Source organism: Aethalodelphis obliquidens, unplaced genomic scaffold, assembly GCF_003676395.1.
Source record: "Aethalodelphis obliquidens isolate GAN/ISIS:26980383/991018 unplaced genomic scaffold, ASM367639v1 scaffold142, whole genome shotgun sequence".
NCBI classification, from domain to species: domain Eukaryota; kingdom Metazoa; phylum Chordata; class Mammalia; order Artiodactyla; family Delphinidae; genus Aethalodelphis; species Aethalodelphis obliquidens.
Genome location: NW_020838086.1, coordinates 70056 through 321905, shown reverse-complemented (window position 1 = coordinate 321905; position 251850 = coordinate 70056). Strand labels below are relative to the sequence as shown.

Here is a 251850-nt window from a genome sequence, read left to right as displayed (position 1 = left end):
CAAAAAAAAAAAAAAAAAAAAAAAAAAAAATGTGAAAGATAAAACTTTTAGAAGAATATAGAGAAAAATATCTTTATGATCTCAGGACAAGAAAAGATTTCTTTAGTAGGATGAAAAAAAGCTCTATTCATAAAAGATTGATAAGAATGACAACGTTAAAATTAAGAACTTCTAACAAAAAAAGATATCTTAAAGAAAATAAAAAGACAAATTAGAAACTAAGAGAAGAAACAGGTGTCCTAGGAACCAAAAATATTTGAATAAAATGTTGAATTATCTCATTATCCAAATTCTAGCTAACTTTTATATGAAAATAAAGAATGAAATAGATTCTGAAAACTAGGTATTCTTCATTATTTGAACTCTGGTTATCTGAATTCAGAAACTTCATAAATTCTGGTAGCAAGGAATGTCTATTTGTAACATATGCAATCAACCAAAGATTAATATCTAGAATATTTAAAGAGCTAATTCCTACATAACAATAAAAGACATAATCCAATGGGATAACTAGAATTTTATAGAAGAAAATATCGTAACTGTGAATAAACATATGAAAAAATACTCAATCTCATTAAAATCAGAAAAATTCACATTAAGACCACAAAGAGTAACCCTTTTACACTCACCAGATGGGCAAAATCTAAGTTTGGTAAGACCAGTTACCACTGAAGATAAGAATTCTATGCAATGCTGGGAGGAGTACAATTGGGTACAGCCACTTTGAAAAACACTCTGCCACTATCTTGCAAAACTGTACATGCACATTCCCTACAAACCAGAAATTCCAATACTAGACACTGTATATCCCCTGTTGAAAATCTCGTACCTATACACCAGGAGACATGTTGTGAAAACGTCCATAGCAGCATCATTCAGAACAACAAAAACTGGAAATGATCAATTATTCAGCAGCAGAACAGATAAGTAAATTGTGCTATAATTATATAATTGCATATTTTAACAGGCTTATTGAGAAATAGTTCACATACCATACAATTAACCCATATAAAATGTTTCCGGCTTCCCTCGTGGCGCAGTGGTTGAGAGTCCGCCTACCAATGCAGGGGACACGGGTTTGTGCCCCGGTCCGGGAAGATCCCACATGCCGCGGAGCGGCTGGGCCCGTGAGCCACGGCTGCTGAGCCTGCGCGTCCGGAGCCTGTACTCCGCAACGGGAGAGGCCACAGCAGTAAGAGGCCCACGTACCGCATAAAAAAAAAAGTTTCACATTACATTATTAGTTTTTTAATTTGTGGTAAAATATATATGTATAATACAATATAAAATTAACCACTTGAACCATTTTTAAGTATACAACTTAGTGGCACAAAATACAATTCACAATGTGGTACCACCATCACAACACTATCTCCAAAACGTTTTCATCACTCCAAACAGAAACTATAAACACTAAGCAGTGACTTCCGATTTCTACTTCCCACAGCCCCTGGTAACCTCTAATCTACTTTCTATCTCTATGAATTTGCCTATTATAGACATTTCTTACAAATAGAAACTTAGAATATTTGTCCTTTGTGTATGGTTTGTTTCACTTAACATAATGTCCTCAAGGTTCATCCATGTTGTAGCACGTGTCAGAACTTCATTCCTTTTTATGGTTGAATAATACTTCATTGTGTGGATATATCACATTTTGTTTGTCCATTCATCGGCTGATGGATACTTGTTGGGTTGTTTCCACATTTTGGCAATTGTAAATAATACTGCAGTAAACACTGGCATATAAGTATCTGTTCAAGTCCTTACTTTAGATTTCTTTAGAAAGATACCTAGGACTGAAATTGCTGGGTCACACATGTTTAGCTTTTTGAGGAACCACCAAACTGTTTTCCACAGCAGCTGCACCGTTTCACATTCCCACTTGCAGCAATGTATGCAGGTTCCAATTTCTCCACATCTTTGCCAACAAATATTTTCCCCAGTCTGTGGCTTGCCTTTTCATTCTTTTAACAGTGTCTTTCTCAGAGCCGAAGTTTTCAACTTTCATAAAGCCCAACTTATCAATTTTTTCTTTCCCGAATCTGCTTCTGGTGTTGCATCTAAAAAGTCATCATCAAATCCAAAGTCACCTGGATTTTGTCCTATGTTATTTCCTGTAAGTCTTATAGTTTTGTGATTTGAATTTAGGTCTATGATCCATCTTCAGTTAATATTTATAAATGGTGAGAATTCTGTGTTTAGATTTATTCTTTTGCGTGTGGATGTCCAGTTGCTAAGCACCACTGGTTGAAAAGACTATCCTTTCTCTATTAAATTGTCTTTGCTTCTCTGTCAAAGATAAGTTAACTGTATTTGTGTGAGTCTATTTCTGGGCTCTCTATTCTGTTTCATTGATCTATTTGTCTATTTTTTCACTAATACCACACTGTTATGATTACTGTAGCTTTATAGTAAGTCTTGAAATTTGGTAGCGTAAGTCCTTTGACTTTGTTCTTCCTCTTCAGTATTGTATGACTAGTCTGGGTCTTTTACCTTTCCATATAAACTTTGGAATTAGTTGGTTGATAACCTACAAAATAACTTGTTCAGATTTTGATTGGGATTGCCCTGAATCTATAAGTCAAGTTGGGAAGAAATGGCATCCTAACAACACTGAGTTTTTCTCTCTATAAATATGAAATATCTCACCATTTAAATTTTCTTTAACTCCTTTCATCAGAGCTTGTCGTTTCCCTCATATACCTAAGTATTTCTTTCTTTCTTTCTTTCTTTTTGGTACTAAAATAAATGATGTTGTGTTTTTAATTTACAATTACAGGAAAGCAATTGCCTTTGTCTATTGACCTTGTAACTTAACAACCTTGCTATAATCACTTATTAGTTCCGAAAGGTTTTTAAAATAATTCTTTGGGATTTTCTACATAGACAATCATGTCATCTATGAACAAAGACTTTCATTTCTTCCTTCCTAATCTGTATATACCTTCCCTCCCCTTCTAGTCACCCTGCACTAACTAGGATTTTCAGTATGATGTTGAATAGGAATAATGAGAGGAGATATCCTTGCCTCGTTTCTGATCTTCGGGGGAAAGCATCTAGTTTCTCACCATTAAGTATGTCAGCTGTAGTTTTTATATATCTTCTTTATCATATCGAGGACGATCCCCTCTATTCCTAGTTTTCTGCGTGCTTTCTATCATGAATGAATGTTGGATTTTGTCAAATGCCTTTTCTATATCCATTGATATGATCATATAAGTTTTTTCTTCTTTAGTCTGCTGATGTGATGGATTAATTGATTCTTTAAATGGTGAACCAGCCTTGCATACCTGGAATAAACTCCACTTGCTAGTAAGATTCTTTTTATGCATTCCTGAACTCAATTTATTAATATTTTGTTGAAGACTTTTGCATCTATTTTCATGAGCGATACTGACCTGTAATTTTTCTTCCTTGTAATATCTTTGTCTGGTATTGGTATTAGGGTAATACTGGCCTCATAGAATGAGTTAGGAAGTGTTCCTCTGCTTCTATTTTCTGAAAGAGATTATAGAGAATTGGTATCATTTCTTCCTTAAATTCTTGGTAGAATTCACGAGTGAAACCATCTCAGCCATAGTAAAGTTAATAAGGATTATAGCAAAAATAAATGAAATGGAGACTAGAAAAACAATAGAGAAAATCAACGAAACCAAAAGTTGGTTCTTCGAAAAGATCAACAAAATTGACAAACCTTTAGCTAGACTGACCAAGAAAAAAAGAAAGAGATGCATATACTAAAATTAGGAATGAAGGAGGGAACATCTCCTAGATCTACATATCACTACTGATATTACAGAAAGAAAAAGGATAATAAAGAAATATTATGAACAACTGTTTGCCAACAAACAAGGTAACTTAGATGAAATGGATAAATTCCTAGAAAGACACAAACTAACAAAACTGACTCAAGAAGAAATACGTAATCTGAATTCAACCACAAAGACTGAATTAGTAATTTTTAAATTTCCAACAAAAAAAGCCAAGGCCCAGATGGTTTCATTGGTAAATTCTACCAAACATTTAAAGAATTAAAAAAATTAATACCAGTCCTTCATAAATGCTTCCCAAAATTAGAAGAGGAAGCAACACTTCCTAACTCATTCTATAAGGCTAGTATTACTCTGATACCAAAACTAGTCAAAGCATCAAAAGATAAGAAAACTACTGACCAATATTCCTATGAATATGGACACAAAAGGTTTTCAACAAAATACTAGCAAACCAATTCCAACAATACATAAAGAGGATTATACACCATGACCAAGTAGGATTTATCTCAGGAATGAATAGTTAATTTAAGATCTGAAAATAAACGTAATACACCATATTAATAGAATAAATGAAAAAACCCACATGATCATCTTAACAGACACGGAAAAAGTCTTTGGAGCAATCTAACACCCTTTCATGATAAAATCATTGAACAAAGCAGGAATAGACAGGAACCTCTTCAAACTGATAAAGGGTGTTTACCAAAGGATACCATCAAGAAATTAGAAAAAAGAACAACCCACAGAATGGGAGAAAATATGTGCAAATAATATGTCTGATAAGGAATTTATAATCAGAACACATAAAAAACATTTATAGATCAATAATAAAAAGGCAAATAGCCCAGTTTAAAAAGCAGGCAAAAGATTTTTTTAAATTAATTTATTTATGTATTTATTTTCGGCCGCATTGGATCTTTGTTGCTGTGCGCGGGCTTCTCTTTGCGGTGACTTCTCTTGTTGCGGAGCACGGGCTCTAGGTGCACGGGCTTCAGTAGTTGTGGCACACGGACTTAGTTGCTCTGTGGCATGTGGGATCTTCCCGGACCAGGGCTTGAACCCGTGTCCCCTGCCTTGGCAGGCGGATTCTCAACCACTGCGCTACCAGGGAAGCCCAAAATTGTACACTTTAAGAGGGTAAATTTATGGTATTTGGAATATATCTCAGGGAAGCTGTATTTTAAAAATACAGAGATTAAAAAAATAATAATAAATTAAAAAATAAAAATACAGAGATTATTCAGCCGCCAAAAAGAATGAAATCTTGCCATTTGCGACAACATGGATGGACCTTGAGAGCATTATCCTTAGTGAAATAAGTCAGATGAGAAAGACAAATACTGTGTGATCTCACTTACATGTGGAATCGAAAACGAAAACAAAAACAAAAACCAAGTTTGTAGATACAGAGAACAGACCAGTGGTTGCCAGAGGCAAGGAGCGGGGAGTGGGTGAAATGGGTGTAGAGGGTCAAAAGATACAAACGTACGGTTATAAAATAAATCAGTCATGGGGATGTAATGTACAGCATGTGACTATAGTTAATAATACTGTATTGCATATTTGCAAGTTGTTAAGAGAATAGATATTAAAAAGTTCTCTTCACATGGAAGGGGGTCAAAAGCTACCAAAAAAAAAAAAATGCAGAGAGAATGGTTTAATAAAGCTCCATTACTCAGCTTCCACCATTATCAACTCATGGCCTATCTTGTTTCATTGATACCTCCACCCTGCCACCCTACCACTACTCTCATGCTGGATTATTTGAAAAGCAAATCCCAGATATTATTTCTTCTGCAAATATTCAGTATTTTTTCAGTAATATTCAGTAGTATCTTTCCAAAAGATGACTCTTTTTTAAAAAAATAACATGATACCATTATCACATCCAAACAATTTTAAAATAATACCCTAAGATAATCAAATATTCTGTGTTCACATTCCCGCCAGTTGTCTCATAGATGTGATTTTTTTTTAACGGCTGCTTTGTTCAAATCAAGATAACACACTACATATGGTTATTTGCCTCTTCTATTTCTGTGTATCTATGAACTCTCCTTCCCTTATTTTTCTTGCAATTTATTGAAGAACTGGGTTGTCATGTAGAGTTTCCCACATTCTGGACTTTGTTGCTTACATCATTGTGGTGTCATTTAATATGATCACTATTATATAGTGATTCACTTTTAGATGCAGCACCAGGGCTGTTATAATGTTATTTATTATACTATAAATAAGATAATTCATAGTTCATCAAGATAGTCACCACTCCTTTAGTGCTTACTAGACACCATATCCTTTGTAGCATACTTGACACAAATTATCTCATTTCATCTTCATAACAACCCCATGTGGTAAGTATTATTATCCCCAGCCTAGAGATGAAGAAAATGAGGCTTAGAAAGGTTAAAGAAACTTGGCCACAGTCAAGCAAGCAGTAAATATATGGGTTCGACCCAGGTCTGTCTGGATTGGAAACCACAATTTAACCATAGTTTAAATGCATACTTCTATCCATTTATAATGGATAATATCCCTATCCTTTGCCTGGGTTGTGGTTGTTGTTTGTTTTTATTAACTCTGGGAAGTAGTCCTTCAGTCCATCCAAAGAACTTACTTTCACATTTCATCTGCAACACTTAGGATTCTTTCAGTTTCAAGTAACAGAAAACTCCATCTCAAATGGGCTCAACAATAAGGATATTTATTATCTCCTATAATAATAAATCCAGAAGTAGGGCAGCACCAGGGCTGATTGGTTTACTGTCTAAAAAACAACATCACAGACCCAAGTTCATTCTGTCTCTTTACTCTGCCATCATCAGTGTGTTGGCTTTATTTTAAGGCTGGATTCCCTAAGATGGCTATTCCAGTTTGAGGTAACACGGCCAGATGCAACAACATCCCATGGAGATGGTGGCATGTTTCCCTGTATGCCTCTATTTAAGAGCAAGAAAACCTTTCCTAGAAGGACTTCAGCTGACCCCTCCTCAGGCCTCACTTGCCAGAACTGTGTCACATGCCCACCCCTAATCTCTCAGTGGCCAGTCAAGAGGATTGTATTCCCCTTGCCCATGATAGGTTGGTATGGGATGGTAATAGGGTCAGGTTCCCTAATGGGTGAACACCTTTACAGGCTTCTGCAAAGAAGAAGGAAAAGGCGGGAATGGATGTTGAGTAGGCAAGCAACAGTATCTACTACGTGTTCCAAATGATGTATGCTACATATTCCATTGCGAATTTACTGTCGATGTGTCAGCCTCCTCCCTGCATGAAGAGGCAAGACAAGATGATCTGTAAGGTCCCTTCCAGCTCTAGGAGTTGTGTTTCAATTTTACATTTTCATATAAATGGGACTGGGACCGTTGCATAGCTCTTGTAACTCTGCTTTGGCTGCCACCTATGACTTTAACCTAAGAAATCATTTCTACACCTGCTTCATTTCACAATCTTCATCTGAAGCAGTGCTCCATTCATTTCATCACATGCAGAACTTTTCCTTTCAGGGAATCACAAGGAAGCCAATGAGAAAGATAGTACACCACTAAGTATCTTTGCTATATCAAACCTTTGCTACACTTTCTTCAAATCTGAATAAAATTGCTTTATTATTTTCAGCTATGCCTACCATCAGCTTTCTCTGAGGAAGCTACTAGCTTGACCTGTAAGCAGTCCTATTCTTATTTAACAGAAAGCTATAATTTGTGACAAACAACATAAAAAAGTCAAAGACATCTGGTCTGTTACATAGGGTATTTGGAATAACAAACATATAGGAAAACTTGGGAATGTGATTTAAATTGATTTGGTCACACCTCCATTTAAGTTCACTCCTTCCCGCTCAGATTAGTCATTCTGGTGAGGAGGCCAAAACTATAGTCCATTACTATAGTGTTGATAGTGGAAACAACACTGGTATCTCAATCAGCAGCTACTGTATGCCACTGTTCATTTTTATAGTTCCAAGAGCCTTTGAGAATTAACTTTATTTTCTGATTCAGCCCTCTTGCTGGGGAAGGTATGGCCCTATTTTGAAATGTACAAAGGAAAACGAGTGCTGTGAGTGCCTCTTTGGGGAAGGTCAGGGCTGAAGGAGAGAAGATAGGCTTAATGACCAGCTGGATGTCCGAATAACTCATATCACCTGTGTCTCTTAGAACTCTTAACTGAAGGAAAAAATCCTCACTCTGCCTCTTACAGGGTTGTTGCAAAAATCAAGCTAGAACATGGATAGGAAAGTACTTCCACAAATGCAAAGTGATGCTACTATTTTCAAACATGGAATTCTCTGCGGCACTTTTTCTTTTTGGTCACATGATTACTGCACAGGTCATGCCAGTTTATGATACTGTTTCACCTCCATTCACCCTTTGCCTATTTCAGAGATTATGCCAGCAATGGTGCATCCATCTCTTTGGTTCATTTTCCTTCCACCACATCTGGAAGATGCAAATCCCACCATAATGTGAAATATTGCACTGAAAATATGCAGCAAGGGTTCAAAAAGAGAGATCACATCTGATTAGAAAACGTTTCTGGAAGGTAATCCTATTATGCCATATATTTTCATAATTTCAATCTTTGTCCAATGTTACCCCACCCCACTTCATGCTTCAGAGACCAGACAGTATTTTCTCTATCTTTGTAGTTCCCAAGAACCTGGCATAGAGGACACATCACAGTTTACATTCCGGATGAAGTGAGCCTGCTAAACGTGTGACAATAGCAAACCCGGCGGGTTGTAACATTTATTTATCTAGACCAACGAGGCCGACTATCTTTAGCTTAGCATTATACGTAGGGCTTTCGAGGCCGGGAGTGTGCCCGGGTCTCCCCTGCAACTCCCGAGGAAGGAACATTTATTGAGTATGTGCTAAGTGCCAGACACAGGTGCTTTCACATATGCACCCGCGCGTTTGTTGTACTAAAATGCGTTTAGTCCTCACAACATGTCTTCAAGTTTTAAGCCTACCTCACAGATAAGGATGCTAAGGCACAGAGAGGCTAAATTAGCCAGCCTCTCCTCTAGTGACGCCACTGCGTGTGCGTGGGCTCTCGAACATTCTCACCCACACCCTTAGATCGGCCTCGCTACACCCCACCTCCCTACCCCCAGGCATGTACCCCAGGTACTCCTCCCCACGCCCCGCCCTAGGCCGGCGTAAAGCCAATAAAACCTAGGGCAGGCCTGCTCTATCTCCGAGCCGGTGTTAACAAGGCTTCCACTTAAAGATGCTCACTCACCCAACAGCTCCTCACGAGCTTGGAGAGCCTTTGCCACCCACCCTATCCGTAGCCCCGAGCTTCTCCAAAGAGCCCGCACAGCTTGGTCCCAAGGCTGAGGTCCTCCTCGCCTGCACAGCGGTTACGGGGTCGGGACGCAGATTCTGGGCGAGGACACCTTCAGGGGAGGGGTGAGGAGGCCCGGGGTGACAGCCAGTGGGCACGGGGTCCCGCCTCCGCGCGGCCGCCGCACGCCGCCTCGAACTACGCTTCCCAGCCTGCTCCGCAGCAGCCGCGCGCCCCGGCGCCGCGCCCGGCCGGGAGCCGCCTGTTGATTGCCTCGCTCGCCCGGGCCACGGCGCCGCCCTGCTCGCCGGCCCCTCTACCTCGGGGCAGACGGACTGACTGCCAGCACCGCCGGCTCCGGGATGGGCGCACTGACTGGTGAGCGCGCCGAGGGGTGGGTGGGAGCCCGCCCGGGCGAAGCGCCGTCCGCAGCCCCCGGCCCGCAGCGTGGGGCGGCCGCGCCTTCCCTGCCCTCGGGAGGATGCTCCGCGGCGTCGGCGCTCGGCCGGGCGGGCGCTCGAGGCCGGGGCCGCCTCTGGCCTCCTCGGCTCGACGGGCGGCTCAGGGCGGCGCGGAGGAGAGGGCGGCGCGGGCCGGAGGCGCCCGGCGGGTGTGGGTCCCACGCCCCGCACTGCGGCTCCGCAGTCTCTGCAGCCCCCGGGCCGCCGCAGTGAGGGCGCGGTCTCTGTCCTGCCTGAGCTGCGGGGCCGGGTTTTTCTACGCTGGGCTTTGTTCCCCATTTTATCCTCTCTTGTTAACGTTTGACAAGGTCCTGGAGCTTAATGCCTGTCACTGCAGCGTTAGAGCAGGCGACGGGGAAAGGTAGACTCCGGCTGGAGCTGTCACCCGCAGGGCGTTTCAGCCTCCGAGAAAGCAGCGTTCCGAGAGCGGCCTGATGCAGGTTCTCAGGACTCATTTTTTTTCTGGTTAAAGTAATGGTAGCATGTGCTCCCTTGAGTCTTCCAAAATTTTCCCTGTTGACCTGCAGAAATGAAAATTGCTTTTTAATAATAATAATAATAATGGCTCCTAAAGGGAGTTTTTACTTAACGTTTTCAAAGGTGGGAAGGTGATGCGGGCAAAATGCAAATTAGCAATGAAGGAGGCTGTGAATGCTACGGGCTTCCTCTTGCCTACTAAACATCTGAATCACCAGGTCCTTGGGAAGGGAATGAAAAGAACATCGGAGAAGGTATTTATAAAACCCATTTCCAGCTCTACCATTAAGGAGCTGAGGGACCCTGGACAAGTCCCTTCATCTCTCTTATCTTCTTTCTCCATGGTAAAACGGGGCATTCGGGTCACATGATTTCTAAACGTCTGTTCTTCCAAGACTCTCATTATCGGGGAACTGAGGAGATGAGGGTGCTGGTGTTCAACACCATTACAAAAACCTGATTGTGAGAGCAAGCGGCTTTACCTAGTGAGGAGGAAAGATTTTTCAGGGTTTAGGCAACCTGATTTTTAAAAAAATAAAACCAATTTCCTCTATCTACTCTCTGCAGTCTAACCCAATAAATATGCATTACAACTTTTATTTTTTGTAAATTACTATAAATTGGTAGACAACAACAGGCTGTGGATGTTCCGTGTTTGTTTTTAATTTGCTGAAGGTGAAGCAGGTAAAGGGAGAAGCAAATGGCTCCCCCGTGCTGGGCAGAGTGGTCAGATGTGGTCAGCAAGGAGGAGGGGAGGAAACCGCAGCAAAAAGTAAGCAGAGAGTACAGGCACTGAGGATAGAGAGGATGGGTATTGATGGGTCATTGTTTGAATAATAAATACACAATAGAAGGAATGAGAGAACCAGAAAACCAGTGCTATGCAACCCTAATGTAACTGATTCAGGCAAGGATTCATCCAGGGGTACAAAACCTTTGAGCAAAAGGTTGTTGGGGAATAGGATTTTCACATTTTTTCAAAGTATCTCGGCATTTTTTCAAAGTATCTCGGCACAGATTACCTAGGGAAAATGTGTCCTTACAATGGAGAGATGAGGAAGTCATCACCTTAGCTGAATGATCAAGCTTCCCAACACCTATCATGCATCTCTTGTTGGGATGCAATAAGAAGGTCATAACTTGACGTGTGTGGTGTTCCTGCCAAAAAGACGGTGGGAATGGGATACTGTAGATTAAAATATTCAAGTAATAACCAATCAGGATGTATGAACTTTGGATCCTAGATCAGAAAAGATAAATAAAAAATAGCTATAAACGATGAGTTGGGGACAACTGGAGAGATTTGAATACGGACTGCATATTAGGTAATATTATGGGATTACTTTTCATTTTCTTAGGTGCAGTGGTGGTACTGTGATCATGTAGGACACTGTCTTTCTCTTTTGAGATGTGGGTATTTGAGGCACAGTGTCATGACGTCTGCAACTTTCAGTGGGTTCAGGGTGGAGGGGGATTTGAAGAGTTGGGGAGGACGCTCCAGAATGCAGCTAAGTGGTGACAGCTGGTGAATTAAAGAACGTGGTGTACAGGTGTTTATTGTACTATTTTACGTTTTCTGTAGATTTGAACTTTTTAAATAAAGATTGAGGTGATCAATAAAATAGATAAGTAAACAAAGGAAAGGATTGTAGAGGACAGCGTGGTTAGTGACAGAAAAAAGCAGTGGATCCGCGGGGGACTCACAGTGAGTCTGTGGCTTCAGGTTCCCAAGATTTAAATCCTATTGGAGGTGTGAGCTGGGTCAGGGGAAGTTCTGTTTTTTGGTTTGTCTTGACTACTATGAATCATTTATTCTTAAGACATCTCATCCCCTAACTCCAACCTTAAAGTATTAATAATTCCCAAACCTTAGAAATTCTAGCCTTACCCAAGAACCATTCTGAAAGTGCTATCCCTTTCCTCTCTCCGTTCAAGATCTGCACCCATGTGGCTCAAAGAGGCTCATAGAAGGCAGATGGAGAAGAGAATTGTTACCTATTACCAGACCAAGAAAACAGAACCAATTCTTAAGATACAGCACTTAATTTTATACAGAACCTTTTGCTGCAAGGATGTTTTTCCTATACCTGAGATTTATATATATATATATATGCTTTTATGTTTTGCTCCCCTGTTTTGGCATCAAGGCTACCCCATTTCTTTCCTGTGTGTCGCCAGTATTCCTGGGTTTCCCTGGTGACGGCTGAGTAGAGTAGGAATGAGAAGGTCAGCTCTAGGACTGTGGGTAATAGGAGCTCATGAAACAAGGTGCAAGGCCAGCCATGCCGAGCCAGGACATGAGGAGTAAGGAGCCAATCTGAGGCACCAGCCCAGTGAAAGAACCAGGAGGCCTCTTTGTCAGAGCAGTGGGAGGGGTCTTGAGGCTAGGGAGCTGGGCTACTGTTCAGCCAGTATATACAGGGTCAGCCATCCCTGTCGTTTATAGCTGACAACCATTCTGATAGGACAGTGCCCATTTCATACCAGTTAAATATTTTGCATATCATCTTGATAAGCAGTCATGAGTCAAGGTGCACATAGCACCTGTAAGTCATAACAAAGCTTTGATCAAAACCTAGCTGGGATACAGATGCCAGAGAAGGAGAGAAGGTAGGTGGGTCAAAGATGCATAAGCAGGCAGAAAAGACAAAAAGTAGAGAACCCATAGTGCCAGTCAGGAAGTGAGAAGCCCATAACTTCCTGAAGCCAAGATGAGGGGACATGGCTAGAACCAATATGCAGTTGAAAACCAAAAAGACCCAGACACCCATGTGGAAGGCAAGGAGTTAGAAGTCAAGAAACAAGAACTCCTCAGAAAACAGAGAATAGGGCCTGACAAAGGGGTAGGGCAGCAGCAGGGAATAGGACCTGCCAAGATAATTAGAAACCAGGTGGCAGTCTGGGCAGACAGTGAGACTTCCATGCTAGAGCCCTTCTGCCCCCGCCAGGAAGCTTCTTGGCAACTTCCTGCTCAGGTGGAAACCTATCTCATACTTTGGCCAGCCTACCCATGGCGGCTTGCTACACCTGGCAGTGCTGACCCAGGGCTCCTATAGGGTGCTGCCTCTCCACGTTCAACAGATCCTGACAAGGTTAACAGAGGGAACCACCCTCTGAAATAAGTACTGCTCTTTGCCTGTTTTACGGAGGAAGGGACAGAGACTTGGAGAGGTTGTCACTCACACGTGGATCTGTAACCATCAGTTCAAGGGCTGGCTGACTCCAAGGCCCATGCTTTTTGTCTTCTGTGCTCTCTGAACCTGGAGGGGGTGGTTACTGGTGGGCACATTGTTTTAAAAGGAGACAGTTTTCAAGCACAGTTGGAGCTATGGCAACTTCTGCGTTGTAAGATTGGGAAGTTAAGAACAAATGATCTCAGAGACAAACTCTTCATTCTGCTAAGATGTGTTCCTCATTCCCCATTCAGCTTGCCCCTTCCAATTGCCTTCTCATAGTTTTTGCCTGAAATTCCTCCTCATCACACCCCAGTCTCTGTCCTGCATCGCCTGCAGGTATTTCCCAGGATATGGCAGGAGCCATTTGGTTATTTAAAAAAAAAACAAACAGACTTGAATGGGCCATCTTCAAATAGCTAGATTCCAAAACACAGGCTATGTGTTTTGTACACATCTTTGTATTTCCCTGCAGCTAGAAAGGAATTAAATATATAGGATGAATTCCTGTTTTGTTGGAGGATATATTGATAAGCTGATATTTTTTCTAATTTACTAGTTTTAGAAAATGTAAATTTGGCTCTTGTGCAAACTGGTTCACTGATTGTTTAGAGATTACTATAAAATATTGAAGATATATAATACAGAATAAGAACTTCTCACTTACTGACTACCCCTCTTGGGACTAAATCATCATCAGTGCGGTGGAAGCCCAAGTCCTCCTTCCCCAATTAACTCCCCCTCCCCTTGCTACGTGGTGTCTGTCTTTTCCATGTGCAGTCCTTTGTAGCTTTCCCAGATATATATGTACTCCAGAACAATTTATGGCACTGTTTTACCCATTTAAAAAACTTTTCACTAGGTTTTACAAGTATTTTTTTCTTACTCTTTTGTAAAAATTGGTCTTTGGTTTGGATCAGATTTAATAAATAAGGCTGCTTGTTTTGGCTTTGGTTCTAATCGTGTGGGGAGGGAGGGCCAAAGGCTGGGCACTTCATGCTATATCTGATTTTCCTCTTTCATACCACAGTTATACAAATAAGGTAGCGGAAAGAGAAGCGAAGGAAGCCACACTGCTTGTTTTCCTTTTCCGGGCTTGTATCTTTGGTAACAGGAAGAGTTATCAGAGGGCCCAAATCATCCTCCCTTCAGCTCAAGTCCTTGCTCCTCTTGTCCATTTTCTAACCAGTTGGTGTCTGTACATGCCTACCTGGACTCCTGGAAGCTCTGTTTGGCGCTTGCTTCACTGCAGTGTGCATATTAGTTTCTCGTTGCATGTTGAGAGCTTGCCATGGGACACAGTCTGCCGGAGGTGAGGCTGCGGCAACTCTTTGGAAACTTTCCGAAGAGGACAAATACGAACTCTGGGAGGCCTGGGTAGGGGCTAAAGCAGACTAGCCATGAGCTAGAAATCTGTGATTTGACTTTAAAAGCTATGTGAATAATGTTTTCACATATATCTTATTTGTTATTAAAAATAAAACCAGCTTTCCCCCAAATCTTTAAATCAGAGTTGTGCTCCCGGAGGATACACTTTTTTTTCTCCTCTGGCTTTAAGACCGCCCCCACCCCCACCCCCGATGCACTGGCACAACATATGCAATTTGTTTTAACAGGTACTGTTACATAGTATTAACATGTTATTGTAACTACTTAGTTAAAGTCTCTCTCACTGCCAAACTGTAAGCTCAGTTAGGGCACAAGATATCATCTGTTCTGTTCACTGCTTTTGTCCCAGCATTGGAAAAGGTAGACTTTCAGTAGATACTTGTTGACTGTATATACAAGAAGCCCAGGAATATAAAGAATTATGACATCATCCCTGTCCTCTACGAGTTGGTGGTGTAGTTGGAGAGAGAACCATTTATGTAGCATACATAAAAAATAATGAGAGAGGGAAGAACACTCAACTGGTGACATAGGCAACGAGATGTAGGAAACAGAGCAACTTCTGTGCGTTTAGGTGGCCTCAGAATGTTCCGTGACAGAGAGTGCAGGCTGTGGATATGGTGGAATGATCTCTGGACCAACGGGTCACTTCACCTCTCTGAGCTCGTTTCCTTCTTTTGATATTTGTTGCACAATACTTGTTGGATGTCTTCTCTGGGTCAAGACCTGTGCTGGGAGCCAGGATTATAACAATGACTAAAACTGATACAGTCTCTACCCTCACAGAGCTTAGCAAGGACGACAGAGATAAAACAAGCAATTGTAATAAAGTCAAGGAGAGCTCTGAATAAGGGGTGTGCCATGGGGTGGGGAGTGACTCAGACCTACCTGGGGGTCTGAACAAGGCCTCTCTGAGGAACTGAAGCTTACATTGAGACTGGAAGATGAGTTGGCTACCAGTCAGCCAGAGAAAGAGGGGGTAAGAGTGCTCTGAGCAGAGGAAACAACATAAGGCATGATCCAGGAGTTGGAAGTGGTCCAGGGGGCTGAAGCCAGGAGGAGATGGGGAGTGCAGTGCAAGATGAGGCTGATGGGAATGACAGAGGTCAGACTGTGAATTTGAACCTTACCCTCCAAGCAAAGGGAAGCCACTGGAGGATTTTAAGTAACTAGGGCAGAGTTGGTTAAAAAGATCACTTTGGCCATTTGTATGGAGAATGGATGCAGATGGACTAAGGCTGGATGAGGCAGTGCAGGCAAGTGACGTAGGCGGATTCGCAACATGTTTAGGTATGGACCAGATTTGGTTATTGGTGGGCGGGGAGGAGACAAGGAAGAGAAGATGTCAAGGATGGCTCCCTGGTTTCTTGGCCAAATTCCTAAAATTGGAAGTTCCAGAGGAGAAGCTATTTGGAAGGAAAGATGATGTGAATACTTCTGACATTTGAGATGGCTGATTCAGAGAAGTAGAGATGTTGGTTCGGCAGTGGAAATATATGGATGTAACCCTCAAGGAACAAAGTCTAGATCAAAGATATGGATTTGGGGGTCTTCAGGTTATGGATTATAATGAAAACTTTGGAGGGGATGAGTTTCCCCAGGGAAGGTTTACAGTGTAAGAAAAGAAATGCTAAGACAGGATCTTGTAACATGCCAGTATTTAAGGTAGAGGAAGAAGAATTGCCAAAAGAGACCAAGGAGTGATCAGAGAGGCATCAGAAAAACCATCTGTGTTGCTGGACTGGATGATCGTTAAGGCCTCACTCAGCCCTGATGTTCTGTGGTCCTGCAGAGCTGGGATCTGAGCCACGTCTCAAAAGCAGAGCACATGGATTGACCATGAGAATAGAGAAGGGCATTCCAAGTAATATTACCGTATCAGCCAAGGTCCCAACAAGAAATAGAGGACACACTCGAACTGAATAATTTGAGGGAATTTTAATAAAGAGACTATTTACAAAGTTGTAGGGAGGGTTTGAGGAATCCAACAAGGCAGAAATCTGGCACTAGTCACATAGGAACCCTTCACCACCCCCAGGCCTGAAGTCAGCAAGGGCGTAGGGACAGCTGTATAGAGGGGGCTTCCTGGTAGGCAATGTGGCCCTTCTGGACAAACCTCCCTCTCTGCCTGCCCTCTATTTTCCTGCTAGTGCCTCCTGTTGGCCAAACAGAAGCCAGAGAGCAAGGGAGCCTTGATGCCGTGTAAATACAACGTCTTCCTAGGGTACACAGCAGGGTGGGAAGTGAATTGTGAGGGCAAACGAGATATCCAGAACAATTATCTCGGAAAATGGAAGTCTATGAATAAGAGAGTATATTAGTTTCCTGTTGCTGCTGTCACAAATGCAGGGGCCTAAAACAACACAAATTTATTATCGCGCAATTTTGGAGGTTGGAAGTCCAAAGCAGGTTTCTTTGGGCTAAAATGAGGGCATCAGCAGGGCTGCATTCTTTTCTGAAGGCTCTGGGGAGAATTCATTTCCAGGCCTTTTCCAGCTTCTAAAGGATGCACACATTTCTTGGCTCTCGGCCGCTTCCTTCATCTTCAAAGCCAGCAATTGCATCACTCTGTCCCTGTGCTTTGGTCATCCCATCTCATTCTCTGACTCTTCTGCCTTCCTCTTCCATATTTTAAGAGCCCTGTGATTACATTGCACCCACCCAGGTAATCCAGGATAGTCTCCTCGTTTAAGATCCTTGATTTAATCACACGCAGTCCCTTTTGCCACGTAAAGTAACATATTCCCGGGTTCTGGGGATTAGCATATGGACATCTTTAGGGGGCCATTATTCTGCCGACCACAGAGAGCGAATAAACAATTTTGGCTGGGTTGGAGGGCTCCCTAGGAAAGTAATGAAGACAGAAAACAGAAAGTGCAGATCAAAGCCAAATAGTAGGAGTTTGGGATGCTAGACTGTCTGAATTTCATTGTGTAGACAAGAGGGAGCCTTTGTAAGTCCTTAATCAGGGAAGTGGCTTGTTAGCAGTGTGAAGAAAGATGATCTAACCATGGTGCTCTGGGTGGCTTAGAGGGAAGAATAGAATCCTTTCAAGATGCAATGAGAGTACTCCAGGTCTGAAAGAACAAAGATCTAAAGCAAGAGTGACAGGAAGAGATGGTGTGAAAAGTATTGTGCAATAAGAATCCACAGGAGGTGTTAACCAACGACACAGGGAACGAAGGAAAAGAAACTCACGTGGTCTGAGTTTTGGCAGTGACTGACTGGTAGATTAATAGTATGATCCAGAAAACCAGGAGAGCAAGTCTGTTTCAGGGGAAGATAAGAAGTTGGGGTATAGTTGTAGAATCCTGGAATAGAACTGCAAATAGAATCTTGTCAACTCTAAGATACGATCAGTTGTCAAATGCACCAGTATTTTACATACCACCGAGAAGAAAAATGCTGCCAATTAAAATGTGACCCTTCTTGGGAATTCCCTGTCGGTCCAGTGGTTAGGACTTGGTGCTTTCACTGCCAGGGCCCAGGTTCAGTCCCTGGTCAGGGAACTAAGATCCTGCAAGCCACACGATGTGGCCAAAAAGAAAAAAAAAAAAAAAAAGTGACCCTTCTTAAAAATACAATTTTTTTACTTTATTGAAGAGCTGTTTTAGACTTACACATAGATTTTTTGAACTGCCATTCAACAAATTGCACATATTTAAACCGATGCAATTTGATGAATTTTGACATATGCATGCACCTGTGAAGCCATCACAATCAAACGCCCAAAATTTCCTCAGGCCCCTTCGTGAGCCTCTTCCCCTCCCTACCTCTCTCCCATCCCTAAGCAGCAGCTGATTTGCTTGCTGTCATATAGAGCAGGTTACATTTTCTGGAATTTTAGACAAATGGAATCATGCCGTATACATTCTTTTTGATCGGGCTTCTTTCGTTCAGTATAATTGTTTTGAGGCTCATCCATGTTACTGTGTGTATCAATAGTTCATTAGTTTTTATTTCTGAGTAGATTCCATTATGTGGATATACCACAATTTGTTTATCCACTCACCTACTAATGATCATTCAGGTTATTTATGGTTTGGGCTATTACAGATAAAGCTGCTATGAATACACATACCTTAAAAAAAATATATCACCTCTGTGCATACATAAAAAGGGAAAATGGAAATGAATGGGTTAATATTCTTTTTTTAAAAAAACTAATTAATTAATTTTTGGCTACGTTGGGTCTTCGTTGCTGTGCACAGGCTTTCTCTACTTGTGGCCAGAAGGGGCTACTCTTCGTTGCGGTGTGTGGGCTTCTCATTGCGGTGGCTTCTCTTGTTGCGGAGCACGGGCTGTAGGCGCGCGGGCTTCAGTAGTTGTGGCGCACAGGTTTAGTTGCTCTGCAGCATGTGGGATCTTCCCGGACCAGGGCTCGAACCCGTGTTCCCTGCATTGGCAGGCGGATTCTTAACCACTGCACCACCATGGAAGCCCCTGGTTAATATTCTTAAAGCTCCTTCATGTTCAGACTCCAGCTTTTGGAATCACTCATATTCATCAGTGTCTGGTCTTTTCCACACAGTATCTCCTCTGTGCCATCAAGAGTGGTAATTAAAAAAAAAAAATCTGTAAAAGAACTAAAAGCCTTTGATGTTGGCTCTTAAATCTACTCTGTAAATTATGTTAGGTTTTTAAAGAGTATTCCACTATTTTAAAAAGTCCCTGAGATATTTTCCAAACTACTGACACACCTTTTGCTAGCTTTGAAGCTGGTGCTTTTGTTATTTATGCATACACAGGCAATGACAAGTATGACATCTTGACTGCTCCTGGGTCGGCAATAATTGTAGGACCATCAGTTGCAGGACACACAATTTCTGAGTGTTAAGTGTGGGAAACTGTGCATCTTAGAATCTATTGGTTAGGGTAATTCAGTCAGTTCAGGCTAAGAGCCCGGCAGATATACACCTTAACTATCTAGAGCCAGTATCCTGTTCTTTCTCATCCTGAGTCCCCTCAGGGTGCACTGCTGGGGATGGCTGTAAGTGGCTGAGGGCAATCTCTGCTGATATGGCAGGCGACATTCTTAGACTCACACAATAAATTAGTGGTAGTTGGGACCAGAACAAAGTGTATATGACCCAGCTGGTTTCTTTGACTTTAGTGGGAGAGGATTTTTGTTTGTTTGTTTTGGTTTGGCTTTATTTTTTTTTCCTGGAATATTACAATTAAAGCTTAAAAGAAGGTGGGTTGATGGAAGGGAAAGAGAGTTACATTGTATATGGAAAAGACACCAAAATAAAAAATCACAAACTGGAAAATGGTGAGCAGTTGAAGTAAGGACGGAGGAACAACATTCCAATAGCTCTTAAGTGGCCCCACCCACAACCATTCTCTTTCCATGACAACCTGTTTTTCATTCTTACCATTTGAATTACCTTATTGAAAACAGGTCTTCTCAGATCAATTCCTCTACTTTAAGCATTTGTGGTGACTCCCCATCTCCAACAGAATAAAGCCCAGGTTCTTTGGCAAGACGTATAGGAAAGGCCCTTCACAGTTGTCCCTTCTTCATCTTTAGTTGTTTCCTCTCCTCTTCCCCCTGCTCCCCTCTAGCCACACCAGCCATTCACCAAGCATCATGTACTTTCTTATCTTTGTGCCTTTGTTTATGCTGTTCCATTTTCCTGGAAGGAGCCTTCCCTGCCCACATCCACCTTAGGACCTCTTCCTTCAAGGCTCAAACACAACTTCTTTCAGTGTCAACTCAAAACCCCCATCCCCATCCAAGGATTATTTCCTCATGTGTTTTAAACCTACTGTGGACATGACTTCTGTTATAACACTTGTCAACTGAAAAAAAAAAAAGCGCACAACCTAAAAGTTGAGAATTATGTTTTCTTCAGCGGACTTTCTGAGGACTCAAGCCCAGGAGGCAGTTTCTCAGATAGCTGTGTATGACAGGAGCCGGGATGTATAGGGGTTTTTGCTAGAAAACCCAGGGAGTCCGAACATCAAAAGATTACTATTAGTTAAAACCAAACATCTCAAGTTAATGAATTCAGCACTTTTCTGTGTAGGATAATAAATGGAATATTTATAAATGGAATATTTCCTGCCATATCAATAAACAGAGGATGTCACAGTCACCAATGGTTGCAGCCCTCCAACGTGAGCTGGTGAGCCCTGAGGAAACTCAGGGCTGAAAAGAATACCTGCCATCTAGCAGCCAGCAGACTGCAGCCACTCCCTGCGGTGAGCCCTGAGGAAACTCAGGATGCGAAAACACAGGATACAGGCCCCAGATAGCTGAGGTCCATATCAAGGGAATGATTTCAGTGAGCCCAGACTCTTGCATCTTCCCATACATAGAAAAGCACTAAATTCTTTAACTTGAGATGTTTGGTTTTCTTTATTTAACAATAATCTTTTGACGTTCCCAATTACCTGCTCTTTGTTGCAAAACTCCTACATATCCTAGCTCCTCCCCTCTCCTCCTTGGAGCAGTTTCTCAGAGTTATCTGAAACGCTCTCTCCCGGTCTGCAGTCCTCATTTTGCCCCAAATAAAATTTAACTCGCAACTCTCACGTTGTGCATGTATTTTTTTTTTAAGTCAACAAGGGGAAGATGCAAAAGTCTGGGCTCACTGAAGTAATTCCTGTGATATACACCTTAACTGTCTAGGGCCAGTATTCTGTTCTTTCCCATCCTGAGTCCCCTGAGGGTGCACCATTGGGGGTGGCTGTAGTGTTTGAGGGTTGCATCCTTTGCTGATATGGCAGGCGGCATTCTTAGTCCACACACTTATCCAGTGGTATTATCCCTATGTATGTATATCTCACTGAGTTGTGTTCTCCTTGGGGAAAGGGTCATATCTTGTTTTATCTGTGTATTCCTGTTTTTTAGAACCATACCTGGCAAATAGTAGGTTGACAGCAAGTATTCATTGCCTTGAAAGATCTGCTTGATATTAATACGGCCAAAGGAGAAACACAATCAGTTAAGTACATTGCTATTTCCTGAATGCAATATTATCTTTTGAGGGAAGATCTGTAAAATCCTCTGCCAGAAAGAAGGGATTGAGGAAAAATTTTGTTTTGAGTGGAAGTTTAGGAGGCAGATGATATAAAAAGAGGAGGTTGAAAAAAAGGAATGGACTAGGGGTATAAAGAATTAGGGAGGATGGCTTAAGAAACAAAAAGGAAATGGGACTAGAAAGAGAATGGGAGATGAAGAAAAAAGAAAAGAGGGGAGAAAAGTGGAGAGAGTACCAGGATTTTAGACTCTTACTTAGCTTAATTGCCGGGGAGTTTCTGGACGATGCTTTCTCACATGGACGTCCAAACTCTTTCCTGAATGAACCCCATTTTGTATTCTTCACATCACTCTCCCTCTGAAAAGACACAAGTCTGCTCCTTACACTGCCTGACAATTAGTGCATTGTTCTTCATTGTTCTCTGTAGAAAGCAGGAGGCAGAGTCCTCTGGTGGGAAGGCACTCACTACACAGGGACTCAAGGGCCTGGCACATCCCAGCTCCAGCCCCTCCAGCAAGGCGCTCAGCCCCTTCGACCTCAGAATCTTCATATCGATATCTGTCCAGGCTTCCTTTCCAGGTCATTGTAAAGATCTAAATAAGTGAGATAACATATATGAAAATACTTTATAAGCAGTCGGGCTGCTCTGCGAATGAAGGTGATATTACTTACTTTGTTGAGTTATTCGTCAGGGGAGAGACCCCATCGGCACATAGCATAGCCCTGTCTCCTGCTAATAAGTCCTGTTCACCCAAAGGGGATAACAGTGTTTCTTTCTTCTCAGCAGTATTCTGAAGTCTCAGGAAGCTGGTGCGGTTAAATGTTCATGGCCCATGAGAAAGGCGTATAGGAAACCATGGCACTCCCCTTTCAAAAAGACCTGGAGAAATACAAGAACATTGATGAAGATGAGCTCCTTGGCAAACTCTCAGAAGACGAACTGAAACAGTTGGAAAATGTTCTTGATGACCTAGATCCCGAGGTTAGTGACCTGGAACTGAAGCAGGTGATTAGTGATAGGATGGGATGAACGGTGTGGTGTGGTCCTTAAACAATAGTGTAGAAATTCCTGATCTCTAAATGCAAATTATGTGTTCTTCCCTGATTGGCTGTGGGTCATTACTTTTATAAACCCATGGAGAACCTCAGTAGCCACATCTATGATACAGCAATTGTATTTCTCAAAAACCAGTTTAATGTAAATGGGGGAAAATATTTTCCATTGGCTGAAGAAGGACTAGACTGACTTACGGAAAAAGAAAGGAAGAGGGAGAGGAAACAAATATGACTGAGTTTCCTCTACGATTCATATACTCTGCTGGGCCCAGAAGCGCTTAAGATAAATTGTATTATCCCCATTTCATAAATGAGGAGACACACCAGGAGAAGTCATTTACATAAGATCCTACACTGGTAAATGTCAGAGATGGTATTTAAACCAGATCTTTAACCACAAAAGCAGATCTTTTTTATATCTTGTTTCTTTAACATGTATAAACAACTTGAAATCTTTGATGATCCCACAACAGTGGATAGATTAGAGTAAATGTGATGAGAGAGTTCCCTGACGGTCCAGTGGTTAAGACGCCACGCTCCCAGTGCAGGGGGTGCGGGTTCGATCTCTGGTCAGGGAACTAAGATTCCACATACCACATGGTATGGCCAAAACCAAATTTTTTTTAAGTATTAAAAAAATAAAAATAAATAAATAAATAAATGTAACCATAATATCAGGTAAATTTAAATGGAGCTTCTCATATTTTTATGAGCTCTTGAAAAGGTAATTACCTTGTTATAGTGATTGTTTAGCAAGCACTTTCTTCAGCCCTGCTAATATTATCTCAGACATAGAATAGGAGGCATCTAAAATAGTGATTTTACTATAAATAAAAATGTCACTAAAATATTTATATGATATTCCGTTATGCCAGATAATTTGGATATTGTTCTTACTTTAAAAAAATACTAGTATCCTTTTTTTACTTTTTTAAACTTGAGAAGGATACCTCTATATTTAATCAAGGAGGTATCAGCATCTACCATAATACTCACCAGCTTGAATGTTTCCCAGGAGAGGTTAGAAATAACAGAGTGTGGTCGCATTGGCTCATCCACACGCCTGCCTGGGAGCACTTTGGATGCAGACCTGGCCAAACCTAAGAGGGATCTACGAAGAAAAAGGTTGTGAAGGGTGGCTGGCCTTTGCTACCACATTCTAGAAGGCAGCTGCAGGAGACAGGCCGCTCCAGCCATGTGTGTTCTGCCTGAGCTCACCAGGAGCCCCCGTCTTAGCATAGAATGTTAGAGCAGGTGGGTCCTCAAAGATATGCCAGAGCCCTAGCCCTCAGCTCACACCCACATCTCACCATACACAGCAGGGGCAGGGGAGGTAACAGGTGTCAGTCAGGCATACACCCTGCTTCCTGCTCACGCTTCTGTCTTGTCAGAGCGCACTGCTGCCAGCTGGATTTCGACAGAAAGACCAGACACAGAAAGCAGCCACCGGCCCGTTTGACCGCGAGCACCTCCTCATGTACCTGGAGAAGGAGGCTTTAGAACAGAAAGACAGGGAAGACTTTGTGCCCTTCACTGGAGAAAAGAAAGGTAAGACCACAGGCAGCATCTGGGAATGTAGGTACTCCTAAGGTATTGTCATGGAAGGTCCAGTAACAGAACTGGCCTGAAAGGGGGAAATAAGACCACGAATTGGATTCAGTATGAAAAAGAACCGTGGCTGGTGGATACATGTCTGTGTACACTTGTCCAGACCCACAGACTGTATACCACCAAGAGTGAGCCCTAATGTAAACTGTAGATTTGGGGTGATAATGATGTCAGTGTGGGTTTATCAGTTGTAACAAATGTACACTGTGCTGCGGGCTGTCATTAGAGAGGAGGCTGTGAGTGTAGGGAAGGGTGGGGGGACACAGGAACTCTCTGTACTTTCCTCTGCTAACCTAAAGCTGCTCCAAAAAATAAAGTTTATTAATTAAAAAAAAAAAAAAAAGAACTGTGGCAGAATATGAAGGCTGCAGGTATAGAGAACAAACTAGTGGTTACCAGAGGGGAGAGGGAGGAGAGGAAGGGTGAGACAGAGGTACGAGATTAAGAAACACAAACTACTATGTATAAAATAAGTAAGCAACAAGATCTATTTTACAGCACAGGGAAATATAAACATTCTTTTTAATAACTTTAAATGGAATTAATCTATAAAAATATTGAATCACTATGTTGTACACCTGAAACTAATATAATATTGTAAATCAACTATACTTCAATAAAATTTAAAAAAAAACACAGACTGTTGTGCAGAGCAGTTAAAGATCTGAATAGCCAACAACAATAAAAAAGCTACCAGTTCAAAAGGAAGAAAATTGTCCTTAGAAAGGTATGAATCTTGCTTCTGAAACACATGCAGGTAACCATAATTTATAAAAATAATCTGCTTGAGTAAGGGGGAAAGAAAAAGGAATATGTAGGCTAATTAACTGAATACTTAGAGTGTAATGGTACTCACATTAGTTTTGTAAAAAAATCTTAAGCCCCAAGAAGCAGTTTTGGAAGTGTAAAGTAGCGTCGGGCTTAAAAGAGGGTCTCACGGCATTGGCGTGTTCCTCTTAGCCCAGGGCTTTCCTAGCTTCAGGGGTCTACTCCAGGTCGAGGCGCTGCCTCTATTCCAGTTGCTACCATTAGAGGCCATTGCAGTCAATCATCTGTTCATCCAGCATGTACCAACCACCTCCTGGGTGCAGAGCCCTGTGCCGTGTGCTGGGATCACAGGGAATGAGACCCTGCCCTGCCCTCAAGGAGCATGTGGTCCAGCAAGAAACACTGATAGATCTGGAAAGGCCTGAGGAGTAAGGGGATGTTTCTCCACACAGGGGGTGAGCTCTGAACTAAGACAAGGAAAATCCTCCTCCCTACCTCCTGACCCTGAGCTCCTTTTTGGAGGAAAAGTGAATACCAGTCACCTGTCCAGGTTCCTCAGCTATAAGCAGTGACTTGGGCCCAAAGATATGACTGGAATCACTGATAACTTCATAGTAACTACGGTCTTTTTAAAGCACGAATCAGATCATGTCAGTTCCCTGCTTAAAGTCCCAAATCATTGCCATGGTCCTCAGAGTCCTGGCAGAGCTCACCTTGCCCACCTCTCTGACTGCATCTCTCCTGCCCTCACTAAGCCTGGGCCCCACTGTCCTCACTTCGTTTCCCAAAATTGTCAAGTTCTTCTCCCATCTCAGGGTCGTCTTCCCTCTGACCTGCGTCCCCGTTTTTCACCTCCTAAAAGCTCCGGCTTAAATGTCAGGGCCTCTAGCTTACCCTGACCTCTCTGTCTAAAACAGACCCCATTTATCGCTTTCTTAGCACTGTGACAGTGTTCATCCTTTTGTTTACTTACTTTAGGATTTGTGTGTTTTCCATAGGAGATTGAGATTAGCAGTGGGGCTGTGTCTCTCTTGCATCACGGCACAGAAACTGACACAGGGGACACTAGATAAACGTGGATTGGAATAAATGCCATCTCTGAGCTTTTGTGCCGTGGCCACGGGGAGCAGAAGCACGGGCTGCTTGGCTGCTGCCTTCTCTATGCAGCCTCCCAGCCACTCTGAATCATGCACATCCAATGGCTTGTGCACCACTCATAATGTCATTTTATTAAGAAGGTAAAGTTGGGCACTGACACACTGGGCAAATAACCGAGGATTGCTGTAGAAATACGGAGCTGTTTCTGTGGCAGCACGGTTATTGTTAGACTAATTTAATTGTGAAGGAAAAAATAAATTATAATGTCAAATCTTCCATAAAATCCCAGTTAACATCCAGTGTTAGGGTAGTGAAAGAATAATAAGAGGGAAGCTGCTGTCTTCTGTTCTCAGAGCAGTGGTCTGAGGAACAGCTATGGTAAATTACCTCCTGATCCGGGTTAATCTACAGATGGTTCTTAGGGGGTTAGGAGTACAGGAGCAGTCAGAGTAATAAATGGGGGTACAGAAGGGGTGCACAGCTGCACCAGGGAGCTTAGGAGAAGGCTGAGAAGCAGCATGATTGAGCTCAATGAGCAGAGAGCAGGTTTTCCAGAAAGAGCGGAACGATCAGAGTGAGGCATGTGCAGGGCCCCTGGAAGGACAGCGGTGATGCAGGAGCTGTGGTGAGGGCTTTGGGAGAGGGACTGCCCAGCCTCAGTTCTGAATGCCAGGTGCCCTGGGCCTTCAGGTTGCTAGGCTACATTATTCATTTAGAGCTTCTCGTTCGGTGAGACCCCAGGAATGGATATGCAGTAGCAGTTCTCCTGAATACTGGTAGCTGGGCCACCTGCGCACCTAGCGTTCAGAGTAATCCTAAATGGTACCAAGGAGTTAGGAACTCAGAAACCCTGTTTCGACTCTGGATCCAAGATCTTGGCACCAGAGAGAACATACTTCGGGCTGCAGACACTATGCAAAAGTCTGGGAGGAGGCTCGGTGTCTGAGATGTTATTGATTGATTGATTTGATTTTTTTTCCTTTTCTGTTCTCTGGCTGTTTTCCTGTTTTGTTTCCCAGTCTGTTTCCCTTCTTTCTGGGAAATGTGGTAGCTTATGTGATGGTCAGTGATAGAGACCTTGTGGTCAGGATACCCCAGACTGACCACAGCCGTGGTGCCTCTTTGGGGTGCCCAGTTCTGCCTGGCCCCCGTTGATGTATCCAACCATTTGAAGGTCTGGTAAACCAGCAGGAAGTCTGTAGCCCTGTAACCAGGGGAGGCTCCTGGAGAGTTTTCATGAGGGAGTACTTGGCTTGGGTTATGACCCTTTCCTTTCCCATGAGAGTGGGGATGGCCAGGCTAGCCCAGGAGACCTGGCAAGAGCTTGGGTTCTGATTGTCTGAAGCTGGAGCCAGCTGTCTGTTCTAAGGTGACAAAGAGGAAAAGCAATAGAGGGGTGAGTCTTCAGGGACCTCCGGCAATCAAAATGGAAGAGGCCAATTTCAAAGATGATGCCAAGAGGTAAGAGCCGCTCCAACAAAGAGGGAAACCAAGAGTCAAAGCTGGGAGGAATCGGAAAAGAGTGTGAGTAGGTCTGGGGTATCCTGTGGTGGCTCTGTAGTGGCCTGGGTTTACCTCGAGGAGCCACTGCACACGTCGGATGTGGCTGTGTTGCCCTGGCTGGAAGTTAGGAGAAGGTCATGTGCCATCCTCCCAGAACTGCGATCATCAGTCCAGAGGTTTGGGCTGGTGGGGGGCGGGGGGCGGGTGGTGGTGGTGCTATAGATTTCAGCATATTCAGAAGTGAGTAGGGGGCAAAATAAATGGAATCAGACTGACAGGATGAAGTGGGAGGTGGTGGCAGAGAATGCGTATTTGGGTAGCACAGTGTGTTGCTGCTCAGAACTCCACATCTCTAAATATGACAACCCTGATCTTTCCTTGTAAGTCAGGCAGACTTGGATGTGCTCTAGAAAGGCGACTGTGTCTCCAGGTCACAACACTAGTCAGGTACCCTAGATAGAGCATGCTGGTTGCCTACAATCTCAGTTGGTAGGAGGAAAACTCTAGGAGGGGAATCTCAGGAGCCCCTGGGGCTGTTTGGACGCATCTGCCCCCCATATGCAGGATCCAAGGCAAGAATACAAATAGAAGTCCATGTGCCATTTTTATAAATATGTAAAAGCTAATAAGCTGTTAAAATATGTGCTGTCCTCCTACCTAGGCCAATATTCTTGGACTTCCAAGAGTTCCACATAGGGATATGGGTCCACCCTGCACTGCCAAGGCCTCAAGCACCATGGCTGACACCCCAGCCTACATATCCAAGCTTCATCCATACTCACTTACAGACGGCATCCTGTTGGCCCGTGGGTACACGCCCCAGCAGTGTGACCTGCCTTCAGGAGGATGGACATGGGGAAGGGACTCATGCAGGCCCTGGAAGCAGGGAATTGCAGGGCCCCAGGTGCCTGGGGTATAGTCTAGCAGGTGGCCTGTATTCTGGATGGAATGTCCCTTTGTCCCCGTGACTCCTCCCTCAGTGGGATGCAGGCAGTGAGGACGGGTGTACATCCAGAAGAGACCAGAGTTGGGCCCCTCTAGAGCAGAGGGCTCATGGCAGGGCCCCTCTTGCCCAGGTCTAAGGGCAATGCTGCCCATGATAGGGAGGTAGAAGCCCCTGTTTCCCTCTCTGCCGCCTCAGATCTCTGTGTTGCGGAATGCAGGATTCCTCCTCTGACCTTCCTTCCTCTAATAGTGGATTATTGATATTGGCATCATCCCAGAAATTAAGGAGTCCCAGTTAGATGTGCAATGGTCTAATGCTTCAGCTCTTAATGGCCAGAGCTGCACGTTCTCTGGTTAGTTCACTTACCCTACAACAAGGCAGCAGCACACAATGGTTTTTGTTTTTCTTCTGATTTAAAGGGAGAGTCTTTATCCCCAAAGAAAAGCCCATAGAAACTCATAAAGAAGAAAAAGTGACCCTTGACCCAGAACTGGAAGAAGCTTTGGCCAGCGCCTCCGACACTGAACTCTACGATCTTGCAGGTTAGTCCTCAGCTCTGGGAAACTTTCCTGTCTGGCTCTGTGACCTCCAGACGGGCACTGACCCGCCTGGCAGCAGCTTTTGAGCTCCTGTGTAACTATTGATTGTTACTGTGATACCAGGTTGAGTTCAGCCATTAGACAGCTATAAGGCTGGATGCAGGTGACTGAAACCTCTCTGAGCAAACATTTTGCTGTATCTCAGCTATAAAATGTAAAATCATATTTCAGCTGTAAAATACTCCCAATAGTACCGGTCGTACAAAATCCGAGAGTTACTGTGAGAAATCAAAGAGAATAAATATGAAGGAGTATTCAGAACTGAATAAAATTACAGTGCTTATGCTTTCTAAAGAGCTTCACATTAGGCTTTTTTTTTTTTTGCGGTATGCGGGCCTCTCACTGTTGTGGCCTCTTCCGCTGCGGAGCACAGGCTCCGAATGCGCAGGCTCAGCAGCCATGGCTCATGGGCCCAGCCGCTCCGCGGCATGTGGGATCTTCCCGGACCGGGGCACGAACCCGTGTCCCCTGCGTCGGCAGGCGGACTCTCAACCACTGTGCCACCAGGGAAGCTCCCCATTTGGCATTTTATCATCACAGAATTTCCGTTTCCATCACAAAATTTCTTGTTCTTCCCCACAGTCACTGTTCAATTTTGATTCTGTTAGCCTAACCATGGAACAGGACCAATTTATTGTTACATTTCCCCAGTAAAGTAAATCCATATTCAGCCCACTCTGCTGATTTTTTCTAGTTTTCTTAACAATAGCAACAACACAGTAATTATAATAATTATGTGAATTGGTTATACGTACAGATAGGAAAAAAAACCCAAATAGTACAAAAGGATATGTAATGAAAAGTCTCTCTCCCTCGTTCCTAAGTCCCCTCCCGTTTCTTACATTTCCCTTGAAAAAGATTCCATGCATGTACCAGCATAGTTGTGTACTCATTGGGTGGAAATTTGGATTATTAGGGTCATTAGGTCCTCCCAGGATAGAGGTGCTTTGAGAAACAGTCCACAGCTTTGGCAAGAATTCTCACATTGTTATTCCATTGGAATACGTAAGTAATCATAATCTCCTTCCTCCCAGGAGAACCAGTTATGCCTTATTCTAATAGCGTGCCAACCATCTCAGCTACATTTTCATTCCTTCTGTGATGATATCAGTGGTCAGTATTAAGCTCACATATTTGAAACCCTCTCAGAAGTCACTGCAGGAGTTGAGGCACCTGCATCTAACACACAGGAAGTCATTTAACCTTTGTGGTAGGTAAAGTGTAATTATTATCCCTATTTTACAGATGGGGAAACTAAGGCTCAGAGGCATTTAACAACTTCTCAAGTCATACAGATAGTACGTGACAGTGCTTGGATTTAAGCTCTGGCTGACTGCTCCTGACTGTCACTCTCAACCCCTAGACTCGCTGGTTCTGAGCATTTGCCCTTTCTCAGCTGTACGGGCTGCCCCCCTCCTTCTAAGGTATAGATTACAGTGCGTGAGGAGCTCAGGTGCGCCTCTGCCACCTGTTGGCAGACTCTTCTGGGATCCTTCCCCAGGCGGCCACCTGTAATTTCTCACCTGGAATTTCCTTAGCAACGGGAAAGCTGGGCAGTTGGAGTTAGAGCATGCTCAGTGTTGTCACCCTGTGCTGTCCCCTGCATACTGTACTGCCCCCTGGTGTAAGTTCCATGTAGTACAAGAGACTCAAAAATCTCAGCCTGCTTATCTGACTTTTTATTGTTGACATCTCTTATTTCCCACCCTGGGATGTTCTAGATGGGAAAAGAACCACTCTTTTTGGTACTGACAGATGGGAGAGATGGGGAGGCCTACATTGGAAAAGGCCCATGATCTTTCTGCTCTTTGTCTCTGGAAAAACTACATGCCATAGTATGTATTATGTTAGATCTTAAACTATCCTTAGACTCAGTCCTGCGTTCACATTTTACAGATGAGAAAACATAAGGGATGAATCTACTTAACTAGGACATCTATGCAGATTTTCAGTGTGGAGCTATGACGAGACCATTGTCCCTCAGATCCTACATGATTCTACACGTATAGATGTAGAAGGACATGTGAAGATTGCCAGTGGTCTTGGGAGGAGGGTTTCTTTTTTTTTTTAAATAAGCTTATTTCATACTATACACGTGTCATTCACTTTGCAAGGCAAGAGGGTCTGGAGACTTATCTTTATGATATGAAGAATTGTTCTTCGAGGGGCAAATTAACAATGTGGACATCTTAACACGCTTTCTCAAACTTAAGGTTTATTCACTGATTATCTTTGCTTTCAGCTGTTCTTGGAGTACACAGTTTGCTCAACAATCCCAAGTTTGATGAAGAAACGGCCAGCACGAAAGGCGGCAAAGGGCATGTGAGAAGTAAGCTGACGTGAAATCTGTGGTTTTATGAAACTTGGGAGCCTCCGGGTGTTGCTGGTAGGAAAGAGGCCTGTTGACTGGGCCCCCTGGGGAGTCCAGAATTCTTTTAGGCTTTGAAGGTGGTTTTTGCCAGTTCACCAAGGATCACTAGGCTCTGAGCAGTCAAACCAGGATAGACTAGCCAATACTGGGAGCTCTGTCTGGCAGCGTAACTAGTACCAATCAGTGTTTTGCCCAGAACACACTGTCTTGATAGGTCTGTTCAGTCAAAAGAGAAAATTACTGATAAAAAAGGTTGCTTAGGGCTTCCCTGGTGGCGCAGTGGTTGAGAGTCCGCCTGCCGATGCAGGGGAAATGGGTTCATGCCACAGTCCGGGAAGATCCCACATGCCGCGGAGCGGCTGGGCCCGTGAGCCATGGCCACTGAGCCTGCGCGTCCGGAGCCTGTGCTCCGCAACGGGAGAGGCCACGGCAGTGAGAGGCCCTCGTACCGCAAAAAAAACAAAAACAAACAAACAAACAAAAAGGTTGCTTAGCACAGAATGCAGAGTTTTATGTTCTTAACGATGTTTTAATCAACTGTGGTATCAGATAAGTTTCCTACTCTATTCGAGTGCCTTTTTGTCTCAGTAACGGATGTTTGTCATTAGAATTTGAATACCTTCTTCCCCCGGAGAGCATGAAAGACACACTGGCATGGACTTGCTGGCACAGAATGTACCAGACCGCTATCTTCTATGTCACCGTTTTCTGGAGAAACGTACAATTCATTAGACTCTCTCACTCATTCGTCAGTCATTTACTAAATACCTGCTGTTGCAGGAATGTTCTAGGCTTAGGTACAAAGGTAAAAAAGGTGGTCCCTGCCCAAAGGAACTTATCTATCCGTGGGAGGGATGGATCAGTAATGAGGTAATTTCAGTACAGTGTGATCCAGGTACTATGAAAACTCACAGAAGATCACAGCTTTTCTTAGATTAATTATATCTTATTCTCTTTGACGGTGATTTGGGCAGTGCTTTCTAGTCTCAGCAGTCTATTTATCAGTTGCTGTTTATACAGGGTAATTTACCCAGACAATGAGCAATATTCCTTTTATTTACCTTCTGTTTTCTTATGCATACAGATGCAAAGTGTTCATCCTTTTAATTTCAGTATCAAAGGATAACATTCTGACAACATGTTTGTTATTAAAAGTCTGGTGCATAACCTTCTGGGTTTTTATACACACACATATCATTAACTTTTTAAAAGACTTAATTTTTTTAGAGCAGTTTTGTGTTCAAAATTGAGAGAAAGGCACAGAGATTTCCCATATACCCCCTGACCCTCCACATGCACAGCCTCCCCCATTATCAACATGCTGCACAGAGTGGTATGGTTTTTACAGTTGATGAACTTACGTTGACACATCGTTATCACCGAGTCCATAGTTTACATTAGGGCTCACTCTTGGAGTTGTACATTCTCTGGGTTTGGACAAATTAACAATGGCATGTTTCCCATTACAGTATCAGGCAGAGTAGTTTCACTGCCCTAAAATTCCTCTGTGCTCTGCCTATTTACTTCTCCTTCCCTGCTAACCTCTGGCAACCCCTGATCTTTTGTCTCCATCATTTTGCCTTTTCCAGAATGTCATATAGTTGGAATCATACAGTATGTAGCCTATTCAGACTGGCTTCTTTTACTTAGTAATATGCATTTAAGGTTGCTCTATGTCTTTTCATGGCTTCATAGATCATTTATTTTTTTTATTGAGATATAATTGATGTACAATATTACATGTTACAGGTATACAACTTAGTGATTCACAATTTTTAAAGGTTATACTCCATTTATAGTTATTATAAAATATTGGCTATATTCCCTGTGTTGTATAATATATCCCTGTAGTTTATTTATTTGTACTTCTTAATCCCCTCCCCCATCTTGCCCCTCCCCTCTTCCCTCTCCCCACTGGTAACCACTAGTTTGTTCTATGTATCTGTGAGTCTGTCTTTTTGTTATACTCACTAATTTGTTTTATTTTTTAGATTCCACACATAAGTGACATCATACAGGATTTGTCTTTCTCTGTCTGACTTATTTCACTTAACATAATACCCTCCAAGTTCATCCATGTTGTTGTAAATGGTAAAATTTCATTCTTTATTATGACTGAGTAGTATTCCATATATATTATCCATTCATCTGTTGATGTACACTTAGGTTGCTTCCATATCTGGGCAATTGTAAATAATGCTGCTATGAACATTGGGGTGCATGTATCTTTTTAAGTTAGTGTTTTTGTTTTTTTCAGACATATACCGAGTAGTGGAATTGCTGAGTCATATGGTAGAGATAGATCATTTCTTTTTAATGCTGAATAATATTCTGTTATCTGGATATACCACAGTTTATTTATCAGTTCACCTACTGAAGGACATCTTGGTTGCTTCCAAATTTTGGAAATTATGAATAAAGCTGCTATAAATATCTGTGTTCAGGTTTTAGACATAAATTTTCAGCTCCTTTGGGTAAATATCAAGGACCCTGATTGCTGGATCTTACGACAAGGCGTTTGGTTTTGTGAGAAACCACAAAACTGTCTTCCAAAATGGCTGTACCATTTTGGATTCCCACTAGCAAAGAATGAGAGTTCCTGTTGCTCCACACCCTCACCAGCATTTGGTTTTGCCAGGGTTCCAGACTTTGGGCATTCTAATAGATGTGTAGTGGTATCTCGTTACTTTAATTTGCATTTCCCTGACAAATATGATGTGGAACATCTTTTCATATGCATATTTGTCATTTGTATATCTTCTTTGGTAAGATATCTGTTAAGTTCTTTGGCCCATTTTAAAAATCAGGTTGTTTTCTTATTGTTGAGTTTCAAGAGTTCTTTGTATATATTGGATAAGTCCTTTATCAGATGTGTCTTTTTTTCTGATTTTTTTTTAATGAATGAAAGATTTTTAAAAATTCTATAGTGCTTTACAAATTTCAGAAGTTTCGTACACACGATTTCAAATAATCCCATAATAACCCTTTTTTTCCCCTCTACCCCTATATTGCCCCTCCCCTCTTCCCTCTCCCTACTTGTAACCACTAGTCTGTTCGCTAGTCGTTTTGTGAGTCTATCAGATATGTCTTTTTTTTTTTTTTCTTTGCGGTACGCGGGCCTCTCACTGTTGTGGCCTCTCCCGTTGCGGAGCACAGGCTCTGGACGCGCATGCTCAGCGGCCGTGGCTCACGGGCCCATCCGCTCCGCGGCATGTGGGATCTTCCCAGACCGGGGCACGAACCCGTGTCCCCTGCATCGGCAGGTGGACTCTCAACCACTGCGCCACAAGGGAAGCCCTATCAGATATGTCTTTTGCAAACATTTTCTCCCAGTCTGTGGTTCATCTCCTCATTCTCTTGAGAGTATTTTTCGCAGGGCGGAAATTTTTTATTTTAATGCAATCCAGGTTATCAGTTCTTCCTTTCATGGATTATGCCTTTGGGGCTGTGTCTAAAAATTCATCTCCAAACCCAAGGTCATCTAGATTTTATCCTATGTTATCTATCTCATAGTTTTGCATTTTATATTTAGGTCTGTGATCCATTTTGAGTTAATTTTTGTGAAGGGTGTAAGGTCTGTGCCTAGATTCACTTTTTTTTTCATGTGGATGTCCAGTTGTTCCAGCACCATTTGTTGAAAGACTATTCTTTTCTCCACTGTATTACCTTTGCTCATTTGTCAAAGATCAGTTGACTATATTTATGTGGGTCTCTTTATGGATTCTCTATTCTGTTCCATTGATCTATTTGTATGCTTTCACCAATATCACACTGTCTTGCTTTCTGTAGCTTTAAGTCTTGAATTTGGATAGTGTCAGTTCTCTAATTTTGTTCTTCTCTTTCAGTATTGTGTTGGCTATTCTGAGTATTTTGCGTCTCTATGTAAACTTTAGAATCAGTTTTTTGATATCTACAAAATTCTGGAATTTTGATTGGGATTCCATTGAATCTATAGGTCAATTTGGGAAGAACTGACATCTTGACAATATTGAATCTGTCCATGGAATATCTCTCCATTTAGTTCTTCTTTTATTTCTTTCAGTACAGGTTTGTAGTTTTCTTCATGCAGATTTTATATATATATACATATACATACATACACACACATATATATGTATATATATACATATATGTAGTTAGATTTATACCTGAGTATTTCATTTTTCATTAACATTTTTTTCAAGTTGTGATTCTCTTCTCTTATAAATACCTGTAGGTTTACCTCATTGTTCTAATGAATAGATAGCCTTGTATTATGTGATTATGCTATAACTTGTTTACCATTTTTGCATTGATGGGCTTTTTAAAAAATTTATTTTATTTTATTTTTTTATGTATTTTTGGCTGTGTTGGGTCTTCGTTTCTGTGTGAGGGCTTTCTCCACTTGCTGCGAGCGGGGGCCACTCTTCATCGCGGTGCGCGGACCTCTCACTATCGCGGCCTCTCTTGTTGTGGAGCACAGGCTCCAGACGTGCAGGCTCAGTGGTTGTGGCTCACGGGCCTAGTTGCTCCGCGGCATGTGGGATCTTCCCAGACCAGGGCTCGAACCCGTGTCCCCTGCATTGGCAGGCAGATTCTCAACCACTGCGCCACCAGGGAAGCCCTTGATGGACATTTTGTTTATCATGTTTTGCTGTCATGAGTAACGAATCAGTGAACATCCATAAATATACATCTTCACATATTCATGCTACTTTTTCTGTAGATTAGACTTTTAGATATAGAATTGCTGGGTCGTAAAGTATCCACATTTTATATTTTAATAGATAATGCCGGGCTTCCCTGGTGGTGCAGTGGTTAAGAATCCTCCTGCCTATGCAGGGGACACGGGTTTGAGCCCTGGCCCAGGCAGATCCCACATGCCACGGAGCAGCTAAGCCTGTGCGCCACAACTACTGAAGCCCGCGCGCCGTGCTTCTCAATAAGAGAAGCCACTGCAATGAGAAGCCCGCGCACCGCAACAAAGACCCAACGCAACCAAAAATAAAAATAAATTAAATAAATTTAAAAAAAATAGATAATGCCAAATTATTTTTCCAGAAAATTTGTACCAGTTTACATTCCCACCAACAATGTATGAGGATGCTTTTTCCTCCACATTGTTGCCAACTCTGAATATTCCCTTTTTACATTTCTTGGCTAATCAAATGGTATCTCATTTTTAAATTTCAGAGTTTAATTACTTATTATCTTTTTTGGTTGACTGATAGAGATTCCTCTGATCATTAGTTGTTCATTTTCGATTGGGTTGTATTATTGACTTGAAGGAGCTCTATGTATCTTGGGATATGAACCCTTTGTATGTTACACATATTGCAAACATTTTCTGTTAACTGCTTTTGAGAATTCTTCCATTCTTCTTTTTTATTCCTTTCTCTTCCCATACCATCCTCAAAATTAAAGCTCCAAAGTGGAACTCAGAGGACGGTGGGCCAGGGGAGGATTAAGGTTTGGGAAATAAAGAGACTCATTTTTGGGCTTCCCTGGTGGCGCAGTGGTTGAGAGTCCGCCTGCCGATGCAGGGGACACGGGATGGTGCCCCAGTCCGGGAAGATCCCACGTGCCACGGAGCGGCTGGGCCCGTGAGCCATGGCCGCTGAGCCTGCGTGTCCGGAGCCTGTGCTCCACAACGGGAGAGGCCACAGCAGCGAGAGGCCCGCGTACCGCAAAAAAAAAAAAAAGAGACTCATATTTTTGCATCTTAGATTCTTTGGTTTGGTTATTATAGTCTGAAAGAGGTCCATGTGGAGCAGCAGTAACTACCCACGGATATTCTTTTGGGTGTTGGAGTTTGCTGTAGGGCCTCCTGCACTTTTGGCCCCATGGAGCATCAGCTGCTGAGACTTCTCATTGCAGGTGAAAAACACCCACCTTTGAGGCTGTAACTCAGAATCATACCATTCCTGTGCTTGCGTAGTTGAGAGTAAGCTTACTGTCATTGATATCGGAGTATTATTGGAATCAGAGCATATGAAAGGAAGGTCATTTTGGGGGACGTCATCTCTGATTTTTATGGGAGAGCCCTTACGTTTTATTTTTAAAATTGAAACTTGTGTCTTAGATGTGGTCAAAGGTGAAAAGGTCAAGCCAGTATTTGAGGAACCACCCAATCCCACAAATGTGGAAGTAAGTCTGCAGCAGATGAAAGCCAATGACCCCAGCCTGCAAGAGGTCAACCTCAACAACATTAAGGTATTTCATTACAATTGTTATCCGTTGAGGTCAGAAAACTTACTGGAGATGACTGATTGCCTGTTTTACACCTGTTTAAAATCCTTTGTACTCACTGGATTTTGAGGCACAACATCCTATTTGAAAGAAGTGGGTTTTTAAAAAAAAGTGATTCCTAGAATTCTTTGAAAAGAATCACAGTACTTGTGTTATACACAGTGTATTAGCTAGCTATTGCTGAGTAACAAATTACTCCAAAACAACAAACAGTTATTATTTCACATAATTTCTGAGTGTCAGGAATATGGGAGTGACTGGGCGGGGTTGCTGTGGCTCAGGGTCTCAAATGAGGCTATAGTAAAGCTGTCAGCCAGAGCTGTAATTGTGTGAAGGCTTGACGAGGGCACAGAAATCCATTTCCAAGATGGCGCAGTCATGTGTCTGTTGGCAGGAGGCCTCAGATTCTCAGAACGTGGATCTCTCAGTAGGAATGCCTGAGTGTCCTCACATCATGACAACTGGCTTCCCTCAGAGCAAGTGATCCAAGAGAAAAAAAGAGAGACTGAGCTGGAAGCCACAGTGCCTTTTATGACCTATTCTCTGAAGTCACACATTGTCACTTCTGCTTTGACCATAAGTCATGTCACTCTCAAAGGGAGGGTAAGATGTGTGTGTGTGTGTGTGTGTGTGTGTGTGTGTGTGAGAGAGAGAGAGAGAGAGAGAGAGAGAGCACTGCCTGACATCTTTTTTGTTCATTCTTTTTGGGCCAGTTTCTAGCATTTAATAATATTAACTAATTTTTATTAAGTACTCGCTATGTGCCATATCCTTTGCTAAATACTTGAAATTCATTATCTCACTGAATCCTTAGTGGGACTTAAAGAGGTTCAGTTGCCCACAGTCACAGAGCTGGCCTGTAGTACTCTGTAAACTCACATTAGTCTCTAGCTGTGCCCTATATTGTCTGCCTCCCCAGTGCCCAGTACTAGGCTAAGTGCCGTGGAAGAGGAAGTAAGAGTCACGCGGTATTCATTCTGAAGAACTTAAATTACGAGAAAAACACTAAGCGAATAATTACATGATGTGGTCAGCCCCCACATGTGGAATTGTGGGTAAGGAAAATTTTGATCCTGCCTAGGAGAGCCAATAAACCAAGGAGGTGATATTTCTGCTGGGTCTTGAAGGCTGAGTAGGAATTAGAGCAAAGGATAAAGGAATTTCTAGGCAAAGGGAAAAGCATATCTAAAGGTATGGACGAAAGAAAGACCATGGGATAGTAAAAGAATGGCAAGCAGGTCAGTCTGGCTAAAATATAGACAATGAAAGAAAGAAAGAGGAAAGTGTGCTCTATGCATAATTTGGACAGTAGGGTAAACAGAAGTGATACCACAATGTCACATTGTGTTAGATTCCCTTATTGGACACTAAGTGGTGCTATTTGGCTTAGGATAGGTTGGTTGCTAGAGAATGGCTGATGAAAGTCTTTTAGAAAGGGTAACATCTAAACATACAAGGTATTTAAAAGCTGTTGGTCGTTAGCTTGGGGTGAAGGTGCTGCAGAATGATTCATCAAGGATCTGTGTCTTCCTCATCTTAGAACATTCCAATTCCAACCCTAAAGGAATTTGCAAAGGCTCTGGAGACCAATACTCACGTGAAAAAGTTCAGCCTGGCCGCAACCCGCAGCAATGACCCTGTGGCGATTGTGAGTAAAATTCTTACAACTATAACGTGAAAATATTTAATTCATTAGAAGCTATTTTAAATTTGTTTTATCAATTAACAATGTTCAGATCAGGTAAATTTATTTTCTGTATAGTTAATAAACAAAATTAGTTATAATGAGACAGTAAAACAAGAACCCAACTGTCAGGCACTTTGAATTCACTAGAATTTTGTTAGCACTACACTTTTTGGAGAAAGAGACAAGATTAGATTTGGTATTTAGCTAAGTAAATATTTAGATTTTGTTCTGTGCTTAGTACAAATTTTCTGAAATGTTTGTATCTACAGTAACATTCTGTCCCAGTAAATGGATATTATGAGACCCCCCCAGCCAAAGCCTACAGGAACTCGGCCCATATAAAAAATGTTAACATATATTTCATTTTAATCTTTGAAATGGATTACACAAAAACAGAAAGATAGATCAATGGAACAGGATAGAAAGCCCAGAGATAAACCCACGCACATATGGTCACCTTATCTATGATAAAGGAGGCAGGAATGTACAGTGGAGAAAGGACAGCCTCTTCAATAAGTGGTGCTGGCAAAACTGGACGGGTACATGTAAAAGTATGAGATTAGATCACTCCCTAACACCATACACAAAAATAAGCTCAAAATGGATTAAAGACCTAAATGTAAGGCCAGAAACTATCAAACTCTTAGAGGAAAACATAGGCAGAATACTCTATTTATCATAAATCACAGCAAGATCCTTTTTGACCCACCTCCTAGAGAAATGGAAATAAAAACAAAAATAAACAAATGGGACCTAATGAAACTTAAAAGCTTTTGCACAGCAAAGGAAACCATAAACAAGACTAAAAGACAACCCTCAGAATGGGAGAAAATATTTGCAAATGAAGCAACTGACAAAGGATTAATTTCCAAAATTTACAAGCAGCTCATGCAGCTCAATAACAAAAAAACAACCCAATCCAAAAATGGGCAAAGACCTAAATAGACATTTCTCCAAAGAAGATATACAGATTGCCAACAAACACATGAAAGAATGCTCAACATCATTAATCATTAGAGAAATGCAAATCAAAACTACAATGAGATATCATCTCACACCCGTCAGAATGGCCATCATCAAAAAATCTAGAAACAATAAATGCTGGAGAGGGTGTGGAGAAAAGGGAACACTCTTGCACTGCTGGTGGGAATGTGAATTGGTTCAGCCACTATGGAGAACAGTATGGAGATTCCTTAAAAAACTACAAATAGAACTACCATATGACCCAGCAATCCCACTACTGGGCATATACCCTGAGAAAACCAAAATTCAAAAAGAGTCATGTACCAAAATGTTCATTGCAGCTCTATTTACAATAGCCCGGAGATGGAAACAACCTAAGTGTCCACCATCGGATGAATGGATAAAGAAGATGTGGCACATATATACAATGGAATATTACTCAGCCATAAAAAGAAACGAAATTGAGCTATTTGTAATGAGGTGGATAGACCTAGAGTCTGTCATACAGAGTGAAGTAACTCAGAAAGAGAAAGACAAATACCATATGCTAACACATATATATGGAATTTAAGAAAAAAATGTCATGAAGAACCTAGGGGTAAGACAGGAATAAAGACACAGACCTACTAGAGAATGGACTTGAGGATATGGGGAGGGGGAAGGGTAAGCTGTGACAAAGCGAGAGAGAGGCATGGACATATATACACTACCAAACATAAAATAGATAGCTAGTGGGAAGCAGCCACATAGCACAGGGAGATCAGCTCGGTGCTTTGTGACTGCCTGGAGGGGTGGGATAGGGAGGGTGGGAGGGAGGGAGACGCAAGAGGGAAGAGATATGGGAACATATGTATATATATATAACTGATTCATTTTGTTGTAAAGCAGAAACTAACACACCATTGTAAAGCAATTATACTCCAATAAGATGTTAAAAAAATGAAATGGATTAATGTGTCTCAAAAATATTTTAAACAACCGAATCTTGAAACAATTTTTGTTTGATACTGTTAACCAGAATATGAAAAAAATAAAAAACAACCAAAAGCCCTATTCCTTCTATGCACTTCAGTTAATTCAGGTAAATAAGGAAGCCCCTGAACCCAAGGAAATACTACTGCCATTACCATTATCAGCGTTAACCCTCCTATTAATAGCTCACATTTCTTGAAGAATTAGTAAATGCCACTGCTGATCTCTGTGCTTTACTCACGTCATCTCACCTAATCCTCACTATAATACAGTGAGGTGTGTACTATTATTAGTTCCCACTCTAACAGATGAGCAATTTGAGGCTCAGAAAGGTTAAGTAACTTTTCCAAAGTAACACAATCAGCAAGTGGCAGAGCCAGGATTCACCACCAGGTCTTTCTTGTTCCACAACCAGGATGCCTAACCACCAAGCTATGCTATATTTACATACTGTGCCTCACTGTCGTACATTTGCTAAACTATGGCAGTTGTCAGAAGCCTGAGCATCAGGCTACATCAGTGGTTCTACAGCATCTGATTCTCAGCACTTGAATTAAGCCAGAAAAAAGAAAGTTTTCTTGACTTGATGATGCGATTTAAAGTAACATGTCTTTTGGAAGATCTAAAAGAGCATTAGGGACTTCCCTGGTGGCGCAGTGGTTAAGAATCCGCCTGCCAACGCAGGGGACACAGGTTCGATCCCTGGTCCGGGAAGATCCCATATGCTGTGGAGCAACTAACCCTGTGTGCAACAACTACTGAGCCTGTGCTCTAGAGCCCGCGAGCCACAACTACTGAGCCCGCGTGCCACATATACTGAAGGCTGCACGCCTAGAGCCGATGCTTCGCAGCAAGAGAAGCCACCGCAATGAGAAGCCTGCGCACCGCAACAAAGAGTAGACCCTGCTCGCCGCAACTAGAGAAAAGCCCATGTGCTGCAATGAAGACCCAACACAGCCAAAAATAAGTTAAAAAAAAAATAGCATTAAAAACGGACAACATGAAAGTAATGACTACTCATCACAGTGTTGGCACAGAGTAGATATTTGAAAAATACTTGTTAAATGAATGAATGAACCTGCCCTCCAACCTCTCAGCATTAGACAATATTTCCATGATGACTACAGCAAATTTGAATTAAGCACTCATGTAAAAGAGGGGCTAAGCTACAGAACTGATGTTTTCACCAGTAATTCTTACATATCTAAATTTGTAGGTTGAAAGCAGTTTTGAATTTGAAACCTATCATTAAAATAGAAAAAGCAGAGCTAGATTATTGGTAAGGTGAAGTTAGCAATTTAAGGGTTCTTATCTGTGTATGATTTTGTGTATAATCTCTGCCCTTTAGTAGGTTTGTTTTCAATAAAGCAAAAATATTCACAATACATTTTGTAAGTAAGTAACTAAAGGGATAAATAAAGAAATGATTTGTCATTTCTGTTTAATATATTATTTACAGTAAAATGGCAGGGATGCAAATAGTGTATAGTTCATTGTCAGCACTACTAGTAAGCAGTCTAACTTCTACTCTAAGTCAAATAGATAACTTGCTAAATGGACTAAATAAATTTCAAATATAATAATCTCTTTGTTACTGTTTTTAATCCAACCACTATGTATTGTATGTATGTCATGTGACAAGCAAACCATACAACTTCAAGGAAAAACTGTTATCCTTGAGGGTGTGAAAAGAAAAGCCTCCTTCAGCCTTATGCCTGGATGGCTTCACATGGTCCAGCCCTCACCTGGCTGACCCCAGGTGGTTCCCCTTTCAGCTATGCTATAGTCAGGAAAGAACTTTTCTATAGGTTGTAATTTGGTTGATTACCCCACAGGCAACAGAGATATTCAGACTGTTGTTATGGCTGAACAACTTGCTGTTGAGAATTACAAATCAGCATTAAAGCAAGAACTTCAAGACTTTTCTATGTAAGGTTCAGAAACAGATTCAACAAAGTACTTGTGGGATTATTGTGAATGTAGGCCAGCTATGTGTATGTGAGATGACATTATCCCCATTTTACAGATGTGGCAACTAAGGCTCAGAGTTTGAGTAATTTAAGATTACACAGCATGTGGCCAAGCCAGGAAGCAAACTTAAGTGACCTGTAATCAAATTCAGTTTGCCATGCTCCAAGCACTTCCATATAACCACACCTATAGCAGGGAGTATTAATGAAACTTGCCATAGTAATGAATGCCGATGTAGAGAAAAGGCCCAAATATGTAAAAAAAATGCTATTACATATTATTAACAGGTATGCCACATAAAAATCAGAAGTTTCGGACAGCACTGTCCAATAGGAATAAAATGAGAACCACAAATGTAAGCCACATGTGTAACTAAATTTTCCAGTAACCACATTAAAAAAAAATGGTGAAATTAAACTTAATAATGTATTTTATTCAAACCACCATATCCAAAATATCATCATTTCAAAATGTGAAGATGTAATGAGGTCTTTTACAGTATTTTTTCCATACTACATCTTTGAAATCCAATGCATGTTTTACGTTTAAAAACATTTAAAATTCAAGCACATCTTGATTCAGAACAGGTGCTATTTAAGGGCTTCATAGCCACCTGTGTCCTGTGGCTACCACTGGAATAGTACAGGTTTGGACAGTGCATGAAACTGCTTTTCCGGGCAATTCTATAAAGTACTGAAAGCAAAACCTTCTCTTTAAAAATGTATTTCTACTGTAATTATTTATGTAACCTTTAAGAAATCTAGTCTTCGTTTTACTAATGTTATTATCCCCAGCACATGTAGTAGATGCTCAAATATTTGCTGAACTGTGGTGAACCTGGGCGTACAGCCCAGGGTTATGTTTGGCTGGATCTCTCTTCCCTGTTTTGTTCAGTATGTGAAAAGTGTTTTCTCAAGTTTAAAAGAAATTGGCAGGATCGTGGCTACTTGCCAGGAGGTCCTGCAACTTTTTTACAAAGGCCTAATTGCTCTGACATTTTGTTATTCTAGTAATAGAAGTAAATCCCAAAGCTTGCAGCGTCCATAAGGAAAGGCTTGATGCATTCCCTTCTGGGGCTCTAATTAAAATGCATACACTTAATTCTAACTAAAGACCTAGCACTGAATAAATGCACTTTAATTTACATGGTGTACAATAGCATCAGTCCAAATCCTTGAGCTTCCTGGTAGTTCAAGCAGCTGCTTGACTAATACACAGGATTGTTCTTCTAGTCCAGTGATTGTCAACTCAGGGTGATTGTGCCCTCTAGGAACATTTGGCAGTGTCTGGAGATATTTTGGGTTGTCATGACTGGGAGGGGTACTGTTGGCATTTCGTGGGTCTCAGAGACTGCTAAACTTCCTATGATACACGGGACAACCTCCCACAACAAAGGATTATCCAGCTTCATGTCAGTAGCCCGAGGTTGGAAACCCTGTTCTTGTCCCAAGTTGGATTCCTTCTTCTTGTCTTTTCTGCCATAAAAGCAGTTAAAATAGTTCAGAAGTTCCTCGTTCTACTCCCCAGAGCAATCACTGTTAGCAGTTTATTTTTCATTCTTCTCATTGTATGACTTTAATTAAAGTGGTTTTCAATCCTTGCTGAACATTAGTTACCTGGAGAGCTTTTCAAAAATGCAGTTATAAATCAACTACACTTCCATAACAAAAAACAAAGCAAACAAAAAAAGCAACTGTCCAGGCCACAGCCTGAGATTCTGATTTAATTCTTCTGGGGTGGGGCCCAAGCACTGCTATATTTTTTAAAGCTTCCAGGTCATTCTAATATGCAACCAGGGTAGAAAAGCACTAATATACATGCACTTATTTATTTTTTATTTTTTGGTACGCTGGCCTCTCACTGTTGTGGCCTCTCCCATTGCGGAGCACAGGCTCCGGACGCGCAGGCCCAGCGGCCATGGCTCACGGGCCCAGCCGCTCCGCAGCATGTGGGATCTTCCCGGACCGGGGCACGAACTGGTGTCCCCTGCATCGGCCGGCGGACTCTCAACCACTGTGCCACCAGGGAAGCCCTGCACTTATATTTTTGATCAATTATCTTAGACAATTTTTGATTCTCCATTAGAAAAGATGAGGGCAGTTCTGTACCCACTCTACCTTCTATTCCTCCTTCCTTTCTACCTCTGAATTGTAGTTATTCTATCATTTCACGCATTTGAGCTTTATACATTTTATGTCATTATATTCTGTTATGTATATAGATTGACTCCAAAAACATTAAAACATCACCAGCATTTACAATTATCTGGCTGTATAAATATATGAATCTCTGTTCTCATGGGCCTTAAAATCTGGTGACTAATGGCAGCCTGATTCTTGTTCCTTTGTGAGTAAATTCTTCTTGCGAAAAACTTTTAGGACTCTCTTTTCTCCTGGAGTTCTGAAATTTCATCTGTATGTGCCCACATAGTCTTTTATTTAGTCTGCTGAGCATCCAGCAGGTTCTTTCAGATAAAAACTTGAAGCTTTCTTCAACTCTGGGAAATTTTTCCCTATTATTTTATAGTTTCTTCCTTTCTGTTGTCTTTTTTTTTTAATGGTCCTTCTGAAACTCCAATAAGATGAATGTTGAGCTTCTGGATCTTTCCCTCCGCACCTCCTAACATTTCTCTTGTATTTTCTCTTTGTCTTTTACTCTACATTTTTTAAAACATCCTCAGTTCCGTATTCTAGATCACCAACTTGCTCTTCAGCCATGATCATTTTATAATTCTAAATGCCCATTGCTTTTTAACATTTCAATGTAGTACAGATTTTCAAAACTTTTTATTTGTTGTCCTCTTTTTTAAAATATATGTAATAGCCAATATTTATTTATTTTTATTTACTTATTTTGCGGTATGCGGGCCTCTCACTGTTTTGGCCTCTCCTGTTGCGGAGCACAGGCTCTGGACGCGCAGGCTCAGCGGCCATGGCTCACGGGCCTAGTCGCTCTGCGGCATGTGGGATCTTCCCGGACCGGGGCACGAACCCGTGTCCCCTGCATCGGCAGACGGACTCTCAACCACTGCGCTACCAGGGAAGCCCCATTTATTTATTTTATGGCTACAATGTTTTTTCTTTCTCCTTTTTCTTTTCTTTTTTTTTTTTTGAAGTAGGGCAGGGTGGAGAGAGACTATAGCAATTAGAAGTTTTACATATTTATGTTTTCTGAATAATCTCTGTTCCCTGTATGGCATGTTCTCCTTTTTGGTCAACTTGGCTTTTCTCTTTCATGGTGTTGGTTTTCCTAATATGTCTAGTAATCATTGGTTGCCTGGTCATATTTTCAGTTAGAGAACAAAACGGATTTGTGTAAACTAGGACTATTTCCTCTCCTGTTATGTCAATCTGGTTCACCAACAGCTCTCTCCTTTATAAGGGAAGCCCCTTTACGTTTCTCTATTTGTTACCAACTGACAGGCCATATATTTTATTTATTAATTACTGACTCTGCCCCTCCTACTCAGCTATAAGCTCCCTAGAACAGGGATTTTTGTTTTCTCTACTGCTTGCACACAGTAGAAGCCTGATAAATAGTCTTTTCTGGTTGAATGAATGAATGAATGAGTGAGTGCCTTTATAAGCAGGCAGGTGAATTGATAGGTGGACTTCTCTGCAGTGTGTGCATGAGAAGCTGGCAGGCAACCAGGTAGTACTCTGCAAGTGCTCCAGGTTGTAGGGCTTCACTGTGCAAGGGATACATTTCAGTATATTTCCTTCCTGGGCAATGGCCGCCTCTCCTCTCCCTTCTCCGACACAGTATCTGGTGGAAGATCTGGAGGTGCCTCAGTTTCTGCACTGCATCTCTCTTGGGACCTAGCACCTTCACTAGAACCTCTTCCTGGGAGATATCTCACTGATGGTTATGCAGGCAGTTGCTCTTTTTCAGGGAAGCGACAGGGAGGGATGGTGTGCTCGCCACCTGCTCTAGCTGATCCACCTGTTCCTAAGGCAGCTCTTTAATGAGGCGCCCTAATCAGCTCTTACCTCTGGCATCTCAGGCAATTTTATGCTAATTTCTCCACCAATCTTTCTGTTTTCTGTGTTTTAGCAATTCTTCAAGATAATGGCCCTCTTTTTTTGTTTTCTTGCACTGTGAGAGTTCCAGCCACTTAAAAATTATATCTTTTCTTCATGACAGTGGGAAACTTTGGGAATAAAGGGAGCAGACAGGTTCATGTGTGCAGTCTGCTGTCTTGAACTGGGACGAGTCTTCAGCGGTTCTACCACTCTGAGTGTTGATTTTGTTCCAAAAGTTATCTTTGAAAAATCCTGATTTGTGACCACCTGAAGTAGTGCCCAAATGCTAGTCAATGATAAAAATTTTTTATCCATTCATAGTAAAAGGGAAAAAATGAAATAATTCTGAGATGATGTCCTTTCTACACTTTTCCTAATGTTAAAATGCCTTTTCTCAAAAAAAAAATTGACAGTGATAACAGATGGTAGTGAGTTTTTTTTTAATGTCCTTACTTAATAAAACAAAGTTGTTAATTCTATGTCAGTATCCTTTTTTTTTTTAGTATTGCATGTATGTGAAATTCATAAGCCTGGACTGCTGAACTGAACTATCTTTATTGCATTTTTTAATTATTATCTTTGTTACTTGGAGATGAAAGTATGATTTAACTAAGGTTTTCTTTAAGTACTGTAAAAAATATGTATTTAATGTGGGAGTGGGAAGCTTAGTAAATAAATCTTCAGAAACCCTAATGGTTATTTTCTTTTTCACATAATAAGGCTTTTGCAGATATGCTAAAAGTAAATAAGACCTTGAAAAGTCTAAACATAGAATCCAATTTTATCACTGGTACTGGGATCCTGGCCCTTGTAGAGGCACTCAAAGAAAATGACACCTTGACAGAGATCAAGATCGACAACCAGGTGAGTTAATGCACAGGGTACATGTGAAAGGGAGGAATACCACAATGGAGGGAGTTAAAAGACAAAGTTCTGTGACTTAACTTGATGTTCTGGCTTTCTGGTAAATTTTGACAGCTTCCGGCGTGTGGAGGGTGTGTGGGAGAGCATGTTAATAATTAAACGGTGCACAGTGGGGAAGCCTGAGACAGAAAGCTCTCCCCAGCCCTGCGCTAGTCAGGAACCAGAGGAGGAAAAAGAGGAGATGGGGGCAGAGGTGTTGACAGCTGCTTTGTTCAGCCTTCATCATCCTTGCCTCTTAGCAGGAACTTCAGCGCAGTCCTGCCCCAGCCTTGCTCTTGCCTCTCACTGGGACTATGAGAAAAGCAGAACGGCCACACCCAGAAACAGACTCCTTGTCCTTGGTTGGAGGCTGCCAGAGCCAAGCTCCTGCTGTCTGGTGCTGGACACAGAGCCTTGTTTCAGGGACTCGGGGTTCTAGTAGATGGCCTGGCTTAGAGTAGTAGGACACATGCACAGTGTGATCACAATCCCGGCTCTGCTGCAGCATTGCTCCAGGTCCCACCAACAACCAAAGCAAGCCGCTTTTCCCTGGAGCCACCCCCTCCTGTAACCCCGAAGACCTCTTTTTCCCAGCATCAGCCTACAGTGTTGCTGTAGTCGCTCTACTGGTTTCAGCTGGTTGCTGCTCTCAGACAGCAACTCTCAGTTCTCAGCATGATGCTGTGCCCTTCCCCTTTGGCTACAGGGAACGTGTCTGCAGTGGGATTCAGTGAATCTGCGAGGTCTAGACACTGTATAGTTGGAATAAAGGGCCTTGGAATGGACCAGAAAGAGGAGAAAGCAAGGAGACTTGTGCTGTGAGCATTCCCCTGTGGGGTGACGGGACGGGCAGTAGGGGAAGTGAGTGACCCCTGCATGTCTAGGAAAATCCCTGGTCTAGACCCTCCAAGATGTAATGAAGCCCCAGGGTCCCACCCAAGACTATTGCCTAAGCCTGGAGACCCCCAGAAGATCACATGAATAGTTCTACTCTCCTTTTTTTTTTTTTTTTTTTTTTCCTGCAGTACGCGGGCCTCTCACTGTTGTGGCCTCTCCCGTTGCGGAGCACAGGCTCCGGACGCACGGGCTCAGCAGCCATGGCTCACGAGCCCAGCCGCTCTGCGGCATGTGGGATCTTCCCGGACCGGGGCACGAACCCGTGTCCCCTGCATCGGCAGGCGGACTCTCAACCATTGCGCCACCAGGGAAGCCCTCTACTCTCCTTTTTTTTTTCTAACCAGAACAAGTGGGCTGTTTCAGTGCAGGTCCTCTGTCCCTAGACTCCTCCTGAGCCTTGTTGCCGGGGGAGCAGGGGAATCCCACCAGGAGACAGATACTCCCTCACTCTCACCCTCCCTAGAAGGGATGCATTATCAAAACAGCTTTCCCTTGCAGAGATGTGGAGTGAATCCCTGGGAATGTGCACACGTGGCTGTACACACTTAGGAAGCTTGCTCCTGTGTATCCTAATGTGTCCAGCTGCTAGTAAATTAGGGAGTGGGAGAGTAGGAAAACAAGAGAGGGAAATATTAAGTGAGTGAAAAGAAGTGATAGCTCAGGGATATATATCAAATAGGCTAGTGTCAGGAGGAAGTTATGAGGACTCTTCGTAAATATTTCCGGGAGTGCTAAGACAGAATTGGATACCTCATTCCAAAGTATGTTTAACTTTCTGTGTTGGTTCAGGCCATTGTGAAACCCCATATCTGAAATAATGTTCCAGGTAATTTGTTACCAGTTCCTTGTAAGATACTACCTAGTTAGGGTTGCCAGATAAAATACAGTTAAATTTGAATTTCAGATAAACAGTGAATTATTTTTAGTACAAGTATGTCCCATGAAACATTTGTGACATACTTATACTAAAAAATTATTTGTTATTTATTGAAATTCAAATTTAGTTGTGTGTCCTGTATTTTTATTTACTAAATCTAGCAACCTTATACCTATTAAATGAGCTGAAATCCTGAAAATTTAGAATAGAGTAGCTTTTTAGAATGCATGTGAGGAAGACCCTGAAATATAAAATCTGCCCTCTTGAATCCCTCTGAAGGATCAAACCTCATCTCCCGTCCTCAGTCATCTAGGGGTGGATTTGTGTAATTTTTCAACTCGCAATATGCCTCTGAAATGGCTTCTCTTTACTTATGATAAGAAAGAGTGTTAAGTTCTAAAGCAACTGGAAAAATTATTTGCTTTATTCCAATAAAGGAAATTCAGACTCAAAACTTCTCTTCCATCCATATTTTCTTCATTGACTCATAGACTGTTAGAAGTAGACCTCAGTTTCCTTATCTGTACAGTGAAGGGTTTGAAATAAAATAATCTCTAAGACAGTTTCCTCGGGAAGGGCCAGCAGCTGAGACCAATTTAGCATCATTGCAGCAGGCAGCTGCACCAAAATGAAGGCCTGCTGAGAATCCAGCACTGGCGTGAGCTGCCATAACTAAGCTCCAGGTAAACAAGTGATGATTTAATCAGGTGCCCCTGTGAGAAGAGCAATCAGTGATGCATATTAATGAAATGGGTAACTGCTAAATAAATTTGAGTAGAGAAAAAAGGTCACAAAAAAGGTGATCTGAAGGACTATGTGCTTAACTTTTGTTTCTTTTTCTTTGTATTTAGTGACCTAAAATTAAAAAGAGAAACATCCAAATTATAAGAAATTTTGGTGCCCATTTGTTGCCCTGGGTTTATACAACACAAAAGATCTCAAATCAAAAAAAAAAAAAGACTCAGGCTAAGAAAGAAAGATGCTCCATGCTATATTACTTTCTCCCCTTCTTTTATATGCCCTCCTCCCAATATAATTTTCTTTGGCTCTTATATCCTTTTATCACCACAGCATGCTCAAGCTGTATATTACCCAAATCTAAGACTCCAAATGCCTAAGATTTGTGAGGGGAAATAGAGGGGTGTTATGTCATCCCCTTCAGTCAGCTACATCCATCTTGAGCTCCTTCTGCCCTTGGATAGCACCTTTGGCCCACCCCGGGGGCGTAAGCCATAACTATGGCAGCCCCGACCTTAGCTCAAGTCTCAATCTCTAATACAGCCCTGTTATTTGAAAGTGTGTCATGAACTAAAGTTGCTCATGAAACTTTGAGGTCAGTATCACTTACGTTTTTGCTGCCTCTCGCTCCCATGGCCCTACACTGCTGAGAACAGTAACCTCTATACTTTGGATACCCAGAATTGTTATTTTCTGACTTGAAATGTCACATTTTGTTCATTTCTTGGGGAGAGACTCGTTTGACAGGTTGCTGGATGAAAAGAAAGAAGAGGAACAGAGTTAAACCTTAGAACTTGCCTAGAACACAAAAATGCCTCCATTAACTTTTCTTCTTCATCTGCCCAATACTTAAATTTCCCAAATTTAAAATATATGTATTTAAATATATCTTTTAATGTATTACACATTTTAATATATTTAAAAGGTGTGTGTATATATATATATTTAATATATTTAATCAAAATTGCATGATTCAGGCACAGACATAGACTTGGCAAAGCTATAGGGTCCAGAAACACACCCAGGTACACCTGAGAATTTTGCAGCAAGGTAGTATTTCAACTCAGCGGGGAAAGAATGAAGTAAAAGATGGTGGGTCTACTCACTAGCATTTTTTTAAAAATTTCTATTGGCGAATAGTTGATTTACAATGTTGTGACTCACTAGCATTTTGGAACAAAATTAGGTTGGGGCTGTATCTTAATTCTTCTACTAGAATTCATTCCAGGTAAAATGAAGATTTAAATACTAAAATAAAAGAAATCATAAAACAAATGGAAGAAATGAGAAGTAGAGAGGCTTCCTCAACAGGACATAAAATCTAAGAGACTAATAAATTTGACTGTATGAAAATGAAAAAAGGTCTTAATCAGAAAGTCAAAAGACAAACTGAGCAAAGTCTTTTTAGCATGTTTGACAAAGGGCTAATTTCCTAATATATAAATTTTAAAAACAGGGACCACAAGCTGGTAGAAAAATATACAAATGATAGAGGTTGGTAGTTTCCAAACAAAGAAATACAAATGCAAAAGAAAATTAATTGTTCTTAGTCATAATTTGAGAAATGCAAATTAATTAAATAAATACAAGTGAAATAAATTTTTACCCCTTAGATTGAAAAAGGTGAAAAAGATTCATAATATCCCATGTTGGCTAAAGTAGGGAACACTAGATCTCCAACACTATCAGCAGGAGTAAAAATTGTCACAACCTTTGAGGGTAAGTCAGTAATTTATCAAAATTTGAAACATGCTTCCTCTTGGGCCCAGCTGTAATTTGCCCTACAGGCACACTGGCAGAAATGCCCCAGGACATACTTTGTGTGCAAGGGAAGTTCACCATAGCATAGTTTGGAATAAGAATGGAAAGGAATGTAGCAGTCAGTAGAGCAAAGCTAAATAAATTATGATCACTTACTACAAGACAGTGCTGCACAATTGTTTACAAGGATGAGGGAAACATACTTACCTACATGAAAAGATGTTCTTAATGTTAAATGAAGAATAAAAACATGTTTCAGAACAATATGCTAGTGTGACCCATTTATGTGAAAAAAAGCGTAGATGTACATGTGATCATGTAGACGTATGAATGCACAGAAAATGTTTCAAAGACTACATGCCGAACTGGCTTTCTGTATGGGGAGTGGGAATACTGGGGAAAGGGAGCTTTTATATTTTATATACTTTTTCTGTTTGTCTTTTCTTTATACTTTCTAAAAAAATTAATGAATATAGTATGAAACAATATACTATGTTCCTTAAATTTAACTGTAAAATCCTAAATGTACATGCCCCATTTTTTAACTCTACTTTTTAAATTATTATTCTATGTCTCAACTTAAAAAGCAAACAGACAAAAACCTCTTTCCACCAACTCAAAAAACTTAGGGGATTTTCCTGTAGTCCAATAACCCCTTCAGTGTTCGATAATTCAACTAGCTACAGTTCAAACCACTTTAATAAAGCCTCTTGAGGATCTCCTAGTGAGACTGTTGGGAGAGAATGGCCCATCTTCAGTTACTTTTGGATATGGACCCCAGAGTAGAAAATTCTGTAATTGAATTGATTGCTATAAGACAGTGTCACTATTAAAAAATAATACCCTTTGTTCAAACAGCAGATACTGGGGTAATTGGAAACACCAAGTATTAGTTTTGCTTTAATTTTACATCTGGAATTGCCTTTTCCTTCATAAATAATTTGCTTAGTCTTTTCAGTTTAACATGCCAGCAGATTCAGCTGTCTGTTAGATTTTCCTTCTCCACAAGGAACAGGTCTCAAATAACTGTATGAGAGAAAATCAAGTGATTTTGTCCCTTTCAATTTGAGACTTTTGCCTTTTTGTCCAACAAATAGCCATGCATCTTTCCCATGCGAGTAACTGTTTCCTCTTCCTTCTTGGCCATTCTCTGTATGTGTCCACACGTGCAATCAGAGACAGCAGTTGGGAACAGCCGTAGAGATGGAAATTGCCCAGATGCTCGAGGAGAATTCAAGGATCCTCAAGTTTGGATATCAGTTTACCAAGCAAGGACCACGAACAAGAGTGGCAGCTGCCATCACAAAGAATAATGACCTGGGTAATGCAGCCACAATATGTGCTGTTAGCAATTAGAAGAGCAGGATGACCATTCATTTCTCCACTTCAGATATAACATCTCACAGATACCTTTCCACTGGCCTTTGGTGTCAGCCCTTCATCAGAAGCACATTATTACATGGTCATAGGAATCCTCATCATCTTCACAGTGTTTAAGTTTTATTGTAGCATTCTTTCAAGAGGAACTGTTTGTTCTTTTTTTTTCCAGACAGGCTTTGATTTTTGCTTGATTTCCTTTGTGCATTTACTTCTCCTTTACTTACTTCTTACATGTAATCACCCTCTGTTATCTACACCACAAGATGGACACAGTGACATGGAAATTCCTAATTCACTTATGTTTGACTCCTGACTGTGCTTTTGTACTTGGGTTTAAATATGGTTATTGGTGATTTACATGTGAAATGACCTAACAGAGCTATGTTTTTTAAAGGTTAAGCTCAGAAGTAGCTTTTTCAGTTAGCCTCTGTTGAATCTTTCCTGCTACCCACTCTTTGCTGAGGACTTCTGTTAGAATGAGGTGGGGCATGTCCTGGTCGACCACAGCAAAGAAGAATGGGACTGATTGGGAAGGCTTGTTCTGGGGACGTCCCAGCCACCTGAAGCAGTGTGGAGCAAGACCATCCAGGTGCAGATAGTCCAGTTGGCAAGCAGTCTACCAATAACAGAGCTCAGTCCCCAGTTTGAGGTTCAGGGACAGAATGCCAGACCTTGGACAGGGAAACTGGACAAGGTGTCCCACCAAGTATAGTGCTGGCCATGGAGAGGGTTCAGATGGTGGACAAGATGGAAGTTAAGGGTTAGAACCGGAAGGGGGCAGGTACATGTTAGTGTCCAGTTTGCTGCCCAAGACCCTGAGGCCCAGCAAAGGTGCAGTGTATGGCACCCAGAGGCTGGCTAGGCATATGACAATGCTTGCCTCCAAGGTGCAAAGAGTGAGGCTCAGGGGGCAGCCCAGCAAACAGGGCTTTGGGGAATGATTAGAGCAGCAGTTGGAAGATTCCTGGGAAAACACATGGGTCCTCATCTGAACAACACGGAGAGCAAAGAAAAAAGGCAAAACAAGAGGTCTGAAGGAAATGGAGAGGCAGTCCTGAGGCCAGGAGCGGCAGCTGTGGACAACAGCTTTTGTTGAATTTTCTGCAGCCGAGCAGGAGCAGGCTGGGCTATTTAAAGTGGGAAGTTGAGGCACGGCCATAGCCAGGGCACCTTTTTTTTTTTTTTTGCCAAATCCAGGAAGATTGGAGCAGCCCTCTTCCTATCCACCAGAAGAGCCTGCAGGTGGGGAGGTGAAAGGGGGAAGAAGAGGGTTGCAGAAACTGGGAAGGCAGTCAGGGCAGCTTCTTTGATACTAAGTACCAGATTAAAGGACGCTTAATCTCTTGAGTTTGCTAGCCATCTGAATCCTACCTTCCTTGGAGGTTGATACTTCGAAGTTTCCATATAAAACAGATTTAGAAACTTTAAATTTCTGTTTGCAGCTCCTCTTGGTTTTCAATCCAAAATCAGAATTGTGAATGTGTCATCCTGGGGAGTTAGTTATAGCCAGTTGGTGACTGAGTTACACAGAAGCTGAGAAGATGTGTTGTGGATAAGTAAACATGAAAATATTTAGAAGTTCACTGTTTCGTGGGTTTGTTCTGGACCTTCTACTCCATAGAAATGGGAGAGCTCTAACATTCAAGTCCCCAACTATCAGACTTAGCTTTATTTGAAAGTAAATTACAAAAGGCCCTGGACTAGTCTGTCATTTCCATTTATTGCCACGGGTAATTAAATGTTGAAATTTTTGATAACTGTGTTCTCAAATGTGTGAGATTGCTATTCTGTGTGATTATTGTTGTTTGTCTGAAGTTTAAGGAATATGCCTTCATTTTGTCTTTTTAAACCTTTCTTTCTCACCTAGTTCGTAAAAAGCGAGTTGAAGGAGACCGAAGATAAACTTCCACAAGAAGAGGAAGTGGCAATTTCACCATGGTGGCAATTTCAAAACAAAAGCTCTTCTCCTTCTCCATTGGGACCATTTTATCAAAGGTTGTTCATTTCCGTTAACCACACAACTAATAATTTAATTGTTATTCTTTTTTAGCACTACGTATTTGTCTTGGATTTTTAAACATATACGATTGTTTTATTTGCTCATGGGCACCTCTGGCAACTTGCACCAATGGACTTATGCAGATCTTAGTGGGTGACAATTGAAAATGGTTTAGTGACTTTCATATTGGGTGGTCTTGCTTTCTTACATGAACTTTTTTTTTTTAAAGGAAAGGAACTTAGTATATAAATGTGTTTGTAACTGTGATTAAGATAGAGGCCTATCTCTGTTTACATGCATAGCTTTGAGTTAGGCTAAATACATCAGAAGTGTTCTGCTGACCACATACGAAGTTAGTATTGCCAATCTTTCACTGGGTGAAAAAATGTGACCAACTTAACACAAATTCTCCCTTAGTTCCAGAAAAATCACTAAATGCACATGCCCTACTGGTTGAAGATCAGTGGTGTCATCTTCATAAAAAGAAGACAGCATTAAGATACGTAAGCATAGCTTTAGCAAATAGGTATGAAATATTCTTTCACCCACAAAAATAGCTTCAAACCAGACTCACAAGTAGCAAAATGAATTAGCATGCCTACTTTTACTGATTATTCCACGTAATTCGATCTTTAACATCACTCTGTGGATAACTTTTTACAAAGATGTTTTAAAGTTTTCCAGCCATGATGGCAAATTTTTAAATTTTAGCAAGAGGGAAGCTTTTAAAATAGTACATTCCTAAATAAAACGATAATAATCACACCTTAAGGTTGTCTGTTACACATGATTGCATTATTTTGGCAAATTTTAGAAGCATTTATTGCTTTGTCTTTAGGGCAACAAGATCACAGGATGAAATGTAAACATTCAAGTTAATTATACAGATTTTGTCCACATGGCATGATCCATCCAGACATTTTCAAACATCAGGAAAAAATGTGAATTATCATTTATCCAGATGTTTGTCATCCCAAGGACAAAGCCTATGAAAGTACAATTGAGATGACTGCATGGTAGATGCATGAATCTTTTCGTCTAGCAGTGCACCAGTGCGATATTAAGCTAAGGAAACATATGACTGCAGCCTTTGACACCAGTTCACAACTGTCAGTGCCTGAGGCTGGACTTGGTGACCCTCTGACATTGCCTTAGGCACCTCTGCCTCCCTTCCCCACCTCCTTTCCTTCCAACTCTTTCTCTTTTCTTCTTCTTTTCCTTATAATTCTGAGCCTTGTAAAGGTGACATCCTTTGTCCTGGTGACAACTGGATCTAAAGAAGTTGCTGACTCAGGCAGAAGGTGGGCCCAATCCAGAATTTACTAAGTAATTGAGTGTTCCTGAGTTGCTTATAGCAGTAAAACAAATAAATGAAAAAACAATTCATATATTATTCTAGTTAGTTTATAAAGCACGTGGAAACTGTTTAGGATGGAAAGCCCTTATAAAATTGAACATTTACCTGTATTATAAGTGCCCACATCTCTATCTCTAAAATCCTTTGGAAAAGAAAATAGAAGAAAACAAAATAAAATCCTTTGAGACATAAGAATATTTTATACTTTTTGAGGGAATAATGAGCAGAGCATGTTGAATTTTGGAAACCCTAAAAATCCTTTAACTAGCTTTCTACTGCATCTCCCTATCTATCTATCATCTATCTATCTATGTAGCAACTACTACTGGACAGTTTTCAGTCTGATTTTTTCTTTCCCTCTTACTCATTTAGGTGTGGTATGTTAGAGTCAGCTCACAGGCTTACTCATTATTAAATTATCAAGAATTTTGTAAACTGGTTGTGAAACACAACCATTATTAAAAAGTAAATGACATGCACTTACAATTAAATAAATTATGTTAAAAAACAAAAGTAATACTCAAAAATACACTTTACTATTTTTCATACTCCTGAGAGTATTTGCACTTACTGTGTCTGTATGGCAGAAATACTGTATCATGATGTGGTCTTAAACATCTCTGCCCAACTCAGTAGTTCTTCCCAACTCAGAAGTTCAGTACTTCTTGTTGGTGGGAGTATTTATACCATGGAAATTAGCAAAGATTACAAATCAGGGCTTTCACCCCATCTCCCCTACCCCCAGTTTGCTGGTTAATAAACATTCAGCAGCACACCACTGGGTAAAATGTATACAGTTCTTCTCCTCCTTCTTCTTCCTCTTCTTCCTCTCCCTCTCCCTTTCTCTCTCCCCCTCCCTCTCCCTCTCCCTCTTCTTCTTTTTGTATACATGTTTTGGTTACCATGTTGCCAGGGAAGACACATCTCTTAGTTGTCTTTCTCCTATCCCTTTAGATTTGTTGCAAATATGTTTAAGTGCAGAGTCGCTGACATGCCCCTCTAAGTAAGGCTTTTTCCTTTTTTTTCTCATTTACTCTCTTTCTTGCCTTCACCCCTAAGAAATCTTGGATCCTACGGAGTGTTCCCTGCAGCCCCAAGGTGCTGTGGACCGGGGGCTAAAGCAATTCTTGGCAAACCGTGTCAGAAAGCAAGAAAAAAAATCAGGACTTGATAGCGACTGTGCTGCAGTTATCGATAGTATTAAAGCAAGATAATGGGTTATTGTCAAAATTTAACACTGTTTTTAGCTTATAAAATAGTTGGGTCACATGTATATAGAGTGTTAAATCAAATATTTATTATTAATCAGTTTATCTTATCATTACCTGTGTTTTTGTAGTAGGTCGAAAGGTGACATTTCCATGAGTATTCATATAACTATTAGAAGATAAGCTTACATTTCGGGGAGCTTATAAATCATTTAATTAGCCTAGGACTTCATTTCCCTGTCTGCCAAGTGTGTGTAAGGAGAAGCTCTTTCGTGATCCTGGGCATGATTAATCCCTTACCATCCATCATGGTGGGGCATAATGTATATAAAATATTTTTATATGTATGCATTTTGCCAAATATTATATCAAGATATTTGGCAACATCTGGACAGTTGATTGAAAGGAGATCATCTCTCCCCAGACTACCTTCTTTCCCCTTTTAGACTTGTACAGGCCCACCCTAAGTCTAAAATCACTCACCTGGACTCGCAGGCTCCTGTCACCAACACCCATCACAGCCTATGTGGAAGATGACTTTTAGGAGATACATTTTGGAAGTCTAGAGAGATCATATAATTAGTTCAGCACTACATCTCCCCATCTGCCAGAAGTGTATAAGGGAAACTTTTATCCTCATCAGCATGATTAAATCCCTTCCTTTCATCTCGGTAGGGCATGATGTCGGTACGTGCGCGCGCGCGCATGTGGGTGTGTGTACATGTTGCCAAATATCCAGATATCTAACTGGGTATTTGACTGCATCTGGACCACTGGTTGAAGGGAGATACTCTCTCCCCAGACCCACTTCCCTTGTCCTTTTTAGAGTTGCTTCAGGCCCAGGTGCAATGTGAAATCACTCCCTAGAGTTTGTGGCTTATGTCACCAACCACCAAATTTCCCAGCATGTATGGAAGATAACGCTTAGGGAATGAATATCAGAAGCCTGGAAATCATTTCATTGTTCCAGCACCAAATCTCTCCATATGCCTGGAGTGTATGGGTGAAAGCACTTTCATCTTCATCCACGTGATTAAGCCCCTTCCTTCCATCTTTGTAGGATATATTGTATATAAATATTTTGTACATAAATATCGCCAAATACTGTAAGGAGGTGTTTGGCCAAAGCTGGACTCCTGATTGAAGGGAGATGCTGTCTCCCAGTCCCTCTCCCCTTTCCTTCTCAGAGTTGCTGCGGGCCTAGGTTAGGTAGAGAATCACCAACCTGGAGGGGCTCATGCAACTCACCCATCTTAGAGCATGCAGTTCATCTTACAGTAAAAGCCCATCTCCATTTAAAAACTGAGAAAGCATCCCAATGCCTATACTCCTCAAAACAATTTCCCTAAGGGAAGCCTGGCACATCATACCAAAAGAACAGCTGCTTCTCTTCCAGACAGAAAGGTGGCCCCTGGCAGGTCACCAGCATTAGGGAAACCAGTGTGCTCTGAATAACTACCGTGAGAATATTTCAGACAGTCAAACGTGAAACCAGTTTAAGCATCAACATGTTTTAAATGTAAGATAGCCCTTTAAAATTTACAAAAGAGTTTGGGGATATTTTCCTTTTTTTGTGGGCATGATGTACTTAGCCCTCTTCTAGGCCCTGAGAAGGAGACAGGAAGTGAAAGAACTCTGGATTCATATAATTTGATCAGTGTTTCTGGGTTTTGGGGTAGAGTGCCTTATTGAAAAGCGGATACCATCGTTAGCTCAAGTATTGATTGCGTAAGCAAAAACGGGCAGGGGGCAGTAAGCTGTGAATACTTTGTTCTGTGCTATGTTACCTGTACTCGGTGGAACTGTTTCTGGAGTTGGGTTTTAAGTCATGATTCTGAAGCTTCCTTCCTCTGTTCCACTAATGAAGCAATGACGGCTATTTTCATTTTAATGAATAGAGAACTAAGAAGAAATATTTTAGCTCTGCCTTCCAGTAGCAGTTTCCCCTTATTGCTCCTCATGTAAAATATCCCCACCACTCACCATGCCATCGTCAATGCTCAAGGATTGAGACACACGCAAAGGAAAAGTGTGAGAATGCTTGGGAGCCTCAGGTGAGCCCTCTGGATGAAAATCACATGATCAGGCCCCCTGGTAACAAGCTGGAGAGAGAAAAGTACCCAGAACCTTAAGGACGTATTCATTGTCCTTGCTCCCAACTCTAGGTCAGATGGAATTTTGTTTTGTGGTTCAGGAGTTTAGTAGAGTGGAGGGGCTAAGTGCTGTGGGGAAGGAAGATGGAAATTAAAGGTTTTGATTTGCTTAAGGGTAGGAGTAAGCTCTGCTCAGCTTACCTCTTTCCCATCTTCCCCTAACAGCTATAATTAAACATTCATTAGATGGATGGAGGAGTTGCAAGGTTCGAATTTATAACCTGCCTCTGGGCACTATGCTAGGAAGGTTGTACACGTACCAGAGGTTATCCCAGTTTTGTGATGCATCATTGACTTGGGAGAGGGTGAAGGAGACTAGACTTTTCTCTGACATCTTCCATGGTAGTCATTCTGAGCACATTGGCTCTGTAGTTGGTATGGTGGAAGGGCACCATACTAACAGGTTTGGAGGCTGACTCTTAATCCCATCACCAACACTTAGCAGGTATATGATCATGGGCAATTCATTCAATTGCCTGACAATTATAGACTATATAGGGGGAAGAGCACTGGATTTGGAGTCAAGAAACTTGGACACTTGGCTCCATACTTTCTTAGCTGGGAGACTTTGGGGCAAGCCGCTTAGTCTCTCAAGCCTTAGGTTCTTCAGCTATACTATAATGGGAATAAACTTCACTAACTACCTCACAGACTTGTGGTGAGAATATAATTAGATAATGGGATGAAAACACTATACTGGAAAGGGCTATACAAAAGTGGGAGATCATTTTTATTATCTATTCACTAATGTTTTCCACTGCCTCTTGAATCCATTTTATTCTAACCAACAATTACATCTCTCACACCTTTTTGAATATGAGGAATTAAAACATGGGTATGATGTAGGGGACTGGAATTAACTTACTTTCCACATAGAGGTGGGAGAAGTGGTTGATGGGCGCAGTGGGTGTTAGATATACCAGTGAAGTATGTGGGTGGGCATTTTCCTGGGCCACTTTGACAGTACCCTGGGATGTGATCAGGACCCTTGCAGAGACACTAAGGGGAAAGCAAACAGTGATTAGGAGTTGAGAGGAGGGTCTGGCGCACTGCTGCCCTCCTGTCAGCTTTGTCACTACTCAGGGGGTGGGGTAGGCTAAGATTTGAGGTGTGATTGGAGGCCTAGGAAAGAAGACTGTCCTTAGGGCCCCAACAGCTGTGTAAGAGGCTCGAGCCCTGATGGTGAAGGGAAGTGTTACTTGTGAGATCAGCTCTCCTGGGCATCAGCTGCTTTGTTATCACCAGCAACCTTAGTCCTGGTCAGTATTATTTTCTGCTAAGAAAGATATTGAAACATAGCCTCAAGGAACTTTCATAAGCACTGGGAAGCAGGGACTGTCTCATCAATCTTTGCATCTTCAGTAACATCTAGTAAGGTGCCTTGTGTATAATAGGTGCTTAATAAATGTTGCTTGAATTGAATTATCCTCCAACCCCTCAAGAATTATGCTCAATTTTCCACCAAGTGATATTTTTGGAAAATAGTACTGATTTGTATGTCAGCTATGTGTTTCTTTGGGCAGGTCTTTCCATCTATCTTGTCTTCATTTCATTTGTAAAATGAAGTGAGTTAGATGCCCTCTAAGGTCCCTTCCAGCCCCCAGATGTTACAATCCTGTGATTCTAAATGTTTCCATTGCCTCTGAACGTGGGTGCGGGTGCGCAATGCCTCCCTTGTGGCTCCATCTCTCCTCCATAGGCTTTGTTCAGAGGAAGAGGTCTGAACAATCCACAGAGTTATTTGTTCCTCTGCAGCGGTTTTTACTGTTTTCAGAATAGTTCTTGAGGAGCAGCCTTTTTGACATTTTAAAATGTATGATATTTTCTCCTCATATTTTATTTCTCATGGTGGAGAAAGAGAGGAGGAAATGCAAAGAAAGAAACTGAACACAGTAAACATGGCATGTTTTTCATAGGTTTTTATTCAGGGGGAGAGAGAGAGAGAGAGAGAGTGAGAGAGAGAGAGAGAGAGAGAGAGAGAGAGTGTGTGTGTGTGTGTGTGTGTGTGTCTGTCTGTCTGTGTGTGACTGAGCACATATTGTCTGGATAACAGAGAGAAGCCAATCAGAATCAGAAGTACACTGTGTGATTGGGAGAAGCTGGTCCAGGATTAAAACTTTCCCATGGATAATCTAAATGTGGATAGATAAGAATTGGCCATATGGTGAAATGAGATGGGTAGAAAATGTACTTTTTAAGGAAATTTTATTTTAGTACCAAATTTTGCCAGTGACAATCTTTAGTTAAGAAAGAAATTATTCAGAACTAAAATTCTCATCTCTGCCACTTTGGTTTTAAAAAAACCCCACTATATTCATGGAATAATATTTATATTTTAATTAAAACTTTATCTTAATTCTGTTTCATCTATTTAAAGAAAACAAATAAGCAGCATTTTTCACTGCATTTAAAAATGTAAAATACTTGCATGCCACCAATGTGTAATATCTTACCAGTTCAGATGCCTGTAATGTGTGACCTTATGTGTACCTGTATTGTTTTGAAGAGAACAAAGGAAATAATACTTTGTAAGCTATTTAAACTTATATTGGCAACATTTATCTGGCTAAGCAGTTATTGATAAATCCACATAGTTTCATTTTTCATTTTGAAACTTTTCACAGGTAGACATTGATTATATTCATTAGGAAATTAAAGATTAATTTGCCTTTTAAATGTGAAATTGAACATTATGTGGGAAATAAATGTGTAAAAAAGCAAAATGTATGAAACGTGAAATACTTTTACCATGATAATTAATAAGGATCCCAGTCGGCACAGATAGGTGCGGTGTTTGACCTTTTGGAATTTGCCAGCCTGACCTAATGCTAAGGTAAAGGTATACTGTTTTAATTAATCAAGATCTTTCTGCTTTCAAAAATGTAATGTATTCATTTGTGTCTGGAATGAAGTTTCCAAGTGAAAGTGTACAGAACATTAGGAATAATAAACTTTTCTTTTAAAATGAAAGTAAAGACTGATTTAATCTAGATAATTTTAAGACACATTGTCTCTTTAAAATAAATGATTGGCACCATGTTCTCATATTAGAAAAGTACATTTGCTAGAAAGGACCATAGAGTGCCCTTATTATGAGGAAGATAAGAAGTAGACAGACAGCCAGAAGTAGCCAGAGGAGAAACAAGACCTCCTTATTAAAACGAAAATACACACACAGACACACACACACACACACACACACACACACACACACACACACACACACACACATTCAGCTAAACAGTTAACATTTGTTAGAATAAATGAGAGCAAGAATACAGATATACTTAACCCCAAATGGGTTAAGTGTTTTACCTTGAATTTTTTATATTAACTTTGGAATTAAATTTTTTGTAAGCTATGCTGGGATTCAAAACAGGGAACACTAAAAATAAAGTTACATTGTAAAGGCTTGTCCTGGAAAAACAAGAAAACCTACTCTTTCTGCCACCCTGCTGAACTCTGCCCGAACTCCGTCATTTAGACTGATGATGAGGTCCAAGAAGAAGCATAGAAGGCCTGTATCTAATTTCTATATTTGCTGTCTCACACCTTTTCATGGTCAAGGAGGTAAAGTAATTATTTTCTTTGAAGAATTCTCTCAGTCTATGAGGCTGTAATGAATGGGAGTTACAGGTGTGCACTTTGGGGTCAGACTCAGTCTATGAGGCTGTAATGAATGGGAGTTACAGGTGTGCACTTTGGGGTCAGACTTGCCCAGTTCAGATCTCACTTCTGTTAGTTGTGTGAAATTCTGCAAATTACCTAGCTTCAGTCTCTTCACCTCTGAAATAGGAATCACAGTCGTACTTCACAGTAGGACTATTATGAGGATTCATGTGTAAAAATACTTAGAGCAGTGCCTGGCATACAGAAGGCACTTAGGTATTAGTATCCTAAATTCTAACCTAAATTAATATCCATGGATATTAACAGCAACAAAGTTCTCCGTTTAATGCTGACAATGTCAGGAATTTAAGGAGGACTGAATCTTACTCATTTTTGTGTTTCCACTGTCCATTCCCTTCTGGCAGACAGGCCCTCCCCCATCACTCCAAGAATCAAATATAAATTAGATACAGCTGACTCAGAAGTTACTCCTGACCCACCCTCTCATTTAGCTTCTCATGAATTCCCTGATGTTTCAACTTGCTTGTACTTGCCCTGCTTTCTGGGTGCCCTCCTTTGGATTTGGCAATCTGGCTTTGAGCAGTGACTCCTTGACTTTGGGTCTGTTGTCTATTAGACTTGACTCTGTTATGGACCACCCTCTCTCAGTTTGATCATTCAGCCTTTCTCTGGGGCTGTAAGAAGTGGTGCCCCACACCCTCCCTGCCTCAGCTAACAGCTCACTTCCCAGCCCACCAGTCAGGGAACACAATCAGATGCCCACAGCTTCCTGCAAGTATCCCACATATCACAGGGCCTCTGTAGGAACTAGATGTACATGAGCTTGAATGAGGCGGGGCTGTGCTTTGGCCCAACCAACCTAAGAAGGGAGATGATGTAGGAAAATCAATGCATGACTCAAAAGGCGTGGTGGTAGAGGCCAGGTGGAGGTGGGGGAGGTCTCCAAATTGTAGACCACTGAACTTATCAATCCTGAGCAAAATTTTAGAAAAGTATTTCCACTTTAGTGGTTTGTAAGCCCTTAGAAGTGAAGCAGTGATCTCTAACAGGTAGCACAGATTCACTTATATTAAATGATAGGAAATCATGAGAGTACAGTCAAAAGAACGTACTGTGTTTGGATTTCATCAAGACATTTGAGAAAATCTCAACACCCTTGAGAAATGTGGGCTGTATAACAGTTTAACTAAATAGTTAAATGACTGGTTTAAACAGTTTTTTTTTTTTTTTTTTGGACTCATGATCATAAGTAAAGGTTGATGAATGGAAGAATTTCAACCAGGAGGGCTTAGCCACTACACTGGTCTTTCCTTGATGAGTTTTGGTTAGCAGTTCATCAGTAATTTGGATGTGATACCCATAGAATACAGACTGAGTCTTTAACTAATGGGCACTGGGAGAGATAAGGAATACTTCGAGAGGTTCAAAACTATCTGGACAGGCCAAAATCCAAGCCTGTATCTAATCAGATGAAATTGAATAGAAACAATAGTAGTTTTCTACTTTTTTATATATATATATATATACATAAATTTATGTATTTATTTTTGGCTGCGTTGGGTCTTGGCTGCTGCACATGGCAAGCGGGGGCTACTCTTCGTTGCCGTGCACGGGCTTCTCATTGCGGCGGCTTCTCTTGTTGCGGAGCTCGGGCTCTAGGCGCGCGGGCTTCAGTAGTTGTGGCACACGGGCTCAGTAGTTGTGGCTCGCTGGCTCTAGAGCACAGGCTCAGTAGTTGTGGTGTGTGGGCTTAGTTGCTCCGTGGCATGTGGGATCTTCCTGAACCAGGGATCGAACCCATGTCCCCTGCATTGGCAGGCGGATTCTTATTCACAATGCCACCAGGGAAGTCTCTAGTTTTCTGCTTTTAATCCAAAAAGTCAACTACAAAAGATAGAATGGGAAAAATGTGAGTTAATTGCCATCTGTGTGGATAAAGACTTTGGTGTTGACGAAAAGCTTAACTGTAAGAAGTAGAATGTGTCTGCCTAAAAGCCAACTCTAGCTTCCGTGACAGTAGACAAAGAGTCTTGATATTTGTCCAAAAATCTGTTATTTGTCCTGGGCTTTGGGCCTCAGCTTTTGGAATGCCTACTTCAATATTATTCCCATCATCCTTAAACTTTGGCATGGTTGGTGGTAGGTATTTTTAAAGGTAATTCTTATATATAATCAGTCAACAGTGTCACTGATAAGAACAAAGTATGTCATTTAAATTTGCTATAATTTTATGAACATTGATTTTCAGATATAGGCAGGTATTCTAGATTGAGTGAAAAATCTGTTATTTATTTCTTGAAATTCTATCAAATATAAATGTATATTGCTAATTGGATAAGTAAAATGCTGTAATAATTGCTGACTGTGAAAGGTTTCTTTTGTCTTCAACATTGATTAAAAATAAATTAATTCAAAAATTATTAAAAAGTATTAAGGACTTTCAAGTAGATAAGTAGGGAAATAGGTTGACAGTTACTACAATTATAAAGAGGGTGCATTAGTTAGATAACTTAGGAGGAACAACAATATCTTTTTTAGTCAATATATGCTTAAAATTTTAAAATAATAATACAAGGAAAGATAAGTAGAGATTACATCATACTATTATTCTTTTTTTTTTTTTTTTTTTGGTGGTAGCGGGCCTCTCACTGCTGTGGCCTCTCCCGCCGCGGAGCACAGGCCCCGGACGCACAGGCTCAGCGGCCATGGCCCACGGGCCCAGCCGCTCCGCGGCATGTGGGATCCTCCCAGACCGGGGCACGAACCCGCATCCCCTGCATCGGCAGACGGACTCTCAACCACTGTGCCACCAGGGAAGCCCATACTATTATTCTTTATAGAAATCTTTGGTGTACCTAGCATGTATAATTTAAAACCAGAATTTAATTCTTGTTTAGTTCCATTTAGGACATGGCTCTGTTCATCCACTCACCTCTGCTGAAATCTGGCTCTCCAGTGACTGTAGGAGAGTCTAACAGCTCACAGAACTGGGAAATTATTGTTCCTATGTTATACTATGTTAAACTTTACTATTTTAGCACTAACATTTTAAATAATATTAAAACAATAATTTAAATTTTGGCATCAAAATTTAAGTTTATTTGTGTATCCAGAAGTTTATTTTTTTGATAGTGGTATCTGTGAGCAGCCTTGGCTTCAGCTGAAAATTTAAATTCTCAGCCCTTTGGCACTTAGCTGAAATATGCATTTAATGCACCTTCGGCGGAGGCACAGTAGGGTGTGAAAATATGAGGAATGGCAAAATCAATTCCAGCTGATGGCCTTAGGGAAGTTTGAGTCAGAAACAGGCATTTGAGACGGGCAATGAAACATGAGGAAGCTTCTAACAAGCAGAGATGGGGTGCTAGGGCAAGATATTTCAAGCTAAAGGCTTTGCCTGAATCCTTTCTATAAAATTGTGCAACCCAGCTATGGTGTTTGTCTTCTCTGATTCCTCCCTCCCACTGCTTTAACCAACTCCAAGCTCCCAGGAATGAAATCCTTACCTTTTAGTTACAACTTGATGTCTTTAGCTTAAGTTTTCTCAGTTCTCCTATAAAACACATAAAACAAAAAACACTTCAGTATATCAAGGAAACTTTCCTAAAGGAACTTTTGATAACAAGAAAATTGCTGCTGGCATTAATTTGCAAATGATGATTCAGTGTGACACGCTTTATGAGTTACTCTGGCAGGAAGTTTAAATATAACACAACTTAGGGCTTGTAATACATTAAGTAAAGTCACAGTGTCATTTTGTCAATCACTTTCACTCTGACAAAACCCTGAAAACTAACAGGATGTGTACTCTGTTCCTTATTCAAATATTTTACCTAACAGTCTCAGATATGTTCTCTTTACTATGTTGAACTTAAACAAACTGTTTTCCATTACTTGAAGTGGGATTAAATGTGTGGGGGAGGGGTGCCAGACCACTTTTATTTCAGAGGATCGCCTGTCATGGAATAGGCACTGCAGTGGTCAGCTTTGCTAGGTCAGTCTATAGTAACAAACAAACCTAAATCTCTGTTTACTTCTTGCTCGCATTACACATCAGCACCTGTGTTCAGCCGAGGCTCTGATTCCATGTGACTTCTCGTTCTAAAACCCAGGCAGAAGGACGAGACTCTATTTGGCACATGCCATTCTCTTGGTAGAAGGAAAGAGTAAGCACACGAGTAGGAAATGGCACTATTAAAGCCTCCACTCAAAGCTGTCGTATTGTCGCTTCAATTCATTTTATTGGCCAAAGCAAATTCATGTTTGTAAGCTTTGCGATTACAATATGACAGTATTTTTGTGAAGAAAGAAGGAAAAGAAGCCTGAAAATATCTACAGAGAGGCACTGCAAGTCATATAACAGTGGGTAAGGTAGTCTTTTCCTCTACGGGAGAGCAAATAGTTGGGAACAATATCGCAATCCACCACAGGCATTTAGTGGATTAACCTTTTCACTTATTTATGTAAATATAATTTTGAGGTTTTGCCTTTTTTTCCCTCTTCTAGAACTCTGCTTTTTCTAACCGTAAGCTAATAATGGCAACCCATAAAGTGTAGTCCTTTTAAGAGAGCTCTGTCTCCACTTCAGGACGAGTTTCACTGGATCTTGTCCTGTGGAGCCAAACCCTCTCACAGCTGCTGTTTATAGCTGCATCAGGACCTTGGCTGGCATTTACCATGAACCTTGTGGATCTGTATCCCACTCATGCGCAGGAGGGGAGGGAAAGTTATTCATTTATTTACAAATATTTATTGAATACCTATTGTATGTCAAGCATTGCTGCAGATGCTAGGGAGAGAGGGGTAAATGATGCAAACTCCTTAAGCTTACATGAGTAAATAAAGCAAGATGTTAGGGAGTGACAGGTGCTAAGAAGACAAAGCAAGTAAAGAGAAAGGGTAAGAGGATCAGAGAAGACCTTTCAGAGGTGACATTTGAACAGAACCTTCATGAAAATGAGGGCGTGAGCCACGAGTATTTGGGAGGAAAGCATTCTCCTATGTAGTAGAAAGAACTTGAAGTGAGAAAATATTTGGCAGGATTGAGAAACCTCAGGGAGGCCCCTGTGACTGGAGTAGAGCAAAAGAGTGTATGTGTGGTGGGAAATAAAAATTTTCATGTAAGGACTGGTGGGGGTGGATTTAATTGTAAAGGAATTTCCTTTCCTTTCCAAAGGAAATGTGTTGGGAAGCCCTAAGTGGTCTGGAGCAGGAGGGTGACATGATCTGATTTATTTTAAAAAGGTCATTCTGGCACTGGTATACAGAATAGATTGTAGTTAGAGAGAGAAAGCAGTGAGGAAGGTTCTATTTTTTTTTTTTTTTTTTTTTTTGCGCTACGCGGGCCTCTCACTGTTGTGGCCTCTCCCGTTGCGGAGCACAGGCTCCGGACGCGCAGGCTCAGCGGCTGTGGCTCATGGGCCTAGCCGCTCCGCGGTATGTGGGATCTTCCCGGACTGGGGCACGAACCCGTGTCCCCTGCATCGGCAGGCGGACTCTCAACCACTGCGCCACCAGGGAAGCGCCGGTTCTATTTTTTTACAGTTTTATCCAATACTAGGATGTTATTCTTAATACGTCTGCTACCATGTGTGGTATTTAATGTATATGGGTTTAGGCGATTCATATTTGTGAGTCTTGTGATTACAATATGATAACACTTGTCTGAAGAAAAGGAAAGAATCCATCATCACATCACTTTATTTTAGAAAAAAGAATTAGAATAAGATGAAGACATTTGTTAGGAAAAACTTAAAGAGCTAAAAAAGAAAAATTTAATGTATGCCTAATACCCCATATTGGAAGGTCAGGGAGGAAATGTGTCATAGTTTAAATCAGTCAGACATTGAATTAAAAGCCCTCTCTGCTTCTTAAAGAGCAAAGCAGAAGAAGCCATATTGCTGTAAAGGAAAGTCCTTCTTAAAATAAACCATATCTGGATAACCATGGTTCTCTGCTTTGCTTTTTCAGGAACTCTATTTTGTCAGTTTCCCCAGAGGTGTAGGAACTCACAAGAGACTTGCCAGTTAGCATAACACCTATATATTAACTTATAATGAAATACAGAACTACCAAATGAATCCAGATATTCAGCTCATCCAGTCAGAACACCATCTCCCTGGACTGTGTTAGAGAATTTTTTTTTATGTACCTTGGACATGGTCACAGATGATCTTACTTTAAAGAATTTGATGAAATTTAGGAGACAGTCTGATCAACAGTGGAAAGCATGCTAGAATTTAAGTCAGGCTACTTGTACTTCATTTCTAGATCTCCAGTTACTGGCTGTGTGACCTTGCACAGATTACTTAACTTTTCTGGGTCTTAGTTTTCTCATCTGTAGAAATGGAGGATACTAATATATTCTTTGCAGGGTTATTTAGAGGATTGGATGAGATATTATAAAGGGAGTGCTGGCACAGTTCTTGGCGTGGGTTAAATATTCAATAAATATTAGTTGAACCTGAATTCTGAATTCTGTAGGAAATTGCTCTCAGCTATTATCTCCAAGAATATTTGAGACATTGATTCCCACGAAGATGCTATAGAAAATAAGATGCAATGGCACAAAATTTAATGTTAATTGCCTTCTAAGTGTATTTGCATTTTGGAGGGTTTTTTTTTCCTCTTTCTTTCTTTTTCCTGAAGAACTCCAAATCATCAGTGATCTTCATTGCTAGAATTAGTGGATGTTAATTGCATGAAATTCCAGGGTGTTTACCTGGGGTGCTCCCTGCTCTGAGGGGAAGAAGTAAATGCCAGGGGAGGCTTAACAATTAGTCAGCTCCCACACTGGGTGTAGCTGGAATGTGTCTCAAGCAGGCACTTCAATCCTCTATCTGGCTGTATTCTTTGAGAAGGCGTATCAAAGCTGAGCATTACCCCGGGGAATGGTTTATTCCTGAAGAGCAGGCCAGGAAAATTACCAGTGAGTGATTAAAGGAATGAATGCAAGGCCGTGGCTGTCCCCTATCCTCAGAGCCCTGGACAAAAGGCAGCCATTTCATAGGCCACCCTAGAGCTGCCATCTGAAGTATTCCCGCTGTCTTCCTCTTCGCCTTCAGAGTGCCCACCTGCCCCAGTTCCCCCCTTTAAGCAGCGCTTCTACTTTTTTCTCCCACTTACATCAGCCCAGTTCCACTGCCTGTTGTGCAGCTTGAAGCTGGAATGCAAAGATGGGATGGGGTGGAAACTGATCGCGGCGACATCACCCCTGGTTGCAAACCTAAGGAAATCACTAGGGCCACTATGCGCTTGAGGTGACATCCGCCTGATTTACGTCACTCTCGTGGTTGGCCTGTTTCCTTTTCTATCATTTTTTCACGACAAGTTTAAAGGTCTCGATGTTATGTCCTCACATTAGCAACGAAGGGTACAACACAAGTCCTGCCTTGCGTCCCTCTGGACTAAAAGTCAAAGTAAAGAGGAAATCTATACTAAGGAGCCTCTAGCTGCTGTTTATAGCTCCCAAAGGGTGCAAGGTAGATATTTCCACTAGTAAATTACGTTTTCTCAGGCTGGTGTAAGGCTTGGTATCCGCAGCCACTTCCAAAGTCCTGCACGTAGAAAAGACCAGGGTCTGCGCTGAGCCGCGCCCTCCTCGCTCGAACTACAACTCCCAGGATGCCCCGCGACCAGGGAGTGCGCACGCGCATAGGCGGCGGAGTGGAACCAGGGCCGTCGAGTTGGGGGAGCTGCCGGCGGTGTTTCAGACAACTCCTTGGGAGGCGGCAGCAGGCAGACGGGCGGGTACTGGGAACTGAGCGGCAGGCCGTCCCTGTGGGTCTGTGAAGGAGGTCGGTGGCCCTAGTGGGCTCCAGTCAGGTAAGCCAGGCCCGTGCTTTCCAGGAAGTACGTCTGCGGGCGCGGGCAGGGAGTCGCACCGGCCATGGTGGCTGAGGCGGGAGAGGTTGCCTTCCAACTGCCAGGCTGTGAGCTCTTTCCCTACCAGTCCCTCTCGGGGAGCGAGGGGACGCTGGGGTCTGCTTCGGGGCTAACGGGCCGGGGTAGGAGCCGTGGGACGCGCTGGGCGTTGCCCGCGGTGGAGGCGCGCGAATCCCGAGTTGCTGATGAATCACTCGGGGGCCCGGCCTTGCCGGGTTCGGGACCGGACCCTTCCCCTCCCGGCTGGAGCCTGCGCGGGCCGCGACCGTGCGAGCTCGCGGTGCCTACCCTTTCCACCCCACCAAGGTGTAGCTCTGGGGACTAGCGTCTGAAAAGGTTTTTTTCACCAAGACTCCTTAAAAGGTTTCTGCTGGTTGAAAGTTGCAAAGAAGAAAAAGAGAAAAAAAAAAGTGGGGCACACCCTTTTCTTTTTGATTGAAATCTGGCTTGTCTTGCGTTCGCCGTTTTGATCTATCTGCTCTTAGAATAAATTCCTGGCTCCTGCGCAGCACAGCTGGATCCGGCTGTGAAGTTTGTATGTTGGTTTGTTTTGAGGACGTGACTGGGTCGTTACATTTTTGCTTACAGAAATTGGTGTTTCCTCTGCAAGCCCGCATTCTGATTACAAACAAATGAGAAACAGCCGCAGGGGGATTTTTGTTCTGGTTTTTGGTTTTTTTTATGTTTAGTTAAGAATCATATTTCCAACTTGCCCTTGGCTTCTCTTAAAACCAAAAGTCATCTGGTAATGAACACTGCAGTAAAACTTATCCCAGGAGGTCATACTTGAACAGGAAATAAGCCTGTGGAGATTTAAGTTAGTTAGGTGCGGTCTCCCTTGGTTTGTAACATTTTCATGCAGCTCATGTTTCTTTTTCTGAGAATTCCTTCAGATTTATTTTTCAGCAGATTAAATTGATTAATTAATTGGCCTGACCAAAAGTATATTAGGCTTAGAAAAATAGTTGTGTCCAACCTCATTTACCTTTGCCAGTCTCTTCTTCCTAGTCCTAGGCACCTTTTTACCCTATCACTTCTTTAGGAGCCCACAGTCATTTTATTAGAATACTTAGAATCACTTTTCTAACACATTCCTAGGAAAGGAACAAAAAGGGAAACAGTGAGATGCAGCATATTTTGGCTCGTTTAGCTTGCTTGCTTTTGAATCCCTCAGGATTTCTAGTTTGCTCATCTTTAAAATGAGGTTGTTTGGCCAGATGACCCCAAGATTGTCAGCCTTAGGTATCTGATTGTAAAAATTCATTTATTTTATTCAGTCAGGAAACACTGGCCACACCTGTCATTCCAAGCCCAGTGCTAGGCATGAAGGAATAAAACTGAGTTCTTGAGGATGTCGCTGACCTAATGCTCAATTTCTTTTAATCATGTTGTTATGACTAGTTACAAAGTTTTGTGGCATACCTTCCAGGCCAGATTACTCTCTAATTAATAACTTAACCTAAAGTTAAATACATACAGATCAAATCCAATTACAATGATCAGTTTCCTCTAATCAGAGATTTTTCAATTGTTAGCTACTGGTCCATTTAAATAAAACACACGTTCAGTACAACAGAAAGGACTTGAAAGGTGTAGGTGGTGCTTCTCAAACTTTAACAGCCATAAATCACCCAGAAACTTGTAGGTTTGAAGTGGGGGCTTGGAATCTGCTGGTCAGAAAGGGAATACTGTAGTTGCAGTGCGAGGCCACACTTTGAATATCAAGGGTTGGGAGATATTTTAAGGTGTTTATAATGACAGTTTAAAGACCAGTGTTGATAAATGCTGGAGAGGGTGTGGAGAAAAGGGAACACTCTTGCACTGTTGGTGGGAATGTAAACTGATACAGCCACTATGGAGAGCAGTAGGGAGGTTCCTTAAAAAACTAAAAATAGAACTACCATATGGCCCAGCAATCCCACTACTGGGCATATACCCTGAGAAAACCATAATTCAAAAAGCATGTACCACAGTGTTCACTGCAGCTCTATTTACAATAGCCAGGACATGGAAGCAACCTAAGTGTCCATCGACAGATGAATGGATAAAGAAGATGTGGCACATATATACAATGGAATATTACTCAGCCATAAAAAGAAACAAAACTGAGTTATTTGTAGTGAGGTGGATGGACCTAGAGGCTGTCATACAGAGTGAAGTAAGTCAGAAAGAGAAAAACAAATACCATATGGCAACACATATATATGGAATCTAAAAAAAAAAAAAAGGTTCTGAAAAACCTACAGGCAGGACAGGAATAAAGATGCAGACATAGAGAATGGACTTGAGGACATGGAGAGGGGGAAGGGTAAGGTGGGACGAAGTGAGAGAGTGACATGGACATATATACACTACCAAACGTAAAATAGATAGCAAGTGGGAAGAAGCTGCATAGCACAGGGAGATCAGCTCGGTGCTTTGTGACCACCTAGAGGGGTGGGATAGGGAGGGTGGGAGGGAGACGCAAGAGGGAGGAGATATGGGGATATATGTATATGTATAGCTGATTCACTTTGTTATACAGCAGAAACTAACACACCATTGTAAAGCAATTATACCCCAATAAAGATGTTAAAACACACACAAAAAAGACTAGTGTTGATAGCTGTGATATGAGGTGCATAGCAATGGCTTTTTCCAACTCTCAATTTAAAAAAAGTAATCCTACTCTAACAAAAAGAATTTCCTTCACAAGTTTTCTTTTTTCTCTTCTTTTGCTCCTTCCCTTCTCCTTTCTCTTTGATGTATCCTCTCAGCTTTTTTTTTCCCTCTCCTCCTCTTCCACCCTCAACTGTTTTCATTTACGTTAATTCAGTAATTCAACTTGTGTTTTGCCCCATCCTGTTCAAGGTATTGTCTTAGGCTCATGGTGAATACAGACATAGAAGACATGTTTTTTGTCTGGGAGCCTACTACCTCTGAGATTAGGCATGTGTACTTGTTTATAGTTCAGAGCACTGTAAGAGTTGTCTGTAGGGAATAAAGTCTTGCGGTAGGAGTTCAAACGGAGAGATCTTCTGCAGTTTTCGGGGTAGGAAACAAGTGAAGTCATCTTTTTCCCACTCATTGGTCATCTGTTTTCCCCCAGGCTGTACTCTCTGTACTGTTTGAGTGTGTTTATGACATATCTACATAGAATATAGTACAATTTCATAAATTAATTTATTTGGAACTTTGAGTGAGCTGGCTATATGAAAATCAGTTAGGTCTGAGCAGTGTTCTAGGGAGGATGAGAGGTGGTGAAGATGAAAATAAACCTGGATAGAGGCACAGAGGAGGACTCAGTAAAACAATAGAAAGGATCTCGGTGGTTTTCAGGTGTCTGTCTGACGTACAGTGCTCTTGTTATTTAGGATGCATTATCTTTTAAAGTTCAAATTAGCTAGAAAATTATGCCAGCTTTTCAATTGTTCTTTTTCCATCCAGAGGTCTTTATTTATTTTTTTTAACATCTTCATTGGAGTATAATTGCTTTACAATGGTGTGTTAGTTTCTGCTGTATAACAAAGTGAATCAGCTATACATATACATATATCCCCATATCTCCTCCCTCTTGCGTCTCCCTCCCACCCTCCCTATCCCACCCCTCTAGGTGGTCACAAAGCACCAAGCTGATCTCCCTGTGCTATGCAGCTGCTTCCCACTAGCTACCTGTTTTACATTTGGTAGTGTATATATGTCCATGCCACTCTCTCACTTCGTCCTAGCTTACCCTTCCCCCTCCCCATGTCCTCAGGTCCATTCTCTACATCTGCGTCTTTATTCTGGTCCTGCCCTTAGGTTCTTCAGAATCATTCTTTTTTTTTTTAGATTCCATATATATGTGTTAGCATACCGTATTTGTTTTTCTCTTTCTGACTTACTTCACTCTGTATGACAGTCTCTACGTCCATCCACCTCACTACAAATAACTCAATTTCATTTCTTTTTATGGCTGAGTAATATTCCGTTGTATATACATGCCGCATCTTCTTTATCCATTCATCTGTTGATGGACACCTGGGTTGCTTCCATGTCCTGGCTATTGTAAATAGAGCTGCAGTGAACATTGTGGTACATGCTTCTTTTTGAATTATGGTTTTCTCAGGGTATATGCCCAGTAGTGGGATTGCTGCGTCATATGATAGTTCTATTTTTAGTTTTTTAAGGATCCTCCATACTGTTCTCCATAGTGGCTGTATCAATTTACATTCCCACCGACAGTGCAAGAGGATTCCCTTTTCTCTACACCCCCTCCAGCATTTATAGTTTGTAGATTTTTTGATGATGGCCATTCTGCCTGGTGTGAGGTGATACCTCATTGTGGTTTTGATTTGCATTTCTCTAATGATTAGTGATGTTGAGCATCCTTTCACGTGTTTGTTGGCAATCTGTATATCTTCTTTGGAGAAATGTCTATTTAGGTCTTCTGCTTATTTTTGGATTGGGTTGTTAGTTTTTTTGATATTGAGCTGCATGAGCTGCTTGTAAATTTTGGAGATTAATCCTTTGTCAGTTGCTTCATTTGGAAATATTTTCTCCCACTCTGAGGGTTGTCTTTTGGTCTCGTTTGTGGTTTCCTTTGCTAACGAAAGCTTTGAAGTTTCATTAGGTCCCATTTGTTTATTTTTGTTTTTATTGCTATTTCTCTAGGAGGTGGGTCAAAAAGCATCTTGCTGTGATTTATGTCATAGAGTATTCTGCCTATGTGTTCCTCTAAGAGTTTGATAGTGTCTGGCCTTACATTTAGGTCTTTAATCCATTTTGAGTTTATTTTTGTTTATGGTGTTAGGGAGTGTTCTAATTTCATTCTTTTACATGGAGCTGTCCAGTTTTCACAGCACCACTTATTAAAGAGGCTGTCTTTTCTCCATTGTATATCCTTGCCTCCTTTGTCATAGATTAGTTGACCATAGGTTCATGGGTTTATCTCTGGGCTTTCTGTCCTGTTCCATTGATCTATATTTCTGTTTTTGTGCAGTACCCTACTGTCTTGATTACTGTAGCTTTGTAGTATAGTCTGAAGCCAGGGAGTCTGATTCCTCCAGCTCCGTTTTTTTCCCGCAAGACTGCTTTGGCTATTCGGGGTCTTTTGTGTCTCCATACAAATTTTAAGATTTTTTTGTTCTAGTTCTGTAAAAAATGCCATTGGTAATTTGATAGGGATTGCATTGAATCTGTAGATAGCTTTGGGTAGTATAGTCATTTTCACAGTATTGATTATTCCAGTCCAAGAACATGGTATATCTTCTTCATCTGTTTGTGTCATCTTTGATTTCTTTCATCAGTGTCTTATAGTTTTCTGAGTACAGGTCTTTTACCTCCTTAGATAGGTTCATTCCTAGGTATTTTATTCTTTTTGTTGCAGTGGTGAATGGAATTGTTTCCTTAATTTCTCTTTCAGGTCTTTCATTGTTAGTGTATAGGAATGCAAGAGATTTCTGTGCATTAATTTTGTATTCTGCAACTTTACCAAATTCATTGATTAGCTCTAGTAGTTTTCTGGTGGCATCTTTAGGATTCTCTGTGTATAGTATCATGTCATCTGCAAACAGTGACAGTTTTACTGCTTCTTTTCCAATTTCTATTCCTTTAATTTCTTTTTTTCTCTGATTGCCGTGGCTAGGACTTCCAAAACTATGTTGAATAATAGTGGTGAGAGTGGACATCCTTGTCTCGTTCCTGATCTTAGAGGAAATGCTTTCAGTTTTTCACCATTGAGAACTGATGTTTGCTCTGGGTTTGTCGTATATGGCCTTTATTATGTTGAGGTAGGTTCCCTCTGTGCCCACTTTCTGGAGAGTTTTTATCATAAATGGGTGTTGAATTTTGTCAAAAGCTTTTTCTGCATCTATTGAGATGATCATATGGTTTTTATTCTTCAGTTTGTTAATATGGTTTATCACATTGGTTGATTTGTGTATATTGAAGAATACTTGCATCCCTGGGATAAATCCCACCTGATCATGGTGTATGATCCTTTTAATGTGTTGTTGGATTCTGTTTGCTGGTATTTTGTTGAGGATTTTTGCATCTATATTCATCAGTGATATTGGTCTGTAATTTTCTTTTTTTGTAATATCTTTGTCTGCTTTTGGTATCAGGGTGATGGTGGTCTCATAGAATGAGTTTGGGAGTGTTCCTCTGCAGTTTTTTGGAAGAGTTTGAGAAGGATGGGTTTTGGCTCTTCTCTAAATGTTTGATGGAATTCATCTGTGAAGCCATCTGGTCCTAGACTTTCGTTTGTTGGAAGGTTTTTAATCACAGTTTCAATTTCATTACTTGTGATTGGTCTGTTGATATTTTCTATTTCTTCCTGGTTCAGTCTTGGAAGGTTATACCTTTCTAAGTATTTGTACGTTTCTTCCAGGTTGTCCATTTTATTGGCATAGAGTTGCTTGTAGTAGTCTCTTATGATGCTTTGTATTTCTGTAGTGTCTGTTGTAACTTCTCCTTTTTCATTTCTAATTTTATTGATTTCAGTCCTCTCCCTCTTTTCCTTGATGAGTCTGGCTAATGGTTTATTAATTTTATCTTCTCAAAGAACCAGCTTTTAGTTTTATTGATCTGTGCCATTGTTTTCTTTGTTTGTATTTCATTTATTTCTGCTTTGATTTTTATGATTTCTTTCTTTCTACTAAGTTTGGATTTTATTTGTTCTTCTTTCTCTAGTTCCTTTAGTTGTAAGGTTAGATTGTTTATTTGAGATTTTTCTTGTTTCTTGAGATAGGATTTTATTGCTCTGAATTTCCCTGTTAGAACTGCTTTTGCTGCATCCCATAGGTTTTGGATCGTTGTGTTTTTGTTGTAATTTGATTCTAGGTATTTTATGATTTCCTCTTTGATTTCTTCAGCAATCTCTTGGTTATTAAGTAGCATATTGTTTAGCTTCCATGTGTTTGTGTTTTTTACGTTTTTCTCCCTGTAACTGATTTCTAATCTCATAGTGTTGTGGTCAGAAAAGATGCTTGATACGATTTCAATTTTCTTAAATTTACTGAGGCTTGATTTGTGACCCAAGATGTGATCTATCCTGGAGAATGTTCTGTGTGCACTTGAGAAGAAAGTGTAATCTACTCTTTTTGGATGGAATGTCCTATAAATATCAATTAAATCTATCTGGTCTGTTGTGTCATTTAAAGCTTCTGTTTCCTTATTAATTTTCTGTTTGGATGATCTGTCTGTTGGTGTAAATGAGTTGTTAAAGTCCCCCACTATTATTGCATTACTGTTGATTTCCTCTTCTATATCTGTTAGCAGTTGCCTTATGTATTGGGGTGCTCCTATGTTGGGTGCATATATATTTATAATTGTTATGTCTTCTTCTTGGATTGATCTCTTGATCATTATGTAGTGTCCGTCCTTGTTTCTCGTAACAGTCTTTATTTTAAAGTCTACTTTATCTAATATGAGTATTGCTACTGCAGCTTTCTTTTGATTTCCATTTGCATGGAATATCTTTTTCCATCCCCTCAGTTTCAGTCTGTATGTGTCCCTAGGTCTGAAGTGGGTCTCTGGTAGACAGCATATATATGGGTCTTGTTTTTTTATCCATTCAGTGAGCCTGTGTCTTTTGGTTGGAGCATTTAATCCATTCACATTTAAGGTAATTATTGATATGTATGTTTCTATTCCCATTTTCTTAATTGTTTTGGTTTTGTTGTTGTAGGTCTTTTCCTTCCCTTGTGTTTCTTGCCTAGAGAAGTTCCTTTAGCATCTGTTTTAAAGCTGGTTTGGTGGTGCTGAATTCTCTTAGCTTTTGCTTGTCTGTAAAGGTTTTAATTTCTCTGTTGAATCTGAATGAGATCCTTGCTGGGTAGAGTAATCTTGGTTGTAGCTTTTTCCCTTTCATCACTTTAAATATGTCCTACCAGTCCCTTTTGGCTTGCAGAGTTTCTGCTGAACGATCAGCTGTTAACCTTATGGGGATTCCCTTGTATGTTATTTGTTGTTTTTCCATTGCTGCTTTTAATATTTTTTCTTTGTTTTTAATTTTTGATAGTTTGATTAATATGTGTCTTGGTGTGTTTCTCCTTGGATTTATCCCATATGGGACTGTCTGTGCTTCCTGGACTTGATTGACTATTTCCTTTCCCTTATTAGGGAAGTTTTCAACTATAATCTTTTCAAATATTTTCTCAGTCCCTTTCTTTTTCTCTTCTTCTTCTATAATTCGAATTCGACCCCTATAATTGGAATGTTGGTGTGTTTAATGTTGTCCCAGAGGTCTCTGAGACTGTCCTGAATTCCCTTCATTCTTTTTTCTGTATTCTGCTCTGCAGTAGTTATTTCCACTATTTTATCTTCCAGGTCACTTCTCCGTTCTTCTGCCTCAGTTATTCTGCTATTGATTCCTTCTAGAGAATTTTAAAATTTCGTTTATTGTGGTGTTCATCATTGTTTGTTTGCTCTTTATTTCTTCTAGGTCCTTGTTAAATGTTTCTTGTATCTTCTCCATTCTATTTCCAAGATTTTGGATCATCTTTACTATCGTTACTCTGAATTCTTGTCTTGAACTCGCCTCTCCCACCTCAGAGGCACAGGCCTGACAGCCAGCTGGAGCACCAAGACCCTATCAGCCACATGGACAGATATGTGGGGAGTTTCTTGCCTTTTGGGAAGTCTGAGGTCTTCTGCCAGCATTCAGTAGGTTTTCTGTAGGAGTTGTTCCACATATAGATGTATTTCTGATGTATTTGTGGGGAGGAAGATGATCTCCATGTCTTACTCCTCCGCCATCTTGAAGGTCTCCCCTTCAGTTGTTCTTAAATTTAAATATATATGACTCTGTCTTGATAAAAATAGTTGAGAGCCTTTTTCTTTAGGCTGTGATAGTGGTCAAAGCACTGTTGTCCTTCCTTGCTGACATTCGATTTACATGCCTTACTCTTTCTCAGTCATTTTTATATCTGACCCTCTAAAATGACAACTATAAAATCATTGGGAGGAAAATGGTAAAGAAAACAGAAAATTCTACTGAACTTCTCATAGTCCATTAGGTATGTATTGAAATTGTGAAGAATGAAACTTGATTTGCCATTTATGAAAAATTAAACATGAACAGATACAATTATATCTATGTACCTATGTACATCTGTAATCCATTAGGTGATTTGCAATAATGAAGGAATAGAGATGTCAGTAATCCAAAGTGGAAAGTAATTGAACATGTGGAGGGTGGTATTCTAGAATTTCATTTGAAACAAAATCATTATATCTTGAAGCAGGGTGCTACTTTGTATTGTTTTACTGAGGTGTAATTAACATTCAGTAAAATGCACATATCATGTGTCCAGTTCAAGGAGTTCTGCCAATTTTATACACTGTAACTTCTACCAAAAGAGATAGAAAATATTTTTATCACCATAGAAACTACCCTCATGCCTCTTTCCAGCCATTTTCCTCACCCACCCTCCGAAAGGTTACCACTTTCTTACTCTGTATTTCTGACACCATAGGTTTGTTTTGCTTAGTCTTGGACTTGACATAAATAGAGTCATACAGTAGTATGTGCTTTTTTGTGTCTGACTCTTTCCTGTAACATGATGTTTCTGAGATTTATCTGTGTTGTGTGTATCAGTGGTTTGTTCTCTTTTATTGATGAATAGTATTCCATTGTATGAATATACCACAATTTGTTTATCTTATTTTTTTTTAAAAATTATTTATTTATTATTTGTTTTTGGCTGCGTTAGGTGTTTGTTGCTGTGTGCAGGCTTTCTCTAGTTGTGGTGAGCGGGGGATTCTCTTCGTTGTGGTGCGCAGCCTTCTCGTTGCGGTGGCTTCTCTTATTGCAGAGCACGGGCTTTAGGCACGCGGGCTTCAGTAGTTGTGCCTCCTGGCTCTATAGTGCAGGCTCAGCAGCCGTGGCGCATGGGTTTAGTTGCTCCGCGGCATGTGGGATCTTCCCGGACCAGGGCTCAAACCTGTGTCCCCCACATTGGCAGGCGGATTCTTAACCACTCCACTCTTAGGGAAACCCTACACAATTTTTAAAAAAAATTGTTTATTTGGCCGCACCAGGTGTTAGTTGCGGCACGCGGGATCTTCGTTGCCACGTGCAGGATCTTTTGGTTGTGGCATGCAGGATCTTTAGTTGCTGCACGTGAACTGTTAGTTGCTGCAAGTGGAATCTAGTTCCCTGACCAGGGATTGTACCAGGCCCCCTGCATTGGGAGCACAGAGTCTTAGCCCCTGGGCCACTAGGGAAGTCCCCAAATTTTAATTTTTAATGTTGCCAAATTATAGTGCTGTCAGCCTTTTTTATTTTAGCCATACTAGAGGATGTAAAATGGTACCTCATTCTGGTTTTAAGTTGCATTTTCCTGACGATTAAGGACGTTGAATGCTTTATCATGTGCTAATTAGCTATACTTTATTTTCTTTTGTGAAGCATCTGTTCAAGTCTTTTGCCTGTTTTTTCATTGGGTGGTTCATCTTTTTATTGTTGTTTGCAGGAGTTCTTTATATATTCCGAGTACAGGTCTTTTGTCTGGTACGTGTGTTGGAGATTTTTTTTAACCTAGGCTTTGGCTTTTCTATTTGTTTTCTTAATGATATGATGAGCAGAAATTTTTTATGGAGTCATTTTATTAACTTTTAATTTTATGGTTAGTGTTTTTTTATGCCAATCCCCAGGGTTGCAAAGCTTTCTTTAAAAAAAGCTTTTCTTGGGCTTCCCTGGTGGCACAGTGGTTGAGAGTCCACCTGCCGATGCAGTGGACATGGGTTCGTGCCCTGGTCTGGGAAGGTCCCACATGCCGTGGAGCGGCTGGGCCGTGAGCCATGGCCACTGAGCCTGCGCGTCTGGAGCCTGTGCTCCTCAACGGGAGAGGCCACAATAGTGAGAGGCCCGCGTACCGCAAAAAAAAAAAAAGCTTTTCTTCTTTAAAGCTTTCTTTTTCTAGGTTTTAGATCTTTGTTCCATCTCAGATTAATTTTTGTGTTACGATGGGAGGTAGGTGTTTAGGTTTATTTTCCTTTCATACAGATATCCAGTCGTTGCAGCAACATAGGTTAAAAAATCTTTGCCATTAGATTGACTTGGCAACTTAATTGAAAATAAGATGAGCTACTGTGTAATTTAGTTTTGCTTATATTGTCAATTTCTTAAGAAGGGTCCTGTATCTTTAAAACAAACAAAGCAACAACTTTTATGCACCTCTTCCATACTGCAGCTAGACTGAGATTGATCTAGGGCTAGTTACCATGTATTTCCTGATGGAGGTGCTAATAATGAATTTGAATTTTATTTTATTTATTTTTTTGGCCACCCCACGGGGCATGTGGGATGTTAATTCTTGATCCCTGCGCCCCCTGCAGTGGAAGCACAGAGTCTTAACCACTGGACCTCCAGGGAAGTCTCTAAGTTTTAATTTTAAATGGCTTTTCTGTTGGTTGAGTTAATGGAGCCGATCTCATTTCAGTAGAAGTTGCACCCTGAGCAAGCTACAGAGAGCTTAATATTTTCCTGTTTATTGACTTGGTCAAAATAGATGTAAACATATATATACATATAAAATCCATGCATTTTAGTTTTCATCTTTCTACTGCACTACTCCAGTCCAATCTTTTTTTTTTTTTTTGCGGTACGCGGGCCTCTCACTGTTGTGGCCTCTCCCGTTGCGGAGCACAAGCTCTGGACGTGCAGGCTCAGTGGCCATGGCTCACGGGCCCAGCCGCTCCACGGCATGTGGGATCTTCCCGGACCGGGGCACGAACCCGTGTCCCCTGCATTGGCAGGCGGACTCTCAACCACTGCGCCACCAGGGAAGCCCCAGTCCAATCCTTTTTGACACAGTTCCTGAATTTGTCTTGGAACAGTTTCTAAGGAGACAGGTTGGTTCTTTTTTCTTCCAGATTTTATTGACTGATAACACAATACAATGATAACATTTTTAAAAGAACGTCAGCTTAACCATGTTACTCTAATGTAACTGTTTCATTTTTCCTCATTTCCTTCCAGGCTTTGTTCATCCACATACCTATTTCTGTATGGTTGAAATCATAGTGTACATGTGCTTTTCTGTGATAACCAGTGGACATCGTGTTCTGTATGTGGGTCACCCTTGTTAGTAAAGATAAATAAAGCTGGAGATGGAGATGAGACCACTAGGGGACTTAGCAGTGGGAAATCTTGAATCCAAAGCTTAATTAAAATTGAAGTCGAACAAAGTTAAGATTTTCAAAGACAGGGTTACCCTTCCATGGAAATGCGGGACAACTTTGGTTTCCTTATTCTCTCTCTCTCTCTTTTTTTAATGTATAACAGCTTTATTGAAATATAATTCACATATACAATTCACCCATTTACAGCGTACAAGAAAATGGATTTCAGTATATTCACAGAGTTGTGCAACCATCACCACAGTTCATTTTGGAACATTTTCATCGCACCAAAAAGAAACCCCTGGGACTTCCCTGACAGTCCAGTGGTTAAGACTCCAAGCTCCCAATGTAGGGGGAGTGGGTTTGATCCCTGGTCGGGGAACTAAGATCCTACATGCCACGTGCCATGGCCAAATAAATAAATATCGATAAATTAAAAGAAAAGAAAAGAACCCCCTTGACCATTAACAGTCACTACCTACTTCCTCCCAACACCCCTAGCCATAGGCAACCATTCTGCTTTTTGTCTCTATGAATTAGCCTCTTCTGGACATTTCGTATAAATGGAATCATACAATATATAGTCTTTTGTGACGGGCCTCTTTCACCATTATACTCTTATAGTTTGCTCTGAGAATCATATTACAAGGTAGGTTCCTCCACAGATGTGCACACTTTTTGACCTGTAGAGAGATACACTCCCTTTGGTACATATGCTCAAACACTTACACCTACTCACTAAGGGAGGAACACAAACACACCAAGACGAACTTACAAACTAAGGTAATTCATACATGGAGATAACCCTTTACAAATAAACAGTTTCATATCTGGGCATATCTAAGCACTAATATCACTACACGTACGCACATGTGAACACAACTCCTGAAGCATATGTGAGAAAATGGGTGAGAATATGATAAACTGGGAGGAAAAGAGGCCTGAGTGGACAAGAGTGAATGAGAGTGTGATGGCAAGTTGTGTTTATTTCAAAGTGTATTCTCCTGGTGTTTAAAACACTTTCTAGAGCTCTTCATCTTTTAAACCAGTACCAATTGTCTGATATGTTTGTATTATTTAATACGTATATAGACTTGTAGGAAAGATTGTTGTAATTAGCTTATTATATAGCAGTCCTTTTGAGCAGGATGTTATTAACTGTAAAGTAGGGGATTTGCACATGGAAAAGTATAACCAACAAAATATTTTAGTTCCCTGGGTGTGGTGTTATCATTTTAATGAGGAGTTGTTAAGGAATATTTCCTTGATATGCATACCAGTGAAAAGAGGATACATTGTAATGTATACAAACGTATACATTATGAGTCTGACATCTTCAGGCAACCCGTACCCTGGAGCAAGCGTGGCAAGATTTGATATAACCCCAGGATTTATTTTTGTTTGTGGTGGGCGATTATTAACCCAAGTTAGTATTCTTAAAGAATTGTTCCTTTTTTTTCTTTCTTTTGTCTTTAATGGCCACTGGGATGCTTGCTTGGCTTGAGGGTGGGATTAGAGGGGTGGGGAGATGGGGAAGAAAGTTTAATTTGATTGGGAAATATCAATAAATGATTATTTAAAAGTCAGCCCCCCCACTTTTTTTCCACTCCTTTGTCCCAAAGATCTACAGTTTCTTAGAGAAAATCACAGAACCATACACAGAAATGGACCTCGACAGATCTGCACATTTTTATCTCTGCAAAGCCTTCTGTGCAGCTCGGCCCTTCTGTCAGCTATCAGCACACCCTCTACAGCTGCTTTTTCTTTGCCACTTTTCTGGAGCCCCCATTACTCCTCGTCAAATGATCTCACTTCGTACTCTCCTAAGATATCAGACGACATCGCAAGTGAACTGCTGGATATAGTTTGCTCCCCACCACAGGACAGCCCTTGTCACTGCATTCAGCTTCTTAGCCTTCCCATCTGACATATTCTCTTTTCTATCTTTTCCCACTGCCAGATAGGAATTCTGGCTTATAACTCCTTTTGAATGGGATACCAGGGGAGCCTCTGCAAAGAAATGTTCTATCTGGTCCCTGAAAGATGTGAAAGGATTTGAACATGAGAAAAGGTAGAAAAGGATATTTCACGTGTAACGAACAGTGTAGTCTGAGGGCTGGAGGCAGAAGAGCAGGGAACTGTATTTACTTCTTTGGCTATGATCCAGGGTGTGTGAAGGTCATGCCTTCCCCTTTACTTGACTTTTCTTCCTCTTTTCCCTGGCTCCCTTCCCATTCTCCTTCCACCCCTTTTTAGCATGTCCTTTGATGTCTTTGCTTAGATATTGCTCCTCCCCACTTCTCTCTGGCTAAATCTATCCTTCCCTGACCACCCATAGTGATCTCTGAACTTCTGTATCACTAGTTGCCAGTCCCATTCTTTTGTCAGTTAAATATGTATTGCCTTGATTTAAAAAGGAAAAAAAAAAGCTTTATGTGCATGTCTCATTTTCCCAAATAGAGTTTATTAATCAAGGTTCTTAGGTCTCAGGGAACACCACCCATTTAAGCTAGGCTACTAGAAGATATGGCAGCAGGGCTGGGAGTTGTAGTGGGTTTTTACCCTGTTAAGGCAGCTGTGCTCCTTAAAATGAACTACAGCTGGAACCCAGAGCAGGCACTTGGAAAGTCCCTGTCCTTTCTCCCTCTGCCTGCAGTTTTGCATGGACTGTCTTTGGCTTCTTTCTGTGCCTCTGCTTCATTCCAGAACAGTAATTTGGATTTTTTTAAATACTGTGCATAACACTATTATCTATCTTGATTACTGAGTTTCTTGGCATCCTGTTAAATCTTGCACCTGAGGCAAATGCCCCAGCGCTGCTCCATTCTCTCCTTTATAGACTGGCTTTCTCTACTCTCTCTTGCTTTCTTTCTCTCTTCTGCCTTCACCTTAGGTTCAGCTTAAATGTGACTTTATCTTGCTGTGATGCTGCCTCCAGACTGGATGATATATGATCTCTCGGCTTAGGTTTTGTTTCTCAGCTTTCCAAATTCCTGGGGAAGAACTGGATTTGATGTATCTTGCTTGGGCTAGGGGTACTGCCTGTACTGAAGATCTGTGAGGGAGGGGCATTGTTATGGTTGTGTACTTCACAGGGCCTGGGGTAAGGGTCCCAGAGAAGGCGGTTTAGGGTTGGTCATCCCCAAACATGCTTACTTTAGTACCAGAGGTGAGAGGGAAGTGACCATGTCATTGTTTTTGTATCTGCACTGCATCTGGCAGATTAACAGCTGAAACGTGGGTGTGCTTCTTAAGTACTTGTTTATTGCTATGACTCCCTGACCATTTGGATTACCTTTTGGGCATAACAGGCTAATCAGAGAAATATTTTTTAAATAAATTTATTTATTTATTTAGGCTGCATTGGGTCTTTGTTGCTGCATGTGGGCTTTCTCTAGTTGCGGCGAGCGGGGGCTACTCTTCGTTGTGGTGCATGGGCTTCTCATTGCGGTGGCTTCTCTTGTTGCGGAACCTGGGCTTTAGGCATGCAGGCTTCAGTACCTGTGGTGCGCAGGCTCAGTAGTTGTGGCGCACAGGCTTAGTTCTGCGGCAAGTGGGATCTTCCCGGACCAGGGATTGAACCCTTGTCCCCTGCATTGGCAGGCAGATTCTTAACCACTGGGCCACCAGGGAAGTCCCAGAGATTTTTTTTTTTTTTTCGGTACGCGGGTCTCTCACTGTTGTGGCCTCTCCCGTTGCAGAGCAACAGGCTCCAGACGTGCAGGCCCAGCGGCCATGGCTCACGGGCCCAGCCGCTCCGTGGCATGTGGGATCTTCCCAGACCGGGGCACGAACCTGTGTCCCCTGCATCAGCAGGCGGACTCTCAACCACTGCACCACCAGGGAAGCCCCCAGAGATATTTTTAATATTAAAAATATTACCAAAATTTGTTTTATCATCATTTGAAAGATTTCTAATTTTAGAGCAAATTAACTATTTTTTTAAACATTTTTGAAATTTATTTTCTAGTTCAGAAAGAATAGAGGAGTAGAATATTGATAATCAGGGCTTCCCTGGTGGCGCGGTGGTTGAGAGTCCGCCTGCCGATGCAGGGGACATGGGTTTGTGCCCCGGTCTGGGAAGATCCCACATGCCGCGGAGCGGCTGGGCCTGTGAGCCATGGCCGCTTGGCCTTCGCGTCTAGAGCCTGTGCTCCGCAACGGGAGAGGCCACAACAGTGAGAGAACCGCGTACTGCAAAAAAAAAAAAAAAAAAAGAATATTGATAATCAACTAAATAAAAAGTGATAAGTCTTTACGGACTCTGCCCCCCAGTCCTATTAGGATATGGTAAAATCAGGTACTCCCATCATTGATCTCAAATATTATTGAGTCCCACCCCCTTATTATTTTGTTATATACTTAGTATCTGCTATGTTGCAGGTACTATGTTGGGCTGATAATATAAAAATAAGTGCCTGGGGACTTCCCTGGTGGCACAGTGGATAAGACTCCGTGCTCCCAATGCAGGGTCCCTGGGTTTGATCCCTGGTCAGGGAGCTAGATCCCACATGCATGCCACAACGAAGAGTTCGCATGCCACAACTAAGGAGCCCATGAGCTGCAACTAAGGAGCCCGCCTGCCTCAACTAAGACCTGGTGCAACCAAATAAATAAATAAATAAATACTAAAAAAAATAAAATAAAAAAAATAAGTTCCTGTCCTTAAAGGACTCACAGTCTATGAAGAAGATACGTATTAAGCAACTGATTATGATGAGATAAATGTTGATAGAAGTGTAGGCAAAGTGGTGACTTAACACCTCTCTTCTTCTGTTGCTTTCTTTGTACATTCATTGTCTCTCATTTTTTTATATTCCCTTTTTTAGTCTTCATTGCTCTCACCCAGTCTTTGCAATTAATTGTCCGGATTATATGCATCTCAGTATGGTAATATCTCATTTACCTAGTATGAAATAATGAAGTATTCCTTAAAAATGAATTTTGAAGATAATGACTTTATTGGCTAAAATTTATTGAACCCTTGCTCTGTGTCAAAACTGTTCTAATTGATTTATGTGTATTCATTTAATGAATTAATGTATCAGCCCCATGAGATAGGTACTATTATTATCATTTTAAAAACAGAGAGACAAAATGTAGTTTACTGTCTTGCCTAAGATTACAAAGTGAAATATCTGTAAGAAGATTGAGATCCTTTTAAAAAATCTATTTTGAATGTCATTTTTGGTAAAATGCATTATAAACTTTTCCTGGTCTTCTTAAATGAAGTTCTTCAAACTTAATTTAACCAAGATGATTTGGAGGATATAGAATTTTGAATTCATTGCATGCATCAGGTGTATTATTCTGTGCTACTGAATTGCCTTCGGAGGTTGTTGCCGTTCATGGACTATTGGTAATTACATTAAATTGTCCCACACCTTAGGGCTTTAGTTACTTTATAGTTTTTCCTTTGCTTTTGCCTCCAGCTGCGGCTTCTTAATTACCAATTACTGTCATATCAGTAACTTGTTTCTGTTAATGTGTGGTGTGTAGTAACAAAAGTAAAAGCATGGTAGAAACTAAGTATTTTATAGAGGCAGTATGATATAGTATAAAAAGCATGGATTTTAGGGTCAGGTTCAAATCTCACATCTACTGTTGAGAAAGAAGTTATATATCCTTGAGCAGTCTCTTTATTTTGAGCCTTAGTTTCATCATTTATGAAATGGGGATAGCAATATTTTGCAGAGTTATTATGAGGAGATGTATTTGGTAAAGTAAATACCTGGCAAATAATAGGTATGCAAATAAAAATTGATACCTTTATTTTTCTCTTCATTATGTTGGAATATGGCATATGGCCTCTTTGTTAATCCGAGAAACTCAGGTAAATGAAAGAAACTTGTTTCTAAGATGTAAGAAAGATGTAGACACTTTTATTCTATCACTTAAAAATATTAGTTTACAGTTGGTGTCATAAGTGTGAATTTGAGTATTACCCTAAACTTCTGTTTTGGGTCCTTGTACTAAGCTCTCAGTAACCTCCTCTCCTTCTCTGCTTTAAATTAAGTTGCCTTTACTTCTTTCTAGGTGGCTTTCTTGATTTTCCTTGTTTGCTATTAAAGGAAAAATGTCCCTTAGCCCTTTTCAAAAGAACCTATGCCAAGGCAGACCTTATGACACTGGGGGCAATAAACCAAGCTTCTTGGCCAATAACTGACTTCTGAGACTTCCTTTCTTTCATCAGTTCTGCTTTTTTCAGCTATCTCCATCTTAAATATGAATTTGTTTTTCTTTCTAGCCCCACCCCCTTCCATTTCTCCCTTCTCAGAAACTATCCACATTAGCTGTATGGTTATTATTTCACTAGTTTTATATGGTTTGGTTTTTATTGTGTGTGTATATGTATTTCTCAAAGGCTATATTTTGGTAATTTTTATTATTTATAGGGAACTCTCCTATCTTAATATGATAAAAAATTTGGCACCAGAGGTTTTGCCTTCTGTCTTGAAATTCCAGTAAAAACCGTGATATCCGCTCCTTACTGGACTGTCAGATGCTTCACCACATGCAAGTACTCCAGCTCAAGTCACCAAAAAAAGTTTTTGAACAATTTTACCGAGGCATAATTTACATATCATAAAAGTCATCCTTTTTAAGTGTACAATTCAGTAATAGCAAATAACATTTTCCTATCAAAAACTCTTCAGCGGGCTTCCCTGGTGGTGCAGTGGTTGAGAGTACGCCTGCCGATATAGGGGACACGGGTTCGTGCCCCGGTCTGGGAAGATCCCACATGCCGCGGAGCGGCTGGGCCCGTGAGCCATGGCCACTGAGCCTGCGCGTCCGGAGCCTGTGCTCCGCAACGGGAGAGGCCGCGACGGTGAGAGGCCCGCGTATCGCAAAAAAAAAAAAAAAAAAAATCTTCAGTGCTGTCTTTAGTCTATAAGAGGATAGTCATCTTTTTGTTCCCAAGGTCATTTATGGTGGGTTGTGCGGTCTTGCTCCTGGCTGCCATGTGGTTACATACACGTACCCCATCTGTTGGTTATTGCTTCTGTTATTCACTCTGGATATCATAGTACTTCATTAACAGTGAGGTTCTCTATAGTTGGGACACTGAGTCAAAGTGGTGGGACACTACCATTTTGTTGAAGAATGGCTCCTTTTGGGCATTAACTGAGGGAACTCATTCTCTCATCTTAGGTATTCTCCACCTGATGAGAATTATACTCCAGGGCCTTCCAAATCTCTCTGATTGGTTCTGTAGTTCCCACTTCCCCCCTGAGACATAAAGACATTATGTAAATTTAGGCATGTGCCTCTCCAAACATAACTGCTTCTCCATGTTATTCTGAAAATTAATTCAATAATTGCTATAGCAAACTTGGTATGCCCCTAGTCCCCTGAAATTGATTAGGGTAGAACGAGCGGTATCCCTAAAAGTCACAAGTGTGCTTTTTCTCCAAAGGTGTATATGAAATACTTCACCGTGTAGGAGTGGGGCATGGTCCACTGGGGCGCATGCATTCATAGCAGCCGGGGCATCAGACACCTGAATCAATGGCAAGTATTGGGGCTAAATGGTGTGGTGCATCCTGAGTGTTGTTGACCTGCAGAGTGGAAAAGAGGCCAAGTAGGGTTGGAGGAGCTAAGAAAGGCTTTGGAGAAGATGGACTTGAGCTAGTCTTTGAAGGGTATGCAAGTTTGGATAGGATGGAGAAGTGAAATATGGGGTTGGGGTAGGGAGGATTGTTGAAGAGAAGTGCAGACCATTTTGGGAAACAAATGAGGCAAAAAGGTAAAAGTGAACTTAGGATATTTGTGAGACCCTGAGGAAACCAGGCTGATTAGAGCTGAGGATTCCTAGTACTTCGTAGTGAAAGTAGAAAAGTGGAGTTTTATCAAAATCACAGGAGAAACTGTCAAAATACAAGCACCTAACAAATAAGAAAAAAATTCTTAGCAAAGGAATGAAATGTAAAAGCAGTGTTTCAGGAAGCATAGTCAGGTGACTGTGATCAAGATCGTTAGAGCAGGAAGGCAAGAGCTCAGTCAGGCAAGGAGTTTGCTTGCCCCTAGGAGGAAGGGCTTGGTAAAGCATTGTTTTTTACTTCCTTTCTTTATGCGACTCCAGAAATTTCCCTAGGTACTGGAACTGTTCCTGGGAAGGGGCAGGGTCCAAAAACTCAAGGCTTTGAAGGCCTGCACAGAACTTCAGAAAAGTTATTTCTCTTTATGTTTCCTTAGGGAAAAGGAATAAAACACCCCAAAACTGGCCCCATCCCAGTTTCAGAGTCTCAGTTATATAGGGCCTTTGGGCCCAAGCTGTGGAGCTTTGGAGAATATATAATTATGTATCTCTTTAAATGATTCTTACTATTGCTCTCATAGATTGTTAGTCTTTTTTCCCCTTAATTAATGTTCTGAAATTCTTTTAATAGGACTCTCTAATGGCTGATGCTTTTCGTTGTTTTGCTTTTCCACCAAAGCACTTTTTGCTATTATCTGGGGGTGGCATGCATAAAGTCAGAGAAAATACTTGTTACTGTTTTTTCATACACAGCAACCAAGTGCAACAAATGATTGAGTTACTATTTAAATTAAAAATAAAATAAATGCACATGATACAAAGCTCAAAAGTGACTACTGGATATCTGGTGAACACTCTCCCTGTATCTTTAGCTCTCTAGTTTGTCTCTGGTTCTTGTGGATCTTTCCAGAGTTATTCCCAAGGCACTTATTTTTAAAAGTTGAGTGATCTTAGACTTTTAGATTTGGAAGGACCATAGGGGTCATTTGTCAACCGTTAGTGTTTCTTGTGGTATAGAGAAAAGTGGGCCAGATTTGAGGAATGGACATGGGTGAATTAATGGGGTTGAGTGACTCCTCTAAAATTTCTTAGAATATCACCATCTGAAACTAAAGCCTTTATGAAGCCTGTTTCCCAAAGGTCTCTTTCCTAAATTCCAAATCTATTTTTCCAATCTGTTTTCCTTGTTCTAAAGTCTTTTTCCTAATATCTTCCAGTACTGTCCTACTCTTGATTGTCTTGGATTTAATATTTAATTAAAATAGAGACAGTAATTAGATACTTTTAAATTTATTTTTAAAAAAGAAAATGAAATAAAGAACAAGACAGAAGTGCATGAGCTGCTTTATACTTCAGTAGTTTTACTGTATTAGTAAAATTTATATTTAATTTTGTGATTAAAATTCTTTTGCATTCGTTCTTATGATTTATGATGTATTGGGAATTCATGTTTTCATAGAAACAGTTCTAATTTTATTATGGGAAAATAGGAAATGATCTGTAGAAATTTGCTTTATTTGGCAACTTTCAAGAAAGCATTTATTAATATGGTCATTCCACTTTAACTTCTTTTTCTCTAGTACATAACAACATAGGCCCATGTTTGACTTCATTATTTACTTTCTTTTTTTTTTTTTTTTTGCGTTACGCGGGCCTCTCACTGTTGTGGCCTCTCCCGTTGCGGAGGCGCAGGCTCAGCGGCCATGGCTCACGGGCCCAGCCGCTCCGCGGCATGTGGGATCTTCCCGGACCGGGGCACGAACCCGCGTCCTCTGCATCGGCAGGCGTACTCTCAACCACTGCGCCACCAGGGAAGCCCATTATTTACTTTTTTTCATTCTTTAATCTGTTCTGGTTTTTCAAGTCACTTTCCTAAAGTATTTCACGTTACTGTTTTTGTGCTTACCTAGCATGATTCAGCTCTCATATTTTTCTTTCTACTTATACATTGTTCATGTTGGCAAGTTTGAGTTAGTGTTTCCTTAAGATCATAGACATTAGAGCTACAAGAGACCTGAGGACATTGAGCCTGGGAATGAAGTGAATAGGCTTCATCCCTTTGCCACTTCTCATCTGTTGATAGTGGCTGCCTAAAGACTGAGGCAGAATTTACCCTGACTGGGGAAAAGGCTGTTTTATTTCCCGTGTCTGGACCTGGAGAAGTCTACTGTCAGAACTAGGACATATCTTGGTTATTCCTCATCTAGCCCAGAAAACTGAGGAGTGAAGTAACTTGCTCAAAGTCACAGAGCCCTTGAGTCCATGGATCTACTGACCCCCAATGCTAGGAGCTAAGTGCTAGGCCTTTTTTCTCCCTAAGAATTATGGATTTCTTTCTGGATTTTTTGGTTTGTTTTTCCTCTGCGAGTCATAATTGAATTATATTAAGTATATCAACTTGTCACAGTTTGTTGTATCTTCAGGAAAGACTCAGAAGTATTCATCTGGCAGTTTAAAAATAGGCTTTTCCTTGTTCTAGGAAAGAAAGGGCCTTGAGTTACATAGTCTAGCTAAAACCGAGAACTTTCTTTTCACTTATTTTTTTTTAAATATAAATTTATTTATTTATTTGTTTTTGGCTGCGTTGGGTCCTCATTGCTGCGCACGGGCCCTCTCCAGTTGCGGCAAGCGGGGGCTAATCTTTGCTGCGGTGGGTGGGCTTCTCATTGTGGGTGGCCTTCCTTGTTGCAGAGCACGGGCTCTAGGCACACAGGCTTCAGTAGTTGTGGCACACGGGCTCAGTAGTTGTGGCTCGTGGGTTCCAGAGCGCAGGCTTAGCAGTTGTGGCACACGGGCCCAGCTGCTCCACGGCATGTGGGATCCTCCCAGACCAGGGCTCGAACCCGCGTCCCCTGCATTGGCAGGCAGACTCCCAATCACTGCGCCTTCGGGGAAGCCCCAGCAGGCAGATTCTTAACCAGTGTGCCACCAAGGGAAGTCCTCACTTATTTTTAAGACTGAAAGTTTTCCCATTAAACTTTTAAAACTTATCCTCATTACTCTCCAACCAGACCCACCCACCCAAAAAGGGAGGAAAAGTAGAATTTTATGAGAAAGAGTGAATTTTATTAGAGTGAGATTGTTGGTTCAAACCAAAATCTGGTGTAGAAGGATTAAAACACTAGCAGAGTGAGACAGGGTAGGGAGGTCCTTTAATAACATTTTACTTTCAACATTTATCAACGGTACTATTTGACATTTTGGCCAAGATCATGCATTATTTTGCAATTACGAATACAGGTAACACAATACACAAGACAAATAACAATAGTAGCTATATTCTGTATGTATGTTAGTATTTATTTTATGATCATTGATTTGGGAAAACTTCATATTAAAAAATATATATGTTCTCTGACATCTTCTACATCTTATGGGCTTATTTTGGTGGTTTAGAATAGTTCTGGTAATTCCTTAGAGCACTTTGTCCCATGTATTACCAAAACCTTAACTTTTTTTAAGACTCTAGAATGCTGGGACAGCTTTCATACGAAATTTTTTTTTTTTTTTTTTGTGGTACGCAGGCCTCTCACTGCTGTGGCCTCTCCCGTTGCAGAGCACAGGCTCCGGACGCGCAGGCTCAGCGGCCATGGCTCACGGGCCCAGCCGCTCCGCGGCACGTGGGACCCTCCCAGACCGGGGCACGAACCCATGTCCCCTGCATCGGCAGGCGGACTCCCAACCACTGCGCCACCAGGGAAGCCCCACACAAAATATTTTGATGCCTTATTAACTGTTAACCAGCAGGTCTGCAAGTATTGCCAACGACAGTTACGTACATCTTCATCAAGTCACATTTTGTTGAGAATAGTTGATTTCGCCCGGGATCGTTTCCTCATTTGGAGGTATATTTTTCTATATAAACACATTTTCAGTTGAACAGTGATGTACTTCTTAATCCTTTTTTTGTGGCACAATTATTGATACACAGCATTGCTCGAGGATAGGGTTCTGCATACCCATGGATGTAAAAAGGAAGTGGAGAAGAGAAGAGACATGCCAGTGAAGGGTTCTTTTCAGTGTGCCACCTGGGCTGTAGTCTTATGATGGAAGGTGGCAAGAGAAGGTGTGAGGGAGAATCAGATTTGCTTTCACTATATGCCCAGCTTTGCTGATCACCAGTGTTGCATATTGAGACAGCACAACAGTGTATCCAAAGAAAACTTTTAAGTGTTGAGATTGAATCTGCATTTAACATTACATCTACAGTTGAATATTACAATCTCTCTGCCCTATTTTTGCCATGTCTTTGATTCTTATAATCGTTTAAATTCCAGTTTGAGAAACACTTATAAAGTTGGGAGAGAGAACAACAATCTGTTTGTACAATTTTCTCAAATTCTTTTCCTCTCCTTCCCGTGGTCCCTTTCCTCTCCCTATGCCCTACCCCGCTCCAGTCCAATGTCTCCTTTCCCCAGGACAGCACGTTAAATGTAATAGGCACTTAATAAATATATACAAATACATATTGATCTGAAGATGGGGAAATTGGTAAGGTTGAAAAGAATTTTTCAGAATGAAGGAAGAATTCTGGTCTGAAGCCCAGGAAATTCATAAGGGTGAAACTGCGGCAAGATGTTGCCGTTCACCGTTTGTTCACTGCATAAAACTCAACTTGATCTCAGTATGATTTCTTTAAGATCTAGCCTAGTTTATTTTAGGATTTTGTATGTAGTTTTACTAACTCAGTATATTAAGAAAATTCTTGCAAGAGGAAGAATGAGTCATAGCGATACTTCCCTTGGTAGAGAAGGAGAAAGAAAACCCTCAGTCTCTCCATTATATACTTGGAATGGATTCAGCATTTTGATTGATGGCTGAGCACTGATAAGTTTTTCCTGCAAGCCACCTCATGTCATATTTGATTTTGTCCACAGTATAACTGGTAGAAGAATCTTTTAGGTTAACCATCAGAGATAAAGAGCTCTGTAACCTGATTATCGTGAGAGACTTGTTTATGATGTCATTCCTATTTTAAGATTTTTTTGAGTTTGCAATAACTTTTAAAAAAGCTTGAGCATTTCCTCCTCTGCGCAATCTATTAAACAAACAAACCAAAAAGAAGGCTGGAAAACATTTGGTACTGAGAAACGGGTGTGTTAAGGGTGTGGCTGGTGTGGCATTCATCCCAGCACAGAGTGGGTTCCTCTCTGACCTTGCCTTGTACCTCTGTTGCTGCGACTCCACAAAGAATAAATAGAGAGGAGGTGGGCTACGACTGGGAGCTGGTTTGGCTGCTTTGAGCCAGAAAAGGAAATGGGGGTGCTCACATGGGAGCCACAAAGTCTCTCGGTAGAGTCTTGTTGAAAGATTGTTTTTGAAGTGCTATGAGTAACCTATGAAGTATTTCTCTTAATAGTCACAGAAATGACCTTGCTGCTTTCTACTTTAAGGTTGCCCTCAGTAACCTGCTTCCAGTTAAATCTCTTCTCTGTTCTGGCCCTAACAAGTTTTTCCAGACTGCCCTCAGACTTCAGACTTTATTTTCTTTCCTTGTGCTTTTGGGATCTACAGATCTCATTTTTAAAAAATCGAGACGGCATCAGTTGCAGTGACAGGAAAGACGGGGCTGCTTAGCTAATCTCATACTTAGTGAAGGTTGGTAAGTTTCCATGGAACTTTTACACAGAATAATCAACCACCAGTTTCTCAAACTTCTGTGTGCTGAGCACCTACCTCACTCAGATGTGCCCACATCTGGGTCAACCATAGCGTCCTAAGAACTCCGCAAAAATCATTACTTAATGCACTGCCTTTTACACTTCATTGTATAGAAGAGGCAGTGAACAGAAGGATAGATTTAGCATCCAACTTATTTCCTTTAAAAATGTCTTATTTACTACAAAAGTAATATACATAATATACAACTAAAATAAAATGGTTTTTAGTTTTTAGAAGGTAAATACTGTGTGCATAGTGCTTTGGACGCAGTGAGCACTAAGTACATTTTTTGGTTATAATTAGTGTTATCACTAATTAGAATCATAAGCTCATAAGAAGGAAATGACCTTATGAGACTCTTAAACTCCCTTGCAGTTGAGGAATCTGCTGCACAATATCCCAGACAGATATTCATACTCAGCCTGTGCTTTAGCAATGCCAGGAATAAATAGATTACTTTCTTTACTTCAGCCTTCTCCATCAAAGAGAATGTTCCTCAGACCAGCAGAGATGAAACTAAAGGCCGACATTAAATGGGACAACATTTAGATGCTTTAAATGTTAAAATCTCCAGGTAGAGATAACTTATTTTGTAAGTATTTTTTGCGTGTTTATTTTATTTTATTTTTTTTGGCTGCAACATAATACATGTGAGATTCATTCATGTTTTTGCACATAATCATAGTTGCTCTTTAATGTAGAATTGTCTTTTATAACTGTACCACAGTTCATTTGTGTATTCTCCTGATAGTGGACATTTGGCTCATTTTCTATTAGTTTGAAGATATTATGAGTAAAGCTGCAGTGAGCATTTTTGTACATCTTATTTTATTAACACAAACACTATTTCTCTTGGGTAGATAGCTAGGAGTGAAATTGCTACACCATTGTGGTATGAGTATGTTTAGTTTTAGTAGATACTACCAAATACTTTTCCCAAGTGGTTGAATCAGTTTGCACTCCATTAGCAAATTATGAGTATCAGTTGCTCCACATCCTTGTCTACACTTGGTATTGTCATTCTTTTTCATTTTAGCCATGCTGGTAGGTATATGTATTTTTATTTTTAAAAAGACAAGTTATGAAGAAAAAAAAAGCCAGGCCATCTCAGCAATTTAATATAAGAAACTTAAAAATACAGAGTTAGGCAGCTCAGTCGAGTGTTAACTTTCCTATTCTTAGCTTAATTTATTTACTTCTTAATAGATAAGCCTCGATTTAGTTCTTAAACAACTTCTTAACTTAGATCTGATCTAGGAAGAAACATCATAAACAAAGCTACTGTCATATAAATGAAAGAGGTTAGTGTTTCAATAATCTTGAATGACTACAGGTTAACTTAAGTGACTTTAATAAGTTTACACTTAGCCTTGAAATTAGATATATCTGCTGTTTTTTAGTACTTGGCATGATCTATTCTCTGTTGAGGATGTAGTAGTGAACAAAAGAGAGTCTCTGACTGAATATAGTTTAGATTTTAGTGACAAGATATAGATGATGAATCAATAAATATATAGCATGTCAGATAATAATATAGAGGGAAACACAGGGTAAGAAAATAGAGATTGCCTAGTGCAGTAGTGGAGGGGCCTGTGGGAGTTGATATTTTGTATATAATGAACAGGGAAGTCCTCTCTAAGCAATTGATATTTAAGCAGAGATCTTAAAGAAGTGAGGGAACAGGTCATTTAGCTGTTTCAGGGAAGAGTTGTCCAGGTAGAAGGAACATCAAGTGCAAAAGCCCTCAGGCAGGAGTATGCCTGGTTTGTTGGAGGAAGAGCAAGAAGATCAGTGTTGCTGAAGTGCTGTGAGCAAAGTGGAGAATGGTTGGAGATGATTTGAGGCTTAGTGGGGTGGTGGGGATTGTGTACGGCCTTGTGGACCATTGTAAAGCCATTTGGCTTTTATTCTGATTGAGATGAGATGCCGTTAGAAGATTGTGAGTAGCAGAAGTAATGGAATCTGGTCAGTTCACACAAGAACCTGTACACAAATAGACATTTTATTTGTAGTAGTCAGGAACTGTCTTTCAACATCTGAATGGTTAAACTGCAGAAAATACATACCATGGAATACAATTTTAAAAGTGAACTATCGATACACAGCAACTTGGACGAATCTTTAGGAATTTATGCTTAATGATCCCTAAGGTTACATATTGTATGATCCTATGTATATAGCATTTTTTTAATGACTTAATTTTAGAAATGGAGGGCAGATAAGTTGTTTGCCAGGGGTTAGAGAAGGAGATGGGTGTGGTTATAAAAGGACAACACGGGGAATCTTTGTGATGTTGAAACTGTTCAGTATCTCGACTGTAGTGGTGGATACACAAACCTAAAAGGTGATAAAATTGTATGGAACATACTATACACACATATACACAAATATGAGTACAAGTAAAACTGGAGAAATCAGAATAAGATCAGTGGACTATATCAATGTCAGTATGCTCATTGTGATGTGCTATAATTTTGGAAAATGTTGCCATCAGGGGGAGCTGGACAACGTGTTCAGGGGACCCCTCTGTGTGGTTTCTTACAGCTGCATATGAATCTATAACTATCTCAATAAAAACTTAAGTTAAAAAGAATAAGATAGCTCTGGTACCTTTGCAGAAAATAGACTATAGACTATATGGGCATTAGAGTGGGAGGAGGAGCCCCGGTTAGGAGGAGATTGCAGTGGTCCAGGAATGATATGTTGATGACTTGCACCAGAGTGGAAGCAGTGGAGATGGTAAGTCCATGATGTTTTAAAGATAGAGCCAAATGTTTGATGGATCAGATGCGGAGTGTGAGAGAAGTCAAAGTTAACTCCAAAATTTGTGGACTGAGCAACGAAAAGAATGGAGTTGCTGTTTATTAAATGATAAAAACATGGCAAGAGCAGGTCTGGGGGAGAAAATTAAGAGTCTGTTTTGTTCATTCACATTTGAGATACCTGTTAGCCGTCCAAGTAGAGATGTTACATAGGTAGTTATTTTTAAGTCTGGAGTTGGGGAGAGAGGTCCAAATTGGAGATATAAATCCAAGAGTTGTCAATGTATGAAATCACCTAGGGAGTGAATATAGAAAGAGAAGCTGTCCAAAGAACTTAACTCCTGGGGGCACTCCCACATTTAAAGGTAGGAAAGATGAGGAGGAACTAGCAAAGGAGAATGAGGTGGGAGAGTCAGAGAGATAAAGGGAGACCAAGAGGAAATAATGTCCCCATGGCCAAGTGAGAAAAGTGTTTTAGGATAAAGGAGGGATCTGTTGTCAGATGCTGCTTCTCATAGGCCTCGTAAGGTGAGGACTAAGAATTGACAGCTGCCTCTGTATCTTGATTGTGGTGGTGGTTGTACAACTCTATGCATTTATCAAAGCTCACAGAACTGTACATCAGAATGATGTACAGTTCTATATGTAATTTATAAAATGTAATAATATACTATAGATAATTAATAAAATATTTTAAAATTTAAAAAAGAAGCATTGACAGCTGGATTTGACACCATGCAGGTCATTGCTGACAGGGTCAGTTTGGGTGGAGTAAATGCTGGGAACAAAAGCCAAATTGGAGAAGGTATAAGAGAATAAGAGGGAGGGAACTTGGGGTACCAAAAACAGTTCTTTCAAGGAATTTTGCTATAAAGAGGAGCCAAGAAATTGTCGGGAGGGGGATGCAAAGTGTCTGGAGGGGGATATGAAGTCAAAGGAATGCTTGTTTTTAATTTGGGAGGTGTGTTACAGTCTGTATGCTGATGGGCATGATCCTGTAGAAAAAGGGCCCAATTATTGAAGTGATCTTGTATAAATGAGCATGGATGGGATTTGGTCACAGGCAGTGGGATTGGCCTTAGATGAGAGTCTGGACAGTTTATCTATAAAAACAAGAGAGAAGATAGAGTATATGGGTACAAATTTAGGTCGGTTGGTAGATGTAGCAGTGGGAGCTTAGTTATCTATCCTTTTATGATTGCTTCTATATCGTCAGTGAAATATTAAGGTAGGCTCTTCATCTGAGAGTGATAGATAAGAAATATTAAAGGTCTGAGGGAAAAGAAGAAGTAAAATAGATTGTGGGAGAGTGACTGGACTAGGGAAATGCAGTGAGATTAGTAGGCAGCACTCTTTGATGTTAGTGGTGATAAATGTTAAATATGGCTGGTCAGTTGGTGTGTTTTTCTCCTGCTTTAAACTGTCACCCTGGTACAGGTGAGAAGTAGGAAGAGCGTTTTAAGCAGGATTGGGGTTTTGCTAGAGGAGTTCCAGAGAATTTCCAAAGAAATTGAGAGTTATGGAGGGGTACAATTATTGGTAACGATTAGAGCTAGGTTACAACCATAGGGATGTAGAGCTGAGGTAGGGCAGAGGACGGGACCATCAGAAGAGAGAAGGTCAAGGAACTCAGAGACTAGGTGTTGAGGGTCAGCAGTGTGGATCTTGAAATCAGTGATTGCTGGGTGCCAAATTCATGATCATCTCTTCTTCAGCAGTTTGACTATAAGTATTAAAAATATTGGAGAGAAAAATAAGTTTGGAACAGTAATTGTATAATATTTTAAAAAAAATCATGACAGAACATTTGCTTGTTTCACTTTTTAGTCTCAGCTCTTTGCAAAAGATGATGCCAGAAATAGTATTAACATAGGCAGGCACTTTTGTTTAGCCTACAAATATATTTAAAGGCCATAGCCAGCAACTGTTTTATTTAGTAATTTTTAATTGGTTTATTTTGTTTCATTAATTGGTTATTATTATTATGGGTGTTCAAGATTTGTCATATGAGAACAGTTTACAATGTGGATCTCAAAACAAACGATTATGAAAATATTAACCAAGAACCATTTTTTTTTCAGACCTAGAAATAGAGGTGGCATAGGGCCATGTTCAGCTCTTCAGAAAAAATAGGTATGGAACAACAACAACAAAAATTATTAAATACTAACTGAAATTAACACAGAGGTCATCCCTTAGGGCATCTTTTGTCCTTATCTGCTTACAGCCAATCTGTGAACAAGTCCTTTTGGCTTTGCTTCTGAAATATGTCACATGTTTTTTCCCACTTCTGTCTTCACAGCTACAACTTCAAGCAAAGCCACCGTTGTTTTTCACCTAGATTGCTGCTGTTAGCAGAGTCCTAGGCTGAGAGAGTTGAGAGAGACCTTTAGATCTTGGCTTAAAAGTCACCTTTCAGAACAGTATCTGAACCACTTAAAGTAACTTTCCCAACCCTCACTTCTCCTATAGTATTGTCCTGGGTTTTTCCTTATCATATTTATTGCTATCTGTTATTACCTTGGTTTTTTGTTCATTGTTTTTTGTCTTTCCACCACCTTTAAACTGGAGCAAGGAACTTGTCTGTCTTGTATACTTCTTATGCCTATTGTCTGGAACAAGTCAATTCCTGGTACAGAAGATGTTCAAAAATATTTGTTGAATGACCAGTAAATATCAAATAATCACCTGGGAATCTTGTGACAGAAAGAAGTTTCTGATCTGGCGGGTCAGGTTGGTTCAGTACCCAGGGGTCCTAGGAGAAGCCAGTGAGGAAAAGACATGCAGTCTTAAGCCCAGCACATCTGAAGAGTAAGGCTTGGTATCTCCCAAGGAGGAAATTCATTTCTACTCAAAAGAAAGTCAAATCATCATCAGGGGCATGTATTTAATTTCAGAGGTCTGGTGACTGATAATCAGATATTTTTCTTTAGTTTTAACTAGGGAAGATTAGACAGCAGAGAACTCTTAGCCAAAATGGTTTGACACTGAGGGAAGAAAAGATGAACAATGCAGAGGCTGTAAAGGATTAGCAGAAGTATCAAGGACTGATTATCAGTGCCTTTTTAGTTGTGATAAGGGAAATAGAGTGAGGGAGCAAGAGAGATACTAGATACCTGGGGCAGGTAGAGGGAACTACCAAAAAAGGGAAAGGAGAGACTGATATATGATCCAATTAAATCAAGTTTGGCTTAACTATGTATAACCATGTACTGCACCTGTTGATGGCAACCCAGTAAGAAATGAGATCTAGGAGAGAATCTCTCTTCCTCAGGGGGCTTACAGTGTCCAGCAAGAGAGACAGAAGATGACCTAATTCACTGTCATTGTTGGTTTGACATGAGATAGAGGTTGTCTTTAGGAGTAGCTGGCCAGCCATCCTTGGGATAGGATTTCATGTGATGGTCCTCAGCTTTGCTTTTGCGGAGACCTGATTTCAATCCACCAATAGGTGCCTACTTTCTTAAAAAGTGACCCGTACTAACCACACTCATAAAAGACTGGTGCATAAGTCAAAACATCAGTTTATTAATCTATAGTGAGGAAGACTACATGAATAGCCAAGTTTTAATTAGAAGATTACTTGGTGTGAGCATGGAGAGGAACAAGGGGAATTGAGTGATGTAAATGTCGAATGACATCAGGCATTGGCCATCTGATGCTTCTTCAGATGGGACATATAACTGCAGTGGGAACCAGCCAATCACATCTGCTGGTCAGGATATCATGCCTCCTTTGTGCTTCATGAACATGGCCAAATCTTGCTTAATGAATCCCATCTTCTTATATCTGCCTGCTTACTGCCTTCTTTCCATGGTTATGTTACCATCATTCTATAGTCATTTGTTCTATCTACTTTTTTGGGAAACATTCTCTTGTTGTATGTTGATCTTATCAGTTGAAGATACTAATCTTTCCTGGGGGTCCGATCAAACAGGAGAGCAGGGAAAATTTCAGGGAAGATATGTATGACATTTTAGCTAGGCCTTGAAGAATATGTAGGGGTTTGAGGACAGAGGTAAATGAGAAAGAGTGCATGCATTGTGGAGAGAGGTAATGAAATAAGCAAATGGCCTAGAGACCTAAAACTTTGGGGCCTATTTGGCCTATAGGCTATATGATGGTGAGCAGCCTGAGATAATATTATAATAGAAAGCTAGCTGGGACCTGGTTGTGAACTACATATATCATGCTGAGGAATTTGGACTTTATCTTGTAGGTCAGGGCTTGGCAAACTTTTTCTTTGAAGGGCCAGATAGTAAATACTTTAGGCTTTACAGACCATATGGGTCTCTGTTGCATTTATTCAACTTTGCCATTGTAGCACAAGAGCAGCCATGGACAATACGTAAGTGAGTGAATGGCACTATGTTCCGTTAAAACGTCATTTACAGCCATAGGCAGCAGGCCGAGTTTGGCCCACTGACACTGTACTTTGCCTAACCCCACTGAAGGTACTATGAGTCTATTTTAGATTTTTGAACTAGAGGACAACATGATCACATGTGTGCATTTAAGAGAGAACAGATAAGAGTCTGAACTCTGAGCCTGCCCTGTTGAAATAGTGATGAAATGGGGGTTAACACCTCATATTTTGAGAGAATGTAACTTTGAATCACGTAATTCCAGTTTTTTTCTTAATAGTCAGTGTCAAGACCTTACTCTATAAAAAAATGTGAAACTGAAGGCAAATAAGTGGAGATTGGTTAAATAGAGAAGTATTTCTCTTAAAAAATTGTTGTGGATCCTAGTGTTAATTGATTTTCATGAAAACTAAATTGGCATCGATGGGAATATGGTACTGACTGCTTCAGTACAAGTTCTCTCTGAGTTCACTGTGCCTCTCTGACCATCTACCATGTGCAGGTAAAGCTCTTCTACTGTTTTTCTTTTTTGTACAGATTTTTAAACATTTTATTTATTTATTTTTGGCCGCATCGGGTCTTAGTTACAGCACACGGGATCCTCGTTGCAGTATGCTGTATCTTTCGTTGCAGCGTGCGGGCTTCTCTCTAGTGGCATGCTGGTTTTTCTCTCTCTAGTTGTGGCGCGTGGGCTCCAGAGTGCGTGGGCTCTGTAGTTGAGGCATGTGGGCTCTGTAGTTAAGGCGCATGGGCTCAGTAGTTGCAGCGCATGGGCTTAGTTGCTCCGCGACATGTGGGATCTTAGTTCCCTGACCAGGGATTGAACCTGTGTCCCCTGCATTGGAAGACGGATTCTTGACCAGCGGGGAAGTCCCCTTCTACTATTTTTCTATGTTTGAATCTCAGAGAAACCTTTGGTTACGTAGTGCTGTGTCTCCATTTTGTGCAAGTGCATCATTTAGGTGTTAAGACTGCCTCTGTATTAGTTTAGAACAATTAAGGCAGTTCTACCTGGTGCTGATGCAATGATAAATATAAATGTAAATATGGCATCTGAAATCTCACAACAGTGCTTCATTTAAAGTGATCCCAAAGATCTAGAATACAGCTATTTAAAAAGTATCTAAATAGAAAGCTAAAATTTAAAACATCTGTGAAATGAGATGGCTGAGAATCCACCTGGAAATTAACAGGGTCCTGAAAGTCTTGTGTGAAAAATAAGGAGGATTCTAGAGACTAGTAATACATGAAAAGGAAGTTGGTTAATGGAATGAAAGCTTTTGGCCCAGAATACTCCAGGAGTTTCCTTATGTTCCTCGGTATTGCCTCCGCTAACTGAAATCCCGTGAAGCAGTGACAGAGTGAAAAGGAAAGCATACCACGGCAACAGTTCCCATAGACTCTGGGGACTATTTTAACAAAGCTCTTCAGCCAGTGGGTAGGACAAGATAGACTGCCGCAAGAATGTGAGGCCTAGTTGTCAGAATTTACAAATTTATGAAGTCAGTTCCTCTAGAGCAGTGCCTCTCAAAGCCTAGTTCCTGACCGGCTGTATCAGCACCACCTGGCAGCTGGTTAAAAATGCAGATTTTCAGCCCTACCCTATACACCTATTCAATCAGGAAACGGGGTGGGGCCCACGGGTGGTGTCCTAACAAGCCCTCCAGGGGGTTCTGATTCAGTCTAAAACATGAAAACCACTGCTCTAAAAAGTGAGTTAAGGATGGAGAATTAAACAGTCTGATCATACCAGAATTTCAAGTTAGAAGATTTTCTACATCTGCCTGAAAGTTTACCTAACTTATCTGGCAAAACTAACTTTTGCTTATATATAACCTTTAGAAAAAAAAAAAGACTGAGAATATTATGCTTAAAAAAATCTATTCCTGTGCTGTGTAGATTATGAAGTGTATTTTTATGAAATGTATTTTACATTAGCTTGGAGATGAAAAAAAGTTCTTGTAGACCCAGTGTAGATTTAAGATAACTTTTCTAGCACACTGGTTGAAACCATTCAGAATTTGTTCCCCTTCCAAGATACAGATGGCAGAGGACAAGCAAGAGAGGACATGTTATCCATGGGACAGAAAGCAGAGCAAAGCACGGCTTCCAGAGCTTCCCTTCTTAAGGAGTTCTGAGCTTCTCTTGCTAATACTTGGCACAGTGTCAGGACACAGATAATCCTCAGTAAAGGATGAGAGTTGAGAGAGAAGGTACAATCAAGTTAGAGACTCTGAGCATGTGAACACTTGTGGTGAGTTTTGAGCAGCATTAAATAGGATGAGCAGCAGTTGTTTGCTTTTTACTGAAGCAGAATTGAAGCTTCTGGGAAACTCTGGTATAGTACCTGGAAGTTCTTGGCAAGATCTCATAATCCGAACTTGAAGGAAATGCCTTTCCATTGCTTTGAAAAGGAAAAAAACAAGCCAAAGAAGTAAATTCCTTAAATAATTAAATGAAAATAATTAAATGATATGTTTCTCCCTGGAAATACCTTAATAAACTAATGAGTTAAAAGAAAATGGAAGAGATTTTTAACATATAACTGACAAGATTAGTATCCAGAATATAGTAAAGAGCATCTATTTTTTTTTTAAAGATAACATAATATAAAAATGGGCAAAGAGGGCTTCCCTGGTGGTGCAATGGTTAAGAATCCGCCTGCCAGTGCAGGGGACACAGGATCGACCCCTGGACCGGGAAGATCCCACATGCCACAGAGCAACGAGCCCATGCGCCACAACTACTGAGCCTGCGCTCTAGAGCCTGGGAGCCACAGCTACTGAGCCCTCCTGCCACAACTACCGAAGCTCATGTGCCTGGAGCCTGTGCTCTGCAACAAGAGAAGCCACTGCAATGAGAAGACCGCGCACCTCAACAAAGAATAGCCCCCCACTCGCTGCAATGAAGACCCGACGCAGCCAAAAATAAATAAACTAAATAAATTTATTAAAAAAAAAACGGACAAAGATTCTTCACAGACTAAGGAATACCACTATGTCTAAGTGACTAAGGCCAAGAACGTATGAAAAGATACTCAACCTCATCATAACTCAGCAAAATGCAAATTAAAACCACAATGAAATATCATTTCACATCCACCAGAATGGGCAAAAAAACCCCACAACTGATAATATCAACAATCAGCAAGGATGAACAACATGAAATTGTCATGCATTGAATCTTCTAGGAATGTGAATTGGTACAACCACTTTGAAAATAGTTTGACGTTACCTAGTAAACTTGAGTAATACCATACCCTTTTCCCAGCAATTCCATTCCTAGGTTTGGACAACTTGGAGAAACTCTTGCACATGTATACCAGGAAATAGGTAACAGCAGAAAAGTAGAGAAGGAAAGACTACAAGTAATTCAGATGTTCATTTATATAACAGTATATGATATAGAAATGAAAATGAAAGAAGTTCAGCTCTAAGCATGAACTCAAAGCAATGCTGAGTGTAAAAACCAAGTCACAGGATACATACTGTGTGAGTCCATATATATATATATATATATATATATATATATATGTGCAAAAATAGCAAAACTAAAACTGTTTAAAGATATGTACATTTAAGGTAAAACTGTAAAGAAAGTAAGGGAATGATTAATTCAGAATTCAGTACAATGGCTACTTCTTTGGAGGGAAGAGATGCAACTGGAAAGGGGAACGTGAGAGTACAAAGTAATGTTTTCTTTCTGAGGCTGGGTGGTGTGTTCATGGTGTTCATTTTATTGATCTTTAAGCAATACTGTAAACATGCTTTGTGTGACAGATTTTACTTTGGAATAAGGAGCCATCTCTTGGAGTAACCTGTTTAGTCACTCTGAGGAATATCATGTTCCAAACCTATAGACCCTGGGTGGCATATAACATTGCCTTTGCCCCTAACACCTCATTCCTATCATATTGCCCATTATAATACCTTATTAGTAGGATGACCGTTGAATTTATGGCCCAAACTGGAACACTTGAGAGTAAAGTGAGGGGATGCTCAAAATAATATGTATTTCTTTGAAATGTTTATTGAACAAGAAGTTGGTTTTATTCTGTGTTACAAACCTCAAAAATAAATTATATTAAACTACATTAAAAACTTTTTGGATTGATTGTCCAAACATTAAAAAATAGTGAAAACTAAATAATTACTCATGGTACCTATTCATGTACTTTTATCAATTTCTTACCCTTATCTGTCTCAAATACCATATCATTGGTATTTTAATAAAGGGAGTATTTTTTCAAAATGTTCTATTTATTTTTTCTCCTAAAATTGCCTGCCACCTTCTTTATTTTATTTTATTTTTTTTAAGTGAATTATTTATGTATGTATATATGTATGTTTGCATGGGGTCCTCATTTTTGTGCACGGACTTTCTCTAGTTGTGGCAAGTGGGGGCTACTCTTCTTCGCAGTGCGCGGGCTTCTCATTGCGGTGGCTTCTCTTGTTGTGGAGCATGGGCTCTAGGTGCGTGGGCCTCAGTAGTTGTGGCGCATGGGCTCAGTAGTTGTGGCTCATGGGCTTAGTTTCTCAGTGGTATGTGGGATCTTCCTGGACCAGGGCTCGAACCTGTGTTCCCTGGATTGGAAGGCATATTCTTAAACCACTGCACCACCAGGGAAGTCCTGTGCCACCTTCTTTAAAATTGCATTTTACGGTTAATATATTTGAAAGTGCTGGTACCTTCTATTGAATCTTCTCCTCAGACTGTATTATTTTTAATTGAGAAAATTCACTCTCAGGATACTTGGTAAGCTTCTTGTCTTAAAGTTGGAAATACAAAGGATGTTTACCAAACTTAGTGATGACAACAATGATAATTATGTGTTCAAAAAAGCGAAAAAAACCAGGGTAACTGCTCAACCAATGAAGTGCCAGTAGAACAGGTGTAAGCCAGACCTGTCTTGGGCAATTACACAAAATGCCTGCAATTTAACATCTGCATAAGTCACAGGTCTGATAATTTGCTTGTTATTGGTCCCAGATGCTTGCTAGCTGACAGACCCCTGTGGTGAACCTTCCTGTCTCCATAGGAGATGAAAACACATAAAAGGGTCCATAAAATGTTACTAGTTTGAGGAGGAAAATGTATTAGTTAAAATATTAAGTTGGGAAAACTTGGGAGAAGGGAGTAGAAAGTATATCCAAACTTTGAAGTGCTGGGCGTTTTACAGCCAAGAAAAATTTAGCCAAATCAGGAAGTCTAAGGATTATTTCTTATTCACATAGGAACATTTTATGAGGCAAATGATCTACATATATGGCTAGCATTTATAGAAATACTTCATTTTTACTTCATGCTTTTTGCAGTACTTATTTTAAGTTTTTTTTTTTTTCCCTATAGAATAGTCCTGCTATATCTGGAAAGATACTGCTTTTTGAGTCACTTCATAGCTGTTTGGGAGGGATGAACATGGTGAGGAAATGGTGAAGATCCTTTCCTACCACCAGACCCTCCTGACCAATCTTGCCAGTCAGTGGATGACATATCCCAGCATGGATTTGAGTATTTTGCTGAAACCTTTTCAGAATGCTATGTTTTTTTCCTTTAAAAATGCCTTTTCCTAATAAGAATGCTAGTATGTATTGGTTAGAATACATCGAATATTTCATATTTAAAAAATCAGTGCACTTTCTTCAGAATTTTCTTTTATTTCAACTTGTAACCTAGATTACTTTGCCAAATAAATGTATTGTTTTCATAATGCAACAAAATATAAATTAGAAGAAAAAATGCAAAAATTTTTTTAAATGAACCTTTTCAAAAAATGTTTTTTCCAATGGCCATTCCTCCCATGGAGAGTATATTAATATCTCCCCTATATTAATATTGAGTCAGAAAATAATGTTCTAAGCAATTTATAGGAAAACAAGCATGCCTCAAACATACTGTGCTTAAACAAAGTATTCTGGTACTGGTAGCAATCATTTGAAAGCAATTGATGGAAAAAATTATATTTTGGTACATAGTTCTTCCCCCCTAAAACTCAGTTATCAGGACTCTAAATTCTGTCAAATAGCTGTTTTAATGGATTTCAATTTTATTCTCTCCTCCCCCTCTTTTTTCCCAGTGTGGCTTTTTGTTTTTGTTTGGTTGCTTTTTGTCAACAAAAGACAAAAGGTAAAGGCAGTGAATGATTCATAGGCAAGGGTAGTGTGTGATACGTAGTCAAAGAATATATGACACATGGAAATTACATTTCATTTAACCTAAAATAGATCTAACTAGGTGGGGATGACTTAATATTTTAAATGTTTTTGTTTCTTCTCTCCATAGCTTTAAGAAAAAAAATAAGAAGTCACTTCCGACTGTACTGAATAGCAAAAATTAAGTGACTGCAAACCATGGCACTGTCGTTCCGGAAGGACTTAGAAAAGTACAAGGATGTTGATGAAGATGAACTCCTTGGGAATCTATCAGAAATAGAACTGAAACAACTGGAAACTGTGCTGGATGATCTTGACCCTGAGGTAGGTGCTAGGCAATAAAGAGAAATGAAATAATTTTTCAAACCCTTTGATACTAAGTAGCTGCCTTTGAACAGTTAGCTTTTCCATGACTTTTCCCTGACACTGCTGTCCCCCTCCTCCTCTTTATCCAAATGACCTTTTGGCCTCCCTTCCAGTACCCCCACTTCTGCCTGGTATCTCTAATGACATGACTGTTCTAAACTATTTTCTCCAACATTTTTATTTTCAAACATCTCCTGAAATTTTCTTCCCTTTAAGAAATCTTTTCTCTCTGGGCGGGAAGAATGTTTTTGGTAAAATGCAGCAGATGATTAGCTCTTTGACATACGCCAGCCTATATGCCTCTTCAGGGCTTCTGTATCAGGATGGCTGCAGTGTAGAGAGTGTCTCTAGAGGGTCCTTCATGACCTTAAATCTAATTATTACCTTTCTGAAAGATGCTGACCAAATTGGATCAAAGTTTCTAGTTATTGGTAGAATAGATCTAAGCAGACTCTGGGCAATACTGCAATCCATGTAGAGCAGACCTGAATATATGTATATATGTTTTATTTTGCAATATGGCTGTTGCTGACCTTATGCATTACATAAGGCTAAGGTGGAGACCCTTGACCCTGGAATTGTTAACCCCTGGTATGTTTGGAGCGGTTGTTGTGGCAGGGCATGTGCAGCTGGGAGGCAGTGAGGGGAGAACACTAAGGTTGTGGCTGCTTGATCTGAAGGTAATGGCTATTTGCTAGGCTGCTTTTCTTTACCACATTTTATTATGACAAGACATTGACTTTAAAAAAAAAAAGACATTGACTTTCAGTGCCTTTTAAGGACTGTGGTAAGAGTTTGTTTTATGGAAGTGTTCTTGTCACTACCACACATTTATTTCCTGCTAGAAGGTTTTCTAATTTATATTGAGAATTACACTCCTTTTCTCAGCATTACTTTAGCACTTGGGTAATGTGTCAGTACCACTGATCAAATCCCTTAACCATAATGGTTACTATAAGGAAGATTTTTCAGTGCACCTAAGTCTGTGGGGTAACTCAGAATAACAGTGCTGTTTTGCATGTCACAGCAGTATCTGCTCCAGGCAGTTCAGCCTATCAGACCTATTTGAATCAAATGGTAGGAGCATAAGAGTTCATCTGGTCCAGGGTTTCTCAGCCCTGGCGCTGTTGACATTTGGGGCTGGATAATTCTTTGCTGTGGGGCTGCCCTGTACATTGTAGGGTGTTTTGCAGCATCCCTGGCCTCTACTCACAACATACTAATAGAATACCCTCCTGATTTAAAATGTACCTGGTCTGGTGAGATACCATACATGGAAAGTTCCTTGAAAGAAGAGTTTATTACTTTCAGTTCCCAACAGCAGGAGGCGCACCAAGCCACACAGGGCCACATGGGGGAGCAGCTGGCTTGGTCAGGAGGTAGGAGTGAGGTGCAAGTGTGGCCCAGAACTTTTCTTGTGGTTTCCAAGGGAAGGAATAGGTGAGGCAGGGTGGGCAGATTTGAGCAAGTTTAGAATTGGATAGTTTGAATAATTTCAGTGGCTCTGGGCTACAGGAGTGGTCTCTAGTTGTCCAGTTCCTGGCCCTGGGCAGTTTAGGGCAGGGGAAGTATTGGCTTGGTGTGTGAAAGATGAAAGAGGTGGTTGGGGGTGTGGGCTCTGGATTGGCTGGTTTTCATATGAGAGGCACATGGCAGGGGCTGGGGGGGATTTGTTTGCTATCCCTAGGAATTAGTTAGCCCTGGGAGGGGCAGTCTTTCCAGAATTAGCAAGGCCCCCAAGATGTCAAAGCATCATAAAATACAGAAAATTAAAAAAGTGATTAATACGCCCTCCCCCCAACTGTGACAATCAAAAATGTTTCGGGGTATTGCCAATTGTCCCCTGGGGGATGAAAACACCCCCTGTTGAGAAACATTGATCTAGCGCTTGCCCCCTGTTTCACAGATGGAAAACAAAAGTTAGGTGACTTGCCTCAGTTATTACAATTAGGGAAAGAACTGAGGCTAGATCCTTTACTACCTGATTGATCCCTGGCCGAGTCTAGTGGTCTTTCTGTTAAACTACCGTGAATCCCCTTTAACTCGTGCTTTATTCTATAGGTCTAAAAGCTGATGGCTTATATTTTCTTATTTGAAATCCATGGCCTGCTTCTTGTATGGGGAGGCTTGGGTTCTAACTTCTGGATGTATTTTGCAGACTCCCCAACCCTAGTTGTAACTTCCCCAACCTCAGATACTGTTAGTTGAGACTAGAAGAACAGTGATGTTTACTGACAGCTTGCCACTCGTTGGGTGAAGTTTTTGGAAAGTGTTTCAGTAAAGGACCAGGGGAGACAAGAGGGCCAGGGTAGCAGCAGCTACTTCAACCAGAGGAACACACTGTACCTTCCAAAGTCTCAGAAGGTAGATAAGAGCAGATGAAGTTTGTATATGGTGCTATTTTGTTGTATTTTGGAGGGCTATTTTACTTTCCTTACTCTGCATTCAATATATGTATTTGCTAACTTAACTGTGTTTTCTCAAAACTTCTGTCTCAAAAAGACAGCCAGCCAGCTTAGGCAAAAGGTGTTTTTTCGTTTCTAAGACTGGGAATAAATTATTACAACAAAATTCCACTGCAAGGGAGAAGCATGTAATTTTCAGTGGCAGTCATTTTAATGAGATTTTTTATCTATTTGTTAAGTAATTATGATCCATTAACTTTCTTGATTAAAGTGTGCTTCTAATAAAGCTTAGCTCATAGCCTCCAGAGCCAGTTAGCTCTCATTTATTTTGTGGTCAAAGACTGTTTTTAAGGGCCAGGATTCCAGCTAACATATCATTTAAAACCTGTATGTTTGACATGGGCTTGAACAGGCAGGTGGTATAATGCAACTCCATTGCTACCACCGTGAAGTAGCAGTATGTATACATGTGCCTTATTGATGGTGAAGGAAAGTAACTTATATTAATTTGCCTTAATGACCATTTTTCTTTAAAAGTATTCTCAAATCTTTATTCAATAAGTATTGGGGTGGGGGGCAACCTATAGATCTCAGGTACTATGCTAGGCTTAGGGATATGAGAGTGATCAAAACAAATGTGGTCTTTGCCCTCCTGATGTATAGTCTGGTAGGAGTGTGAGGAATTAGACATTAATCAAATAATCGTGCCATATATAAGAGCATATAATGGGAGGTCAGGAAAAGCTTTCCTTGGGGGAATGGAGCTGCAGTCTGAAAAATGAGTTGCAAAAAAGGATGGACAGAGCATTCCAGGGAAAGAAGTATATGGCAAGTACAAGGGAGGAACAAGGGTTGATGTGGTTAGAATGGGAGGGTGTGTGAGATGAGGCTAGGATAACCTTAGGGGGTGGGAGTGAAGGTTGAAGAGTATCAGCAGCTGATCCAGGGAGACCAGTTGGGAGGCTAATGTAATAGTCCATCCCAGCTTGGATCATAGTGTAGACCAAAGTAATGGTATTGGAGATGGAGAAAAGTTAGACAGTTTTTAGGAAGTAAAAATGGATAGGACTTGATGGTTTGTTGAGAATGGATTCTTCATGTACAAGTCTTGTCTTGATTTCAAAGTCTGAGGGTAGAAATCTTGTGTTTCTTTTTTATATTCCTATAGACAATTTTGTGTTGTAGAAACATTTTTGGTGAATGGTTAGGAAAAACCTCTTTTGTATTTCATCTTGATAGGTGAGCTTTCTGTGTTATGCGTACAGCATTACATGAGGAAAACACAAAGGCGAATTTTATGAAAATTATTGTGGATTTCAGCAAATGGCCAAAGTTGAAGTGCCATATTTTCTAGTTATAAAATGAGTATTTCTCATTATCATTATCCATACAAGATCCCTCTTTGTAATGAAAAATGATCTTATAACACCTAGGAGATTCAGCATCCTTGCCAATATTGTGAGGTGTTGTAGAACAGAGTTGGCCCTTTTGTGTAACTTTTCTGGCCGCCTCCCATTTTCAAAGCAAAGAATACTTGGGAATTGTGAGACAAGGTAGTATCACGATACTCTTCGGTTTTTGACAAGCAAAAAGATGCAGCTCACATTGTTTAGTCACCGCTTGTTATTCCTGGGCTTAGTGAAAATACAGAGTAGGGACTAAAAGAGACAACTTTAGTCCATTGCCTCTCACCCCTCCCGCACTCTCAGTTACTCCATGCACTCAAAAAGGCTGTACCCAGGTGGAAACCTAGGGATATAACTCTTGCCGTGAGAATCTCTGAGTGTCTTGAGTAGCAATGACAGTGGTTGCTGCAGATACGTCCTAGTGCTGATATATACACACATACATACACACAGAAATTGAACCTTTGCATTTAAACACAAACAAGTAAACATTAATATCCTGATAGCCTACTGTATGATGTACATGTTTTTCTTCTGAGAAAGTCTTTATGATGAAATAGCAGACATTATGAAGGACTATGATGTATATAGTCATTTAACATTCTTTTGCAGTGGAATTATTTTCTATGTATACATATATGCTGAGCTGTTATTAAGCATTACAAACTATTTTTCATTACTGTCCCAGGATACTTAAAAAGTAAAGGGTGTTTCCTGCTAGTAGAATACTTTCTGAAGAAAAGGTGAATGTGCCTATTTTAATAATAATGTAAGTGAATTCTACCTAATTTTAAAAAACTTTGTTGGGAACACTTTTATGTTGCTGCCCTAAAACCCTGTAATGAAGTCTTTAATGCCTACATCCCATTCTAGTCTATAAATCTTTCTTAGATGGTAACATCTGGACGTATATAGCATTATGATTCTTGCTGGTCATAATGGCCGATTCATTCTCTTTGGCAGAATGCCCTTCTGCCTGCAGGGTTCCGGCAGAAGAACCAGACATCAAAGTCTGCCACAGGGCCATTTGATAGAGAACACCTCCTTTCATATCTGGAGAAGGAAGCTTTGGAGCATAAGGACAGGGAAGACTATGTGCCTTACACTGGAGAAAAAAAAGGTAAGCACGAATTTTGAAGTCATTATTTGACAGCACTTGATTTTTCTTCTTACAGGTAGGACTGGAGAAAATATTTTTAAAGGTGCATCGTTGATAGCCTCAAAGATATGATACTGTTGACTTTAAAAATTATTAGGGGACTTCCCTGGTGGCGCAGTGGTTAAGAATCCTCCTGCCAATACAGGGAACATGGGTTCGAGCCCTGGTCCTGGAAGATCCCACATGCTGCAGAGCAACTAAGCCTGTGTGCCACAACTACTGAGCCTGCACTTTAGAACCCACGAACCACAGCTACTGAAGCCCGCATGCCTAGAGCCCGTGCTCCACAACAAGAGAAGCCACTGCAATGAGAAGCCCACGTACTGCAGCGAAGAGTAGCTCCCGCTCGCCACAACTAGAGAAAGCAAGTGCACAGCAACGGAGGCCCAACACAGCCAAAAATAAATAAATAAATAAAATAATTATTAGGTAATTTGGGCACTTCCTTTACATTCACCTACTTGGCCAATAAGTTCCTTGTTAATGATTTGTTAGTGGGGTTTTATTACAGTGATTTTTAGTTCTCTTTAGAATTCTTTAGTTCTCAACTGTAACAAATATTAAAAGTGTACTGAGGTAAAATTTTAAATGCACTACTATATTACAAAATGCAGTGATGTCAAAGTGCCACTCAATTCTAACTCCTGTCTTTAAAGTGGAATGCCATAAAAGAATTCAGGACATATTTTCAAAGACTCTTACCCTACAGCCTTCCTTATTAATTGTGATTCATAACCATTATAATTATAATTGTCAGTGCTTCATAATCATTACTTTCAGGAAATTCTTCTAGTCCAAGTCCTTCCCATTGCAGATTTTTTTTAAAATTTATTTTATTTATTTATTTTTGGCTGTGTTGTGTCTTCATTGCTGTACTCAGGCTTTCTCTAGTTGTGGTGAACAGAGGCTACCCTTCGTTGCAGTGTGCGGGCTTCTCATTGTGGTGGCTTCTCTTGTTGCAGAGCACGGGCTCTAGGTGTGTGGGCTCAGTAGTTGTGGCTTGCAGGCTCTAGAGCTCAGGCTCAGTAGTTGTGGCAGACGGGCTTAGTTGCTCCTCAGCATGTGGGATCTTCCCGGACCAGGGATCGAACCCGTGTCTCCTGTTTTGGCAGGCGGATTATTAACCACTGTGCCACCAGGGAAGCCCCCCATTGCAGATTTTGACCTTAGCTAGCCTCAGTGGAGAAGGAGTACAGCTATAATTTTAAAAGCTGTCTATATAATAACATTTAACATGAAGTAGGTTAAATTTCTCAGCTTTCAATACAGGTTGGCCTAAGAAGCCAGATTCTGCTTGCACTCCTATTTAAAATGCTGTGCATGGAACACTGGGGAATGGTGGCAGCAGTAGAGTTGATCTTCAGCTCTTCCAGGCACTGGTTTTACATCTGAATCCTTAGTAGGCCAGGTGGAGAGAATGGTTAGAGCATAGTGCTTTTTCCTAGTAAGGCTTTAGCTTTTTATTTGGGAAGGAAGCCCTTCTGGCCACAACTCTGTTACATGGCTATCCCTTAGTTGCAGGGGAAGGTGGAAAATTCATTTTAGTATTCCCACCTCTGTAATAGACGAAGGTTGTGAATGGCTTTTGAGTAGGTATTCCACAAGGTCTGCCCATGCCTTTTCAAAATTATCATCCCCAACCCCTCTGCTCTTTTTATCGACCCCACTTCCCCTTATCTCTAGTTGAGAATCACTACCTTAGATACTTGTATTAGTCAGGGTTCTCCAGAGAAATAGAACCAAAAGGGTGTGTGTGTGTGTGTGTGTGTGTGTGTGTGTGTGTGTGTAGAGAGAGAGACAGATTTATTTATTCATTCATTTGTTCATTCATTCCTTTTTGTAAAAATTGAGGTATAGTTGATGTACAGTTTATAAGTTTCAGGTATACAACACAGTGATTCACATTTTTAAAGGTTATACTTCATTTAGTTATTATAAAATATTAGCTATATTCCCTGTGCTGTACAGTATATCCTTGTACCCTATTTATTTATTTATTTTTAAATATGTATTTATTTAGGCTGTGCTGGGTCTTAGTTGCGGCACACAGGATCTTTAGTTACAGCATGTGGACTCTTAGTTCCGGCATGCATGCGGGATCTAGTTCCCCGACCAGGGATCAAACCCAGGCCCCTTGCATTGGGAGCTCGGGGTCTTACCCACTGGACCACCAGGGAAGTCCCTATCCTATTTATTTTATACATAGTGGTTTGTACCTCTTAATACCCTATCCCTATTTTGCCCCCGCCCCCTTTCCTCTCCCCCTGGTAACCACTAGTTTGTTTTCTATATCTGTGAGTCTGTTTCGTTTTTGTTGTATTCACCAGTTTGTTTTATTTTTTAGATTCCACATATAAGTGATAACATGCGGTATTTGTCTTTCTCTGTCTGACTTATTTCACTAAGCATAATACCATCCAAGTCCATCCATGTTGTTGCAAATGGCAAAATTTCATTCTTTTTAATGGCTGAGTACTATTCCATTGTACATACATACCACATCTTCTTTATCCGTTCATCTGTTGTTGGACGCTTAGGTTGCTTCCGTATCTTGGCTATTGTAAATAATGCTGCCATGAACATTGGGTTCATGTACCTTTTTGAATTAGTGTTTTTGTTTTCTTCAGATGTATACACAGGACTGGAATTGCTGGATCATATGGTAGTTCTATTTTTAGTTTTTTGAGGAACCTCCATACTGTTCTCCACAGTGGCTGCACCAATTTACATTCCCACCAAGGGTTCGTTTTCTCCACATCCTCACCAACTTCTGTTATTTGTGGGTTTTTTTGATGATAGCCGTTCTGACAGGTGTGAGGTGATATCTCATTGTGGTTTTAATTTGCGTTTCTCTGGTGCTTATGATGTTGAGCACCTTTTTGTGTGCCTCTTGGCCGTCTCTTTGTCTTCTTTGGAAAAATATCTCTTTAGGTCTTCTGCCCATTTTTTAATCAGGTTGTTAGTTTTTTTGATGTTGTGTTTTATGAGCTGTTTATATATTTTGGGTATTAACCACTTATCAGTCATATCATTTGCAAGTATTTTTTCCCATTCAGTAGGTCGTCTTGGTTTCCTTTGCTGTGCAAAAAGCTTTTAAATTTAATTACATCCCGTTTGTTTATTTTTGCTTTTCTTTTGCCTTAGGTGACAGATCCAAAAAAATACTAAGATTTATGTCAAAGAGTGTTCTGCCTATGTTTTCTTCTAGGAGTTTTATGGTTTCAGGTCTTACATTTAGGTCTTTAATCCATTTTGAGTTTATTTTTCTATATGGTGTTAGAGAATGTTCTAATTTCATTCTTTTACATGTAGCTGTCCAGTTTTCCCAGCACCACTTATTGAAGAGACTGTCTTTTCTCTATTGTATATTCTTGCCTCCTTTGTCATAGATGAGTTGACCGTAGGTGCATGGGTTTATTTATGGGCCCTCTATGTGTCATGTTCCTCAGGCCAAGCCTTAAAAGCCATGTTACAGTATTGTAGACATGAAGAAGGGCAAGTTTACCTTCAACAACTGGAGAACTTTGGTTGCAGAGCTCTGTTTTGAAATACAGCTAAAAGACGGCTCTTGGCTTCTTAAAGCCACCCTGGAGCTCAGTCTTAAATTGGTTGGCCTTGGTTATTCGTAGTCACTAATATGCCTTCCTTTCTTTGGGTCTCATCCCCAAGATTTTGATGACATTCCAGAAGATCCTCAGAGTAATTCATGTACATCGTATTAACATACCTTCCAATCAAGCTAAATGTGAATCCCCTCCTTAGCTCTGAGAATTCAGAAGCTTGTTTTTTTAAGCTGCCTCTCCAATGACCCTTTACCTGAACACCTGGGTTGAGTACCAGGTTTCTCACTTAATGGCTTATTTCACAGGAGATAGACTTTCAGATGGAGGATGCCTTCCCAGACAGAAGAGTTTCTCCTGGTTCTTCTTAAAACAGTTTGCAAACCTGTTAAGAAATAAAAGCATTTTACTTTTTTGGTGTGCTCAGACTAGTTAGAATCTGTAAAATGTGCCATTGTTCTCTAAACTAAATCATTTTTCATACTAAGATGACTGGTTTCAGAGTTCAGTCCCCAATGGCAGTATTAGTTTTCTGTACCAGGGAATGTTATAGCGATTCACTCAGTTCCTTGAACTTCTTCCAAGTTATATGCCAGAATCTCATAGGGATCTCTCATTGTAAATTATTTTTAAAGATGACTACTCAATTCTCTTTTAAAAGAAAAATTGGGAACCACTAAAAGGAATAGTTATCCAACTACTTTCTTATATTCTGAGACTAAATGATGATTAATTATACTTGTTATTTTTTAACTTAAAGACACACTCTTTCTGGAGCTAAAATTATACAGAACTGGTATGACAAAAGGGAATACCCATAAAACTGAAAATTGGACATTTCATGATTTTTCTTTTTGACCATGAACAAAAACTACACACTCATGCCAAATTTCATCTTTCTAGATCATCTCTGACTGCCTCGAAAAGGCACTTGAGGGTTGTTATATAGAGATATATTAGTAATTTCATTTTGTGATTTGTGAAATGGTTGTTTATAATTGTACATTTTACAGAATTAAAAGCATGTGTCAACATCTGAGAAGGAGGAATTCATCCTAATTAGGTGAAATTCAAGGCATTATGTCTTCGATGCATTTTGGGAACATTTTGTCCTACAGTAATAAATGTGCTCCTTTTAATAACTGTAATTTTGTTGACAGCAAAAAAGAAGGTATTAGGCAGCTAATAAGGCACAGCTGACAAAAGATATATTAAGGATTGTTTTTAACTGCATTGTTTACAGTAGAATCCACAATATACATCTGTTAAGTTCATCTAAATCTAACAAGCTCATGGTAGGAATGGTATCATGGTATCAAGTAATCTTGGTAGAGATTAATGGAAATGTCTTTGCTATGAGCCTACTGTGTTCAAAATGTTGAGAAACTAAGTGTTTAAGAAAATTAAAACAATAACATAATTGCAATATAATGTTCCTTTTGCTTGAAGATATAATATTAAAATGTTGGGAAGCTTTTTACCCTTTTCTCCTTGAAATGTTGCAGAAGATGTAACTGAGGCATAGACCAAGGGTGAAGGAGAGTATTTATCCAGCTCTTTCTCATTCCTGAGAATGGTGAAAATGTAGAGTTCTGACTGGTTATTATTTCTCATCATATTTTTACATATCTTGAATATTCTGTCTCCAGGATAGATAAGGCTCAGAGCCTTGCCATGGATTTGACACTTAGAGAAATAATTGGGCCCAGTTTTTAATACTTCTTACTGACTCTCATTTTGCTTTGCTTTGCCAGGAGTCTTCCTCCCCACGTCTAACATCACACTTTACCCTTACCTAGCCTAAGACTTTTTTTCCCCTCATTGTCCCTTATTTCATAGACTAGAGCCTGCTGTACCTTGTACATTCTCTCCTATGCACCACCAAAGAACCCCTCCCTTCGAGCCACTGACACTCCTAGGTTGGGCTCCTCCCCTCCTTGAAGAGCATGCCTGTGCTCCCAGTTGGCCCTTGGGGTAGAGCCACCTATTCTTTCTGGTGGTTTCCCTTCCCCTCCTGGATAAAGGAATGCCCTTGGGTTTTCTTCCCAAGAATCTCCTATGCCCTGCTCTGCTTAACTAAAGGTGAATTTAACCAGATTGCCTTAAAGTAAGGGTTCTCATATACTTTCTAGATTATTTATTCACAGTTCCCTTAGCCTTCCAGAAAACTTACTATAGTCACTCTTCTGAAAGATGCTTCCCTCATCTTTCTGAGTACATGATTTCTTTTTGGAGGAAAGGCAGACTTGATTCCTTAAACCAGAAGGATCATAGTTATAAACTGCCTAAATCAGCAGGATTATGTAACTGCGAGTGTGCAGTTGGTTTCCACTAAATTCAAGATAAAGACTGGATCTATTTTTGTACTCAAATTTCATAAATTCTAAATGTCCTTTATATACCTCTAAAAAGTGGTCTTATCAGGCACTGATATGCAGACTGGGCTATTTAAATTAGTCATGCAGATGCAGGCATCTCCTTTGGAGACTAGTCACTGTATCTTTTGAATGATTCACTCACTACTCCTTTGGGGTGGGGAGTTAGCCTGATGGATTGTTCATGTTTTATGGGAAACTTTCCCTCTATAAACATACCCACTCTGGATATTCCTGTCCCTCCAACATGTCTGTATATAATTTGCATACCACAGAAGTTTGATTTTAATTGTTCCACAATCATACACTGTGAGGCTCTGTTATTAGGTTTTTTATTTTTTAATAGATCTTTATTGGAGTATAATTGCCTCACAATACCGTGATAGTTTCTGTTGCACAACAAAGCGAATAAGCCATATGCATACACATGTCCCCATGTGTGCTTCCTGGACTTGGGTGACTATTTCCTTTCCCATATTAGGGAAATTTTCCACTCTAATCTCTTCAAATATTTTTTCAGACCCTTTCTTTTTCTCTTCTTCTTCTGGGACCCCTATAATTCGAATGTTGGTGCATTTAGTGTTGTCCCAGAGGTCTCTGAGATTGTCTTCAATTCTTCTCATTCTTTTTTCTTTATTCTGTTCCTAGGCAGTTATTTCCACCATTTAGTCTTCCAGCTCACTTATTTGTTCTTCTGCCTCCATTATTCTGTTATTCAGTTATGGTGTTGTCCATCTGTTTGTTTGTTCTTTAGTTCTTCTGGATCTTTGTTAAACATTTCTTGTATTTTCTCAATCCATGCTTCCATTCTATTTCCGAGATTCTGGATCATCTTTACTATCATTACTCTGAATTCTTTTTCAGGTAGATTGCCTAGTTCCTCTTCATTTGTTTGGTCTTGTAGGTTTTTACCTTGCTCCTTCATCTGTGACATATTTCCTTGCCATCTTTTTTTTTTTTTTTTTTTTTTAATGAATGGGATTATGTTCCTGTTTTACTGGTTGTTTGGCCTGAGGCTTCCAACACTGGAGTTTGTAGGCTATTGGGTAGAGCTGGGTCTTGGTGCTGAGAGAGGAAGTCTGTGAGATCTCACTCCGATGAATATTCCCTGGAGTCTGAAGGTGTCTGTTAGTCCAGTGGTTCAGACTCAGAGCTCCCACCGCAGGAGCTTCCACCCGACCCCGTGCTAGCAAATCAAGATCCTGCAAGCCGCATGGGGTGCCAAAAAAAACAATAACAAAGTAAAAAAAAAAAATTAGACTAGGAAACTAACAGATACGTTAGAAAGAATGTAAAAATAAAAATACAGATGAATCAACAAGTGGAAGGTACATCAGTACCACAATAGTAAAAAAAGAGGACGAGGGAAAAGAAAAATAATAATAAATAAAAGGAGCGGGGGGAAGGCCTTGGCTGTGGAGAGCAGGGCCTAAGCAAGGGCGAGGTTTGGGTGGTGGGCAGGGCCAATGCTTAGGACCCACAGCACTGGAAAAGGCCCTGGGGGCTGTGTGGGGTGGGGCTTAGGCTCAAGGAACTGAAGGGTCCCAGTCTCAGAGGGCAGGGGACCTCACCTGGGAGTGCAGCAGGCTTCCTGGGCTCGAGTGGGTGGGGCAAATGCCCTCCTCTCCTCTCCTGCTCCTCCGGTCTGGGGTGTGGGAGGGCCCCTCCCACCTGCGTCTTGATCTCCCTGGCCTCCCTCCTATGCCCCCAGCACCCATGTGGCCTGGAGGGGGCTTTGAAAAGGTGGGGAACCGGCTTGGGAGCTCAGCAGGCTCCCTGGCCCCAGTGGTCCAGGCGATCACCCTCCACTCCTCTCCCGCTCTTCCCAGAGAGTCCCTCCCACCTGCCTCTCCTGATCTCTCCAGCTTCAGGGTTGCCGATCTTGTCTGGCCTCTACTTCTCCTCCCCCCTAAGTCCCCCTACATCCTACTGGTTCACTCTGGGGTTCCTCCCAGCTCCTTGGGGGTTAGAGTCCTCCATCAGCGGCCGGCACATGCCCTAGTTGTGGGGAGACGCTAACTCCTTGTCCTCCCACACCACCATCTTGACTCCTCCCCCCATGGTTTTTCTTTTTAGTTGATTTAAGCTTGTATATCCTCTTGATGCATTGCCCATTTTATCATTATGGAATCACCTTCTTTATCCCTGGTAATATTCTTTGCTCTGAAATCTACTTTGTCTGATATTAATATAACCAATCTTGCTTTCTTCAGATTAGTGTTAACATAGTATATCTTTTCTATGTGTCCCATCAGTTCTTTGTTCTCTTTCCAACTTTTTGTTTGTTTGTTTCATATCTTCCATGTCTCTATATAACATTTTGAACATATGGAATATAATTATAATAACTGTTTTAATATCCTTACCTGCTGATTTTATCATCTGTCATTGCTAAGTCAGTTTTGATATATTGATTTTTTTTTTCTCTTCCTTACGGGTCGAATTTCCCTGCTTCTTTGCGTGCTGGTAATTTTTTTATTGGATACCAGACATTATGAATTTTAACTTTTTGGGTGCTGGATATTTTGATACCCCTATAAATAGTCTTGAGTTTCATTCTGAGACAAGATTAAGTTATATGGAAACAATTTGGTCATTTGATCCTTTAGGGTCTTGCTTTTCAGATTTGTTAGGTGGGACTGCAGCAGTTCGGTCTAGGGCTCATTACTTCTCCACTTCTGAGGCAAGACTCTCCTGAGTTCTCTACCCAGTGCCCTGTGAATTATGAGGTTTTCCAGTCTGGCTGGTGGGAGCACGTTCTATTCCCAGCCCTGCACAAGCCTGTGCACTGTTATTTCTAATTTTTTCAGATGTTTTTTTTCCTTCGCCCAAGGTAGTTTCATCATACACATGTGCTGCTCTGCTGAACGCTAAAAGGCAGCCCTCTGCAGATCTCCAGAGTACACTGTGTAACTTTGTCCTCTCTGGCACTCTGTTCTATAAGCGCTGGCTGCCCTTGTCTTTCTGGACCTCAGCTGTGTCTCTTTGGTTCAGATAGTTCCCCAGGCTCTGCCTGGGTTCTGTTCTCTGTGCTGCAGCCTGGACACTTTCCTCCAGGCAGTAACCTGGGCAGTCATGGAGCTCACTTTGTTTCTCATCTCTCAGGAATCACTGTTCTTTCTTGCCTGATGATCAGTGTCTTGTAAACTTTCTTATATTTTGTCCATTTTGGGGTTGTTTCAGTCATGGGTAAATCCTGACCCTATTACTCCATCTTGGCCAGAAGTGGAAGTCTCCAGAATCATATACAATAGATATCCTGTTTCCCCAACTAGCATATAAGCTTCTCAAAGTAAAGAATCTCATATTTCATTTTCCTTATGTTATCTTTCTAGCTCATTATCTAGTATATACAGGCTCACTAAACATTTGTTGAATAAAGAAGCATTTTTTGGTGATCATATTGTAGTATTGAGCAGGTGTCATGTGTGCTGTTGGGTCAAACCAAAAATGCCTTTCCAGTATCTGCCCCCTCATCGTTTGGTTTGGTTGATTTGAGGTTTGTGCTCTTCCTGTCAAAAGGATATCCCAAAGCCCCCTGTGGAGATTATAGTGGCCTAGTTCCCTTAAATCTTTTCTGGAACAAGGTAACTTATAAACATACACATAGTAAAATTAGCTAGGGCCTTTCACCTCTGTAGAAATGAAATAACTAAGAGACTGCTCTGTTTCTAGTTATTGTACATTTTTTTTTTTTTTTTTTGTGGTACGCAGGCTCTCGCTGTTGTGGCCTCTCCCGTTGCAGAGCACAGGCTCTGGACACGCAGGCTCGGCGGCCATGGCTCACGGGCCTAGCCGCTCCGCGGCATGTGGGATCTTCCCGGACCAGGGCACGAACCCGTGTCCCCTGCATCGTCAGGCAGACCCTCAACCACTGTGCCACCAGGGAAGCCCCTAGTTATTGTACATTTTATATACTTAGCAAGGATGGGACCATGACTAAGATAATTCTTAACCTTGTGGTAGCTGTAACTTGATATCAGAGCAAAAGAGATGAAGACTTGTGAAGAAAGGTCCTGGCAATAAAATTGTTAACATGGTTCATACTGTCTTACTTATTTTAGAACAATAACAAGGATCTTGGCAAGATATTCCTTTTTTTTTTTTTTCTCCTCTTGGCACAAACACAGGTTTGGATAAATGCCATGCATTTAAGCTACCATTATATGAATTCTTATCTTGGTTTATTCTATTTCCTTAGCTGCCATTTTGTAGTTACAGAAACATGACTGAACTCTTTCAACATTCTTAGCAACCAAGAGTCATAGCCCTGTTTTTGTTTTGTTTCATTTGGGGGTGGCAAGCATATCTTTTCATACTTGTCTGAGAGATTTTTTCTGATCTTGTCATTGCTTATTTTCATATTTTGCTACACTGTAAAGAACTGTAATTTTAGTTTTTAAAAAATCCAGTTTTAGATGTTGCTTTGTTAAATAAGGTATTTAGATAGAATGCTGTGTAGTGAAGAATAGAAGTGAATAACCATTTTTTAAGACATTATGTTATTTCAAATAAATACAAATATTAAAAGTTATAAGTCAGAGCTTTTAGAACATATTTCAAGGAGAGGAAAAGTAAAATTAGATCAGTACAGGAGTACTCATCCTAATCTTTTCAGAGCTGTAATTATACAGATTAGCACTTTATCAACATGAGTAGGTAAAAATCAGAATCATGTAGGGAGCGTTTTCAAAAATATCCATGCCTAGTCAGTGTTCATTTTCTGAGTTTAGGAATCACTGATATAGGGCTTCCCTTGTGGGGCAATGCTTAAGAATCTACCTGCCAATGCACGGGACAAGGGTTCAAGCCCTGGTCCAGGAAGATCCCACACGCTGCGGAGCAACTAAGCCCATGTGCCACAACTACCGAGCCTGCGCTCTAGAGCCCGTGAGCCACAGCTACTGAAACCCGCACGCCTAGAACCCGTGCTCCGCAACAAGAGAAGCCACCACAATGAGAAGCCCGCACACCGCAACAAAGAGTAGCCCCCGCTCGCCACAACTAGAGAAAGCCCGTGCGCAGCAACAAAGACCCAACTCAGCCATAAATGAATGAATGAATGAATTTAAAAAAAAGAATCACTGATATAGATACTTGGAACTCTATGGTTTTCCAGTCCTCCTGGGTTGTTTGTTTTGGAAAACTCTCTGTGTCTCTCTCACGTACACATGCAAGAAATTCCAGAGAAAATAAGAATAACTAATTAACATGTGTCTATTGCGTTTACTGTATACCAGTTGCTTTATATATGTTAAATCATTTTATCAGAATGAGACTGAAATTTCTATAAAGAATAATCCATGATTTTTAAAAAAACATATCAGAAGAAAGATGATCATAATAAAATGGTGTACTAATTTTGTTAACAGATGGTTTTGGATAAAAGCAGTATCAAATTTACACATTTCCCTACCCTCTGCAAACACACGCGTGCGCGCGTGCGCACACACACACACACACACACACACACATAATACCTATATGTCAAATAAAAGCTGAACATTTCACTCATCCTGCAAGACATTGAGGGCACAGATCACATTAACCATTATAATGGAGATCTATTTATCAGCATCTCTTAGTAATTAAGATTTGTAACTTAAATCTAATTTATATGAGACTAATTTAAATTAACACACATGTTTAGAAATGCATTTTCTGTTAATATGGAATCAGTCAAGCAGTTTGCTAATTATGTATTTCCCAGAGAACAGCTGATTTTAACTAAGAAGCACAAGCACTATCTGGCTGAATGCATTTAAGGTGCAACCCACATCATAAAATTTACCCATTTAAAGTGTACAGTTCAGTGGTTTTTAGTACATTCACAGAGTTGTATAACTATCACCATAATCTTAAGTTTAGAACATTTTTATCATCCCAAAAGGAAACGCTGTACCTATGAATAGTCTCCATTCCTCACTCTATTCTCCAGCCCCAGAAAACCGCTAATCAACTTTCTGTCTCTAAATTTGCCTATTCTGGACATTTCAAATAAATGGAATCATACAGTATGTATTTATGACTGACTTCCTTCACTTAGCCTAGTGTTTGGGAGTTTCATCTGTGTTTTAGCATGTTTCAGTGTTTCATTCCTTTTTATGGATGAATAATATTTCATTGTATGGAAACACACACTTTGTTTCTCCATTTATCAGTTGATGGACATTTGGATTGTTTCCACTTTTTAGCTATTATGAATAATGCTGCTGTGAACACTTGTGTACAGTTTGCTATGTATACCTACTAGTGGAATTGCTGGGTCATTTAGTAACTATTTTTTAACAATTTGAAGAACTGCCAAATTGTTTTCCAAAGTGGCCACACGATTTTACATTCCCACCAGCAATGTATTAGGGTTCCGATTTCTCCACATCCTGGCCTACTCTTGTCTGTCGTTTTGATTATAGCCATCTTAGTAGGTGTGAAGTGATAACATACATTGTGGTTTTGATTTGCATTTCCCTAATGACTAATGGTATTGAGCATTTTTTCATGTGCTCTTAGACATCTTATATCTTCTTTGGATAAATGTCTCTTCAAATCCTTTGCCTATTTTTAAATTGGGATGTCTTTTTATTATTGATTTTTGTCAGTCAATCAAAATATTTGATTTATTATTGATAAACACTTTTTATATAGTCTAGATATGTTTCTTATCAAATATATGATTTGAAATTTTTCTTCTCTCATTCTGTAGCTTGTCTTTTCATTTTCTTGGTGGTATCATTGTCCCATAAAATTATAGATTTTGATACAGTTCAATTTATGTATTTTTTTCTTTTGTTTATAATTTTTTTTGTTTTACAATAACCTTTTAAATTTTATTTATTTATTTATTTTGGATGCATTGGGTCTTTATTCCTGCACACAGGCTTTTTCTTTAGTTGCAGGGAGCAGGGCCTACTCTTTTCATTGCGGTGTGTGGGCTTCTCATTGCGGTGGCTTCTCTTGTTGTGGAGCGTGGGCTCTAGGTGCACAGGCTTCAGTAGTTGTGGCACACGGGCTTAGTTGCTCCATAGCATGTGGGATCTTCCTGGAGCAGAGATCGAACCTGTGTCCCCTGCACTGGCAGGCGGATTCTTTTTATTTTTTATTTATTTTTTTGGTTTTTTTTTTTGTTGTTGTTGTTTTGGGTTTTTTTAACATTTTTATTGGAGTATAGTTGCTTTACAATGGTATGTTAGTTTCTGCTTTATAACAAAGTGAATCAGTTATACATATATTCCCATATCTCTTCCCTCTTGCGTCTCCCTCCCTCCCACCCTCCCTATCCCACCCCTCTAGGTGGTCACAAAGCACCGAGCTGATCTCCCTGTGCTATGCGGCTGCTTCCCACTAGCTATCTATTTTATGTTTGGTAGTGTATATATGTCCATGCCACTCTCTCACTTTGTCCCAGCTTACCCTTCCCCCTCCCAATATCCTCAAGTCCATTCTCCAGTAGGTCTGTGTCTTTATTTCCATCTTGCTCCTAGGTTCTTCATGACCTTTTTTTTTTTTCTTAGATTCCATATATATGTGTTAGCATATGGTATTTGTTTTTATCTTTCTGACTTACTTCAGTGTGTATGACAGACTCTAGGTCCATCCACCTCACTACAAGTAACTCAATTTTGTTTCTTTTTGTGGCTGAGTAATATTTCATTGTATATATGTGCCACATATTCTTTATCTATTCGTCTGTTGATGGACACTTAGGTTGCTTCCATGTCCTGGCTATTGTAAATAGAGCTGGCAGGTGGATTCTTAACCACTCTGCCACCAGGGAAGTCCTGTTGTTTGTAATTTTGTTGTTATATCTAAGAAATCATTCCCTAACTCAAGGCCATGGATATTTACTCTTAGGGTTTTTTTTTCTCAGTTATAGTTTTAGCTCTTACATTTAGGTCTGTAATTCATTTTGAATTAATATTTGTGTATGGTATGAAATATAGGGGTCCAACTTCAACTTCTTTTGCATATAGCTATCCAACTGTCCAAACACTATTTGTTGAAAAGACAACTCTTGCTCAATCGAATTATCTTGGTATCCTTGTAGAAATTCAATTGACCATAAATATGAGTTTATTTCTGGGTTCTCAATTCTATTTCATTGATGTAAATGTCTTTCCTTGTACACCATAACACTATCTTGATTACAGTAACTTTGTATTTAGGTTTTTAAAAAATTATTTATTTATTTTTGGCTGCGTTGGGTCTTCGTTGCTGCGTGCAGGCTTTGTCTAGTTGTGGTGAGCGGGGGCTACTCTTGGTTGCGGTGCGTGGGCTTCTCATCGTGGTGGCTTCTTTTGTTGCCGAGCATGGGCTCTAGGCGCGCAAGCTTCAGCAGTTGTGGCTTGCGGGCTCTAGAGCGCAGGCTCAGTAGTTGTGGCACACGGGCTTAGTTGCTCCACGGCACGTGGGATCTTCCCGGACCAGAGATTGAACCCGTGTCCCCTGCACTGGCAGGTGGACACTGGGTCACCAGCGAAGTCTTCTATTAAGTTTTGAAATTGGGAAGTGTGAGTCGTTCAGCTGTTCTTTTTCAAGGTTGTTTGGCTATTCTGGGTCTCTTGGATTTCCGCATGAATTTTAGAATCACCTTGTCACTTTCTGCAAATAGCTGAGATTTGTTTAAGGGGTTAAGTCTATAAAGAGTTTGAGGAGAACCGCTTACGTACTGTATTCATAATACTAAACTTAAGTTCTGCCTATTTTATCCTTTCTTACAAAAGTAATCTTCTTTACTTTTAATTTTCTATAACAAGGTTTTATATATACGCATTGAAGTATAATTCTTACAGTGTATTCATGTTTAATCATGAAGAAATATGAAGTGATTACTTTTTGTAGTGTTAAAAACATAATACTGTATAAGCTAAATACCTCTGCAACAAAAATCTCTACATACAGAGAAATTGTAAAGAGTATCAGAAGAGGTACCGAATTATTTCACAGCTGTATAAATAGAGCAAACTTCTGTGTCACAGCATTTCCATAAGCCCTTGGAAATTTTGTTTTGCTTTGTTGTTTTTTCTGATGAGATCCATTTTGTATTTGTAAGTATTAGCAAAAGTTTATGTATGGGGAAAAATTAGATAAGAATAATGCCTCGGGACTTCCCCAGTGGCGCAGTGGTTAAGACTCCACACCCCTAGTGCAGGGACCCTGGGTTCGATCTCTGGCCAGGGAACTAGATCCCACATGCATGCCGCAACTAAGAGTTTGCATGCCACAACTAAGGAGCTGGTGAGCTGCAACTAAGGAGCCTGCCTGCCGCAACTAAGACCTGGTGCAACCAAATAAATAAACATTAAAAAAAAAAAAGAAAGAAAGAACATGCTGATGGGGGATTGGAACTCCCTTCTGCAAAAAAAAAAGAAAAGAAAAAGAATAATGTCTCTATGGACTGTGGATGAGGATTACAAAAATAAACATTTTAGATTTTTATAGCGCTTTAGATTCCATTGGTCCCTAGAATAAGACATAGGCAGCTTTTTGATAGTTTATATAGTTTTGTTTACTAAGTGAATACCATAATCCAATGTTTCTTGACCTTGGCTCCTATGCATTAGAATTCCTAGAGAGCTTTTGAAAATCCAGATGTCCCATACAGCACATCAGACCAGTTAAATCAGAATCTCTGGGGGTGGGACTTGGACATCAGAATTTATTAAAATTTTCCAGGTGAATCCATTGTGCAGCCAACATTAGCCACGGAGGTAAGATTTTGCTCAGGAAAATGTAATTATCCTGAAATGGCAATTAAAGGCATGCCATCTGAATTGTATGCCACTTTGTTATATCAGCCACTGTGAAAAGTATTAAGGAATTATCAGAATGTAATGATTTGGATTTGCCTTCATCTGTGAACTAATGATAAAAGGTTATCTAATAATCACCAGAACTCCAAAGTTTGGTGCTAAGAAGATCAGTTACATTCCACCATATAGATAAGCATTTGTTTGAGTTGAAAAGTCCACTGCTAAAGAGTTAAGTTTGAAAGCCACCAGTTTATTGGAAAAATTACTGGGTTGAGAGTTTGGGAACCTGTGTTCTAGTGCTAACTCTGCTGTGTAACTTTGAACCAGGGTATTTATATTATACTTTATACAATGAGGTAGTTGAGCTAGAGGTGATCACCAGATTATTTATTCAACTAATTGGATTGCCTGCTGTGAGCTAGGAAATGTAAGGATGGAACAGAACGTTGAAAAGCTCACAGAGGACAGACAATGTAGGGATGGAAATATAAGGATGGAACAGAACATTGAAAAGCTCACAGAGGACAGACAAACATGCAAAATGAGTAAGTGTAGCCACAGTGAAATGTTCAGGGAATTAAGGGAGCACAGAAGTGTACTTCATCTGGTTCAGCATTGGGACAAATGTGGTAGTTTTCTATTTAACAACCATTCACAAAATTCCTTCCTCCTTACTGGCAGAATCCATCTCTGAAATAGACTGAAAAGGCCAGATGCTTGCTTTTCAAGCTACCCTTGCAGGTGGGGCATGGACATGTGACCTGGTGCTGGTCAGCGAGACCAGAGAAGAAATCTATCGGACAGTTTTCCTTATAAAAGTCAGCAGTTGAGAAAGTGCCCTTCCTTCCTGCCCTGACCTTGCCGCATGAGGATGTGATACGTAGTATTACAACGGTCATCTTGAGACTAATGGCCTGAGAACAGAGGCTTCCATGCTAGTTATAGACAAAGAGAAAAACAGAGCCTGGATCTTTGACGTCAACATTGAGATGCTGAACCAACCCTTCAGCCACCTACCTGTGGAGTTATTAAGTGAGATAAAAAATACTTATTGTTGGGCTTCCCTGGTGGCGCAGTGGTTGAGAGTCCGCCTGCCGATGTAGGGGATACGGGTTCGTGCCCCGGTCCGGGAAGATCCCACATGCCGCGGAGCGGCTGGGCCTGTGAGCCATGGCCGCTGAGCCTGCACGTCCGGAGCCTGTGCTCCTCAACGGGAGAGGCCACAGCAGTGAGAGGCCTGCGTACCGCAAAAAAAAAAAACCCAAAACAAAAAAACTTATTGTTTAAACCCATGCTGCTTTGACAGTGATCTGTGAAATCAGCGGTATCAGCATCACCTGGGAGGCTGGTTAGAAATACAGATTCTTAGAGCTCATGTTAGACCTGCTACATCAGAATCTGCACTTTAATAAGATCACTAGGTAGATGACATTCACATTAAAGCTTGAGAAGCACCAGTTTAAACCACTTTAAATTGGGTATTTTGTTATATGCAGTTAAAAGCATCCTTACTAATATAAATACATTGTAGATTGGCCAAGTGCCATTTTTTAAATAAGAAAATACTTGCCTAGAAAGACTTCTGATTCAGATGTAGGAAGTTGCAAGAGACCTCTTATTCTCACCAAAACAAGCAATATAAGCTACATTAATCATAGTTAAAAAAAAAAATCAGAAAGCTTGAAGACACAAATCTTAGTGGCTCCAGAAAGTGGCAAGCCCTCCATAAGAGAGGTGATCCAAAAAAGAAAAAGGTGATCCATTCTGCGTTCTTTCCTGGCTGAAATATAGGGAAAAGGAGGAAACTACCATAGAGAGGAGTAAGGAGAAGTCAGCCTAACTTTTAAACTTTTAATGGCTGTGTATGGGCCGGCATGGTAGATTAGAAATTAGAGAATCCCTAGAGCAGCACCGTCCAGTAGAACTTTATGCCATGATGGGAATGTTCAGTATCTGCGCTAACCAGTATCGTAGCTACTAGCCAAATGCGGCTAGTGTGACTGAGAAACTGAATTTTAAATTTTAACTAATTTAAACTTAAATAGTCACATACCATATTGAACATATCATATTGAACAGTGCAGCTCTAGAGACAGGGTGAGACTGCACTACCCTCCAGTTCTTTGCTTCAGGCCTTCATTTAGTGCGAGGGATACTACTCCAAGAACTGAGGCAGTGAAGCAGAGCTGAGAGAAAACTCCTGAGGCATAGGTTTTTAGCTCGGAAGATTGAGAGAGAGACAGGAGAGCTGCGAGAAATCCCTTTCAGGCCATCTCCCACTTCACAAAGTGTAGAGCAGACAACATAAGCGTCGGGCTGAAAGATCTGCCAAGGCCCCAAAAGTGGGAAAGTGGGGGGTGGAACTGGAAAACAGAGCTCCTAGAAATCTGGCAGCCAGGACTACACATCAGGAGCAATGTGGCTACTTTACAGTTCAAAACAGTAGGCAGTGGCTGCTCAGACCTCCAGAACCTCACCAGAGTTCTAATCCTAGGCCTTGCTGAAGATTAAGTCCTGATCCTGTCCTCAAAATGTTTGAAGCCAAAAAAAAATGTTTGAAGCCAGTGAGGAAATGAATCAAACTAACGTTGCAACAAAAAGCCCAGATTCAGCTCAACTGTAGAGCATGTTACTTCAGCACTGACCTGAGTGGCACATTCCTTTCTAGGAATAAATGTCGTTTGCTTTAGTCTCTGCTATACTTTTATACAAAAATGCCCAATACGAAGTCAGAGATCTTAAAACAAATGTGGCCTATAGTCAAGAAAAGTAAACAGTCAATAGAAGACCAGAGATGACCCAAGTATTGGTGTTATCAGTCAGGAACTTTATAATAAAAATCTCAGAAAATCTGGTGGACAAGGCATGTGTGAAGAGATAAAGAATTTTGGCAGAGAGATGGAAGCTAATTTTTTTTAACAAGAACCAAGTGGAAATAATAAAAAAAGAAATATAATATCAGAAATTAAATCTTTTAGATGGGCTTAGCTGAAAATACCGGACCAGCTTTGGTCAGATTCCTGGGAGCAATCTGTATTGTGGAAGGATTTCTTATGAGTTACACTGATTGATATTTACCTTGAACAAGAATTGTACAACATTCACTACACTGATTATTAAGCCCACAAATATTTCTTTTGTTAGAACACTACATAGATTCATCAGGTCACATATTCTCACACATTTTCCTGGTAATTTTCTGATAGAAAAGAAAATAATTGGAGGTTGTGTGAATCCACACATAGGCCTTCCTAGATCACTTAGTTAGGATTTTCACCTGTCTCAGGGGGGAAACCAGAGTCAGTCTTGGTAACAGTCCCACCACGTGTAAGTACCTCTTGTTTGGTTGGCTTGTGCTGCAGCTATATCATCATTTTCCATTCCCTTCATGTTTTCAGTTTTGCATTGAACATATGGTAATAAAATATGATTTTCACATAATAAATACTGTAGGTTTCTAGAATAACTAGTTCCTTAACAGGTAATCTTGTTAGTGTCATAGAGGCTTAGAAGAACAGTGACAGAAAGGTTCAGACTACCACTCAGGACATACAGGAATTTCTTTGCAATTAGAACTTGAATTTCTGGAATTAGAATTGCCTCTGCCATCCCCCAAGGGACTGTAGCAGTTCCTTGCTTAAGAATAAGAAAATGAATTGGTTTTTCCTTAATTTATAGATTTTTTTTGTTTATTCATTTATTTTTTGATTTAGTATTTGTAGAATAATTCATAATTACTCCAAAAAGAGCCTATTTTTACTTTCACAAATGGGAAAATTTCTCGGTTCATTTCTTTCTCTTGTTCCAACTTATATGGCCAAAGTGTTGTCTTAGAAACTTATAAATACATACCGAAGATGAAACAAAATTATTGTAGATGTTAATCTTGACCTTTTACTTCAGCTTCAGCTGCACATACTTCTAATAATTTTTGTAAGAATAAAATGGTGAGTTACTAGCAGTAGTAATGAAACTAACAAACTGCTTTATTTTACAGGGAAAATATTTATCCCTAAGCAGAAACCTGTACAGACTTTTACAGAAGAAAAAGTATCTCTTGATCCAGAACTAGAAGAAGCTTTGACAAGTGCTTCTGATACAGAATTGTGTGATCTCGCAGGTATCTCCTAAAAAATTAATTTGTGAATGGTGTAGAGGGGAGGAAAATACCAGCACACGCCTTATACACACTATACAAATGCTTGCTTTGCCCAGCAGAGCGCTGTTGAATAAGTAACTGTACATTTGGCTTTGTTTTTTACACTATAAATCTGACATAAAGGATTTAGTTTCTTTAAATTCTCTTAATGGTGAAATTTTTATATTAATGGAATTTATTGATTATTGGATGTCTTTTCCCATGTTGCCATCTTTGAAAGTCTTTATAAAAATCTTTCATCAGCTGGTGCTCAGCTAGAAGCTGTCTCCAGGGTCTACTGCTATCCCATTTTATTAGAAGACCCAGAAACGGGTAACTGGAAATTAGATAAAATAGTCAATCCTGAGCTATACTCACCACTTTCCCAACTTTTCTGAAGATATATGGAACATTCCAAACCTCCCTGTGATTTTCATCATTACCAGTTTCTTATCTGGACCAGTATCTGCCCCCAGCTGCCTCCACCCACACCCATTTTTCTAGATAGAAAAATATGACACATGGGGAGAGGTTAGTACCAAATAACTTTAAGAACTAACATGTTTAAAAGGAGCAATGATGGTTCTTTGGGAAGGACCCAGGGAAGGGACAGTCAAGGTGTGGTACCACAGCTAGAGCAGGTATCTTATTCCTTGGGGTGGGCTGAGGGCTAATGGATTTATAAATGGTACATTTATCAGAGTGGAATGGGCCAGAGGCATACTGTAGCTTCTGCCTTATTTGTGCAAAAGGCCATCAAAAACCAAATCTATTTCTCCTCCTACGTGTCATTTTTGAGGGATGCTACTTTAATCTTAAATATGAGAATTCAACAATACTTTTAGTATTCTACTCTTAGCTAAAATACAAATGTAAATTAATATGAGAGTTAAGGTTAAGTTGAAAAATCTGCCTTTTATCGCATTATGTTTGGAGAAACCCTCTGAGGATGAACAGCAACAATAGATCATTTCCATTTTCTCTCTTGGCCACCAGATGGAGCTAAGCATAGACTTAGGTTTAGGGTTAAGCTGGCTCCAGCCCTGTCTAAATTCAGAAATGTGGGGAGAAAAATTACAAGGGTATTGATAAGAAAGAGATTGTAGGTGGTTTTTAATCATGTTTTCTCTCTTTTTTTTTAAGCTATGAAATGTGTATTTAATTGAGTAGGCAAAAGCCCAGCGAGTGTTAAAATCGTTGATAGAAATTTGGGGGCATAAAATTAATTCTTTATGTTTAAAATTGATGGACATAAAAAAATAATTTTCTTTTTCTATATTTATAGCTATTCTTGGGATGCACAATTTGATAACGAATACACAGTTCTGCAATATAGTGGGAAGTAGTAATGGTGTCGACCAAGAACATTTTTCAAGTGAGTAATTATAATGCTTTGTGAATTCCAATCCTTTGTTAATTATGTTTTGTTTTCTCCATGTAATAGCTTCAGTATTTGCATACCAAATGTTATGCATATGTACTTGAAACCTAAGATTCCAGTTAGATGGTATTGACCTAGAAAACCATTGAGAATAGAATATTAAATATTTTATGCTTAATGTGTCAGCAAATGTAATAGGAACTACTCTCACCTCACTAAATAATACTAATGGTAAACGCTATAAAAACTAGTCAAACTTGGCTTTTACTGATATTTTGTTTTCAGTGTTCCTGATTTTCAAGAAAACCCCAACAGTGCTGGCAAAGAAAGTATATTATAAAATCAGATTCAGGGGAAAGCAAAGAACTATTCAGCCCCTAAACCTTTTAGTCTGACGCAAAGTATTAAATAACATAAAGCAAAGCTTTTTAAAAATTTTATTTATAAGACATCTTAAAATCACCAAAGTTGGGCTTCCCTGGCGGCGCAGTGGTTGAGAGTCCGCCTGCCGATGCAGGGGACACGGGTTCGTGCCCCGGTCCGGGAAGATCCCACATGCCGCGGAGCGGCTGGGCCCGTGAGCCATGGCCGCTGAGCCTGCGCATCCGGAGCCTGTTTCTCCGCAACGGGAGAGGCCGCAACAGTGAGAGGCCCATGAACCGCAAAAAAAAAAATCACCAAAGTCATGCCTATTTTGTAATAAATTTAAACAAGACCTGAGGGCACAAGGTAAGCAGTAGAAGTGTCTCTATTCACAGCCGTCATGCCTCCTACTCCCCGTACCCTACCTCCACCCCCTCCCTGTTAACAATTGGGAATATATCCTTCCAGACTTTGTATTATGCTTATATAAACTTACATATGTATACGTGCTATACACGAATTGTCTTTTCTTTTCTTACAAAATTGGGATCATACTAGAAATATTTCTTGTCCCTGAATTTTTCAATAATAATACTGTTGGCTGATTTTTTTGAATGCTTACCATGGGCCATGTTCTTTGCACAGCTCTTGAATGTAAATTGTTCTCAATCCTCACAACAGTTCTACGAAACAAGTATTATTATCTTTAATATGCCTTTGAAGGAGCTGAGGTTTTAAAATGATTAAGTAACTAGCTTCAATATCCCACAAAATCGGTGTTGAGGATTTTAATCCATGCTATATATAGTATATCACTTAGCAATATATCACATTTCCTAGTTAGTACATACAGACTTACCTCATTCAAACATCTGTATAACATTCCATTTTATGAATGTTCTATAATTGGCCATTCCCCTATTTTTTTACTTTCTATTGTAGAAATGTTCAAGCATACATTATAGAAGAGGGAATAATATATCCATCGTCCAGCTTCAGCTGTTTTTCACATTATGCCAGCTGGGTTTCATCCACCGTCTGCCTCCCTCCCACCCCTTCTACTCTTTTCCCTGGAATATTTTAAAGCAAATCCTGTTTGTTTGTATTACTTCACCCATAAATATTTCCATATGTGTCTCTTACAAAGGCTTTTCTTGTAACATAACCACAATGCCATTATCAAACTTAAAGATTACCATCAATTCCTTCATATCATCTAATACCCAGTCCATGTTCAGATTTCCCATTTTCTCTCAAAAACGTCATTTCACAGCTGGTTTGTTCAAATCAGGATCAAGATAAGGGTCACATATTGCATTTGGTTGTCGTTTGGTTTAAGTTCCTCTTAATTTCTTAACAGCTCTCCTCCTCAGCTTCTTTCCCACTTTCTTCATGGCATTTATCCCTTGAAGAAACTGTGTTGTCATGTAGAATTTTCCACATTCTGGATTTGGCTGATTGCAACCTTGTAGTATCATTTTACTTGTTTCTCTCTACCTCCTGTGTTTCTGTAAACTGTTGTTTTCTAGAAGCTTGATCAAATTCAGGTGCAGTTTTTAATTTTTTTTGGCAAGAATGCTTCCTGGGTAATGACTGAATCACATTAGGAAGTATATCAAGTCTGGTCCTTCCTCTTTGGGGAATGTGTTAAGATTGATCAGTGGACTCAAATTTTGGCAACCTGATCCATCCAATTAAAGTTCCCCATGAACCTTTCTTAATGGTTTCCACATCCTGTTGACTGGATCCATTATTTCATTATAGAGCGAGGCTCTTTATACGCATTCTGCAGAGAACAAAAGGAATTTTTTGGTTGTAGAAAATTTAGAATTGAGGAAGAGCTCATTGAATTTTCCATTCAGTGAGGAAGATTTTCTCCAGTCCCCTTGATCTACCATGTTGAAGAAGACTGCCTTGCTGATCTTTCAACTGTCTTCAGGAAATTAATTTTCAGACTTTTGTCTGAGCTGATCTCTTCAGGATGCTGTGTGTAGGAGGGTGTCTCTGTGTGTGTGTGTGTGTGTGTGTGTGTGTGTGTGTGTGTGTGTGTGTGCGCGCGCGCGCGTGATATTTGAAAAGAACAAGGTACTCTTAGAGGGAATTTATTGGATGAGTAAGCAATATACTTTGTCTTAAGGTGAGTTTTGCTCCTAAAAGCTAGAGGAGGGCAGCAGGGAATAACTAAGCCAGACTCACTGTGACCCTGTCAGTCTTTCCATGTCACTTGCTCTTAATGTTGTGGTCATTCTCGTCTTTAAGAATCTGATGCTCTAGGTGTTCTCTCCAGAAAATATATCCATAAAAGTTTATCTGTTATAGGTGTTCATGGACCTCCACACATACCTCAGAGCGCATTTACATCTCACTAGAGGGTTCAAGCCTTCTGGGTCCTCTTTCAGTTTTGAATAGCTGTATTCTGGCCATGTGTGTGGGTATAAATGGTGAAGGATTGGGCTGTAGGATGAAGGAGGGCAGGGAATTCCTGTCTCAGTAGTTCTTCTATGCACCATTACCTTTCTCTGTTTCCCCATTCCCTGTTTCTACTCTTCTTCCTGATAAGAGTCCTCTGCCCTTTCCCATTGCATAGTACTCCCCACAGGAGGAACAGGCAGTGTGTCCTTCTGTCAACTCACTCTTTGTGGAGGCTGTGTTTGTTCATGTCTCTGATTCTTACTGCCTTTGAATTAATTACTAGTCAAACCTCAGAGAAACTGATGAGTTGTTAGATTTTGTCATATGAGAACTTTATCTTGAACATTGCTAAAAATAAATGGGATCACCAGCTTGTGTCATCAACTATATTTTCATGGTAAAGATATCTTGTAATACACCGAGGCAAGAGGCAGTGAAAATACTCATTTTTGAAGGCTGATACACTGCAAACAAATTAAATGAATTATGTTTGGTATTTATATTCAGTAAAATTTTATTTCAGTGCTTTATGTGGGAGCACATAAAGGATCTTTTAGAAATTTGGGGAGGGCTTCCCTGGTGGCGCAGTTGTTGAGAGTCCACCTGCCGATGCAGGGGACGTGGGTTCGTGCCCCGGTCTGGGAAGATCCCACATGCTGCGGAGCGGCTGGGCCCGTGAGCCATGGCCGCTGAGCCTGCGCGTCCGGAGCCTGTGCCCCACAACGGGAGAGGCCACAGCAGTGAGAGGCCCGCGTACCGCAAAACAAAAAAAATAAATAAATTTGGGGAAAGAAACTTATAAATTTGTTCTACTGAATATGTTTGTGTATGTGTGCTGTGCGTTTCCAAGTTAATATATGCATTCACTGTAATAGTATCAACCAGTTACACTCTTGCTCTTTTCATTTGTTGCTACAGATGTGGTAAAAGGTGAAAAGATTCTTCCAGTATTTGATGAGCCCCCAAATCCAACCAATGTTGAAGAGAGTTTACAGAGAATTAAAGAAAATGATGTTCGTCTTGTTGAAGTTAATTTGAATAACATAAAGGTAGGTGTGATAAGCAAACAAAAAGTTGTTTTGAATTGCTTTGAGTCAGTTGGATCTAGGATGAGAGCTGGGCAGTTTTGATATAGTCTAATCCTTTCTACTTAATAGTAAAGTTTTTACTTCTAGTAGTATACTAACATAGATTCCTTCGATTTTAGAAGTTAAAGTATTATAGTATTTTTCTGATTTACTTTTTAAAGGCTATCACATAGAAATATAAACTCTACAGACTGTCAGAGTATACCTCTCGGGCTTCCAAAGTACTGCCCACTTCTAGGAGCATTTTAGCCTTTCAGGTTTTGCTTTTTTAATCAGCTCTCTTGAGCTGTAAGGTATATATAGTGAAATTCTCCCTTTCTAGTGTGCAGTTCTATGAGTTAAAGCAAATGGATACAGTTGTACAACTACCACCACAGTCAGATGTAGAACAACATGTCACAATCCTGTGTCATCATTCCCTGCCACCAGCTCTAGCACCTGACAACCAGGGATCTGTTTCCTTTCCCTATCGTTCTGCCTTCTCCAGAATTTCATATAAATGGAACTATATAGTGTGTAGCCGTTGAGTCTGGTTTCTTTCACTTCGCACAGTACATTTGAGACTCGTCCATGCTGTTGTGTGTCTCAGTGGTTTGCTCCTTCGTGTTGTAGAGCAGCATTCCTTTGTCTGGATGTGCTGCAGTTTGTGTGTCCGTTCACCAGTTGATAGACATATGAGTTGCTTCCAGTTTGGGATGATTATAAATAAAGCCACTATACACATACACATCCAGGTTTTTGTGTGAATGTATGTTTTCATTTCTCTTGAGTAAACACCTAGAATTGGGCTTTGTGGGATCTCACTGGGATTTTTAAAATGCAACTCTTCCTTGGAGTAAAGAAAGAAGAAATGAGTTAGGAGGGCACAGGGATAATTAATTACCAAAGAGTAAACTCAGATGATCTCAACGTATTAGCCATTGTATAATAGCTTCATTACAGATTCCTCATTTTAAATCTTAATATATCTGAATTGGAGGAAGGGAGAACATGTGGAAATTACAAGAACCTAGGGAATTAGACCTCTGTGCTCTTTTTGTGGGTGTTCCTTCCTGTGAGTGGAGGGGGAAAAGCCTTGGGGAAAGCTAATATCCCTAGTTGATCACTAGTCTTATTTTTTAAAAAAATTCAGTTCAATTCAGTGTATGTCTGTCTCTAAATCAATAGTAACAATCTGAAAATAGGCAGGCTACAGGAAATTGAAGTCTTGGTACCAAGGGGAAAGATCAGTGTCTCCTAAAACTCTCTCTTTCCTCATTTCAAGAAATGTAGAGTTAATCTCTCTTAATACCTTGCAGCTTGAGTGACTGAAAACAGTATGTCATCTGCCTCAGGAATCATCATAAGTAGATTCCCACATCTTTCTCTTTGTAGAAAAGTGGATCCACTTTGAGTACTCAAGGGCCGACTTCTCATAATACAAATAATTAAAAAGAATTTCTTTAACCTCAAAGCTAGAGAAACAGTGATGTATGCTCTGCTCTATGCCAACAGTTTGTACCATAATAGAGAAATCAAAGAAGTAAGAAGGAGGCTGAGTTGTTTGTTTTCAGTTGTAGACCAGCGGTTGTATGTTACATAATTTCTGAATACATTTTAATGCGAAAAAGAAAGTACAGATGTATTTGATTAATGGACTGAATTTCCTGAAACCTAAAATGTAATAATGTTTCACATTTTTGTCTTTCAAGAATATCCCAATTCCAACCCTAAAAGATTTTGCAAAGGCTTTGGAAACCAACACACATGTGAAATATTTCAGTCTTGCAGCCACCCGAAGCAATGACCCCGTTGCTGTTGTAAGTAAGCTAACTACTAATAATATCGAAATTATGGCTGTGTAATACCAGGGCATGTTACAAAGGTGCTTAAACTGATTTTATGAACAAGACTTACTCTCTTTTAATTCAACTATACTTCAATAAAAAATAAATTTAAAAACTAAAATAATTTTTTAATGTAGTTTCAAAACTGTGTTTTAAGATTGACTGTTAGTAACCATGATGTGCAACAATCAATAAAAGCAAATATCAGTAAAAAAAAAAAAATTTACTTTTTCAATTGATGTTTACTATTGGGCAATACATTATTTACTACCATTTTATGTTTACTTTTTTCGGTATTTCCTTTCTATGAAATTTTTTAAACATAAATGGAGTCATGCAGTGTAGGCTGTTCTGCAACTTAATTTTTCACTTAACCGTGTATCTCAGAGATCTTTTCATACCAACATATAAAGTTATACATCATTCTTTTAACACCTGCAGAGGGTTCCATTTATGGATGTATAGTGTTGAATTTTTATCAAATGCTTTTTCTGTGTCTGTTGAGGTGATCATGTGGTTTTATTCATGTGGTCCTTTATTCAGTTAATATGGTATATTACATTGATTAATTGTTTTAATAATTATTTTATTATTTATTTTTGGCTGCATTGGGTCTTCATTGCTGTGCATGGGCTTTCTCTAGTTGTGGCGAGCGGGGGCTACTCTTCAGTGCGGTGCGCAGGCTTCTATTGCAGTGGCTTCTCTTGTTGTGGAGCACGGGCTCTAGGCACGTGGGCTCAGTAGTTGCGGCTCGTGGGCTCTAGAACGCAGGCTCAGTAGTTGTGGTGCACGGGCTTAGTTGCTCTGTGGCATGTGGAATCTTCTGGACCAGGGATCGAACCTGTGTCCCCTGCATTGGCAGGCGGAGTCTTAACCACTGCACCACCAGGGAAGTCCCACATTGATTAACTTTGTTTGTTTGTTTTGTTTTTGCGGTACACGGGCCTCTCACTGTTGTGGCCTCTCCCGCTGCGGAGCACAGGCTCCGGACGCGCAGGCTCAGCGGCCATGGCTCACGGGCCCAGCCGCTCCGCGGCATGTGGGATCTTCCCGGACCGGGGCACGAACCCGTGTCCCCTGCATCGGTAGGCGGACTCTCAACCGCTGCGCCACCAGGGAAGCCCCTGATTAATTTTTATATGTTAAATCAACGTTGCATTTCTGGGGTAAATCCCACTTGATCAGGGTATAAACCCTTTTCTTCTTGGCTTTGAGGATAGCACTCCCTTTGATTCTCCTCCTACCTCTCTGGTCCCTATACTGGTTCCTCCTCATCTCCCCAACATCTAAACATCTAAATGGCTCAGAGCTCAGTTCTAGTCCTTCTTCTTTTCTCTATCTGCACTCACTTTCTGGGTGATCTCATTCTGTTTCATTGCTATATATTATCTATGCATGCTGATGACTCCCAATATTATTATCTCCAGTTCACACCTCTCCCCTCAACTCCAAACCCATGTCCAGCTACTGCTTAACAGCTTTACTTGTATATCTAACAGACGTCTCAAATCCAAGCCCCAAACCAAACTCCTGACTTCCGTCCCATACCTGCCTCTCTCACACTCTTTCCTATCTCACTAAATGGCAACTTCATTCTTTCATTTGCTCAAGTCAAAAAATAAAATAATAATAATGGAGTGATCCTTGACTTCCCTTTCTCACAACTTTAAATGTATATCCAGCTGTGTCTTCAAGTATTTCCTGTATATCCAACCACGTCTCACCATTTTCACAGCTACCACCCTGGTCCAAGCCACTGACTTCTCTCACCTGGATTATCCTAATTGAGCTGCCTGCTTCATCTCTATACACAGCATCAGAAGTGACTCTTAAAACTTAAGTGTTCTCATTCCTGTACTCAGAACCCTCCAGCAGTTCTCTGTCTCACTAAGTAAAAATCAGAATCTTTCAGTGGCCTAATGAGGCCTTACATGAGCAGACCTCATCTCCCCTCTTGCTGTTTCTTTCATTCTGCTCCAGCCATACAGCCTCCTTGCTCTCCCTCAGACATGCCGTGCATGCTCCCAACTGAGAGCCTTTACACTTGTTCCTCCTGCCTAGAACTTTCTCCCTGAAGATATTCCACGTAATTTTACTTCATCACTTAAATTATTTCAGTCCTTGCTCAGATGTCACCTTCCAGGTGAGGCCTTTCCTGACCCCCGTATATAAAACAGCAACCCCACTCCTACACCCAGCACTCCCCATCCACCCTGCTATGCCTTTTTTTCCTCCTCTATAGCCCTTTTTACCATCTGACATTACGTTTTGCTTACTTACTATGTGGGCCCCCCACTAAAATGTAAGTTCCATTAGGTAGAGACTTGTATGTTTTATTTCTGAATTTACAGAACAGTACTTATCAAAAATAGGCCATTGTAATATTTTAATAAATGTGTGTACAGATGGATGGATAAGGGATTTGCTCCAAGTCACATAGCCAGTTGTTGCTATTAGAATGTTCAGGTGTGTAGATATCTGTCCCCAGTTCTTTCTAGTATCACTGTGCAGTATTGCCTTTTCTTTAACTTGACTTTAATTTTAAGCTTGATCTTACCCATATTCTCTGGAGTTTGGCCTTTCTTTTGATGCCTCTGCAGGACTTTGTAAATAAACTCACACTCCTCTTCTTCCTCCTCCCCCCCTCCCTTCTCTTTCACCTCTGCTCACTTACAGGCTTTGTTAATTAATCAGTATAGCACTTATTAAGCACTGGGTCAAATGCCTAGCACTGCCATATCCTGTGAGAAATGTAACGGAAGCAGATGGAAAACATACCGTTCTTTGAATATTTAGTTAGCCCCTTCTCCCTAGTTTTTGTGCTCTCTCAGTTCCAGTCATCTGTGATCTTTTCTGGCCTTCTGCCTTAGGCAGTCCTTTTGGTCCCTGCCTTGGAAATTAGTCCATAATTTACCCTCATTTGGGCTTCACAGTAACCCAGCTGCAGCAGGACGCAAGTAAGAAAAGATGTTCCAAAGAGAAATTGATGGGACTTCCCTGGCAGTCCAGCGGTTAAGACTCTGCGCTCCCACTGCAGGGGGGTGTGGGTTTGATCCCTGGTCAGGGAACTACGATCCTGAATGCTGTGCAGTGCCAGCAAAGGGAAATAAAAAGGCAAAGAGACATTGATGAAGTTACTCCTACACAGAGACTCAGAGAAAGTATGAGAGACGCAGGAGAAAGAAGCATGAAGTGGAAGTAGGAATGAACAGCAGTAGAGAATGTTACCGATGGGGAATTACACATGACAAAAAAAAAAATCTAAAGTCTGTGACCAAGTACATGTGAAAATAGATACATGTGAGACCTGTGAGGTGTAGTGTGTCAAGCTAAAACAATCTAATAAGAAACGTTAAAGCAGTTGTATTGATTTGTGTATTTGTTTCAGGCTTGTTCAGTGTTTATTTACTATGTGCTGTCAAACTGTAATCTCCAAATATTTTCTTTAATTTCCAGGCTTTTGCAGAGATGCTAAGAGTGAACAAAAATTTGAAGAGCTTAAATATGGAGTCCAACTTTATTACAGGAGCTGGGATTCTAGCACTGATTGATGCTTTGAGAGATAATGAAACCCTGGCTGAGCTGAAAATCGACAATCAGGTCGGTGATGTACAGCAGCAGCTTTGAGGAAACTACAGCTCACACTCTGTGCAGGGCTTGGGGACTCAGGAGGTGGGTGGGAGGAGGGCTTTCAGGGAACCCTTCGGAAGGTGGTCCTGAAAAGGGATGAGAGAACATTTGGGGCATCCAGAATATTAACTTAATGTATAGAAAGGTATACAAGCAACTCTCCCTGGTTGGTCTTAAGAGAATTTAGATGGCTGGCTGTTTTGAACTGGAATAATTCTTACAGGTAACAGTCCATCCTCAAATTTTTCAGCTCTTCAGTGGCAAGATCCACATAATAGAATTTTTGCATCTGTAGCATGTCAGTCCCAGACACAGTAGGTGAACAGAACAGGCTCAGTGAAAAGCAGAAAACTCCAGTACCCAGGTTACCCAGAGACACATACTCCTACGCAGCCACATTCAGTGCTGACACTGTAAGATAATGCTGGGTCACCCATGCCAGACGCACTTTTCTTTAAAGAAGCAGAGAAATATACATGTTAGAGGTGTTTCCATACAGAGTGGTAATGAACTAAAAATAAAACAACATTACACATTTGACTAAAACACTTCAGTCTATTTTATTTGAAAAATACTTATTTTAAAAAAATATGTGGTAAATGACTCCCTTAATCCTTCAAAGTAAGTAAATTTTGTAGATTATGAAGGTAGAAAGAAGAGTTATATCTTAAAATTTAACCAGAATGCTATTTAATCAATGTTTCCAATTTTTTTATTGAGATATAATTCACTTACCATAAAATTTACTCTTTTAAAGTATACAATTAAATGCTTTTTAGTATATTCATAGAGTTGTGCAACCATCACCACTGTCTAACTCCAGAACATCTTCATCGCCCCAAAAAGAAACTCCACACCCATCAGCAGTCACTTCCTAGTCGCCCTTCCCACCAACCCCTGGCAACCACGAATCTACTTTCTGTCTCTGTGCATTTGCCTATTTTGGACAGTTCATATCAATGGAGTTCTGTAATATGTGACCTTTTGTGTCTTCCTTCTTTCACTTAGCAAAATGTTAAGGAGGTTTATTCATGTTGTGGCATATATCAGTACCTGTTCCTTTTTATGGCTGAATAATCTATTATACTTGGGTTGTTTCCACTTTCTGAATGGTACAGATATGCTGCTGTGAACATTCATGTACAGATTCTTATATGAATATATGTTTTCACTTCTCATGGGTATATACCTAGGAGTGGAAATGCTGAGTCATATGGTAACTCTGTGTTTAACCTTTTGAGAAATAGCCGAATTGTTTTCCATAACAGTTGTACCATTTTACATTCCTGCCAGCATGCCTAAAGCTCCCAGTTTTTCCATATCCTTGCCAACACTTACTATCGTCTGTCTTTTTTTTTTTTTTTTTTTGCGGTACGCGGGCCTCTCACTGTTGTGGCCTATCCCGTTGCGGAGCACAGGCTCCGGACGCACAGGCTCAGCAGCCATGGCTCAAGGGCCCAGCCGCTCCGTGGCATGTGGGATCCTCCTGGACCGGGGCACGAACCCGTGTCCCCTGCATTGGCAGGCGGACTCTCAACCACTGCACCACCAGGGAAGCCCCTATTGTCTGTCTTTTTGATTATAGTCATCCTAGTGGGTATGAAGTGGTTTCTCACTGTAATAATCCACATTTTGTTGATGTCTGTATGATCATACACTAAACTTACATTTTTGTTTCTCTTATGTATGGTGTAAGACTTGGGAAAACTTTCAAGGAATCAGCATGTACCTGAAAAAGTATTTTGATGTAGCTCATTAATACTATTCTTTATTTTCAATTATTCCAGAGGCAGCAGTTGGGGACGGCTGTAGAATTGGAAATGGCCAAGATGCTTGAGGAAAATACCAATATCCTTAAATTTGGGTATCAATTTACGCAGCAGGGACCCCGAACCAGGGCAGCTAATGCTATAACAAAAAATAATGACTTAGGTAAGACATATTCGGTGTGAAACTGAATTTCTGAATTGTATCATTAAGCTAATGTATTGGAGGGACTTTTTTTAAAATACATTTTTACACAGGAAGATTATTTGGCTTTTGTTTCTAAAATCCACACAGTCCTTTATAATACTCACTGAATTATAGTTCAGTTTAAATGAGGTTGTAGTGATTATAGGTTAGTGGGTGACAACCTATTTCACAGCTTTTAGTGAAATAGTTTTCTACAACAAACATTATAAAAAATGCTTCCCTAAAAAATATTTTGTTCTCAATTACAAGTCACCTCTTGGAGTTAGTAAAACAAAGATTTCAATGTTATAGCAAAGTTTTGCCCTTTTGATCAAAGGCCTAGATAGAAATTCAGTTTTATATGGTAAAATATAAAACAATTACAGTTTTTTAAAAAAAATTATTTATTATCCATTTGGTTGCTTCAGGTCTCAGTTGCAGCAGGAGGGCTCCTTAGCTGTGGCTTGCTGGCCTCCCAGCTCCCAGTTGCAGCACGAGGGCTCCTTGGTTGAGGCAAGCGGGCTCCTCAGTTGCGGCTTGTGGGCTCCCCAGCTGCAGCTCACTGGTTCCTTGGTTGTGGCATGCGAACTCCTAGCTGCAGCATGCATGTGGGATCCACTTCCCAGACCAGTGATTGAACCCGGGCCCCCTGCATTGGGAGCGTGGAGTCCCAAGCACTGCGCCACCAGGGAAGTCCCTAAAATAGTTTTAACCTGAGTTTTAAGTTTGGTGTTTGTCATTGAAATACTTTAAAAAATGCATTTAGACAAGAATTAAAATAATACTTCTTAAAGCGAGTCACATTTCACCGTTATGCAGTTCTTTTAGGCTTTGGCCATATTTGAGTTTGCAGTGTTTTAAAGATTTCTGGAGCAGAACTACAGCCTCATTCCTTTAATCCAGATCACTGTGAAAAGTATTAGTTCAAACCCTTTCTGTCCTTTGATGACTGTAGTTTCCCATGGAAGATTTTAGTGTCTTGCTTTTTAAAAGAGAAATTTGGTGTGTTTTGGTGTATTGTTGATTTTAGATGTAGTTTGCAAGGTCATGCTAATATTTTAGTGTTGCTTCATTCGTTGGCTTCTATTTTCTTTCCTTCAGGAATTTAATTTTGCTTTTTAGAGCAGTGTTTCTCAAGTCTAACTGAACTTCATAAATAGAGAACCTTAAGAACGTATACATTGTTGGCGCTAAAAAGTTAGTTTTTTACTTACTAGGTTATACTTCATTGTAATAGCCTATTTTCAAAGACTTTAAGCTTTTGGAGGTCAGGGGCCATGTGTATCTGGTGAATTCACAACTTTCTTTAAAACCATGTGTGACAATAGTAGGTACTTAATATTTATTAAGTAAAAAAAAGTAGTAGAATTTGAATCCTGGTTAAAGTTGAAATTTCTGGTAACTAAGCAGCTATGAACTTAAGCCAGAAGTGTCTCCATTCTTCCTTTCCTCAGAAACCACCTTAGCTGTCCCAGGATCCCACTGACGTATTTGTAGCCCTAGCCATGTCTGTCAGCTGTGCCCCTCCCCGAGGAGGCGGTGCTGGCGAGCAGCAGAGTGAGAGTCTGCACGTGCACATCCCTGCATGTGAAAGGGACGCCAGCCTTTCAGGGCCTCAGCAGTTGTGCTCTTCTGTGAGCCTGTTATGGCAGGTGCTTTGCCCAGATCTTTCTAAGAAAAGAGGGCCTAATGTTAGAGCAAGGAAGATTTTGGCAGATGGAAGGTGAGGGGAGCAGATGAAAACAGTTCCTCGGCTGCTTTATGTCAACACTGAGCAGTCGAGGAGCTGCTGTGCATAGGCGTGTGTAAGAGGATGAGGAGGCCGTGCAGAAGAAGGTGCAGTCTGACACGAAGCAGAGGTGAGAAACGGCACACAGCTGTGTGCTGGCAGCTCTCTAGACAAGCTGCCTGCCCTCCCCACGCTGTTCACTCTGATCCAAACCAGATCTTCAGACATGGGTCTTAGGCATGAAATGAGAATAAGGACATTCCTGGAGTGAGGAATTGCATGAATAAAAGCTCAGATTTGGGAGTAAGCAAGTTATTTATATGCTGAAGACAGCCTGCAGATTTTGAGAAGTGACTCTCATAACAGGATGCAGGATCCAGAATAAACTTTCAACAAGCACTTGCTATTTGAAGCTAACAGAATAAAAAAAATTATTTCAGCGGATTAAGAGGGAATGCTGATAGGCGGCACTAAAATTACGTGGTAAGGAACTTAGCTTCCTTTGGACTTTATGTGGAGGCATTTGAGAGCCATTGTAAGCCACTGAGTGCATGATTAAAATGATACTTCAAAAACACTATTCTAATTACTCTTCTGGAGATAGAGAAGAAATGAGATTAGTTAGGATTTATCGGCAATGGACTAATCATGAAGTATCGAGAACTTATATTAGTGGAGTGGATTTTGGAAAGAAATTGCCAAAGAATTGTTAATAGGCCCGAATTTATTAGTCTTTCATCCACAGGATGAACTGAAGAACTGCTGAGGTAACAGGTGGGCACAAAGTGAGGAAGAGGGGTCAGAAGTGCTCTTTGCCCGCCTCCCTCTGCTGTGCTGTGTCACAGCAACAGCAGCCGGGCCTCCATCCACCCTCAGCTGGATTTGTTTCTTAGCCCTGCACTTTGATCTCTGCCTGTGGATCAAGGTGGCAAGCCTAAAAACCGTCTTCTTACTTGCATTCTAGTGTGCAGTAACTGGACAGAGATATTGGAGCACAAGACTTGAAACCTGTACAGCATCTCTGGGGCATATAGTTTTTCTTCACCTTGCAAATGGGGCTACATCAGAGCTTTAGTGTTCTGATTTTGATACTGTCTTTCCCTCTCTCATTGTTTTCTTAGTCTCAACTTTTCATTGAAATAATCCTACCTACTCGCCATCTCTTCAGCTAAGGAGTATCACGGCTATAACAGCAAAGAGGTTATATGGTGTACGTGCAGTATTCGATTGAACTTTGTCTCACGTTACTACCTTTACACTAGCTAACTACATAATTAATTTTCTATACTTTTTTTGTTTGTTCCATCTGTCCTATTGATCTTGTTTATAGTGTGCATTTTTTTAATGACATGCTTTTTAACATCTGAAATGGTCTGCCAATAACATCCAAACACTACTGCAATTCAAAATTTTCTTGGAAATGTTCTTCCCTAAAGAATTATGTGCTTTGCCTTTCAGATATATCCATGTTCTTCAGAGATCCATATACATGAATTAAGTTTGTATTTGAGGACTCAGTTCTCCATTTGATTTCTTCCCCTAGTATTTCAGTAAATACCTGAAACTTGTTCATTAACATGGACTGAAATTAGAGTTGGGGTGCGCCTAGTTAAATTAGTATAAAAATGTTCATGGGGACCTGATACTTCAGTCCTCCTGGTTTTTATTTTCTGGACAAGCTTTTATGTGCATCACTTGACTGTCCAGTCTCATCTCTTGAAGGCCAGTGAACAGAAGCCAGCAGTCAGAACAGCATGAGAGCAGGATTCGTAGCCTGGCCAGGAGGCCAGTGCACCTGTTAGCTTTTCATTCCTCTGTTAAAACGGCCAATTCAGGCTGAACAAAGGCAGGTGTCTTCCTACTTGCTTCCACAGAAGAGAGTATAGAAATTAATAGACCAACAATGTAACTTAAACAGAGGAACTTACTGGTTAGAGTATCAAAACCAATTATGTATACATGCAAATCCTCTAGCTTTATAAAAGCTAAATTGACTTTCCTCATCCCAAAAAGATGGCTGACCTCAGGACCATCCCGTGACCCCACTGTGGTGGGTGATGAGGCTGAGTACCCTTCACTGAATGTTTTCTATATTAACACTACACTAAGCAGACTTTACTCGCACAGCCGTGAGGTACAGGTATCATTATCCCCTGTTACAGAGGATGAGTTGGGTCTCAGAGAGGTTACCTTACTTGCCAAAGAGCAAACCACAAAAAGCAACAGATTCCCACTCTTGCTGACTCCAGAACCTGTGTTCGTTTTCGTCTCTAAATAGGAGTTGCCACAATGCTGAGGAGCCCTGACCTGGTGGCTCTCAGCAAATATTGTCTGATGGCTGACAGGTGAGAGTGAAGGTAGCAAGACCCTGACACTGAAGACTTTGCCCTGCTGCTAGTGAGCACAGCCAAGCGGCTCAGGGTCACCAGCCCGGGAAGAGGCTGGGGGTCCTCAGATGTGCACCCAACCACTGTGGCTTCCCAAGTTTTTGGTAGCGAGATGTGACATCACCACATTACCAGGGTCTAAGATCTTCATTACTTTGCATTTGTTGTTTTCTCAGAGCCCTGAAGTGGCTCATTTTGCAGGAGATAAGAGAAGGAAAATTTGGAGAGCAGTAGCAGCAAGTCACTTACCTTTGAAACTGATAATACTATTTTTGGTATGTTCTTGCACAAACTGAGGAATTAATCAGAAGAGCATGCAAATAGTTACGTTTAATACTTTCTAATCCCAGCTGCCTGAATGTCATTTCAAAATTTAATACAGTAAGTTATTAGTTATTTTTTAATGGAGGTATAAATTTTAATACACAAATGAGACAGGCACAGTGACTTGAAGGTGACTGCTGACCATTCTGTTGTAGATTTCTAATGTAACTGCAGTGTAAGCACAGCTGAGCTTAGCCCCTCAGTTCTTAACAGGTAAGTAACCATGGTGAAGGGTGAGTTTTTTATTTTAATGGCTGTCTGAACTGCAAATGGACAATCCATTTTTGTACAACTCTAACTGGATCACACAGAAACTTGTCACAAGCAAATTAACATTGTACAAACTAACAGGGATTTCTAACATTCTTTTTCTCATAGTTCGCAAGAGACGAGTTGAAGGAGACCACCAGTAAGTCTGCCAACATGTAATCTTTGGAAGACTTCAAAAGTTTGCCAAGGGCCCATGTTGTGATATCAGATGTAAAATTTTCCTCGGGAGAAGGGAAAAGACTGGAAATTCTTTTTTTTTTTAACTACATGTTATCTTTTATCTAGTTTAAGTTGTTACCAGTTTCAGATTGTAAATCACTAGTAGGTGATATTTTGTATTCTAAAGCATTATTTCTACTTTCTGCTAAAATCAGTTTTAATTTAGCTTAATTAAATGGTTTATGATGAGTCTTGGGTTAAAAAAATACAATTATAAAAAAGTTTAGGAAGTCATTTATGTAGAGTAATATGAACATTCTAAGGACCAATCTTTTTTTAAGTCAGAAAGGGACATTGCTGATGTCAGAATTGTTGTTGCACCTTTTAGGTACAAGGAACTTCAAAGCTTTCCTTATTCCAAGGCAAGGAGACTTTTCCAAGTTTCAGAACACATGAACTTGGCAAGAGTATGGTTTCTGCTTCTATCAAGAAAGCAAAATGCCAGCATTTTAAAACAGATGACTCAAAACCTGGTCATCTGTTTTGGAGTCAAAGCAGATCTCTAGGAGAGAGGAAGCAGTCTCCTATGCATTCCATGGCACTGCACCTGTCCAAGGTGTCTCAGCAACACCTACAGTTTTTTTCAACAAAGTCATCAGCTTAGCCAGGTTACACACTTTGTTTAAAAGTATAGTTAGGTCTAAGTTCGTTACCGTTTTTCATTGCAATAATGTGGGCATTATTAAATTTTTGTGAAAGCTCATAGTAAAAAAAAAAGCATCTGAGTAGGAAAGCTATTTTTTTCTTCCCTGTAAAAGGCATATAGCCAGCTCTCAGTTATTTAGGGTAAAAGCAAAAAGAAAGCTGTTTTTAAACACATGAAATCAAAGTTAATAAATGGTGGAGATTAAGTCTGAGGAGCATGCAAAACGGTCCTTTAAATTGATGGTTACTGATGGTAAATTAGAAACTAGCCTGGGTATAAATTAAGAGCTGCACAGGATAGTGAGACGTTCCTACATGCAACACAGAATTGTCTGAATGGTATAATCACCACTCACTACAGATTTTCCCAACCAATAAGTAAAATGGCTGTTAGATAAATCTGTTTCCTTTCATCTTGTACTTTTTGGTCTACATTGTATAAAAGCAATTTCTCATAACACAAGCTGTCTTCCTATCCTTCAAAGTATTAAGGTGAACAGTTAAACGGTAGTCCTGTGGTGGGAAGACTACTCCAGATCCAATAATATGATCGATAATTTGGGCCTGCATTCATGTCCTATTTCAGGGCAGCCCCGGAGCAGGAGATGGCAGAGGCGTTACAGCTGCAGACGACAGGGGCAAAGGAGTCTGAGCAGTCCTGGCCTTGACAATTCAGGCCTGGGTGTATCCCTTACAGGGAGATTTTTCTAAAGGAGGAATCTCCTTCCAGAATAGGGGAGAGGTCTTTTGTTAATTTTTTTAAACTTCTTGAAATTGAATTATAAAATGTCTGCTCCTTTGTCTTGGGTTGGACAGTTTATCTAATGAGCTAGGCAACTCCTTGCATGCTACAGTAATAAGCCTTCTTAACAGGCAAAAGCTTTCCTCATGAGGACTGAGTGTGTGTTTTTTTGGAATCAGTATCCATTGTTTGAAAGGGGCCAAAGACTGGCTTTGCACTGTACTGCTATTCCCTTTCAGTTATAGGGTGCTGGAGGTTTTTCCAAGTTAGCAAGTCAAGCTCACTCTCGCTCGCTCTCTCCCTCTCTCCTTTCATAAATGACTTTGGAAATGCACTTGGTTTTAGAGACTGCACAGTTCCAGCAGGGTGGGGAGTCAGCATGGAGCAGCTGTGCAGAGCTACCAGTACACTTTTAGCAAGGCTTCCTCGCTTGCCCTGCCCTGTAAGTCAGTCAGTAAATTGCTAAGTATGTTACCCTTTCCTCCCCAAAGCTTTTTTTTAAATATAGGTAGGTGGGCCCCACCTAAAATTGTGTGTTATACTTGGGGTAATATCTTTTCCACTTATTATTTATCAAAGTATGAAGAAGTTGAGTGATTTCCTTGTACCATTCCAGTTCTGAGCTACAATAGTTCATTATATAATTGAAGAAAAGATTTCTTAATAAATAAGGGTGAACATTGATCTGATTAAATGCAGAAAATCTTTCAAGAATTGTAATGACAAGGGAGAAAACTGATGTTTACTTTGATCTTTAAAAATCTGGCACCTCTTACCCTTTTAGTAACTTTCAGTATTTCTGTATTTATCTAAAATTTTTTATAACAGATTGGAGTTGTGAAATACTCTTGATTTTTAAACCAAAGATTTTCTAAGACTTTAAGTTTTTATAGTGTAACCAATGTAAACTTATCTGGTTACCTAAGCAAAGACTATTCTTTGCATTTTTAAATTGCTGTTTTTTAAAAAGCTTTTAATTTCCCATTTTATAAAATTTTATATTCATATTGGAAGTTCTAATTTTTCCAGTTTGCATGAAATTGTATGTATTAAAAAATCAGTATTAATAATATTGATATTATTAGAATGGATTTTGGTGCTGTACACTTGGAGCTAAAGCCTAGTAGAAGTCTAATTCATAGGTGAAATACATTTTCTAACGGTGCGGTGCCTGTCGTTTAAAAGACCAAATAAACATTTTGTGTTTAAGAAATTAGCAGATTGTTAGAGATCTTAAGGAGAATTACATCTTGATAGTTAAATTGCAGATTCTCGTATTTGAATGAAATAATCCATATACTTGCTTTGTACAGTAGGTGTCCTCTGGAAAAGTTACATGTATAGAGCTTTGTATATTGTTTTTCCGTTGACAGCATCTGATATTTTTTCATTTAAAAAGGGGAGTCCATGGTATACTGAAAATTATAAAAGAAAAAATGTTTTGATAAAATGTTAGTCATGTTCTATTGTACATTATATTTAACCCTTGCTACCATTAAAATAAGATTAAATAATTCATGAGGTTTCATAAAATCTTTAAATTTTCGCTCTGTGGTCCCAGGACTGCCTCACTTTTTCCTTATAAAATCAGGAATCACTGTTACCTCCCAGCAGATACAAGGATCACTGTTTTTCTAGAATCCATAGCAATTTCCGTTCTCTATAAGTTCAGTACTGTCCAGTTTTGCTCCTTCATTTCAAATGCCACTTCACTTAAAAAAATTTTTTTCTATTTTTATTGAGATAATTGACATATAACATTGTATTAGTTTAAGGTGTACGACATAATGATTTGATATATGCACATACTGCAAAATGATTACCACGATAAGTTCAGTTAAACATCACCTCACGTAGTTTTAAAAAATGTTTTTCCTTGTGATGAGAACTTTTAAGATCTATTCTCTTAGCAACTTTCAAATATGTAATACAGTATTATTAACTGTCATAACTATGCTGTACATTAGTCGTAGGACATTCTCTTATAACTGGAAGTTTGTACCACTTGACCACCTTCACACATTTCATGCAGTCCCCATGCCCCACCTCTGGCAACCACACTCTGCTTGCTGTATCTATGAATTTAGTTTTTTTAGATTCTGATACGTGAGATGATACAATATTTGTCTTTCTCTCTGACTTATTTAGCATAATGCCCTCAAGACCACTCCATTTTTGAACAGTATTAACTAAAGACATGGCACCCACAAGAACCAAGCAAATTGGATGTGTCAGAGCACCTCCTATCAAGGGGCGTGAGTTCTTCAGTCTAAACATCTATAGAACCATCTTTTCCATCAGCTCCCACTGAACGTTAATGTTTCTGGCTGTTTCTCACCATACGACAGTTAATGTTTCTAGCTACTTCTCAAAGGAACTCTTCACAAATTTTTAAATTGAGAAAATTATATTTACAATAAGCAAAGATTTTTATATTTTTATGTCATTTTTTTTTTTTTTTTTGCAGTACGCGGGCCCCTCACTGTTGTGGCCTCTCCTGTTGCGGAGCACAGGCTCCGGACGCACAGGCTCAGCGGCCACGGCTCACGGGCCTAGCCGCTCTGCGGCACGTGGGATCTTCCCGGACCGGGGCACGAACCCGTGTTCCCTGCATTGGCAGGCGGACTCCCAACCACTGTGCCACCAGGGAAGCCCCTTATGTCATTTTAATGTCATTCTTTCTTATGTCATATTGATCTTTCTGCATTATAATTTAGTTCCGTAAGTCCCTATAAAAACTGAAAAAATTGGAAATTTTTTTATAATAAAACATTTATAACAGTTTGTTAATGCTGAACTCTAACCTGCAGTCTGATCATTCAGAGGAGCCAATCTTGTCAACCATTACCAAGTATTTTAGACAGCCTTCATTGACATATAAAGACTTTTACTTAGGACATCTGCTCTAGTGGCTAGATAAGAATAGATTGTAACACTGTGAAACACCACCAGCCATGTCTTGTTAGCATTGTTCAAGTTCGTACACTTTTAAGATAAACTCCCATGGAGTCTATATATGTGAGGCTTAACTCCCTTTTCTACAGACTATCAATATGTTTTAAGTGCTGCAAAGCGATTAATAGGCCTAAAATTTTTCTGTCAGATATTGTAGTCCACTCAGAGAGTAAGGTTTAAGAACAGATTCTGGGTGCTTCTTGGTGGCTGTGTATAGCAATTTTTAGGAGTTTAAATTTCACCTTAACTCACAAAAGAAAAAAAGTCTTTGATTCAGTTTAAACTTTTTAGATCTGTCTGCTTAAGAATTATAAAACAAAAATCGTGAAAAAAAAATTGCATGCATACATGTGCATTTACACACACACATAGCATAAAAACCTTTGTAATTTTGAATAAATGCCCACATTTTTTTCAGTCTTTTGGATGAATTATATTTGGTTTTAGTTATGTTTAAAAGCTTGAAAATTACCTTTATAACAGTGCATCATTCTTTGTCACATGAAATTGAGCATTTAAATACATTTTTTAACTCTAAAATACCAAAATGCTATAAATGCTTTTTTTCAATTTTTATAAATATAAAAACTGAATTTTATAATACTGATACTTAAATATTACAAACTATTAATATTATTGGCTCTTATTAGCACAGTGAAAGTTCTTTTGAAAAATATGGACTATAGGCATTTAGAATTTACCACTTCATATTGGAATAAATAATTTTACTAAAGTTTATCAAATATACTGTAGACTTGGACTTTTTGGAAAATCCATTTAGTGCCTGTGTTCTAAAGTTCATTCCTTACACACCTCTTAAGAACAAGTTTATTAATTTCCCTGACTTATTCTTTCCTACCCTATTAAGTTAAACCATATAAAACTGTCAATACGTGACCATTTATACCCATAAAAATAGTAAGTTCATATGGTTCAATCTCATACCATCAGTACTCCGTCTGGTCTGTCCATAAAATCAAATTGAAAAAAAAAAAAGGGCTTCCCTGGTGGCGCAGTGGATGAGAGTCCGCCTGCCAATGCAGGGGACACGGGTTCGTGTTCCAGTCTGGGAAGATCCCACATGCCGCAGAGCGGCTGGGCCCGTGAGCCATGGCCGCTAAGCCTGTGCGTCTGCAACAGGAGAGGCCACAACAGTGAGAGGCCCGCGTACGGCAAAAAAAAAAAAAAATCGAGTTTTTTAAAAAAAATTGACAAATATGAAGAAACAGGGACCTATGATACAGTGCGTTCTGGGCCTGATGGGAGCCAATCCAGCTATTAAACTAGAGATTAGTTGTGCAGTAAAACAGAGACATCTCTCATCAGTCACCTATATCCACCAACCAAAGGAAAATCAGCGCAACGTGTAATGGGTTTGAGGAAACTTTTAGGGATAAACATCAAATAATTGAATTTTGAAACTTAAGAAATAACGAAATTCCCCTTGAATCTTTAGTGTTGGCTGGCCTTCCAAGCAAGGATGGCTGTCGGGCTTATGTTCACATATGGGAAGTCTTGATGCCTGTTGGAGGCTTGGGTGCTTGGGTTGTCAGGTAACTCTAGCTCCTGTGAGTCTGAGTGGACGTGGTGCCAGGAGCTGTGGCTGTGGGAGATAATGCCCTCATGCTCAGCCCAGTGGCACCCTGCTCCAAGCAGCAAACAATGGGAGGGTCCAAAATCCCCAAACATCTTTTGGCCTTCAAATATTAAGCTTTCCACCATGTCTACAAGGGTTGAGGGCCTCTAGGCTCGGCCCAACTGCCCTGTTGCTGAAGTAGCAGAGCCTCAAGGCCAGCCCTTATAAAGAACAGCTGACCTACAGATTTAATGTGATCCCTATCAAATTACCCATGACATTTTTCACAGAACTAGAACAAATAATCCTGAAATTTATATGAAACCATAAAAGACCCATAATTGCCAAAGCAGTCCTGAGGGAAAAGAACAAAGCAGAAGGCATAACCCTCCCAGGCTTCAGACAATACTACAAAGCTACAGTAATCAAAACAGTGTGGTACTGGCACAAAAACAGACATACATATCAGTGGAACAGGACAGAGAGCCCAGGAAAAAACCTACACACCTATGGTCAATTAGTCTTTGACAAAATAGGCAAGAATATAAAATGGGAAAAAGATGGTCTCTTCAACAAGTGGTTCTGGGAAAGTTGGACAGCTGCATGTAAATCAATGAAGTTAAAACACACCCTCACACCATGCACAAAAATAAACTCAAAATGGCTTAAAGACTTAAACATAAGATATGACACCATAAAACTCCTAGAAGAGAACACAGGCAAAACATTCTCTGACAAAAATCATACCAATGTTTTCTTAGATCAGTCTCCCAGGGCAACAGAAATTAAAAACAAAAATAGACAAATGGGACCTAGTCAAACTTAAAGCTTTTGCACAGAAAAGGAAACCATAAACAAAACAAAAAAGCCTACGGGCTGGGAGAAAATGTTTGCAAATGATGTGACCAACAAGGGCTTAATTTCCAAAATATACAAACAGCTCATACAACTCAACAACAACAACAAAAAAACACAACCCAATCGAAAAGTGGGCAGAAGACCTAAATAGACATTTCTCCAAAGAAGACATACAGATGGCCAATAGGCACATGAAAAGATGCTCAAGATCACTAATTATTAGAGAAATGCAGGTCAAAACTACAGTAAGGTACCACATCACACCAGTCAGAATGGCCATCATTAAAAAGTCTACAAAGAGCAAAGGCTGGAAAGGGTGTGGAGAAAAGGGAACCCTCCTACACTGTTGGTGGGAATGTAAACTGGTGCAGCCACTATGGAAAACAGTATGGAGTTTCCTCAAAAAACTAAAAATAGAGTTGATGTACGATCCAGCAATCTCACTCCTGGGCATATACCCAGATGAAACTAATTCGAAAAGATACATGCACCCCTATGTTCATAGCAGCACTATTCACAATAGCCAAGACATGGAAAAACCTAAATGAATGAATGGATAAAGAAGATATACAATGGAATATTAGCCATCAGGAAGAATGAAATAATGCCATTTGCAGCTCAACAGACTTGAGGTTGCCAAGGGGTTTGGAGGGATAGGAAAGGGAAGGAATGGGAGTTTGGGATTAGCAGAGGCAAACTATTATATATAGGATGGATAAAAAACAAGATCCTACTGTATAGCACAGGGAATTATATTCAATATCCTGTGACAAACCATAACGGAAAAAAATGTGAAAAAGTATATATACACATATGTATAAGTGAGTCACTTTGCTGTACAGAAGAAATTAACACAACATTGTATATCAACTTTACTTCAATAAAATTAAAAAAAAAGAAGAATAGCCGACTTTATGATTGAACTGTGCTAGTACTTCTCAGCATTCTGGATGAGTCTCTAAATGGCCTTTCTGGAGCGGGTGCTAATTATGTCTGTGTTTACTGCACAACTATGAAATTATACTTTAAAAATATAAAAGGGAGGGAAATATAATATATATCCAGGTTTTCTGCGTGGTAAGATGATGGGCCATTTCCTTTCCTTTGACCATTTCTATTTAACAAAAGACTTCTAAAAAAACGTATCTAATTAGTATTCAACTCTCAGAGGTAGAGGAATATAAACATTAAATCATGAAGAATTTACATGGTCAAGTCCAAATCCCATCAAGTTGAGCAAACTGACTTCAGAGAAGTTGAATAACTTCCCCAAGATAATATCATTGGCTTGTTCATTCAATAAACACTTTTTATGCATCTATTATGTTCCAGCTATTGCACCAGTCACAAAGCTAGAAGTCAAATCTAGTGTTTTGTTTCCCACTGCTCTTTTTTCTCTAAACCTTTTGGTGACCATTTCTCTCAGATATTTTGGGTGTCTTTCTCCATAAGGTCACTAATGTATCTGTTCAGCAGTGTGACTGCTGTGCAAATAAGTTCCCGACTCTTGTCTCAAAAATGTTTTTGTTTTTGTTTTTAACTTAAGAAAAAGCTTTGGACAGAGGTCTTAAGTTCTAACTCAGCTTCCATGTCTGTAAAATGAGAATAACAGCAGCTGCCCTTTGAGTTGTTCTGAGGATTAGAACTGGTAAGGCCCATGCAGCACTTGGCAAAGCACCGAGTCTCCAGCGAGCCCTCCCGTGCTGTACCTGCTCGGACAAGGAAACCCAAGACCCAGAGCAAACAGTTACCAAAATAAACTTCTCATTTGGGAAGAATGTATTTTCTAAAGTCACAGACTTGCTTCTGAACATTTTTTAACCACAACTAGGATTATGCAAAAGCAACTCAATTCCCCCCTTCAATCAAAACAAGTCATTTCATCATTGTTTAAAAACAAACAGTTGAAAACCATACTTACAGCAAGCACGCGTTTCACACTTCAGTCATCCTCTTCTTCTTCGCTGCCTGCTTTCCTCTTTCTGGAGGGTTCACCTCCTGAACAGATATGAGAGAGAAGGTGTAAAATTTAATACTGAACGTTTCTGGAAATTTTGTCTTAAGTAGTTCTGAGCTGATGGGGGAGCTAGCCCTTCATGTTAGAACCCTACCCACCAGCGGTGACCTTGTCCACAAACACTGTCTCTACAGGTCAGACAAGGGGAGCCCAGGCTTCCCTGGGCAGCAGTCAGGGCTCAGGGACACCTCACTCTATCCTGACGGGGATTCTGCTCATTATTACTTGAAATATATACCTCTGCTTCCTCAGTACTTCACTTTCTCTATCTAAAATTCAGTATTTTAAAGCCTGTCAATTTTTTTAAAAGGACTGCTTGTGTTTTATGTGCTTTTTCAGTATGCTTTCCAAGTTTTAAATATATTTTTTTCACATGAAAAATTAGTGCTTCCATTACACAGTAAGGCCGATTTCTTTTTTTTTTTTTTTTTTTTTTAGTAAGGCCGATTTCTATTACTGAGATGTTTCCTCTGATCTATAACTCCAAACCCATAGCGGAGCATGTTAAGTGTTCAGAAAACACTGGATGAATGAATATGGCACAATGGCAACAACATAGTGATTTGCTTGTGTAATTAAGACTTACATTTTCTTTGCACTTGTGCTCTTATAAGTGGAAAAGGAAATAATTAAAGGAAAATAATTTTAACAACATGGAAACGAACTAACCCTCCACTATTATCATACCCATGATGAAGGCGAGAGGCCCCTTGCTCTACTGTACTCAGCTACTTCTAATTCTCTGGTCGAGTCCTGGTGTCTCAGCCATGTGTCTTTTCTCACAGGTCTCTCCATCCTCTGGCATGTCCACCCTAACGCTCTTCCTTCAGCAACCAGCAAGACGGCACCTGCTCTGGGCAGTCTCCCACCGTGCACAGGTGTCAGGCCCTCCTCTGGGCCACGTCTAGGCTTATTACTGCATTCATCTCACTGAGTTACAGGGAGGTGTGTAGACATCTGTCTGTGCTCTAGGGCTGTGAGCTCCTCTTCATTCCAGGAGTTGACTTGTGGCTACAGGGCAAACCCCTTCAGACTGAATAAATTTGGTTTTACCCCATCACTGGTGAGCTTCTTTGCTCTCAGCGACCTTTGAGCCTTATCTTCATCTGGTCCCTCATCACTCTCTGAAGAATAGATTCTGGCCCTCTCCTCTGAAAGCAAAGGGACTTTAGATATGGGATTGACCTTCAAAGATGAAGACCCATTTATTCCTGAATTTTTCTACTCTTGAATATTGCTACTTCCCACCATATATTTCCCTTGAGGAGCCAACAATTTTTTAAAGTTTTCATAAAGAAGTATGTACAGCTTTCAAACATGCTTAAATGACTTAGATTGGAGAGGTTTTTCCTTCAGAGAGATTGTCTGATCATTTTTAAATACCCGAGGGGCTTCGTGCACACATTTTTTAAAAAATTTATTTTATTTATTTCTTATTTTTGGCTGCATTGGGTCTTCGCAGCTGCACACAGGCTTTCTCTAGTTGTGGTGAGCAAGGGCTACTCTTCGGTGTGGTGCACAGGCTTCTCATTGCGGTCGCTTCTCTTGTTGTGGAGCATGGGCTCTAGGCACACGGGCTTCACTAGTTGTGACATGCGGGCTCAGTAGTTGTGGTTCCCAAGCTCTAAAGCGCAGGCTCAGTAGTTGTGGCACACGAGCTTAGTTGCTCCGCAGCGTGTGGGATCTTCCCAGACCAGGGCTCAAACCTGTGTCCCCTGCATTGGCAGGCAGATTCTTAACCACTGCGCCACCAGGGAAGCCCCACATATTTTAAAACTACAAAGTTTAAACACTGGGTCCCTATACAAGCAGGAGAACTGCCTGTTACACATTTTCCTCCATAAGGACAAAATTATTTAATTGATTTTCTTATTATGGGGGTGCCTTATTTTCCCAGCTAAGCTTTTGTGTGGCAAAGTGGTCCTAGGGAAAACAAAATAAAAGGCCTTGGTACTGTTGTCCTAAGTGAATAACAGCAAGACAGTAAGAGCCCACCAGAGCACAATCGCTCCCACGGCCCTGAGATGGTGAAGCGTGACCTCCTCTCCCTACTCACCTCGGCCATGGTTCTTGCTGGCTTCTCCCTCCTCACCACTGCTGGGGCCCTGGTAGGGGGCACTCGGCCCCCGCTGGTTCTGCTTTTCCCACAGATGGATGGTCTCCTGGTGAGTAGACGCCCTCAAACGTTCTTCTTCTTTCTGTAAAGAAGCAAATAAATTACTGAACTTTAAAACAAAAAATGAACTCACTTAGTGCCCCCTTGAAACTACTTTACTGTAAAGAACACGTAAATGCCTCGCCCAGGATAACACCAGTTCCTATGTCCTCAGGGTACAGTTCTCTCCACTTTACACCTCTGTTACCACACATGGTCATCATCTTGTTCGTTCGAAGGCGTGAAGAAAACACAGGGTGAAGAGGCAAAGGCCCCCTCCCTCACACCAACCACCCCATCAGAACTGGCACCGGCACAGCCTTGGGAGATGCAGCGTCCCCTGTGCTGCCAGGCAGAGCCCAGAGTGTGGCGACCAGCCTGAGGAACCTCGTTCATGTCCAGTGGACGCCTGAGGGAGGCGGGTTCTCTTCACCCTGAGACAGACACCTGACTTGCCCAGGCTCCACCGAACTACCATGGTGCTCATATATTCCAGTCTGGGGTCCTCAACCCAGAGAGCTCCCCACAGCTCCTGATGGCAGGATGGGGAGGTTCTGGTGGGGAGGGTCCCTGAGCCCCAAAGCAGAGCCTTCATTCCCTTCCATCTGCCTGGCTTCTACACACTGGGGTTCACTAGGCAGAGCCAGTGTCAACTGAGTCAGAATGTCCTCATGACCTTCCCACATCACCTCCTATCCGGTTAACACAGTTTAATGATGTACATCAAGGGTTATATTTTTACATAAAGATTTTTTTAAATTAATTAATTTATTTTTGACTACATTGGGTCCTTGTTGCTGCACGTGGGCTTTCTCTAGTTGCAGCGAGCAGGGGCTGCTCCTCGTTGCGGTGTACAGGCTTCTCATTGCGGTGGCTTCTCTTCTTGCACAGCATGGGCTCTAGGTGCATGGGCTTCAGTAGTTGTGGCTCGTGGGCTCTAGAGCGCAGGCTCAGTAGTTGTGGCCCACGGGCTTAGTTGCTCCGCGGTATGTGGGATCTCCCCGGACCAGGGGTCGAACCCGTGTCCGCTGCACTGGCAGGCGGATTCTTTTTTTTTTTTTTGGCAGGCGGATTCTTAACCACTGTGCCACCAGGGAAGCCCGGGTTATATTTTTAAATTACTAGTTTCCCTCTGAAATCTCATAGATTGGAGAGAGAACACCCGAGGGTCCGGATTGCTGTATCTCACCATCAGCCATTGACTATGACAATTACTGTGGTTAACCACATGCTTAGAAGGTTAAGCAGGCTCCCTGACAACCACAAGAAATAAAACAGCTGTGACAATAAGAAATGATGAATTAACATTCTGGAAAGCACAGTTCTTAATACCCCAAACAATCCCAGGATAAACCTCAGCCAACATACCTGAACCATCTCTGTGCGCTGGCATTCAGGGTCACGACCAGCCATCGGTAAGATTCTAATCTTCTGTGTCCTTGAGCATCTGTTAGCAAGTAGCAGGGTCATCTTTCTAAGTGTGGCACAGTCTGTAGCGTGAGGTCTGCAGGAAACAGAAGAAAACGTCTCACTGTTTACAAAGAATATTTGGAGGCAATCATACCAACAGCAAACACAGTTGCGGACACACCAGCCCCTGCGGCAGCCCTTTCCTCTGGCGCATGCGCACACCAAGAGCATGCTCGCGATCGGCAGGCTTCCCAGGTAAACGTCCCTGAAGGGAAGGGACACGCTGACCAGCAGAGCAGCACAGACAGTCCAGGCTCTTACCAGGTGCGTCAATCAATGTGAGTTAATAACCGGTCTTCTGGTTTGTAGGGCGGGCTCATGTTGGTTTCCATAGCGTGAACTGGCTCCCTGAGGGACAGCAACTTGTTGCAAAGGTGAAAAATAGCATGGGAACCAAACCATGGGCCTTGGTGAGCTGCACCTCAAAATCAGGTCAATCAGGACTGAGGCAGGCTTTGTGCACAGCCAACCTCTCTGCCCTGTTGCTCTTTAACTGCCAAGTAGCCGTGGGTCACTATGAATAGTTACCTGAAGGTGAGTTTGGACTTAAAGATGGCTTGTCCCTGCAGACCAGTGTCTTCCCTAATGAACAGCTGGTTGTGATTGCCCTGCATCGGGGCCTTGTCAACATCAAACACCTCATTGCCTAAATGCAGGGACAGGCTGGAAATAAGAAATAGTTCAGTTATTAGCGTGGATATTTAACAAATCCTACAGCTTCCATTCTACCCTGTTAGCTGTTCTTAAAATGCTGTGGAACTGCAGCATCCTGTCCCCATAATGAATTCATAAGAAAAACAAAGAAAAGATACTGGAAACAACTAACCTAACCTTTCAAAGTAAAAGGTGGTAAAATCCATCTTCCTTTCAACTTCAAATATAATTGTTTTTATCATTTTCCCACTCTCTACCATTTCATTAGTAAAATAGAAACCATTTTTTCAAACATACCAATTTATAATGTCCAATTATCACAAATGGGCACTAAGATTAGGCTTTCATCTCAATAAGGTAGATACTGTGAATTTGATCACATCTTGGGTCTATGACTAGAGTATCCAAGTGCTGCACTGTGATCTTAACCTTATTTATTTCTCCCAGGTTTCCCAGGTAATGCCAGAGGCCTAGATCTTGTTGATTCTTTAATGAAAGATGATCCTAAAATACGGTCCTACGCAGAAAACTTCATTCATCCCAGGCCTCCCTCTGGGCATTTCCATACTCTTCAGGCATTTATGCTCACCTTCCATCGGACCACTTGACTATCCGAGCATTGCTTTCTTTAATTTCATTTCCTTCTTTGTCCCGGCGTATCCTCCATCGTATAGTATTTTCTATCTGTTTCAAAACACAAAGGCATTAGAAAACCAGTGTTACTACCTGCGTGCTCTTTTTTCCTCAAGTGACCTATAATCATGTGCCAAGAGTTCATAGATGGTAAGAGAATAAGCTCACCACAAAATAGCTGATTAGGCAACATGGAAACCTTCCTGCTACAGATACCTAGAGATATTGGTTGAACTCAACAGACATTTTGTTTTAATCTTCTCTGAGCTCCAGTTCATGGCAGTGGAAGCAAAAACTTCGGGGCCATATGAGGTAGGCGGTTACAACTGAGATCTCTGTCTATTGCAGCCCAACTTGAAGGCTATGAACCCAGAGAAAGAAGGACTAAAAAAGGACCCATTCGCCTAGTAAGATAGGGAAGCTCTGAGTATTAATTTTAAAAAGAATATACAATTAAGTAATAAACAACAGATTAAAACCTGAAACTTTTGCTTTACCCTACCCTTATGGTGGGGAACTCCAAATTACAAAAGTAGCATAAAAATGGATCCTGCCACGGCTACCACTGCGGCCTCTGGCAGAAGCTTATTCAAAACCCGGTTAAAGGCAACGCCATCCCTGTGAGAGCAATGGTAGGGTTTTGCCATCCAGGCCTTCTTGAGGGGGACCACCTAATGACAAGGCCTATTTTCTGTGCATAACCTGAATTTCCATAAAGAGTCTGAGATACTCTTATTGTGGGAAGCTGCTTGGATCTATCCACAATAAAATGTGGAGGCAGTTCGGTGTACCTAGCTACATTATTATTTATCCTGAAGGAAATAGCTAACAATTTTCAAGAATTTTTATCTTTACTTCTGTCGAAAAATTACAACCGCAAAAGAAAGGTTAAAAAAGTGACAATTCTACAAGGATTTTTTAAAAAGGATATATACCTTCTCCTCTAAAAATATTCTGAAAAGATATTTAATTCCTTGTTCTAAGCAGTTATTTGTTGATTGTTTATGACAATAAACATAAAGATCATTTTATAAGCTGGTCTCAAATTGTTACCCCTGTGTTTTACTTTATAAAAGGAAAAACTCAAAAAAAACCCCACAGGAATAAAGTGTGAAATGGTACCTTTAATTTTAACCTGGTTCTATCTTCTTCATCAAGCACTTCCTCATCTTCAAATTCATCTTCATAATACTGAGGATCAAAAGGCCTAAAAGTTGTTTTTTAATGTAGTATTAGCCATCTTTAGTATTGAATATAATTAATGTATAAAATAATCTTTACAACATGCACTAATATGTTAAAAAAATCACAGTAGACAAATAACTTCATGTAAAACTTCAAAAAGTATGCAAATTACTGTACTTCCTTGAAATTTGATTTTAAAACATATTACCTGAAATAAAATCCAAATGTGACTAATAGTTCGAAGTTTTTAAATTATATTTTTGTTCGGTGACGTATGTCCTCTAAAGTATAGGTGACACATGATCTATCTCTTCATATTTTTTAAGAAAAGTGTCATGTTTAATTGCATAAGAGCTTGCAATAGTGCACCATCGTGAATAATACCCATCAACACTATTTTGTTGTCTAAAATTGTGGTCGTTTCTAGATTCACAAAGGCTTTTGCACTGAACATTTGTGATTTCTCTAGAAAACTTTCTCACTCTCATTTTCCAATTTTTCAGCTTTATGATAGTGAAAAATACCTTCATCAGCTATGTCTGCTCATTTATAAGAAAGTGCCAAAGTGCTAGAAGAATTATTAGCATTAAAACTTTCTCACACCAGTAATTCATCATTTTCTACCACAGCACATTCTAAGTTTATTTTTTCAGAGTTACATGAGAAATCTCCCACCTCTGTGATTAGCCAACTCATTATAAATAAGAAAAACATTTACATTCCACATGTTTTTACTCAATATCTTGGGGGGGAAAAAAAAACCTTTAATCAGTCCTCTTACTTGGGTTCTATGCTGAGAAATTTGGGTAGTTTAACAAAGTACAATTCATTTCCTAAATCATAGTTGATGCTGGGAATTTCTACTTCTATTTTGGTTTCAGAAATTGGCTCTTCCTCCTGCTGGTCCTGAGGCACTCCACGTCCATCCTAAGAAGAGAATCAGAATGTGAGAGCCTGAGTTGACATTGGAAATGCTCTAGCTCTCCTTCTGCACTAGGCAGATGCAGGTGTGACCAGAAGTAAACTTGGACACCCCTTCAGAGGTAAAGCAGTTGGCAACCCCTCCAGGCCTCTCCTTAAAATTTCATCCTCTCCCCACCCCCCCAAAAAAACCACCATGCAAAACAAGACCTGTTAGCCTCTGCATTACCAGAAAAAATGTTGACATATCTAGCTTGCATAAGATATTTAGCAACAGATGTGTGAAATTATGCAACCCCTCAATGCTAAGTAAGTATTAAAATCAGAGAAGAATGTCAAATAGTACACACTTCTTGGCACATGTGTAAATAAGAAAAACTTTTAAATAAAAGGTTTTCAAATTATGCATCCTCACAGTCTAGCCCCTAAAGTTTGGCATCAAATTCATTCTGAGCAATTCCTTCTATTCCCTTTAATATCCAGAAATTCCCAACATAGCTAAGAAAGTCACCCATTCATCAGATGTTTCAGACTGCTATTCATTATCCATGTCCCCTCCCTACATGACCCATCAGCCTCTGAAACTTTTTTCTTAACTTTGAACAATGGGCTCAGTTGAGATTTGTTATTGTACTTACAGTAACAGGCTGTCCTGAAATGGGTGGCTGATTGTCCCTGTCACTCTCTGAAGAAATGTCATCTATGTCTCCAAACAGATCCATGGTCCCACTATAATCTTCAATGTTGGGGGAAAAATGCACAGTATTAATTTCTCTCACTGAAGTTCTTCACACAGTTCTTAGCCCATCACTTCAACATATTCCCAAGATTCATAAACCAAACCTCCACTAAACCATGATCAGACTGGCTCCCTGAGCCTGGCCCTCAGAAGCCTCACAAGAGTGTCTACAGGGAAGGGAAACAGCAAAGTTAGCTGGTGGAAGGCCAAGCTGCTGTGATAGCCAGCTTTCAAGATGGATCCCAGGGATCCCTGCCTCTGGTATTCTTGCCCTTGTGTGATCCTCTCCCACAGGTATCACGGTTGGTCTATGTGATCAATAGAATACAGGCTCACTTCCAAGGCTCTGCATGACATTGTGGCTTTTTTGCCTTGCTCTTTCTCCCTTGGGTCACTTGCTCTGGAGGAAGCCAGCTGCTGTGATGTGAAGACACTCAAACTGCTGTGGAGAGGCTCATGCAGTGACAAACTGAGGTCTCCTGCCAAGAGCCATGGGAGTGAACCATCTTGGAAACAGATCCTTCAGCCCCAGGCAGGCCTTTAAATAACACAGTCTCAACCAACATCTTGATTGCAGCCTTGTGGGAGACCCTGAGCCAGTGCTAAACCACTCCTGACCCTTAGAAACGGTGAGATATAGTAAATGTTTGTTGTTTTAAGCTGGCGCTCTCAATGAATGTAGTTAGGGAAGGTGGGGGATGGTATGCAAGTCACACAAAATATGTCTACTCTGACACTCCTATCTCCCTGTCTTTGAATTCCCTCTGCACAAAGCCAGGGAAGCTTTGGTATCTCAACTTCATTAAATGAAGGCCACCACTGAGTTTTTTTGGTGAACCAGTCAAGTATAGAGCCATGTCCAGCTATATGTCCTAACACATCAAATCCAGAATATATCGATATAAGTGCACCCGTATCAGTAAATTTGGCCCAAGGTAGTTAGTGTTTGTCCTTCATCTCACATTCTTAGAATCCACGTCCACACACATTCCCCAGGCTTTTGCTCATATTTAATAGCAAAATCTTGCAATTCTTTTGGTGTGTAAGTTATTTCTTCTTCAGTCAGAGTTTGTGCTTTCTTTGCCAGAGTATGATGAGATCCTAGTGATGGGTCTGCTGGTAAAAAGTAGGTCAGACAGCACTCAGCTGGGTGATTCTTGAGGGGAATGCAGACTGCCCCAAGTGATGTTACTACAGCATTTTCAAGCAAGAAGACTAGTTTCACAACCTACTGAATGGGAGAAAATGTTTGCAAACGATAGGACCGATAAGGGGTTAATATCCAAAATATATAAACAGCTCATACAACTCAGTATCAAAAAATCAAAAAACTTGATTTAAAAATGGGCAGAAGACATGAATAGACATTTTTCCAAAGAAGACATACACATGGCCGACAGGCACACGAAGACGCTCAACATCACTAATCATTCATGGAAATGCAAATCAAAACCACAGTGAGCTATCACCTCACACCTGTCAGAACAGCTACCATCAAAAAGTCTACAAGGGCTTCCCTGGTGGCGCAGTGGTCGACAGTCCGCCTGCCAATGCAGGGGACACGGGTTTGTGCCCCAGCCTGGGAAGATCCCACATGCCGCGGAGTGGCTAGGCCCGTGAGCCATGGCCGCTGAGCCTGCGCGTCCGGAGCCTGTGCTCTGCAATGGGAAAACAAAAAAAAGGGACAGGCCCCACACAAAAAAAAAAAAAAAAAAAAAAAAAAAAAAGTCTACAAATAGCAAATGTTGGGGAGAATATGGAGAAAAGGGAACCCTTGTATGCTGTTGGTGGGAATGTAAATTGGTGCAGCCACTACGGAAAATAGTATGGAGGTTCCTCAAAAAACTAAAAATAGAACTACCATATGATCCAGTAATTTCATTCCTGGGTATATATCTGAAACAAAAACCCTAATTCAAAGAGATATGTGCATGCCAATGTTCACAGCAGCAATATCTACAATAGCCAAGATATGGAAGCAACCTGTCCATCGTCAGATGAACAGATAAAGAAGGTGTGGTATGTATACAATGAAATACTACTCAGCCATAAAAAAGAAAGAAATTCTGCCATTTGCAACAACATGGATGGACCTACACGGTATTATGCTTAGTGAAATAAGTCAGAGAAAGACAAATACTGTATGTTATCACTTATATGTGGAATCTGAAAAATAAAACAAACCAGTGAATATAGCAAAACAAACAGACTCACAGATGTAGAGAACAAACTAGTGGCTACCAGTGGGGAGAGGGAAGGGGGAAGGGACAAAATAGAGGAAGGAGATTAAGAGGCACAAAGTACTATGGATAAAATAAATAAGCTACAAGGATATACTGTACAGCACAGGGACTATAGCCAATATTTTATAACTTTAAATGGAATATAATTTATAAAAATATTTGAATTACTATTTTGTACACCTGAAATATAATATTGTAAATCAACTATATGTCAATTTAAAAAAACCTGTTTCCTCAGATATAGGAAGGCAGACTGCTTCTCACAGGCAAGGCAGGCTCAGAGGGACTAGAAAATTTGTTTTTCAGCTTTATCTGAGTCTAAACAGAAATCCCCATTCCTAGTTTCTTTCTCAATCAATACCCTTTCACATGAGAGACTTGAAGAGGCTGTGAATTCAGTTGATGTTGTAGTTCTGCAACCACACAATTACATGCGTTTGATTTTCAGCTACCTCAGCCCTCTGACTACAAGATATGAGATTCCTTTAGGGCTGTCACAAGTGCTCCCTGGTTCTCTGACCATGACTTGAGCAGAATGTTTGAAGACCTAAGCTTCTGTGAAGTCATAAAGAGAAAGACAAATACCACATCCCTTATATGTGGACTCTAAAATACAACACAAAGGAACCTATCTACAAGACGGAAACAGACTCACAGACATAGAGGACAGACTTGTGGTTGCCAAGGGGGAAGAGGTGTGGGGGGAGAAGGAATGGGAGTTTGGGATTAGTGGATGCAAACTATTATATAGAGAACAGATAAACGACAAGGCCCTCCTGTATAGCATAGGGAACAATATTCAGTATCCTGTGACAAACCCTAATGGAAAAGAATATGAAAAAGAATATATATGTATAACTGAATCACTTCGCTGTACAGCAGAAATTAACACAACATTGTAAATCAACTCTACTTCAATAAAGTTTAAAAACAAACCAAAACTAACCTAAGCTTGTCGACTTTCTGTAAGTGCTCCAGGGCACTCAGAAGCATCCAACCCACACCACAGTCCTTAGTCATCAGGACCGCCTAACAAGTGTAGCAGCCGCTTGAGCCCTCAATCACAGGGGATAATCTGGTTCATCATGATGCCAAGGCACCACCAGCATCCTGTTTCCCATTGGTGAGGAGCTCAGACCCAAACCAATCTACACATCTCATCTTTGAGGATTTGCTTCCTGGACTACCCAGTCAGGTCCAAGTTGGGCAACAGAAAACATACCAGTTGTCTACACAGATAGATCTTAGTATTTTTTAAAAATTGTAATTAGGTTTAAAGTTGTTGATTTGGTTACAAAAAGTACAAAGAGGACTCCCTAAGGGATCACAGAATTAGCAAATTCAGAGAGCAACTTCCACCCCTAGAGATGAGGGAACAAAGGGGAAAGTTACAATTATTATTAAACTTACAAACTTACAGACAGGGCCCCTTGGAGCTGAAACATACCTGAGGAAGGGAAGTGTCCTGCTGGTACTGATGTCTCTCGGGAGTACAATGAAGCTGCCTCTTCAAGTCTTGGTAAACTGCAAACCGGACTGAGCTGCTGTGGGAAGAAACTACTGCTGCTGCTGAGCCCCCTCAGAAAGAATGGAGGTCAACAGGAAGCCCCCAGAAAAGTTCCATAAACAAACAGGAAGGAGGAATCTTTTCTTTGTTATTCAGGCTCCCAGTTCCCTCTGGCGCCCCCTAACAGGGGGCAGCTGGCAAAGCTGAAATGTGCTTGCAGAGCCTTGGCTCTGCATAGCCAAGCTCTGTAGAGAAGGGCAGGTTTGGAGACAAGAGACAAGAGCTCAATCACTGTCACATATGTGTCTGCTAGTGAAAAAACAATGTTGCCTTGTAAAGGACAGAGTCAAAATGAAGGCTCTCAAGAGCCAGGCATCGGAGTTTCAACTTGATAAACCAAGAAACAGCAAGGGACTGAAGGTTTCTGAGTTTAGGAGAGTGACACAGTGGTGAGTTAGGACCTTATTCTCTTTCAATGTCACTTCTCTCTAACCAGGCTTCAGAAGAGCCTCCCACAAGCCACCCCTCCTAGATTGTATTAACAGGCCTAGTCCGTTCATAAGGGAAAGATTAGGCTGTGTAGAAGAGCACTGCAGAAAAGACAAATAGATATCTTAAATATGGATTTCAAATATATCTGCTAATTCTTTGCCATTTCTACCATCGAGAGGAGTCAAACTTCCCTCCCTTTGAATATGAGCTCACATCAGTGACTCACTTCTATTGAACAGAATGTGGTGGATTTTGAAAAAAGATAATACAGCTCTCTTGGGGTGCTCGCCATTAGAACCCAGCCACCATGCTGTGCGAAAGCAGGGCTACAACTAGGACGCAACATGTGAGATACTCACTTTGGTGAAAAATATAAGTGGTGCCAGAATCTTAGTGATCAAGGTAAATAATATTGCAATACATTTTAAACTCCATGCAAAACACTCCCATAAACAAAACATCAAAATTTCAAATAAAGAGACAATCTATCCAGTTTTGTACTTGTGCCACTCTTCTCACTTGGCTTACCCTAATCCCAGCCCTGTCAGATCATCTTTATTTAAATTTTTGACATTTTATTCATCATATTTTTACATTAATTTTAATTTTTTTAAATGTTGTATTACGGTATTATTAAACTTGATTGCTGTAGTGGGCTGAATAGGGACACTTCAAAATTCATATCTACCCAGAACTTCAGAATGTGACTTTATTTGGCAATAGGATCTTTGCAGATGTAATTAGTTAAGATGAGGTCACACTGGATTAGGGTTAACCCTAAACCCATTGATGGGTGTCCTGAAAGGAGAGTGGGATCTGGAGACACAGAGCAGAGACACAGAGAGACACAGAGCAGACACACAGGGGAACAAGCCATGTGAAGACAGAGGCAGAGATTGGAGTTATGCTGCTACGAGCCAAGGATTAGTGGGATCCTCCAGAAGCTAGGACAATGCAGGGAAGGATTCTTCCCTTTAGAGGGAGCACAGCTCTGCCGACACCTTTATCTAGGATTTATAGGCTTCAGAACTGTGAGAGAATGTGTTTCTGTGGTATTAAGTCACCCAATTTGTGGTACTGTGCTACAGCAGACCTAGCAAATGAATACAATTACGGAGGCTTTTTTGCGCCCCTTTTAAAACTCTGCACCCCAGAAGAATCCCTCACTCGCTTCACCTGGCCCTTGCAAGGCTTCTCTGTGGGGCCTGGGAGGAATTCACTAAAACCTAAGAATTAGTGTAAGGCATTAACAAAATCAGCCTGCTTTGGGAGGGGTCAATTTCTTGAACAGAGACCTGCTTTTTAAATTTTTTTATTACAATTAAAATTACTCAAAAGCAAATCAATTTATTTCAGTCAAAATAATTCATGTTTACATCATATTTATAAAACAAACTGTACAATAAAATACATAAAGTTCTCACATTTTCTACTTCAATCATCATCTTCTTCCTCTTCGTCACTGATCACGTACTTCTTGTGCTTTTTATTTGCTTTATCATCATCTTCTGCTTTTCTCTTTCCAGAAGGCTCACCTTCCTAAACAGATAAAAATTTGAAGAATCTCAAAGTTCATAGAGAATATTTCTAGAAAGGTTTATCAAAAGTAGCTCTGAGCTGAATAACCCTCTGAAAACCCAAAAATAACATAAATTTTAATAAGAACATTTACCAGCTGAATAAAACCAGTGGTTAAAGTCATGGCCAGTTTCCAAATCTACAGGTACTAGAGGCATTCAAAATGACTACGGAGTAATAACAAAACTAACCCTAAAACCCAATTTCAGGCCCATGAGGGCGAGCTAAGCAATTATGACCCAGTCTCACAGGGGGAAGAAGCTGTTGTACATAGAGAAGAGCTGCAGGAAAGTGGAAATGGGCTTTGCCCTGGGAAGAGTTAGGGCTCTCCCAAAGAAGTCAGCCTATATAACTGCTTGTTCTGCTGACTATTTTGAGCATAATTAGGCATTTACTTAAACTTTTTTCTCCACGTGCTGAGCATTTCACTTCTTCGTTACCTAAAAAGCATTCTAAAGACTGTCAATTTTTTTTTTTTTGTGGTACGCGGACCTCTCACTGTTGTGGCCTCTCCCGTTGCGGAGCACAGGCTCCGGACGCACAGGCTCAGCGGCCATGGCTCATGGGCCCAGCCGCTCCGCGGCATGTGGGATCTTCCCAGACCGGGGCACGAACCCGTGTCCCCTGCATCGGCAGGTGGACTCTCAACCACTGCGCCACCAGGGAAGCCCTAAAGACTGTCAATTTTTTATTATTTATTTATTTATGGCTGTGTTGGGTCTTCGTTTCTGTGCGAGGGCTTTCTCTAGTTGCGGCGAGTGGGGGCCACTCTTCATCACGGTGCAGGGGCCTCTCACTGTCGCGGCCTTCTCTTGTTGCGGAGCACAGGCTCCAGACACGCAGGCTCAGTAGCTGTGGTGCACTGGCTTAGTTGCTCCGCGGCATGTAGGATCCTCCCAGACCAGGGCTCGAACCCGTGTCCCCGGCACTGGCAGGCAGATTCTCAACCACTGCGTCACCAGGGAAGCCCAAGACTGTCAATTTTTTGAAACAACTATTTCTTGTTTTGGATGTACTAAAAACTCACATAATAAAGATTTTTTTTTTAATATTTGAAAAAATATTTTTGAAGAAATTAAAGGCTTTCATACACAAGTTTCCACTGCTTAAAGTCACGCTGTATAATGTTCTAATAGAAACAAAGAATTTGGTAAGTTTTCTAAAAACACTTCTTACAGATAGAATTTGAACAGATCAACATTAAATAATATCAAAAATTGATTAAAATGAAATGATACTAAATATGATACTCCAGAATTGCCTTAACAAGACTCCTCACCAAAAATAAAACAGGGTGAACAAAGTTTAAAAGTTGAAGTTGGGGAAGGCCAAGCATCTTACTATCCTGTCCAGAGAATGCTTCTGGATGTAGCATACAAGCTGGCATAGCCACTTTTTCTGATGCCTGGCCCTCTGAGGAGAAGATATCAATACTATCTCACACTTGTTTCCTGCCTTATTATCCCAAATGCATCCCCACAGAGCTGAAGTCATAGGAGAATTCAAAGGGGTAAGTTATGAATCCACAGGAATTCAGATCCAGAAGTCTTCCTGCACTTACTTCCCAGCTGGCAGCAATAAAGTTACCCCAACAGCTAGCCTGGAAGATGGATCCTGCCCCCAGGCTGTGACAAGCCTCCTTTCTACTTCCCAGCCTTGAGCAAACCTAAACACTTCTCTCCCAACCCCACACTGGCAAAGGCAAGAAGCACATTCACTACTACCACCACTTTTCCTTTATTTTCAGCTGATGAATCTTATCTTAAACTATTTACATGCCAGCCTGGTTTGTGGCAACCTTCTCCAAGTCAACTTCAGTGTGTATGGTCTCTTCAGCTCTAAAGTTCTTTAATAGGTTTAAATTTGAGTGAATAAAAGAATAACGGGCATGGTAGGTCTAAAAGGTGGTAGAGCCTGTCCTAAAGGAACCTAGACAGGACCAAGCAGCTGGGAAGTCAGGAGCCAGGTCAAAGCTCTCCCAAAGAAGTCTAATTGGCACCGGTTCTAATCCACTGTCTCGGGTAAGATGCTCTGGAATTCTGCTCTGAAAATCCTTCCAGGACTGACTTCCCAGGCGGCTACAGACAAGCACAGTAAAGCCCAGCAAAGGCATGCAGGCCTGCTACTCCCAGGACTTAGAAAGTTGAGTGGCAACCTTCAGGAGACCTCATTTTGTGAAAGCAGGGGCGTGGGATTCTGCCTTAGTGAACTTGGCTGGAATAAATCCCTGTGCCATGTAAATGCAACAAATAACAAAAATACTCATATATTAGATGCACATAGGCTGACTGGAGAAGATGGCGAAAGAGTAGGATGCGGAGATCACCTTCCTCCCCACCGATACATCAGAAATACATCTACATGTGGAACAACTGCTACAGAACACCTACTGAACGCTGGCAGACGACCTCAGACCTCCCAAAAGGCAAGAAACTCCCCACATACCTGGGTAGGGCAAAAGAAAAAAGAATAAACAGAGACAAAAGGATAGGGACGGGACCTGCACCAGTGGGAGGGAACTGTGAAGGAGGAAAGGTTTCCACACACTAGAAGCCCTTTCGCGGGTGGTGACTGCGGGTGACGGAGCGGGGGAGCTTCGGAGCCACGGAGGAGAGCGCAGCCACAGGGGTGCGGAGAGCAAAGCGGAGAGATTCCCGCATAGAGGATCGGTGCCGACTGGCACTCACCAGCCCGAGAGGCTTGTCTGCTCACCCGCCTGGGCGGGCGGGGCTGGGAGCTGAGGCTGGGGTTTCGGAGGTCAGATCCCAGGGAGAGGACTGGCAGCGTGAACACAGCCTGCAGGGGGTTAGTGCACCACGGCTAGCCAGGAGGGAGTCCGGGGAAAAGTCTGCAGCTGCCGAAGAGACAAGAGGCTTAAAGGAGCTCCAGAGACGGGAGCGAGCCGCGGCTAAAAGCGCGGACCCCAGAGACGGGCATGAGACGCTAAGGCTGCTGCTGCCGCCACCAAGAAGCCTGTGTGCGAGCACAGGTCACTATCCACACACCCCTTCCGGGGAGCCTGTGCAGCCCGCCACTGCCAGGGTCCCGGGATCCAGGGACAAGTTCCCCGGGAGAACGTACGGCGCGCCTCAGGCTGGTGCAACGTCATGGCGGCCTCTGCCGCCGCAGGCTCGCCCCGCATCCGTACCCCTCCCTCCCCGCAGCCTGATAGAGCCAGAGCCCCCGCATCAGCTCCTCCTTTAACCCCGTCCTGTCTGGGCGAAGAACAGACGCCCTCAGGCGACCTACACGCAGAGGCGGGGCCAAATCCAAAACTGAGCCCCGGGAGGTGTGAGTACAAAGAAGAGAAAGGGAAATCTCTCCCAGCAGCCTCCGAAGCAGCGGATCAAAGCTCCACAATCAACTTGATGTACCCTGCATCTGTGGAATACCTGAATAGACAACGAATCATCCCAAATTGAGGAGGTGGACTTTGGGAGCCAGATAGATTATTTTTTCCCATTTTCCTCTTTTCGTGAGTGTGTATGTGTATGCTTCTGTGTGACATTTTGTCTGTATAGCTTTGCTTCCACCATTTGTCCTAGGGTTCTGTCCGTCTGGTTTTTTGTTTACTTTAAAATATTTTTTTCTTAATACTTATTTTTTATTTTAATAACTTTATTTTATTTTATCTTACTTTATTTTATTTTATCCTCTTTCTTTCTTTCTTTCTTCCTCTATTTTCTCCCTTTTATTCTGAGCCGTGTGGAGGACAGGCTCTTGGTGCTCCAGCCAGGCATCAGTGCTGTGCCTCTGAGGTGGGAGAGCCAACTTCAGGACACTGGTCCACAAGAGACCTCCCAGCTCCACGTAATATCAAACAGCGAAAATCTCCCAGAAATCTCCATCTCAACACCAACACCCAGCTCCACTCAACGACCAGCAAGCTACAGTGCAGGACACCCTATGCCAAACAACTAGCAAGATAGGAACACAACCCCATCCATTAGCACAGAGGCTGCCTAAAATCATAATAAGGCCACAGACACCCCAAAACACACCACCAGACGTGGACCTGCCCACCAGAAAGACAAGATCCAGCCTCATCCACCGGAACACAAGCACTAGTCCCCTCCACCAGGAAGCCTACACAACCCACTGAACCAACTTTAGCCACTGGGGACAGACACCAAAAACAACGGGAACTACGAACCTGCAGCCTGCGAAAAGGAGACCCCAAACACAGTAAGATAAGCAAAATGAGAAGACAGAAAAACACACAGCAGATGAAGGAGCAAGGTAAAAACCCACCAGACCTAACAAATGAAGAGGAAATAGGCAGTCTACCTGAAAAAGAATTCAGAATAATGATAGTAAAGATGATCCAAAATCTTGGAAATAGAGAAAATGCAAGAAACATTTAACAAGGACCTAGAAGAACTAAAGAGGAAACAAGCAATGATGAACAACACAATAAATGAAATTAAAAATACTCTATAAGGGATCAATAGCAGAATAATGGTTAGCAGAAGAACGGATAAGTGACCTGGAAGATAAAATAGTGGAAATAACTACTGCAGAGCAGAATAAAGAAAAAAGAAAGAAAAAAACTGAGGACAGTCTCAGAGACCTCTGAGATGAACACAAAGCTTCCTAATACAGCCATGAATGCAGGTCCCTAAAGACACAGGAACAGGCAGCCCAATTGTTGGAGTTGTCTTCCAACAATTTATTTTTTAGACTGATTGTAAAACTCACATTAGAAACCAGCTCTCAGAGTTTATTTAACCCAAAATATACCTAAGAATATATACAAATAAGGGTGTATTAAAGTATAAGTGACCAACACCAAGAGTGTCAAGGCTTCCAGGAAACACATTCAGAATCCCAACCACACTGGAGGGGAAGCTGGGACTACCCTGGTTCCAAGTTGCTGATGGCTCCATAAACAGAGGGGCCTCTAACAGGTAAGGCAGGGCTGACAAGGGGGGAATGGAGGCTCCATGAGGCAGAGCTGGGGGAGGAAAGAGAGACATGGAGAGGAACCAGACCACCAGCACCACATTCTAGGTAGTCCTTGGCAGGTCATCTCTTTCATCCAAGAAAGCTGAGGCCTGGCAGTGATGCCCTTCCTTCCCATCGTCTGCATGTTCCTTTCCACGGCAGTCTTTCCCTTTTCCACAGTTTCTTCTACTACCCATCTTTCCACTTTTGCTGTAATTTAGGTTTTCTAAAGTTTTCACTGCTTACAAAAATAAGGGAGGATAAAAAGTTCTGTTTCTCTCCTTTTTTGTAACTTAGACCCTGTTGGGGAAGGGAAGCTAGCATTCAACCACTTTCATATCTGTTATTTACTATAATACAACTTTACAAGGCAGCGAGCATAAACCCCATAGAACAGATGAGGAAACAGACTTGGAAATGTGAGATGACTTGCTCAAGGCCATACAAGTAGTATAAAATAGCCCAAGATTCAGTAATCCAGTTCATTCTAATCCAGACCCATGCCCTTTCCCCATATCAAGGAATGCTCTGGTGACAACGGTGTTTCTCTGGGGTGGGGACTTGGGGTCTGAAAACTCGCTTTATCTCAGAGGAATAACTAGGCTCATGGCGTGTGGGTAGGGTTTAGTGTGCAAATAAGGAGAGGGACCTAGAGCAGGTCTGACCCCTTTCGTCCTCTCTCCCATTGTGACCCATGCCAGGACTTGAACTGGGGCAATAAGGGGAGGCAGAGGCAGGGGTTGGGAGGTCCAGGCAGAAGTAAAGTCTCTGTTGTCAGGAAAGGGGAAAGGAGGGGTACAGGAAGACTTAATGGCGAGTATTTGGGTGTGGAAGATAGAGGTATAACGGACAGCTAGGAGGCATTTATTTTAAAATAAAATGCCTGTATAACAGACAGCTAGGAGGCATTTGCAAGAGACATTTTTAAGTCAGGAAGTTACAGGTTTGCAATTGCCCAGACTAGAAGAAGACTATTTGATGGATCACATTTAGAAATCTCATTTCTGAGAATACTAGAAATAAACAGAAGTCCCATGGCACTTTTCAAGTTTTATTCACAGTTTCTGCTTGCCAAAAAATAAAACGGCATCTGCTTAGATGAGGATTCCTGTTTGCCAACAGTTCAACATACTATAAATGCATGATTAAGATGTTTCCTATCTAATTTAAAACAAGTATGTTGCAGAATAATTTAAAAATTTTTGTCTAGTTATCTTCCATAGCATGCCACTTTCAAGAAAGACTGGGAAATATTAAATGTTGTAATTAACAATAACGCAAGAACAAAATTCTGTTTCACATGAGAAAAGAGCTCACAGAAGCTCACAGTTCACAGGCCAAAATGATCAAAATACATTAAAATCATGAATAACAGGAACACAACAATGTTCCCACAATATGGCAGAACAATCCTTTGAATAACCCTCCCATTGAAAATTACAATGATGAAAAACTATGAACAAACCAAAGTGATGCCAAGAAAATAAGGTGTAATCAGAGACCTAAAATTAAGCAAAAGCAAGAACCCACAGAGATAAGCACAGCACGAAAGCAGGCTTTCTCCTTGAAGACATTTACCAAACTGTGTGAACATGAGCTTGAGGTTTTATGCCTTGCAGGGTGCTGAGGACAGGAGACAAGAGCCAAGTGGAGCAGATTAATAGCAGACCCCAAAGGACTGTATCTTTAGTGTTCAGGTGAAGTAGAAATAAACCCAGGCCCATTTATCTGAGGCAGGGGTAAGCAAACCTTTTTGGTAAAGGGCCTGAGAATAAATGTCTTAGGCTTTACAAGACATATGTATGATTTCTGTTGCAACTAATCAACTCTGTCACTATAGAAGGAAAACATCCATAGACAAATACATAAATGAATAACCATGGGTGGATTCCTAAAAAACTTTATCTGAAAAAACAGATGGCAGGCCAGATTAGGTCAGTGGGATGTAATTTGCCAACCCCTGTTCTAAATGCCTGCAGGATAATTTCTAATCTCTAACATTAGAACTAATTAACAGGGGATTAAAACAAAAAATTTAAAATTTCTAGGAAAATTCATAACCACAAGTCAGAACCCATACTTCCAGTAAAACTAAGAAGATCTTATTCCAAGAATATAATTTAAAGTAGTCCCAAGGTACCTGGCAGAAGCAAATATATACCATCTTTGGAGGAATCCATCAATCTAAGCCACAAAAATTCCCATTGATCTGAGCTAAGTAAATCAATTGCAGAGCACATGGAGAAATAAGTCATCATGAAAAAAAGCCAGCAGATGTAACTGGCTGTAAAATCACACATGTAAAGATTTGAGACACTGGAATTCTCAGACATAAAAGACCATACATGTAGGTTTCAAATATTTAAAGACATTAAAAGGAGAAACTGAAAAATATAATTTAGGAGCAGAATTTTAAAAAATGACCAATTAGAAAAAGAAACTAAACCGCTAGAGATAAAAAACTGAAACAAAGTAAAACTTCAATGCAAGAGATTAACAATGTATTAGACAGCTAAAGAAAGAAGCACTGAACTAGAAGGATCTGAAGAACTGTCCTAGAATGCAGGGAGATAAAGACATGGAAAATATGAAAGAGAGACTGAGGATCTGTCATGGAGGATAAGGTAAGAAGGAATAACATGCATCTAATCAGAGTTTCAGGAAGAAAGGAGAGACAGAATGGTACAGAAGTAATATCTGAAGAATTAATGGCTGAGAAATTTTCAGAACTGATGAAAAATACCAATCTACAGATTCAGAAAATCTAACAAATCCCAATCAGGAAAATAAAAGGAAACACTAAGTAACATACCATAGCAAAATTCAAGAATAGCAAAGATAAAAATAATCTAAAAAGACTTAAATAGGGACTTCCCAGGTGGTGCAGTGGTTAAGAATCTGACTGCCAATGCAGGCAACACAGGTTCAAGCCCTGGCCCAGGAAGATCCCACATGCCGCAGAGCAACTAAGCCCTTGTGCCACAACTACTGAAACCAGCACACCTAGAGCCGGTGCTCTGCAATGAGAGAAGCCACCGCAATAAGCCCACGCACCACAACAAAAAGCAGACCCTGCTCACCACAACTAGAGAGAGCCCGTGCACAGCAACAAAGACCCAACGCAGCCAAAAATTAATTAATTAATTAATTAAAATAAATAAATAAAAAGACAAAATAAGTAGGCCATGGGGATGTGATGTACAGCAGAGTGACTACAGTTAATAATACTGTATTGTGGCCTTCCCTGGTGGTACAGTGGTTAAGAATCCGCCTGCCAACGCAGGGGACATGGGTTTGAGCCCTGGTCCGGGAAGATCCCACATGCCACAGAGCAACTAAGCCCATGCGCCACAACTACTGAGCCTGCGCTCTAGAGCCTGCGTGCCACAACTACTGAAGCTTGCGTGCCTAGAGCCTGTGCTCCACAACGAGAAGCCACCGCAATGAGAAGCCCATGCACCGCAACGAAGAGTAGCCCCCGCTCACCACAACTAGACAAAGCCCACGTGCAGCAACAAAGACCCAACGCAGCCATAAATAAATAAATAAATACTGTATTGTACAATTTAAAGTTGCTAAGAGCATAGATCTTAAAAGTTCTCATCACAAGAAAAAACATATAACTATAACTAAACATATAACTATTGTGGTGTGATCATTTTGCAATATATACATATATCGATCAAATCTTTATGTTGTATACCTGAAACTAATATACTGTTATATAATGTTACATGTCAATTATATTTTGAAAGAAGACTTAAAATTTCTCAGCACCTGTACTCTTATAATTTGAAAAGGATACTGTCAAAAACATAAGTTAAAATTCCTTTGGAAATTTATTTCAATAATAGATGGGAATTTATTTTCTTGAATTACTCAATACTATTTCAAATATGAGTTCATCTAAATAAAAACAGATTTTTCTACCATAAGAATTATTTCTGTAATTTAAAAAATATATTGAAAATAAAAAGAGAAAAAGAAAGAAGAGATACATGCTCTGATCTACCCATATTAATGATTTCTAGTTCTCTAGTCGAGCCTTGGTATCTCAGGGCCATGTGTCTTCCCCCAGGCCTTTCCATCTACCTGGCATGCCCACCCTGGCTGGTTTGCCCTGCACACCTACCATTATTCCTTCAACACCCAATGAGAGGTCTCCTTCTCTGAGCAGAGGTATCAGACCCTCCTCTGGGCCACCCCTAGTCCTGTTACTGGATTTATCTCTCTGAGCTTCAGTGAAGTGTGTAGACATCTATCTGTGCTCCTGGGCTGTGAGCTCCTCTTCATTCCAGGAGTTGACTTGTAGGTACAGGGTAAACCTCTAGAATTGAATAAATTTGGTTTACCTCATCACTGGTGAGTTTCTTTGCTTTGAGTAATCTTTGAGCCTTATCTTCTTCTGATCCCTCATCACTGTCTGATGAATAGATTCTGGCTCGTTCCTCTGAAAGCAAAGGAAGAAGATTTGTAAGTGACTTTCAAAGACAATGATCCATTCATTCCCAGATTTTTCTTCTGATGAATATCTTTAGTTCCTTTGTACATTTTTTCCAGAGGAAACAAATAATTAAAAGTTTTTAAAACTTAAAGGTAAATGTGGGCTTCCCTGGTGGTGCAGTCGTTAGGAATCTGCCTGCCGGTGCAGGGGACGCAGGTTCAAGCCCTGGTCCGGGAAGATCTCACATGCCACGCAGCAACAGAGCCCGTGCACCACAACTACTGAGCCTGCGCTCTAGAGCCAAGAGCCACAACTACTGAGCCTGCGTGCCACAACTACTGAAGCCCATGAGCCTAGAGCCCGTGCTCTGCAACAAGAGAGGCCACCGCAATGAGAAGCCCATGCACGGCAACGAAGCGTAGCCCCCGCTCGCCGCAACTAGAGAAAGCCCACGCACAGCAAGACCCAATGCAGCCAAAGATAAATAAATAAAAATAAATTTATTTTTAAAAAAAAGGTAAATGTAAGTTTAGATATGTTGAAATGAAGCACTTATCCTCTCAAATACAAGAATGGTTTATCTGACCACTTTTTTTTTGGTATCTGACCACTTTTAAATATTAAAAAGGCTTGTGCAAGCTGATTAAAGAGACAGACACCACTATTTCCAAATAAGTTTTTAAAATCTGAGTCATTCTTTTATCAGGGTAACAGTTAATTCCAAAATAAGTTTTAAAGATAAAAGCAAGAGGTGGGGGCTTCCCTGGTGGTGCAGTGGTTGAGAGTCCACCTGCCGATGCAGGGGACACGGGTTCGTGCCCCGGTCCGGGAAGATCCCACATGCCGCGGAGCAGCTGGGCCCGTAAGCCATGGCCTCTAGGCCTGCGCATCTGGAGCCTGTGCTCCGCAACGGAAGAGGCCACAGCAGTGAGAGGCCCACGTACCGCAAAAAAAAAAAAAAAAAAAAAAGCAAGAGGTGGTTTCCTGGTCCTGTAAAGACGGTTTGTTGCCAAGTGGACATTTCAAAGGGAGATGGAGATGAATAACAGCCTGTGCTGATGCCCCAGCCCAGGTGAAGCGCAGGTAGAATAAGAACAGGTGATGTTAGACCAACCCCCTCACCTCAGAACCCAATGCTCTCCCCTTCTCCCCATTCCCTGCCTATCTGACTATTGGACAGAACTGATCACTAATGAACTTCTCCATTAGGTTTTTAATCACTGGGAAACTGAATATTATATAACTCTCCCCTAAAAAATCCTCAATTTTTTCATTTTTATTTAGTGTATATGTGATTTATTTCCACAGTTAATATTTTCTGTGGGAAATCTGCACTAACAAAAAAAATAAAAATAAAAATAAAAGGTCTAGGGGCTTCCCTGGTGGCACAGTGGTTGAGAGTCCGCCTGCCGATGCAGGAGACACGGGTTCGTGCCCCGGTCTGAGAAGATCCCACATGTCGCGGAGCTGACCGCTGAGCCTGCGCGTCCGGAGCCTGTGCTCCGCAACGGGAGAGGCCACAACAGTGAGAGGCCCGTGAACCACCAAAAAAAAAAAAAAAAAGTCTCTGTACTATAGTCCCAAAATAAATAAAATGCAGTTGCTGTGAAAAAGGAGAAGGGAGTTTCACAGGATGGTCAGAGAAAGGGAAAATTGGGTGTTCTTATAATTTATCATTCTAACAGGGCAAAACCAGGAACATGGTCACCCAAGGTATACCTTACATTGTACAGTGATTCCCGAATCTCTATCAAAGCTAACCTGGGGGGGATTAGATCCTCATTTTATAGATGGGGAACTCAGTATTCAGAGACATGGAGTCACTTGCCCAAAGCCCATGAGTGGTAAGAACAATGACAATAGTTTGGGGTAACATTTATTTAGTACTTGTTATATGCCAAGGGCTGGATGAAGTACTTTATATGTATTATGTCATTCGATTCTCAAAACAACCTCATCATGGTATAAATACTATTACTAATAGGTTGTTCTTTTCTTGATAAGGGTAACAGAAAAGAGGTACTGTAACTTTCCAAAAGTCATCTAACTAAAAAGTAAGAGAGTTGGGAATTCCCTGGGGGTCCAGTGGTTAGGACTCCGTGCTTTCACTGCTGAGGGTGTGGGTTTGATCCCTGGTTGGGGAACTAAGATCCCGCAGGTCGTGTAGCATGGCCAAAACCAAAACTAAACAAAAAGTGGCAGAGCTGAGTCCAGCCCAGGTCTTCCATCTTCAGGTTCAGTTTGCTTTTTTAAGCATGACATCTTGCTGCAGGCTGTGGGAAACTTCTGGAGATAGACACGTCAGAAGTCAGATCGCCTTGGTTCCAGAACTGTCCATGTACCAACTATGTGTCTTTGGGCAAGCCACTCAACCTCTCAAAGTCTCCGTTTCCTCAGTAAGAACAAGACAAAAATGGACCTTGAGGCATTATGCTAAGTGAAATAAGTCACACGGAGAAAGACGAACACTGTGATCTCACTTGTATGAAGGATGTAAAAAAAAAGGAAAACAAAAAACCAAGCTCATAGATACAGAAAACAGATTAGTAGTTGCCTGAGGTGTGGTATGGAGGGTGGAGGAAAGGGTGAAGGGAGTCAAATGGTAGGAGCTCCAGTTAGAAGATAAATCAGTCATGGGCATGTAATGTACAGTGTGGTGACTGAAGGTAATAACACTGTACTGCATATTTAAAAGTTGCTGAGAGAGCAGACCTTAAAAGTTCCCACCACAAGAAAAAAAATTCCGTAACTACCTTTGGTGGCAGAAGTTAACTAGACTTACTATGGTGATCATTTCACAATATATACAGATACCGAATCATTAGGTTGTACACCTGAAACTAATATAATTAGTTCAGTAATCAATTTTTTTTTAAAAAGAACAAGACAATACTAGTAACTGGGTCTTAACATTGTTATGAGGATCCAATAGGATGCATGTTTGAGTATTTGCCTGGGATTCAGTATGTGCTGAATAAATGTTAACCATTATAAATTATTGGTTGTGAAAGAAGGGAATATGCAATGGAGAACTTTGAAAGAAAACACATGTACTCGCTGAAAAACTGAACTTCCTGATTCTTAAAAACTGAACTTCTTGATTCTTAACTAGTAATTTAAAAAGTTGAGAGAAGTTCCAAATATAATCGGCAGACTTTCAAATCAGAAAGCAGAAGCTCAAGGGATGAGTCTGAAAGCGAGAGGGCACAGGCAGCTTCTGCCCTTCCAGGCTGACCTGAAAGGATTCCACAATGAGTCTTTAGCTCTGTAGACCTCAAAATGTCTCACTCATTAACACTGGTTCCTTAAAAACAAAATGTCCAGTGACTGAGCATTCAGAGTATGCTCAATGCAAAGATAAATTCCTGGACCCCGACATGATGACATTTAATTTCTGCCCAAACTCACCTCGAATGCCCCCTTTGTACCGGTTTTTAATGGCAGCCAAGCTGATGGACTCCTCACCTTCCTCCTCCTCATCATATCGATCAGGTTCTAGGTAGCTAGCACTCAGCCCCCGCTGGTGCTGTTTCTCTCTCATGCGGCGCTGCTGAGATTCCCTACGAATAGAAGCCCTCAAACGTTCTTCTTCTTTCTGTAAAGAAGCAAATAAATTACTGAACTTTAAAACAAAAAATGAACTCACTTAGTGCCCCCTTGAAACTACTTTACTGTAAAGAACACGTAAATGCCTCGCCCAGGATAACACCAGTTCCTATGTCCTCAGGGTACAGTTCTCTCCATTTTACACCTCTGTTACCACACATGGTCATCATCTTGTTCGTTCGAAGGCGTGAAGAAAACACAGGGTGAAGAGGCAAAGGCTCCCTCCCTCACACCAACCGCCCCATCAGAACTGGCACCGGCACAGCCTTGGGAGATGCAGCGTCCCCTGTGCTGCCAGGCAGAGCCCAGAGTGTGGCGACCAGCCTGAGGAACCTCGTTCATGTCCAGTGGACGCCTGAGGGAGGCGGATTCTCTTCACCCTGAGACAGACACCTGACTTGCCCAGGCTCCACCAAACTACCATGGTGCTCATATATTCCAGTCTGGGGCCCTCAACCCAGAGAGCTCCCCACAGCTCCTGATGGCAGGATGGGGAGGTTCTGGTGGGGAGGGTCCCTGAGCCCCAAAGCAGAGCCTTCATTCCCTTCCAGCTGCCTGGCTTTTAGACATTGGGGTTCACTAGGCGGGGCCAGGGTATGAGAAGTCAGGGGTATTTGGTTCCTCATTGAATTGCTTTATTACTGCATACAACTCTAATTCTGTTGCTGGACACTGTTTCATTAAATAGTATGTGGTTGTGCTGAGTATAGAGTAAAAATCACTGTCAGTAGAATAGGGATTAAGAACAAACTAGCTGATTCCTTGTGCATTTCCATGCAAGCTGGGGATGTAAAGGAGGGCTTGGGGCATCTCTCAATGTGGTCCTGGAGTCTTCAAGGTCCCTCCAGCTCCCCTACCTTCAGGAGAAAAGGGGGGAAACTTCTTGTCTATTTATATTCTACCTAGACCAAATCTCTCGAGCATTTCCACTGATTTTTGACATGGACTCTAAACCAGATATAGATGATTTAATCATCCTTGAAATTATCTGTGAAAGTTCAGATTCTTTCAATCATCTGTTTGCCAAACTCTCAGGACCTGGTGGGAGAGAACCCAAGCCAGGGTTTGTTTTCATATATGATTTAATCATCCTTGAAATTATCTGTGAAAGTTCAGATTCTTTCAATCATATGTTTGCCAAACTCTCAGGACCTGGTGGGAGAGAACCCAAGCCAGGGTTTGTTTTAGGACTATCACCCTATTACCCATTTGCCAAATGCTTAGGAAATGAAACCAGCTCCGTGTTCATGCCAGCTGGAAGGATAAACAGTGGGTCAATAGGAGATGATGAACAACATTTTAGGAAATGCTATTCTTAATATTCCAAAATTCCAGGATAAACCTCAGCCAACATACCTTAATCATCTCTGTGCGCTGGCATTCAGGGTCACGACCAGCCATTGGTAAGATTCTAATCTTCTGTGTCTTTGAACATCTATCTGCAAGTGACAGGGTCATCTTTCTATGTGTGGCACTGTCTGTAGAGTGAGGTCTGCAGGAAATGAACAAAAATACCTCATTGTTTAGCAAATACATTTGTGAGCCAGTCATATCAACATCAAAGGAGGCCAGTGACCATTTCCTATTTTCTAGAAAAAAATAGGCAGGGACACAAAACAGTATACTAGATGGGGATTCTGAACTTTCTTCATTCTGTAGCTTACTAAAACATTCTTATCTCACAAGTAAAGTGAAATACGGAAAGCTGGAGTAAAAAAGGTTTGCACAGCGCAATTACCCTCTAGAAGCAGTAAATGGATGGGCTTAAGCAGCACTTACTGAATACTAAGTGCCAAGCACTGTACTTTTATGTTTTATATATTACATGACTTCATTGTCACAGCTCCTCTATGAGATAATTATTACATTTTATATATTAGGAAACTGAGGCAAGGAAAGGTTGAGAAAGTTACACAAGGTCATGCAAGTGGAAATGGGACTCAGATACAGGTCTATCTGATTCCAAAGCCTATAATCTTGCCCATTACAATTTTCAAAACTGTAAGTCATAACCAAGAATATTGTGCCCTCTCCAAAGATAAGCATTACCCAAGGAGGATGGTTTGCTTAGAATCAAGAAAAGAAAACCAGGAATGTTTCATTGTAGTGCCTACGCTGCCTAGACAAGGGGGATACTCTCGATAGCTGACCTGAGTATCCTGGGCTGCTTGGGGGACACATCCTTGGAGAGGTAATGGATGTAGCAGCCTAAAGAACAAGATGACCTCAGCCTTCACACCCACCAACTCACTGCCTTTCCTCTGATTGCATGCACACTAACAACCTCTAATTACTGCACTGACCTGCAAGTGTTCCTAGGCCTCCCGGCAGTTATAGTAATCACTGGAATTAATAAACTGACATTCTGGTTTACATAACAGTCTCTTGGAAGTTTAGGTAGCATGACCTGGTTCCCTGTGAAACAGCAACTTGACAATATAGCCTTTGAACCTTCAGAGCTGAGAACCAGATCTTGGTCTTTGGGGAACTATACTGCAAGGTTATGCCAATCAGGAGTCAGGCACTTTGAACAACACCTATATTTCACCGCTTTTATTGTAACAAATAGTACGTTGATGAGAGTAATTACCTGAATGTGAGTTTGGTTTTAAAGACGGCTTGTCCCTGTAGACCGGTACCTTGTCTTATAAAAAGGTGGTTGTGATCGCCCTGCAGTGGAGCCTTGTAAACATCAAACACCTCATTGCCTAAATGCAGGGACATGCTGAAAAGAAGGAACACTTCACATGTAAGTCAGAAAGCTTTCACTCTATCATTTTACTTCACTTAAAATGTGATTCAGCTGCTGCTTTCTCTCTTTACACACGATTCAGAAGGAAGGAAAGAATAAAGAAGGCGTGATGTGGAAAACGACCTACACAGAAGTACAACACTCTGTACGTTTATGCTTAGAAGTAAAACATGCTGTGACATTCACTCAGCCTCTACCACCTTCCCAGTGAAGGGCAGTTTTACTAAAGCGTCAATTTGTAAGGAGGGAGGGAAGTTGGTCTAACTTCTCCAGACTACTATGCTGGAGCCAAAGAGGACAGTCACATTTCCGGCCTACTTTTAATGTCTTCCACCAGCCTGTATGACCCTCAACTGCCTATTTATATTTCTCTCAGGTTTTCTTTGCAATGCCAGGGACTAAACAATGGAAAGTCTTTAATAAGAGGTGTACCCCAAATAAGCTCATATTCCAAAGCTTGATCCCTCCCAGCCACATTCTGGGCATTTCCATACTCTTCAGGCATTTGTGCTCACCTTCCATCGGACCACTTGACTATCCGAGCATTGCTTTCTTTAATTTCATTTCCTTCTTCATCCCGGCGTATCCTCCATCTTATAGTATTTTCTACCTGTTTTAAAACACAAGTGCCTCAGAACACTGTACCTTGTGCTTCTTCTCTCCTCAAGAGACACAAAATCACAGAATAAACGTGCATAGATAGAGACAGAAAAACAGACACTGAAACCCTCTTGTTTTAATCACCTAGAGATGCTGCATAAAATAACAACAGGAAAGAAAGTATGCTTAAGTGAATTTCTGAGCTCCCAGTGCTAGAACCAGAGACAGAGCTCAGTGCCAGAGCATCTGAGCAGATGCTAAATCTGTGGTAAACTCCAGGAGTTTTAAGACTCAGTAAGAGCTAGGAGGACAAGAAATAAGCCTTGAGGCCATATGAAATGGCACTTTAGGATTGAGACTCCCTGTATAAACGGCTTCTCTCACAGAGCTAAAACTCCAATAAATGTGGGACTAAAAAACTCTGCCAACTGGCCTAGGGAAGCTCCCCACACATGGGTAAGGAAAAAAAAAAGCACCTTATGAAAATAAAAACCCCAGGTTTGAGCAGGTTTAGAGTCTAACTTTATCTTAACTTTATGGGGTGGGTCGGGGGTAGGAGGTGGTTTGGGGTTGGGGAGAGGGAGCACCAGGCAGATGTGGAAAATATTCAACGGCTTCCTAAAATGAAAACTACTGTTACTGAAATTGAAAACTCAATGGAGGCTTCCCTGGTGGCACAGTGGTTGAGAATCCGCCTGCCAATGCAGGGGACATGGGTTCGATCCCTGGTCCAGGAAGATCCCACATGCTACGGAGCAACTAAGCCCATGCACCACAACTACTGAGCATGTACTCTACAGCACATGAGCCACAACTACTGAGCCTGTGTGCCACAACTACTGAAGCCCATGTGCCCTAGTGCCCGTGCTCCTCAACAAGAGAAGCTACCGCAATAAGAAGCCTGGGTACTGCATCAAAGAGTAGCTCCCGCTCTCTGCAACTAGAGAAAGCCCGCATGCAGCAATGAAGACTCAATGCAGCCAAAAATAAAATTAATTAATTTTAAAAAACAAAACAAAACTCAATGGGACTTCCAGGAAAATACAGCACACTAAATCCACATAGTTTATCCCTGCTGCATCCTGGAAACACACTAAAATGACAGTAAAGAATTAAAAAGGATAAACTCACGAGGATAAAGAAAATGTGAATTAAGATGGCATCAAAGAGAAGCCAACATTTTAAAAACCGATAGATCTAAGCCCAAGCTTCCCTCTGCCTCTGCCCTCACCACTGACCCTAACAGCACCTGCTCCCACTCCCAGTTAGATTTTCTGGATCTCCTCTGTTAACTGCAACTGTCTTTACAACTGAGTCCTAATGTTTTCCCTCCAGTTTCCCCCTTTACTTCTTTATTCCTCACTATATAAACAAACAACTATGAAGCTGGCTGATTAAAAACTCGATAATATTCATGAATTAAATATGATGTCAAATCTGAGATTTGTTTCCAAATAGTCTGGGTAAGGTGGGGTGGGGAATACAGATGAAACAAGATGTCCAACCTGACAACCACTGAAATGAGAGATGGGTACATGAGATTTTATTATACTGTTCTCATTATATCTGTATATGTTTAAAATTTTCCTGAATAAAGGAAACAAAACGAAATGATCTGTCACAATTCCTGCCTTCCCTCTCATACAAAACAGGTTAGCCACATACAGGTATGAAGACACATATGGGCCATTATCAACTGAGAAGCCACTTTGAAAAATGCTTCCTATTATATAAGGTGATTCAAATAATGATGCTATGAAAGGATAAAACACTCCTAGGTCTTACCCTACTGGGATGAAAGACACATCAAAGTACTTCTAAAGCCAGAGGACCTCATAGAGGTACATAAACTGTACCTGGTTCTTTGCCCATTAAAGAGTTAATTATACCACCAACTGACTCTTTAAAAATGGTCAGCCTAGGGCTTCCCTGGTGGTGCAGTGGTTGAGAGTCGTCTGCCGATGCAGGGGACACAGGTTCATGCCCCAGTCCGGGAAGATCCCACATGCCACGGAGCGCCTGGGCCCGTGAGCCATGGCCGCTGAGCCTGCGTGTCTGGAGCCTGTGCTCCGCAACGGGAGAGGCCACAACAGTGAGAGGTCCACATACCAGAAAAAAAAAAAAAAAAAAAGGTCAGCCTAGTCCCTAGAACGTCACTCAAGAAACCAAGCGTCCATGGTTATTTTCCATCACACACCAAGGTTTTGAAAAACAATCTGGAGAGATTGGTTCCAGATGGTGGAGTAGAAAGACATACGCTCACTCCCTCTTGCGAGAGCACCAGAATCACAACTAACTGCTGAACAATCATCGACAGGAAGACACTGGAAGTCACCAAAATAGATATCCCACATCCAAAGACAAAGGAGAAACCACAATGAGACGGGAAGAGGGGCGCAATCACAATAAAATCAAATCCCATAACTGCTGGGTGGTTGACTCACAAACTGTAGAATAATTATACCACAGAAGTCCACCCACCGGAGTGAAGGTGCTGAGCCCCACATCAGACTTCCCAACCTGGGGGTGTGACAACGGGAGGAGGAATTCCCAGATAATCAGACTTTGAAGGCTAGCAGGATTTGACTGCAGGACTTCAACAGGACTGGGGGAAACAAAGACTCCACTCTTGGGGGGCACACTCAAAGCAGTGTGCACACTGGGACCCAGGGGAAGGAGCAGTGACCCCACAGGAGACTGAACCAGACCTATCTGCTAGTGTTGGAGGGTCTCCTGCAGAGGCAGGGGCCGCTGTGGCTCACCGCTGGGACAAGGGCACTGGCAGCAGAAGTTCTGGGAAGTACTCCTTGGCGTGTGCCTTCCTGGGGTCTGCCATTAACCCCACCAAAGAGCCTGGGTAGGCCCCAGTGTTGGTTCACCTCAGGCCAACCAACCCACAGGGAGGGAACTCAGCCCCACCCATCAGCAGACAAGCAGACTAAAGTTTTACTGAGCTCTGCCTGTGAGAGCAACACCCAGCTCTACCCACCACCAGTCCCTCCCATCAGGAAGCTTGCACAAGTCTCTTAGACAGCCTCATCCACCAGAGGGCAGACAGCAGAAGCAAGAAGAACTACAATCCAGCTGCCTGTGGAACGAAAACCACATTCACAGAAAGACAAAATGAAAAGGCAGAGGGCTATGTACCAGATGAAGGAACAAAGATCGAGAAGATGCAAGAAATGTTTAATGAAGACCTAGAAGAATTAAAGAACAAATAAACAGAGATGAACAATACAATAACTGAAATGAAAAATACACTAGAAGGAATCAGTAGCAGAATAACTGAGGCAGAAGAATGGATAAGTGACCTGGAAGACAGGATGGTGGAATTCACTGCCATGGAACATAATAAAGAAAGAAGAATGAAAAGAAATGAAGACTGCCTAAGAGATCTCTGGGACAACATTAAACCCACCAACATTCACATTATAGGGGTCCCAGAAGGAGAAGAGAGAGAAAGGACCTGAGAAAATATTTGAAGAGATTATAGTTGAAAATTTCCCTAACATGGGAAAGGAAATAGCCATCCAAGTCCAGGAAGCGCAGAGAGTCCCTGGCAGGATAAACCCAAGGAGAAACACAGCGAGACGCATAGTAATCAAATTGGCAAAAATTAAAGACAAAGAAAAATTATTAAAAGCAACAAAGTTAAAGCGACAAATAACATACAAGGGAACTCCCATAAGGTTAACAGCTGATTTCTCAGCAGAAACTCTGCAAGCCAGAAGGAAGTGGCACGGTATATTTAAAGTGATGAAAGGGAAGAACCTACAACCAAGATTACTCTACCCGGCAAGGATCTCGTTCAGATTCAACAGAGAAATCAAAAGCATTACAGACAAGCAAAAGCTAAGAGAATTCAGCACCATCAAACCAGCTTTACAACAAATGCTAAAGGAACATCTCTAAGAGGGAAAAACAAGAGAAGAAAAGGACCTAAAAAAACTAACCCAAAACAATTAAGAAAATGGTAAAAGGAACATACATATTGATAATTACCTTAATTGTGAATGGATTAAATGCTCCAACCAAAAGACACAGGCTTGCTGAATGGATACAAACACAAGACCCATATATATGCTGTCTACAAGAGACCCACTTCAGACCCAGGGACACATACAGACTGACAGTAAGGGGATGGAAAAAGATATTCCATGCAAATGGAAATCAAAAGAAAGCTGGAGGAGCAATACTCATATCAGATAAAATAGACTTTAAAATAAAGAATGTTACCAGAAAAGGAAGGAAGAGAAAAGGAAGGACACTACATAATGATCAAGGGATCAATCCAAGAAGAAGATATAACAATTATAAATATATATGCACCCAACATATGAGCACCTCAATACATAAGGCAACTGCTAACAGCTATAAAAGAGGAAATTGACAGTAACACAATAATAGGGGGTACTTTAACACCTCACTTACACCAATGGGCAGATCATCCAAACAGAAAATTGATAAGGAAACACAAGCTGTAAATGACACAACAGACCAGATAGATTTAATTGATATTTATAGGACATTCCATCTAAAAACAACAGATTACACTTTCTTCTCAAGTGTATGTGGAACATTCTACAGGAGAGATCACATCTCGGGTCACAAATCAAGCCTCAGTAAATTTAAGAAAACTGAAATCATATAAAGCATCTTTTCCGACCACAACGCTATGAGGTTAGAAATCAATTACAGGGGAAAAAAACATAAAAAACACAAACACATGGAGGCTAAACAATACGTTACTAAATAACCAAAAGATCACTGAAGAAATCAAAGAGGAAATCAAAAAATACCTAGACACAAATGACAACAAAAACACAACAATCCAAAATCTATGGGATTCAGCAAAAACAGTTCTAAGAGGAAAGTTTATAGCAATTCAATCCTACCTCAAGAAACAAGAAAACTCTCAAATAAACAATCTAACTTTACACCTAAAGGAACTAGAGAAAGAATAAACAAAACCCAAAGTTAGCAGAAGGAAAGAAATCATAAAGATCACATCAGAAATAAATGAAAAAGAAATGAAGGAAACGATAGCAAAGATCAATAAAACTAAAAGCTGGTTCTCTGAAAAGATAAACAAAATTGATAAACCATTAGCCAGACTCATCAAGAAAAAAGGGAAGGGCTTCCCTGGTGGCGCAGTGGTTGGGAGTCCGCCTGCCGATGCAGGGGACACGGTTTTGTGCCCCGGTCCGGGAGGATCCCACATGCCGCGGCACGGCTGGGCCCGTGAGCCATGGCCACTGAGCCTGCGCGTCCGGAGCCTGTGCTCCGCAACGGGAGAGGCCACAACAGTGAGAGGCCCACGTACTGCAAAAAAAGAAAAAAAAAGAAAAAAGGGAAAAGACTCACATCAATAGAATTAGAAATGAAAAAGGAGAAGTAACAACTGACACTGCAGAAATACAAAGGATCATGAGAGATTACTACAAGCAACTATATGCCAATAAAATGGACAACCTGGAAGAAAAGGACAAATTCTTAGAAAGGTATAATCTTCCAAGACTGAACCAGGAAGAAATAGAAAATATGAACAGACCAATCACAAGCAGAGAAATTGAAACTGTGATTAAAAATCTTCCAACAAACCAAAGTCCAGGACCAAATGGCTTCACAGGTGAATTCTATCAAACATTTAGAGAGGGGCTAACACCCATCCTTTTCAAACTCTTCCAAAAAATTGCAGAGGCAGGAACACTCCCAAACTCATTCTGCAAGGCCACCAACCCTGATACCAAAAGCAAAGATACTACAAAAAAAGAAAATTACAGACCAATATCACTGATGAATATAGATGCAAAAATCCTCAACAAAATACTAGTAAACAGAATCCAACAACACATTAAAAGGATCATACACCATGATCAAGTGGGATTTATCCCAGGGATGCAAGGATTCTTCAATATATGCAAATCAAACAATGTGATATACCATATTCACAAATTGAAGAAGAAAAACCATATGATCATCTCAATAGATGCAGAAAAAGCTTTAGACAAAATTAAACATCCACTTATGCTAAAAACTGTTCAGAAAGTGGGCACGTAGGGAACCTACCACAACATAATAAAGGCCATGTATGACAAACCCACAGCAAACATCATTCTCAATGGTGAAAAACTGAAAGCATTTTCTCTAAGTTCAGGAACGAGACAAGGATGCCCACTCTTGTCACTATTATTCAACACAGTTTTGGTAGCCATGGCAATGAGAGAAGAAAAAGAAATAAAAGGAATACAAATTGGGAAAGAAGTAAAACTGTCACTGTTTGCAGATGACATGATACTATACACAGAGAATCCTAAAGATGCCACCAGAAAACTACTAGAGCTAATCAATGAATTTGGTAAAGTTGCAGGATACAAAATTAATGCACAGAAATCTCTTGCATTTCTATACACTAACAATGAAAGATCTGAAAGAGAAATTAAGGAAACAATTCCATTCACCACTGCAACAAAAAGAATAAAATACCTAGGAATGAACCTACCTAAGGAGGTAAAAGACCTGTACTCAGAAAACTATAAGACACTGATGAAAGAAATCAAAGATGACCCAAATAGATGAAGAAGATATACCATGTTCTTGGATTGGAAGAATCAATACTGTGAAAAGGACTATACTACCCAAAGCTATCTACAGATTCAATGCAATCCCTATCAAATTACCAATGGCATTTTTTACAGAACTAGAACAAAAAACATTAAAATTTGTATGGAGACACAAAACACCCTGAATAGCCAAAGCAATCTTGAGGGGAAGAAAACGGAGCTGGAGGAATCAGACTCCCTGACTTCACACTATACTACAAAGCTACAGTAATCAAGACAAAATGGTACTGGCTCAAAAACAGAAATATAGATCAATGGAACAGCTTAGAAAGCCCAGAGATAAACCCACACACCTATGGTCAACTAATCTATGATAAAGGAGGCAAGGATATACAATGGAGAAAAGACAGTCTCTTCAATAAGTGGTGCCGGTGAAACTGGACAGCTACATGTAAAAGAATGAAATTAGAACACTCCCTAACACCACACACAAAAATAAACTCAAAATGGATTCAAGATCTAAATGTAAGATCAGATACTATAAAACTCTTAGAGGAAAACAGGCAGATCATTCTATGACATAAATCACAGCAAGATCCTTTTTGACCCACCTCCTAGAGAAATGGAAATAAAAACAAAAATGAACAAATGGGACCTAATGAAACTTAAAAGCTTTTGCACAGCAAAGGAAACTACAAACAAGATGAAAAGACAATGCTCAGAATGGGAGAAAATATTTGCAAATGAATCAACAGACAAAGGATTAATCTCCAAAATATATAAACAGCTCAATATTAAAAAAACAAACAACCTAATCAAAAAAATGGGCAGAAGACCTAAATAGACCTTTCTCTAAAGAAGACATACAGATGGCCAAGAGGCAAGCTGCTCAACATCACTGATTATTAGAGAAATGCAAATCAAAACTACAGTGAGGTATCACCTCACACTGGTTAGAATGGGCATCATCAGAAAATCTACAAACAACAAATGCTGGACAGGGTGTGGAGAAAAGGGAACTCTCTTGCACTGTTGGTGGGAATGTAAATTGATACAGCCACTATGGAGAACAGTATGGAAGTTCCTTAAAAAACTAAAAGTAGAATTACCATATGACCCAGCAATCCCACTACTGGGAAAAGAGAAAAGCATAATTCAAAAAGACACATGCACCCCAGTGTTCATTACAGCACTATTTACAATAGCCAGGTCATGGAAGGAACCTAAATGTCCATCAACAGATGAATGGATAAAGAAGACGAATGGTACATATATACAATGGAATATTACTCAGCCATAAAAAGGAACGAAACTGGGTCATTTGTAGAGACGTGGATGGACCTAGAGACTGTCATACAGAGTGAAGTAAGTCAGAAAGAGAAAAACAAATATAGTATATTAACATATATATGTGGAATCTAGAAAAATGGTACAGATGAACCAGTTTCCAAGGCATAAATAAAGACAATGATGTAGAGAACAAACATATGGACACCAAGGGGGGAAAGCATAGGGGCGGGGTGGAAGGGGAGGATGAATTGGGAGATTGGGATTGACGACATATATACACTAATATGTATAAAATAGATAACTAATAAGAACCTGCTGTATAAAAAATAAATAAAATTTTTTAAAATAAAAAAGTCTGTTATACACTGACATTTTGTACTCTAAGCACCAAGGTTTTAGAGTAAACTACTTATTTCTAAACTCTGATGCCTACACTACAGTCTGATTTACATGGTCTTAAAATACAGATACATTGACACTTGCTGATGTATCATGACAGAACGTGAGGGGAAAATGCAAAAATCAATAAAAAGTACACAAATAAGGCACTATCACATTAATTTATATAAATGGTGAGAAAGAAAGGCAACAGAATAATGCCAGAGGTACTAAAACAGGCTTGAAAAATTCACAGTGCTCAGCCTAAATCAACAGATACACATGTTCTGAGGAAAGATATTAAGAGATAACCTAATGGAGACCAGGGTGGGGTTTGGGGTGGGGAAGCAAGGGGAAGAACAGCAAAACCTCAAAAACAGTCTAAGTACTATTCTTATTAATTGTCTGACCTTGACCAAGTTAATGGTGCCTGTTTATCTCCATTTTTTCATTTGATTTGCATTTCCATTAAGAGGGAGGAGTAATGACATTTCACTGAAAAGCTTTGGAAGCCCATGGATTTTAGGGAAGCCATCATATATCAAGGTTCTTTAGGTGCTTGCGGATCTATCACACTTGAAGATATGGAATTACTCTAAAATTTCAGCCCCTGAATTCAAAGAATGCCAGACTGCCACTTCTTAATATTTTAACACCATGTACAACATCCACCAGGAAAAAAAAAAAAAAGTATTTACAGGAAATCCTTCAGATTTAAGAATTTTAAATGCATAGCTCCAATTTCAGTATCATGAGTTCAACTGGTTCCTGTTTTTTGTTTTTTAATTAATTAATTTATTTATCTATGTTTGGCTGCATTGGGTCTCCGTTGCTGCACACGGGCTTTCTCTAGTGCAGCAAGCTGGGGCTACTCTTCATTGCAGTGCGTGGGCTTCTCATTGCGGTGGCTTCTCTTGGTGCAGAGCACGGGCTCTAGGTGTGTGGGCTTCAGTAGTTGTGGCACGTGGGCTCAGTAGTTGTGGCTCAAGGGCTCTAAAGCGCAGGCTCAGTAGTTGTGGCGCACAGGCTTAGTTGCTCCACGTCATGTGGGATCCTCCCAGACCAGGGATCGAACCCATTTCCCCTGCATTCTCAGGCAGATTCTTAATCACTGCCCCACCAGGGAAGTCCCAACTGCTCCTTGTTCTTTGCTACAACTCAGCTCTAAAGCATCTGCTTAAACTTACATCCTCCTTGGTTAAAGGAAGATTACAGGCCGTCCTTGGATAGAGGTAACCAGATAGTACAAGGTATCAAAGAGAAGCATTAGGAATTTAGTACAATAAAAATCTCTTCTAATAGTGAACAAGAACAATCGGAAGAATACAAAGACAGCCATATGGTAAAGTGTTAGGTACTAGAGATAAATTCTCCTTTTGTATCTGATTTGTTTATCCATAGATCAAAGAGCCTAAAGAAATTCCCCTTGCAGGAATTTGTTAGAACTTAACCCACAGTACGTATGGCGATAGCTGCTCTAAACACCAAACCCCAGTACAACTTATTCTGAAGAAAGTAGCTAATAACTTTTTTAAAGCATCAAAAAAGTTTAACACTGAGAAAAGTAACAGAAAAGTGACACCTTATACAGAGAAAAAGCTACGTATTTTCTTTCTAAAGATATTCTGAAAAGGTAGATAATTTGTTTGTTGATAAAACAAGAAACATAAAAAATCATTTTCAAAAGCTCAAGTCCCAAGTTAATATTCCCAGGTTTTACTTTATAAAAGAAAAAAAAAAGCACAGAATAGTACCTTTAATTTTAACCTGGTTCTACCTTCTTCATCCAGCATTTCCTCATCTTCAAATTCATCTTCATAATATTGAGGATCAAAAGGTCTACAAATTGTTTTTAAAATAAACTATTAATCACATTTTGTAAGAAATATCATTACTGTTATATAATGCAACTCTAAAAAATCACAATAATTAAAAATCATAATGGTCAACTATAAGGAAGCATTCAAATTACTGCACCTTCTTGAAATTTGGTGTTAATACATATTGCTTGAAATAAAGTGCAAGCAAGGCTAAACATTCAAACTATTCTTTATTCTTATATGTCTTCCGAAGAGTACACCACACATACTCTAGCTTTCCACATCATTTTGCTTAGGGAAAAAATTTTAAATTACACAAGAGCTTGCATGTTACTTAGTGAATAATACCTATCAACACTGTTTAACCGTCCAAAACCATTAGTTCTTCTAGATCCACAATGACTGCTACAGTAGACATTGGCAGTTTCTCTAGCAAACTTCACCACTCTCAGTTCCAGCTTTTTCAGGGATCCATTAGTCAGAAACAACCAAAGACTTGTGGTGTCTGTTAATTCATAAGAAATACCAGACTGCTAAAAACAATTACAAGCATTAAAAGTCTCCTTTACCAATAGTCCATACTTTTTCTATCACAGTATATACTTGATTTATTTTTTCAGAGCTACATAACCAGTTTTCCATTTTGTGATTAGTCAACTCATACAAAATAAGAAAAATATCAACATTCTACATATCTCTATCCAACATTAAAAAACACTATTAACTGATCCCCTTACCTGGGCTCTACACTGAGAAAGTTGGGCAGCTTAACAAAATACAAGTCATTTCCTAAATCAGTGTTTACTTTGGGTATTTCTACTTCTATTCTGGTCTCAGGAATTGGCTCCTCCTCCTGTTGATCCTGAGGCAATCCATTTTCATCCTAGTGAAAGAGTCACAGAATTTTAGATCTTGATGGGACCTTAGAGGTGGTCTAGCTCAACTTCCACACTTTAATTGCTTAGGCAGATAAGAAGTATAATGAGACATGACTTTAGGGCTAACATCCATCCCTACCAACCAACTCCCCAAAAACTGCATGCAAAACAAGATCTGTTTGAAGGCATCAATATAAGAAAATATCTCTTTTGTGATAAATCTACCTTCCACATATTCACTGATATAAGTGTGAAATTAATCAGCACTTCAATATGAAGTCACTCTATCAATTAAAATCAGAGAAGATTATCAACAAAACACAAAAAACATTTAAACCAATCGTTCTCAATTCACAGGTCCTTGCAGTCTAGTCTCTTAAGGTATGGCGCTAACCTCATGCTGGGCAGTTCTTTTTCTTTCTTGCTTTCTTTCTTTTTCTTATCCATTTTTTCCCAGTGATAACATCTTGCAAAACTATAGAGCAATATCACAACCAGGAGACTGACCCTGATACAGGCAGACACAGGACATTTCCATCACCACAAAGATTCATGCTGCCCTTTTACAGCCACATCCACTTCCCTCTTGCCCTCATCCCTCCTTAATCTCCATTAATCTCTTCTCCATTTCTACAATTCTGTCATTTCAAGAATGTTATATAAGTGAATTCATACAGTATGTAACCTTTTGGGACTGGCTTTTTCTCACTCAGCGTAATTCCCTGGAACTTCATCTAAGTTGCTAACGTATATCAATAGTTAAATCCTTTTCGTTGCTCAGTAGTATTCCGTGGATGGATGTGCCATGGCAGTTATTTCTAATCCTCCTTATAACCAAGTGTTCCCTAATTAACTGAGAATGTCATCTGTTTGTTGTATTTTCATACTGCAATTCATTTATCGACTTCCTCTTCCCAGCATAGAAGACAGATTTAATACCCTCCTCCAATTCTCACTGGTAATTCTACTTACAACAGGCTGTCCTGGAGTGGGTGGTTTATCTTCCCCATCACTCCCTGAAGATATATCATCTGCACCTCCAAAGAGATCCATGGTTCCACTATTATCTTCCATATAGGAGAAAAAAATGCTTAGTATTAATATCTGTAACAATGATTCTTCAAAGCTATCACTTCAACATATTCCCAAGGTTTCTAGACCAAGCACCCAGAAACCACTCAAACACAACTCTGAGCCTGGCTCTCAAAGATCTGACAAGAATGTCTGTGGAGAGGGAAGGGGGCAAATCCAGTGAAGGGCAAAGCTGCACAGGAGGCACTCCTTTCTCCCTTCACTCATGCATCCTTGTTCTTCCACTTTCCTCTATTCCCCAGAAGCCCAAAAATATCCTCCTACAATCTAGATACTCAAATTTGGGGCTTAAGCACTCTACACAGGCCTATTCTCTATAGAGTCCCTCAAGTTTTAAAATTACAGGTCCATGTCTACCCAGGTCCCCCTCCTCTCAAGCAGAACTTCACCCAGGTATAGGCAAAACAACAACATCAACAACCATCTGTAATAAATCAATAAATCAAGGTGGGGTAGTAGAGGAGATGACAGGAAGATAGGAGGGCAGTCAAAAAGAAGACTGCTTGAAATTGGGGTTATAAAAGAGTTATGATTATTGGTAATGACATGATCTAGGATAAAACCATGGGAGTGAGTTACTGAGACAAGGTGAAGGACAGATCACTGAAAAAGAAGAGGCAACAAAAAAAAAAAAGAAGAGGCAACCTATTAGAATGGCCAAAATTCAGAACCCTGACAACACCAAATGCTGACAAAAATGTGGAGCAACAGGAACTCTCATTCACTGATGGTGGGAATGCAAAATGGTACACCCACTTTGGAGGACAGTCTGGCAGTTTCTTACCAAACTAAACATACTCTTACCACATGCCCCAGAAATTGTGCTCCTTGGTATCTGCCCAAAGGATCTGCAAATTTACATCCACACGAAAACTTGCACACGAATGTTTATAGCAGCTTTACTCATAACTGCCAAAACTCAGAAGCAACCAAGATGTTCTTCAGTAGGTGAATGGATAAACTGGTACTTCCAGACAATGGAATACAGGAACACCTCAGAGACATCTTGGGTTTGGTTCCAGACCACCACAATAAAGTGAATATTGCAATAAAGTAAGTCACATGAAATTTTTGGTTTCCCAAGGCATATAAAAGTTGTATTTACACTATGCAGTAGTCTGTTAGGTGTGCAAATGCATTATGTCTAAAAAAATGTACATATCTTAATTTTAAAACACTTTAAATTTTAAAATTATTTAAAAATTATGAAATATTTTATTGCTAAAAAATGCTAACCATCATCTAAGCCTTCAGTGAATCATAATCTTTTTGCTGGTGGAGGGTTTGAAATATCACAAGAATTATCAAAATGTGACACAGAGATATGACATAAGCAAAAGCTGTTAGAAAAATGGCGCCAACAGACTTGCTCAATGCACAGTTATCACAAACCTTCAATTTGCAAAGGACACAGTATCTGAGACGCACAATAAACTGAAGTGCAATATTACAAGGTATGCCTACATTACTCAGTGCTAAAAATAAATGAGCTGTAAAACCATGAACGACATGGAGGACACTTAAATACATATTACTAAGTGAAAGAAGCCAATCTAAAAAGGCTACTTACTATATGATTCCAACTATGACATTCTGGAAAAGGCAAAACTATGGAGACAGTAAAAAGATCATTGGTTGCCAGAGGTTAGGCAGGAGGGAGGGATGAACAGGCAGAGCACGGAGAATTTTAGGACAGTGAAACTATTCTGTATGACATGAAGATGGTGGATCCATGTCATACATTTTTCCAAACCCATAGAATGTACAATACCAAGAAGTGAACCGTAATGTAAACTATGGGTTTTGGGTGATTACAATATGTCATTGTAGGTTCATCAATTGTAACAAATGTACCATTCTGGTGGAGGACGTTGATAGTGGGGCAAGCTATGCATGAGTGGGGGTAGGGCATACATGAGCAATCTCTTGCCCTCAGTTTTGCTGCAAACCTTAAATTGCTCTAAAAAAAAATTTTTTTTTTTTTAAAAAGAGGAGGAAGGAGGAAGGTCACAAGTATTGAAAAGTTCATCTATATGATAAAATCACCAAAACTACAACTCCATCCAGCAACACTCACACGTCCCCACTTGATTATTTTCTTCTTAGGTCTTATCACCATCTAACATTTCATTTACTTATTGTGCTATTATTCTCCCTACCTTACACTGACCCCACCAGAATATGGGGTCTACAAGGGAGAAGTCTTTATCTGTTTTGATTATTGCTACATTCTGAGCGCACAGAATAGTACTAGTACAAAGCAGATTCTCAATAAATAACTGTAAACAGATAAAATAATTAATATATCTAATTCTCACAACAACGCTGTTACGTGGTTAGCATCACCTCCTTCTTACAGATCAGAAAATTTAAGTGTAGTAAGTAATTAATTTGACCAAAATCATACAGTTGGAAAGTGCAAAGAACCACAAAGATTCTAACTTGGATCATCTGATTCCGAAGTCCATGTACATAGATCTAAAGATCTTTAAGTAAACCCCAGAGCTTGTTCTGTCCAGCTCTCTCCTTTTCTCTCTAGTTGACTCTCTAAATGTTTCCTTTAGTTATACTGTTACTTGTGATAATTTATATAAACTATTTAACATTAATGCCTAATTACCATTCAGCACAAAATGGTTGTGCATATCAAACTTATGTTTGCTGTAACTTTTATACTAACATCTTATCTTTACTGTATAGTAATTAGCCATTTGAAATGTAGTCACGTGAAGAGGTGAACAGGTAGATCTTTTAACCTTACAACAAACCCACCTTACCTAACACTGGGTTTTTATAAACTCTTCATCTAAACCAGAGCTTGGGGACTTCCCTGGTGGTGCAGTGGTTAAGAATCCGCCTGCCAGTGCAGGGGACACAGGTTCAATCCCTGGTCCGGGAAGATCCCACATGCCAAAGAGCAACTAAGCCCATGCGCCACAACTACTGAGCCTATGCTCTAGAGCCTGAGAGCCACAACTACTGAAGCCCGTGCACCTAGAGCCCGTGCTCTGCAACAAGAGAAGCCACTGCAATGAAAAGCCCGCGCACCGCAATGAAGAGTAGCCCCCGCTCGCCGCAACTAGAGAAAGCCTGCCCACAGCAAGAAAGACCCAATGCAGCCAAAAATAAATTAATTAATTAATTTAAATAAATAAACCATAGCTTGAAGAATATGGTTCTTCATCTGATATTAACCTATTAAGAACTTAAGAACAAGCTAACAGGCTTCCCTGGTGGCGCAGTGCTTAGAATGCGCCTGCCAATGCAGGGGACACGGGTTCGAGCCCTGGTCCGGGAAGATCACACATACCGCAGAGCAACTAAGCCCGTGTGCCACAACTACTGAGCCTGCGCTCTAGAGCCTGCGAGCCACAACTACTGAGCCCGCATGCCACAACTACTGAGCCCGCATGCCACAACTACTGAAGCCTGCGTGCCTAGAGCCTGTGCTCTGCAACAAGAGGAGCCACCACAATGAAAAGCCCACGCACCGCAACGAAGAGTAGCCCCTGCTCACCACAACCAGAGAAAGCCTGCATGCAGCAACGAAGACCCAACACAGCCAAAAATAAATAAATTTACTAAAAAAAAAAAAAAAAAAAGAACAAGCTAACAAGCTGTGCTGGAACTGTCATTATTCAAACCAAAGAATGGACATTGCCATCTCCACCTCAACCAGAGCCTCAGCCCCTAATAGCAGATTCACTCTGACTATAAATGAAGCAGGTTCTTCAACTAATTAAGTGCAAGCAGTTTCTAATATCTGTACAACTTGCCTGTATACACTAAATGTATCCACACTCTCTTCTGTGCGTCTTGCAGTCTGAGGCCAGTGCCCAGGGTTGGGAATGCACTACAGCTAAATGCAGAGAGAGGGATGGAAATACAGATATATAAAAGAAGTAATTTGAGTACCTTTTGGTACCTCAGTGTCACTATCTGCTTCTGAATCAGATGCAATTGCATTCTTGCGTTTCATTCGTAAAACTTCATCTTCACTATCACTGCCTCTTGCAGATTCTGTAAGAGGAGAATCAGAAGATCTGCATAATCACAGTCATATCATTACTTAGAATTTTGTGTTTTAAAAGCAACATTAGGAAAATAAATAAATAAATAAAAGCAACATTAGGGATAAACGAACTGTGGTACACCCATACAATGGAAAACTACTCAGTAATAAGTAAGAATGAACTACTGATACATGTAACGATTTGGGTAAGTCTCAAATGCATTACACTAAGTGAAAGAAAAAAGGTTACATACTGTATGATTCCATTTATATGATGACATTCTCAAAAAGACAAAACTACAGTGACAGAACAGAGCAGTAGTTGTCAAGGGTCACAGGTGGGGAAGTATATAACTACAGAAGGTACAGAATGAGGGAGTTTTCTAGGGTGACAGAACTATTCTGTATCTTGACTGTGGTGGTGGTTACACAAATCTATACATGCATTGACACTAACAGAACTGTACATACACACACAAAAATCAACTTACTACAGTAAATTTTAAAATAAAATTAATAAAAGGAACATTGGTTTCTGTAAGCAGAAAAACTTGGGAGAATGCAAAGAGCAGTACTGAAACTTATAATTAAATTTATATACCACTCATTACAGAAGAAAAAAAAAGAGGTAAAAATATTGCAATGGAAGAGACAAATATATCTGGATGGTACAATTATTCACCTAATTGTAAACTTCAAACATGAACCACTATAATAAAGAAGATGTGACACATATATACAATGGAATATTACTCAGCCATAAAAAGAAACGAAATTGAGTTATTTGTAGTGAGGTGGATGGACCTAGATTCTGTTATACAGAGTAAAATATGTCAGAAAGAGAAAAACAAATACTGTATGCTAACACATATATATGGAATCTAAAAAAAAAAAAAAAATGGTCATGAAGAACCTAGGGGCAGGATGGGAATAAAGATGCAGACCTACTAGAGAATGGGCTTGAGGACACGGGGAGGGGGAAGGGTAAGCTGGGACAAAGTGAGAGAGTGGCATGAATATATATACACTACCAAATGTAAACCCAATAGCTAGTGGGAAGCAGCCGCATAGCACAGGGAGATCAGCTAGGTGCTTTGTGACCACCTAGAGGGGTGGGATAGAGAGGGTGGGAGGGAGGGAGACACAAGAAGGAAGAGATATGGGGATATATGTATATGTATAGCTGATTCACTTTGTTATAAAGCAGAAACTAACACATCTTTGTAAAGCAATTCTACTCCAATAAAGATGTTAAAAAAAAAAAAAAGAACCATTGTAGAACTAGTTAAGAATTAAGCAGAATGACCAGCTACAAGATTCCTAATATGACCCTAGTTTTACATTAGCCTGCTAGTATTTGGGAAGTAGTGCATGAGCCTTAATGATTTTGGTAACAGTACAAATAACTCTACCCAGAACTAGTTACTGAGTACTTACTGCAGTCCTATAGTCTATATAGACCTATATCCATCTCTGGAAATTTTCTGATCTCCTCTCCTAAATAATGCTAAAATGTGGTGTTGAATGCTATCCTGAGGTATGTATTACAGGGGAAAAGATCCCCTCTCTCCATACTGCAGCTCTTAAGAAGACAGGATCAATATGTAATTATAATCAATCACTTATAAAAATGAAGCAATCCAGATATTAATTACTTCAGGAAGACTTCCAACCTAATCAAAGTGACTTTTATATAATACAAAAAAAGAAGATGGCTAATTGTTTTAATATTCTACATGAGAACGTGTTAACTTCAGGAGAACAGTGTAAATGACTATTATAAAACAGGGTCCAAAAGCCAAAGTTCAGCTCTGTGTTTCCTGCTGTCTTTAGGGAATGAATGTTCTGATCCAAGCACATCTCCCCAGGATGAGGACACATATGTCAAGCTATCATAGCTCATTGAGATCATCCAGCTGTGTTTTCACTTTCTGGATATTATGCTCCCCAGGTCACCTCCTGATTGTTATAATTTGGCATCCAATGTAGATTTTCCCCCAAAGGAAAGGATACAATGATAAGAGAGAAATAATTGATGCTCTTGAAACAAACAATTTTGCAATTCAATTTTTATAGTTTCCTGTGAATTTGATTAGTTTGAGCAAACTCCTTGGAGCCTGATTACCTCTGGAGGATGAAATTTTGGATCTCAAATAAACTGAGCTGGAACCTGGTGTTCACACCTCATTATAGTTACCCTATGGGGGAGGTTCAATGGTATTGGGTTTTTTCGCCCAGGCAAATCTCTTCTCACCTGAGGCATGCTCTTAGTTACCCACAAAAATGGAACTAACTATTTGATATCTAGCTACTTTAGCACTATACATCTTTCTCTAAGACTTTCCTCTTTAAATTTTTTTCTTCCTGATCTATCATATATTAAATGGAAGGGGAATAGAGAGAAATAATACATGGATTAGGAAAATGTTTAAAGGCAAAATGTATAGAGTTAAAAAAGGCTAAAATGGAGGGACAGAAGAGAAAAAACAGGGTACTAAAAGTAGGAACGTGAAAAGAATAAATGAGCCCCTGCTGTACCTGAATGCTTCTACTAAACCATTATGGTTCTCATAAATGTATTACCTGACTTATGGTCTTGCTCCTCTTCATCATCTGAATGCCTGTGTTCTTCATCCGAGGCCTGTGGCCTTTCGTCATCAGAATTTTGCATTTTCTCCTCATCAGACATCTGTGGCCGCTCTTCATCATCAGAATTCTGTTTCTCGTCATCATTATCAGAAGCTGCTGGCCGTTCATCATCAGAATTAGCCTTCTCCTCCTCAGACAGTTGTTGTCTCTCATCATCTGAAAGCTGAGGCCTCTCCTCATCATCTGTGTTCTGCATTTTCTCATCATCATCAGAATTCTGCAGTTTATCTTCATCAGATCCTTGTGCCCTCTCCTCATCATCAGAATTTTGTATCTTTTCATCATCTGACTGGTCACTTTTATCTTCTCTGCACCATTTTTCATCATCTGAATGTGTTTTTTCAGAACCTTCCACTTCTGAGTGATGGCTCCCTCCATCTGATCTATGACCTTCATCGTCATCGTCATTGTGGGCTTCTGATCCACTGTGCTGATCTACATCTGAGGGATCATTGTCTTCATGGTCAGAACGCTCAGAAGCTTCTGATCTATTGTCTGATCCTTCAGAGTGATTATCACTCCCACTGTGATGAGAAGCTCCCTCATCCTCACTGTCATCTCCAAACAGTTCCTTATTACTTGGTTTTCCTGAGTCATCTCTTTCATCTTGATCACTTTCACTTCCAGAGGCATTACTGCCAGAAGCAACATTCTCTTGATCAGAATCTGAGCCTGATCCAGAATCAGAATCTATGGGATCATATAAACACAGGGTGATGTAAGCAAAAAAAGCAGAATAAGCAACACCAAAAGTCCATCCCAACATAAAAGCAATGAAAAAACTTGTCAAAAGCTGTTAGCATCTATTTTCTCAGACTCTGGAAACTAACTAAAAGTTGCAGCAACCAGGAGAATGCTTAACAAGAAAAAAAAGCTGAGTCTCAGTAAGAAAAAAGGGGTGTTTTAACATACCCCCCCACCCCCAACCCACCCCTTGGTCAAGGGTACCTTGACAATAATAGCCCAAATTTCTGGTGCATGTACCATTAATGGAGGAAGCAGAAGGCACCTCATTTGCAAAGAATCATGGTTGTTAGTTTTGATCTGTCTGGTGGATCACTGAAAGGACTGGCTCAAAAGGCTTGACTTTATCTCACCTAACTTGGAACTCTCTTGTTGCTAAGGAAGCTACCTGAGAGTGTTGGTCAAAAACATTTACAGGCAAATGTATTAGTTGCCTCTGTATGGGAAAATGGAAAGCAGTTGAGGCAAACAACAGACTAACTAAAAAGCTTGGGAGAAAAGGCTGAGGAATGACAAAATACAAGGGTTTTTAAAAGCTTCCACAATAAACGAAAAAAAAAAGAAAAGAAAAGGAAAAACACCACCCACATATTCTTACTGACCTGAAAAGCCATGCACTTGCCCAGGGCTGTGCACATGCTCAAGAAAGAACCAAGAAGGCCCTAAACTCTCACTTCCAGCTGACCTTCAGGCTCTGTGCAAGCAGGAAATGAAGGCAAAGACACAGGTTGTAAACAACCTGGTTGAGTGTTGAAAGCATGCCCTAACACACACACAGAGCCAACCTGCAAAGGCTGAGAGTTTTTCGTTATTGTTTTTGTTTCTTTTTGTGGCATTTAAGGAAATCTCTGTCCAATCACTAGCTGACCACTAAGCTAATGGAACAGAGACTTTAGTGGCTATACACAACAGACTGCAGACTTTACAAAATCAGTTCAAAAGAGTCAATAAACAATAACTACTACAACAAAGAGCAACAACAAATGCTGGGGGGGGGGGAGAGAGTGCTGTCCTGAGTAACCACATTATAATATTCAAAATGTCCATATATCAACAAAAAATTATAAGGCCTGCAAAGAAAGAAGGAAGCATGGCCCATACATATGAAAAAAGGCTACACACCGTCCCTGAAGAAGCCCAGTCAATGAAAATGATGTCTTACAAAATAGAGAATATCAATAAAAAGACAGATATTATAAAAAAAGAACCGAACAGAAATTCTGGAGTTGGAAAGTACAATAACTGAAATGAAAAATTCACTAAAGGGACTGAACAGCAGATGTGAGTAGGAAGAAAAAAGAATCAGGAAACTTTAAGATACATCAAATGAGGGCTTCCCTGGTGGCACAGTGGTTGAGAGCCTGCTTGCCGATGCAGGGGACATGGGTTCATGCCCCGGTCCGGGAAGATCCCACATGCCGCGGAGCGGCTGGGCCCGTGAGCCATGGCCACTGAGCCTGTGCGTCCGGAGCCTGTGCTCCGCAACGGGAGAGGCCACAACAGTGAGAGAGGCCCATGTACCGCAAAAAAAAAAAAAAAAAAAAAAGGTACATCAACTGAGATTATCCAGTCTGGTGAACAAAAAGAGAAAAGAATGAAGAAAAATGAAAAGTCTAAAGACTTGTGAGAAACCAGCAAGTGTACCAATCTATGCATAATGGGAGTTCCAGAAGAAGAGAAAAAAGAGAAAGGGACAGAAAGAATATTTGAAGAAATAATAGCCAAAAACTTCCCAAATTTGAAGAAAGACATCGACGTACACATACAAGTTGATCAACAAATACCAAGTAGGATAAAGTTAAAGAGAGCCACACCTAGACACATCATTATCCAACTGTCTAAGACAAAGAAAAAATCCTGAAAGCAGCAAAGCAACAGGTCCCATACAAAGGGATCTTCAATAAAGATAACAGTTGATTTCTCATCAGAAACCATAAAAACCAGGAGGCGGTGGTATGAAATATTCAAAGTGCTGAAAGAAATACTGTCAACCAAGAATTCTATATCCAGCAAAACTATCCTTCAAAAATGAAGGAATTATGAGCAACAACAACAAAAGATAAATTGGATTTCCTCAAAATGAAAAGCTTTTATGCAAGAAAGGACATTATCAAGAAAGTGAAAAAACAGCTTACAGAATGGGAGAAAATATTTGCAAACCATATATCTGTCAAGTATATGTATATACTTACAGTATAGTATCCAGAATATATAAAGAATGTTTACAACCAAAAGACAAAAACCCATTTGAAAAATAGACATTTCTGCATAGTTACACAAATGAAACAAGTACATGAAAAGATGTATCATTAGCCTCAATATCATTAGCCTTTAGGAAATGGAAATCAAAACCACAATTAGATATCACTAGACACCAACAGCAATGGCTGTATTTTAAAGAGCAGGGTGGGGGGGAAGTAAAATAAGTATTGGCAAGGATATGAAGAAATAGAACACTCAAACACTGCTAGTGGTAATTTAAAATGGTCCAGCTGCTATAAAAAATGGTTCGGTTGTTTCTCAAAAAGTAAAACAAAGAATTACCATATGACTCAGCAATTCCACTCCTATATATATACCCAAAAGAACTGAAAACAGGCACTCACACAAGTACTTGTACACAAATAGCATCACTATTTAAAAGTCAAAAGATGGAAATAACCCAATGTCCATGAACAGCTGGATAAACAAATTGGGATATATACACAGAGTGGAATACTATTCAGTCATTAAAAAGATATGAAGTACTGATACATACTACAATGTGGATGAACTTCAAAAACATGATGGTAAGAGATAGAAATCAGACACAAAGGGCCACATGTTAGGAATTCCCTGGTGGTCCAGTGGTTAGGACACCACATTCTCACTGCCAAGGGCCCGGGTTCAATCCCTGGTTGGAGAACTAAGATCCCACAAGCTGTGAGGCGCAGCAAAAAAAAAAAAAAAAAAAAAAAAAAAGCCACATGTTTTATGATTCCATTTGTATGAAATGTCCAGAATAGATAAATCCATAAATGCAGAAAGCAGACTGATGGTTCATGGGGGCTAGCAAAGGGAGCAAATGGCAAGTAACTACTTAATGGGTATGGCGTTTTATTTTGAGGTGATGAAAATGTTTCAGAACTAGACAGAGATAGTGGCTACACAACATTTTAAAGGTACTAAATACCACTGAATTGTTCACTTAAAAATGACATATTCAGGGACTTCCCCAGTGGTCCAGTGGTAAAGAATGCACCTTCCAATACAGGAGACTCGGGTATGATCCCTGCTCAGGAAACTGAGATCCCACATGCCACAGGGCAACTAAGCCCTCGCGCCACAACTACCGAGCTCGTGCGCCTCAATGAGGGAGCATGCATGCTGCAAACTACAGAGTCCATGCATCCTGGAGCCCATGTGCCACAACTAGAGAAAGAAAAAAATGGCATATTCTGCAACCAAACTGAAAAGAAGTAGAACTGTCACTATTTGCAGATGACATGATATTATATATAGAAAATCCTAAAGACTCCACCAGAAAACTGTTAGAACTAATAAATAAATTCAATAAAGTTTCAGGATACAAAATCAATATACAGTTGTGATTCTATACACTAATAATGAGCTATATGAAAGAGAAATTAAGAAAATAATCCCATTAACGATTGTATCAAAAAAAGTAAAATACTTAGGAATAAATTTAACCAAAAAGGTGAAAGACCTGTACGCTGAAAACACTGATGAAAGAAACTGAAGAAGATACAAATAAATGGAAAGGTATTCCACGCTCATGGATTGGAAGAATCAATACTGTTAAAATGTCCATACTACCCAAAGCAATCTACATATTGAACACAATCCCTATAAAACTTCCAATGGCATTTTTTCACAGAAATAGAACAAAGAATTCTAAAATTTGTATGGAACAAAAAAAAACCCCAAATAGCCAAAGCAATCTTGAGATAAAAGAATAAAGCTGAAGGCATCATGCCCTTGATTTCAAACTGTATTACGGACACAAAAATCCATGGAACAGAATAAAGAGCTCAGAAATAAACCCACACATATATGGTCAATTAATTTACAACAAAGGAACCAAGCCAAGAATACACAATGGGGAAAGGATAGTCTCTTCAATAAATGGTGTTGGGAAAACTGGACAGCAACATGCAAAATAATGAAACTGGACCACTATCTTACACCATATACAAAATTTAACTCTAAATGGATTAGACTTAAATTTTAGACGTGAAACCATAAAACTCCTAGAAGAAAACAGGCAGTAAGCTCCTTGACATGGTCTTGGTTATCATTTTTTGGATTTGACACCAAAAGTAAAGGCAACTAAAGCAAAAATAAACAAGTGTGACACATCAAACTAAAAAGCTTCTACACGGCAAAGGAAGCCATCAACAAAATGAAAAGGCAGGGCTTCCCTGGTGGCGCAGTGGCTGAGAGTCCGCCTGCCGATGCAGGGGACACGGGTTCGTGCCCCGGTCCGGGAGGATCCCACATGCTGCGGAGCGGCTGGACCCGTGAGCCATGGCCGCTGAGCCTGCGCGTCTGGAGGCTGTGCTCCACAACGGGAGAGGCCACAACAGTGAGAGGCCCGTGTACCGCAAAACAAAACAAAACAAAACAAAACAAAAATGAAAAGGCAACCTACTGAATGGGATAAAATATTTGCAAATCATATATCTGATAAAGGGTTAATATACAAAATATGTAAAGAACTCATACTATTCAGTAGCAAACAAACAAACAATACAATTAAAAAATGGGCAGAAGACCTGAATAGACACTTTCCTAAAAAAGACAGATGGCCAACAGGTACATAAAAAGATGCTCAACATCACTAATCAGAGAAATGAAAATCAAAACCACAGTTAGAATGGCTATTTTCAAAAAGACAAGAAGTAACAAGTGTTGGAGAGGATGTGGAGAAAAGGGAACACTTGTAATTGTTGGTGGGATTGTAAAGTGCTGCAGTCACTATGGAAAACATTATGGAAATGCTTCAGAAAAAGAACAGAACTACTATATGATCCAGCTATTCCACTTCTGGGTATTTACCCAAAGAACACAGAAATACTAATTTGAAAAGATATATGCATGTCTATGTTCATTGCAGCATTACTTACAATAGTCAAGATATGGAAACAACCTAAGTGTGCATCTAGAGATAAATGGACAAAGAAAATGTGGTGTATGTATACAATAAAATACTATTCATGCCACTGTAAATATGACATATATATATATAATGGAACATTATTCAACCATAAAAAAGAAGGAAAGCTTGGGAATTCCCTGGTGGTCCAGTGGTTAGGACTGGGTGCTTCCATGGCAGGGGGCCTGGGTTCAATCCCTGGTTGGGGAACTAAGATCCCACAAGCCATGTGGCACAGCCAAAGAAAAAAGGAAGGAAATCTTGCTGTTTACAACAACATGCATGGATCTTGAGGGCATTATGCTAGGTAAAATAAGCAGACAGAGGAAGACAAATACCGTATATATGATATCACTTATATGTGGGATCTAAAAAAACAAAGCTCATAGATACAGAGAATAAATGAGGGAAGGGGGAGAGGTGGGCAAAATGGGTGAAGGGAGTCAGAAGATACAAACTTCCAGTTATAAAAAAAATAAGTCATGGGGATGTAATATACAGCATGATGACTACAGTTAATAGACTGTATTGCATATTTGAAAGTTGCTAAGAGAGTAGATTTTAACAGTTCTCATCACAGTAAAATAAATTCTGTAACAAGGTATGGTGACAAATGTTAACTAGACTTACTGTGGTGATCATTTCACAATATGTATAAATATCAAATCATTATGTTGTACACATGGAACTAATGTTGTATGTCAATTATACCTTAATAAAAATAAAATAAGATGGTAAATTGTATGTTATGTAAATCTCACCTCAATAAAAACAAATTTAGAGTTTGTTGCCAGTGCCCTACAAGAAATGCTAAAGGGACTCCTTCAGGCCGAAATGAAAGGACAATGGGCAGTAACTTGAATCCACAAGAAGAAATAAAGAACACCAGTAAAGGTAACTAAATAGGTGAGTATAAAGGTCAGTATTAATGAATTTCTAGTTAGTGACTCCTCTTTTTTCATAAGATTTAATTTAAAAGACAATTATATAAAACAATAATTATAAATCTACATCACTGGGCAGTGTATAAAGATGTAACTTGTGACAACAATAAAAAGTTGAGAGGACGAAGCTATATAGAAAAAAAGTTTTTGTATACTATTGAAATTAAGTTGGTATTAATACAAACTAGATTGTTAGAAATTAAGATTAATTGTAGTCACCAGAGTAACCATTAAGAAAGTTACTAAAACTAAAAATATACAAAGAAACAGGAAGGGAATCGTAACAGTACACTACAGGAAAAGCAGTCATAAAGGAAGACAGTAATAAGAAGAATTGAGGAAGAAAAAACATGACATAGAAAACAAACATCAAAATGGCAGAAGTCCTTCTTACTGGTAATTACTTTAAACATAAATCAACTTCTCCAATGAAAAGGCAGAAATTGGCAGGATGAATTTAAAAAATGATCCATCCTGGGACTTCCCTGGTGGCACGGTGGTTAAAGAATCCGCCTGCCAATGCAGGGGACACAGGTTCGAGCCCTGGTCCGGGAAGATTCCACATGCCGCGGAGCAACTAAGCCTGTGCACCACAATTACTGAGCCTGCACTCTAGAGCCCACAAGCCACAGCTACTGAAGCCCATGCGCCTAGAGTCCGTGCTCTGCAACAAGAGAAGCCACCGCAATGAGAAGCTCACGCACTGCAACAAAGAACAGCCCCCGCTCCCTGCAACTAGAGAAAGCCCACATGCACCAACAAAGACCCAACGCAGCCAAAAATAAATAAATATTTTTTTTAAAAAAGATCCATCTATATGCTGTCTACAGGACAGTATAACAGTAGTTATACTGTTTATATAGTATAACTATATTAGTAGTTATACTAATATCAGGCAAAATAAGTCTTAAGAAAAATTGTTACAAAAGACAAAAAAGGACATCATAAAGTGATAAAAGGGTCAATCCAACATGAAGATATAATTTAAAACATATATGCACCTGCATGTAAATCAATGAAGTTACAACACCCTCACACCGTACACAAAAATAAACTCAAAATGGCTTAAAGACTTAAACATAAGACATGACACCATAAAACGCCTAGAAGAGAACACACGCAAAAAATTCTGACATAAATCGTACCAATGTTTTCTTAGGTCAGTCTACCAAGGCAATAGAAATAAAAGCAAAAATAAACAAATGGGACCTAATCAAACTTACAAGCTTTTGCATAGCAAAGGAAACCATAAGCAAAATGAAAAGACAACATACAGACTGGGAGAAAATATTTGCAATTGATGTGACCAACAAGCGCTTAATTTCCAAAATATACCAATAGCTCATACAACTCAATAACAAAAAAACAAACAACCCAATCAAAAAATGGGCAGAAGATCTAAACAGACATTTCTCCAAAGATGACATACAGATGGCCAACAGGAACATGAAAAGATGCTCAACGTGGCTAATTATTAGAGAAATGCAAATCAAAACTACAATGAGGTACCACGTCACACCAGTCAGAATGGCCATCATTAAAAAAGGCTACAGATGGGCTTCCCTGGTGGCGCAGTGGTTGAGAGTCTGCCTGCCGATGCAGGGGACATGGTTCGTGCCCCGGTCCGGGAAGATCCCACATGCCGCGGAGCGGCTGGGCCCGTGCGCCACGGCCGCTGAACCTGCGCGTCCAGAGCCTGTGCTCCGCAACGAGAGAGGCCACAACAGTGAGAGGCCCGCGTACCGCAAAAAAAAAAAAAAAAAGTCTACAGATAACAAATGCTGGAGAGGGTGTGGAGAAAGGAAACCTTCCTACAGTGTTGGTGTGAAAGTACATTGGTGCAGCCACTATGGAGAACAGTATGGAGGTTCCTCAAAAAACTAAAAGCAGAGTGGCCATATGATCCAGCAATGCTACTCCTCGGCAAATATCCGGACAAAACTATAATTCAAAACGATAGATGCACTCCTATGTTCATAGCAGCACTGTTCACAATAGCCAAGACATGGAAACAACCTAAATGTCCATAGATAGATGAATGGATAAAGAAGATGTGAGAGACATATATATATATATATGATATATATATAAATATCATATTTATGTATACACACACACATATATACACAATGGAATATAAAAAAAGAATGAAATAATGCCATTTGCAGCTACATGGATGGACCTAGAGGTAATCCTACTAAGTGAAGTAAGTCAGAAAGAAAAAGACAAATACCATAGGATATCACTTATGTGTGGAATCTAAAATATGACACAAATGAACTTATCTATGAAACAGAAAAAGACTCACAGGCATAGAGAACAGACCTGTGGTTGCGAAGGGGGAGTGGGGGTGGGAGAGGATTGGATTGAGAGTTTGGGACTAGCAGATGCAAACTATTATATACACTGAGTTGGCCACAAAGTTCATTCGGTTCTAAGTAAAAATAAAACACACATTTTTCATTTTCACCAAGAACTTTATTAAATGTATTCATTAACCGAACGAACTTTTTGGCCAACCCAACAGAATGAATAAACAACAAGGTCCTATTGCATAGCACAGGGAACTATATTCAATATCCTGTAATAAATCATAATGGAAAAGAATATTAAAAAGTATGTAATATATATGTATATGTATATATGTATAATATATAACTGAATCACTGTGCTGTACACCAGAAACTAACACAACATTGTAAATCAACTACACTTCAATAAAATATATATATATATGTATATGCACCAAAAGAAAAAAAAAAACACCAACAGAATTGAAGGAAGAAATAGTTCAACAGTAACAACTGGAAACTTCAAATACCCCACTTTCAATAATGGTCAGAACAAAAAGAAGATCAGTAAGGAAACAGAGGACTTGAACAATGCTATAAAACAACCAGACATAATAGACATCAGTAGAACTCTCCACTCAACAGTAGAATATACATTCTTCCCAACTGCACATGCAACATTCTCCAAGACAGACCATAATTTTAGGACACAAAACAAGTCTCAATAAATTTGAAAAGACTAAAATAATACAAAGTATGTTCTCTGACCACAACAGAATGAAACTGAAATCAATCACAGAAAAAAATCTGGAAAATTCACAAATATGTGGAAATTAAACAATGCACTCAAACAATCAAGGGTGCAAAGAAGAAATCACAAGGGAAATTAGAAAATATTTTGACATCAATGAAAATGATAACAAAGCCTACCAATACTTAAGGGATGCAGGGAAAGCAGTGCTAAAAAGGAAATTTGTAGGGCTTCCCTGGTGGCACAGTGGTTAAGAATCCGCCTGCCAATGCAGGGGACATGGGTTCGATCCCTGGTCCGGGAAGATCCCACATGCCGCGGAGCAACTAAGCCCATGTGCCAAAACTACTGAGGTTGTGCTCTAGAGCCCGCAAGCCACAACTGAAGCCTGTGCACCTAGAGCCCATGCTCCGCAACAAGAGAAGCCACCGCAATGAGAAGCCCGCGCACCGCAACGAAGAGTAGCCCCTGCCCGCCGCAACCAAAGAAAGCCCACGCGCAGCAACGAAGACCCAATGCAGCCATAAATAAATAAATAAACAAATAAATTAATTTTTTAAAAAAAGGAAATTTGTAGCTGTAAACACATACATTAAAAAACAAAACAGGGCTTCCCTGGTGGCGCAGTGGTTGAGAGTTCGTCTGCCGATGCAGGGAGCGCGGGTTCGTGTCCCGGTCCGGGGAGATCCTGCATGCCGCGGAGCAGCTGGGCCCGTGGGCCATGGCCGCTGGGCCTGCGCGTCCAAAGCCTGTGCTCCGCGGCGGGGGAGGCCACAACAGTGAGAGGCCCGCATACCACACACACACACACACACAAAAAACTCAAACTGATAATCTAACCTTTCACTTTAAGGAACTAGAAAAAGAAAACTATACTCAAAGCAAGCAGAAGGAAAAAAAATAATAAAGATTAGAGCAGAGATAAATAAAATACAGAAAAAATAATAGAATCAATGAAACCAAAAGCTCATTCTTTAAAAACTTAGGATTGACACACCTTTAGCTAAGCTGACCAAGGGAAAAAAAAAACCCTCAAATTACTAAAATCAGGAATGGAAGTGGGGATTTTACCTCTAATTTTTCAGAAAATAAGACTAAAAGAGAACACTATAAACAACTGTAAACCAACAATTAGATAATTTAGATGAAATGGATTAATTCCTAGAAATACACAATCTACCAAAACTGACTCAAGATGAAACAAAATCTGAATAGACCTATAACAAGTAGAGTTTGAATCAGTAATCAAAAAGTTTCCAACAAAGAAAAGCCAGGACAAAATGGTTTCACTGGTGAATCCTATCAAACATTTAGAGAAGAATTAATCCCTATCCTTCTCAAACTCTTCCAAAAACTTGAGTAAAGGGAACACTTCCTAACACATTCTAAGCCAGCATTACCCCAATACCAAAGCCAGACGAAAAATCACAAAAAAGGAAAACCACAGACCAATATCCCTCATAAATATGTATGCAAAAATAGTATCAAAATACTAGCAAACCAAATCCAACAACATATTAAAAGGATATACACCATGACCAAGTGGAATTTACCCTAGGAATACAAGACTGATTCAACATCTAAAAATCAAAATGAAACACAATATTAATAAAGGAAAAAATTTTGATCATCGTAATTGATGCAGAAGAGACATTTGATAAAATTCAACACCCTTTCATGATAAAACGACTCAACAAACTAGGAATCGAAGGTAATTATCTCAACGTAATAAAGGGCATCTACAAAAAACCAACAGCTAACATCATATGTAGTGGTAAAGAAATGGATGCTTTTTCCCAAAGATTAGGAAAAAGAAAAAGATGTCCACTCTCACCCTTCTATTCAACATTATACAGAAAGTTCTAGCTGGGGTAATTAATCAAGAAAAAGAAATAAAAGGCATCGAAATTGGAAAGGAAGAAGTAAAACCATCTCTACTCACAGATGACATGATCTTACATGTAGAAAATCCTAAAGAATACACACACACCCCAAACAACTATTAGAGCTAATATATTACACATGGTTGCAGGATACAAAATTAGCAAACAAAAATCAGCTGTATTTCTATAATTAGCAATGAACTATCCAAAAATGAAATTAAGAAAACAATTCCACTTGCAACAGTATCCAAAATGAAATATTTAGGAATAAATTTAACCTAGGAAGTGCAGGACTTATACAATAAAAACTACAAAACATTGTTGAAAGAAATTAAAGAAGACCTGGCACATTTATACATGAAAGAAACACACTGGGCCTAGGTAGGAATTCTACCCACTGTTATACCAAGAAATCTGTCAAGTGTAGTTATTTTCTACCTCTGTCTTAGCCCAGGGAAATAATTAAATATGATGATATAACAGGAGTTACCTTGCCACATCCATCCTAAGTTCAGGACCAACAGCAACCTTCAAGGACAGATTTGGAAGTAAATCCTAGAGAGTTCTATAATTTAATGGTAAGAGAGAAGAATGCAGCAGTAGACTTACAAGAAGGTAAAACATGAAGCCCAGAGAAGCAACCATCTCCATACATCACTTCCCCATACCCTGAGTTTGCAATGGGAAAGCACTGCAGGGTACCTCTACTATTGCTTCTATCCAATTTGCTTCCCATCCAATTATTTATCAAGTATGCATTAAGCACTGACGTAAGCTGAGGGCGGGCGGGGGGAGGACAATCTTTTCATCATTATATCCCCTATATCTAGCAAAGTAGCTGAAACATGACAGGGGATCTATAAATGCTGAATGAACAACTTCATGGAAGTGAGTCACAGGAGGGTTCACATGGTTCTGTGCCTTGAAGGGTGAAAGGGATACGGACAAGTACAGATGAAGGGGAAAGGAAAACAACAGCAAAGTGAGTGGAACAAGAATATACTGGGCTCTATACTTCCAGACATCCTGACTAGAAAGAACATTCTGGATGTCCATCCTGGTAGAGCCCTCACACTAGACTTCCACCTGGTGCTCCCTTAACTATACTCTAAAAAGTATTAATAAACTGAAGCTGGAGAAAGAAAAAAACAACCACGATAATGCACTATGCTAAGGAAAAAAGTAGGTACTACATTACTTTGAGCCTGGGGACTCGCAAGAATTCTGAACTTGGTCTTGGGCCCCTTCTGACTTCAAATATCTCCTATTCATATTTCAAACTCAAATACCCACTCTGTGCCAGAAAGACTTCCTTGCACCATAAACATACACTCACTAATTCATTTCTGCATCAAATCCTTCATCCCTTCTCTCCAAACACAGACCTCCTACGCTCCCCCATCTAATACCACCGACTCAAGAAATTATCTAGAGTTTCTGCACAGGCTCTCGGAGGACACATTATCTTCTGCGTGTAACGCCTACATGCAGCCCTACCTCGGTATCCGTCCCAATCTCCTCACCCAGACATCTCAAACTCCCCAACACGCCACGCTCTGGTTTCATTCAAGAGGGCATTCTGAGCCCCTCTGCAAATTTGCCCATCCCATCCCCATGTTCCTGAACACCTAATTTCCATTCATTCACAAGAGCCCTTACTCTGCGCTGGCCTGTGCAAGGCAGGACAGAGCAGGACTCCAAGCTTCCTCCTCCGGCTGCGCTGGCTTGCCCGGCCTCCACCCCTGCCCCGCGCCCCCTTCGCTCCACACGCTCCCAGGCACGGCTTGCTCCATGGACACCAAAAACCTCGAGGTACACACTCTGCGTCTGTCACTTCATTCCCGCCCTCCGGGAGGAGGCTGGCACCGCCGGGAGTGCAGGGGCAGCTGGGGCAGGAGTGCAGGAAGAGCCATCACTCGCCCGCGGCGCCGGAGCGCTCGCAGACCCGGAACCGGACCGCTGTTGAGCTCCCGCCGCAGAAGCCCCGCCACTCTCGCCTCCACCCAAGCCCAGATGACCCCACCTTTACGCTCAGCATCGCTGTCGGCGTCGCTCCCGAATAGATCCTCCATATCCGCCATTGCCGCGCACGTCAGCTGTCTTCACCGGGGGCGGCTCCGCCGCTGTCTTTACGGCACGGAACCAACGAAACGCGACAGTGTCGCAAAGATTCGCTAAAAATCTTTTAGCTTTTCAGCTACATAGTATAGCGTGCGCAGTGAAGCTGCACTTCTCGGCTCTCTTACGTCAGCAACCCTGCCCTTTCGTCAATATCTGTTCATATTCGTGAGGATTCTCATCGGGGTACACCCGGTCTGGGTATCAGTGGAGCGGGCCGCAGTTGGGGGCTCCCCAGAGGGCCTGGGACCGTGTTAAACCTGCCAGGAGTCAGGCCTGAAGTCCTTTGTTTCGTATTGATCAGGGGTTCTCAAATTGTTGCAAACTCCAAAGTGCTTTTGTTTCTGTGGGTTATATCTATTGCTATTTACTGTAATAGTAATTAAGGCAGAAATTTTTTAAACTCGTTTAAAAATAATAAACAGGTTAACATAAATAGCATTTAAAAATTTTAACCGACTGTATTTTTTCTAAAACAAAACGAAAAAAAATTGAGTGGAATTGTTTTAGTTTTGAAAATATCTTTAGTGTCTGTCTCAAATGAAAACAGATGAATTCTCATACCTGCTTCTATATTCAATCTTTTGAGAAAGGTTTTGGTTGAAGCTTATGAAGAAAATCAGACCTAACACACGTATGTATGTGATTGGGAAAGGGAGGGCCTCTCGTACACCCAAAAGGGTCTTCTTCGGTCCACTCTTTAACAACTGCAGCTTTAGAGCAGTGTATTTCAAACATCAAAATTGTCCCATCCTAACCCGGTATACACTTTTATGTATAAAATTGAAATAAATAATTCACAAAACAATACCGATTACTAAGATGCAGTCTGAGATTTCCTATTCTTTTATTCTATTTCAGCTTGTTTTTAATGCTGACAGGTGGTGCATCCACTAAATTGATTTCGTGATTTACGAATGGGTTGCAGCTGGCAGCTAGAGAAACACTATTCAGAGGGTTCCATTGGCTTGTTTATTTTTTCGGGAAAAAGTTTAATTTTGCTAGGAAATGTGGCTATACTTGTACCTTGTAAAATCTGACAGTAATAGAATTTTCATAATAGGTCAGTGCTAGATAAACCCTCTTGCTTTACAGAAGCTCAAAGAAATGAAGTGACTTGCACATGTTAAACAACTAGATCGTTTTTAGGAAGCTTAAATTTTTAGTTGTCAAAAATGTACATCCTGGGGTTTCCCTGGTGGTACAGTGGTTAAGAATCCGCCTGCCAAAACATGGGACACGGGTTTGAGCCCTGGTCTGGGAAGATCCCACATGCCTCGGAGCAACTAAGCCCATGCGCCACAACTACTGAGCCTGCACTCTAGAGCCTGTGAGCCACAACTGCTGAGCCCACATGCCACAACTACTGAAGCCTGTGCACCTAGAGCCTGTGCTCCACAACAAGAGATGCCACTGCAGTGAGAAGCCCGCACACAGCAACAAAGAGTAGCCCCCACTCACCTCAACTAGAGAAAGCTCATGCAACAACAAAGACCCAACACAGCCAAAAATAAATAAAATAAATAAAAATTTTTTTAAAAATGTACATCCTGTGTTAAGATCTTACCTGATTAGCCCAGGTAAGGGTTGGTTGGTTGGTTGGTTGGTTTTCAATATGAGGGTTTTGATCTTGGACAAGCAACAGTATATTTTTAGTTTGGAGGTTATGAGATATATTTTTTTTGCAAATAGGAGTGACTGACAGGGTTCAAATGGATAAGAAGTGGGACTGAGTATGTTATCCTAGAGCTATTGTGTATAAAGTGGATGATGTAAGAGTAGGTAGATGGGATCATGTTAAAACTTTCTGGAATACTGGAAAAACAAGTATATTCTATTTGATTGTGATTCAGTTTCATTTTCATTTGGAATACTATCCTTGAAAAGTGCATTGAGGACTTCCCTGGTGGCACAGTGGTTAAGAATCCGCCTGCCAACGCAGGGGACACAGTTTCGATCCCTGGTCCAGGAAGATCCCACGTGCACGGAGCAACTAAGCCCATGCACCACAACTACTAAGCCTGTGCTCTAGAGCCCACGAGCCACAACTACTGAGCCCACACGCCTAGAGCCTGTGCTCTGCAACAAGAGAAGCCACCGCAATGAGAAGCCCGTGCACTGCAACGAAGAGTAGCTCCCGCTCACCGCAACTAGAGAAAGCCTGCGCGTAGCAACAAAGACCCAACACAGCCAAAAAAAAAAAAAAAAAAAGTGCATTGATTAAATCTTAACAAATTGAATTACAGTGAGGCCTGCTGAATCACCCTAACCATATTCTTGACTAGCAGAATTAATGTGTTTATCCCATATGAATAGTGCAAAACAAATAACTTCTGGTTCTTTGTTTTTGCTATACTTTGTGCTGACCACTGCTCTTCAAGTTGTCTTTCTTCAGACAGGATATAATACATTCATTCAATTAGATTTCAACTAAATCAATCACAATCATTTTCTGGTTCTGCTTGCTTGAGGTTACACCCAGATCACTATCATTGATGTTTAGAGTGTTAAAATCACCTTTTCATTTACTACCAGAGATGGAGAAGTTTATCCTATTGGGTTTGTGTTTTACTAATTTAACTTTGGGTATTAAGATAATCTCTTGCTTTGCTCTCAGGGATGGAGAATTTCATCTGTTAAGTGTGTAGCTGGATAAAACATCTCCAGGGTAGCTTTATCATTTTTCCCAGTTTTTAAGAGTTTGTCTTTTCCCCATGTTCTGCCTTCATAAGATCCTCAAAATAGTGATCAATACCCCCAGTCAAAAAACAAAGATTCAACTAGGTTGATTAACACAATAGAGTATAACATGACACAATTAGTGTACAAACACTTTTATAAGGTAACTAAATATCTTTAAAATGTCTGAAACCTATGCTTACACCAAGTTTTAAAACAGGAATATGTGTTTTAAAAATTTGTATAACATCTTGGGGGCTTCCCTGGTGGCGCAATGGTTGAGAGGCCGCCTGCCGATGCAGGGGACACAGGTTCGTGCCCCGGTCCGGGAAGATCCCACATGCCGTGGAGCACCTGGGCCTGTGAGCCATGGCCGCTGAGCCTGCGCGTCTGGAGCCTGTGCTCCACAACGGGAGAGGCCACAACAGTGAGGGGCCTGCGTACCGCAAAACACAACAAAAAAATTGTATAACATAAAGACTTAGAGGAAAAACAACAGCTTGATTAAACAATACATTAACTGCAAATTCACTCCATTTATGGTAAACTGCTACTCCATGGGAGGATCATGTGGCTTATTTCTGAGTACTTTGTGGAAGGAGCTAGCTTTTAGAAGGGGCAAATTGATCTGAACTAAAGAGAAGGAGAAGTCCCGAGGTCTTTCTCTACAGCAGTAAGTGAACAATGGGGCAGCTCATTTCTTGGAAGATGCAGAGCATTCAATTATCTGCCTTAACTGAGTCCCTGCAATGGGTGCTATAGGGATATAAAAATAATAGCAAACATGATTTTTTTTCATATATACAGAAGAGCCTGGGGGAAATGAAACAAATATCTAAAACATCTGAAGAATTAAAGTTTTAGAAATAAATTATAAACTATATTCACGTGCTGAAGAATGGGAAACAGAAAATGATTAATATCCCTGGAAGTTAGTCAGGAAAGGTTTCTTAGTACTATGGTCTTAATGTTTGTGTCCCCCAAAGTTCATGTTGAAATCCTAATGCTCAAGTGATGGTATTAGAGGTGGGACCTTTAGGAGGTGATTAGGTAATTTTAAAAGGATTAGTAGTCTTATTTTTAAAAGACCCCACAGAACTCTTCAGCCCTTTCTACCATGTGAGGACACAGTGAGAAGTCGCTGGCTATGAACCAGGAAGAGGGCTCTCACCAGAATGCAATCATGTTGGCTATTTGATCTTGGACCTCTCAGCCTCCAGAACTGTGAGAAATAAATTTCTGTTATTTATAAGCTACCCAGTCTTGGTATTTTGTTATTAATAGTGAGAATAGATTAAGACAGACAGAATGATTCAAGCTAGAATAATGAAGTAATGGGAGGAAACCCAGTTATCGGGACATAAAATTGAGCGGAACTTAAAATTCAACCAAGCAAGACTTCAGTTAGTTTATCAAATCTACTCCTTGATTCATGTGAAGTTCCAGAACACTGGTGATAAAGAGATTATTCTAAACACTTGTAGAGAGAAAAATCAGCTGACATATAGAGGATCTGGAATTTAATGACATTCCACAATTCTGAAAGTTATAAAACAATGGAGAATTGCTTACGAAGTCCTGAAGGAAAATAATCCATTCTAGAATCTTATTCTCCCCAAGCTATCATTTAGTACTAGGGAAGAATAATGAGATTCAGTGGAAGCCAACCTGTATGTAAGCAGTCCAGCAGTCCTGAGGCTGCCATGCTGTGAAGAAGCCCAACTAGCCCATGCAGACAAACTACATAGAGATGTATGACCAGCCCTCAGCTTCTGTAGACCTCCTGCAGTTCCAGCTCCAGTCTGCAGGCCACCAGTGCCCAGCTGAGCCTTTCCTGCATTCCTATCTCACAGAAACCAGGAGATAATAAATAAGTGTTGTGGAAGAGTGTCACTAAGTTTTGAGGTTGTTTGTTACACAGCAATAGCAATTGGAAGAGTTATTCAAAAATTGTACAATTGATGAATGTGGTCCACCAAAAAAGGACTAAACCAAGGAATAGAAAAGGTTTAGAGGCAGGAAACCCAAGATTGGCCACAGGCAAAAGGATACCAAGATGATAGTTAGGCCTGCAGGCCTAGAGGGATGCTGGTCCAGATTGCAACAAGAGGACAGAAGTCTCCATGAGAGAACAGACTGAGATGGAAACAAAACTAATAGAATACCTGATACATTCACTCATCCGATGAGGATTTAAGTGCCTTCTCTGTGCCAGAAGCTATTCTAGGCACTGGAGATACAACAGAGAACAAAATAGACCAAGTGTCTTTTCTCAGAAGCTTGCATTTTGGTGGAAGATGGACAAGAAAAGACAGAAATATACATCTCACAATACAATTTCAGCTGTTTTTCAAAATGATAGCACAGCCTTTTGCCAATCTTTTTCTTCTCAGTATCATTAATCTAACTAACTTTTATAAGATTCAAATGTCAACTCCAAAGCACTAGTGAATAACTGTTCCCTATGCAAACGAGAGTTTGGACAGGCAAATATGAGCTTGGAAAATGTCCCAGTATACTTCCTATGAAAACTGGCACTTGTGTTGAGAAAAATGAACAAGAAAGATAGTGAGTCACTAACTATTTCTTAGGACTGAAGCTAAGGTTGTCCTTTTGAAACCTTTTCTCTTGAATCTAGGGTTAGGTTTAGGCACTGGCTTCCTTGAATAGGTAGGATTTAGGTTCCTCCCGGAAGTTTAAGGGTTACCAGGAAGCCGTGTCCTTAAAAGCCCTAAGCCGCAGACCAGATGAGATCGGTGCACACGGCACTAGAAAAGCCGGAACATCAGCTACTGGGGGAAGGAATTAGAAGGAACAAAGAAAGGAGGACACAAGTGGGGGAGGGGGCGTTGTGGGTGTGGATGTTAGTACAGGCCGCTGAATAAGTAAAGTGATCTGCAGCAAGGATACCAAAGAAACTGAAAATGAGAAGGATGAGGAAGGAGAGAAAAGAAGGAAAAATATATTAATGAGACAAAGGGAAAGGAGGAATCATCTACAAGAGAAAAGCATGAAAAAAACATTTTAAAAAAAAGAACATAATAAAATAGTACTAAAGGCAAGGGGGAATATTGAAACAAAAATGAGAAAACACTCCAACAATATAACCAAAGAGAGAAAAAAGGAGATTTACAGGCTCCCGTGCCAACCAATATTTTTACAAATCAGAAGGAATCACTAAAACAGATTCGGCAAACACAAAAGATAACTGAACATTTCACTTTACAGTAAAACTGCTCATTACATCTCTTCACTAGATTTCCTTACTCAACTGGTTGTTTTAGCACCATGTGAAAACACGACATAAATGCAGGGATATCATCTCACCATAGGGTGGGAACCCTACATGCAGGCAGTTTCTGGCCCTCAGTTTATTTCATCTAATCCAGAGAAGGATTACCAAAAGGAGGTACACTGTATTTCATGCTTGCAATTGCAAACGAGCATTATGGTGTTAAACCCCTTAACAGTAATATGGCAAAAGGCCACAAGGTGGTGATGGTATACCCTGAAGAGACCTCCTTCTGCAAAATGAGACACCCACACCCACATATACCCTCACCAATTTTTCCTTAACAAAAAATTGACTTGGGGTGTGAAGGAGAGATTTGAAAAACACTAACTTTAGATAGTAATCAAAACACTTCTTATAAAAATATTTAGAAATATCCATTTGTTTTCTCTTTTTTCCCAATTAAAAAAAAAGCAGTACTTTTAAGACTGGCAAACATTAAGGAAATATTTTTCAGCTATAAGCACTCTGATTTTTATGTATCTACTGATAAAATGATACATTTAAATAAAGTAACTGTTACCTTCTGGGAAAATTTAGATTTTTTTCTTGGGTTTCATAATATGAAATTTCCCTAAAGAGTCCAGTGAAGATTTCATTTCTTTGACTGCAATTTATTTCGTTACTCATTAAGGAAATGACAGGTAGGGTTAATCCCATACCTTAAATGGGTGCGACTATGTAAGGTTAATAATGATTCATATAGGGACTTCCTGGTGGCGCAGTGGTTGGGAATCTGCCTGCCAGTGCAGGGGACACGGGTTTGAGCCCTGGTCTGGGAAGATCCCACATGCCGCAGAGCAGCTAAGCCCATGCGCCACAACTACTGAGCCTGCATTCTAGAGATCCCGAGCCACAACTACTGAGCCCACGTGCCACAACTACTGAAGGCCGCGTGCCTAGAGCCTGTGCTCCACAACAAGAGAAGCCACCATGATGAGAAGCCCGCGCACCGCAACAAAGAGTAGCGCCTGCCGCAGCTAGAGAAAGCCCACACGCAGCAACGAAGACCCAAAGCAGCCAAAAACAAATTAATTAATTTAAAAAAATGATTCATATATATGTATGGATACATTTAACTTTCCAACATGCAAACACACATGTATATGTTATACTTTTTATCTGCTACTTAACCTGCTACTTAACACAGAAACAAAATTTGGATGGGGGAATAGGGTAGAATCCTGGGCCTAAAATCCCAAAGAAGTAATTAAATGGAAAATAGCCTAAAGGTTATTTAAGAGCCATAAGATTTTATTTCCAAACACAATATTAGTCATTAGAAAAAAATTTTTTTTCTATTTAGCATCAAGTAAATTCTTAAAAAAAAAAAACTTAAGTACTAAATACTGACCTGAAGCTAATAACATGTACAAAAATGTCATAAAAATATTCTTATCTTTGACTCTGTAGTTCTTCCATATCAAAGAATTTATCTTAGGAAAATAAGAGATTCACCTGAAGATTTTCAAGGGTGTTTGTTATAACATTGTTTATAGAAATGAGAAATACTGTAAACACCATAGTAAGAAATTGATCAAATAAATTATCAGACATTTATAAACTGAAATACTATGCAATCATTTAAATTATGTTTTTCAGGGCATTGTCATACACCAGTGAAGGGAGTATAAAAATAAGAAACCGTTTAAAGGGACTTTGGTATCATCTATCTAAATTGTGGAATACTCTTTGATTCAACATCTCCTGCCTAGAAATTTATCCCAAGAAAATAACTTGACAAATATGCAGATATATATGGACAAAATATTCACTGAAACTTTGTTTATAATAGCCAGAAATTGGAACCAATCAAAACACCCATCAATGGAGAATTGTTCAAATAAATTATAATGCAGTCACAGAGTGAAGTGCTAAGTAGAAAGGATTAGGTAGATGAATGTGTTTTGAAGTAGAGGGGCATAATATATTGTTGGATTGCCAAAGCCAATGGGAAAATTGGATGTTTTCTACAGTATGGAGGTGCCTCAAAAAAAATTAAAATAAAACTACCATATGATCCAGCAATTCCACTTCTGGGTGTGTATCTGAAGGAAGTGAAATCACTATCTCAAAGGGATATCTGTACCCCCATATTCATTGCATTGTATTTACAATAGCCAAGACATGGAAACAACCTAAGTGTTCATCAACGGATGAATGGATAAAGAAAACGTGGAAAAATGCACAATGGAATATTATTTAGCTATAAAAAATAAGCAAATCCTGCTATAGACAACATGGATGAAACTTGAAGGCATTATGCAAGTGAGATAAGACAGACAGAGAAAGATAAATACTGTGTGATCTTCCTTATATGTGGAATCTAAAAAAAACCTGAACTCATAGAGAGTAGATTGATGGTTGCCAGGGTTGGGGGTGAGGGGACACAGCAAGGAGAGAGTGGGTGAGAATGGTCAAAAGTACAAAATTCCACTTGTTAAGTCCTGAGTATGTAATGTACCCCCCATGGTGACCACAGTTAACAATACCATATTGTGGGCTTCCCTGGTGGCGCAGTGGTTGAGATGCAGGGACACGGGTTCGTGCCCTGGTCTGGGAAGATCCCACATGCCGCAGAGCGGCTGGGCCCGTAAGCCATGGCCGCTGAGCCTGTGCATCCAGAGCCTGTGCTCTGAAACAGGAGAGGCCACAACAGGGAGAGGTCTGCGTACCGCTAAAAACAAAAAACAAAAAACAACCAATACCATATTGTATATTTCAAAACTGCAAAGATTGCAAATCTTAAGTGTGCTTACCATACACACACACACACACACATACACACACACACACACACACATTGTAACTATTTGAGGTGATGGATGTGTTAACTAATATTATTGTGGTAGTCATTTTGCAATATACACATGTACCAAATTACTGCTTTATACAGTTTAAACTTACACGTTATATATTAATTATATATCAATAAAGCTGGGGGGAAAAAGAAAATTGGATGTTTTCTATGTTTATGTAAATATATATTTAAATATACAGAAAATGTCTAGGAGGATATAGCATAGTGATGTTCTGGTAAAAGTTTAACAACCAGTTTTCCAGGGGGGAAAAATAATCGTTGATAGGTGGTGTTTGCCGATCTCCACAGCGTAAGTACTCCTGCCATGGCTGATTTCAAGCTCTTGATGTATGCACACAATTAGCTTAATGAGCCAGTGTGAGCAGACTCCAGCACATCTCTATACCCCTCGGAGGTGAGATTATGAGAAGACTTTCATGTCTACCTTACTTCTGTGTTTGTTTGCATTTTTTACAACAAAATTGCACCACTGTTGTAATCCACACAAAAATGAATAAAAAGGCCAATTTGACAAAACGAAGATTTTTAAAAGAATATTTAAAGACATGGGAGGATGTTTATGACACTGCCAAGTAAAAATTGTATGTTTCAGAGAAGTATCCTGTATTATCTCAATTTCATTTATGTGCATTCCTTTGCACAGGAAAATGTCTGAAAGAAAATACGCCAAAATGTACATGGTGGTTATGGCTGAGTGATGGGGTTCTGGGTGATTTTATTCTTTGTTTTACTTTTCAATATTTTCCATGTTTTCTACAAATGCTTTTATAATTATATAATGCTTTCATAATCACAAAAGACATCATTATATATAAAATACATAGCCCTGCTGTCACTGCTTAGAAAGCAATTTCTTCCCTTTGGGATTGCTATTACTACAATCAGAGCATGTGACTAACTTAAAATGTGGATAAATGGAATCTTTCATCTTTTTCCCTCTCTCAAAGCTAAAAGGAGTAGTTAGTTTTTATTTATGTGGCCCAAGATCTGGAAATATATATATATATCCTAACTCTTAATAGAAAAATTTCCCAATCTCTTACTTTGTCAGTTACTGCCATAGCCATTACCCTAATTTTTTTTTGCCCACATTGTTGTAACAGCCATTAGCTTCTCTCTCTCTCTCTCTCTCTCTCTCTCTCTCTCTGTTTCCATTTCTCCCCTAAGTCCAGTCCATACTGTAATTAGAACAGAGTAGGGAGATCTACATACATGTTGCCATAAGATTAATCATCTTACAATATGATTTTCCTTTTCATTTTGCTCAAAAGTCTTTAATGGCAGGTGGCAAAAGAATATTTACAGCATATCCCATTTCTGTAATAATTATATAAGCACGATTACCATATGTACAGAAAAAAATCTGGAAGAATATATGTCAAGTTGATAGCAAAGCTTTTCTCCAGGAGTAGTGGAATTATATGGATATATTTACATTCTAATTTTTATATCACTGAAATGTTTTAAGAAAAGCCTGGATTACTTTCATACTGCAAAAAGAAATAACAGTGGGGATGCAATTCTTGATGAATTATCACTGCCCAGAGGATGAAATCTAAACTCCTCTCCTTTTGTCCAAATGCCGGCCTTCAAAATCCACCTATTCAATAAAACCCACCCAATTTACTCCATACCCCTCACAGGTTACTCACTTTTCTGAATTTCTACAGCACTTCCTGTCTTTGGTATTTATCTTTGTACTTTAGCGCACATTGGGTCATAACATTATGTAAACTGTTTCTTAATTAATTTACAGATACTTGAGGGTGGAGTTTATGTTTATTCTTTATGTCCCCCCAAAGTCTCTAAACAATGTTAGAGGCACAGTGAATGGTCCCTAAATGTTTATTAAATTGTTTTGAAACCCAACATCTAAGTAATTGAAAACGGTATGAAAAGTTGTTTTCTTAGGGACACCCACAGGAAAAAAATCTGTCAGGAAGAAAAGAAAGAACAAAATGGGATATATACATACATATAGGCTAAATAAGGGGAGCAGTAAAAAGAAAATATAGAAACATTTGAGATATAGGATACTGTATTAGTTTCCTGTAACTGCTGTAACAAATTACCACACAGCCTGATGGCTTAAAACAACAGAAATTTATCCTTTCACATTCCTGGAGGCCAGAAGTTCATCAGTTTCACTGGGTTGAATAAAGATGCCAGCAGGGCTGTGCTCCCTCCAGAGACAGTAGGACAACATGTTTCTTGCCTCTTACAGCTTCTAGTGGCTGCTGGCACCTCTTGGCTTGTGGCCATATCACTCCAGTCTCTGCCTCCACAGTCATATTGCCTTCTCTCCTATGTGTCACATCTCCTGTTATCCTATTCTAAGGATGCATGGAATTGCATTTAGGTCCCGCTCAGATAATCCAGAATAATCTCCCCATTTTAAAATCCTCAGTCATACCTGCAAAGTCTTGGAATTTTTTGGTTGTTTGTTTGTTTGCCATACAAGGTAATATCCACAGAGTCCGGGGATTGGGACATGGACATTTTGGGGAAGCCATAACTCAGCCTACCACAGACACCTGTCAGAAGGAGTTCTCTTTCTAAGCAGGAAAGCTCTTCATGGTCCCCAACCCTTCTTTCTCTACTCAGTTCTTCCAATTTCAAGGCATGACATAGAGAGAGAATCTTAAAATTCATTAAACTTCCGACTCTAAAAACTTGGTGCAATAGCTATCAGGCCACTAGGGATAAACAGAGGTCTAAAAGCAGTAAGAACTTGCAGGAGAAGAACACTAAAAGTCCGTATTTTTGGCTTCTGAACACAACAAGCTTAGAAGTGACGGCCCAGTGAAGTCAAGCACTCTAAGACTAATTTGGTGAAATCATTCATTGCACATCTACAGTATGCTATCATCTCCTACAAAAGAAGGATACAAAAGACTTGGAAGACAACTCCAAGTCAAAGAGTTTACAATCTAATGATTGGTCTTGCAATAAACAGTTAAATGGAGAAAAAAATATGACAAAGCAGCCTAGATTTTTGATACTGCCCTACTTCGGAACAGATTATGAGAATCCAGGCTAAGACCAACACAAAAGAAGCAGGTCGGTCTCCTACTGTAGTTACATAATTCCTGTGGGGAGTGAGGAATTGGGGCCATCTCTCTGCAGGTGAAAATATGATTTTATTCACTATGCAAAGTAATGCATATGTTCTAGGACAATGTCAATATTTAATAATTTCAAAAGTCAAAATGGTGTACCATTTGGGCAGGACAAAAATATAGGCTTGCATAGGCAAATATGAATTTGCTTTGAGATTAGATTGTACCTCTTGGTATACTAATACAACCTATTGCATCATATTGGAAAAAAGATAAACACATTAACTTTCTTGTCCTTTGGATGGTAAAACTAAACATCATTCTCTTCTATGAGGGAAAAAATTTAGGTCTCATGCCAGAAAAAACTACTAGGGAGTTTAATTGTTTTGAAGAGTATACTATGTAAAAAGAAAAATTAATATAAAGTATAGAAACCTTGATTATGTTTCAATTCAACAAACATGTGTAGTCTCTACTATGTGCAAGGCCTCCAGGGAGAAAATAAATGAAAAAGAATGGTACCTGTACCTAAGGAACAAGTTTCCTGTCTCCCAGCAATGATAATATGTCAGAACAGGATCTATGTCATAAATACATACAAAGTTCTATTGGGGTCCAGAGGTGGGGATATTTACAAAGACTTTGGTAGGAGGTAGCATATGAAGTGTACATTGCAGGACGTAGGGCTTTAACCTTTGGAGAAGCAATGAGATGACAGACCAGGCAGAAGCACCAGCATGAATAAAGGCTCACACGTAGAACAGCCTAGGGCATATTTGAAGAATAGCAAATAATCGATTCTTATTGGGATCTGGAGATACCTTTGAAGTATCTTCCTATGGGAAAAAGTCTAGGAGAAATTTAGAGGCAACTGAGGTTCTATTTAAACTGACCTAGCAAGATTAACAGTTTTGATAGGAAGAGAAAAAAAGGAAACAGGGAAAAGAAATTGGAAGTATTAAAGCAAGATACCCTTTTTCTAAATATGCACAACCATATCTATATTATCCCAAAAACCCCACTGAAAAGAATGGTGAGCAACCTGTTGTGTATTGACCTGTGTGAGCCATCTTGTTCTGGTAGAGGAGATGGTGGCCATCACAGATAAGGAATGGGCTGAGCAGGCAGCTTTGGCTCTTTTGGCAAACATGAGTTTAATAGACATGACGTCAGAAATAAATCTAGTCAGAAAAAAGAAAAAGAAAAAAAGAAATCGAGCCCCAAACCAAAATGGAAGTGAATATCAGAAAAATGATTCTATTAAAAATGAACTTTAGGGAATTCCCTGGTGGCCCAGTGGTTAAGACTCCATGCATTCACTGCTGAGGGCGCAGTTCAACCTCCGGTTGGGGAACTAAGATCCCACAAGCCACGCGGCATGGCCAAAAAATAAATAAATAGAATAAAACTTTAAAAAAATGAACTTCAAAGAATGAATTAATGGTCTGCCACTTCTTCCTCTACCTTCCCATCCTCTTCCCTCTCCTTTCTGTACAAATCAGGCCAAAAGGCAATTCATGGAGCCAAGCAAGGTTGGTGTCCTTGGTGGGGGTGTGGAACTGTGGTGGCTGAAAGGTGTGAGGAGGGCATCTAGGTAAAAGGTCAGCCAGGTGCAGGTGTCAAAGCCCAAGACAGGTGAGAAGGGCGTCTGTGTGGAGGGTGGCCTGACTGGGATGAGGAGCGTGTCCCCCCCATGGAGAGGGAGACCGGTGTGGTATCCTGAGCATAGTGAGAATGGAGTCCCTGCAGAGGGTTAGCCTGTGGTTGCCAGGTGTTGGAAGCCAATGAGGTTAAGATAGCTATCCACATGGGGAAGGGGGAAGGGAGAGGAAGAAAGGAGGCCTAGTGTGGGTGCAGAGATCAAGCTGGGTAAGGAGGCCATCCATTGAAGGAAGGCCATCTGGCACAGGGTGTCAGAGTCAGACCAGGGTGAGGAAGGTGACTGTGCAGGGGATGGTCCAGCTTGGGGCATTGGAGCCCAAGCAAGCCCAAGCATTGGAGCCCAAGGCAGAGCAGCAGCCCAGTGCAAGGTGAGGAGGTGTCCACACAGGGGGAAGGGGTAATCACAGGAGATTATTTATGCACAGAGGATTGATGAAATATAATAGTCATACTAAGGATAATGGGAGTTACATTTGTTACTGGTAGAGATGGTAGTTACATATATGAATAATGAAAAAACTAGAATGAACTAGTTGGTATTGGATTGAAATTGGAGGTATCAGTGTGAACTCATGATTTTGAATATATATAGATATAGAAATATAGATGTAAAATGTGTTTGTGTAAACATAAATGTAAATTTATATACATAAATACATATATACATATACATACATATATTTCATATATTCCCTAGATCTGTCTGCTGAAAGGGCCTAAGAACAGTTGATACCTCAATAGCAATGAGCACATCTAACGCCAAGATCTTAGTTTCTGAATGCCATTCTCTGCCAAAAGGAACCAGAGCTCCTTGGAGAAATGGCTGATTCCAGGGCTGGAGCAGGAAAAGTACAAAATAAGCTTGGACTATCTCATGCAGCAAGCAAGGAAGTGCAAAAGAATGATGGAGTTATGTTAAGAGAATAAAGAAGCCAACTTGAAGAGGCTTCCAGTGACCAAATGTGGAACAGTCTAAGTGTCAAAATAACGACAGTAATGGGTTACTGTCCACCGAATAAAGTAGGAATTCCTTGGCTAATACAGATATAAATTTTAAAAAGAATAACTAGGAAGTATTATGAAGAATGGGATATTTACATAGCCTCAAAGTACTTCCCCACAAAATACTTAATTACAAGGCAGATGCCACCTTAATCAAGTTAGCATCACCAGTGACACGACAGACTGAAGTCATGTGCCACCTAATAGGATACAGTGAGAACATGGCATCACTTCTCTCATCGTTCCACCAAAGATAACCTGTATTTAATCATCACAAAACCTCAGACAAACCCAGACTGAGGGACATTCTACAAAAATAAGTGGCCGTAATCTTAAAGAGTATCAAGGTCATGAAAGTAAAGCAAAGACTAGGGAACCGTTCAAGATTGAAGACTGAAGAGACAGCTAAATACAATGCACAATATCTGGGCAGAGGACATTATTGTGACCATTGACAAAATTTGAATGGGGTATGAGGATTATACAGTAACATATCAATGTTAAATTCCTGATTTTGATATTGTACTGGGGTTATCTAGATGAATATTCACTAGTAAAATATACATACTAAAAGTATTTGTGATAACAGGGCATTTTCACAGTTCAGGCTCTGCAGGAAGAAGACTCTGAGTCAGAGTTTAGTGTCCAGGATGTTTATCAGGGAGTGCCTTTGGGATCGACACCTGTGGAATAGAAGAGAAGGAAGCAGGCTTAGACGGAAGGAAAAGCAGGCTGCATATAAGGAAAGCCCAGTAGCCTGAACTGACCCCATGAGGAGCTTTGGGGCTGAAACGGTCCTTCAGCATTGTGCCAAACCAGGCTGAAATGGCTGGGCTTTAAAACCACACCTTGATCAGTTAATGGATGTAAGCTGTCTCCAAAGGGGTGTGAGCTCTGATAAGGCAGCTCTCTGTTGCCAAAAGCCTAAAGGCTGTCTGCTGACAGTGCCCCAAGTAGCTGGGACAAGAAGTCCCTCTGCAAAGGGAAATCTCAGTGGGTCATCTCCACGTTCGTTCCCTGTGCGGCTCCCGGATCTAATTGTTCATACGCATTGAGGAGTAGCTTCTTCAGGTTTCTGATGAGCCTCTCCTCCTGGGGAAACTTAGAAGAGGAAGGCTTGTAGGACAAACAAACGATAGCCCTCTCTGCTGCAGCTGGTCTTGGGGCTGCAATTGAAACTTACAGCCTCCTTTCTCAACCATCCTTTCTAAATTCCTCTCATTCTCAGCTACCACTCCTCTTGGCCTCAGTGACTTATGGCGTCATGATCTAGATTCACATCCCAGAGAGGTCTGGGTTCCTGGTCGCCAGGTCCTTGCTGCATTATCCATTTACTATTGCAACTAGGCAAGAGAATAACAAGAGGCACACAAGTAGATCATCCGAGTGCTAAAACAGTCTTCCCTACCCTTATCGTATAACAACAGACCTAAGTCCTTCTGATAATCAGGGTTAATACCCCTGCTAAGATGATTCCTCTACTTCCAGCCCACTCATCCCTGGATACTAGGAGCCCAAAGTGCCCAGCAGAAGTTTAAGCTAGTAGTTCAAAGGGACTTTTGCTGTATCCTTGGGTGGAAATATTCCCCTTTTAGAAGCAAGGTCCTCTGACCCTGCAGGGTTCTGAATCGCAGGAACAGGAAGCATAAATTTCCCATTGGGTCATTGGGAATAATGATAAGCAGGTGTATTCGTACTTCCATAGTTTGCTTCTCAGACCCATGTATTCTTCCTGTTGGGGACACAGCACCAAATAAAGATCTTTGATTCAATGTGTTTAATGTATCCAGGGGGATGGCACTCACAGAGCATTGCATCTCAGCTAACACGTCAGCCATACCTTCAGCATGGCACCCCAATACTCTGTCAGGCCAGAAGCTTCAGGGTGTTGCAGTAAGTGATACAACCAGCAGATACCATTGTCATGGGTCCACTCTCACATCTTTTTACTGTAAATTGGGTCCCCTGGTCTGATGCAATGTTATGTGAAGTCCTCTGCTGGTGGATCAAATATTGTTTAAGCCCAGAGTGAGGCCTGAAGATAAGACTTTTAAATCCTTACCCAGGGCTTCCCTGGTGGCGCAGTGGTTGAGAGTCCGCCTGCCGACGCAGGGGACACGGGTTCGTGCCCCGGTCCGGGAAGACCCCACATGCCGCGGAGCGGCTGGGCCCGTGAGCCATGGACGCTAAGCCTGCGCGTCCAAAGCCTGTGCTCCACAACGGGAGAGGCCGCAACAGTGAGAGGCCCACGTACCGCTAAAAAAAAAAAAAAAAATCCTTACCCAGAATATTTGTCCATTCCTGTCAGAACGAAACATTCTACCTTTCAGTCAACTTGCCACCAACTTGTTGGTTGGGCTCCTTGAGGAATGGTGCCATATCAGGAGCTCAGCATTGATCTCTTTTGCTGTCAAGGTGGACATTTGGCAGAGGCAATAACTGATAAGTGGGAACCCATGCTAATGGGCCCAGGATAGCCTCAATGTCTGCCACATGGCCACTTTCTTCAAGTATCCATTGTGCCAGAAATGGTGTGGTCATTGACCAAGGGGGAATCAACTGGCTGAGTCATTTTATATTGAAGGATTTACAACTGCCATTTTGCCTTCTTTTCCATATGCCATAGCTTTTTTGCTCCTCTATTCCTATATTTTGCCATCTTTTGTGTTAAAAAGATATTTTCCAATGTAACATTTTAATTTCCCTGTCATATATATATTTGAGTTATTAGTGGTTGCTGGGATTATGATTAACATCTTAATTTATAACAATGTTGTTCAGATTAATTCCAACTTAATTTCAATACTATTCAAAAACTTTGCTCCCAAATAGTTCCATTCCCTACACCCTCTTTGTTTTCTTTTGCTTGTACAAACCGATTAGTACCCTTATTGGCTGCCCATCTATTTTTCAGCAAGTGACACCATGTTTTATTAATTATCTCCATAACTCTGCAGGTCAGGGGCCCCTGGTTGCCACTTTGATCTTGCTGCTTATTATCATAATTGCGTCCACATGGTTTCTGACACGTGTGTGACGCCACCTGGTTCAATTATTTCTGGGTTGTATTAACTCCATTGCTAATAAGGAAGTCAGTTTTATAACAGCATCGCCTACCATCATCAGTCCAGCCTGCAAAAGAGAGCCGCTACTGAACTTCATAGTGATTCTGGTGCCCTTTCACCAGCACATTCTTTATTGCTTTGGTAGATGGTGTATCCTCCAGGTCCTCCTATGGAAGAGTCATCTGGTGGGTTTTCTGGCCTGACATAGTATAGCTATACCAACATGCCCACTTACCTGTGTCCTTTTTCAAAAATTGCGATAGTATTACATACATAAAATTCACCATTTTGAAGTGCACAACTTATAGGTTTTTAGTATGTTCACAAGGTTGGGCAACCATCACCACAAACAATTTTAGAGTAGTTTCATCACCCCAAAATGAAGCCCTGTGTCAGTTAGCAGTCATTCCTTATTCTCCCTACTGACAGCCCCTGGAAACCACTAATTTACTTTATGTCTCTATGAATTTGCCTACTCTGGACATATCATTAAATGGAAGCACACAATATGTGTGGCATTTTGTCTGCCTTCTCTCACTTAGCATAATGTTTTCAAGGTTCACCCATGTTGTAGCATATATCAGTCTCATTCCTTTTTTTTTTTTGCGGCACACGGGCCCCTCAGCATTGCGGCCTCTCCCGTTGCGGGACGTGCAGGCTCAGCGGCCATGGCCCACGGGCCCAGTTGCTCCGTGGCATGCGGGATCCTCCCGGACCAGGGCACGAACCCGTGCCCCCTGCATCGACAGGCAGACTCCCAACCACTGCGCCACCAGGGAAGCCCCCTCATTCCTTTTTGTAACTGAACAGTATTCCATTGTACGGGTATAGCAAATTTCATTTACCCATTCAACAGTTGATGAACATTTGGGTTGTTTCCCCCTTTTGGTTATTATGAATAATGCTCCCTTAAACATTTGTGTACAAATTTTTGTGTGGACGTTATGTTTTCATTTCTTTGGGGAATATACATAGGAGTGGAATTGCTGGGTCTAATGGTAACTTTATGCTTAACTTTTTCAGCAGTTGTCACACCGTTTTCCAAATTGGCTGCACCATTTCACCTTCCCAGCAGCAATGTATGAGGGTTCCAATTTCCCCACAACCTCACCAACACTTCTTTTTCTTTCTTTTCAAAAATTTTTTATTATAGTCATTCCATTGGTGTGAAGTGGTATCTTATTGTGGTTTTGATTTACATTTCTGTAATGACTACTGATATTGAACATATTTTCATATGCTTGTTATCCATTTGTATATCTTTTTTAAAGAAATGACTATTCAAAAAAAAAGAAATGACTATTCAAATCTTTTGTCTATTTTAAAATTGGGTTATTTGTCATTACTGTTGAGTAAAGTTTACATATATATATATATATATAAATTCTGGATACTAGACTGTTATCAGAATATGATTTGCAAATATTTTCTCCAATTCTGTAGGTTGTCTTTGACTTTCTTGGTGGTGTCCTTTGAAGCACAAAAGCTTTTAATTTTGATGAAGTGCAACTTTGGTTGACTGTGTTTTGTGTCATGTCTAAGAAACCATTGCCTGATACAAGGTCACAAAAATTCACACTTACTTTTTTCTAAGAGTTTTACAGTGTTAGCTCTTACATTTAAGACTATGATTCATTTTAAGTTAATTTTTGTGTATTTTGGGAAATAAGTGTCCAAACTCTTTCTTTTGCATGTGGATAGCACCATTTGCTGGAAAAAACGATTCTTTCTTCATAGTATTTTTTTGGCATTCTTGTTGAAAATCCACTGCCCATAAATGTGTAGGTTTATTTCTGGACCCTCAATTCTATTCCCTTGATCTACATGTCTATCCTTATACCAGTACCCCACTGTTTTTATAGCTTTGTAGTCAGTTTTGAAACTGGGAATTGAACCCTCCACCTTTGTTCTTTTTCAAAATTGTTTTGGCTATTCGAGGTCCCTGACATTTCCATATGAATTTTAGGATCCGTTTGTTAATTTCTGCAAAACAGCCAGCTGGGATTTTGATAGGGATTACCTTGAATCTACAGATCAATTTGGAGATTAATCTTCCAATAAATGAACATGGAATATCTTTCCATTAATTTAGGTCTTCTTTCATTTCCTTCAACAAAGTTTTGTAGTCTTCAGTATATACATCTTATTAAACTTACTCCGAGGTATTTTATTATTTTTGATTTCCCTTAGTGTTTTAATCCTTTCCTCTATCATCTGCCAAGACATTTATGGCATTTTGATATCTCTTAGCATGGGTCATCACTTTTTCCATGCTTCACAGGAGCCATCTTACTAGTAAGTTTGCACCAATTCCTGGGGTCTTTTGACAGAGTATAAATCTTATATTTTGGGAGAATGTACCCAAATTGTTTTTGAATCTTATGTTCTATCCCCCTTGATCAAGTACCCTCAGAATCTAGTCCCATGTGTATTCCCCCACCTCCTGCAATCCATGCTGGTTAAATCTTTTCACTCCTTTGGGATATGGTTTCTTTCCTCCCTTCTCAGGCCTAGCATGCCGCCAGCTGGATTATGCTGCCACTTAACCCTAGTTATCGATTTAGTGGACAGGAGGGTTGGTGGGGGACGATCCTGAGGAGACACATGTTGTATTGCAGGAAGAGGCCCTGGCATTGTCTCAAGCTAGGGGAGTGTATGGCTCTTAGTAGAAAAGGGTGGCTCACTTCTGCAGGCTCAGAGGATCAAAAGGAACCTGGGAATATAAGATATTGGGGGGCATCAATTCAAATGTCCCCATCCCATGTGTCAGGGTCTCATTGTTTCCCAACAACAGCCCTGTCCTTGGATTAGGAGACCTAGTTTATTAGTAGTTTAACCTTCTTTGGAGCTTGGCCACACTGATGATTTAGTGTGGTCTGGTCCTCAGCCTTCTCTGCACTCCCTCTGCGGGTTATGAAAGCCTCTTTACCAAAGAGACCCTCTGGCTTTCATACTTGGCTTTCAGTTGCCTGCTAGCCACTCTCTTAGCTTTTCGTTTTCTTCTCCTAGAGCTTTAATAGAGCTAAGCAATAACCATCCAATCCCACTGTCCTTATAGTTACTATTTTCTCCATATATGGTATCAACTAACACATTCTCTTTCACTAGTATACTATCCCAATTCACCACTGGTGAAAGTGTTAGTAACTGTACTGTTACCTTATGCCAGGGACTATCTGTGCTCCATCCATCACCAGTGATGAGGTCCTCATGCCAGCCGGGTAGTGATCCAGCTTCAAAACCCCATCTTATCATCTGCTTTCTCGATCTCTCCTGGCTCCAACTGTGGCAGTTTGGGTTTTCCAGGAAGCAGACTCTGAGACAGACTTTAGTGTTCAGGATAATTATGAAGGTGAGCTCTTGAGATCCATGTCTATGGGTTGGAGGAAAGAAAACAGAATTGGGCAGAGGAAGATGTTGATCTGAGATACAGGCTGATAAACTCAACTAACCCCATTGGGAGCTCTTGAGCAGAAATGACCCATTGAAGTTGCCCTGCACAGGGCCAAAATAGCCAGGCCGCTCTATCCTTCCCTTGATCAGTCCTTGGATTTGGGCCACCTGGGAAAGGGGCATCTCCTCGGGCAAGGTAGCTCTCTGCAGATGAGGCCAACCCCGAAGGGAATGACAGTGGACAGATGCTTGTTGACCCCATAGTTGAGCAACAAGTCCTTCCTTGAAGGGTATCTGGTCAATGCATCTCAATTTCCACCACAGGTGTCATGCCAGCAACTTACTCTCAAATTAGTCAGTTAAAAAAAAGTTCATTATGCTATGTGTGCAACTTTTCTGTAAGTTTTAATACTTTCAAAATATAAAAAAACTTTAAAAAAATGAACATGCTTACATAAATTAAATGTGACTTAGGAAACACCTAGAAGAAAGCCTTCTGTTGCTGATACAAAGAAAGAGGAATGGTGTTGAAAGATGAAAATTCATTTGAATGAGTAAAATATGGATCACCAGAAGAGTTAGTGGGAGGTAAGAATGAAAAGACAAGTTGAGGCTTCATCCTTGCTGATACAACATACTTCAGAATAGGGCGATAACAGAAAATGCCTAGACCTGCCTTTAATTTCATCTCACCTCTTCTGAGTAGGTAAAGTCTTTTCCAGATTATCTTTAATAGTTACTGTTTCCTGTCTCCCTCTTCCTTTTGCTCCTTTCCTCTCCAAGGCCATCATGGAACTTGGAATGTGAAGATGTGAGTCTTTGCTCAGCTTCCCATACTGGGATGAAGATTATTTTTAAAATTAATCTCTGAGTCACAGAGGGAGGAGGGAAAGAATCATTTTAATCTCTTCCTTTTCCCTCCTTCATAACCTGCTGTACAGCTAAATCATTTTTTTAAATCTGTCTTTTTTCCCTCTTCTCCAAGAATCACTTGCCTTTTATATTTCCTTTGGAAACAGTATTTATAAACCTTCAGAAGCTTCTAAAACTGGAAGAAATTTTTCTTTGCTGAATGGGCCACCAGCTAAAGGAGATTTCCGTAAGCTGCTTTCATGTAAGTAAATCTATTTCTTATAATACTGATTGTTGGGATCTGAGAAGTTATATACAGTTCCTCCTCCTCCCCTTCTCACTATGCCATCAGCTATACCCTGTCTGAACTTTCCCTTCGTCTCTCCTGGGCTGCATAGAAGACACTCCTGTTTTCTGTGGGAGATGCAGGCAGAGACTCTTCTGGCCTTCTACCTTTGCAGCATGCTACGGCATGTCTCATGTTTCACTATTTGACCACAATTCTTTGAGGGATAAATAAGCACAGAAACAGTGAAAGCTACATTTAAAAAAAAAAAAGTGTTTACAAATTTACATACTAAACGTTGAAGAAAAGCCCTACTTAACTAAGTTACTCAGAAAATGGGGACAAAGTTCTATGTTGGGTAAAGTAGGCACTTAAAGAATATCTGTGGAATGAATTGAATGAAAGAGAGAGCTGCCTTAACTTTAGGAAACCGTGGTTTAAACAGTCAAGCTTCTGGGTGGAGATATTAATAGCACCACTTATTTATACAGTCGTTTAGCATTTTCAGAGTGCTTTCACACACATTATCTCATGAAATCCTTGGAACAAACCTGCAAGGGAGGAGAGGCATTTTTATGATAAGATTAAATGACTTGCCTGTACCCTAACAACTAATAAGTGGCAGAACTGGTGCCAGTATGCAGGTCTGCTGACTACTGTTGGTTCCCCAATACCAGATGGATTTTTCTGATTTCAGAGTAGAGTCCTCAAGGATTACTGCTAGGGGACTTACTTAAAACTTTTCATAGACTGTTTGAAAGTGGGCTCATATAAGAAAAGTCACAGGGGCTTCCCTGGTGGCGCAGTGGTTGAGAGTCCGCCTGCCGATGCAGGGGACACGGGTTCGTGCCCCGGTCCGGGAGGATCCCACATGCCGCGGAGCGGCTGGGCCTGTGAGCCATGGCCGCTGAGCCTGCGCATCCGGAGCCTGTGCTCCGCAACGGGAGGGGCCACAACGGTGAGAGGCCCGCGTACCGCAAAAAAAAAAAAGAAAAGTCACTAGGCTGAGGTGTCCTTAAGCTCTCCAGAGTAGTAAACACCAAGCAGATCAATCTAAATTGAAGTAAAGGTAAATAAACAAGGCTATGTGAGTGGACAGAAGTATGGCAAATTAGTTTCATTCTGTACTGATTTTGGATAATGCATTTAGGTTGTTAGTCTGAAGGACACTTGAAAGATGAGCTTGGAGCTATGTTTTATTTCAAGAAAGAGAACCATGAGTTATTGTTGACTGTTTCTTAAAGTCATATAGCAATAATTTCCAAGTTCTTAGCCTCCTTGCTAAAAACATGGAAAACAAAACTGAAAGCACTCTTTTGTCCTATATTCAACAAAATGATAATGAAGCTATACCTGGGGTCAAGCATCTAATTCTGCCCCAAAACCTTAAAAAAGAGCCTAGTCAGTATACCAGGTGAGAGAAAAGAGCAACTAAAATAATCAAACAGATTCCCTAAGAAGAAAGTTGCTTTAAAAATAGGAGTAAAGGGCTTCCCTGGTGGCGCACTTGTTGAGAGTCCGCCTGCCGATGCAGGGGACATAGGTTCGTGCCCCGGTCCGGGAAGATCCCACATGCCGTGGAGCGGCTAGGCCCGTGAGCCATGGCCGCTGAGCCTGCGCGTCCGGAGCCTGTGCTCCGCAAGGGGAGAGGCCACAACAGTGAGAGGCCCGCGTACTGCAAAAAAAAAAAAAAAAGGAGTAAATAAGTGGATATTTGGAGGAAATTCTTATTTACCTTTCTGAAATTTATGTCATAGAGGGCAATTATAATATTAAAAAACACTTCGTTTTCAACAAACATTTTATTGGGAGGACACTATATTCAGATACTATGCCCCACACTAGAGTTTACAGTAACACATAGAATTCACAGCCATTGTCAGAGAATACCAGACCAGATGAATCTTTTGTCCAGCTCAGCACAGCTTTTCTTGTGTTCTTTATGAATTGGCATGTGGTTTATAGTGCAGTCTCTTGGGTTTGGTTGGGATGTGTTGGTTGCTAGAGACCAATCAACCATGGTGAACCTGCAATCAAGTTCTTCAAGCTGCAAATCTTTAGGACTGGACTCTTCATACCACCCAGAGAATAAAGTGAAGTTATTACTATTAATAACCTTCTCATTAATGTTGTTTATCTGGGTCTTACAGACACCATCCTTCTCTGTGTTCTCAGCATTCTTCTGAGCTAAGAAAATAAAGATAGTTCCTGTATGACTGAGTTATGTTTCCAAAAGTTGACTTCTTAGTTGTTTGAAACTGAAAATGCATTTTCCCCAGAGAAACAATGTGACAAATACTGGTAGGTCCTCAGGCTGACTGTTAGAAGCCCATTTAGGCCACAAACAGCTTGACTATGAGAGGATGAGAACTGTGACCTACAGCATTGTTTCCATGGGAAAATGTGCCCCAGCAGCAGAATAAGGACTTCCTTCCTCCCCCACTTCCTACCTCCATGAGCAGAAGCCAGTGTGTTTACTACAGGAAATGCAGCTCCTGTCTGCAGGCAGCTGGGCACTGCAGCAGCCTTGGATGCCTGGTCCATGGGGCAGAGATACTCTCACCTCTCCTGACCTAACCCTGTCAGTGAAGACAGTGGGGTCAGGTGTGGAGTCTTTCCCTGATCCACCATCTCCGGAGCAGGGCTGTTGGGATTCATTGGGGGGGGGGGGGGTTCAAAGCTGGCTACATAATTTCTGGGGCCTCTTATTCAAAAAGTAGAAAAAAAATGGATGGAGCTCAAGGTACCAAAATATAAAGCCTTTTCCCTTTCTTCTGGTCTCTCTCTCTTGACTTACAGTGTTTAATTTAGATAGTCAATAATCATAACTAATATTTTAAGTAAGGAAAAATTAAAAATTTAAGCTGTCAGCATGACTTTTATAATTAATTTTTATATTGTAAGATGTAAATATAGTTTGAAATACAAATATGAGTATTTAACTCCTACGTGAAATCACCAAAATGACACAATTTCTATGTTGCAGCTCCTACATGCATATATATTTTGTTCTCACCAGAGCAGTGGAAAACACTGCAGAAAACTAACTTAACGATTATTATTTCATTTCTTGATACACACATTCAACCAACACTCTCTACCTTTGACTTACTGAGGAGTAAATAAGGGTTGAAAGGACAAAAGAAATGTTTTGGCCTAGGCTGTTGGCTAATATGGGGAAGTAACTCAAGAAAGGATGCAATAGGGTTCCTTGATCATTTGTGCTTCCTAGAACGCCACTGCCTTCTTTCTGCGTTTGAAGCAAGTTCTGGTTCCAGTGGAAAGCATGGCCTCTCAGAGCTATCAGCACCCCCAGTTACTCAGTAGTAGATGTAACAAACCTTATACTCACTTGCTTTGTTTCACTGAACTCCAATGCCTTGTGGGTCCACCAGAATTCTGTGCTTATGGGGCCCTAAGAAAGCTATATGTGAAGGGGGTGGCAAGGAACAGTGGACACCCATTGCGCCTCTCTTCTGCTCACATGCATACTCTATTGTCCCATCCAAATGCACTACAAAACATGAGTTCAAAGATAAACTTATTAGGAATTTCAAGATGGCAATAGGAGAGTATTAAACTAAGCATGGGGTGTTTCTGAGTGTGTGGTCCTGCATAATGCCCTGGATATGGGGTGGGGTGGAGGCCAAAGGTGGGGGAGGTCTGTGGTAGCCTAGGGTAGGAATTCACAGGGATAGAGCTACACAGGATGGGCAGATGGATCTTAAGCCTCCTGAGGGTCTGGCCATTTCCCTTTCAGAATATCACTCCTAGGGTATTGCTAGAAACAGTGAAGGCTTCAGTCAAGACTCCAGAGGTGGGACTTCCCTGGTGGCGCAGTGGTTAAGAATCCACCTGCCAATGCAGGGGACACGGGTTTGATCCCTGGTCTGGGAAGATCCCATATGCTGCAGAGCAACTAAGCCCGTGCGCTACAACTACTGAGCCTGCTCTCTAGAGCCCACAAGCCACAACTACTGAGCCCATGTGCTGAACCTACTGAAGCCCGTGTGCCTAGAGCCTGTGTCCTGCAACAAGAGAAGCCACCACAATGAGAAGCCCGTGCACCACAATGAAGAATAGCCCCTGCTCGCCACAACTAGAGGAAGCCCACGCACAGCAACAAAGACCCAATGCAGCCATAAACAAACAAACAAACAAACAAAAGACTCAAGGTGGGTACTGGTCTCTGGGGATGACATCTTCAGGGAAGGTTCTTCCAGTGGTGGTAACTGCCAGCTGGCAAAATATGTCAAATAGAAGGAGATCACATTGTGGAAGGTAGACCTACTGCACCATATTATATACTGGTTGATAACTTGAGCACTCAGAATAACCAATGTAAACACACCTTCAGCATGTTTACTTAGAGTTAACAGATAGTGATTACCTTCTTCCCCAAATGACAGATAGCTTGACTATCTTGGAGTACAAAAAGGAGGGGAATGACCTTGTGTACTGAAAGCTGCTTTGCCCCCACAACTCAAAATATTTATCACTCTGTGGATGGGCTATGGAACACCTTGTCTAATCTTTTATTTGCCTTGGTCATGTGCTGGAGGCCCAGGTTGTTCTCAAAAACTGAGGATGTTTATAGAAGACTGTGGTCTCAAGCGTTCAAGTTTCAAAAATACGGACTATCTCCAGAACTCAGGAGCATCTGTTCTCCTTACGCTAATGGGGCTCTCAAGATAGGAGGAGGATGGACAGAGTGAAAATAAGAAAACCTTTGGACCATATTTCCCTAAAGCCAAGAGTGTCACCATCTCTCTGCTCCTCTTAAGAAGTATGCGTGTAGGT

General features: G+C 40.5%; 4 protein-coding genes across 15 annotated transcripts; 2 read left to right on the top strand and 2 right to left on the bottom strand.

The window, feature by feature from the left end:
* The first annotated feature begins 9321 nt into the window (after positions 1-9321).
* TMOD2 (tropomodulin 2) lies at positions 9322-63586 on the top strand. 8 transcript variants are annotated; one of them, XM_027099793.1, is made up of 10 exons: positions 9322-9443; positions 22339-22533; positions 23999-24155; positions 28950-29072; positions 31372-31458; positions 37562-37692; positions 39269-39376; positions 48064-48207; positions 53696-53840; positions 55767-63586. In XM_027099793.1, exons 2-10 carry the CDS (start codon positions 22408-22410, stop codon positions 55799-55801), a joined length of 1056 nt encoding a protein of 351 aa, XP_026955594.1. In that variant the 5' UTR covers positions 9322-9443; positions 22339-22407; the 3' UTR covers positions 55802-63586. The 8 variants fall into 8 exon arrangements, 7 of the variants coding, with proteins under 7 accessions (XP_026955594.1, XP_026955590.1, XP_026955588.1 ...); XR_003431307.1 differs by lacking the exon at positions 55767-63586 and adding an exon at positions 50597-50703 and having other exon boundaries at positions 9327-9443; positions 21422-22533; positions 53696-53800; XM_027099787.1 differs by lacking the exon at positions 53696-53840 and adding an exon at positions 21422-21514 and having other exon boundaries at positions 9327-9443.
* An 8332-nt stretch (positions 63587-71918) lies between these two features.
* On the top strand, positions 71919-156560 carry TMOD3 (tropomodulin 3). Of its 3 annotated transcripts, none has more exons than XM_027099796.1 (11): positions 71919-72070; positions 102481-102532; positions 111046-111239; positions 116056-116212; positions 135933-136055; positions 137359-137448; positions 141148-141278; positions 143009-143116; positions 146600-146743; positions 148561-148705; positions 153545-156560. In XM_027099796.1, the coding sequence occupies exons 3-11, from the start codon at positions 111114-111116 to the stop codon at positions 153577-153579; spliced, it is 1059 nt and encodes a 352-aa protein (XP_026955597.1). In that variant the 5' UTR covers positions 71919-72070; positions 102481-102532; positions 111046-111113; the 3' UTR covers positions 153580-156560. The 3 variants fall into 3 exon arrangements, with proteins under 3 accessions (XP_026955597.1, XP_026955598.1, XP_026955596.1); XM_027099797.1 differs by lacking the exon at positions 102481-102532 and adding an exon at positions 91635-91729; XM_027099795.1 differs by lacking the exon at positions 102481-102532.
* Positions 156561-161292: 4732 nt separating this feature from the next.
* On the bottom strand, positions 161293-175625 carry LOC113616462 (RNA polymerase-associated protein LEO1-like). 2 transcript variants are annotated; one of them, XM_027099785.1, is made up of 10 exons: positions 173896-175625; positions 170105-170202; positions 169327-169472; positions 168483-168567; positions 167317-167411; positions 166602-166736; positions 165972-166107; positions 164505-164646; positions 163502-163599; positions 161293-162429 (listed from the first exon to the last, which is right to left on the bottom strand). In XM_027099785.1, exons 2-10 carry the CDS (start codon positions 170186-170188, stop codon positions 162367-162369), a joined length of 984 nt encoding a protein of 327 aa, XP_026955586.1. In that variant the 5' UTR covers positions 170189-170202; positions 173896-175625; the 3' UTR covers positions 161293-162366. The 2 variants fall into 2 exon arrangements, with proteins under 2 accessions (XP_026955586.1, XP_026955587.1); XM_027099786.1 differs by lacking the exons at positions 163502-163599; positions 173896-175625 and having other exon boundaries at positions 161296-162429; positions 170105-171527.
* Positions 175626-175743: 118 nt separating this feature from the next.
* LEO1 (LEO1 component of Paf1/RNA polymerase II complex) lies at positions 175744-225007 on the bottom strand. Of its 2 annotated transcripts, none has more exons than XM_027099784.1 (12): positions 224845-225007; positions 210988-211743; positions 208308-208412; positions 204273-204367; positions 203160-203305; positions 202357-202441; positions 192287-192381; positions 191610-191744; positions 190376-190511; positions 188879-189008; positions 185322-185419; positions 175744-175986 (listed from the first exon to the last, which is right to left on the bottom strand). In XM_027099784.1, exons 1-12 carry the CDS (start codon positions 224900-224902, stop codon positions 175882-175884), a joined length of 1944 nt encoding a protein of 647 aa, XP_026955585.1. In that variant the 5' UTR covers positions 224903-225007; the 3' UTR covers positions 175744-175881. The 2 variants fall into 2 exon arrangements, with proteins under 2 accessions (XP_026955585.1, XP_026955584.1); XM_027099783.1 differs by having other exon boundaries at positions 188822-189008; positions 224845-224994.
* Positions 225008-251850: the final 26843 nt, after the last annotated feature.

What these genes read in the sequence shown, in the direction of transcription:
- TMOD2 (XM_027099789.1), top strand. Translation starts at nt 22,408, where the DNA reads ATGGCACTCCCCTTTCAAAAAGACCTGGAGAAATACAAGAACATTGAT. An exon ending in TTGATGACCTAGATCCCGAG is followed by an intron (nt 22,534 to 23,998) that starts GTTAGTGACCTG and finishes CTGTCTTGTCAG; the next exon opens with AGCGCACTGCTGCCAGCTGG. An exon ending in TCAACCTCAACAACATTAAG is followed by an intron (nt 37,693 to 39,268) that starts GTATTTCATTAC and finishes TCCTCATCTTAG; the next exon opens with AACATTCCAATTCCAACCCT.
- TMOD3 (XM_027099795.1), top strand. Translation starts at nt 111,114, where the DNA reads ATGGCACTGTCGTTCCGGAAGGACTTAGAAAAGTACAAGGATGTTGAT. An exon ending in TGGATGATCTTGACCCTGAG is followed by an intron (nt 111,240 to 116,055) that starts GTAGGTGCTAGG and finishes TCTCTTTGGCAG; the next exon opens with AATGCCCTTCTGCCTGCAGG. An exon ending in CGACCAAGAACATTTTTCAA is followed by an intron (nt 137,449 to 141,147) that starts GTGAGTAATTAT and finishes TTGTTGCTACAG; the next exon opens with ATGTGGTAAAAGGTGAAAAG.
- LOC113616462 (XM_027099785.1), bottom strand. Translation starts at nt 170,188, where the DNA reads ATGGATCTGTTTGGAGACATAGATGACATTTCTTCAGAGAGTGACAGG. An exon ending in TTTCAGGACAGCCTGTTACT is followed by an intron (nt 169,473 to 170,104) that starts GTAAGTACAATA and finishes TTCTCTTCTTAG; the next exon opens with GATGGACGTGGAGTGCCTCA. An exon ending in GTCAAGTGGTCCGATGGAAG is followed by an intron (nt 166,737 to 167,316) that starts GTGAGCATAAAT and finishes TCTTATTTCCAG; the next exon opens with CCTGTCCCTGCATTTAGGCA.
- LEO1 (XM_027099783.1), bottom strand. Translation starts at nt 224,902, where the DNA reads ATGGCGGATATGGAGGATCTATTCGGGAGCGACGCCGACAGCGATGCT. An exon ending in GAACCAGGTTAAAATTAAAG is followed by an intron (nt 192,382 to 202,356) that starts GTACTATTCTGT and finishes GTTTTAAAACAG; the next exon opens with GTAGAAAATACTATAAGATG. An exon ending in AAAACCAAACTCACATTCAG is followed by an intron (nt 190,512 to 191,609) that starts GTAATTACTCTC and finishes CATTTCCTGCAG; the next exon opens with ACCTCACTCTACAGACAGTG.